The sequence below is a fragment of the Camelus dromedarius genome, chromosome 7 (genome assembly GCF_036321535.1).
Source record: "Camelus dromedarius isolate mCamDro1 chromosome 7, mCamDro1.pat, whole genome shotgun sequence".
In the NCBI taxonomy this organism is placed as follows: Eukaryota; Metazoa; Chordata; class Mammalia; order Artiodactyla; family Camelidae; genus Camelus; species Camelus dromedarius.
This window is the reverse complement of record NC_087442.1, coordinates 60,960,296-61,180,795: the sequence shown is the minus strand read 5'-3', so window position 1 is coordinate 61,180,795 and position 220,500 is coordinate 60,960,296. Positions and strand designations below refer to the sequence as shown.

The window sequence follows — 220,500 nt, the reverse complement described above, 5'->3', positions numbered from 1 at the left end:
ATAGTAGAGTTAAGAAATAGGTACATTGATTGTCTCCAACTGCCAGCCTAGCAGGACCCAGAAAATGGCTGCGCTAAAATTGCGTTATGCCACCACCCCTTCCAAATACTCTGTGCCGCCAAGGCTTTCTTACCTTAGTTATAACCAGTGCCACTGCTCTCTTCACAGAGGACTAGAAACATTAAAGAATCATCAAGAATTTGCAAACACAGGCTCATGGAAGTGTCTAGCAGCAATATCAAACATTTTCTGGTAGAATGGGAAAGAAGCATATTTTATTGGATTCTAATGACTGCTGAGAGCCTGGCCAGATTGTGACTGGCTGGCTTCCACTCACTGAATTACAAAGTCTCCCAACTGGAGTAGGTATCTTGAGAGCGTCTGGTTCAAATAACTAACATTGCAGGTGAGAAAACGGAGGTTCTGATATGTTTAATTACTTGCCTAGGGTCATACAAGTTTACTGCAGTGTCAGTCCTAGAAGCCCAAATGGACCTCTAACCCAGAGTTAGTACCTCGGAAAAGGGTGGTAAAGATGTCACCCTGAGTCTTAATTGACTGTTAGGGACCCCGACTGACTGGTAGGGAATCCTGGAGTAGCTGTTAAGAAGGATTTTGGAGTCACATTCAGGCTTATAGAAAAGAGCTCCCAAGGTCAAATACAATTTTTGTTATGAGGAGGAAAAAAAAGGAGGAGAGGCCAGATGCCACATGTTTCTGATGTAGGCATGCCCAATTTTCTTCCTAGTCATTATCAAATGTGTTTAAACTATAGATGATGGTTGTAGGAATTGGTTTTATAAGATATGAATGAGAGGGATAGCAGAGATTTTAATGAGAGGGACTGTAATTGTGGACTTACAAATGGTGATAAAATATTCTCAGGTCAGCAAGTGCCTACTCTTTGCCTCAGCCTGTGCCAGGAACCAAGACAGTAGGAGACAAACCCTATTTTTCAGTATCTTGTACTACAGTAGGGAAATCATCTAGCCCTCCTAATGTTATTATGGCAGTTTTATAGGAACATAGTGCTTTATATTTGCAAAGTGCTTTCAGTGAATTTTCTTATTTTATACATACAGGGCAAAGGAATACACAGGCAAGTGCGCAATTTTGTGGCATACATTTATAGATGTTTTGGGGAAAAAACCCTTTGAAGGGGCAAGAAAGAGGAAGGGAAGTTTGTTTAATAATTTCTAAAGGCAATATATATAGTACTTTAAAGGATCTATTAATGAATATTTCATTCTGATATTCAAATGGCAGCTTCTGTCAATAAAAAATGACTAGATGGAATCAGTAGGTTTATTGTTCACATTTCACTTCTTAGAAAACTGCTTTTAAGTTCTCTTCATATTTCATGGTGAGTTGCCTGGCAATCCAAGCTTTGGAGCGGCACAACGCCTTTAGAGTTGTCAGCATGTCTAAATGAGAAGCCAGAGTCCAAATCAAGCCGTCCAAGTATTATTTTAATCATTCCAAACCTCCGCTAGGCCAATTCTCTGTGCTGCTGCTGTCTGCCTTTCACTTAGTGAACAGAGAAAAAGAAAACTCAATCGGATCTACTTTTTATTTATTTTCAGTTGGATGAGAAAATTCCCTACTGCCTGAAAAGCATGCAAATACTAAAATTCAACATGGAATGCATTTCACCAAGAGTTACCACTGTGATCTTGTCCATGGCCAGACTACCACAAGGAATGGATCTGCCATTGGTCAGTACCTCCTCAAGGGGGTCCAGTAGATTCCTGTTTCTCAAAGTGTTGTCCCCAGGCATCTCTAGCAGACACGTGGAGTACTTTTCCTGGGGGTGATGACTAATTGTAAGAAATTGGCTCACACAGTTATGGAAGTGGAGTCAGCAAGTTCAAAATCTTCAGAACCATTGTCCCAAGATGCTATAGAACCAGGAAGAGCTTGATATCCCAGTGTGAACAACTTTAAGCAAGAAGAATCAATATTTTTGTTCCACTATTACCAAGCATTATCTCTTACTCAGGGGAGGGTCATTCAGGCCTTCAATTGATTGGAATAGGCCCACACACATTAGGGAGGGTAATCTGCCTTACTCAGTCTACCAGTTCAAATGTTAACATCATCCCCAACACCCTCCCTATAGAACTGAGAAACACTCGGAACAATGTTTGACCAACTCTGTGGGCGCCCTTTGACCCAGCCAAATTAATCATAAAATTAACCATCACAGAGAGTATAGCAGTGTATATGTGACCATAATATCCACATACACACAGAAGCTGCCAGCTGTCTATAGTAATAGATGATCTTTTGACAGAAAAGATTAGGCACCAGCCTGAAGATGATACTCTGTGAAGACAGAGTGAAGACTTCATGAAGACTTAAATCAATGATCTTTACATGGTGCTGTGTTTCCAACAGGTAGACTATCTGCGTGCAGAGACAGGAGGTGCTTCCAGTGACCTACTTCAAGAATCTGTGCTTTCTCTCTCTGAAACTCTGGACATGCTTTTTGGTTTAGAAGTCCTGCTTTCTGTAGGAGTGATGTGTCCTCCAGGGATAATGAAAGACTCCGATTAAACTTTGTATCATGGCTGCCTTCTAGTCAGACTCCTTGTACCAACAGACCAGCAAGCTAGGAAAGGAACCACCTGGAAGAAGTAATTGACCCTGGTAATCAGGTGTAGATAAGTCTCCTGCTGGGACAAGAAATCCCACATGGAGGCAAGGAAGAATGTATCAACAACCCAGTAATCCACTGGAGCATCTCTTGGTACCACCTGTTCAACTTTTATGGTAAAATGGGTAAGTGCAACAGTCACAATCTGAAAAGGCAAGGTAGTCAAGAGTGGGTTGGTGGAGGAGACAAGTCATGATTATCAGTTGAGTTCTTAGGCTAACTCTAGAAGCAAAAGTAGATTTTATCCCAGTCATCTTTCAGATTTCCCTCGGAAAAGAGACTAACCAGAATCCTGGAGGAGCAGTTCCTTGATAGGGTGAACTTGTTTACAATGATCTGAGCAGCACAAAGGGTGAACTTTGGTAGATGCTGTGGTTTGAAAGCTATATTCTTCCTTCCAGCCTTCCTTCCTTCCAGCTTAATTTCCTCACAGGGCAGGACTATGCCTACTGTCAGCTCACAGCTGAATTCCTTACCAGAAATTCTCCTTGGCCAACAGCTCTCTACCCTCTCTACCCAAGTGCAGTGCTTATCTGATGACTGGTCTGTTTGGGAGAAAGGGAATACAAAGGCCTGGCTCCCTTCCCTCAATTCAGGACAAATCTGAAAGGCCATCTCAACACCAGAGCTGAGGCTTTTGTTATGACTATATCGTAGTTCATTTTCTCCCTCTGCTTAATCTTGCTTCCTTCACCCATCAGAGATACTGCTCCAGACAGTACACCCTACCCCAGTAAACTTCCTGCTCAGAGATTTCTACCCCAGAATCTGTTTCCCAGGAACTTGACCTAAGACAATAGGACAGATCAGCGATCCTTCAAAGTGGCCTTAATTTACTTTCACATAAAGTCATTTAAAAATAGAAAGAAATAGATCAACTTCCACCATGGCACAACTTATTGGGGTAAATCTATCTCAAATACACGTGGGGGCATCAACAACATAAGCTGATGTGATAAATAAAAAAAACTCTGTCCACATCCGTAATCCACAGAGTTCTTGATGCAAATGCCATATATTAAGCAAAATATGTTAATAGTCGTTTTCTAAGTAGATCTCACATAACTCATATAGTACTCAGGGCTTTCCTCTAGGCCGTTCCGAACCCAGAATTCTCTTCGGTTCATTCAAAAGATGGATTTTGGAGCTGTTGCTGGGTTCAATTTATGCATCCAAAATAGAAGAAGCTCTCTTGCCAGAAGCATTTAGAAAAATAGGTATGGTTTGCCTCTTTCCTTGGGGTCAATTTATTGGCTCTTTATCAAAATCTACAGGATTATTTTGCAGTCTCAAAAAGGGAGACGGTTAAGTCTCACTGTGTTCAAAGTTTAACAGATATCTAAAACTATTTTTCAAATTGACTGCAAATGTAAAGTCACAGAGCCTTAAGGCAAGAAATAAGCTGAATCTTGCTGACTCTCTTTAAAATACAATTCATCCAAATACTGCTATTTTTTAAAATGTCTGGGACAGCTGGTGATATTTCAAGAGGAAAATTGGAAAGTTTTTTTTTTTTTATATACCTTTAGGCAAGAGTGAATTATTTCAAACAACAAGTAGTTCAAAATCCCATTGAGCTCAAGAGGTTGGGTTTCCTAGGATTTCTAGTAGGCACTATATTTGGCATAATAAACTTCCTCTCTTGCTTCGTTTCCTCTGCCTCAAATAGCCGCATGCGCTCTAATCAGCCCTTTAGACAGACCCCAGTGTTGAATGATGGATAATCATCATTTTCACCAATTCCCTTTAAGAACTATGTTTAATTTTCAAATATGAAAGCAACGTGAATGGCTCCCTTAGGAAAACAGTAAAAATACAATCAAAACAGTTTAGATTTCAAAGGTCAAATTCATAATTCTGCACTCAGCTGGGTTTTCTCGCCAAAGGCAATGTGGTATTACATCCACCATGAAGCACTGCATTCACACGTAAGGATTAGTCATAGGCTGTCAGAGCCAGCAAGGACCTCCGAGATTATCCATTTCTGTGCCTCCCTTTACAGACGAGACAGAGGGCTCCCGGAAGTGATAGCGGAGTGGAAAGGAAAAGACACAAAGTTAGATACACGAAGTTCTTTAGTTTGTTCAGACAAGTCATGACCGCCTACTTACTGACGGCATTCTCACATGCAGTGACTGCTACCATTTCCTTCACTTGGGCTCCACCTCTCATTCCCACCCCACCCTGCCTGCCCTCCACTTCATCACCCCTCTCAGCAAGCTTACATCTTCGTGAAGGCTTAAGGTGTCAAGTTAGAACACCTCTCAGGGCAGCCACCATGCTTGTTACGGTCTTTTATATAAAATGGATGAGTGCCAGCCCCTGTTGATGCCGATGGGGTCAACAATACAGAATCAGGAAGCTGACTATGTCTGCTCTTTATTAATCACCTTGTGTGCAGATCCCAGTAACCAATGTCCTCCTTCTCTTATGCAGGACCCAAAAGGCCTCAACTTTGTTTTCTTATCTAAATCCAAGTGCCAAGATGCCTTGGTCTACCTACTCTAACCTGTCCTGTAACACCGATTGCTTCTAAGGCTTCCTAAGGTCTCAACCTCTACCTCAGCCCCTCACCACCTTGGTTCCCCTACCCTTTCAATGACACTTTTTTTCTCAGTCACAAAGGTCATGTTTCTTTTCTTAGTGCAGGTATGTTTTAGACAACAGACTCTTGTAATCCTGGACAAAGATTCGAGGCCTGAAAGTGGGAGACTGAGATCTGTTGTAAAATGAAGGGTAGAGGGGTCCCTGGAAGACTGAAAGTTCTGTTAAAATAAGAAAATAAAGAAGATCAAATCACAGATCTTTTATACATGTCTTCCCAGGGCTGAAAATCTTAATTCTTTGAAGCTGTGATTTCACTATAAAAGATAGTTTCCTATCATGCACTTTGTAGGGGGCAAATAGTGAAATGTAGTGAATAATCAAAGAAATAGATTATGTACGTTCTCTTTATAATGTACACTTTGTCATGTGCAAAAGACAGACTATTTGGCATTGATGTTTGCTTAATAAAGGAGCTCCTGTCGGTGACCAGTGCCACAGCAGATCCATTTAGGAGGCGTGGGTGAGACCTGTGCTCTAAAGCCACCACCAACAGGAGGGGATAGTGTGGATGAAAAGCAGGGGCCATGGAAGCAAAAAGTCCCAGGTACCAAAGTCAATTCAGCCACATTTTACATACCTCATGCAAGTCCTGCAACTTCACTAAACCTCAGTTTTCTTATCTGCAAGATGTTTTAACAAAACTTACCTAACAGGTTTGATGTGAGGATTCAGTAAGACGATTATATATGTGTATATACATATGATACACATGTAGGTGTATATACCTATGTTAACATATATATATATATATGTATACATATGTGTATATATATATATATGTATATGTATATATGTATATAATGCCCTTCTTTGATATAAAGTCAATAAATGGTAGCAATTGTTTTTAGTAATCAAAATAAATTTTTAGAGATTCAGGTTAGCATACACGATGACCATACTTTGACAATCTAAAAACTATACTACACAACATAAAAGTTTACACAATGTAAACTTTTAAGGCATAGTCTGTTCTTTTTTTCTATCATTATCTCTGCCAGTTAAAAACAAACAATTAGCTGCTTTCTCTGTTATTTCTGCATTTTCTGCTACGGGTAAACAGTTGAGAAGGGAAGAGCTGAAGTCCAGGAAACTCACAGATTGGATAATTAAGTACTGAATAAATGAATCAATTCAGATGCAAATGAATTTTTTCAATGACACCACAGGTTGATATCACATCTACCAATCAGATCATAATATCATTCATTAAGGCATTTGATTTCTATTAAAAATTGAAGAAAGGCAGATGTTTTTGATCTTACAGATAAGAAATTTGAGACTTGATAGTCTGGTCTGTCCAAAGTAACAGGGCTTGTTAATAACAAGGTAAGATAATAGCACGGCAAGAATTCAGATTTTTTTTTTTTGGTAAACTTTTTTGAGCTAAAACTTATCTATAGAAAAGTATGCAGACCTTAAGTGTACAGTACAATAGATTTTCATAAGCTGAATACATTCACATATTCACTACCCAGATCAAGAAATAGAATATTAGCAGCACCCAGTGCTACTTATGCTACTGCCAGTCACTACACTTCAAGGTAACCAATATCCTCACTTCTATCACCTTTGATTAGTTTTACAGTTTTAACAATTGACATAGGTTGATATAAATGTCCTTTTATGTCTGGTTTCTTTTGCTCATCGTTTTGTTTTTTGAGATTCATCCATCTTTGCATGTACCAATAGTTTCTTTAAATTCACTGCTGTATAAGGCCAGAAGGGAGTGGCACGATATATTTGAAGTGATGAAAGAGAAAAACTTACAACCAAGAATACTCTATCCAGCAAGGCTCTCATTCAGATTTGATGGAGAAATTAAAAGCTTCACAGATAAACAAAAGCTAAAGAATTCAGCACTACCAAGCCAGCTAAACAACAAATGTTAAAGGAACTTTTTCAGTCATCAAACCACAAGAAAAGAGAACAAAAAGAAGAAAGAAAAAAAAAAAAAAAAAGATCTACAAAAACAAACCCCAAACAATGGACAAAATGGCAATAAGAACATGTGTATCGATAATTACCCTAAATGTAAATGGATTAAATGCTCCAACCAAAAGACACAGACTGGCTGAATGCATACAAAATCAAGACCCAAATATATGCTGTCTACAAGAGATCCACTTCAGAGCTAGAGACACATGCATGCTGAAAGTAAGGGAATAGAAAAAGATATTCTATGCAAACAGAAACCGAAAGAAAGCTGGAGTAGCAATATTTATATTGGACAAAATAGATTTAAAATAAAGACTGCTATAAGAGACAAAGGAGGACACTGCAAAATGCTCATGGGATCAATCCAAGGAGAGGATATAACAATTGTAAACACATATACATCCAACATAGGAGCACCTCAATATATAAGGCAATTGTTAACAGACATAAAAGGAGAAATCGACAATAACACAGTAATAGTGGGGCACCTTAACACCCCACTTACATCAATGGACAGATCATCCAGACAGAAAATCAATAAGGAAATACAGGCCCTAAATAACACATTAGACCAGATGGACTTAATTGATAACTATAGAGTGTTCCTCTTGAAAGCAACAGAATACACATTCTTCTCAAGTGCACATGGAACATTCACCAAATCAACTACATGCTGGCCCACAAAGCAAGCCTCAGTAAATTTAAGAAAATTGAAATCATACCAAGTATCTTTTCTGACCACAATGCCATATGGTTAGAAATCAACCACAAGAAAAAACTGCAAAAACTGTAAACACATGGAGGCTAAACAACATGCTACTAAACAACCAATGCATTACTGAGGAAATCAAAGAGGGAATCCAAAAATACTTTGAGACAAGTGAAAATAAAAACACAATGATCCAAAACCTCTGGAATGCAAAAGCAGTTCTCAGAGCGAAGTTTATAGCGATACAAGCCTACCTCAGGAAACAAGAAAAATTTCAAGTAAACAACATAATCTTACACCTAAGGCAGCTAGAGAAAGAAGCATCAACAAAGCCCAAAGTTAGCAGAGGAAAAGAAATCACTAATCTTAGAGCAGAAATAAATGAAATAGAGACTAAAAAAAAAAAAAAAAAAAAAGAAAAGATCAATGAAACTAAAAGCTGTTTTTTGAAAAGATAAAATTGATATGACTTTAGTCAGATTCATCAAGAAAAAAAGGGAGATGGCCCAAATTAGTAAAATCAGAAATGAAAACAGAGAAGTTACAACTGACACCACAGAAATACAAGAGATCATAAGAGGCTATTATGAGCAACTATACACCAACAAAAAGGACAATGTAGAAGAAATGGCCAATTTCTTAGAAAGGTACAATTTGCCAAGACTGAACCAGGAAGAAATAGATAATATGAATAGATCAGTTACCAGTAATGAAATTGAATCAATAATTTAAAAACTCGCAACAAACAGGAAGTCCAAGACCAGATGGCTTCACAGGTGAATTCTACCAAACATTTAGAGAAGAGTTAATACCTATCCTTCTGAAACTATTCCAAAAAATTGCAGAGGAAAGGACACTTCCAAACTCTTTCTATGACGCCATCACTCTGATACCAAAATCAGATGAAGATATCACAAAAAAAGAAAATTATAGGTCAATATCACTTATGAATGTAGATGCAAAAATCCTTAACAAAATATTAGCAAGTTGACTCCAATAATGCATTAAAAGGATCATACAGCATGATCAAGTGTGGTTTATCCCAGGAATGCAAGGATTTTTCAATAGCTGCAAATCAATCAGTGTGATACACCACATTAACAAATTGAAGAATAAAAACTACACAATCATCTCAATCGATGCACAAAAAGCTTTTGATAAAATTCAACATCCATTTATGATAAAAAAACACACCAGAAAGTGGGCATAGATGGAACATATCTCAATACAATAAACGCCATATATGACAAACCCACAGCTAACATTGTACTTTATGGGGAAAGGCTAAAAACATTTCCTCTAATATCAGGAACAAGACAAGGATGCCCACTCTCGCCACTTCTATTCAACATAATTTTGGAAGTTCCAGCCACAGTATTCAGAGAAGAAAGAGAAATAAAAGGAATCCAAATTAGAAACAAAGAGGTAAAACTGTTAGTTTGCAGATGACCTGATACTATACATAGAAAACCCTAGAGAAACAACCAGAAAACCACTAGAACTCATCAATGAATTTGGAAAAGTTGCAGGATACAAAATTAATACAGAAATCAGTTTCATTTCCATACACTAATGACGAGATAGCAAAAAAAAAAAAAAAGAAATTAAGGAAGCAATACCACTTACCATTGCATCAAAAAGGATAAAATACTTAGGAATTAACCTATTCAAGGAGGCAAAAGACCTCTACTCTAAAAACTATAAGACATTGATAAAAAAAAATTGAAGATGACATAAACAAATTGAAAGATATACTATGTACTTGGATTGGAAGAATCAATATTGTTAAAATGGCCATATTGCCCAAGGTAATCTACATATTCATGTAATCCTTTTCAAATTACCAATGACATTTTTCAGAACAAAAAAAAGTTAAAATTTGTATAGAAACACAAAAGACCCTGAATAGCTGAAACAATCTCAAAAAAGAAGAACAGAGCTGGGGGAATCATGCTCCCTGACTTCAGACTATACTACAAACCTACAGTAATCAAAACAGTACAGTACTGGCACAAAAACAGACACATAGATCAGTGGAAAAGGATAGAAAATCCAGAAATAAACCCACACACTCATGGTCAATTAATCTATGACAAAGGAGGCAAGAATATACAATGGAGAAAAGGCAGTCTCCTCAATAAGTGGTGATCGGAAAACTGGACAGCTACATGTCAAAGACTGAAATTAGAATATTCTCTAATACCATATTAAAAAAAACCTCAAAGTGGATTAAAGACTTAAATGTAAGACCAAATACTATAAAGCTCCTAGAGGAAAACATAGGCGGAACACTCTTGGACACAAATCACAGCAAAATATTTTTTGAACCAGCTCATGGAGTAATGGAAATAAAAGCAAAAATAAACAAATGGGATCTGATTAAACTTAAAAGCTTTTGCACAGCTAAGGATACCATCAACAAAACAAAAAGAAAATCTACAGGATGGGAGAAAATACTTGCAAATGTGCAACTGACAGGGGACTAATTTCCAAAATATACAAACAGTTCATACACCTTAATATCAAAAAAAAAACAAGCAACCCAGTCAAAAAATGGGCAGAAGACCTAAATAAACATCTCTCCAGAGAAGACATACAGATTGCCAACAAACACATGAAAAGATGCTCAACATCGCTAGTTGTTAGAGAAACACAAATCAAAACTATAATGAGGTATCACCTCACACCAGTCAGAATGGCCATTATTAAAAAGTCTATAAATGATAAATGCTGGAGAGGGTGTGGAGAAAAAGGAATCTTCCTACACTATTGGTGGGAATGTAAACTGGTGCAGCCACTATGGATGACAGTATGGAGTTTCCTTAAAAAACTAAAAATAGACTTATATGACCCAGCAGTCCCACTCCTGGGCATAAATCCAGAGAAAATATAATTCAAAAAGACACATGTACCCCAGTGTTCACAGCAGCACTATTTACAATAGCCAAGACATGGAAACAACTCAAATGTCCACTGATAGATGACTGGATAAAGAAGGTGTGTGTGTGTGTGTGTGTGTGTGTGTGTGTGTGTGTGTGTGTGTGTGTGTGTGTGTGTGTGTGTGTGTAATGGAATACTACTCAGCCATAAAAAGAATAAAATAATGTCATTTGCAGCAACATGGATGGAACTGGAGATCATCATTGTAAGTGAAGTAGACAAGAAAGAGAAAGAAAAATTGCTTATATATGGAATCTAAAAAAAAAAAGGACACAAATGAACTTATCTACAAAACAGAAACAGACTCACAGACATATAGGGCAAACTTATGGTTACTGGGGGTTAAAGAAGGTGGGGAGGGATAAATTGGGAATTTGAAAATTGCAGCTCTTAGGGAGTGATGGAAATGTTAGCTATCTTGATTGTGGTAGTGGTTTCATTGGTGTATGCATCTATCAAAATTCACCAAATTGTGTATCTAAAATATGTGCAGTTTACTGTACAGGAACCATACTATAATAAAGGTGTTAAAAATTCACTGATATTAATATTCCATTGTGTAAATACACTGTAATTTATTTATCCATACTTCTATGGAAAATATTTGCTTCCTTTACAGTTTTTGTCTGCTATGAAAATCTTTGGACATCTACTTTGGCATATACATGTGCAACACTTTTGTTGAGTATATACCTAGTGGTGCGATCGCTGACTAACAAGGTATGTGTGAAAGAAGCCAGATCTTTGGACTCTGGGATCAATCTCAACCTGTAAGTATCCTCAGCATGACCAGACCTCCTTCTGATATACACAAAATAGAACGGCAAGATCGGGGCAGGGGTGGGGGTGGGGGCTAAGGAGGTTAAGATGGACTGAAAGCCTTTTGGATGTTGTTGGTATTGAGCAGTATTGCACCGTAAGTGTCATAGAAAGAATATTTAACTGAGAACCTGGAAACCAGTATTAAATACTGGTTTGTTACTTATTAGATGTGCCATCTTCAACAGTCTTAGAGTCTTTGCAATCATTGTTGCCTCTGCCCGAATAGTTCATCCTCTTCCTTCCGTCTTCAGTAACTCCCACCCATCCTTCAGGACTCTACGTTCCTCTCACTTCCTCAGCACCACCTTTTCTGATATTTCCACTCTGGATTCTGTTTGCTTGTTATTTGTCTCACAGAAACCTGCACTTTTCCTTTTTTGAAGGAATTATTTATCTTAATCATATATTTATAAATAAAAGGAATTATTTATCTTAATCATAGGTTTATAAGTGATCATTTGTGCAAGTATTGGTTTATCACCTACATCACTAGATGTGAGAGCAGAGATGTGTCTTTCTTGCTCATCATATGTGGGGGGGTGTCCCCAAGATCACCTTCAGGTTCAATAATTTGCCAGGAGGACTCACAGGGCTCAGCAGTGTAAGAGTGAAATGATACTGGTCATGTTCAGCAAAGGGAAAACCAGGCCCAAGCGTCTTCGCCCAGTGAATCCCAGAGACGCACCTAATTTCCCCCAGCAATGCATGGTCACGACACCTTTGAAATATCGTCAACCAGAGAAACTCCTTAGATACTCAATGTCCAAGGTTTTTACTGGGGGCTGGTAACATAGGCACCCTCCACCTAGCACAGACCTGAATCCCAGACTCCTGGAAGGAAAGCAAATCTTCCTCATAAACCACATTGTTTGTATAAATAAAGCAGGCAAGGTGAGCTACTCTTTCTTATCAGTGCTGGAAGTGGAGGGAACCCTCCCAAAATTCATGTTTCTAGATGCCAGGACACCATTTACACAGATGATTCTCAAAATAAGGGTTTAGTTCAGGAAAATATCAGAAAATATTGGTTAATAAATTTAGTGATTTTTGGGGGGGGGGTCTTTAATTGCAGGAATTTCAGTCTTCAGTGTATAAATCTCCCATGTGGTGTGGGAAGACAGAGTATATAATGTTTCTCAGAATCTTTGCCCATGGAAAACTGTTTCCTCTTTTTTCCCCCCAAAGGATTAGTGTTCCATGAAGAACACATTGACAAATGTTCTAATTCCAGCCCCTTCTTTTAGGTCAGTCACCTTCCCACCTCGGCATTCTGCTGACAAGGCTTAGGGTACAACAGTCCACGGAACATCTTTCAGGTTTCCTAGAAAGTTGTTTAGCCTATTAATTCTTTTACTGCCTTCTCAGCCACTTGTAATCATGACCTTAGCCCCATAACCCACATCAGTGATTCTGAATCACAGATAATGGAAAAGTAAATGGGTTAGGCATATATGTTCACTGATAGCAAGACAATATTCATTCAACATCCCGCCTTATATGACACAACTTCTGTTTCCTGGCAGAATTTTGCAAAAGTAACTGAGTTTTGCAGAGGTAACTTAATTGAAACTCATTAGCACGTTACTGACCATACAGCACAAATAGTGTAGAACGGAAGTAATTAACCACCGTTTCAGCTGAAAACCTACATTCAGTTCCTTTTTTATTTTCTTCACAGCTTCTGGGGTTCAGACTACTGAAGTGAAGGCTGTGTCAGAGAGGTCATAAATAAAGCCACTGTTTTGGATAATTAATATGTAGTACTATAATTTTTTTCAGGCTGAGACTATTAATTTTTGATAAAATGCTATGTATATTCATACAGGAACTCATTTAGAAAAATGGCTTTCACATAAACATTAGAGGAACACCTTATTTTTCTTCCCAGGTTTAATTGAACAATTTTAATACAAAGCAAATTAAGTAAAATAGGGTCCAGGCTTCCCTGCAAAGTAATAGTTCACTAAGTTTAGCTAGGTGTATTCTTAATGAAAACCTGTAATTTTTTCCATCGGTGGAGAAACAGAGACAATGGTTGTTTGTCAAACAATTTAGACCATACATTTAGACTCCTCAGCCATTTCTGAAGGTACTGGTATAACAAATAATTAATACTCCTAAAACTGACAAATTTTCATTCCTAAAGACAGATCAAGGCTTTGTATTTTTATAATGAGAATAAAAAAAGAACTGCCTCAAGAATGATATTTGGCTGGAGCCTCTTTTAAGAGGTCACTAATCTCGTTCACGAGGACTCCACTCTCATAGCCGAATCCCAAGGCCTCCTGATACTACCTACCACACTGGAGACCAGGTTTCAACACATGAATTTCGGTGGGGTGGGGATATAAACACTCAGTCTATAGTAGGAGTGGTCCACAAACTTACTGCATCAGGATTAACTGGTGGTATTTTTTTAATAAAGATTCTGAACCCCATCCCAGATCTGCTTCATTAGAATCATCGGGAGCGAGGCCTGGGAATCTACATTTTTAATACGTTCTACACGTGACTCTCATACACACAAAAACTTGAAAGTAACCTTTTCAGGTGACCACAGAGGGACAAGATCATATCTTTTTCTCAGGGCCAGGATAGGTGATTTTTAGCCGGGTTTTGAAGCTGAGTAGAACTTGAGAGTTAAAACTGAAAGGAAGGGCATTCTAGTTGGAAACAATGGCACGGTGGACATACAGAGACAGAAAATTATGTTTATTGAATGGTAAGAGGACCAGTTTCATTGGAGACAAGGTATAATGTAGGAGAGGAGAAGAGAAGTAAGAGAAAGCACACAGGAATTGGACTGGGACTGGCTGTCTCACTGGGACACATTCCCCTTCCCGTAATCAAGAAGATGCAGAAGGTCCCCAGAGTATAGGTCACTTAGGCAAATAGAGCAAACTTTCTAGGTCCAAAGATGAAGAAAAATCCTATCGAGGAAGGGGGAAGGAAGAGAGTTTTCTGTAGAGTATGCAGTGCTTCGTTGTGAATTGTCTATTTACTTATTAACATTCAGCTTTGATCCAAACGTTTAGGAATAAGCTCTGATGATCTAATTTTGTTCACAGCATTAATAAATGAGCTTTGTAGATGTGCCTGTGTTCTGACTTCCTCTGATAAAGCAGTGCTAATGGGCTGCTGTGGTGGATGAAGATAAGCACACACAGACTGCGATGTAGTTGCCCTCCCTTTTTATAATTAACTTTGGAAGCTGTTGTGCCTTTTAGGGTCTGAAATAAAATGGTAGGCATGAGAGTCTCATCATCAATTCATTTACCAGCACCAATGGACAGTCGGCCTTGCTGTTCTATTTAATATTCTATTATTTTTTAAACTTAAACTTCCGATTCTATCAGACTCTAAGCTTTCATGCTTTTTCACTCAAACTGCTTTAGCTCCCAATTCGGGGATGTGTGCAGATGACTGTTATTGAGTGCATGGGCTGAACTTTCCATTGACTCTCCTCCGTGGGAAGCCTCCACGCTGTGTGAACAGTCTAGTGCTAAGCCCCAAGTCCCCTGCAGCTGTCAGGCAGGAAGGACCCTGGAGGCGTGCTCTGAGGGTTTGCCCTTCTTAGCTACTCGGCACATCAAGCTGTGTCCTGCAGCTGCTGCACTCGCCACGCACACACCACACACAGCTCTAAACCCGTCTGACACCGGTTGTTCTTGTTCAAATGCTGGCGTGAGCACAGGCTCTGGGCTGAGGATCGTGTGGTGCAGAATATGGTCACCTATTTTAAGCGACCACCTGAAAGCCCCTCTTGGACCCCCTTAGAAGGGAGCTGTGGTCATGACATGCTCCAATTCTGGTCTTTCCGCCCCAGCTTATTAGACACACGGCACAGGAAATTTTAGAGGCAGGCAACCCAGTGTGTAAAAACAGCATACTTCATGCTCAAAAAGAGAGACCATCCATCCATCCTCAAAGAATGAGGGCTTGACTTGGGAGGCCTGACCACGAGTGACTGGTCTCTAATCCACTGCAGAGAAGCGCCACGTACCTGACGCGAACTGTCAAGTGGTATAGGGAATGATTTCTGGTATCAAATTCAAATTTGTCAACAAAATCCACAAACCTTCGAGGATGATAAACCTGTGTGCAGCTCAGCCAGGAGCCCTCAGAGGGTGAACTGAATATCCGAGCCCGAAAGCCAAAGGGGCTCCAGAGCTGCAGGGCTTCACTGACCAAATCGGAAAGCGGGATTAAGCAAATCACTGCGGAGCTGGAGCAACCAGTCCCTCTTCATCACTTTCAGGGATCCTTAGCTTCTCCTACTGCAATGCTGGGTTCCTGGGACCCGCTGCTGCTAGGGGTGGGGCTGGAGGCACACACAGAGGACAGACTCTCATGCCTTGGCTCTGGGCTCCCGAGGCGTCCGCACACAGCCCAGCCACCCCCCAGCCCGGGCCCACGCGGCTCTGTACTCCACCTCCTTTCAGCTGTGGTCTTCCTCCAAATTTCAGAGCCTCTGCTGATGCTAATGTTGCTGCGCCTAAACAATTGATGAGTGATTTGAAGCCATTTCCCAAAAGCACGAAGCAGCTTGTCATTCTTGAGCCGCTCTTTGTAAAAGCTGTTTTAACTTCCATGTTTTCCCTACTCAGAAGCTGGCAGTTTCTCTCTGTCTCCCACTGTATTTACCTAATATCCCCCCACTGGGCATCCGACAACTCCATTTCCACCCTCCTATCTGAGGAAAATAAAGTTTTCAACAGAGCAGGCAGAGGCTTCTCCCAAAGAGTGGTTTCTTCCTTGGTTCTGGGGTATTTTCTTGTTCAGGAATGCCCCAGCAAGACATGTCATTTCCGCAGCTCGTTTACTACACGTGAGGATGCCTGAAGTGGCTTGAGGGAAAAATTATGCTGTTTAAAATCCAGCATCCTACACTGCTGGTGGGAATGCAGTTTGGTGCAGCCACTGTGGAAAACAGTATGGAGATTCCTCAAAAGACTAAGAATGGACTTACCATATGACCCAGGAATCCCGCTCCTGGGCATATATCCAGAAGGAACCCTACTTCAAAATGACACCTGCACCCCAATGTTCAGAGCAGCACTATTTACAGTAGCCAAGACATGGAAACAGCCTAAATGTCCATCAACGGATGACTGGATAAAGAAGTTGTATATTTATACAATGGAATACTATTCAGCCATAAAAATGACAACATAACGCCATTTGCAGCAACAGGGATGTCCCCGGAGAATGTCATTCTAAGTGAAATAAGCCAGAAAGAGAAAGAAAAATACCATATGAGATCGCTCATATGTGAAAACTAAAAAAAGATAAAAATGAAAAAAATAAATACGAAACAGAAACAGACTCATAGACACAGAATACAAACTTGCAGTTGCCAAGGGGGTGGGGGGTGGGAAGGGACAGACTGGGATTTCAAAATGTAGAACAGATAAACAAGATTATACTGTATAGCACAGGGAAATATATACAAGATCTTGTGGTAGCTCACAGAGAAAAACATGTGACAATGAATATATATATGTTCATGTATAACTGAAAATTTGTGCTCTGCACTGGAATTTGACACAACATTGTAAAATGATTATAACTCAATAAAAAATGTTAAAAAAATAAAATCCAGCAGACAGGTATTCGTTGAGTGACATCACTAAACGTGGTTGCATTTCAGTTTTCTCCTTTGTAAGACTAGGACTGGATATGAGAAGTTTTGAATGCAGTGCGTGGCATGGAAAAAGTGTTCCAAATGGCTGCCAACCTCCTCATTATTATTTATATATTAGTGAGAGAGACTCCTTAGAGGAGCTGGACAGCACCTGGAAGTCACCAAACCCCCATCCCCCGCATCCCATAAATCTATAACATAAGCCATCTTGTGCCCGCAGTGGAGTAGATGGAGGCCCTGAATTTGTTCTGGTTCCTAAAGCTATTCCAAGAATCAGATTTAGGCTAGCAGAGATACTGGCCAGTTAACAATCTTACTGTCTTGAAATGTGATTGCCTGTGGCCTGGCAGGTTAGAACCCAGATGGAAACTGAAATACTTCCTAACTGATGAGGGACATATTCTGCTTCCCCTCAATGACATCACTAATAGGCAGATACATACACACACACACACACATATCTGAATGCACTTTTAATGGCACTAATATTCTGCATTTTTTGTCATTCCTCTGCTAAAATATTGGCTTCTAAGTACCTTAAACACTGAAAGTCATTGAAATGTGGGGCTGGGCGTCTGGACACCCGGGTTCTAACAGTGGTATGCTGGTAAACCTATCCTGTGGGGGGGAAAACAATTTGTGGCGCTTGACCATTTTTGTCACGTAAATATTCCCTGTATTAGAACTCTGTATTAGATGACATTTTTGCAGCTCTAAAAATCAAAAGGAGGGAAGAAAGAAAGGCAGGCAGGAAGGTACAAATATTTACCCCTCTCTCGGCCACTCCCACCTCCCAACCCCATTCCTCACTTTCCAAGTTAAGGGAGCAAGCCTTTGTTGTGAATTTACTCAATGCTGTGTGTGAAACTCAACCATACCGAGGTTTTCTCATTTAAAGCTGACAACTATCCTGACAACTAATCCTGAAAAACAGGAATTGTTTTCTTGTATCCACTTTCCAGATTAGAAATCCGAGCCTCACTTGTGGTCACAGTGTATTTGAAGTGAAGGTGGCAACTAATATTGCCAATCAGAAAGTGCCTATGCCACAAGCCCTAGTTGAAAACAACATGAAAGCTAAGTTACAGATGCATCATCACAGTGGACTCTGTAGGTGGAGGTCTATTTTAGCAATAGTGACACCTTGTGGCTATGTCTGCCTCAGCTGAGTAGCCAGACAGACTAAAAGGGATCCTTTCCTGGGCAAGCCACCCCTGAGAGCTGTGGACTGGTAGCCACAAAAGGAAAGCGCTGAAAATTCTGAAGGATCATCATTTTGCCATTTCAGAAATAACCTGATGAAAAGAGTCAGAGCTGTCTTTTCTCTTCTCTCCAGTTCTTTTCTTTGATCCCTATGATAAACGAAGAAGCAAGTTCATTTGCTTTTTACATCCTATCCCACCCACATCCAAGACAAAATAGTACATTTTTTAAATGCATGGGTAACTTTTTGATGTCACACACACATAACCACCAATGGGCTTTAATTTCAATGGGACTTTCAGATTCTGGGAGGCCCTCCATACATCCCTTTCATGTGTTTTGAGAGAGACTGCAGGTGTTCCTTAATGAGATGGAAAAACAGACATATTTTTCTCAAGCAGCCAAAGTGATGTTAGCTTCTTAGAAGACAGCAGGGCTGTTGTCAAGTCGTTTGAAGACACGACTGGAAGGAAATCTTACTAAGCTACAAGGGAAGATAGGAAAGCCAAAACTGAACAATCCGGAGGAGAAGGTGGAAGTAAAAAGACATTTTACCAGCCCTTTATTATACAAACAAGCCATGCACTGGATCGTCAGACCTCACGCACGAGGAGCCAAGACATTGTGCAAAGTTCCACCTGGGGGAGTTGAAGAGGAGAGAGTGGAAGATGCATATGAACTGGATGCAGCTTTTGAGGGGCAGAGGGGAAGCAATGGGGAGAGGAAAAGTTTCACAGAGGCAAAATAAAAAAGTGGAAAATGGACGATTTTGACTCCCACTCATGTCATGCTGAAGCCACATCAGCTCTCAGAGTTTCTGTAATGCCAGGCACAGAAAAGAGACGAATACTCAGAGTCAGGAGAGCCATACACAAAACTGAGTTTAAAGCACTTAGCTGTGTGGGGAAGCTCAGGTGGGCTTGGCACCTGTGCCTCTCCTCCAGAGTCTGCATGGATAGGGATGGCGTGGAGGGGTCAGGGCAAGGGAAAGGGGACACGGGACACAGAGGGCAGTGGAAAGGTTAGGAATGAGAGAATGGGAATAAGGGAAGGAAGCAAGCAGATGAGGGTTCCTGAGAACCTCAGAGGCAGGAGACTAACTAAGCTCTCTTTACCAGGTCAGTCCTATTTTCACAGACCTGCGTGGAAATCCCTCCTCAAAATCCCTGGTTGGATTTTGGGAGTGAATGAGCACAAGAAATTGGGCAGGGATTCTATGTCTCTGGACTGTGGCACTTTTCTTTCCAACTATAATTTTCTTCCAACCCTCATTGTGACTCTCTGGCAACACCTCATATGACCAGTCAGCGCTTTCAGATTCACACCACTGCACATCTCTTCTCCAAAATCATGGCTGGCAGACAGAGTGTGCCAGGGCGGCAGGAGCCACTGGGGCATGGAGCATGCAGCCCTAACATCTCACCTTGTTAGGCTCTCGTGGGGTGGAGGGAGGGAGGGCGGCAGCGGAAACTCTCTGAATATCCCCCTTTCATAACACAGTGTTGCATCTCTCCTGCTGTGTTTACTATTGTTCTTAAGTACAATTGCTTTGTCCCCAAGACAGATCTCAAACTACCCAAGGGCAGAGACTATATTTTAATCTTTGTACCTCTTTCTGTACTATCCTAGGGCCACTGAAGACAGGAGATGCCTTCTAAATGATTATTTGAGTTGAATTTCCGACTGACTCAGGGTAGGACCTAGAGCTGTTGCTTCCTTCCACTCCCAAAGCACCACACTGCAGCGTACTGAGGTAGAGGTAGTATTTTTCTGGCTGGAGAAGGCCAACACTCAACCAGCAAAGAGATTTGGTAGGAGGTCCAGCTGGAGAGCGTCATGGGGAATCAGGTCAGTGGGTAGATAACAAGTCTGATTTGGAGGCAAACCAGAAAGAGAAGTGGACCCAACCAAGGGCCACTGTAGGAATCCTGCCTACATTTGAGCCCAACCTGATCATTCCTTTACTCTTTCTTTTGCCAAGCCCTCCTGCCCGACCCTTCTGGACTGCTCTCTTGGGCAAATTACTCCAGCCGCTGTTCCAAGTATGGGAAGCTGTCTCCTAAAGAATAATTGGCCTGTATCAAACGTGTAGGACTAGCAACGAGGCAACGCACGATAACTTAATTAACACATTTTCAGGTAAGACAGCCCTATTTTAAAATAACAAAAAGAGAGAGGAAAAAAGTCTTCATAATTTATCCTTGGAAAATGAAACTCCTTATAACAAAACAACCAAGCTGCTTGTCAGAAGCTGCCGCTGCACTGCCCCTCCATCAGCAGAGATGGGTGCGAACGCCCCATGGGGACCCAGAGCACAAGCAGACCAGCTCGTCAGCAGGTCCCCTACACCCCGCAGACAGCGGTGCTTACCCATCAGTGCCTCTCAGGCCTAGGTTCCAAATCTGGTCCCCAAGAGTCTCTTTTCTCTACTCAGGAGAAAAACAAACTAATGATAAAGATATTTCATTATTATTCTGACAATGAAATTTCTGGGCTTAGCAGTGGAGAGGTGGGGAACAGCAGAATCCCTAACCTCCCTCCACACCTTCTGTGCCCGGCAGAGCTACAAGGCCAGCCTCACTGAATTCCTCTCAGGTACCTCCTTCTCCCTACAAGTGTGATCCTAGATAAAGGGGCCCAGTGCTGTGTGTTCAGTTATCTTCAGTTTCTTTTTTAAATTTTTACTTTATTTTTTATTGAAGTACAGTTTCTGTACAGTATGCTCAGCTTCTTGAAGAACTCAGAACCGGCTCTGCCCTGGCACTGACTTGTCCAGGAGTTTCCTCCGTGACAGACTGAGTGCCTGTATAGTGGTTCCCTCCCCAATTCCAAGACTCCCAGAGGCACTGTCTATAGTTAACAAAATGTTTTGTATCATTAAATTGGCCTTTAACATTCAACGATATTGTTCTAGTTTTCTGTGTATTTTCAGATGTCCTATAAGGCTATTTCTCTGCCTCTTTATTTTGTTTATAAATTATTGTTACAAGTCATAACTATCCACTTTAGAAAAATGTGAATCTCGGAGAACATATAGTGGAAAGTAAAACTGGCCCTAAATCTACCTAGAATGGAGAGTTGAAGCTGTCACATGTGCCTGACGCAGAGGCCAAAAAATACCGCACTATTGGAGTTTGGAGCAGAGAAAGGTTTATTGCTGGGCCGAGCAAAGAGAATGGTGGCCCATGCCCCAGAAGCCCCCAGACTCTCCTAAGGGCTTCAGCTGAGCATTTTTAAGGATCAGCCGAGGGCGGGCGTCCCAGGGCACGTGATCAGCTGTGCCCAGCTCTGGCTGGTTGGTGGTGATCGCTCTTCAGGTGCTAGAATGCCTGGGGGCTCCGTGTTCATGATCACCCAGTAGTTGATTTCTTCTGTTTGGTGGTGGTTTTTAGCATCTGAACAACTCAGGAAATATGCATGAGATACTGTTACCTGAGTACTTCAGAGGAGCTACAGCAGAAAATATGGGGGAGGGGTCTGTCCTGGGAAGGCCCCACAGGGTCCTGCTCAGTTACAATTCCCCCCTTTTCTTTGGCACTCCTTCACCTTGAGAACAGAGGCTGGGCAAGAAGGGGAACAGGATTTTGGATGGGGGTTAATCAAACTCGGTAGAGGAACTCGGTTTCAATCTCCAATCCTGTTTCACCCCTCCCCAAATCTTTCAGGGAGTGGGACAATGACCACTCTGGCTAATTCCTGCTGAAACGGGTGTAGCCCTATACTGATTTGGGGAATGGATACCAAATTAGAAATATTCCCTGGAGTTCCAAGTCCTGGATCTGAGTCTTGTATGATTAAGGTTTCATTCCCTGAGGAATTCAGCAGAGTAAGGCTGAAAACCAGTCTAGACCTGGCATTCTGGGGGGAGACTTGCAGCCAGGTAGCCAATTGTCTACTTTTACCCGAGCAGGATTTAACTTTTGATGTGCTATTAACGTATACAACAAGAGCTATTGGCCACTGCACAACTCCTTTTTTTCTGCTAAGATCTGATCTAAAGCAGTTTTATTGTCTAAAAATTTACTATTTACAAGAGAAGATCTTGAGGTCATAAAGTTGCAGCTGCCATCTGCCAGGAGACACTGCTTTGAAAATGGCTGGTTGCATCCTGAATCCGACACAGCTCAGAAAATTAGAGTTCTCAACAGTACAGGAGTATGTCTGAAATCACATCCACAATGGCCACCTAGTTTTACCTTTCACATCTGAACCACAGGTACTCCATTTTGATTTTCAAATGCATTCCCCAACTCAAGGCCAACACAGATGTACAATGGATGTCCAAAAGAACGTAAAACAGGCTGCTTTGGTCAGTAAAGTTTAAGTCAAACCATCCATAAGCCAGAATGACTTTCCCATATTTCAACAGGTGCAGATTTTTCCATAATTTCCCCTTTTGATTACAAATCTTTCAACAGACAGCACTGATTATCAAAGTGTCTGTCCCTTGATGCTACTGATGCTAGAGTGGTAGCTACTGACCCAGGTTTTGATCATGTCCCTCAATGCTAGGCTTCCTTTGTATTTGCCTAGTTATCCACTTGGGTGGGAGTAGGGGGAACTAATCAGATATTGTGAACAGGCTCAGAGGTATGTTAATGAGGAAACACTTTACAGGCTATACATTTGATCACTTATACCCAATTGTTCCACAAGATGCGCTTTTAGCAGTGGACTTAAAGCAAGCATTGTTATGTACCATGAGTAGTCAAACTTTGTGACAAATCCATTAGAGAATTCTCTTTCTATCCTAAACATTGGGGGCAATATTAATAGGGCAACAAACATTTGGTAAACAGTTCATTTAGAAAGCATAGATTAAAAGCCAGTAACATTTCAGACAACCAAAAAATTATAACCATATTCATCAGTTCACTTAATCCTATGCAATCAATCCCTTTTACTAACAACTTTATGCAATCAGTTTTTCATTAGACTTTTTAATATCCTACCCAGCTTAGCAGTATGATCCAAAAGAAACCTGTACTTGTCAAAAAGTCCTTTTTTTTGTTTTTAAACAAATCTTCTTATTGAGGAAGCAGTTTTGCAAAGCAACAGCTTAACTGTCCAAGAATGACAAAAGACCCAAATGGGGAAGGTAAAAGATCCGATTACAATGTTTTTGACAAAGAAGCTTAATCAAGTTGCTGTGACATACAACATTCCAAGATAACAACCAGAACCACGACCGATAGCATTATACCAGGACATATCCAAACCTCAGAAACCCCACACAATTTCTAGAATGTCCCCATCAGCAACATTCATCCATACCATATAATCCAAAGAGGCTTATCACTCATTTGACAGTGCTTCCCATGCAATTAAACATACCAAACAATCCCAGTTAGTGTAGTATTTTTCTGAGATGCCTCAGGCACCCTCTGAAGCATCCCAAAGTCAGATGAGGTCAAAAGAACTTTAGTTAGAATTTGACAGGAAGTTTGTTAAAAATATCAAAAAGTTTCACACAATCTGTTATCAGAAGCATTCTAAGTAAATTTGTTCTCTTAATAGAGGAACGAAATCTAATCCTGCACCAGCCTACTTTTAACAACAAAACCCATTTACCTAATTAAGTCTGATTTAATCTCAGCCCAACCATGCACAGAACTCCTTCAAAGGCTCCATTTTTATAAACTTTCCACATCCATATTAGTTTGTCCCTTATTTTTACCCCCATCTAGAAACAACCAGCCGTAGGACCAAATCACTGTCTGTTCCCTTAACAAAATGCAATTCCATTTCTCATACCTTTTTTGCTCAGAACATATATCCTACTTTCCTACTGTATACTGAAATGTTTCCCCATTTTTAGTAGCTTCAATTACATCTTTAAATTAAAAACCTCAATTCTTAAAAATCTTAATTTCTAGTAAATGTCTCAGTATCTTACTTTGTTTGGGAATAACCTAGATATTCAACTATTCAATAAACTTTCATCATTTAACTTAAATTTAACACAACTCTAAAATTTCAAATACCTGGGGAGACATTTTTTAAATATTCCTAAAACATTTATTTCTAAAAAGAGTTCACCCTAAAGCTCTCATCTCACCCACTTGCATTTAATTCACTTATAAAAATTGCCTCATACCAATTATTTTCTTTCTGTTGATAAACTCTGCATAGAAGCATGAACTTAGTGACCTTCAGTAAATCTAGGTACAAAAAAAGACATGTCTGTATTGATTATACCAGGCTTAAGCTAGCTTTAGTATCAGATTATCAATTCAATATTAAATGTTTCTTAGATCATAGGAATCTAAAGTTTGTTTCATCTCGCTTCTTTTATACTTAGTATTTAATTTGTAAGCACTTACTTTTAATTAAATAGAGCTCATTTCACAAGTCAATTTTTTACATAAAGACAGAACCAGAGATCCCACAGTTTTTCGGTTTGAATTTAAAAAAAATCACTCTTTCCTTGAGAGCCCATGCAGATCATCTACATCTCAAAGGCACAGGAAGATACATGCAGATTCCTCCTCTAACTGCTTTGACAAAACTCAGTCATCTTGGTTATTTTAGGGATTTTTTTTCCCGGTTCCCAAATATCCACTTCAGTTTAAAGAAATAACTGTAATAGGCAACTGATAATTTTATATATATTTTATATATTATATATATAATATATATGTATATTTAAATATATATATATTTAAAATAATAACATTCACTCACATTCTCATACCTCACTTTCAGTAAAACCAGGAAGAGAGAACAGAATTTGGACTCTGGTACTGAGATACACACACACCCATGATAAAAGCCAAAGCAATTGCAAAAGACCCACTTTGATATAATAGAGCCATTAGGGGTCATTGTTCTCAAGATTGCAGGGAGTAATGAGCCTACACAGTGCAACAATAAAAAGTATTTTCTTTCATTTATGGGAGCATAGCTGAAGATCTCCCAGTTTCACCCTAGGGGGACTATAAGATGGAACAGAACTCTGATCATCCATGCTTAATTATTCATGGCTGACGTTATCCAATGTCGAGCAAACAACAAATCAAAAGGGTCTCTCAGATTCATAGTTTCCTAGCTCCCCAAAAAGGGGGATTCCCAACCAGTGCACCATCAGTCCAAAGGGGGAGAACCCCAACCAGTGCCCCATCAGAGATGAAGCTGAAGGAATGAACAAGGCTAGTCCTAAAGGGAAAATCCTAACTAAGCCTCAACACAGGTGAAGCCAATGTAATAGGGAAGGATCCCCCCCGCTGCAGTCACGATGCAGCCCCATTACTCCCAAAGATGTCTCAGCCAGCCAGTGCAAATAATGATACACAAACATATACAAACAACAAACATCTCCCACAAACCAAAACTCAGATGAGGTGTAGCCCCAAAATTCCACTTCTGCTTCCAGATGGAAGCTTCTGAACAGATGGGCCCAGCTCTTGAAAGAGAACAGACCCAGAATGGCTCCCAATGAGCCCAGAGCTGCTTACTTCCAAGGGAATGAGCCCAGATGGAGTGAAGCCAGTTCTCAGCCTGTGCAAGCTGAAGCGACTCACCTCCAGGTGACACTGAATGTGGACTGTAGCTTCGGACATTTCTTGGCTCCAAACAGTCTCAGGCAGTGGGATAGGCGGCTGCTGAAGGGGAGAGTCCCTCCCGGTTCCCTGGAGCAAAGTGAGCTCCAGCAGTTGCTGGGATCCATGGAAGGGGCTGCCTCTGGCCAGATGGCCCTGCCACCAGCACAGACCAAAACTGTTACCCAAGGCAAGTTCGTGTGCCTGAGGCAAGATCAGCCAAAAAATACCTAAACATCTGAGTTTGGAGCAGAGAAAGATTTATTTCTGGGCCGAGGAAGGAGAACAGCGGCTTACACCATGAAAAAGCCAAACTCCTTGAAGAGCTTCAGCTGAGCATTTTTAAAGGCTCGCTAAGGGAGGGGCATCCCAGGGTACGTGATCAGCTGTGCACAATTCTCTGACTGGTTGATGGTGATCAATCCTTAGGCACCATAATGTCTGGAGGCTATGTGCTCGTGATCATCAAGAACTTAATTTCTTCTCTTTGGTGGTGGTTTTTAGCATCTGAAAAACTCAGGAAATATACATGAGATACTATTATCTGGATACTTCAGAAAGGAGCTACAGCAGAGGATATGGGAGAGGGGTCTGAACTAGAAAGGCCTCTGCCAGCAGTCTTAAGTGAGTAGGTCGTGGGACCCAGGTCAAAGTTCACAGTAACTTGCATTTGTATGAGGTAAGAAGTAAATGTACGCATGCGCTAGCAGCATGAGTCCGCATCATGAACAATACGCATGCGCGGGCATAATAAAAGCACAAGTGTGCACACCTGAGTGCACGCGCCAACTGCTCCTACTGCAAAAAAGTGATGTTTTGTTCTATGTCGGCTCCCCGCGCCTTCTCCCAGTTGGGCAGCTCACCTTCTCGGATCCCTCTCCAGCCTCCCGCGGCTGACAGCCCCACAGGGTCCTGCTCAGTTACAAAGCCACTAATGTTTCTATAATTATACAGAATGTATCAGAATGAACATACATATCCAGTCTTTGTCTCTTATAGAGATTTTCTAAAATGCACCTTATCGAGAACACAGTAGTGGGCACCAGCAGAGGTTTAGGGCCTCTTTACTCCTGAAGTCTCTACTATGAAGTGGGTTTATGAAGAAGCCACTTCTCAATACAAGTACCATTGAGGAATTTCTTACCCTATTTAGCTCAACTTCTTACTGGCCTCTTGATACCGCTGAATAAGTTGTCAGGAAACAAATCTACTTTGACTGAACAAAGTGACAGGTGCATAAAGTACCAGACTATCTCCGAGTTCATCAAAAATACTGCCTCGCATATGGAAGATGCAATCCATTTTCCTTCCCAACTAATATGTGGTGAAAGGATTTCCTTCTCAAATATTCATTTTAAGATAAGGAGCAGGGAGACAGAGATCTATAAGCGTTTGATTTTGGACGTTTCTTTGAAGGTTACTTTCAAGCTATGACAGCCCTTTATCAGAGCACAATGAATATAAATGACAAGTAGTCATTTGTAGAGAAAAATGTGCAGTTGTAGGAAGGAAAAGGAATAAATGTGCAGAGATACCCTGGGAGAGCAGACTGGGTCAGAGTGGAGATTCTTCTTACCAGTTATCTCTGGAAATGAGTGCAGTGCACTTGGTGACTGAATTTGCTCAGTCCTTTTTATCAGAGTTTTTCATATTGCCAAGGAAGGAAAAGTAACAGAATCAGTCCTTTGCTGACAGCATTTCTACCTTTTGGTATATTAGCATTTATTTTTTATTAATAGCGGCAGAGAATAAAGACTCTAGGACAGGGATATAGGAATTAAGTTAAGGAAATAGACTTTTGTGATGTCAGCCTAAGGCTGAATCCGGGTTCCCCGTATCCTTGTTGAGTGACCTTACCAAGCTCACTGGTCTGATCTCATCTGTAATAATGGAGATAAAACTAGTTCTTATTGTACAGGATTGCTATGAAGATAAAATGAGATGCTATAGTGAGATAAAAGAATGGGTTGCTGTGAAAGTCTCATAATTTTCTTTAGATTTAAAAGGAGAGAATGCAGGGTGGGGGTGGGGTGCTTGTTTTGGGCATAGGGCAGTGGTTCGTAATTTTGGTTGCATATTAGAATAACCTACATAAATTTCTGAAAATAGCAGTGCCCAGGCCCCACCCTCAAAATTCTTACATAACTGGTCTGAGGTAGGGTGCTGACATTAGTGTTTTTTAAAAGCTTCCCAATTGATCTGAACATACAGACAATGTGGAGAAGCACTGGTCCAGAGATGAACGAGCTAATGGTAGAATCCATGAGTCCTATTTTCCTGACAATTCTTTAGGTTTTGTTTTTTTTTAAATTAATGTCTCTTATTTTTCTATCTCCTTAGTTTACTAACTTATCATCCTTTTGTATTGTATGCATTTTTGTGAGCAAACTCATTCTTTCAGGAATAGGCAGAGTTTAAATAATCAACTCTGAAGTTGAAAGATGAACCAGCAATCACCAATCCAGGCTTCCCAATATATTAAGGTGTTTCCATGGAATCTTAAGGAAAATATTATAAAAGTCTCAAAATAAAACTCATTTTATTCTAAAATTTGTTTTTAAAGAATATTCCTTTGCCCATACTTCAAATGCTTGTTTTAGCCAAAGAAACAGCCAAAGAGACAAATAATAGGCATATATCAAAACGTCAAACAAAAAGTTTGGATATCTTTAAAACTTGCTTAGTTTTCCCAACTCTCCATTAGCCTAAAATTCTGAGTGCAGAGCTTAATTTGCTGACTGAGCTCTCTATGAATAGGGGAAATCAACATCAGGATTGGATTATTGAAATAGCATAGCCACAATTATTTTAGGATCTGAAATTATGAGATTGAACTGAATGAAACTGAATCATATGGTTCAGCCTATATATTTGGTCAGAACTCCGTGTGATGTAGCCAAGTCTCTTGCCCATAATTAAATATTACAATAATCCACTATAATTTTTTCTTAATGAAATCTCAGCAGTCACATTAAGCAATTAGGGCACTAGTAAATCTTTCTAATATAAGTAGAAAAATTACATAAGATCTTCCATAATTGAACAGATTTAATTCCATAGCACCGAAATTGGCTACTACAATGGAAACAGGGCATAGACAGGGTGACTACCTTTTAAGCACTTCAAAACAATGGTAGCTATAAAAGGTCACACTACTCTTGACATAGCAAAAGGAAAAACTATTATAACTGAAACTTTGGAATGAGGAAATACTCCCCTTATTCCAATTTATATATTTAAATTCAATCTCTTTCCTATTTAGAACTTCTAGTCCCTGACGTTTTGGTGTCCTTCCTGGCTGTGCTTAAATATTATTGTAAAAAACTACCAGAAAATAAATCTTTTAAAAACTTAATAAACTATGTATTCCTGAACAAAACAAAATAAAGAGAAAAGAAGGGGGCCATTTTCCTGCGAGACAGCACACAGGGATGTAAGATTATATTTCAGGCATGCTGGCAAATTACAAGGTTGATGGAGATGCCACAATGTCTTTGTGTGACGGTCTTTCCATTTGTAAAAGAGAAATGAGGGCATCTTCTACTTTCCTCCATATGATATGGAAGTTATGTGATAGTGACCTCTATTCTTTCTGGGAAGGAAAGAAGATAAGAAAGTTGCCTGTTGTCATTAATCTATACAGTGGGAACTTCACAAATACATTAATTATATATTAGGAATTAATAGAAGTTTTAAAACCTCATTAGATGCTTCCTGCAGTATGTGCCAATTGATATATATGGGACATTATTTTTTTAATTACAGTAGCAAATTCAAACATGAATTCATTTTCCCTCATGTGCTCCATCTCGTAAGCTCTGGGATACAGCATTTCTACTTCCCTGAATTGCTTTTTTTTTCCTCCCTTAATTGGCCTCTCTGGATAATTCCACAGGATAAAGAGGAAAATAGTCTCTGGGATTAGTAACACTGAACAGGTGCAAAATGTACCACTGAAAAGCTAGTTAAACCTCAAAGGTGGAAGCTCCAACTATAAATTAAATGAGAGACACAGCCTCATCAGTGCCCATATGTTGGCCAACTGGGGCTGCTCTTATCAGAACAATCTTTGTAAATGTAACAAGCCTGTTTCAATGCTACCCACAGCGTGAAGCTGATTTCTATTTTGCATTGCAATAGATTATACAGCTTCAATTTTCAATGGACATGCCCTAACATATTGGGTCTCTCAGGAGACACAGCAGTGGCATTGACAAGGAGGAGCAGAGGGCTAAGCTGTATCATGCGATATTTAAAATGTTTTTTTCATGACACCAGCAAACGGTGATTACCAAATAGAATGATTCACCACTTCCAGCTGTCAAAAATAATAGCACCTCCTATTAGAGGCCTGCTACAGAATGACCGTCTAAACGTCTTGTTTCTGAAAGATATGTGTGTTCACATATTGATTACAAGATCAAATGTTTAACTTGTTATATATGGAAAAGCAATAGTGCTGTATAGCTTTGCTTTTTACAGTGAGAAATAGGCTAAGGAAGAATGTAGCATTCACAAAACAGACTCAGCACTGCTCCACTGGAAACCATGATGATACCTGCTGATGTTAACGTCACCTCTGCTTAAATGGTCTCCAAGTAGTCCCTGAGATACGCTGGAAACTAGTTGGCTTAAGACTGAGTGGTTTCCTGAGGCTCCGGACTTTTGGTGCTAAGATCAAGAAAGTCCCAGGCAAACAGGGATGAGTTGGTTAACCTACTGCAAACTTCTCACCAACAGTACACACTTTGATCTGAAATACTGTAAAACCGTGTATCAGCTACCCAACAACTGACACCTCAGCTGGGTCCCTCTCCTGGTGGAATTTAAAGGAAGACAAAGTAATGGTAGATATTTCAAGATTATCTAACTCCACTTGGCAAAAAAGTTAAAGAATTTCTTCATCTTTTTCTAAATACAGGTACTAGAGTTTGGGCACAATGATCTCAGAGATGACTGGGAAGACTTGGCAGTATGACCTCGTATCACAGAAGGGGCACTGAAAGGCTGTGGGTTGGGTCTCAATGCAGATTAAATTGTTGATGTTACAATTTTAGAGCGATTTGAGGTCAGATATCACAGACTTGAAAACTGTACTTCATCAGACTAGGATATTCCAACAAGATATTCCTCCTGGAGGCCGTGAGGCAAGGTGACCCATTATGGATAGTGAGTACCCTGGAGGGAGTGGAAATTTCCACGGTCAGTATCCCTGGAAACTGGCAGCCCCAGGACAGAGAATTAAACTGGGGAGGGGAAATGTAAAATCCAAATCACAGACGTGTCCTGAACTCTTCTGGAGAGAGGGTTTTAACATCGATGAGAAGAAAGTCAACCAGGAAGTAGGCAGAGCGATGCCTCATGAGGGGCCCTAAGGAAAGATGTGTCCTGAAAGGAACTAGGTTTCCCAGGATGTTCATCTTCTGTAACCTCCACAGTCTTTAGTAAAGTAAATCTGGTCAGCACCTACAGGTTAGTCTCAACTGGGCTATGGAAAGTTAAGAGATTTTTCCCTTTTTTTTCCCCTAATTGCCTCTCTTCTCATGAAATTTTAATACCACAGATAGACTGGATATCTGTTTATGTGCTATATGCATTTCTGTGCTTTATAAGAGTTAAATGAGTAAGTTAAAAGAGTAAGATGAGTAAGATGTTTTTACCTCCTCATGAACCAATTTTCACCCCCGTGGATACAACATCTTCCCCCATTGAGAATGCACCGAGAAGGGATAATAGCTTGAGAGATGTCCATTCTCAGACTATCAAGAGGTGACCTGCAGAGAAGCAAGTAGCGATTCATTGGGCAGAGCAGAGATGAGAGAAGGCTGAGACCTCAGAGACAGCCTGGGTTTGCAAAGTACATAAACCTCCCCAGGTAAGATTCCCTGCAGTTGAATAGAATCCCCATTCTAAGTTATCATAATACGGTTATTTAAGGAAATATAATTTTATTTTTTGTAGTTATAGGCTAGTAAGGCCAAGGAACATTTGGTTTACAAATGTAAGTAAACATATATGGACAAAAATTGATGGAGAAGATGGGGCTTAAAGCTCTCAGTGAAGATGGAACATCATGTACACTCAACAGTACCAACAAAGAGGCATGTGTGATGAACAAAAGAGACAGAATCTACTAATTAGGATAATTAATGTCTCTGAAAACAAAGGTAAAAGTTGAAATTATTAACCAATAGCAGTGCTGTAGAGTGTCTCAACGGCTAAGGCTAGACTGGTGTTCCAGTAAAAGATAACCAGAGACAATTGCATAAGAATCAAAATGCACAGCTAAGATTCATGTATTATAAACTTTACCTTTAGTCCTTTGCGCTGGGGATTGTGTTGCCTGTTGCTTAGTGGGAAATGGATCTTCATTAGGAGATCAGAGCTCTGTTTTCAGCTGAGCTACTCTGCACTCTTGATTCTTCACTTGCTGGCTATCAGTTCTGCAATCTATAAAGTGCAGGAGCTAACCTAGAGGTGTCTAATGTACTCTCCCTCCTCTAACATTATTTGAAGATATAAGATTACATGCTTTGCTTTCCTATGCCCCAAAGCAGCTCATATTTGATGAGTAAGCCAACAGTCAGCCATTAACTACTCACTAAGTATGTCCTATCTTCCATGTGGTACTGAGTATTGAGACGGGGCTGGATTAACATAATTCATTCAATTGGATCTCCTTTTCCTGCTCGTAAATATCTAAAATGTATTGTATGCATAATTAAAGGTAAGATTTTCGAAGCAGGTAACACAGGGAAAGGTAATGCAATGACTTAAATTTATACCAAGATGTAAATGTCAGATCCTTTCCTGAGAGTAGGGTTTGGCAAAGAGAAAGTGGAGGAAGACAAGGAGACTCAGAATGCCTCAACTGAGAGGCAGGACATGTGAGTAAAGGAACAACCAGCAGGAAGCCAAGGCTGTTGCTGCTGCTGCTACCCTGACTTAATGCACTTGGATATATACTGAGCACCCCAATAGGCTAGTGTGGTAATGCTTTCAGCTTGGGTTTTATTATATTTAACAAACTTATCTAAAGATAGAGTGGTGGCTAAGGTTTGAATCTATCATGGGGTTTAAAATGACAAGAGTTGGCTTCAACTGGTTAAAACATGGAGCACCAAGTTTATGACTGACATGACCTTCAATAAAATAGAATATATCCAAATAAATGGAGTTACTGATACAATATTCTTCCACATATTTTATCACTCAAGCTTTTTTGGTTCTTTCATAACATGAGTGAAAATTACATATTTAGACTAAGAGAAAGAAGTTTGCATTTGAAACCAAAATAAATAGAGAAATTATTTTTGACTTGGAGTATTTTTCTTGGTAAATACACCGCTGGCCAGACTTGAGTTTTTGGGTTTTTTTTTAAACTGATTTGATTTGCTATATTAAAAAGTGGCAAAAAAAATGTACTAACCCAGCTTCTGTGTAACTCCAGAATAACTGTGAGGAAAATAGTTTTTCTTCATTTTTTTCCTATGGAATGGAATCTGCAGACCACCATTATAGCCTGTCTTTTATAACATCCTTGCACTGTGCAGTGTGACCTCCAGCCACACACACTCCAGAACTGCTCACCAGCCCCTCAGTCCATGGTCTGTGTTCACAGGCACAGCATGCATCTCTTACCACTTCTTGCTAGCGTTAGTCACAATCTATTTCCCCCATGGACTCTGGGCTCCCCAAAGGACAGTGACCATGATTATTCATCTTTGTCTTCCCTGGCACCTGGCACAACATCTGCATAATATATACGCTCAATTAGTGTTAACTGCATGAAAGTAAACTATTTTTATTTTCAGTGGCCTTCTAATTATGTAAAACAGTATAGCTATAATGAATACCAGAATCCTAAATGTAACCTAACAGTGTATCTCTGTTAGTAATTTAAATCTTTTAGAATTTTTTAAAAAAAGAAATGAACTTTAGTCAAATACATATTTTCTAATTCGCATAAGCACAAGCTATTCTTAAATTACTCTGTATCCATGCCTTCTTTTATGTGAATATGTAGGAAAATGGAGCTTCCCGTTACTTTTTATTTGTCCTGTTTGGTTTTAATTAGCATTGTTAACAGAACAAAACATGCAAACCTAGGAAACAGCTAGCTAATAATATTTTTCATTTTTTATCCCCATATTGGAAGGCCTGCAGATCCAGCCACTTGGTGTCTAAATATTTATTTACAAAATGTCAACAGATAGGAAAAAGTGTAAATAGAAACGTTGGTGATTTTAATGAGAACTAGCTCTGAAATCTAAGATTAACTGTGTCTCAAACATTACAAATAAATACTTATTCTTCTGGACCAATACTTACCTGGATCAACATCAAACACCGAGCCATGACAAACTTTCTTATGACATTTTCCTGAACAATGGATAAAAAGACAAATATGATGAAGGACAAATATTAACTCCATGGTTCCATTTATCTCCCCTTCTATATAATTTGTTATCTGCTGTAACGTGGATAGGTTTCACATGCTATAATGTACTAAAGAACTAGGATATATTTTAGAAGAACTGTTGGTAATGCTAGCTAAATTGTTAGACAAGAAAACAAGCTCTGGATATCAGGTCATTTCACAGATCTCCAAAAGGTCACATGCAAGTGAGGAATCTGTTAAATTATTTTGGAATCTCTTGATAATTACACAGAGACTCAATCAGTTTCTGAATATTAATGTATTAATGGATTTTTAATAATTTTTGCCTTCTTTCAATTGTGTTTATGATTTATAGCTCCTACAAATACTTTTAAGTGGTCATAATTCAAGTACTTAAATGAGACTCTTAACTATAAAGTCAGGGAGTAGAGTTAAGCAATTCTGTAGTGCAGTGGGAAATCTGGGGAGTGATTTTGCCCTCGGGACATTTGGCAATGTCTGAAGACATTTTCGGTTGTCACAGCTGAAGTGCAGGGAGCCGGGCAGGTGCATTGCTATTGCTATGTGGTGGGTGGAGGCCAGGGAGGATGCTAAGTGTCCTCCAGTGCACAGGACAGCTACTCCCTGTCCCCCAGCAAAGCACTATCGGGCCCAAAATGTCTACAGTGCCAAGACTGCGCAACTGTGACATAGAGAAAGGCACAGTAATTTGACCGTAAACCATGTATAATTAATATAACTGAACATTAACGCTAACATCAGCTTTCAGCTTGGCTCTCAAGTCACAATCAACAGAATTGTGCTAATGACAATTTTGCAAAGAATGTTGAAGAGTTCTCCAGATACCTGGTTTCTATTTTATTTGTCATTGCTTTTGGATCCTCCACAAAGTCCCAAATTCAAAATTAGTTTGTCAGTTATGAAAATACTAGGGAACCAAACTAAGATAGGTTAAGGTTAGAACTCAGTAGCCAAATACTGATGGTTCTCATAGTTTAGGATACACAAGACTACCCAGTGTACACAGAAAGCTTGTTTAAGATACAATTCTAGGACTTCTGACTGAGAGAGTATTTAGTGGGCATCAGCTCAAGGGACCATATTTTAAAGAAATATTAATTTAGCGGGACGAATTGTTAGTGTAAACCCTGGACCAGCACTTCCCAAACCTGGAGCATAGGAATTATCTAAGGACTGTTTCAAAATAAAGAATATAAAAGATACATGTATTGATCTTATTCCTAGAAATTATGATTCAACAGATGTTGGAATAGGACTCACATAATTATGTATATTTTAAAGTCTCCAATAGGACTCACATAATTATGTATATTTTAAAGTCTCCAAGTTGATTCCATTGATCAACCAGGGATTAAATTTGCCACCATAGTCTATTATTATATCATTTGGCCTAAATTCATTTTTGATAGAAGCTAGGTGAATGCCTATTCAAAACTGAATCTCCGGACAGTGCTTGGGCTAGGTATAGGTTAGGCTTTGATGTATATTTAAGCCCCAATTGCCCATCTTTCTAGCTATGTGATCCTGAGTACTTCACTTAAGCTCTCTTAGGTTCCTTCTTGGTAAAATGGGAAAAAAGTTGCCTACTTTGCACTGGGATTTTGTAGATTGGTTAATAAAGTGTGTGGCCTGGAGTAGGCACTCAGTTAACAACTGTAAGCTTTAAAGCAAAATAGATATCTAGGCATACAGAGCTATAGGTAATATATAGGTACCTACATCTGCATATTAGATAGAGATGCTGATGAAATGTTGATATCGATTACAAAGCACAAATTAAATTATGTGTTTTTAAAAGTTAGGAATAATTACTAGAAGGACAGTAATATTCTAGGATATAACTACACAAATGAAGAGGTTTGAAAGATAAGTCATATAATGCAATTTTATACCAATAAATTTGAAATGAATGGCACAATTTACTAATAAAATTTTAGTTACTAAAACTGGCACAAATAAGTACAATACCTTAGGAGACCATCATCCACTGAATATATCACAATTAAAATAAAAAATATATGCCCAATTCTACAAAGGTACTCAGTCCTAATTCTTTTACAGCTGTTGTCTACCAAATCCTCAAGAAACATGGAATTTCCAACCTACATAAACTGTTTCAGAGCATAGGAAACTATGAAAAGCCACTAAACTTATTTTATGATTCACATAAAACACTGGAATCAAATATGATACTATGACTAATGACAGCTAATTACAGCAAACGACAGGACACTCTCATTTATGTACAAAAATTGATAGCTAGTCTAGAGACTTGCATAACCCATTTAAAGTATAATGTAAGAAAAAAGATGTCATTTTTTCATAGGCACAAAAACAACAGAATAGCTAGGAATATAACCTGTTAATTTTTTTAAATCCATGGAAAAATATAGAATGTTACTGAAGGACTTAAAAAAATAATTTTGTATATAGAAAAGTATATTTATGGATCCATAAACTCAGTACTTTATGACTATCAATTCTCACCATATTAATTTATCAATTCAATTAATTCCAAATAAAATCCCAATAAAATTTTTCATGGCAGTTGAAAATTTAATTCTAAAATTCATGTACAAGAATAAATGCAAAATGGTAGCCAAGACAATATTTAAAAATAAAATATGGATTTTCCCTGTATGACATTAAAACATATTATAAAGTATAGTAATTAAAACTGTGTGGAATTGGCTAAGGAACAAATACATCAGTGAAATTAAATATATAATGCAGAGAATGGCCCATTTATAGCTGGGAAATTTGGCATGATAGATGGAATGTTTTATATCAATGGAGAAAAGACAGATTATTCAATAAATGCTTCCCAGGAAACTGCCTAATCATTTTGAAAAAAAATTAATTATATTCTTCCTTATGGCAATTATAATATTAAATTCTGTACGGATTAAATACATAAATGTAAAAGATAAGACAATCTAAATAATAGAAAAAAATAAAAATGATTAAATTTATGTCCTTGAAATGGGAAGATCTTGTGACAAGACACCAAAAATTGGTAAGTTTGTATCAAGCACTAGAACCTCTTACTGATGAAATACATCACTAATAGAAAAAATGATGAAGACATTCAAGGAGAAAATATTTGCAATATGAAGGATTTTCATCAAGAATATACAAAGAATTTCTACAAATCAGTAAGAAAAGGACAGTGCAATAAGAATTAGGCAAAAGAAAGGAATAGTCCATTCATAGAAGAGAAACTACAAATGGTCAAAGCAGATATAAAGATTTATTCAACTTCACTAATATTCAGGGAAATAAAAATGGAAACAACATGTTCATCTACCAGACTGTCAAATATTAAAAGGTTTAATGATATAAATGTTTATGAGGGTGTGAGGAATGTGATGGATGCTCTCATACAATTTAAAATTTCAAATGTTTAAAACACATTTCCCAGGAATAATTGGGCATCTACCCTAAAAAGGTACTATGCCTGGGAATAAAGTGGAATGAGTAAAAATGTTGCTTACAAAAAGGTAGAAACTGCCTAAGTATCTCTTAGAATTACCAACATTATATTAGTGTTAGGAAGCAGTTAAAAAGGAGGATTTGGACTAACATGATTGAATTTCTAAAAATCTTTTACTGAGTTATAAAAGTATGTTGTTGAATGGTATATGTAAATCAATATCATTTATAAACTTCAAAAAAAATTATTTTCTATGGCTACATATATGTGTATATTAATATTTTAAACAGTCTGGAGAAAAGCATCACCAAACAATGGATTGCCTGGTTGTGTAAGGTCTGCAGCTAAGAATGGTTTTTAAAATTTTTAATGGTTGAAGAAGAAATTTGAAGAAGAAAAATAATTTGAAACACATGAAAATTATATGAAATTCTAATTTCATTATGCATAAAGTTTTATTAGAATACAGTCACAATGCAGTCTCTTCTGCATACAAACACACACACACACAATGGAATAGTATTCAGCCATTAAAAAAGAATGAAATACTGCCATTTGTAGCAATATGGATGGACCTAGAGATTATCATATTAAGTGAAGTAAGCTGGACAGAGAAAGACAAATTTCTTATGATATCACTTATACGTGGACTCTAAAAAATGACACAAATGAACTTATTTACAACAGACTCACAGATATAGAAAACAAACATGGTTACCAAAGGGGAAAGGTGAGGGGAGGGATAAATTAGGAGTTTGGGATTAGCAGATACAAACTACTATATATAAAATAAACAACAAAGTCCTACTGTATAGCACAGAGAACTATATTCAATATCTTATAATAACCTATAATGAAAAATAATAATAAATATGTAACTGAATCACTATGCTGTACACCAGAAACTCCAGAAACTAACACAACATTGTAAATCAATATATTTCAATATAAAAATACCGTCATGATCATTTGATTAGATCTGTCAATGGAGAAATTTAATGATGCTTTAAATTTAAATGTAGCCAGATGCTTTCACGCTACAATGGCAAAGTTGAGTAGCTAGTATAGAGACAGTAAATACAACCTTAGAAAGTTCCATTAATTAATTTAATTAGTATTTAACTAATAGAAAATATACACCAAAAATATTTACTATCTGGCCCTGTTGCAGAAAAAGTTTGTCAACCCCAAGGAATAAACAGGAGCTAATTACAGCGGTCAAAGAGAGAAACTATTAATTCAAAATACCTAGGTTCAAGGTTGCTTCAGCTGTGACTTGACTCAGTTTACACTGCCATCAGGATCCATCTCTTGGCTCCGCTCCTCCCAGGCTATTTCCACACTCAGACCCACCTAGCTCCACAGATGCCTGAACAATAATAAACAGGTATAACAAACAGTGACAGCAGACCAATTCACCTTGTCTGTAACATGCACTGGACTTTCGCACATTTGCTTTTCCTTGAAATAACGTGTTCAGTTCCCCCATTTCTCTCTTGTCATTCCTTAGCTAAAAAATATTTAAGTGACTGTAGAAAAATTCTAACAAAGCAGGAGTTAATCTTAGAGATTTAATATCTCTAAATTTTGATAAAATTAGGGTCATCATTTTGGACCAACTTTTGGTTGGCCTTTTTGAGTTCATGAGACAAGGTTTCTGCCTTTTTTTTTCTTGTGTTTTTGATGTTACTGTCGTTGCTTACGGAGAGCAGGAATGTACAAATAGCCATGCAAAATATGCATGATCTTTTTAAAAAGTGTTAATCTTTTAAAAGGAAGAAAGAAAGAAAATAAATAATACTTTTACTTCTCTTTCCTTCAGGAATTGTTGTTTTCCACCTGGGATGTTCTCCACAATTTCAGGCGGAATTGGTTTTAGTTCTATTCCCACAACATTTAACTCTTAGACCAGTATGTGACTGAGCAGCTTCCACTTTAATTGATTTAAATTGCACACATAATTCTGATGGAATTATTCATTGTAAAGTGTACCTTTGGGCCTTCCAGAATGCTGCCTTTTTTCTATGAATCCATTGCATTAATTTACCTGCAAATTCTCCCTTTCTCTAGAGGCTTCTCCTGGTTATGTAAATACTTTTGTACAGACTTCTCATAACAAACTGTTCCAAAACACTGTTCTCTCATTTTTTCCCTTGCTTAGCTTGGACATAGACTTTTGGAAGCTTCACAGTTGCAGTTTTTAACGATTTTTTCCTGATAAATCGGAGATATTTGTCATATATCTGATTCATTAATAGACTGTTGTAATAAACACTAAAATGTGGATACAGAATTCTATCCCTAAAAAAAAGATCCAAATTTCACTTCCAACACAGTTTAATCTTAGTTTTGAAGGTGTGTTAGTAATCGATACATGTTTTCCATGATAATTTTACCCTGGTTTATTCTACTATAGACTAGTTAAAATAACAGTGAAATTGGTGAATGTAGAAAGAGTTGTAATGGCAACACAATTTCATTATTTTAATTCTGTGTGTGATAACAGTATCTTGTCACTAGCAAGTGTTTCTAAGATGCTTGAATTGTGACCTTATAGCAGCCTTGTAAATAGGCTAACTATGTGGAGACCAGCAAATACTCCCAACCTATCAGTCCATATAGCTCAATTTACTATTGCAACATCCTCAAATTATTTGTTCCCATGGTTCTGTCCATCGTAGACTGTGTTTGCAAAGGACAGGGATTTGCTTGAAATACAACAGATATTCAATTAATATTTGAGGAGAGAGGGGAGGAATAAAGGAGGGAAGGGAGAGAAGAATCCAGGGCAGGTGCACATATATAACTGTGAATATAAGACTCAGAAAACAATTAAAGAATAATCATTTTGCAGATATTGCAGCTGGCCTGGCTTAAGTTCAAAAGCTTATATACATGTGTAGGGAGGACCAGCTTTTGGTGCCTCACTTCACAGCAGCCACCCTGAGTCTTGTAGGCTGAGGCACTTTCCGGGCAAGCAGGAAGTAGCGGGGGAAGTGGCTTCTTGCTTTTAACTGGTAGCAGCTGTGCAGTAGCAGCCCTGCCCACACCTCCGCTATTTTGTTGACCCTTGATGTTTAGTTTGACTCCACTTCTCCTGGCTGGTGGGGAAGGAAGGGAGAGGACAGCTTGACTCTTTCCCTCCTGCTGCTATTCCAGCCTTCCTCCCTCCTTCTTGTTTTTCCTTCTTTCCTTCCTGCTTTTTTTCATCAAAGATAAAAGTTCTTGAAAAAGGCTCAGGACATAAAGTTCTAACTTATATGTTAAATATATGGACTACATTTTCAAAAACTGTTAATTTGGTTCAGATTACAGAATTACCATGATTTTATACATAGTTAATCAGGCTTGAATACTTACGATCAATTGATTTCAGCAATTTCTGATCCCCAAAGAAAACATCACACGTAATCAGTTATGCTTAGTAGAATGGACCTGGACTAAGTAAAGAGAAAACTGTGTAAAGCAGTGAACTGTCCTCATACTATCTTCTGATCTACATTGGATTATATCTTGAAATATTAATATTCTGGCTAGCAATGTGGTATAACTCATACAGGCTGAATTGAATACGGGTGAGTTTTATTAAGGAGCTGAATGATTTGCAGCAAATAAACAGTGTTATAAATGTTGGTGTTTATTCCTGGGACAGATGTAATCATCAGGAAGAGATAAAGCCAACATGTGTATTAGGAAGGAGGTAGTTTGAGCTATTGCTGCGTAGTGGCTGTATTTAATTTACTTAATATTATGGTATCATATTCTTAAAATATATAAAAGAAAATGCTCATGATCCTAACCTTTACTGGTCTGAACAAAACCTGCATGTTAAATGTGTTACCTTACTGTCTGTCATAAAGAAAACTCAGGATAATTCTCCCCATATGGTGCTGTGCATTTAATTCTCTTTAACAGAGCCACCTGAGTACATGTAAAGTCAGGGATGGAAATGAAAGCTATTGACTTTGATGGCACTATTCCTGAATCATTTATCACTGCCAATACTCCACAGACGACTGGGACCCCAATCCTATTGATTAGTTATTACATTCTGAACCTGCTACCTTATTTCTAGCATGCAATAAAATGAACTCAGTATCTGTAACTTTCATATTAGTTGTCTTCTCGGTTGGTAAATGGTTATAGTTAATGTTTACTATGTACAGTGATGATTGTAATAAGTCAGAGCCACACATCTTTTGCTCCAATTTTCTTACCATCCATAGACCTTTGCTTCTCTACCTGGGGACCTCAAAATGCTGGAAGAGTGCTTTCACTTTCTCAGTTGATAGCTGACTACCAACTTTGCCCTACACCTACACCCACAACCCTCTCCAGAAATCTATTCAGAGCCTAGGTCCACCTTGACCATCTTTATCTATAAGATAACTTCTGTAACATAGAACTGATGGGAATATAAGGGCTAGCAGTCACATTTTAACAGTTTAACATCGGAATGAATGATCTAGAGAGTGTTATCTCAGATAAAAATGCTAATCCTAGCCAAACTTGTCATGAAAAAGATGGTGTTTTGTCAAACTGTTTTCTCTCTGTTATCCTGTCTTCTATTTTTGATCTCAAAAACTTAGAAATTTTCCACAGGAAAAAAAGAGTAATTTTTAAGATCCCCTCTCCGACTAGGAACAAGTTGTTTGCCCAAATTTAACGTTCATAAGTCTTTTAGCTTTAAATCATCCCTGCGATCCTGCCAACAGTCAAAGGACAGATAATTGAGAAGGTTCAAATTTTAAGTTGCTGCAAATACACAAAAGGATTCTATTTCTGATAACCAGAAACTAGTGGGGTTGTTAGTGTCACCCATAATTTGGTAATTTAGATGTCTATCTAAGTCATTAATTCTGACACAATAGCCTCAATCTGAAGGAAAGTTTTCTTTTTGTTGCAAGTTAAAAATGCTACCTAGTGGCATGCCAGGATCTCTGAGCTATATGTTGGATGTAGGCTGTAATTTATTCTTTTAGGGGCTGACAAAAAATTAAATATCATCTTCTTCTGTATCTGTTACACATTTTAAACACATACTAATTGAACTCAGTGGTTACTAAACATCACAGAAATATTTACTGTGTTTAGCCACTTGGGGGATTGCTGGGGGCAGTGAGTTGAGGATAAACCCTTAAGTCTGGGAGTCAGAGAATTAATTACCTGTTTGCCTCAAAAGTATATGGAATAAATAATGGTGGGGTTATTATACTGTCTCTAAGTAATTTTGTTTTCTGATTGACAGGTATATGATAAAGAGGGAATTAAAATCCAAGGAGAAACAGAAGAAAAGTATGTAGAAAACGCTATTTCCCCAGGCTCACTATATTGTCTTGTAAAGAAAGATGGGTCTGACTGCCAGTAACAGTCTTAAACAAAATAATCAAACAAGTGAGACTGAAGAAATAGCCTTCTCACATCAGCGCGAGACTATTAGGTAATACGGGAAAATTTAGCTAATGATAATTATGATGATGCCAGCAGCTACTTATTAAATGCTTATTCCATGCCAGGCACTACTAACTTCTATCATCTGGAAAATAACTTTATTGGTAAATTAGTCTCCACCATTGTTTTCCTTCCTCATCTCTATTTAACCAGTGCAGATATTGAGATATATAGAATTGATCCAGGCCACTCGGAGCTAGTATTTGAAACAGTCATTTTGACTTGTATGTCCATATTCCTCTACTTTGATATACTGTTTCTATAGAAAGACATTGAGTGCAAGTAGCAAGAACAAAAAACTATCAAGCAAAAACCCTTTAACCATACGAGCAAATCAAACTGAAAATGGTATTCTTGAGCCTGATCAATCACTTCATTTCGAATAGTTGTAAGGTGTTTTCAAAATCCAGTTCCAATTTATCACTATTAGGCGTAATCTGACAGAGGTCCTGTAACCAGTGAAGGGAATTCCCAAGGAGCAGCTCCAAAGGTGTTTTAAGCATTTGTAGACATGCACCCCTAAACTGACACTTTTGGGGACAAATGTGCTGGGCTGATTGTTTACACCTAATATATTGGTTTAAAAATCAATCATACTGTCTTATCGATATGACTTTTAGAGAATTTGCATATAAAAACACCAAGGAAAAGCTACACTATACATTTAAAAGTAAACTATAAATGCACTAAAAGTGTAAATATGAAAAGTAAAAGCCAAAAGAAGAAAATATAGGTAAAACCTACTAGAATAAAATCTTTGGGGTAATGGTTTAGAGAATCACTGCTTTAAAAAAGATTAAATTAACCCCCCCCAACAAGCATATGGAGGTTAGGAATTGATAAGTTGGATTACATTAATATAAACTATTTATTTATTCTTTTAATATTTAAAAACCCTCGATAAGGTTACTTGATCTGTCTTTACACTGTCACTTCCGACCACACTCTCGTGGCCAAAGCAAGTCATGTGGCAGGAAGCGCACATCAAGTGGGAGGAGCTGTCAAGTTACAAGCAAAAGGGTGTGGACACAAGGAGGAGCAGAGAACTGGGGTCCATAATTCCATTTACCACAATGCCTTATGCCCTAGCTACCCTGCTTCCTGATACACATCTCAGAGCAACTCCCCCACATGTCTACAAGGAAATGAGTATAAAACTACTAGTTGCAGCATTGTTTATGAGAGTAAAAGTAGGCAGCTTAGGAATCCCATACAAAAGGGATGTGAACAACTAAAATATGGTATATGCCATCAATGGAATACAAGGCAGTAGTCAGCAGTACTTAATTAGATTTAAATATAGCAACATGAGCAGATCCCCGTAACTTAATATTGATTTAAAAAGCAATAAGCAGTATGGAATTTGTTGTACAGCGTCAGTTATTGTAAACTCCATTTACATAATAACACTGTATATTTTTTAAAGGTACACATATATCTGTCAAAGACATTCATTAAAGAAAAAGAGAGAGAAAGTGCCAAAGAGGAAGCAAGGAATAGAAATGAGTATGGGGAATTAAGGGAGAAGAAAAAATAATAATGTAAAACAAAAATGGGGGCTTTACAATAGACTAACAATTTAATCAAATCAATTTGTGCCCCTGTGAATTTTAAACAAACATTTTTATAAAAACACACCCCAAAGAAGGGACTAAAATGAGCACAGTATATTCAGAAGATTTGTAAACCAACCAAGATTTAAGCTGAGTTTTGGATTTACAGAGGCTCTGGTTTGAGAAAGGATGTTCCAGGAGAAGCATGTCATGATCGAGGCAGGGATGGGAGAAGGAAGTGTGAAAACTGTACTGGGCTTCTTCGAGCAGAAATTTAACGAAAGCTTGACAGGGTGTGACAATGGATGAAAGCACAAGGCAGAGTTCCTTGTAATCTGACACTGGGGCTTTTATTTTGATCTTCCCATAGCTTTGGAGGCCTTTGGGAGAACCCGGGGACAGTTAAGCAGAGCCTGATAAAAAACAAGCCCTTTTGGGGAGGAGTTTTTGAACAACCATGTGCCACTTCATTTCCTTCAGAAATCACCGCTATCAGAGGTTCTATGACACTTTATTGGCCTCAGACACTGATATTAAGAGAAGTTTTCCAAGAGTATTGGGAATTATTCTTCCCCTGAAATATTTAAAACAAACAAACAAACAAACAACAACGAAACAAAACAAAGCAAACCCTTTGGTTACTGTGGCAATGACCAATATCAACTATTCAACCCACGCTGAGAGAATTTATTAAGAGGACAGCAGTTAGAGACAGACCTTACAGGGTTCTCTGTTTCATCATCACTTAGAACATCCCCTCAAATTATTAACACCTTTTCTTTAAATTACAACTTTCCTCAACTGGAAAAATATCTTTTTTTTTTTTTTTAAAGTACTTTTAGTCATTTTGAAGAGACTAAACTGGCATGGAAAATGTTGAAGGGTAATTGACAGTACATATTGTTTTCAAATGTCAGTATTTTAAAACTCAAAAATTTCACCCTCAGGAGCTTTTTAATTCTAATTTCTAAAGAAATAATTAAATATACACAAAAACATATTGCATAAAAATGTTCACCATAATGTGATTATAATAGCAAAAAATTTTAAAAAAATAGCTAAATGAGCAAGAACAAAAAATTAGAAGAATTAGGCACTTTTGTTTGATCAAATGCTATTAAGTTATGAAAAAATTAAAGTATTTAATAACATGGGAGAAACACTCCAAATATATTGGTATGTGAAAAAGGTATATATAATAAACTTTTGTATATATACCAAAGTTGAACAGAATACATTTAAATATTAACAATGTTTATCTCTGAATGTGAGACTACATGCAAAATAATTTCTTGTTTCTTTCTTTTCCAAATTCTCTTATGTGACTGCTGCTTTTATAAAACAAAATAAATAACATATAAAACTGTATTGAATAAATAAGTTAAATACTATTGAAACTGGTAACTTAAATAATTCATAGTCATTCTTTTTGTTTGTTAAAATATATGTTTTAATTCCTCCAGGCAATCTTTAAGAATAGAAAATTTAGATATACACTCACCCGTATTTTGGAAATTATCCAGGAATATTCAAGGTACATATGCTATACAGATATGAAGGATTTGATGGAAAGGAAATGGCCAAATTAAAAGTGAATTTTACACCCTCAATGAATTAAAGAAAGTTGAAAAGGCAACAAAAGCTATGTTTTTGCAAAGCATAGCCAAGTACAATTTTCAAAAGATATTTATTGTAGTTCACACATCAAGTCTCAGGATAGACTTACACACCAATTCACTGCTCACGGTAGCCAGGGCACTGCTCAAGCGCCAGGCATGTGTGGTGGTATTTTTAATAATAGGTAACAAAATGAAGAGGCAACTCTCTCCGAAAAGAGCAGAATTTAAAGAAATAAATAAAAGCTATCAAGGTGATGAAAACAACCTATTAAATGCTGGTCACCTTCTATTTTCTCTTCTTATATCTCTCCTGGAGTTTTTTAACAAAGTATCCCCAACAACTGGTAATATTACATTCAGCCATGTCACCACCTACAGGATTTCTGGCGAGTAGGGATTAGAAAGAACATATTTTCATTTACAGGAACCAATCCTTTAATCCTCAAAATAGAAAAATGAGCCACAAAGTATGACAGATCCAAAACACAAACAGAGTGTTGACTTTTCTTGCTTAGATGATAAACAGCAGCGATCATCTAGCTTGATTTCAAGAGATAGTACTGTGAAGCTCAAAACTGCCATTGGATCATGAAGATGCTCACAAAGGAATAAATGCAATCCTGCAGATTCTTTCCCTTGCCTTTAGTGTTCCTGAGGTCAAATGTGTGTGTCCCCGGGTTCCTCAGAGTATATGAAAATGAAAGAGAACTTATTCCCACGGTTTGCTCCATCAACACTATCTGTCTGCTATCTCTGAGACAGAGTGCGCACTGTGTTGCTTCTTTGAAGTTTCAGGAAGTGATCTCACGTCGAGATGCCAACAGATTAGACAAATATTCCCGGTCCCCAAACAAAAGGAATAACGTCTCTCCTCACTTGGAAATTACCAGCCAGGAATCATGTGAAAATGGTTGGATTCCTTCATGATGTCGGAAGACACTAAAAACAAAATCATTACCCATGATGGGAGTATTTGAGTTGTATTTTCACACAGCTTCCCCAAATTGCAAGACTTCTGCTGCCAAAGAAGAAATACCTATGAATTTACCAGGGACTCAGAGTCTGGGAACGCACAAATGATCCCAGCAAACACTTAGGTTGGTGTTTCAAGTAAGTACCAAGTCAGACTATAAGGTGTAAAGAAAATCTTACATCATAGAGGCAATAAAAAAAATCATATGGAAACTTCATAACTATTAGATGGGTCAGGACTGACTCTGAGGTCTAGAAGCCAAATGAGAGTCAGAAAGAAACTGGTTTTTCTTTTCTTGAGGCTGGAATCAAGATACTTGTGTGAGTACAGTACATCTCCTCTGAAATGCCATCCTCATTTTTTTTTTAACATTGCCTTGGCATACTTTCACCTTTTATTTCTATAATTAAGTCTGACTATCATCCAATGTAGAGAAGCTGAAATGGATTAAGTTTTGACAAACAGGCAGCTGGAGGAGGAAGAGAAGACTTGCCCTGAACAAGAAAAATAATCAAAGGCAAAGAGGATGGAACAGAATCTGTTTTCTCTCTCCAGTGGAAACAGATAAAGAGAAGAGAGTTTAACTGGCAAATGGAAGACTGAATTCAGACATTCTGAAGATCTTACAGGTTTGCCAGCTACTAATAAGCACCACCTTTTAGTAAGAGCTAAATGCATCATAGATATGAATCTCAACATCACAAACTTGATTGTGCAGAAAATGTGATTTTCTCTATAGTCGTAATTGTCAGATCTCTGATCTGAGCTCCCAGCCTGCCTCATATAAGCAAGTTAATAGTGTCGTTTTTGATTTTTTTCCCCTTTTCAGCACAGTGATTTTTCTGGGTCCGTTCCTCCCTAGAGGGTCAGAAACTGCACAGTTTAATCTTCCTCTCAGGTTTCTTCTTTTTTCTGTTACCCAAAAGCCTGCGGGGACAAGACCAGTGAAGACTGGCCTGCTCTGCGCCTTTCCATCGGTCCACAGAAGTCCTCCCCACCCTCTCGGGGCTGCCTTGGTCTTCAGCCTCCTAGGAGTTCTCCAATCCTCGACCTGGCTCTCTACCCCACAGTCCATTTACAATGTCCCCGGATTCAAGAAACTGAAGCTGAAACACTTAGCTGGCCCTGGAAAATTTCCTGAACTCCTCTCAATTCATGCCTTTTAAAAGTCCAAGCAGTTACCTGAATCTAATTTGTATTCAAATACCACCCATTCTTCAAAGCCCCAGATATTTCTCCCTGATCCTCTCAATCAGAAGGAAATTTTCTTTTCTGAACTCACGGTCTGCCCCTCTCCTACGGCCTTTCTCACCTTCTGCTGCCACAAACTTTGAGATGGCAGGTACTTCTACAGGTGGAACCCTCGTTGATGGTGGGCATCTGTGTGACTGGGGTCGTGCCTACTGTGACTGACTCTCAGCTAAGTCCTGCTGGGTGTTGGGCATTTTTAATACTGTCCCTGCCTTCTGCCCTAGATTACGATAAATTATATCCAAGCTTTCCTACTGTAAACTCCCCAAGAAAAATGTTTCAATTTGATAGTCCATTCAATGCCTTGCACATAGCAGGCAATCCAAAACATTTATTAAATGAATCCTCAGATAAAACTAGACTAGGCCACAACATTTTCAATGGTATAAGAATGAAAAACGCAAGATGTATCATTCATCATTGGCATATAAATACAATTTACTTGCCAGCATTACTCTCTTCTCTCCACTCCTTAATGCCTACATAAAGTCTCATAATTTTTAATTTGAGAAAAGAATGAGTGGGGTACTTTGGTTTTAATTTGTGGAGATAAAAAGAAAATAAAATTATTCAAACTTTGCTCTTCTACCACCAACACTTAGTAATAACACTGTCATCATATAGAGCATATTTAAAAGGCATTTGAGAAATCCATCTTTTCCCTGATTTAAAATTATGTTTTAATTCTGATTCCTTCTTAGGAGGATTAACACTCAGCAGTCACTTTTGTGCTCCTTGATTACCCTGATATAAAAAGAGAAACAGTAAAGACCATAGAAGAGTATTTACAATGCACAAAGACCAGATCCTTAGACCTTCATAAAATCCTAGATTATTGTACAGCATCATTGCACAAAGAATTGGCTTTTGTTTCTGAACCATTAAGTGAAAACAAAATGAAATAAAAATGAGTCAGATCTGCCCTATTGTAGATACTGAAAAACAATTTTTCTTATCACTTTAGAAGACTTAGTTTGTGAGAACAGAGAACAGTAAAAAGCTCTTGAGATACAGATGATGGTGGAGGGCTTTGCCTACCTCCTAGCTGAAGGACTAGTGTTTACACCAGCTTTCCAGAACACGAATTCAATTTCCTGTCTTCACAAAGTTATAGATGAATATCTGAGGTACCCATGAAATCATCTGCAAACTGTTGAAACTATGAATGTTAAATGCACAAAAACCAGAGACCTGCTGTGCAGGCTGTCACCAGCTCGACACTGACTTTTGGCATTCTTCATGTTTAAGTGGTTATTGCTACTACTACCACTCCTGTCCCTCCACGAACCCAAACTCCTGAAGGAACTGCCACCCCCACTGCCATCCTTAGGCTCCTGGAGTCTTGTGTTCAAAAGAGTTCAGCACTTGGAGTTTAGGATCTGATAAGATTCAGAGAGCTCAGTGTCCAGAAGGGGCTGGGCTCTAGGTTCAAGTTCATAGTCATGATTCTCAGGGCATGAACCACAGTCAACATGCAGATTTCTGTTTCTAATACCCAACCTACTGAACTAGACTCTCTAGTCGGTCAGCCTGGGGATTAGCATTTAACTCACTACTCACGTGAATTTTTTTTTTAATTAAAAAAACATTGCCACGTTAGAGGTACCATGTAAACTTCAGATTGCCTACAGTCCCAGAAAAAATAGCTCCCAACATAAATAGCCTTACTGACAACTGCAGTCAAGAAACCAAGGTTACCTTCCCAGGTAGTGCCTCAACCTGGGTAAAAAAAGTTCATGACATTTTTAAACCTACACATAGGGCAAAATTAACTTTTAACTAATCTCAATACAACAAACCAACTTCTTGAAGGAATATTTAAATGATTCCTTTGTTTCTCAAAAATCCCACACAAAGAAGCCCATCCAGCTATTATTGTTAGATTAGAACTCCCTAAATCAGGATGACCCAAGTGAATATGTAACCATCATGGGGCCTGAGAGGGGGCTGCCTTTGCCCTAGTCTGTCAAACCAAATTTCTTCAGATAACTTCTACACAAGTAGTACCTCTGCAGTGAACATTCCAGCTTTATTCACCGTCAGGACCCTTGAACAATAATTGTACTAAAAACATATACATATACTCTCATCCAAAACGAAATAGAAGAGGCTACTGTTTTTCACTTAGAGCTGAAAGATTCTATTTTAGAGAGGAAACGAAACCTTTTGTTTTTCAAATAGCATATTGTAAACATTACTGAGAGCAGTTCCTTACCCAGTTCTGTGCAACTAACAGTTTCTTCAAGTTGGTTAGGTGATTGCTAGCAATTAGTAAGGTTAACATTGTTTTTATTGATCAGCCTGGCAGCAGCAATTGGCAACATTAATATAATTGCTTTATTTCTCAGAAAACCTTGGCCTAAGAACCCAGCAGTATTGGGAAACAGTTGGGAGATAAAGAAAAAAAGACTATATGCTTTAGATTGGACTTAACATTCTGCCAGGGCTTTGCTAACTGAATTAGGGGCTAAGAATTCCTTCCCTTTGGTGCTAAGAACTTATTTTTCTGTGCGTCCCCTTTCCTCAGCATGACAATGAATTTCCACAGGAGACAGAGAAGAGGTGGGTCTTTGATCTGAGCTAGGACCCTACATTACAATCACCACAAGCTAATAAAGAAAGAGCTCATCACCAGAATTTGAAAATTCAGCTTAGCGCATAGGTTTAACATTGTTTTCTGATGAAATCAGAGGCCTGAAGGGAAGGGAGGACACGTTTGCTCTGCTTTCTATGTCTCTAAGGTTCTGATGAAGTTGCATGTGTCCTCTCCTAGCTGTACTTCAGATATGAAATTAATACTCAGGCCCCAGAATGATTCTGGGTCTGACTACATTGTTATTCCCTTAAGTCATGCTTATTCAAGGGTTGCTAGAAAGAAAAGGCAAAACCTGAAGACCGAGTCCTTCTTGTGACCCAAGTTCTTGTAGTTCTTCACCAGAGTTCCAGTCATTTCTCTGGGAATTCAACAGAAACCTTCAGTCATTTGTTACACTTGACCTGCTCCTGCAAAATAACGAGTTCATTACTGTACCCAACCTGTCCTTCAAAATGACTAAGTTAAAGCCTCATAATTGCCAAAGCTGTTCAAAATTTTAAAAATAATTTTTCTTCTAGTTAAAATGATTGGGAAAATTACAATAGGTTTTGTTTGGATATTTGTTCAGGGAGTTATAACTCTTCTAAAAGAGGTTCAAATAAATGTTTCAAGCTGCTTGCAATACACACAAAATTGTAGATCCTTTTCATGAGAATGACCACTTACTGGGCATTCTTTGTTTCAAATACCTTATCTTCAATTCTTACAACAATCTGGCAAATTAAAGCCCAATTTGATAGATGAGGAAATGAACAGAAGAAATGATTACCACAAGGTCAGGGAGGTAATCAGGGGCAAAATCCAGATTGATCTGGTTCCAAAGCCTATGTCTTTCCTGCTACAGCAGACTTCCTCTTGGTGGAAACCCTTAGGTTTCATTTAACTTTCAAGTGTACAAAGGTGTAACTGTTCCCTTTATTACACTTTCACTGTTGGAGATTTGGGGTCACTGCTGTCGCTGGTAGTATCACAAAGAAAAATAGTATTGTGGTTAATTTTCAGTACCACGCCAGCCTCGCTGAGTCTGAATCTTGGCTCTGACACTTCCTGGCTGTGTGTCCTTAGGTAACTCAACTTCTCAATGCCGCTATTTCCTCCTCTTTAAAATGAAGGTAACACCCTCTCCACCTCACAGAGCTGTTGCAAGAACTAAATGAACAAATTCAGTGTTTCTCAAATGTCAACGTGCAGAAGAGTCACCTGGGAGTCTGGTCAACCTGCAGCTCCTGGTTCCCAGGGTGAGGATGGAGCCTAGATTCTGTGTACAGGATAATGTAGAACAGTAGAACAGTGGCTGACACGGAGTGATTTTTCAATGAAGATCAGCTGTAATCATCTAATGATTAGATAAGGGAAGGTCGCCTGAAGAAAACACTACTTTCAAATGAATTTTTGAGGGAATGATGGCTGAAGAGATCCCACCTTGTACAAGCCAGCCCACCGCACCAGAACTTCTAAAAGGTTTCACTACTGCATGGCTGAAGGGTCAGGGCCAGGCTACCTTCTTACTGGAAATGGCATAAATTTGAAAATGCGGTTAGGACACGGGTGGCAGTGATGTAGTCTCCTAAAGAGCCATTCATTTATTGAGTAAATACTTATTATGCATCTTCTGTTTTAACTGTCAGTGATTTGGAGTCAATTGAGCACCAAGGGTATGTCAGGCATTGAACGAGGCACAGGGAATACGTGGCCATGACATTATTTTAAAAGTTTTCCTCTGTGGAAAGTGTAGTATATACTCCTCAACACCAGTTGCAAGGTGAATGGTTTTGTTTTATAGGGAATGTCTGTCCTTCCTCAGCCACAGTGTTCTTTTCACTGTCACTTCCTACTTATTCCCTTCGGCTCCTCCATCCAATCTGTTCATTGTCACTATATCGCTCTTCTAGACAATTCCTGAGCTTGTTCACTTTCGCATCCACCCTGCACATTTTTATTGAGTGCCCAATTCATAGCTCATGTACAGTCCTTAGCACTGTGTGTGTTGGAAAAAAATAATTAACAGGCAATTAACTGTAATTAACATGATCTGCTGTGTTTTTAAAATTTTCCTATTTGCCTCAAGATAACATCTCTCTTGTTTGTACACCTAGCATATCTGCAAGCAAATAAAAGAAGATTTCTAGTCACAATAACCTAATATCCACCTTAAAATAAACACTAATAACTTTAAATCTGTATTTAAGTCTATAATATAAAGGTATTAGAAACTCATCTGAAAGAAAACTCAGTCCCCATGTCTTGACAGAAGCCTTTTTCATGAAACATACTTACGTAAACATATTTTGCACAATTCTCGCTTGTCTATCTTGTATCAGCTTCATCTTTTTGGACATCATCCCTGTATTATCCTTAGCAGGCAGTAATAATGGTTTCAGGTGTTAGAAATACCAACTTGTTAACATCATCCCTGAGATTTTCTGATTTGCTGTGGAACCTTTGGTGAGTCCAGTAGGTTTTTTGGCACATATTGTGCTAAATGCTCAAAAGAATGAAAAAGAAGGGTCCAGCTTCATTGAAGTATATTTTACAAATAAAAATTGTATGTATTCAAGGTGTACAAAGTGATGCTTCGATGTACGTGTACATTATGAAATGATCACCACAACCAAGCTAATTAACATATCTATCACCTCACAGAGTTACTGTTTTTTTGTTTGTGGTAAAACATTTACAATCAACTCTCTTAGCAGATTTCAAGTGTACAACATAGTATTATTAACTATAGTTACTATGTTGCACATTAGATCTTCAGAACTTATTCATTCTGCATAATAACCTTTGTACCCTTTGACCAATATCTCTTCATTTCCCCTACCTCCAATCCTAGGCAACCACCATTCTGCTCTTTACTTTTATGAGTTTGCTATTTTAGATCCTATGTGTAAGTGAGATCATGGGGTATTTGTCTTGCTTATTATTTATTACTATTATTTATTTCACTTACCATAATGTCCTCAAGATTCATCTATGTTGTTGCATATGGCAGGATTTCCTTCTTTTTCAAGGCTGAATAATTGTCCATTCTATATATATAGAATATTAAAACACTTTTTAAAATCCTTTTATCTGTCAGTGGATAATTAGGATTGTTTCCATATCTTGAATAATGATGAAAGGAACATGGGAGTGCAGATATCTCTTCATGATCCTGATTTCATTTCCTTTGGATATATACCCAGAAGCAGGATTGCTGGATCATAAGGTAGTTCTCTTTAATTTTTTTTGAGGCGCCTCTATACTGTTTCACTAAGGCTGAACTAATTTGCATTTCCACCAACAGCGCACAAAGATTTTCTTTTCTCCACATCCTTACCAACGCTTAGCATCTTTTGCCTTTTTAATAACAGCCGTTCTGACAGATGTGAGGTGATACCTCATTATGGTTTTGTTTTGCAGTTCCTCGATGACTGGTGAGTGAGGTTGGGCACCTTTTCATATACCTATCCATTTGTATGTCTTCCTTTGAGAACTGTCTCTTCAGGTCCTTCACCCATTTTTCAGTGAGGTGGTGGTTGTTGTTTTCTATTGAGATGTTTCAGTGCCTTATGTATTTTAGATTTTAACCCCTTATTGGATATATAGTTTGCCAATATTTTCTCCCATTCCATATGAGAGTGTAGATCTATTAAAGGTGGAACCATGGCACAGTTCTCGGGGGAAAAAAAAACACAAGAGCAAATTGTCAGTGCTTACTGGGCTTCTTCAAAGAAGGGATCTGGGCACACGGGCTTTCATTCACACATGCTTATGGCAGTGCACGCTGCCAGAATGCCGCCAGCAAGTTCCTCTCTGGAGATAAAGATGTGGGTAGAGCTGTGATGGTAGATGACAGACACAACATCTGTCTATTATTATAGAAAGAATTCTGACTCAGAACCAGGAACACCAGGATTCTCATCCTGTTTGCTATTAAATCCATGATCTCAAGAAAGTCAGTTTATTCCCCTTGGTCTAAATTTACTAATCTGTTAAACTCATGCAATGGCATGTGATTTTCATACCTCAAAGAGTGTTCTGAGTGCAAAAACAACTGATACAAAGTAGTTTAGAAAAAGTATAGATTAATTTTCACAGAAGCACCACACATTATGATCATTTTCAAAAATACCATCAAAGTTGTTGGGAGACTTTTTTCAATTTTTATCATTGACTCATTTTGCTGTCACTACTCTTAGAATCACTAACACTCGTAATGTATCAGCAGGCAATTGCTCTACTTGCTTTGATGTTCAAGCTTCTCTTTTGGGAACCAAGGGTACTAGATGGAACTTCTCTAACACATATATGTAGCAGTGAAGTCACTGGAGAAAGATCCTATGTTTTTGGTCTCACGAGTCTGCTTTATCATTGAAGTCCTGAAAGACTCTCTAAGTAGGCTAAACTAATTTAGAAAGTGTCTGGAGATAATGTCGAAGGTATAATTCATTGTGATTAATAAAGAATCTTTAGCCATAGAAAGCTTCCTCTTGATTGCTAAAAGAGTTTCAAGCTTCAAATGCAAGTTTCTTTCTTAGAAAATGAAATAGAGATAGACTTTTTGCTTCAAATTGCTTTTATACTGATGGAAAAATAAGTTTTACATTGTCCTATTTTCGTGGGGTTTTTTTTTTTTTTGGACCTTAGTGCATGTAGAAAACTCTAATTGTGTTACCTTAATCTAATAAGAGACCTTTAAAACGTGATGACTGTCACAGAGCCCGTTTCTCCAGTTCAGAGCCTTCTCTAATAATTCATCTAGTTTGGGTTCTCTGTAATTATATGGCATTTATATTCTCTTCTCAATGTACTCACATTACTTTTATGTCGCTTGCCAGAATTCTTCGGGGAAGAATAGGTTGGGCCTTTATTTCCCTCTGCTGCTTCCCTGGTAATTGTTTGAAGAGTACTGTGAAGACTTCTTTTTAATTCCTCTCACTCTGAGGTAAGCCTTTATAAGGGCGGTCATAATACAGAAAGCAGAGGCTTGTGCCGAGAATGACATTGTTTCATAAAAATGTCAGTGATTATTAATTCACAGAAGATTTGTGAGGCAAGTGGCAAGACTTGATAAGCCTCATTTCCTTGACCATATTCATTTTTTTACCCTGGAATATAAATTTTGCTAATCACTGTTTAAAATTGCATTTGCCTTTTACCCAGACACAACCATGTTCATTTTAATTAGTTCAAGTTTGCAGGACGTAAAAATGTTTTCCTATTCATCAAGATGTTACTAGAATAATAGTGTCCAGAGTCCTAGGTGTTCTAGAGAGAACAGGGTTCCCTGCAACAGGTTAAAGAGGACTTTTAAGGGCACTTTCCCAAATGCACACACCTAAGGAGTCCAAAAATGTGTAATTCCGAGGAAAATAACTTATTTTCAAACTTCTTATCACTGAAAATTCTGTAATTCTAAGAAATAATCACACTAACTTACATTGTGCTCTAAATTTGCTCAATTAAACCTCCAAGAACACAGAGTGCCTTTTAAAACAGTACTGCATCAGCCCCAGAGGCTGTTAGACTGCAAGTCATGTTTCTTCCTGGCACCAAATTCTCACAGCTCAACTTGCTTTCAAAAGCTTGGAATATCCTCTGAGGCTCCTCTGTGTATCCAAAGGTCAAGGAACTGACATTTTAATATCAGCCACATAACTTTGGAAGCAAGCAGAAAGATAAACACAGCGAGTCACTTGTCCAATCTTGACAACTAATACGGCGCGTACAACGCGAGGCCTCCCAAGTGAAAACAACAGATGCTAGTATCTGCTTAGGGTGAGAGATCCTGGCAGGTCAGAGCCAGAATCAGAATGAGCATCTTGAATTCCTTAAAAAAAAAAAAAAAAAAAAAAAAAGAGCTATCAGGCTAAGAGGATCTAAGTCCAGAAATTACATCTACCCTCAGAATTCATATCACGAACTCTGAGAATGGACAGAATTAAATGCCAGTCTTTGGAGACATTTCTCTGAGCCACAGATACTTTTGTGCCAATCAGTGCTGCAGCTGGGTTTTAAGTGGATCTCAATCAAGAGCAGAGAAGAATTTTTAGTGAAAGCTTTAAGAGGTTTACATTTAACTTAATAATAAACTTTCTTTCAAACCTTGCTGAAGTGGACGTTCAAAACATATACAAACATCAAATCCATCTTTCTAAAACAAGACTTCCTCTTCACAATAAAGAGTTTGACGCATTCATCTTTCTCTCTCTTACAGCACCAGGCAAAAACTGCTTGCCCGAAGTGGTGCAATTTGTGAAATAAATCATGCTTTTAACATTCCCTTGCTGGAAAACCCGTAACACACCCCAACCAACCCCGTGCCTATCCCACTCAAGTTGAAAGTCTCCCTCAGTCCTGTGTCCCACCACTCCCCTCCGACTGCTCTGGGACTGATTTCCTTAAAGGCATTCTTGCCACTGAGATTACGCTCCCTCTTTCCCACTATCTTCCCAGTCCTAGCCACCACCATGTACCGATGCAAGTCCCACTCTGCCCATAAACTCCCCTCCTACTGCTTAGCCCCCGAAGCTCTGTGTGTGGCTGCTTCACCCTCAGAGTCTCTCAGATTCTCATGTGGCTCTTCTCTAATTGCCAAAGGTATGTTAGGCTTCGGCACCTTTAGGGTAAGGACCGCATCTGCCCAGCTCTCTTTCCCCTCAGGTCCCAGCCTAGGATGAAGAATGAGTATGAATATCCATTTGAGTGAGTATGAATAAGGGTATGCTGGTGTCCTGAAGCACCGGATTAAGAGATTCTCGGGGAGCAGGGGCAGCCCAGTAAACCTGAAGATTCAGTTCACTTCCATTAGTTAAGAGATCAAGTTCAGATTTAGGCTCAGATCATGAGGGCTACTCCAGACTCTCTCTAAATGGAACAGATGTGTGATTTTTCTTGTAGAATTGTTAATAATTTTCAATAACATATGACCTAAACCCCACAAATTCAGTCTTTTGGGTTTATACACGTTCTGTTGATATCAGTCTCTTTCTATTTTCTTAAAAATCAGATGTGCTGATCTTAAAGAGTTAAGTGTGTTAAGAATGATCTGTACAAACATCTTTTACAATTCCTGGGGAATGTATGCAATTACTTTTGGAGACTAAGTTTGCATTGTCAAGATGGCCACATTCTATTTCAAACTGCCCTCTGGTATACCTATAACTCAAAGATCACAGCCAGAAGAAAGAAGCTTTCTTTTCCCACTGACACACTAAACTAAAATTTCTACATAGTAAGAAAGTGAGCCAGTTTTCCTCAAACCCAGAGGTTTGTGATGCGAACATCTGCTAAAGAGAGTCAACCAGACAAAATGGATCATTGTCCCCATGGATGGATGAGGGCTGATAACCTATACACACGGGGTCAATATGAAATGCAGAAAACCCCCAAAAAACAGAAAGAGTGAGGGAGAAAAGGAAAAAGTGATAAAGGACAAAAAACAACCTGCGATGTGAACTAGAAACTAGCTATAAGTTGGTGCTAATATATAACTCTACACGGGAACTTTGCCTGTCTTCGGCTAATGTAGAATAGGATTCAGTCTTCACTACAAAACTGCCCTAAGTTTTCTCAAATTGTTTCAAACTCTTGATCAGTTTTTAACTACTAATATGTGTCTGACACTATTCTAAATGCTGATATATCAGTGAATGAAAAAAAGTCTCTTTCTTCATGATATTTATATTCTAGTGAATGACCAGAATCTACATAATATGCATTAATTGAGTAACTGCTAAGTGCTAGCTTTGTATGTGTTTTCTGACTTAATCCTCAAAATAATCCTAAGAGGTAGAAATATCACTGTTCCCATTTTGCAGATGAAAAACACTGAGGTTAAGAGAGAGCTAAATCACTCCCACAGCGTCACACATCTAATAAGAGGTAGAGCTCAGATCTGAACGCACATCCTTCTGACAAACGCGCTTTAAATACCAGGGTGCTAACTTAAGTGGGCAAGAATATATTCCATTTCATACATGTTATGTGCTATAGTGAAAAGTCCAAACCAGGAAAGATTTGACTCGGTATATTAAATCACCTTTATATCATGAGTTTTATTTTAGGTAGAACTATTGGGATAGTAAATAGCAGGGTATTTGTTTTCCTGTTAAACCCTTTAAATATTAACCTAGTTTACATTTCACAGCTTCTTGCAGTGTCCCCAGTCTTCTATTAAGGGCAATATTTTGCTTGTCTGCAATTTAAAAACATTTCTAAAAAACTTCAAATGGAAGTATTCTAGTGATCAAAAAGGACTGATCAGTACTTCTCTCTGAGCTCTCTTTGGCTTCCATTGAGTTAGTTTTCACCTGTCAGCTTTCACAGGTGTCTAAGCCTTGGTCCAAGGAACCCATGGGCTGTGGTAAGTGGAGGTCTGGGCAAGGCTGGGGCTCACCACCAAGCAGGAGGCTGGCAGCTGTGGGCAGCATCATTTCAGCAGTTTCCAGAAATGTGTGCTGTTCTGCAGGATGCTGGGATTCCTTTACAGGGACAAGTGGTAGCTGCCTGAGAAGTGTTAATGAGAATTTTGCAAGGGGGTGGGGGAGGCCAAACCTCAGCGCCTTTTTAACTCTCAGCTCCTGGGACCCACTTATAGTTTCTGGAAACCCTCTGGGAAAATGAAAGACAGAGAAAACCAGACGAGAAGACCTGCTGTGGACCTGCAGCTTAGAAAGCCTTGTGCTACAGCACAAGGAAAACAGTATGCATGTCTCTGCCCCTGAGGATTTTATATTCTAAAGGAGGAAGGAAAATATTTTGAAATACCCAACCCAGTCAACAAGCCCTACATCTAATTAGAGCTATGTAACCACTGGAGAACTGTGTAGCTCTAGCATCCTCCTTCCCCAATGACAATTTCTTTTCAGAAGCGATACCGTGTTTGAAAGTGGGCCTCTGAAGCCAGACAGCCTAGGTTAGAATCCTGACCCTGCATCTTTCTAGCCCCGTGACCTCAGCTGAATCATATAAACCCTTGTGAGTTAGTTTCCTTATATGTAACATGGAATAATAGAAGTATTTCACTTGTAGTATTGTTGTGAGTTGTAAGTAAGTTAATATGTAGTACGTATTTGTATTACTTGAGTTAATATACTGAAGGTGCTTGTAACAGTGTTTGACTAATAGTAAGAGCTGTAGTAACTCTAGTTAGTGTCAAGGTTGATTTGTTTCCAAGACAGATCTTAAGATAGAGTGAGTCATTTCTCTACTCCACAGTAATAGCAATAATTCTTCACTTGTACTGAATGCTGAATGTGAAAATAGTACATGCCGTATCTCACTTAATACTCAAAACAATCTTAGGAGGTAGGTACAATTTTAAACTTCATCTGAATATGAAGAAAACAAGGCTTACAGAGGTTTAAATAACTTCTCAAAGACTCAGACCCAGATTTGTTTGACTCTTCTGGAACTCATAGTCTATTAAGACCTCTTGCTTCCTCCCCTCAACCATGAAAGAATGTTAGTGTTTTGGCATTTGGGATGAGACTTGATACTAAAAGAAAACTGGTAAGTGAGTAGAGGAAGGGATTAAACAGCTCTCTAAATCTTATAAGTAAAAGCAATTGTAAATCAAAACTACAATGAGGTATCACCTCACATCTGTCAGAATGGCCATCATTAAGAAGTCTACAAATAATAAATGTTGGAGAGGGTGTGGAAAAAAAGGAACCCTCTTACACTGTTGGTGGGAATGTAAATTGGTGCAGCCATTATGGAAAACAGTATGGAGATTCCTAAAAAAATTAAAAATAAACTCATCATGTGATCCAGTAATTCCACTCCTGGGCATATATCCAGAGAAAAATATAATTTGAAAAGACACATGCACCCCGATGTTCACAGAAGCACTGTTTACAATAGCCAAGACATGGAAACAGCCTAAATGTCTATTGACAGATGACTGGATAAAGATGCTGTGGTAGGTTTATACAGTGGAATATTACTCAGTCATAAAAAAGAATAAAATAATGCCATTTGCAGCAACATGGATAGACTTGGAGATCATCATTCTAAGTGAAGTAAGCCAGGAAGAGAAAGAAAAATGTCATGATATCACTTATATGTGGAATCTGTAAAAAAAAAAAAAAAAAAAAAAAAAGAAGATACAAATGAACTTATTTACAAAGCAGAAACATACTCATAGAGACCAAACTTACGATTACCAGAGTTAAAGGAGGTGGGAAGGGATAAATTGGGAGTTCGAGATTTGCAGATACTAACTACTATATATAAAATAGATAAACAAGTTTCTACTGTATAGCACAGGGAACTATATTCAACATCTTGTGGTAACCTATAATGAAAAAGTATATGAAAATGAATACATGTATGTATGAGTATGACTGAACTATTATGCTGTACACCAGAAACTGACATAACTATACTTCAATAAAAGAAGAATACAAAAAAAAAAAAAAAAAGCAATTGAAATGCAGATACAGCAGCAGGGTTTTGTTGCACCTAAAGCTGATTTAAGAATCTAAATCACACATTGGAAGTCCACTTGGATTATGTTTCCCATTTCTAAATTTTCTTTCACTAATATTTATGATAAGTGAAGGAAAGATGGATTAAAAAGGGAGCATTTCTGAGACCAGGATTACTGGACTTCTACCCGGGTTTGATCAGAAAAATACAAAAGTTGATGGAGCTATGAGAAATCTTGTTGAGGCAGGTAGGAGGGAGAGAAAAGGTCTGTGTCTTGGGGACAGACAGTCTGGGCTGCATTAGAGGAGTAGGTGGCTCTTTACAATTGGCGACTCCTTGCCCATGGTCAGCCCAGTCTGGTTTTTAAAGCTCTAGATTGAGAAAAGAGTTAATGTTGCTCCAGGAGACATCCAGATACTGCTGAAGTTTCAGTCAGTCCTTTGGGGCAGACTGAAAAAAACAATAGGTTTATTAAAATTGCCTGTGTATTATGCTGTGAAAACTTCTACAAGGATGCACAGATGGGCTTCAATTTGGACAACACTGTTGCTGCATATTAAAGGCCTTTGGTTTTAATATCCAGTAATGAATAAAACTACTGGTGGGTGTCCTCTCGAGTCATAATGTAATCAGAGGAGAATGTGTCTGGCTCTCATTTCTTTTCGCTATTGAATATTTGCTCTCAGCCAGATGTACCTATGCTGAAAACACAACAACGAATCATTGTATATGTAGTAGAGGAAACCAGGGGGATTTTGTTAGGAGGGAAACAGGAACTGATTAAAATCAAATAAAAATGTGGCTTTGAAATTACTGGGTTTTCTGGAAGAGATCAACTGTAGTTAACCACAGTCCTCCAAGTAAGCCAAAACTTTTCTGCAATAAAACAGAGTTTATTGAGAACTGCCACCTCCACTCTCTACCAATAGGCTCAGCCTCACGCAGGTCATACAGAACTGTAAAGATAGCGCTTAGCACTAGGATTTAGCACTACCTTCCTTCTCAGGTGCCTCAGTGCTGGCTGCTATCCACCTAGGCTGGTGCTGCCTGAGAGGGCTTCTCTTTATGATCCTGACGGCACCGTTGCCTGAATGGTGGGTAAGATTTCTATATGCTTTTCATCCCATGCCTTTCTCACTTGGCAAACTGCGTTGTCTTAGTTGAGGTGGTCTAAAAACCAAATTGCATTTCTCTTCTGTTCCTTCCTGTCCCCAAGTAAAACCATTGTGTGCTTCCAATTCTTCACCCCTTCTTCTCTACACCTTCTTTTCCATGTGATTTTGCACTCCCTCCTTTCACATAGTGGAGTCTATTTCTCCACCCTCTGACTTGACTTGATTGCGCCTTTGATCTGTTTGTGTCAGTAGAATGTGGAAGAAGAAAATGCATAGTCTCAAGAGGCCACGGACACTTTGGCTTTCTCTGTTGCTTCCCTTCCTTCATCATCTCACAACAATTTCTTGTTATACAAGAACAGGTTAGCCGGCTGGAAGATAGGAGTCCACAAAGAGCAGAGCCAAGTGAGCTCAGTTGTTCCATCCATGGTCCCAGAAAGGGTCTACCCGAAATCAGCAAAGCCACCCTGCTGACATGAAGCTGATATAATGAGTGCCAATGACTGGGAGGACCACCCAGCCATCCCGATGACCCCTGGGGAGAGAGAGAATGATAGCTGTTTCAAGTCACTAAGTTGTGGGGTGGTTTGTTACTTGGCAATATCTACCATACAACCACCATGGCTTACTCCCAGCTCTCAGCTCTGATGTGCACACTGCTATAGCCCCTGTTTGAATGTGAGCTAGTATCTTCAGTCCTTGCCTAGTATCTGACACTCAGTACTTCTCATAACACAATTACTAAATGAATGATACCACTGAACTCACATCAGAGAATGTCTGGATTGCTCTCTAATTTGCAATCAGACCTAAGTTTATTTTTCTTATTCATCAGCATTCTCCTTTTTGGACTGTGTCTCTTTTGTGTCCTTAATTTGATGTCCTCTCTGTTTCTGTCTCCCTTTTACTTAGATAGAAATGAATAATAAATTTGAAAGGTGAATAAACTTTTAAAATCCCTTTGGGTAGAAAAATTTAGAAAGAAGGAACAACATGAAGAGAAGGGCAAACAATCCAAAAGCAAATGAGAATAGAAGGTTTGCCTTGATCTTATGAATTCGATGATGAAATTCTCAGTCACAAAACAATTCTCAGGAATATATTGTGTAATAAAAAAGCCTTATATTTTTATTTATGTGGTTTCAAATATTTGCCAACTGTCCTACATTTTATTCATAATAATGTCTTGATTTTTTTCTTGAAACTTTATTCAGAAGCCGAGTCATTAAGGATATCTGTAAATCTTTTTTTTTTTTTTTTAATTTGGTGACTGGGTTCTTCGTCTTAGTAGAATTCAGGACATAACTATATTTCCTCCCACTTCCTAATACTTTAAAATCTTCAGCCAAAGGGCTACTTTTTTATGACTGTCAACAGTATCCATTCACAGAATGTACATAGACATTGCTTTCTTGGGCATGAAGTTTTCAGAAGAAAATATTCTACAAATGTGAGGAATTTAGGACTGGACATACAATGAAATTTTTTTCCTTTTGCATTATTTCTCCTTTGGGATAAAATCCATCAAATTTCAATATTAGCTTTACATGGCAAAGCAATGAGTGCTTTTAGGCTATTTGCACCTTCTCCGCATCTAAAGCAGTCGTACAATGTGGGCGTTAGGAAGCTATTGCGCTCTACAGAGATATCGAGGATGTTGCCGCCTTGTGGCTGAGGATTGGCTGCATGTTTCCCTTTCCTACAGACACAAGTGAAACTGCAATCAAAATAGGCAATTCGGAAAGGGAAGAATAAAGAGGAAGTAGCCATGTTGTTCTCTTAATTATCACATTAGACTGCAGCCATTTAATAAGGTTTGACGCTTGATTGCGTTCCTTGTCTCCCGAGGTATAGGAGCATTTCCCATCATGGTCTGGCTATTGATGCAAAGATGCTCTGAAAGCCTTGTTCTTGTCTCATTCATTCTCTGCCTCATTTACTTGTTCATTTTAATGATTACATCTTCATAAAGTCTAACATTTCCATATCAAATGTTCCGTTCTCAAATTAAGCATTAAAAAATAAGGAAGGGAGGGTTGATCACCATACAATCTGACCTCATCTATTTCAACAGTTATGATGATTCCACTTCATTATTTGGGGGATGTTCAGGGACTTATGTGTCCCTGTGTCCTTACCATCCATTAACACAACTCCACTTTCATTCATCCCTGTATTCAACACACATTTACTGAGTTCTTTCAATATTCAAGGCCCTGGAGAGAGTCTTTGAGGGTAAGAAAGAGAAGGTTTGAACCCTCTTCAAAAGAGCATGTATCTCCTTCTCTAGAAGGGATCAACTTTGAGAAAATAGTGATGAAGAAAGGTAACACACACAAACATGTAGGCCTGGAAGACTGGGAGTAGACACAGGAAAGAAAAAGTATATTAGGGAGATTAACCTGGGCTTCTCTTCAGTAATTTGTTAAGCTCTGTATTTATATTTATGTACTTTTCTCTAGATTCATTATATTTGCAATTAGAAATATCAATCAAATTAAAGTATACTGATAATGTTTCAAAAGGAGAGACGGGGATAGTTACCAAAAATTGGATGTTGTTTGGAAGCTAAGAACAATTAATTTTCAGGAAGGCAATCAAATTGGTATCTCATTTCAGTATATATTAGACCCATGGTAAGATTAGAAGACATTCAGGTATGATTTTATTATTCTCCCCAAAGAATAGAAATACGGCCTGTGTGTAGGTTTCATTAGTTATCTTTCTCTTATATCCTCCTCTAAATGTAATCTGTCAACTTTAACCTTTTTTTATGTCTTCCAAGTTAACAGATAGAATATTTGACTAATTAAAATAGGCTAATTTTTTTTCCACATAGGGACAAATACCTCCCTATCCTATACAATTGATCTTTTTCATCTAAATCCAGGTCCTTAACAATATCCATGAAAATTTGATCTGCATAATTCCAATTTATCTAGATTATTTTTTAAATTTTGATTCTATGTCAATTACTCACTCTTCCTGTAAGAATTTTTTTATCACTATTTATTAAATTATTCAACAGGTATTTATTGAATGCATACTATGTGCTAGACACTATTTTAGGTACTGAGGATATAGCAATAAACAAGAGACAAAGTTTCCTGCCTTCATGGAACTTAAATTATAGGAGGAGAGACGTACAATCAAAAGAAGACAGAGAAGTAGACAGTACATGGCATGGTGATATGAACTGGGGAGACATAAAGTACAACAAAGGAGGTAGTGAATGGAGAGAACTCTAGGTCCTTGTACCAACCTTGGGTTTGGGGAGGAATGGTACTGAGGTCAGTGGCTATAGCAGAGAGAAAGAAAGAGACAGGAAACAAATACAAAGATATGAAGAGGAGCTGTGCCCGATGAGGCCTTCTGGTCCCTGGATAGGCTCTGGCCTCTATTTTGCATAAGATGACAAGCTATGGGAGAGTTTAGGTCAAGCTGTGACATACCTAACCTACATTTTAATAGATTTTACCTTTTTGAAAAGGTTGTTGTTTTGAGAATAGATTGAAGAGGTGCAAGAGTAGAAATAAGCAGATATGCTGACTATTGCAACAGTCCCGGCAAAAGCTGATACCAGTTCGGACCAGGTGGTGTTAGTGGAAGTGGTGAGAAGTGGTCAGATGCTGAAGATATTTTGAAGATGGAATCTTGTAACTTACTGACTGGACACAAAGAATGAGAGAGAGAGAATTCTAAGTCAACTCCATGGTTTGGGGCCTGAGCCAGCAGAATGATGGAGTTGTTTGTTTACTGAGATGGGGAAGGCTGCAGAGAGCAGGCTTGAGGGTGGGAACTAGAAGCTGGGTAATGGATGTTACATCTGAGATGCTTAACAGACATACAAGTGGAGACGTTAAGTAGACGGTTGAATAATTGAGTCTGGAGTTCAGTGGGAGCAGTTCTGGCTGGAAATATAAATCTGAGAGTCATCAGCATATAGATAGGTTTCAAATCCAAGAGACAGCATTGAAGCACACAGGGAACTCGGGTAAATAGAGGAGAGATGATATCCCAGGTCAAAGCTCTGGAGAGCACAAATGCTGACAGACCCCAGAGTTGAAGACGAATCAGTAGAAGAGACTAAAAATGTGTAGCCAGTGTAGGAGGGGGATTTACAATATGCTCTCCTGTATTTGATCAGGGTGGCTCACTGTAAAAGCATTTTTAATGAAATATTTTATTAGATTTATTTAAAAGATAGAGAATACACAGTGAAAGTTTATATAACCCTTTGTGCTTTATTGAATCTTTCCTTTTTTAACGCACTACCATGTTGCAGCTAGGCAGACACCTCCCTGTGTCCTGCTTCTCCGGTTCTATCCTCTCTCCCTCAGGGGTCACCACACCACTCCTCAGAAGTTGATATTTATTATCCTCATGCATGTTTTTCATATTTAAATGCAAACAAATAATGTTTGTTCTATATACATTTGTACACATATTTTATATTATATATGCACACGTAACATTATTTTCTACGTTTTTAAACTTTTTTGTACAACCTGTACATTGCCTTCCACACCTCTTGGTTTGTGTTTGCTTAGTAGTATATTTTTTAACATATTGTTACATGTAGTTTTGGATAATTCTTTAAAAATGCTGTACCACATTTTAAGAATCTGCTGCAGCATGTTTTCCCAAACAATTTATGCAGAACCTTAAGGCTGTTTCCAATTTCTGCTGATTCCAACAGTGATGCTTCAAACATTCACACACTGTCGTTAATGTACCAATGTGTGGTTTTCTCTAGCATGTAAATTCAGAAGTGGAATTGCTGGTTATAGGGTATGTGCACCTTTCATCTTACTGAAGATCATCAAGCTCTTCAAAGTGTTGTGCCAACGTACACTGCTACAAGCAGCGAATGAGAGTTCCCTGTGCCGGACTCCTCGGCAACCCTTAAACCTGAAGGAACTAAATGACACACCGTTGTTGTTTTTCTGAGTACCCATGAAAATAAGTTCACCTTCTTGAAAGTTTATTGTCCTTCTGGGTTTCCTATTCTGTGAATGGCCTGATCACATCTTTACTCATTTTGTGGTTTTGTTTACAGATAGGAAAATTCACAATAAATTCTGGTTTTTGCTTTTCTTGAAAAACAAGATCTGGCAGTAGTTGCCAACTTTTTTACAAGGCAAGAGTTGACAGGAACTCTTGAGCTAAAGCACACACTTTTCAGTTTGCCACAGTCTGAAATACTACTTATTGCATTACAACTAGCCTGCTTCCCTCATATCTTTTATCTACCTGACCCCAAGGGGCATCTGAATTGGGGATCTTATCTTAGAACCACCTGGACCAGGGTACGAATCCAGGATTCATAGAGTTTCTCTAGAAAATATTGTTTAACAAGGTTAAATGTGTATTTAAATGACACACATCAAAACATCATTCTTAAGAAAACAAACAAGCAAGCTAAAACCCTTAGTTTACCATACAGACACATCCCAACTTTAGGTAATTCCAAAGCAGGAAAATCCAGATTTTTAAAAGCAGAGAATGATTATTCTCCCTCTTCTAAATTCTTCTGTAGACAGATTTTAAAATTTACCAAAACTCACTAAGGGATTTCTTTTAACAAAGCAACCTCCCCTAATGTACTTAAAACATACATTATTATTCAGCCAACATAAACCTAACAACTTACCACTACAGCCCATTTTCTAAAAACATCTACATATAAAGGAAGTTACATGCACACTTAGATTGTGACAACAGTTTCAGCTGTTTAAAAAAAAATAATGCATTCATTAGCACCTGCCTTACTTAAAGGTTAGAGTGAAGGCAACCATCACAAAAAGATAATAGAAAAACTAGAAATGAGAGAAAGAGAAAAAGTGTGAAAGGTTTTGAGTGGCAATCAACAAATGAGATATTCTGGGGCATTTTTTCACTGATGAGGTTCTGGGATGCAAGGCTGATCCGAAGGAAGCGAATTATTTCCCCAGGGCACTATGTCTGCTCTTCTGGTAGCTGCTACCACATAAATATTAATGTCTGTTTCAGGTAGCATAGCCTCAATGACTATGTGCACTTTGGGTAATGCAGAAAAACAAGATATGATACATTATTAACTTCCTGATGTTCTTTGTACAAAATAAACTTTAAAAATGAATCTACCTAAATGATTAATTTCTACTATGATGCTATATTGTTATTTTATTATCTTATTACTTAAGCAAGTATGAAAAAATAATCCAAGTTCAAACTGAATTATCTATCACTTGTTTTCTTTTTTTAATTCCTTCAACATATATTTACTGAGTACCTGCTATGTGCCAGGAACTAGAAATAAAACCATCAAAAATCTCTGCCCTGTAGAGCTTAGACTGTGCCTGTCCAGCCCAGGTTTTACACAGCTCTGCCCAGACATGTGGCTTTGGATACATCCTTGGCTACTGCTTACCTGGCACATCTCTGCTTCTCTTGGAAGCTTAATGTCCTGCCTGTCTTCTGTGCTATTATTTTTAATAGTATAAATATATATATTTTTATTGACTATAGTCAGTTTAAAATGTTGTGTCAGTTTCTGCTATTACTTTTTTATTGTCACTCGGCCAGTCCCAAGAAGTGGCAGAATTAGGGGTCCGAGGGAAAGGTGAAGAGAGTATTCTCTAAAAGTGGTGACATTGCAAGAAGATACAGAGACAAAGGTAAGACAGGTCCACTTCCTATCCGACTCCAAGTGTTTGGACGCTGTCTTCTCCCAGGTAGACTTCAGAAAGGCACACGCCATGTTCACATTGTGGGGATACGTTTCTCCTCTGCTAAGCCACGGCTGTCTTAGGGCAACAGCTTGAACTTCATCAGTGGATGACTCCAAAGTCACCAGAAGACACAGGAAAAGAAAACTCAAGAGAAAGAAAGTAGAAGGATTCAGAGGTAAGTGGAAAAAGAGCAAGCAACATAAATGATAGTAAAGATTAGGAAGACTAACAGTTGGGATACTGAATTGATATTGAATTGAGATAATTGGCAGAAGCAAGATGCCCATGGTCCTGTAACTAATGAGGAAGTTTATTGGGTCCTTAATGGAGAAAAATGTGAAGGATATTAAGAGTTTAAAAGAGTATTTAAGGCTATTAAAGAAGAGTTTGAAAATATCTGACTTTTCTGCTTCCTGTACCACATTTGAATTTGTATCTGGAGAAACATTCTCTGTACGAAGTACCTGAAATGCTTGATAAAATGTAAACATCATCCTTTTTAAAAGCATGGCTGAGCTTTTGGGAAAGTTGGGGAAATCACCAGAGACCAGAGCTGTAAGGAATCATGAATCTGGAAAGATAAATAAGTGCTGGAGCAAGTGTTTATCATGCAAATGTCTGCAAACTTGTGGTTGACAAGGTAGGTTCTGAAGGTCCATGTACGCAGGAGACAGAAGTCAAACCCTGTGGGCTAGACTGGAGGCCAAAAGAAAAAGCGGCACTCCCAGCAGAAATCAGTGAGCAAAAAACTGGTAAAGCAGAGGGGGAAACTAAACACACTTACCTCAGTTTGTGCTCTAAGTGAAGCTGATCAATAGATACTCAGACAGACAGATAGACAGACAGACAGATAAAATCTAATTGTACAATGTAGACATTCTCCATACAGACTTGAAGCTGAAATTCATAGTAATTATGTAACCAAAAAGCTCAAGGTAAATATGAATTTTAAATGGTCCCAAATTACCTACAAGAATGGCAATTAAAAATTGACATTGCATTAAGAACAATAGAAACTGGGAAAAAAAACTTTAATGTCTTGAGAGAAAATAGTTATCATTCTTGAATACCCAGAAAAATTATTGTTTTTATTTGGAATGTGGGCAAAATAAAAGATGCTTTGAAGCATTAATAATGACAGCAAGAACTGAGTTTACTAATAGCAAACCTTCACTAGAAGAACTTCTAAAATTATGCTTCAGGATGAAGGAAAATGATCCTTGAAGGAAAATGATCCTTGAAGCAAAATCTGAAATTCAAGTGATAACAGTGAGAAAAAAAAACTGGTAAAGCTGAGGAAAAACCTAAACAACATTGACTGTTTAAAATAATAATAATGATGATGATGATGATGGTGATGATGATGGTAACTAAATGTGGAGTTAAAAATATGGGGTGGAAACTGCCTCTCAAAAAGGATGGCTTTTGGCTATGAGGCCACAATACTTAAAGACGTCACAATTGAGACTGCCATACTGACACATGAATAGATAAATGAAACAATGAAACAGGAAAGACAGCCCAGAAACAGACCAACATGTATGTACAAACTTGATATTTGCCTTGGCAGATCAATGGGAGAAAGATGGACTGTGGAGTATATTGATTTTACAGAGAGGGAAAAAAAAAACCAAATTAAGACCATCTCATGAATTATGACTCACATCATATGTAAAATTCAGGGCCAGATGGACGTACATGTGGAAAGCAAAACTCCAACATGTTTACAAGACAATATAGGAGAATATCTTTCTGTGCTCAATTCACAAAAGGATTTCATTAAGACCTTTTATAAAAGCACAGAATATAAAGGAAAAGATTGAAAAAGATGTCAACGTTTATCTCTGGAATTAATTATCATCAAAGACATCATAAGGAGAATAAAAACACAAGCCTCCGAGTGGGAGAAGTTATTTGCAAAATGCACAACTGTCAAAGACGAGAAGCTAGAACAGAGCAAAGACTTCTATAAATCAATCATAAAACTCAAACCAAGAGAAAGAACAAAAGGCAGTTCATGGAAGAGGAAACATGAATGGTTCATAAGCAAATTAAAAGATGCTTAATTGTATTAGCAGTCAAGGAAAAGCAAAATAAAATCACAGTAAAATACTGTCTCATCTCCCACAAGTCAGGGAAACAAAAAAATATCTGACAAGAATATACGAGACAACAAGAACACCCTTTAAATCCCAGTGAGAGTGGAGCTCAGCACTTGTTTGGAAAATGATTTTCATTCCTTGGTCATATTAACAACTCTCTGATGTAGCAATAACCCTCTTAGAAGTTGACTCTATGAGTGAGAGAAGAGCATACCCCATTGTATACCATAGCTGTATATAAAATAAGAGGAAAGCAAGAATCACAAATTGGGTATATTCTATTTCTTAAGCCAGGTAGTGGTTACATGGGGTGTTTTATCATTCCTCTGTAAACTGTATCTACACATTACACATTGTCTTTTGGGGAAAATGAGGGAAATATTAGAAACTATGTGTTGTTCTATATTATCATGCATAAGTAAATCAATTGGTAAACTGTAATTCTCATTTCATGGCATCTTCATAGCATAGATATAATAATTCTAAATCCTGTTATCTACATGCCATCCTGTGTCAAAGAGTGCTTCCTCCCCACATGGAGAGAGATCTTGGAACAACACCTCCTCCCCCTCCACTTCTGCCCCGCTTCATTATCTATCTGAGAACTAGATTTGTATCCCCACGCCCAGCAGAAGCAGATGAGGCATGCAGTCTTCCTGGGCTCTAGACTCCACGTAGAGGTGCTGCACTTTGATTTTACACACAATCAGCTTCTCCTCCAGAGCACACCCATGACCCGTGTGCCGAGGTGTGACCTATTCAACTGCCAATGACCTCACAGAACCCGGAACAACACTCACTTGAGAACTTCAGACATGACTTCCGGTTGTGGCTTCTTGTACCAGACTTCTTCTCCTGGGATGGATTCTTCCATAGACGGGCTCTGCCCTCCTCACCACTGTCACTCTTCTCTACTGCCAGACCCTCAGCTTCCAAGCACTTCAGTCCATGTGGCCACTGGAGGGGGAGGGCCACTGGGTTCACACACCCAGTCTTGACACGGGCCCTTCAGGGATACTCCACAACAGGGGTTATCACCTTTCTTGGGATCGTGAAATGAGTGAGGTTCTAGATTTTGATTGTTTGTATCAGGTTAGAAATTTTCCCACATCTTCAGCTGGGTTTCAGTCCTGACCCTGGATTGTTTACTAACTCCTATAATTATTTTATCTTTTTTATTTTGATATGTATCATTGTATGATTCTGCCAGGGGTGTGACAGGTAGGGCAAACAGAGTTGATCATCACTTAATAGCAGATGGTTGCAGAAAACATTGAAAGGGCAGAAGCCACAGAAAAAAAATCCCCAAACCTCATGCCACCCCTTCAAAAATTATTAATTATACACGTTAGAAGCTTTCATTTGAATATGGATGATTCACTCCATCTGCACCTCTATACTCCCCTTTTTCCTTAAGGTTTTGTGTGGTCTGACACCAGCATCACTTTGGCCTGCAACAACGAGTTAGTCTTACTGCTTTTCTAACTTATATAAGACATATTACCTTCAGAATGGATCCCCTGGACAGTGGTTTCCAGACTTTTTAGCTTACAGCTCTGCATTTGGTTTGATGTAGAGACTCACAGCTTTCCAAAAAGTGTTGAATGCCACATAAATATTTAAAGACGATAAAAAGAAGTTTTGAGAATTTGAGGTTGAGCTGTTGTATAGTTAAAAAGCATGGTTGAAAATCACTGACAAAGTGCATTGAAAAGCATAAGAATAGAAGACAGACATGTCCCAATTAGGATGTCACTGTTTTGGTGTAGAATCTTCCAAAATGACTATCACTGTACCCGTCATTCTCTTAGGTTCGGAATAACAAAGCCTGCAGCCCTATGCTGACATCTTTGGTTCCACGTGGGCTAGTCATTCTTTTATTCATTATGTTACTCATCAATATCACGGCCCTGATCTGACTCATATTTCAGTAATGAAAGAAAAGCTTAGCTATGGTTCTCAAAAAAAAAAAAAAAAGCCTCTGCCTTCAGCTATTTTTTTTCTGTGTTCTTCATAAAATTTGGGAGTTTTCACTGTGAAGAGGAAGATCAGTGGTAGCATCCTCATTAGGGAGATGCGTCTGTTTACACTAGCTTTTTTCAGCAAATAGAGGAAGTATATTAAAAATGCAAAATATGATCTCTGTATCTGCCTCTCATAGAAGCTGCTAAGTGTTATCATCCATAATGCACAAGAGCTAGTAACTTTTTGCACATTTCCATTTTCTCATTACTTCCTTTCCCAAACTTAGAAAATTAAGTTGGCAAACAAAAATTTATCCAAAGCTTCAAAGGTGGTTTCTTGGTCTTTGAGCCATTGATTTAATCATCATCAAATAGACTATAGAAGAGGGGAAAGACTTGGTGAACATGATTAATGTAAATAACCATATGTGTAAGTCCAAATCTCCCCTTTTTTCCTCAGATAATCTTTATCAAGCCTCATATAATTAACCATATTTCCCATTCCACTCAGCTTCATGAATTGGCTTCAGTTAATTAGTTTGAATTACTATTGTTTTCTTTTTAATTATAAAAGAATTACTGTTCTTTTTTGAACATTCAAAAAATACAAGAAACTAAAGAAAAATATTAACAACTGCTGAATATGTTAGATGCCCACCTTCTAGAGACAATAAAAAGCTTCTTCACAGCCTAGGGAACAATTAGAATACAAAGACAACCTAATATAAACAACAAGTTCCTACTGTACAACACAGGAAACTATATTCATTATCTTGTAGTAACCTGTAATGAAAAAAAATGCACATGTTCATGTATGACTGAACAATTATGCTGTACACCAGAAATTGACACAACATTGTAAACTGACTATACTTCAATTAAAAAAAAAGAAATGAGGCAAAAAAGAAAGGCAGCCTACAAAACGGGAGAAAATATTCACAAACCATATAGCTGATAAGGGGCTAACATCCAAAACATATAAGAAACTCCTTTAACTCAATAGCAAAAAAAACCTGATTTTAAAATGGGCAAAGTGCTTAAATAGACATTTCTCCAAAGAAGACATACAAATGTCCAACAGGTATTTGAGAACGTGCCCAAAATCACTAGTCACGGGAAAAGGCAAATTAAAACCACAATGAAATAACACCCCATACCTATTACGATGTCTATTATATTAAAAAAGAAAAAGATGACAAGTGTTGGCAAGGATGGGAGAGAAAGTGGACCTGTATTCACTGGCGGTAGCAATGTAAATTGGTGCGGCCTCTATGAAAAACAGCATAAATCCTCAAAAAACTAAAAATAGAAATCCCATATGATCCAGCAACCCCACTTCTGGATATATATCCAGAATCTCAAAGAAATATTGGCACTCCACATTCACTGCAGCAATATTCACAATAGCTAAGATGTAGAAACAAACTGTCCATTGACAGATGAATGGGTAGACAAAACGTGATGCATTACAAAGGAATGTTATTTAGCCTTAAAGAAGGAAATCCTGCCATTTGCAACAACATGGATAAACCTGGAAGACATTATGGCAACTGAAATAACCAGTAACAGGACAAATACTGTATGATTCCACTTACATGAAACATCCTAACTAATCAAACGCACAGAAGCAGAGAGAAGAATGGTGGTTGCAAGGTGGGGGGGTGGATGAAATAGGAGAGTTGCTGTTCAGGCATAAAGTTCCAGCTATGCAAGATAATTGATTAAGTCCTAGAGATCTGCTGTACAACATTGTGCTTATAGTGCATACTAATACCATAAGGTACATGTAAAATTCTGTTGACAGGGTAAAGCTCACGTCAGATGTTCTTAACACAATTTAAAAAAAAAAGAGAGAGACAAGTAGATTTTGTTTTAATGTTCTCTTTCTCTCTCTGTTGAATTTTGTTTTGTTTTCAATACAAAACTTGAGCCCTTTAATACTGCATTACCACTGAATTACCTTGAAATGTAAAGCTGACTTTTTTTGTGAGCTGGCACATTGTTCTTCCTCTTGAATTTTAAAATTTGACTTTGCTGAGGGGAATTTCATTTTCTCTCATCTGAAATTACAAACAGATCTCTTCTGTGCCTGAGTTAAGCATGAAATTGAGGTAATTAAAGATGAGTAAAGTTAAAAGTTCCCTGAGCAAAATCAAAGTTAAAAAAAAACCTAAAGACTGCCATGACTAAGGTAGCATTACTCATAAATCTGTGGGGGATGTACTTTTGTTTTTTAATTTTTTTCCCTGTTTTATTTTCCAGTGTAGAGTTAGGTCAAAATTTGAGACCAAGAGACTGATCAGAAAGGATTGCAAGCAGGTGGATTATTGCAGTGGTCTTTTCCTCATTCCTGTAAATGCTCGCTTGTTTGTCCAGCAAATGTTCACGATGAGCCCCCAGTGTGCTGTTCCACAGTGCAAACACACCAATGCATCACATATAAGTAGGCCCTTGCCAATTTATGAATTTCTAACCCACTGTCAGTGCCCTCAGCCAAAGACCACCCAGAGCCCCCTTAGTTGAACAAGCTGGGTTTATTACCCACTGCAGTGCAGGAGAGCACACAACATGGGGAACCGTGGGGTGTCTCAGTAAGAGGGAGTCAGAAAGCATCTGTTACAAGATTTGGGCTTGGACTGGGTGATTTGGAAGGGGGTCCAAGGAAGCAGAGCTTGCTCGAGATTGGATGTTGTTAGAACAAGAGGGCATTTCTACGCTTGGGTGTTCCGTGGTGGCACAATAACCATGTTTTTTGTCTGTGCTTAGACAGAATTATGAAGTGGCCTTGTTCTGTTTCATTGTATCATTGTCTCAGGGTGACCTCGTCTGGAGTTAGAGATTGTTTATGTCCAAGGGGAGAATAAAGTGACCTGGTTCTGAATGTCAGACCAGCTTTTAATAACATTGAGGTCTACCTGTAAAAATCACTTCCCAATACCAAGGGCTGCTTTCTTTGGCTTCCTTCTGTGTTGGCCTGGCTCTCTTCCCTACTGTGTATAGACTCCCAGAGTCACTCTGTTCCTTTACCTAGCTTTGCTTAAGGCAGCTCCCTTTCCACCCTTGCCTCTGTTGTGGCCACCTGCCCAGGGACTCTCTTCCTGCCTTGTGGTCTGTGCCTGACGAGGACCAGAATCCAGCCCCTCCCACACTGCCCGGATCAGATGAGGAGACAGGTATACAGCAGGCATATCTTACTGGAACTTCGAAGGTCCTGGGCATCCCACTCATCTTTCTCCCTCACTCACCACAGTTCATCAATCTCCATCATCATTCATTCTATGGACTTGCTACCATGCACTTCTACCCATTGCCATTGCCAATGCCTTAGGTGAACTTACTGTGCACTTTCAATAGCAAGGTTAGCCACCTGGTCTCCCTGCTAGGGTCATTCTTGACCCTTTCAATTCCTCCTGTACACTGCTTCTAGAATAATCTTTTACTAATGCAAATCTGAGGGTGTACTGCACATCTTTAACTCTCCATGGCATTTAAGACAAAGACCAATCTCATTACAAAGTTCACCATGATGTGACCTTTACATACCTCCTCAACATGTAGCCTGTCACACTTTATTTTTAGTATTCCAGCCACGAGACAGTTCTTTTTGCTACTTAAATACCCTCTATGCACGTATTTCCTCCCATGTCTTGGAACATGATCTTCCCTCTACTTGGAAGCCATCCTTCCTCCTTTTCTCTCCAACCTCCAGTTTCTATCTAACTCACCCTTAAAACCTCAGCCTAACTCTGCCTTAAATAAGAAGCCCCAGCCCAAGAAGCTCCCTTTATTATGATCACTCAATGTCTGTTTTGCCCAAAAGACTGTGTGTGCCATGAGAAGGAGCTTATCTGAGCTGTTCATAACTATATCCCCGTGCCTGATGATCATCAGCAGTGGATGATCATCAAAATACTGGTTAAATATATGAACATATTAATCCATTAATTAAACTTGGCATACAAACAAAAATGCTACGGTAGTACAACTACACTATACAGCATTGTTAATCCTAAGGCTCATTTGAAATTTAATAAATAGGATTATATAGACTACACAGGGAAATTGATTAGTATGTCAAATATTGTTCTGTGGGAAGATGGGACATGAATTCTGGACCAAAAAAATCATAAATAACTTCCTATAACATATCTCAATTATAGTAGGTGGGCTGTCCATGATTTCTCATGTATTTTTGTACAAAATTTTATTTATGTTGTGTATTTAATTTTTATATTTTTGTCTGCTATCTCTTCAAATAGACCATAGGAACCTTGAAGACAGGGAATATATCTCTTATTTATTTGTATTTTCCACAAATTCAAGCATTCTCAGACATATATCAGGACTGGGGTAAATGTTGATCTTTTAGATTTGATTTCTGCCCTTAATGAACTGGGCTTGTTTGAAAACATACGGGTTTCCATGAAATAAATAAATGACATCTGCTTCCTCTTGGTCTTGTGAATTAGTGTTCATTCATTATTCATCTGGTCACTCAGTGTTTATAGGTCCTCTTCATATTGGCTCTATGTTAAGTATTTGTTGTACAATGTGCAGCTGCCTTCTTTTGAGAAGTTTGTAAGTAAATAGATAATAGTAATACGAGATACATGCTAACGGCATAAACACAGAAGAAGCATTAACTGACTAAGGGAGTGAGTACATGGGGTCTTAACTGGGGGGAAGAGAGTGTGCCTGGGGTTACCATTTTCAACAGCATAGAGGTATACAAGAGTAGGGGATTGGTTGGCATCCAGGATATAGAGAGGCGAATGGTAGAGAATAAATCAGGAAAAGCACGTTGGGTCTGGCCTGGGATTGTGAGCTGTATTAATGTTACGATTTCATCCTGTTGAGTGGTGTTTAGATGCCATAATGGGCAGCCCAGATCCCCCTTCAAAAATAAACGACTTAACTTCCCCAACTGCTAAGCGTGCTGCCAGCCGAAAGCCCTCAGTCCTTCACTGTCCGCCCCCTCTGGGGATTGGCTCGGCTGAAGAAGGCCATCTTGTCCAAGGTCATGCCTCCTACTCACGGTGGCCCATGTTCAATAACTAACTGACATGGGCGATAAGGCCTGGTTCCTTGACCATAATGTAGGACAACTCAGGAGGATTATCCCAACCTCAAAACTCCTCAGATGAGGCCCCACAAACTCTGTTTCACTTCTTCCTCTGCTTAAATTCTGCAATTTTTTTCTTCCTTCCCATCAATGCTGATCTTAAAACCATTCCCTAAAAATATGCCTACACAGTAACGTAGTTTCCAAGTCCACTTAACTGAGGAAATCAACCTGCTCAGGTGGTGGTAGGGAGTCATCAAGGGGTCTTAAGCAAGCAAGTGACACAATCAAATATATACTTCTTCAACATGAGCTTTCCTGCATTTTCGAAAACTAATTAGCTTTTAAACAAAAATGTACATCAATTAATTTATTTCATCAGGGATTATTCCTGTAGGGCTGAAAAAGCTGGTTATGGCAGCTGCAAATTTTTGCAGCATGTAGTGCTGATATCTTTCAGTGATGGATCATTTTTCTTCATTATTGACATATTCATCTTTTTTTTAGGATTTTTAAAAAAATATCAGAATTTATTCAACTTTGTCTCAGAGCAAAGGAACTACAAATCTTAACATCTTTAATATTTAGAATTTGTAACCAGGAAATTATCCTAAGGAGTACAATATATTCCTGATTTTTAAAACATCATCCTAGGTATAAAAAGGGGAAAATAAGAAAATTTTCATAACATTTATATTAGTTTTCAAAATTCTTTTACTTTACTATAACCAAAATTGTTGAAATTCTATAAAATGGGATTGTTTTGTTCCACCATAGATGACTGAAAAATGCTTCCTGTTAAACCTGCCTTTCAAATGTTCAAATCCTAAAGATAGATTAGATAAACCAATGGAGAATCATACTGAAGAAAGGTTGAAGCTGACCTTTTATATTCTCAATTTTTAATTCCACCTCTGTTGAAAATTATCAGATTACCTTAACATTATTCATTCAATCTACAGTTATTGAGAATCTCTTATAAGGAAGGCACAGAGAGTGGTCATAAATAAAAGTCATCCAGACCTACTACTGTCAGACCCAACCCCTGACTTTCCCTTCTCATGTATTACCAGGAGCGTCTCAGGTGAGGTCCCATAAATCCAAACTCCAGGGGGTCAGCGCCATGTTGGGGATCCTTTTCTTTCCCCTTCTCCTTTAGCTCCCTAATGCTGAGAGGTGCCACTTGTACTCCCATGGGACTGTTCCACACCCTGCAGGCACAGCCGTCTCCTGCAGGCACCACTGGGGCTCCCTAAGGGCTCAAAGAGGGAAAATTCTCTCCTGTCAGTCTCTCCAGATTCTCCTCAGCCCCAAGTTGAAGCACTGGAGGCCTGCAGCTGTCAAAACGCTATGTTGAGCTCAAAAAGAGGAGAAACTCTTCCCCTGTTCTGTGTTACACTCTGTCATGGGGGTCCCCATTTTACTTCCTAGGACATTAGTCCTCATATCATTACAGGATATGACCCGGGGCACGGGCACCAGGCTGAACGCAGACTTGCTCTTCCCTTCAATGACTAAAGCTTTGTCAGCCTTTTCATGGCCAACTCTTTCTCTTGGGAGTGATTTTTCTTCCAGGAGTCCTCTTGGTTCCCTATACATGTTGGCTCCTGTGGGTCCATCCCATAGTACACTCAATATTTCTGAACCCTGTAGTGGTCACACTTTAGACCAGGGAATACTACAAACCAATAAATCATAAATTACACAACGTCTGCCTTAAGAGATTCTAGAATTTCTCTAACTGCTAACACACCTCAAGCATCAAATATTTGTAAATGGCAAAGAGAACAGAACAAATTGCTACTATTTCCAAGTAGCCCACCCTTTCCTCTCTCTCGGAGGATCATAAATTCTAGATTTTTATTAATATACTTTTTAAAAGAATAACTGATTCCGTACTGCTCCAAATTTTGAGAATCATATTATCTCACAGGAACAAGATTTAAATATTTGTGTGGATGAGGGAGATTTATTTAAAAGGTTACTAAGAATTTTAATTTAATACTTTAGAGTCTTTCTTGACAAAAGATGATGGTAAGACATTAAAAGAGCTATCATATTAAAAGTGGAAAGAGGATCTGTGACACTTAAAGCCAGGCAAAAAAACCTTTAAAAATTACACTGTAGGAAAAAAAATGTAACTTCTCAACTCCTCAAAAAGAAATTAATCCCTATTCATCATTCAATATATCATCATTTAATAAGAAGGACAGTAGAATGCACTTATAAAATGCTGAATAAATTTGCATTTTAGAGTAATTTAATTTTCACTAACGTAATTTGGATGACTCAAGTGAAACATAAAGGAGTTAACTGAACAGATTATTTCAGGTATAAATTTTACAGGCAAAATATATGTCAGGTACAACTCAGATTTTCATTCCTAAGAGAAATTTTGAGCACTTTGCAATGATAATCATGTTGCAAGAATCCTGAAGTTCCAACATATTTGAATGATTTAATTTCAATAAGACTTTCTTCCCTTCCTTTGTAATCATGAGTTTAACTTCTGCCTCCAGCACTTTCATTATTCATAAAACTATGAATAATGTTCACTCAGAATTGTTTCTTCATACACTGATGGTTTATTGCAGTGAATTATACAAGATATTAGGATTGGTTAAATTAAAAAATATCAAAATTATATTTGAGTAGATGGCAACACCAATATTAGCTATCCAGATTTCCAATTCTAGATAATTAGGACTTCTTGATTTTTAAAGACATATAAGGAAGAAGCCTACAATCCCCCGTTATCACCACTTCCAGCAACGAACAACTCATATTGCAGGAAGTTTGATACAAATGACCTACACCATGTTATTTCTTAAAAAAAAAAAAGTCTAATGTTATCACCTTGTCTTTTCTTGAAGCACTAGGGGTTAAAAGCCTAGGAGGACAGTAGTCAAAAAGATGGTAATGTCTAATAGAAGCAAGATCTTCACAGAAAAGCAGGAGAGCACTAAGACATTTGATTTGATTTGAATTTAGAAGTGGTCTTACAAGAATGTCTAAAGAAGAATAATCCTTTTTTTAAAACTTGGAACTATACAGCCCTATTTGGAGCAACTAGACTAATATTGCTACCAGCCAACTAGTTTCTTGCAAATGAAGTTTACCAAATCTGTGCTGTTCAGATTTCCAGACAAGTCTACCTTACACCCCACCAGTTGAACATATGGTCAGAAGACAGCTCATTTTTATTTTTAGCAGATACAGAAACAGTTACAAATTCTAGACCAAAGTGACAAAATATTTAAATTATACATCCAAGGTATGTATCTTCCAGAGACCACTTAGCTTAAATTGTGTATGACTATTCAGGCATTTATGGGGGGGGTGTATAAAACATACGCATACATTTGCAACATGTATGTCTTTTAACCTCCAGATTTTGACAATACTTTTAGTAATGTGAGCTGTATTTTTTCGCTATTGGTCTACCTGATTTTAAGCCATATGTAAAAATTAAGTGTGATAACATTTATAGGTCTCCACGCTATTTTAATTCAGCAACAATACTTGAACTTATGGATATTTAGAGGCAAACATGGTTCCCTCTTTTCCCTTTAATTGAAATGTCTCAACCGCTCTATTAAAGCCAACGATTTAAAGTTAACTCATTTTATTGCAGTAATAGTCCCAAAGAAAAAAAAAAAATCCACCCCCATGTTTTTCTACCTTATAATGCCCCCTACAAAATAATTAAATTAAATTAAATAATAAAGTCTATTCAACATTTGTTAGCATAATTGAAATATATTACAAAAATTATTTTTTAAATATTTGTATTTCATCAGCTAAATAGTCTATAAAATGATACAAATTTTAAGTTAGCTGAACATTTGCTAACATAGTTGTAAAGTATTATAAGTATTACTTTAAAATACTTCTACTTTATCTGCTCATTTTTAAGTGTTAATGAATCTTTCTATGAACTACCCAAAGTTTTCAGAATGCAATAAAAACTGCTTATAATCAATGTCTTTGACTTACAAAATGTGGAAAATGCAAAAATTGGCTTAATGAGCTGTAACAATGTTTATTATTACAAAATGTTAATCCAGCAATAATATTCCAATGTATTTCTAACTTCTAAAGCTATTTTCTGTATACTGCAATGATACCATTTGATGAAATACCTTTTTCATAACAAGTCTTGGCTATTTTTCAAATATAGGACATATACCATTTCTATCCAGTCATGTTGAACAGGTAGCATTGTAAGAAATTTAGAACAGTTTATATTTTAAAATACAGCATTAGCAACATTTGGTTGACAATAAATGATAAAAAGAAAATCTTTTGAAAATTTGTCCACTTTCCTATCAAGAAATAGCCTTATTCGAGATGCTTGTATTTTTTTCAATTGAAAATACTACCTATGGATCAATGGAACAGAATAGAGAGCCCAGAAATAAACCCACAAACTTTTGGTCAATTACTCTTTGACAAAGGAGGCAAGAATATACAATGGAGTAAAGACAGTCTCTTCAGCAAATGATGCTGGGAAAATTAGAAGTTAGAATACTCCCTCACATTATACACAAAAATAAACTCAAAATGGCTTAAGGACTTAAACATAAGACAAGACACTATAAGCCTCTTCCTTAGAAGGAAACATAGGTAAAACATTATCTGACATAAATCTTAGCAATGTTGTCCTAGGGCAGTGTACTCAGGCAATAGAAATAAAAGCAAAAATAAACAAATGGGACCTAATTAAACTCATAAGCTTTTGCACAGCAAAGGAAACCATATGCAAAACAAAAAGACAACCTACAGAATGGGAGAAAATATTTGCAAAAGATGAGAATAACAAGGGCTTAATTTCCAGAATATATAAACAGCTCATACAACTTAATAAGAAAAAAACAAAACAACCCAATCCAAAAATGGGCAGAAGACCTAAACAAGCAATTCTCTAGTGAAGACATACAAATGGCCAATAGGCACATGAAAAAATGCTCCACATTGCTAACTATCAGAGAAATGCAAATCAAAACTACAATGAGGTGTCACTTCACACCAGTCAGAATGGCCATCATTCAAAAGACCACAAACAATGAATGCTGGAGAGGGTGTGGAGAAAAGGGAACCCTCCTACACTACTGGTGGGAATGTAGTTTGGTGCAGCCATTATGAAAAACAGTATGGAGATTCCTCAAAAGACTAAAAATAGACTTAGACCATATGATCCAGCAATCCCACTCCTGGTCATATATCCAGAGTGAACTCTAATTCAAAAAGATACAAGCACCACCAAGTTCATAGCAGCATTATTTACAACAACCAAGACATGGAAACAACCTAAATGTCCATCAACAGATGACTGGATAAAGAAGTTGTGGTATATTTATTCAATGGAATACTATTCAGCTATAAAAAAGAATAAAATAATGTCATTTGCAGCAACATGGATGGACCTGGAGATTGTCATTCTAAGTGAAGTAAGTCAGAAAGAGAAAGAAAAATACCATGATCACTCATATGTGGAATCTAAAAAAAAAAAGACATATAAACTTATTTACAAAACAGAAACAGATTCACAGACATAGAAAACAAACTTATGGTTACTGGAGGGGAAAGGGGTGGGAAAGGATAAATTGGGAGCTTGAGATTTGCAGATACTAACTAATGTATATAAAATAGATAAACAACAAGCTTCTACTGTATAGCATAGGGAATGATATTCAATATCTTGTAGTACCCTATAATGAAAAAAGAATAGAGAATGAATGTATGTATATGTATGATTGAACTATGATGCTACACACCAGAAGTTGACACAACATTGTAAACTGACTATACTTCAATAAAAAAAGAATAATTCTTCCTTCATATTTCATGCATTTCACTTATTAATTATTTAATAAATAATCTATTAATTTATTAAATACTAATATTTATAACATGTTATAATGTTTAATATTTATTGATGTATTATTATATTCATTTAATTTAGCTCTTTGCAGCATTTTAATGACCATGGGTTTTGTGGTCTCCTCTGTTGATGTATAATTTACATAGTTTTAAATTTTATAAGGATACTCTGTAAGAAGCACATGTTCAGTTTTGTTCATTGTGACCAACTCTTTTTTTGTAGTGCTCACATTTTCACATAATTCTCACAAGTCATTTTTTAAAGTAGAGCAACAATTTTAACATGATTTATGTTGATTTCCAGAAATCCAGGAAGTTTAAGCAGATTTAAATACTCACTTCATGACACTTCACAATGAACCTTATGCTGTGTGGCCCACTGCATTTAAATCTGATGACAATCCTCAAGACAAGAATTTGTTCTGTTGTTTGAATGTTTTATGTTTTGTGTATCAACTTAATTTTTGGTTTTGAAAATAATAAACCATTATTTTAATTACTATCTCTGGTTATTAGCCTTTGATTCAGTAAGGAACTTTCATCCATTAGTCAGTAATTTCTAGTTTGACAGGCCAAGCAATTTAATTGTGCATCTCTAAAAGAACTATTATGAAGTTGAAAATACTGTTTGAGGAAAAATGCACTAATATGTATTAGTAAATTTACTAATAATTACTAGTAGACTATTGTTAATAAACTATTACAGATCTAGTGCGAAAGATACAATTCATACACTACTTCTTCTTTCAACAAAAACGTATCTCTGACCACTGCACAGGATATTCTTCGGGGTATAACAAACCCTTAATACAGTCTCTCAAATGATGACTTATTTGTCCGGTCCACTTTACCACCAGGGGTTTTGGGGTATGTTATTTAACTCCTCTGTGCCTCAGTTTGCTTACCTATAAAGTAGAGATAATAATAGTACCAACTCCTGAGCTATTACAAAAATGTATATATATTTTTTCTATTGCCACTGTAACAAATCATTGCAAATTTAGCTTCTTAAAACAACACCCCCTACTATATCTCTCAGTTCTCTAGGTCAGAATTCCAGGTAGAACATGGCTCAACTGGGTCCCATACTAAAAGCTTCACAGGGCAAAATCAGCAGAACTATGTTCCTTTCTGGGGGTTTTAGGGATGACTTCTGAGCTCACTCAGGTTTTGGCCAAAGTCAGTTCCCTGCAGGTAAAGGACTAAGGTCCTCATTTCCTTGCTGACTGGCAGCCTGGGGTCAGTCTTTGTTTTCACAGGGTGTCACCATTTTCCATGTGACTCTTCTTGAGCAATGGCGAGTCTCTCTCTTAGTTTGAATCTCTTTCACTTCTGCTACATCTCTCTGAACTCATGTGATAAAACTGGGCCCATAAAGATACTCCAAGATAATCTCACTAATTTCAGGTTCATAATCTTATTAACATTTGCAAAATCCCTTTTGCCATATATGTAACATAGTCACATGTTCTGGGAATTAGGATGTGGAAATCTTTGAAGGGGTATTATTCTGCCTATACCACAAGATTAAATAAATTAATTTATGGAAAGAGCTTAAGACAATGTTTAAGGCAAAACTGATCCTTTATTTTAATACTGTAATAATTGTGAAATTTCATATATACAGTGCACCATGATATCATCTGCAGCCTGTACAGATTTTGTACAGATCCATCATTAGTGTTTATTAGTATGAGGGGCTGTGGCTGTATTATTAACCCACAACATTTAAAAAAAAAAATCACTCTGCCACAGTCATTTTTGTGTGGTAAAATTAATGTGATATTTAAAAATATATTTAAAAGGTAAATAAGTTAGAATATATTTTTCAATTGTGAATTATCATTTTAGAAGAGAAATGTAATATCTGTAACAAGAAAAATAATTCAACCTGAGCACTCCACGGACTTTGGGCTATTGCTATCACTTTGATATTAGAAAGTTCACAGCAACCAGGGAAGCTTATCAATGCATTAAAGAAAACTGTTGCTTTAGGGTGCCAGTCTGATCAAACTCTCAAACACAGACATATTTTAAGTCTACAGAAGTTCTTGGTTATAGGAAAGTCATATTTATGTTCTTGAATAGGATTCCATTAATATTTCTAAATGATTTTAAAATTGCAAGAAAAAATTTAAAATATCTCACAGGAACGAGAAGATTCCTTGATAATACATGGAGTCCAGTTGGAAAAAATATTTGGGCCCGAACAAGATTTTTGTAAAAATTATGACATAATTTAAATTTGGTAAAAAAATATTACATTTGTTTACGTGAATCCTTTTCTCTGGCTTAAGCTGTTTGAAGTAAGAAAATGTGCTTCTTTTTACATTTTGGAATCCTTCATTCTACATAGAAACTTGACGTATAGAGCTGGTTAAGTGAAATTTAACATGTTGCTTAATAAACATAGCAAAGTAAAAGGAAAATTAGCTAGGCTGCAATAGCCATAAATATGCTAGGATTTTCATTTTGGCTTTCACATGAGAGAGGATTAGTTCTTCAGTTTCACAGAGTAAAATATAAAAAATGAAATAAACAAGGAAAATTTCTAAGGTTCTATTTCCCTTCCAGTCTCATCAAAAGATTAAAATCTGTATATCTAGAGTGTTATATATTTTCCTGATGCTTTTCAAGCATTTAATTTTCTGTTTATTGCTAAGTCTGTCATTACCTTGATGTGGCAGATGAAGAGACCAGAAAGCTATTAACATGCCAAAAGCTTGTGGCAGAGCAAGTAGACAAAGCAAAACAAAAAATACATATACTCACAAAAAGCCCTCATAATCAATGCGATCCTCACAGACTTTTAGACTGTCATCTCTCAAATCCTTTAAGTAACAGGATGACTGATAAATAAATTCATACCTTGTTAAATACAATGGCAAATTGATTTGTTCTGAGAACAACCTCTAGGGCTGAGAGGAACTAAGACTCCCCTGGTTCTGACTCTGAAATCTATTCTAAATGGAAAAGTTCAGATAGAAAAACAAAACTTCAGTAAAGGGGGTTTGAGGGAGAACTAAAAAGGAAACAAGAGAAACAAACAAGCAAAAAACAAAACTGTTCAGAACATGCTCTGAAGCCATTTATAATTCCTGAGTATAACTCAGTATTTAAATTACTAGTCTCTTAATTATCTGCTCTGCGATTTATCTCCTGGTCACATGTTTTAGGCAGAACACAGGCTAGACCCAAACAAAATAGTGATCAATGGGAATTAGTTCCATGATGTACTGTTGATTGCATATAAGACAAGGAGGATTTAGGGTTTATCACATTGTTGAAAAGAGTTTGTTTCTTCCACAGATGTGGCTGTTAGTTAGGAGCGTAACATATGGCTGGAGGGTAATTAAGGAGCTGGTACCTAACAGAATATGAATAAATAAACTAGAGGATGCAACCCCATTACATCCCTCTGCCCCTAACTGGTTTTTGTAACAGAATTTTGGCCCATGAATATTGGTTCTATTTAATGGTGTGGGGAATTCGGAGGAAAAAGCAAGTTTAGGGGAGAGAGGAGAAGAAACCCAGAGCATGGTTTTCACATACTAAGTTTAAGACGTCTATTAGACTTTCTTGTGTTGGGATCAAACATACAGATAATCAAATGGAACTCAGAAAGAGGTTAGGGCTGGAGACACGAATGTGGGAGTTAAGCATAGAAATGATATTTAAAGGCATTGGAAAAGAATGAGATTAACTTGGGAATAAGTAAGGGAAATATAAGACAGCTGAGGACTGAGACCTGTGGTTCTCTAGCATTAGATGTCAGAAAGAGGAGGGAAAAACAAAAAAGGAGACTGATAAGAAGCAGTAAATAACTAAGAAGGAAAAAGCGATGCCATCCAACGCCAGTACTGAAGTGTTCCAAGAAGAAGGAGGTGATCAATAATGCCATATGACAGTGAGAGGCCAAGTTCAATAAAGACTGAGAATTGACCACAATGTTTGGTAATGTGGAAATCGTTGGTGACTTGAAAAAAGCAGTTTTAGTGGAATGATGGGGACTGGAGTGAGGTAAGAGTGCTAGGTAAGGAAATGGACATCATTGCTCTTTAAAGATGTTTTGCCAGAAAGAGAAAAAGAGAATTGTGGTAGTAGCTGAAGAGGATCTACTCTCAAGGGGCAGAATTGTAACTTTTTTTTTTTCCTGATTGGAGATTTTACAGCATTTGTGCATGCTGCATTGAGAAGGAAATGTTGATAATGCAGCAGAGAGGAATGGTCATTGTAAGATCAGAGCTTAGAGCAGGTAAAAATGGTACTCCCGGAGGGTTATTTACTCCCTAAATAAAGCCAGAGAGTTCATTGTCCATTACAGGAGAGCAGTTTTTGATAATGACCAGGACAAGAAGACATAAAGGTCTTGATCACTGGGGTGAGTGACTAAGGCCAGATGGAGGACAAGATTATCAAGAATACACATCTGAAGGAACTGGGTGGAGGGTAAGCTGATGGATGAATCATCGTGGCACAATCCACTCTCCACAGGCAACAATTATTAGAAGTTCCTAAAGAGTGTCTTATATATATCCATGGATGAAAACAGAGTGCCTTTTGGCTTTGATCATAGCTACTCTGAACTCTTCCCATGCTGGCTACAGACGCTCCCCAAACTTAGAGTGACAGGACAGTTCTGCAGTCTGCTTCAAGGCAAGAAAGGGAAAGACTTACCCTCTGCTGCAATATGCTGTTTAAGTGTTGGGCTGGAAGGCATTGCTCTCGCTTTAAAATCTCAGCACGTTTCTTTGTGTTTTCTTCAATTTCTTTCAACAACCTTACAGTTCTCAGTGTACAGGTCTTTTATCTCCTTAGTTAACTTTATTCCCAGGTATTTTATTCTTTTTGTTGTGATTGTGAATGGGATTGTGGATTCTCTTTATGCTTGTTCCTTGTTAGTGTATAGAAATGCAACAGATTTTCACATATTGATTTTGTACCCTGCAACTTTACTGTATTTGTTTATTATTTCTAATACCTTTTGTGTGTTATCTTCAGGGTTTTCTGTGTATAAAACGTTATTTGCAAATAGTGACAGTTTTATTTTCCTTTCCAATTTGGATGCCTTCAATTTCTGTTTCTTGCCTAATGTCTCTGGTTAAAACCTTTAATTGTATGTTGTATAAAAATGGCAGGTAGGCATCCTTGTCTTGCTTCTGATCTTAGAGGGACAGCTTTCAGTTTTTCACCATTGAGTGTGACGTTAGCTATTGTTTTGTCATTTATGGTCTTAATTATGTTGAGGTACCTTCCATCTATAACTATTTTATCAAGAGTTTTTATCATAAATGGGTGTTGAATATTGTCAAATGCTTTTTTTCTGTATCTATTAAGATGGCTTTTATCTTTTATTTTGTTAATGTGGTATAGTATATGTGGATTATTTAAAAATTTAAAAGTAAATAAATGAACAGACCAAACCAAACAAAAACAAACATATAGATTCAGAAACAGTGATTTCCAGAGGTGAAGGAAAGTGGGGAGAGGTCAAAATAGGTAAGAGGATCAACTGTATGGTGATGGATGGAAATTAAATTTTGGGTGGTGAGCAGGCTATAGTGTGTACTGAAGTTCAAATACAGTGTTGTATACATGAAATGTCTGCAGTGTTATAAACCAATGCTACCTCGATCTAAAAAAAATAGAAGGAAAAATAAAATGAGGAAAAATATCGCAGTACGTTTTCTCCCTGAGAGCTATTACATCCAGGGAGGGGCCTGGCGCAGTTGCTTTGATTATGTTCTCCCTCGAACATTCAGATCTTGTCACAGAATCCTGCTCATTGTGTCAGACTCATTTATATCTTATTTTAAGTTTTCTCTTTGGGTCCCAGTTATTGAAATTATTTATGTTTTTCCTACCAAAATAGTATCCAGCCCTATGTAAACTAGTCATTGCAAATATACAATGGGTGATACCTGCAAGCTATATCTAAGTATCACTTGCAGTCCTGCTTGGAAAACCAAGGTGCCCATCATATGAGATAATACAGATAAGTAGAAAACATGCAGGTCTCAGAGTACAACAGCAGAGCCCAAAGGTCAATAATGGGACACGCTCTCATGCAGTTTCACAGAGCACACTGCCTGGTGTTAAGATTTCTACTTGTATAGCCTTGATTTTAAAAGTATTCTCTTGCAGAAAAAAAAAAATTCTCCTGTTTGACCAAGGGACCAGTTTTGATAAGAAGTACATGGAATGGTGAGAAAAATGGGGACACACCATGGCCAAATAATGTTTTCTTTCAAATAATGAGTGACAGATGCTACAACTCAACCACTTTTCCAAGCAGGAGGCTGAATCCATCCTCCTAAACCCGTGGGGGCAGCCAGTACGGGAAGGAAAGGAGAAGTGGAAGGCAGTTGGTTCAGGTCTCCGACGGATTTCTTGTCTCAGGCAGGATTGGATTACAGGCACAGAGGCTGATAATACATGACCTTGATTCATTGTTAGTATTGCTGATGAATCTCATAAGGCAACTGATCTGAAGCTAGAAACAACACAAGTTATGAATATTGAAATATGCAATGGATATTGGGATGATTTTCAATATAATCCTCCATAATGAAATTAGATATCATTTAAAATTAAAGTCACAGCTAAAAAAAGGTCAGAATTAATCTTTTTCCCCCCTTTTTGAGGCAATAATCTTAAGACTTTATAGCTTATGGAGGTACCAGAATCTAGGTACACATTTCAGTGAATCTCAATTTATGAGACATTTTGCCTAAAGGGAAAAAATGTACCTGTTGGAAGTGTAACTTTTTTCTTTTCCTTTCAACAAGAAAAGTTCAGCTATGGTGAGAAAGAGAAGATTCAGAAGTCTACACTGCTTCTATAATTCACATCATGACATTTCACTGTCAGCTATTATTTCTAAACTATTAACTTTTATGAAAGCTTTCTGGACAATGATGTTGATGGGGATAGTACTGGCTTCAAAAATACCAGTGGATAAAGGACACAATCCTCATGGCAGTACTTAAATTCTAAATTTTCCTCTCTTTCTTACTTTTCTTTTCTTTTTCTTTTTTAGGAAAAAACTGGGGCAATAGTTTGGAATCATCACAAAATCTCTCACTTAGAAACATTATTTTTTCATTATGCTGCCCTGAGAGCACAGTAAAAGGCTTTCAAATTTCAGGTTAAGATGGTCCCTGCAGGTGGCAGAGTGATGTACACTGTGCCTGGCACACAGTAGGTGTTCAAGAACCAGCTGCTGAAAAGATTATAATAGCTGGAGCAGATGCTTGATCCCAATTGAGACTTGATAGGGATGTGAGTATGAGGCAGGAAAAGCCAAAGGCAAAATCAACACAAAATATGCTTCTTATTGCATTAATTTTTTAGCTCCACATTTCCTTTCACAGTTTCTGCTCATAATGTTGTAAACAGTTCCATTCCTAAGCCAAGCCAGTTATTAATTTCTTGAGAAAATTCAATTTCATTTTATAAAAAAAGTAGCAAAAATTTCTCTAAATCTTGTTAGTAGAGTTATTTAAGTTTCACCTAAGTAACAATAAAAACTCACGGATTTTTAAGGGTATTAACTAGGGATACTTTTAAGTATACTTGGGGATTTTAATGATACTTGGGGATTTCATGAACCATAAAAAGGAGTTGTTACACTCGAATATTTTTAATTCATTTTTCAAATATTAGTCCATTAAGATTTCATTTCTCTGATCTGATTTATTTTCCTGAGGCAGAAAAAAGAGATGTATTTGTTTATGTAAAGGATCAATAGAAAAGTGATTCTCAGGAGGAAAATCATTAAATTCTTCTCCCTGGAGGTAGGCAGAGCTTTACTCAATAAGGCATGAAGTAGTTTTACTTTTTATTAATAACTCCAGACAAATTATTCTTATTTTCAAATGTCCCTGTTTCTCCAGGTTGAACTTAAAATGCTCATATTCCTGTTGGCCACTGTCTCTCAAAGCACACAAAAAAAGCCTGAGTCTCTGTGCACAATTCACAGGAAAGCCTTAGGGTATGCACTCAGGAGGGCTAATGGTGAAACACACCCAGATTTCCTGTAGGTCTCAAGTCCAGGTGGCAGAGCAGTGACCAAAAGACCATCCCTAATAGTTTCAGTGCCGCACAGAGGCAATTTCAAGGCATTGCCAAACAGCACTCAGAAAATAGCCAGAAGTAACCAATCCTCCTCGTAAAAATAAGGCCTGCTGGAGGTCGAGTGGTCTCTGTCTAACCAGGGCATCATTTTTGTTCATCAATCATTATGGGTAACTCAAAATTTTGAGGAAGTATCATCTAGAACTCATTTAGCAACTTTAAATTTTCAAAAGTTTTTAAATTGATATCATCCCAATGTGATCCTCAGCATGTATCTATACGAGATGTTTTGTAAATAGTATGCAGAAGAGTAGAGTGGCTGTTCTAAAATCACATGGAAATTGAGTGTCTGGGTGCCGCTCAGATCTCATGACTCTGAACACCAGGCTCTGTGCATAGTTTAGTGCCCTTTTGCAAGGAAAGAATTTAGAATTCTCATCTTGGCCCTCATGACAGAGACATTTGGAAAACACAGACTCACTAATTATCTACATCCTAAAGCAAAATTTGAGTTAATTGTCACCATTTATTTTCATGGAGGAATTTAGTCAAGTAATTATGAAAATTATTTCAAAGAACAAAATCTGTTGGCAATGACGGGCTCTAATGAGCAAATATTAAGCTGCTACATTAGTTCTCCAAAATTAGTGCCCTTTCTCTTTCTCCCTTAAATGTAACAATGTCTGTGAGAAGAATTAGATATTATTAGTCTTTGACATCAAAAGCCATAGGGAACTAATCACATAAAGTTGAATGAATATCTTAAATTTGTTGTGTGGCAAGACTCGGCCAGGCTTGTTCATGAAAAGCTCCTAAGTAGATAAAAGCGGAAAACACCTGGACTCTACAGACACAGAGAAGAAGTGTGTAATTGTGGCTAAAGATGGCCAGCTGTTCACAGAACCCATTTCCTCTTCCTTCTGTGCTATTCACTAGAGCTGTGGGTAGCCACCTGACTTACTTCTAGCCAATAGAATGTAGAAACAGAAGTGCTGGGCATCAATTTCAGGCCTGGCTCATAGAAACTTTTCCAAGCCCTTTCCCCATTTGCCAACTTGATGAAATAAACACAATGGCCTTAGAAGCCATGTGCTGAAGATGACAAAATTGCAAAATGGAACAAGCTCACAGCCTTGAATCACCACACAGACGAGAATCGTCTACCAATCAGGAACATCAATTTTGAAACTTAATGTAAGAATTAAACTTCTATCCTGTTTGAGTTATTACACATATCTAAACCTCAGGAAAATTAAATCAAACACCTTTCTCTGTTAAGAGTTATAATCATATCTTAATTACATACTACTGTTTAGAAACTATTAAACATCAGCCAAATAATTTTAAATTCTAGACCTTAAATCCTAATTCCACCCAGAACACTGGTGTTTGTTTTTAGGAAAAAAATAATATATTTTCTTACTGAATTATAATTCAGTGTGAGAATGTGTCACCTCAGGCAACCATATGAGATACTATTAAAAATGCAATTTATTCTACTACATAAAAAAATAACTAAAAATGCTCCAAATCACAGAAGTGATGAAAGCAATGAACTGAAACATATTTCAAATCCATTAAATTTCAAAGTATGTTCATTCTACTTCTAAACACAAACTAGCACTCAAGAAAGTCAAAGCTGTTTACTGAAATCTAAATTTCATTATAGGAAGAAACGTTTTGAAAACTGTGGATAATTGTTGAAGCTGGGTGAGGAGTGAATGATGATTCATTATATATTCTCTCAATTTTTACTTTTGTTTTAAAATTTACATAATAAAAATGTTTGTTGTGATAATCATGAGAATGCTCTTATTTGAATAAAAAGATATTTATACTTGAACCTGTTTATTCAACTACTGGTAGGAAATCAGAGTGGATCTTTCTCTGGAAGTCAGTTTCCCAAAAGTAATAAGATAAGTAAAGAGGATAAAAAAATGCGGAACAGAAATAGTTGCCAATCAAAGGGGCAGACCATTTCTAGGAAGTGCAGAAGACTGGGTATCACGCCAACACCGGGTTCAGGTGTAGCACAAGAACCTGAAAAATCTGAAGCTAACACAGTAAGTGTGCACTTTCATCAAGGTGAAGTACCCCAAAGGTACAAACTGATCTCCTGTGCCAACCTGAATTTAAATGGCCATTTGTATTTCAACCACCTATACAACCATGTATAACCAGAATCCTAACTTTTGTGATAATCAGTGCCTTTTTTCTTAATAGTGTTACCATATATAGATGTGCCCCTAAATGATATATTGCTTAGTTTTGTCTACTTCTGAACTTTATGTAAATGGCATAATATTATATGTATACTTTGTTGAATTGTTTCTGTCATTTAAAAAGGCATTTGAGCGGTTCATCCATGTTGATGCGTTTAACACGAGGTAGTTGTCCAATTAATCACAAAGCCCGTTTAAAATGAGTAAGCATACAAGCACATACGTCATAAGCATTTCAACTTAAAATATACAAATACAGGCTCATCTGCCAATCTTTTCATGTGGAGTTAAGGCTTTTTCATTAAGCATGGATCAGATGATCAAAGTTCCATATCATCTTTCTTGACCAAACCAGTATTGTATCATCTTCCCGTCTCAGTTTCACTTTCTTTAATGTGAAGCAGAAACCTTAAAGACACTTGTAAAGCCACCTACATGAGAAAACTTCCCCTATACACACCCCATGTTTTACAGTATTTTTATCCACACCTGATATGGCAAGAACTATGTGAACAATTCACTTTATTCAACATTTCCAAAATATGCAACTTAGGTTTCCTAAAAACCAGAAGTCTTCAAATGTATTTCATTGGTTTGTTCATATCTAATTAAATATCACAATTCCAATGTCACACACATTTGGCACTCACAGATTTGGTAAACAATCACAACTTCCATTTAGTAAGTGCACAACTTAGTTGGAAGTAGCGGAAGTATGTGGGGCTAGCCAGAGAATAGTCTTGTACTCACGAGCACCGCATACATAGTGGACATCAACTGGTATGATTTACAGAAGGAATGGAGAGTGGCAATGACGTTGGCCAAGTGGTTAATTCAAAGTTGGTTAAGGAAGCTTCTATTCTATTTCCAAACCCAAAGCATTAACTGAATTATTCTTGGGTTACCTGTATTCTCCAAAAATTAATTCATTCACTTTTCTAAAATGTTATTTAATTTTCATAATGGTAATCCAATGCCCCTTCCCCAACACATCTGCTAGTAATACCTATTGTTACTAAAATATTGTGGAAGACTTCTGTTCTAGGGGGTCATCACATATCATATATTTTTACAGAATGAACATAAACAGCATTAGTCAAAGTATGTGTGTGTGTTCATCTGTGAGTGAGGGAGTATGGTATATTGGTGGGGCCAAATTCAAGAGATACTTCAATCATCGTACATTTTTAAAAAATCTCTGAATTCTTTCAAGTAAAATCAGTGTTTCCTGGTAGCTGATTGGGTTTTCATGTTCCTCTGCTTCTGAGGGATTAGGGATGAACTCACAAACTAATTGTAGCCAGTTTGGGATTATTTTATCACTAACTACAATTTTACATCAAGCACCATCACTTTAGGGAAAGAAACTATATTTTTCTCAAAAAGTCAGGATGGATAACAGCTTAGACAAAGTAAATCCTAGTCAAATTCTTTGACTTGCAATTGAGAGTGAAAAATTTTGATGTAAATTTTTGAGGTATAAATATTAATTTTTCTCTGAAAGTAGAAATAGACAGTAGGAAAAAGGAATGGTAGAGAGAGGTAAGCACTACCTCAATGTTCAGCGCATCTCCCTTTTCTGTTTCCAAGTGTTCCCAAAATATGCATAAAGTTCGGTCAGAGCTTTCTAAGAATTCCAAGAAGAGAGACATGAGTAGCAATCCCTCTAAATGTATTCCTCCCAAACAGGTCAGACTGACAAACTGTGGTAAAAATAACCCCTCTCCCCATAATACAGTCCATACACACACACACAAAAGCTCTACATATCATGCATATATCAACTGAAATCATGCATTTTTAAAAGAGATAACTAAACGTGATGGAAGCTCTGGAGAGTTCCACTGTGTCGGTTGGCTACCTTAGTAATTCCACCTCCGACCCCAGCGGAGAACATTTTAGTGAGCCGACATGGCGGACTGAAAGGCTTCTCTTTGACGGTGGATAGCGCTTCTTCCCCTAAAGACTAAAGAATGACCTGACGTTTGGTAGACGTCCTCACAGTGAGGGGGCGCTCATCTGCCTCTACCGCAGGTGGAAGCAGGAGGTTAATGAGACTGACTGTCAGGTTCTGTCAAAATTGTTACCAGTCTTGAAAAAACACCCACAGGAGACTGAACCAAGTACATTTACTTAATCTCATAAGTCATAATAAATTATACAAGACATTTCTAAAGAAATGATTGATGTTAACCTTTTCTTATTCCCTTAGTATATTTTGAGTATTTTGAAGTTATCTAAAAATTCTAGCAAGGTATTTAAGCTTCTAGCCAGAACTCTGTTTCTCTATTCCATAAAAAGGGACACAGCACTGTGAGAAACAGACATTTCTTCCTTTTAATCTTCATTCAAACTCATTCAAAAAAGAAAAGAAAAAGTACAAAATTGTTTTAAATGCTTAGAAGAGGAAAAGAGATCCATTCACAGGAAATAAGCAGTACAATAGTCTTTCAAGGAGGGAGGGTACAGCTCAGCGGTAGAGCACCTGCCTAGCACGCACGAGGTCCTGGGTTCAATCCCCAGTGCCTCCATCCAAAAGTAAGTAAGTAAGTAAGTAAATAAATAAATAAATACCTAATTCCCCCAACAACAACAAAAAAAGTCTTTCAACACCTGGAGTATTCACATGATAACCAGATTTACCAAATCCCAAATCAAATGATGACCAAATTTACCAAACTCCAAATCAGGAAATGCATTCTGATAGGTATGAGTATATTTATGCTAATATGCCTGAACAAATATTCTCAGAGGACAAAACTATACAAACAAAAATTAGGACAAACAATTTTCGGAAATTTTCCAAAATATGTATTTTAATGTGTTTGCAAATTTCACACTGATTTCCAAAATTTGGGGGGCTCAGCCTTCAATTAACCAACATTTTTGACACATAACTTCAGTTCTCTCCATAATTGCTGAGTCAAGCTCATGTAATAGCAAAATCTCTAGAATAACAGACTTGATTTCAAATCTACTGATTACTAACCAGCTCTTTTCATCTTGAGCAAGCCTCCTAAATAATTTGCTGCAATTCCTTCCATTTGTGAAATGAATGGCTGGAATTCCTATCTATAAAGTTAGAATGAGAATCAAACAAAGCCTAAAAAAATTCCTTGAAAGTGAATTATAGTTACATACATATAAAGCATTACTGCACAGAAACCATTCATTAAAGTAAGGATTAAAAGTCAGTTAAAGCCATTTCCGCTCAGGGTGTGGCACAGCCGGGACCCTGACTACATGAATATATCATCCATCACCATTTCCCTTTCTCTCTGTCTTTCCTGATAAAACAGATCTCACTATTCTGACTTCTTCCACAGTTTCTTAGATAATCGCCATATTCCCAGCCCTTGTACTGACACGTTGACGTATCCTTCTCCTAAAATCCTCATCGATCCCTTTAAGTTTTCTTCCACTTGATAGAATCATATCTGTCAGGTCTCTGACACTGGTCACTCTATATTGATAAGTATGAGAACACAATTAGCTTCCATGAACTTAAAAAAAAATGGTGGAGCTGTCTTTTAGCTGATTTCACATTGACAAAAGTTAGTCTAATGTTTCTAAAACTGCTTAGTTCTATTTCAAAATTCAAAACCAGCACAATTTTCATAAGCATAATAGGACATCTAGATCTGTAAACATATTTATTTTTGAACAAGATAAAGGGCTTGATAACAGTGCAGCAGGCAGAATTCCTTTCTCAAATCTTAAGCAATAAATCATCCACAATGATTTATCAGAACTTGAACTAGGGCAGTGACCACAGGCAAAAAAGGGAGGATATGACAGGATCAAAAGTCCTAAGGAAAATGGAATCAACAACACTGATAGTATTTACTGGGGGAGAGGAGAACCAAATATCTTTCAGGTAAATAATTCAATCAATAGTGGTACTGTCAATCCCACTGCAGATGGCCCCTCTTAAACATCTAAGCTACCAAACCATAGGCTTTCCTGGGTTAACATTCTCTCTCTCTGAAACCTCTGTGCATTTGCACAAACTTTGTACTAAATATCTCTTTCTTTCCTTCAAAGTCACAACAATAATCACCTTCAAAGTCATAACAAAAATTATCTCCTCTGGGAAACTTTTTTCGAGCCATCAGGCAGCTACAGGCTCCCTTCTCTTGCTTCTTGATCTATTTCTCATACTTTATTATAATACTTACATTTTATACTATAATTATTTACAAGTCCATCTCCTGGTCCTCAAGGACATGGCTGTGTTTTACTGTTCTGAAGGTCCCCAGGGCAGCAAACAATACCTGGAATGTGTTATCAATTCTACGGATATTTACTGAAAATGTGAATGAAGTGATAATGAGGTTGGTTTGGTTTCTTGAGTATAAATGTGGAGATATTCATTACACAGGTGAAAATATAGATGAGGAACACAGAGATGACACAGAGATATGGATGCAGGACTAATCTACAGCCCTGAGAAGGCATGTATACCAGAGGCGTGGGAAGAAACACACAAAGGTAAAGAAAGCAAGAAAAGAGAGCAAAAGCAGTCCCCAAACCTGTAGAGAACCCAGAGAGAGGAGTTTTATGGAAACTCAGAGAGGAAGAGAGTCCAGAGGGAGGACACTGTTTTTCAGTGTCAAGCAAAGCTGCTTCCTTCTCTATGAAATGTGGACTACGGCACCTGAAACAGGACTATGTTGAGGACTAAAGGGAATATGACACTTCTTAATGTCAGGGACAAAATGGTGACTGAATAATTATTTCAAAATCAAATACAATGCAAATGGAGTGAGAAAATAGACAGTAAAGATACTTTCCTTTTAAGAACTGTACTGATGAGGGGAGAGAGGTTGATGGCCTCAGGGAAAGGCAGGCTTGAGCGGGAAATGTTTGGTTGTAGGACGTGAGAATTAGGAGCATGGACGCAGCTGAGGCGAAGCAGTCAATAGAGAGGAGGAAATACTAGACCACAGGAGGACAGAAAAGAGCCTGTGAGATAGTTGTACACTCAGTGGAAAATTAAGGGAAGTTACAAGAGTTCTGTCTTTTCCGCAGGATGGGAGATTAGGCTTCCTGATGACAGTGAGGGTGGTTTGGGGTTTAAGAGAAGTCATAAATGTGTGAAGTGGCCATCATGAGACTGAGAAAGGAAGCTGTTTGAGAGGTAAGTACAAATAAACTATTAAACTGTTCAACTTAAATTAAACAACTTAAATTTAAATTAATGTCCATCAGTCCCTGGCTGCTGTTCTGGTCTTGCCCATCTGACCACAAGTCTTGCTTGCCTCCCACAGGGTGAGCCCTCATCAGTGAGAGTACCTTTATCCTGCCTGGGAAGGGGGATGATCCAGGAGATGCTCGCGTATTGACCAAGACCTTTCCCTCTAGGGCCAGAATCACCACGGGGCAGAGCGCCGGGCCCTGAGAGCTGCCCCACACTGCCTGCAGCACCAAACCAAGCAGACACATTCCAGGGGGTCAAGACAAGCTAAGGCTAACAATCCCTGGATTCAACTCATGGGATAATTTTTTAAGAGGCCATTTTCATGTAAATGGTATAATCAAACCCCAGTGTTTTGAACAGGAAGCTCCCGGCCTCCCAAAGACGACACAAAGAATTTGATTCAAGGCTTCACAAAGTCATTTCTAACTTTCATTACAGTAAAGGAATTTTCATGTGTGCTACTGCCTCCAAGTCATTCCAGTTTTCAGCAAAAGCTCTGCCCTGGGAGTCAGCATCCTCAGCAATCCTATCCCTTTCCTACAACAACTTCCTTATGGCCCCACCACCCAGCTCTCCCAGTCAGCTTCAGTCAGTAACCCTTATGGAAGAGACTTTATTGAATCCTTTTACTTTTTTTTTTTTTTTTTTTTTTTTTTACTTGTTTTGGCAGGTTCCCAGTATCAACAGTACCCAACTGATCGGTTGTTCAAGAAATTCCTAAGGATGAATGAAATAAGATAGGTCTATAAGGAGAATATAACCTGCAAGGAGTAACTTCCCATTCAGATAGCCAAAGGGTCCCAGGCTCTTTCTCAGGTGCATGCAGCCTTGGTTCACAAGCCCAGAGACCCAGCTTGCTTCTATCTCCTTTAGCAGAGTCCAGCAACCACTCTGAAATTTTGGTTTCCAGACCGCCCCCCCCCCGGGGAGTGGGGGGCAGGAGGGATATAGAATTGGTACATTCTTCTCAACTCTTTCCACTTCCAACCCTTCTACTCACCCTCTTTATCCTTTCTTTGTCCCCACCACCAACAAGTACCCTGGTGTTCTTATAGTAAAGTGTGGAACTGCTTAACCTTAAGAGAAGAGACAGGAGGTGATCAATACAACAAACAGGTACATGATAAATTTTAAGGTATCTCACAAAGTTTTTACAGTATGATATTCCTGACTCCCTGGGTGAGGTGGTAACTGGAGGCCTTTGGGTGTCAGCTCTCTGCTTTGACTCTTCCAAGGCTACATGGGTACCTAATGCCACCCAGCTAGTGGGCAGAGCAAGGTTTTGACCTCAGGTCTATCAGGCTCCAAAGCCCACATCCACAATAGTTAAGCTCCTTTGGTTAGGGCAGAGTTTGAAAATCTGCCATGCTATCTGACCTGTACTTACGCGACAGGCATTACCTATATTTACTTGACAAGTATTAATCTTGACGATGGAAAAAATGTTATAACTTTCATATCTCTTTCTTCCCCCATAGTACTTGTAAACATGGTTAATAGGAATCCAACTACATGCTGGTGCAGGTCTCCTAAGCACCCTCACATAAAAAGCAAATAGGTATCTCCAGGCTTTGCAAGATGGGTAGAGCTTCCATTGTCAGAGCAGCTAAGGGCTGTGCTAGAAAACCACAGAATTTTCCATGGGCCTTCACTTTCCCTTGGTCCAACCACGTGACCTATCTATGAGAGAGTGGGCAGGGGTGGGGAGAGGCGGACAGATGTGATACCTTCCTCCTGTACCCCGCAAAACACTGGGTTAGCGCTATGTGTTCACTTTCTACTTGCTGCTGTTGTAAACTGCACAAATGTGGTAGCTTAAAACAATCCAAATGTATTCTCTTATAGTTCTTTAGATTAGAAGTTCAACATGTGTCTCACTGGGATACAATTAGGATACTGGGAGAGCAGAGTTTCTTTCTGGTGGCTCTGGGCAAGACTCTGTCTCCTTGCCTTTTCCAGCTTCTGAAGCTGCTCCTAGGCTCATGGCACCTTATTCCAGCTTTGAAGCCAGCAGGGCAGCACCTTTAAATCTCTCTCTGACTCTGACTCTTCTGCCTTCCCCACCCCCCATTTTTAAGAACCGTTGTGATTACAGTGGCCCTACCTGGATAATCTAGGATAATCTCCCTCTCCACCCCCCCCCTTTTTTTTTGTAAAACCAGCTGTTTAGCAACCTTATTCCATCAGCAACCTTAGCTACCCTTTGCCATGTGAGATAAAATACTTACAGCTTCTGAGAATTAAGACAGAAATATCTTTGGAGGTCATTGGTCTGCCTACCACATTTTTTAGGAGTCATACATGAAGAATAAGGTCCACCATTCCAATAAGGTCAAAGACAAAATCAGGTGGTACACAGGAAGCATTCTGGAAGCAGAAGCTTCAAGCCAAACCATCTCTCTTCTATCCTCCTCTTCCCACCTCTCCCCTCCTCTCCCATATATAAGACATTGGCGGCAATATTCCAGCCAAGAGTATTCTTAGGGCAGTCAGAAATCCCATGGAGAAGAAAAGAGGTCATTCAGTTGGAGGCGTGCGGAGTTTCAAATTGCCTACTTGAAACCAGGGTAGCTAATTTGGAGGGTTCTTCTTTCTCATCTGTAAACTGGAGTTGTCTTTTGCCTCTCAAGTTTGTGGGAGGATCCAGGGAGATAACAGATGTGATGCACTCAGCACACAGTCCTATCACATTCTGGACCACCTCATGAGTGCAGGGATGTTACTAGTGTTACTGGTCTCAGATATGCCCAAGGACAAAAAAAAAAAAAAAGGTTCAGTTTCTCTACAGTTTTTTTTTTTTTTAAACTATCACTTAAGAAAACTTCCCTGGCAATGGAAATTTGCATAATCTTTAGGAAAGGCTACATATAGTGAAAATAGGTATTTATCATAATTCTTACTGGCAAGCACCTAAAATTAAATCATGCAGAGTTAGTAATGATGTTAAAACCCATAATATTCCTAAATTATTAGAATAATATTTTATCTTTAGCAAATGTGCTACAAGTTTCTGAACACTTCAATTTACATTAGTTCACTTTTAATGCATGCATCGTTCCTACCCTCATCTCATTTCCAGTTGGCCTATAGATTAATTTATTTATGCTACTTAGCCCTTGGGATTAATCAAATGTTCCAACTGTTTTGAATTTACCTAAATAAATAGGGCTTTCCTGATACAATTAGTCCAGATCTTATGAAGTAATATGGGATTTAACATGAAAAATGTATATCTTCCTAGGAAATGTCAGACTTTTCATAGTACAGTCTAATCAATTTTAGCCTCTTGCCTCAGCCTGTTTAGCATTTACGGTATATGCATAATAACAAATGATGCTACAACCCCTAATCAGATAAAAGTTCTACTTAATATCTGTGCTTACAGATTTAAGATTTTTGAAGGCAGTGTAAGAATACTATCTGCTACTATATTGCTAAATCCACTTGCCAGAATAGAATCCTGTAACAGGGATTTCATACACAGAGAGCCATAAGCAAGTATCGGTTCTGCTGAACCAGCTTATCACTGCCTGTGGCCACCTCTCCCTGTGTGTTGCTGACGGAATGGACTCGTCTCCATAAGTCCTGGATCATCTGAGCTGGACGTGTAACACATGCTCAGCTTTTGTTTCCTAACCCAAGAATGGTCCAGGGTGAAAATGCAAGTCTCTTACTCTCTATTCCCAACATTCTACATGTATCCACAAAAGAGATACATGGAACCTTTGGCACATGCATTGTTCCTGTGGGAGTAGCACCCTAGACTGGACACAAGGAGGGCAGTGGGGCTGGGGACTAGGGACAAGGCTGCCTGCTTCCTATTAGATTGGAATCCTTTGAGCTATATCAGTGAGAGGGTGTTTTAAATCCATTTTGTTAGAAATTACTCACTTTATACTTAGGATCAGAACTAAAAATGAATTCTCTCCACTGCATGGAGAATGGGTGCAAGGCCATTAGACATTTCCGTGGAAGGAGTGCTTCCAAAAGCTTCACACCAAGATTTACAGGATTGAACATCCTCAAGAGTAATACTTGTCAAGTAAATACGGGTAATTCCTGTCACATAAATACAGGTAACATAGCATGGTGTGTATTACAATGTAAAGCATTTAAATAATCATTTAAAATAACTTCTTGCAAAGGATCAACATGAATATTAAGTTTATTAGCAAACTGTACATTTTATTTTTAAAAAAATCTTAATTTTTAAATTTTGGAATAGCCTGATATCCAAAAGACAACTTGATAATGTTGATAATTTTAGCTACTGCCCAGTTGCAGTAACTGAATTCTTACAAACCGTCTGTGTCTATGTTATGAACACATGTACACACATAATGCATGTTCACACACACATATAGTTTCTTGTGATAGCATTTACCTCAGTCGTAAATTTGTCATATGGAGAAAAAATATCAAATTTTATATAAAAGTAGAATGTGTTGGTAATTATTTTGAGATTTTCTTATTAGTCCCAGGCATAATTTTTGTAAACAATCTAAAAGATTGCACCTAAAATACATTCATTTTTAATGTTACTGTTTGCTTCTGGCCAGTTCAGGCCAGGAATTATTAACAATTTCCCCCTATTTACTTCTATTTAAACTTACGTGATAATGAAATGTCATATTGTTGTCTTGTTTTTCAAAAATTTTACTAACAACAGAAGAAGGTGAGAAGCCTTCAGAGAGTTTCAGAGAAACAGCTCAGGTCACTAAGCTGATACATCTTTTCCCAGGACCTGATTTGAAAACTTGTAACAAACAGGGAAAGCAGGCCTAAGAGGCACTAATGAGTCGCCAGCTTCACCCAGAAACCCCACAGCCTGACAGGACCACGAAACCCCTCCAGCCTCTGCTGTCCAGTCCTGCCCCCACTCAACACTGCTGCCCTCTGCCCTTTTGTTGCTGATGAAATAAACGAAGCTTCCTGTCCAGACAACATGTGGTTACAGTTCCCTGATCTCTATAGTAACAGTGAAAAAGATTGGAAAGCAAGATGACTCCCCTACAAGTTACCCAGGACATTAGAAATTCTTTGGAGCTGATTAATCATCATTCTACTATTGAAAACTTCCTGTCTTTAAGTTATGAAATCTTGTTTGCGTCACACTACAAAAGTGAAATCCGAGGCAGCAATGTCTTTTGCAATGAAACAAAAAAATTAGGTGGGACACAAGGCACTCATGTGAGAGTTTACTATGTGTCAGTATAAATTTGGGGTGGTGATATTTGGTCAAATTCCCTACCGTTAAAACGAGTGATTGGGGAAGAGCATTTGCTCTCAACAAAATACTATTACACACAGGATCTGTTGACAAGTTTAAAAACGGTTTAAGTTTGTTGAAAAAAATCTTATTTGAAGTTGATAGAATTTCAACTAGAGACTGATCATCATTTTGTTACATGGAGACTTGATTTGCTAACAGCTTTGCTGAGATATAAGTCACGTACCATACACATCATCCACTTAAAGTGTACAATTCAGTGGTTTTAGAATATTCACAGTTGTGCAACAGTCACTACAATCAGTGTTAGAAAATTTTCATCGCCTAAAAGGAAATTCCTGTACTCTTTATCTCCTACTCCCATAACTGTCTCCCTGCTTCTAACCCCCAGCACTAGCCAACCATTAATCTACTTGCTGTCTCTATAAATTTGCCTATTCTGGACATTCCATGTAAGTCAAGTAATATAATATTTGGTCTTTTGTGACAGTCTTCTTTTATCAGCATAATGTTTTCAAGGTTTATCCATGTTCTAGCATGTATCACTACTTCATTCCTTTTATGAGCAAAAAGTATTTATTTTTATATATATTCCATATTTTATTTGTCCATTCATCAGTTGATGGGTATTTGGATTGTTTCCACCAGTTGACTTTCATGAATAATGACTGCTATGAACATTCTTTTACAAATTTTTGTGTAGACATGTTTTTATTTCTCTTGGTTATAGAAGTAGGAGTGGAATTACTGACTCAAATGGTAACTGTTGTTTAACTTTGTGAGGAATGGCCAGAATATTTTTCAAAGTGGCTGTAGCATTTTACGTTACACAGAGACTGAATTTATCAGAATTTGACCCTGCCATTGGTTGCTGCGTCAGTGTTCTGAATCGGTACTTAGTCTAACATATCTTAAGGCTACTTGTCTGGTCCCCTCAATTATCAAAACTCCAATGGAAATCAGAAGAGAAGTGGAGAAGTGGGGTGGATCCTTGAGGGGCCAAAACCAATACTAAATGGTCTACTCACTTCAATTCGTATCTAACCTTAGAAAAATCCCATAAGTTTTCACTCTTAGTAAATGTACTCTTTGTCTGGGCTAGTTATAAAAGTTTCTTTTCCTGATTTCCTGAACCCTTTAATATTAGAAGAAAATTAGAAAATCGGTGAGCATTTCTAGAGACCAGATTATTGATGGCAGCAAGAAAAGACAGCAAGATGCCTCACAGTGAGAAAAGGAACTGAACACAAAACCATAAAAGACCTAAGGCCTCTAAACACTGGGAACTGTTTAGTGCCTGCAGACTTGTAATTACTCTAAGATGTCACTGTATCGCGCCATAGTGCAATTACTGATACTTAGATTTAGAGTCTTCAGTAAGCAAAAAAGGATACAATCATACCATTAAGAAAAATGTGGACGTTTTCAACAATGGTTTGAAGGGTTACATCCAAAATGATGCAATTTTTCGAAAGTTCACCTATTAAAATCATAGACACTTAGCGCTGGATGAGACTTTAATGATTATCTCCTGCTTAATGTGATGCCATAAAAAAATCTAACAGGAGGATGATAGAGAACTGGTCATAGGTTTGTAGGAACACAGAACAGTAACTGGGTCTTACTTTCATTACACATGAAGTTCTGGATCTGAAATGGGCAATACACAAAACTTCTTTTAGAGTTTTTATTCTCTTGGATCTCATCCTCACAAGGAAAGCTCTATGAAGGATTAGGAATATTCTAATTTTCCAAAAGATAATAAAAGAACAAGACACTTTGAGAATTTTGAGAATGTTTTTGAACTCATAGGCTGTTTAGAAACAGTCATTCAGGAAGCATTAAACATCTACTAAGTGTCAAGCTTTGTGATAGGCTCCTGGGACAGAAAGATAAATGAATGAAGCCTAGTTCTTTCCCCCAAGGGAATGCAAACCATTTATCACGTGCCTTTCATTACGGATGACAGAAGTTATACAGAGGTAATAATGCTGACAATAGATCTCATTTATTAATCATTTACTATGTACCAGGAATTTCACTAAGTGAAATACACTTTCATAATTTAATTCTCATCACTCTATGAGGCAGACACTATTATTATTCTCAGACACAGAGAGGTCAAGTAAGTTGCCAAAGATCAAAGAGGCCAGTGGTCTGGTTCTGATTCTAGAGGGAATGCGATAGGAAGAGAACAATTATTTTGGGGGTTGGGGAGCTTAGACATTCAATACATTTAGTCCTTTCATAAGCCCTTCCAGCAGGACTATATCACATAAGCATATAATAAGGATGTATTCTACTATTGTGTAAAAATTCAGCTGCTGGTAACAGAAAATACATTAGCTGTTTTAAGCAGGAAACAATTTAATACAGGAAATTAGAAAATAATTTAATACAGGAAATTAGGTATTTACAAAACTGTTACAAGAGCTGTAGGATCAGGCTCTGGGCTGGGCCTCCAGGAATGACTCCCAGAACTGCCTAGAAGTGACCTGCCAAGAGAATTATGACTTCTAGGAGAGAATTCAGGAGCCAGCTCCTGACTCCACAATCACACTTTGCTTAGCTGTGATCTGGGACCAAGAGACCAACCATTGCCACTGCTGGCCCCAGAGTTATGCAAGTCCTGCTGAATTTGCACCCACAAAATTAAGTGTCTCACACACTGAGCCTCATTCTTCTGTTCATTCTGAATGCAAGTCACATCTGAGAGCATCTGATCTCAGCAGGACCTAAATCACATCTGGAATCCTCACTTCAAACACATCTGGGATTTTTTAATTTTTATTTTCAGCCTCTGCTTATTAGAAGGAACTTGAAACAGATGTTTAAAAAAGCCAATCCAGCATATCCACCATACCCAAGAAAGAATTCCTGGACAAACTCCACAGCCCTCATCAGTATTTCATTCCAATATTAAAAAAATCCTTATGGTTTCCTCTACCATTTTTTGTGGGTCTTCCCAAATTTCAAAATGAATTTCTTTTTAAACATGTGGTATCATTACAACTTCAATTTTGTTTTGTTTTGTTCTTCTTATGTATAAATGAACAAATAAGAAATATTTAAATAAAAGTGTCTATTTGGTGGTTCACCCTCTAAATTTAACCAGAAAGTTACAGTATTTTTTTAAAGAGTAAGCATTTTCTAACGTTCTTTTCTTTATTCTTAACAAACTGTTATTTTGTCTATAGAGCTGTTATTTGTATTTGAATCTAGCTAGCTGCCTGAATTTTTATGATGTTCATAATGTTTTATGAGTTTGAGGAGAAACAAATGGGAGCAAGTTCCAGATTCCTTAAGCTTCCTTTCTGTGCAGAACGACATTCCCATTGTGCTGGCATTCACTTAATTAATCCATCCTCAAAGGACCCCACTGCAATGTCTCGTGTCGTTGGGGTTACAAACTCTTAACGTCAGTGCCCCCACTGGATATCATTAAGATTTTTCACTATTCAACCAGTATTCCTGTCCTTTTACAATTTCACTTCCTTGACCCACACCACAAACACACATCTATGGTAAGTGGGAAAAGGTGCTAACATACAAAAAGTAGCAGCACCGCCTAGACCAGTCAGCCCATCTTTACGGAGTTACTGAATTAGATCTCAATGGAGCGAATAAAGGAAAGCTTGAGTTCCCCAAATCAAATCTTGATGAACTACTACAATTCATTTCAGACCTCCAAATTTATTATGGAGGATCTTCAAAAACTATACAAAGAAAAATATATTCTGTAGAAAATGTTAATGAAAGAAGGCTTATAAATAGTTTCCAACACTTGGAAAGAACATCAGACCACTAAAAGCAGAAAACCTGAAAATGCTGATAGACGATCCACTTTTCAGCAATGTTCTCTTTACCTGTTAGTTGTTGAAGCTGTTAATTTTTATCCTGATTTTTAAAAACTTGTGTCATTTAAAGACACATTCTGGAGTGCCCCTCACACCTAATCTCTGCTGTTATGTAGGAAGGTAATGAGGCAGCACATACTGTTATTCCATAGCCCATTTCTTGTTTTCTAGTTTTATAGGGCAATTTAAGTACTTATGCTCTCAGCCAGTCACTGTATGCTTCTGATCTTTTCTAAATGTCAACTACCATAAAAGAAAATAAGTAACAGGACTAGTGAGCCATTTTCACCAGCTTTAAAAAACACTTAATCACTATCATAAGTCCCAGGCTCTGGGCACTGCTAAGAAAATTTAATGCCTAAGAAACAGACCATGATCACATGCTAACCAAATGTTCACATGACTGAACATACCATTAGGTGCTTACAAACCTGGTTCTCTCCCCACTGTGAATGGAATTAAGATGCATAAATAAAATTACGTACATCGGTATGTGTGAATCTGTGTATGTGTGTTTGTGTGTGTATGTGTGGTGTATTTTTCACTTGGTCAGTCTCATCCAGTAACAAAAAAGATTTGCAATCCCTTATGACAACAATATGGGAGACATGATGGGTTTCAGTCCTGGTCTCCTATAACCTGACCTATGTAACAGTGGGAAAGCTCCTGATGCCTGCAGGATCCACACTTTTTCATGGGTAAGAGAGGAGTTAAACTAAGCTAAGATTCTATGTGCCTACAACTGAAAATGATAGAACACCCTGAACTCAAAAAAGAGTATTTGAAGATCTCTTACAGGATTCTACCGGAGATGCAGGTTATCTATAATGTGATCCTTAACTGCTTGACTTGATGTTTTATGCTTTCAGTGTTCTATAATGCTCTGTCAATTCAACAGGCTACAAATATTGTAGTTTGATATCTACAAAAGAAAACATAATTTGGGGAATAATGAGAAATGTACAGTTCTTACTAAATTCCACCTTGTGGTTGCCATGAAAAGTCACAAGGGCTCCTCTCCTAATTACACTCATATGAGTTTTTGAGAAACAAAGAAACACACCATACTGCCTCAGTCATAATTTCCCTACATAGGCTTGCAGTTTTCCAATAGCTAGTTTTCAGAGTCTTTCATAAATTGTATCTCTTGAAAAACTTAGAATACATGTTCTATTATTATTCTAAAACTTCTTCCAAGTTATGCCATCTTGATCAATTCAAGTCCTCCTGACATTAGTTTAATTGTATCCACTATTTCCTACTTATAATTCTCCAAGAATTTAATCCTTTTTTTTTTTTTTGGATGATCCAATGACTTTTTTTTCCCATATAATCATGGTTTTAGCAGCAAACAACATACATTGTATACTAAACAGCACCATTTATTTTTAAGGAACATTTACATAATGGTCGCCATATGGATATTGAAAACAAGATGGGTAATGTAAGCCTATTATGTTGCTTAAAATATATTATGAGCATAACTAAAGGAAATATTGAGCCAATTTGTCACAGTTGTTTATTCTAAAGTAAAAGGAAAAAAAGCCTTTGTTTTACAACAAACAGATGTCCATATCAGTGTTGGAATTTAAATTACTTTGGTACTGCTTTTCAAGATAGGCCAGTTTATTTGCTGTAATTTTATCAATTAGATATTTTTCAAAAGAGAAGTTTTAATTGATAAATTCACTCAGTGAATATGAAGATGTTCACAGTTATGGGCGTGAACTTAGTACAATGATTTCCTGTAACACATGGCTTATTCTGGGATTGAGCAGAGTCTTTCTCACAGGGCTACATTCCCCTTTATGTTTAGGGCCCACTGGAACCTCTAAGACATTCTGGACATCTACTTATTCAACATGTATTTGCTGAGCATCTAGTATGTGTCAGACATTTTTGGTGGTGCTAGAGAATCAATAAAAGCAAATTAAAAAGGTTGAAAACTCTGGCTTTTGTGGAGGCATAATTCTATTGGGGAATGCAAATAATCCACAAAATAAATAAGTAAAATATATTGTATTTTATAAAATGACAAGTATCTTAGGAAAAAGTAAAGAGAGGGGAATATGAAATATCAGTGGAGATAGCTATTACAGAATGAATGTGACCCCTCAAATTCATACATTGACATCCTTACCCCCAATGTGATGTTATGTGGAAGCAAGGCTTTTAGGAGGTGATCAAGTTTAGATGAGGTCATGAGGGTGGTGCCTTCATGATGGGGTCAGTGCCGTTATAAGAAGAGGAGAGGCAGGAAAGCTTTCTCTTGCTCCATGCACACACACCAAGGAAAGGCCATGTGAGCCCTCAGCAAAGAGGCAACTTTTCTCCAAGCCAAGAAGAGGTGCCTCACCAGACACAAATGCTGCTGGCACCTTGATCCTGGGCTTCCAGTCTCCAGAACCGTGAGAAATAAATCCCTGTTGTTTAAGCCTCCAAGTCTATGGTAGCCAGAGCCAACTAACAATGGCTGAGTTTTAAAGTTTTATGTAGAGTGGCCAGGGAAGGAACGATGTGAAGGAAGTGAGGGAGGGAGCCATGCAGATACTGGAGGAGGAGCTTTCCAGGCAAAGGGAACAGCAAGTGCAAAGGCTCTGAGGAAAAAGAAGGTGGAATGGAGAAAATAACAGGGAAGGCAGTGGAATATGAAGACAGAAAGATAATCATGAATGGTCTTGTAGCTCACAGTAGCTATTTTGGTTTTTATTTTGGGTGAGCTGGGAAACCATGGGAAGGCACTAATCAGAGAAAGGAGAAATATCATCTGATTTATGCTTAAACTATATACATTTTGCTGCTTTATGAGAACAGACTGCAGTCAAACAAGGTCAGAAGTAGGGAGATCAGTTTGGATTCTATCATCATATAAGTATGAAATGATAGTGGCTGAAGCCAGGCTAATGGCATTTGGGATGGTAAAAAGTATTTTTAGTATGAGTATGTTTTGAAGGTAGAAATGACAGGATTTACTGTCAGACTAGATCTGGTTTATGCAGTAGAGAAATTGAAGATGAGACCAAGATTTTTGGCTTGAGCAACTGAAAGAGTAAAGTTATCACTGAAAAGAGTTGGTTTTGTGGAAAAAAAATAACAGAAACTCATTCTGGGTCATGTGTTTCAAAGAAGAAAGAGTGATCAAATATTTCCGTTTTATCCTTCAAGATGCAAACTTAGAAATGACTTTTGGCCCTAATAACTGTGATAAGAGCAGTTTTAGTGTAGTTGTAGAGCAAAAACTAGATTCAAATGTGTTTGAGAAAGTATGAAAGTAGAGAAATTAGACATAGTGAGCACAGATTCCTCTTTCATGGAGTTCTGCTGTGAAAGAGAGCACAATGTGGGGTATTTAGTGTATGTAGAGGGAAGGTGATTTAAAAGAATTTTTTAGAGGGGAAAAGTAGCAACATATTTTTAAGCTGGTAGGAATAATACAATAGTGAGTGAGAAATTGATGGTGCACCAGGATGGGAATGATGAATGAACAGATGAAAGAGGGTAGAAGCTAATGCACGTATGGAGGGGATGGCTATTTCTAGGATTAGAGACAGTTCCCTCCACAGTACGTGAAGAGAATGGAGTTCATAGACATAGATGCAAATGACTAGGTGGATGTGGTGGTGGTAGCTTTTAGAAATTCTACTCTGGTTACTTCAAATTTTGTGGAAAGCAAGATTATCCACTGATACAAGGATGAGAAAGGAGATATAAATTTAAGGTAAAAGGAAAAAGTATGAAATAGTGGCCAGGAAGAGTGGGAGAATGGGCTAGTTACAAATAACTGAACTCTAAGGTCTACTATTTTTGCATGAGTAAGACTATGTAGTGATAATACAACCATTTTCATAATTTAAAGCTTATTTAAGAAAGCAAATACTTTAAATCAATTTAGGGTTACTGGTTACCCAGATTTTGCCCTCTAGGGCCATATCTTCAGATTAGGATATATATCATTAATCATGCTAAGAGGTGAAGTTCTATTTTTTTGTGTGTAGTCAATTTTACATATCTTTATTTGTATATCCCAAGAAATAGTGTTTAGTATCACAAATTATAGAATGTTAATATTATGAAGTAATCTGGGCCACTCCTCTAATTTTACAGATGAGGAAACTGAACTGCAGAATGGTTAAGTGACTTTTCCAAAACCTTATGTTCAGTTACCACTCCAGGCAAAACCAGGACACAGTCTTTCCAACTCCTAATTCATTGCTCTTCTGCAATAATTTACATAGTTTCTTACGTATAAGAAGTGGGAGGATACACCTACACACATATTGTTTATATCTGCAAAAGAAAGTAATTGAAAGAACAAGCCAAAACCTAACAAAAATGATTACCTATAAGTGTATAGAAGAAACAAGGTATAGAAGACAGAAAGTAAGCTAGACTTTTTAAAATGTACCTGGTGCTACTAGTTTGACTTTCAAACCATATAAATCTTTTATATTAAAAATTAATTTTTTTAAAAGTCAGAAAAATAATCTATTATACTTAGTTGTTTGCATAACCAGAGAATTATTTCAAGTGACCCTAAAACAGTATTTTGATGGTAAAATCTTCATCAGATGTAATCTAAGGACAAAATGAATTGCAAAGTAATCTTAAACTACATTCAGTTAGTTGTAATAATATTTTTGTTTTTTTGGAGCTATTACAGGTATACTATACGACTGAGCAAATAATTTATCATTAGGAACCATGATTTTCAGTTAAAAAAAAAATACAAGTCTAAAATCAAGGAAGTTAAGTAGAGTCCTATAAACTTAACTCGAATTGAAAATACCAGTATTTTCTTTATCCTTCTGAAAATGCCTAGTTCCCAGTTATGTTCACAGAAAAGCCATAGCAACAGAGATAATTAAGGAGAATTGTGCATCCTCAATGGTGAGATTCTGATCTTTACTATTTCCCACCTCTGCCCTCCCCTTGAATATCAATACTCCTTGGGAAATTGGGTGAATCTAGGTCAAAGGTTAGAAATGTGTGAAGTGAGCCTAGAACATTTACATATGCCAAAAGGAAAGAAATTTCTCAAAAAAACCTATTGGGATTATGTCAAAAGGACAGTAGAGTCCATTTGAAGGAGCTTCCACTAGGCCGATATAGATAATTTGTACATCAAAAGAACAATGGTTGCCATAGATTGAAACACATTAAGAATATGATAATACACACATTCATAGTGATGTAAGCACCATACACACACTCAATGGCCACCATTAGACACTTCTTGGAAACTAACTCATTATTCTAAAAAATAACAAATAAAAGAATTAAGCCAGTCTTTGCTGAACAAATCTATTTCAGTATAATCAATTAGTTGATAAGGAAAAATTCATTAAAGAATTTTGGCTAATAAATGCAAAGGAAATGACAGAATTAGAAAGTCACAGTTTTGCAATCCTAAATGAAATAATGGATCTACGCAATTATCAGTTAGTAAGGAGCTGCTGGGGACCTTTATAATGTTTGCATCACACTGACATCATCTTGACCTTAACATCACTTAAACAGAACAATCAGGGTTTTTGCAATAGGAAGTGCATAACATCCCTTGTGCAACATTCTTGTCAAAAACTTTTGATCAAATCTATATATCTACCATGTTACAGTAAATATAGAGAAATGAAAAACAAGTAAAATAGCATATTGGAAAGTAATCAGCTGAATTCAGTTTGTGCTAAATTGCACAGTATAAGTGAGTGGGTTTTTTCAATAACTAAGTGGCATTAAAGAAAGAGGGAGAGGAGGAAATGTTACAGATTGTTGAGAAGAAGAAACTAAAAGGCATAATGAACCAAATGTAACAAATGAAACTTAAAATCTTAATTCAAACAACCAATTATAAATAGCCATTTTTGAGAAAACTGAGGAAATTTAAACATGGGCTGGGTGTTATATAATATTAATGGCTTACTCCAGTTATGTTTTATTACAAAGTCTTCATTTCTTAAGTACACATACTGAAGTGTTTTGTGGAGTGTATGATATTGTTTTGGGCTTAATTTAAGAAACTCGGGCTCCATACCAAAATAAAAGTGCAAGGTCTCCCAATAAAAGTACAGAGGGAAACAAATAAAACAAAATTAGCAAAATGTTGATAATGTTGAAATTGGGTGATTTAGGTTTAGATTCATTGTACCATTCTCTCTCTACTCTTGTATGTTCAAATTTTTTCCATAAAGAAACCTGTATTTTTTTTTACAAAGAAGAAATACAGCAGCAGCGAACATCATTGTTCATAAATTATTGTGCTCCTATTTATTTATCCACTAGGAATAACTACTTAGAAGTGTAATTGCGTTATTTCAAGTTTTGACATTTGTTTCTAATTCATGTTCTGGAAAAAAGTGTCAGTTTATGTACTCCCTTCAATAATACATGAAAAAGTCTATTTCTATTCTCTTGCCAATCTAAGTTTTAAATTTGCTAGTCAGAAAGTTCGCAAGAACTCATTATTGTGTTTGTTTCATTAGATTGCTAATAAGGGTGAAAAAATATATATATATACAAAATTCACTGACCATTTGTATTTCTTCTTTGGTGAATTGCCTTTTTGTATCTTTTTGTCTATATTTCTTTTCAGAAATTACCTATTTTTCAATTTAACGGTGCTTTGTATATTTTAAACACTACCACTTTTTTCCTGTCACATTAATTGCACATATTTCATTTTCATCAGCCTTGCTTATGGCATTTTTTGCAGTGTAAAAGTTTTCAATTTTTATGTATTCAACATTTTAAATCTTTAGTTATATATCTTTCCAGTTTTTATTTCAGGCTAGGAAAGACCATTTCAAGATTACAAAGTATCCCTTTATATGTTTATATCCCTTTATATCTTCTTCTAGTTTTTTAATAATTTTATTTTAACATTTCATCTTTTGTTCAATCTGGAATTTATCTGTAGAAGGACTATAGTAATCTAGCTTTATTTTTCCAAATGGCTGCTTAATTATTCCAAAAACCATTTATTAAAGAATCCATCTTTGTTTTTTTTTACAAATTTTAATGCCACTTTTACCATATGCTTATTTTCCATGTATATCTTGTTTAATTCTTGTCTATATCATTGGTCTATCTATTAATTTATGCATCAAATTGATACTGTTTTAATTACTCCAGCTTTATAAGATATTCTAAAATGTAGGTAAAAGTCACTTCTCAAACTTTTTCTTTAAACTTCTGATTATTATCACATATTTTGTCTGTATGAACATTGGACTAGACTGCTCATGGTTCAAAAACAAAATAAAATTTTCTTGGGATTGGTATTATTATTACTGCATGAAAATCATAAGTTGAGTTACAGAAATTGACAATTTTATAATGTTTTTATCCAGTATTAGTGATGCAAAATGAGTCCATTTTAGCCAACTACTCTTTTTATATCCCAAATAGAGCCTTGAAGTTTCTTCCTAATTGTCCTTGTTATTTCTTGCTAAGGTTATCCTTAGGCAATGTATACTTCATATTGCTATTGTAGATGGCATCTTTTTCTTTTATATTTTACAAACAATAAACTGCATTTAAAATGTGCAATCTCTTAAAGTTTTGACATATGTATACAGTTGTGAATCCAGCACCAGAATCAAGATAGTGAACATATCCATCACCTCAAAAGTTTCCTTATGCCTCTTTATACTGCCACCCTCCTCACCCCACCCTCACATCTTGTCCCCAGGGAACCACTAATCTCAGCTTTCTTTTCTTTCACTATAAATGAGTTTCCATTTCTTCAAACTTTACATATATTATAGAGTATATCCTTTCTTTCCTTAGTTTATTTCACTCAGCATCATTTTGAGATTTATTCCAATATATTGTTGAGGGCATCAACCTTTTTTTTTTTGCTGAGTAGTTTTCTATCATATGGACATACCACAATATGCTTATCCATTCATCTGTTGATGGACATTTGAATTGTTTTCTATTTTGGCTATTACAAATAAAGCTGCTGTAAGCATTCATATATGTCTTTATAGGAGCATGTGCTTTCAATTCTCTTGGATAAACACCAAGGAATGAAATGACTAGATCATATGGTAGGCGTATGTGTAACTTTTTAAGAAACTGTCAAACTTATCCAATGTAGTGTCATTTTACATTCCTACCAGCAGGGTATGAACATTCTGTTTCCTCCATATCCTCACTGATACTTGCTATGATCACTCTTTTTACTTACAGCTATTTTAATAATTACATAATGGTATATTATATCTTACATTGTATTTCCCTGTTGGCTAGTGCTATTCAACATCTTTCCATGTACTTATTTGCCATCTGTATATTTTCTTCAGTGAAGCATTTGTTCAAATGTTTTCCACATTTTTCTTAGGTTATTTGTTTATTATTGGATTCTGAGACTTTTTTATGTACTCTGGATACAAGAATTTTTGTCAGGTATGTGATTGACAAATATTCTCTTCCAGTTTGTGGCTTGTCTTTTCATTCTCTTTACAATGTCTTCAAGGAATAAAGACTTTAAATGTTGTCCATGTATAATTTATCAAATTATTATTTTATAGGTTATGTTTTTGATTATCTTATCTAAGAAATTTTTCCTAACCTAGTGATTTTCAACCAGAGCTATTCTTCTCCCCAGAGGAAGTCTCTCGAGACTTCAGAAAATCTGAAGACATTTTTGGTTTACACAAATGGGAAGGTACTACCAGTTTCAAATGAGGAGAGGCCAGGGATGCTGCTTAACTTCCTACAATGTATAGGACAATCTCTCACAACAAAGAATTATCTGGCCCCAAATGTCAGTAGTGCTGAGGGTTTTTTTTAATGGGTATTATTGTTTTCTTTGTGTTCTTATCTCTTATCAGATAGTTACTGTGCTGTTGTCACTGCTGCTGTTGGCTGTTTTCCATCCCTACCTGAGCAACTTTGGAAGGAATTCAAGCAATTTTCAGCTCCACTTGTATTTACCTGTTCTTGAGCTAAAAACAGTCTCTCAACTTTCTACATTGGAAACATGCCTCTTTATAGAAGTCTTTTTTGTTGTTATTTAACTGCCCCTGTTCTGTCTTGTATTTACCATAATCAAGGTCCTGTAGTATATGCTTATTCTATTATTATCATAGTTTTTGGACCATGCATTGGCACTTTTCTTTCAACATTTGCATATGATGACAAGGCATCATCCAAGGGCATTTTACATACTTTTCATAGTGAGATAACTTTTGTTTTATTTTACTTCCATCTCTTAAAATACAGACAACAGTTTCTTCCTCATGAAAGAATTTCAAGGATCTTATTATTCCAAGATGATTATGACTTGTCCTGAAATGACTAATAACCATCATGGTCTATCTCTAGCCAGATGTAAGGGTTACATTAAAAGGGAATATATTCTATGGGGTTGCTATCCTGACAAATATTTTTATCAAGCATCTGCACTATGATGCAGATGGCTCCTAATATTATTTATCTTCAGAACCTTTATCAGTGGATCGATTTATTGTTTATCTAGTGGACAGAAATCTGAACACTCACATAGATTTTGATTTCCATACAAATGTCTTGCTTTCTAAGAAGACTACTAATTTCCTGGCTTAATTCTCAGTCAAAATCTAACTTTCAGAGAATATGTGCTGCTGGTGGACAGTAGGGCTCTAAGTCCTTTAGACAGCTGCAGCAATTGTCCTCAGAGCCCCTCAAAGGCTGAAGGGGAACAGAATATAGCAGAATATAAGATTTAAAAGTCAGCTCTTCAGTCAAAAGTAAGTTGAATAAATAAGCAAAGAAGTCTTTGAGAAAGCCTTCATTTGACAAAGTAGAAGTATCCATCTTCTCTCTCATTTATACCATGACTTAGAAAATACATTCATATTACAAGTCATTCCTTAGACAGTGTATCCAGATAAATAGATATCAGAAAGGGCACTGAGATAAATAGATATCAGACCCGGCTCTCTTTTTGCTTTACCAAGCTTTATTTCCCAAAGGCACATCAACAATGTGAACTAATGGTATCATTCCACAACTCACTTCTCAGTGCTTAAGTCAGATGGCGACAATCCAAGTTTAGCCACCTTGAATAATAGGTTGGAAAAAATATAAAGAGGAGTTGGGAGCTGATAAATAGGCCCAATTCTTCTATTTCTCAGATGGATGAACTAAAAAACAAATCAGGCTAATCTGAGACTTCACTTGGGAGCTATGTTAGTTCTAAGTTAAAGCTGCCACTGAATAATGTCTTGCCAAAAAAATAAAGTCATGCAGTCAATCCTTTAGCATGTGTCTCATTCCAAGGCACTGCCTCCATGATTTTATGCTAGGTTGTCACTATGATTGAATTGTGAACTTGTTCTCTTTGACCTCCAGAAACTTTGAGAATTGTCTAAAAGATTTTTTAAGGTCAAAATTACACTGAGAGACATTATTCCATGTAGATAAATCCCATGGAAAGAAGGATAAAGTAATGAGTTGTCAAGACATAGAAGAAGAACTAGATTATAGAAAGAAATATTAAAGATAGAAAATGTTTTTTAAAAAAAATATGTGGGTGAATGAGAATCCTCTTCAGAAAGAAAGCTTGCATTCTGAAGGAAGATGAAAGTAAAAGGGCTGGAGAGCTTCCCTAAACAAGGAATTAGTATAAACTCCTTTACATCATAAATGAAGACTTATTTAAATCATTGATTAATATTTTAAAATTCTTAATTTAAGAATGCAAAGTTATTTTTTTGCTTAGAAGCTGCCCCTGGGAATTAAAATTCCTCAGTAAGAACATCTCTACATCTATTCTTAAAGCTTTGCATTCAGAAGTTAATAGCTAGTCAATATATTGTGTAACTTCTAGGCAAGGAATGAATTAGGCTTTTAATAATAATTAATTTTCTCCAGTATTAGTACAACATTAATATGGTGTCTGGAATTTCCTTAAAATGTCATTGGAAATCCCCTGTGTATTTTTTCCCTGTGAAAAAGACAGGAAATTATTGAGGTTATCAAAGTGATACAGCCGCCAATATTGCTCATCCCAAAGCTAAGTTAACAAATCCAAGTTCTTTCCAATTATGTATCTTGGAAATAGGACTTTCAAGAGTGGGATTACACTGAGTAGGACATATATAAATGAAGAGCTATGGTGAGCAGGAAGGGGAAAATACATACTCTAAAATGATCTGATGATGTAAAGGACTTCATGCCAAAGAAGATTTTAATACTAGAAAAGTCCGAAGATTTGGAACTGCATTTAGCTCTGATGTTTCTGGGCAATGGAAACTTGGGAAATTTACTGGATCTCTCCAAACCTCAGTTTCTCCTTCCATAAAAATGGGTTTAATGTTTCTTATCTTGCTGCATTATTATGAAGATTAGGCAAAATAATGTAGTTGAAAATACTTTATAAGCTGTAAAGGAGATGTCGTGGTTATTGTTTCTGTTGTTGCCATTCTGTTATTGTTCTTGTTTGTATGAACTCTATCAATAGTTCTCAAACAAGGCTGTGCATTAATATCCACAGTAGAATATCTTCAAAATGCACATGCCTACACTTCATTTAAGTGTTGAAGGGGGTGCTCAAACATACCTATTCTGAAAAGGCCATCCAGACAGTTCCGGTGTGCAACCCTTCCTAGGAACCATAAGGTTTATACCTTACTCTCAAGCCTCAGACGTCCTGGTCCCTAATGTTTTATTACCACCATGAAGTAGAAGACCACAAGAAGGTTAGTGGTATCCACTGAGGCTTCCAACCCTTTCCAAGGCTTATCTATTATTGAATATATTCAATACTTTAAGAAGAAATAACAATGATATAATACATTGAAATAAGAGAGCATCAAAACTACAGGGTAATCCTAGATCTTTCCAGGGCAGGAAATGAGTGCATTGAGCCATCTGGGAAGACCCAACATCACGAGCCAATATCCTGTCAGCTCATAGTTGTTCATGCCTCAACTGTGTGAGGCCCCCAAAAAGGAAAACGGATACATGATTGCCCTGCCCAACTCTAAACTCCCTTTTATCCATCTGGCTTCTTCATCATTCCTGGTTTGACTTAATCATCCACCCTCAGGCTTTAATTGAAACTTCCATTGATACCACATGGTCTTTAAATTAATTTTAGTTTAGTCTTGGTTTCACACACGCAATATAAATCCAGCTCAAATGAGTGGGTAGCAGACATATTTTGAAGGCTCCACCAGAAGTAGAGCTAATAAAAACCAGACCAATCAACCTAATCACTCAGTAAATACAACAGTGGAGTCAGAAGAGAAACACACATACACACAAACATGAACACACACACACACGCACACACACACACACTCAAACACATGAGAACAAGTCAGAATGAAGATTAGGCCATTGTCAATAAAAATAAAAAGTTTTTGAAGAATGTCACATGTTAAGACTCACCACATTAATAGGAAGTAATTTCTAAAAAGGAATGAAAGAAAAATCTTGGATCCTGTGCTGTGTTTGAAGTCTGACGTTCTGAGTCAGTCATCAGTCCACAAAAGCCTGTTCCCACCATGACCTTTCTAACATGAAAAAAGCAAACCCCATCCTTATCCCTCTGACTCCAGCCACTGGGCTCAGTACTCAGCTTCTTTTCAAGTTTTCTTGAGACTAAACCTTTTAAATTCTCAACATGTAAGAGCTGTACTCTGAATCCTTCATACATCATAATCTTCATGATACTATGTACTTTCTTGCCCTGACCCAGCCTCTCTCTCTTATCCTATCTTTCATTCCCTTCCAGGAGCATACAAAACTATTGCTCCAGAATTCATTTGCTAATTCCTCTATGTCTTTGCCCTCTTCTCTGAATTTTCTATCCACTCTCTTCCATATCTGCAACCCAGTTCTTATCTTAAAAGGCTCTCAAGTTATCTCAGGACTAACATCACATTATTTTCTCACACTTCATATACTGTCAGTCTAGGAAGCAGGATGTTCTCTTGTTCTTTGCTACTCTAATGATTTTAGATCATTATTTACTCATTCTCCTGAAATGGAACAGAAAGGGAAGGGAAGAGAAGGGAAAGAAAGGAAAACAGTCCTTCGAGGCTTATAACATTCAATCACATCAAAGTCTTCACTTCTTAAATGCTATCACCTTCTGAAGTCAGGGTCACTGCCTGTAGATCACCAGAGAACATGATTCCTGGCTTGTAATCATCTCCACCATTCACAAGACACCATCCTTGTGTGTCACCCCAGTCCCCTTGGATCACCTGGCCCAGTGCTTTGGCTGCTTAGTTCTTCAGTCTCTCCACCTCTGATGAGCATGATCTTGCCTTGGACTTCTCTCTCTGTCCAAGGCAATAATTCTAATATATCATATTCTTTGACTGCTTAATTTTTACTCTCTCAGCTTGGTATTTTAAATTACTTTTGTTACAACAATTCATTGACTTTATCATGGTCTCCAGTCTAATGTTCACTCTACTTCCTCCCAATTTTTCTCCCTCTTTCTTCTATATTTCCCTTCTGATATCATTTAGAATACAAGCTTCATGTTTCAATAGTACCCTTGACAATGCTACACATTTCATCACATTTCTGCTTTGCTCATTACTCCCCTCTAAGGAAACCCCAAACTGAATGTGTGTAACTCTCTGCTTTCTTGATTCCTGCCTCTCAGCAGCTGAGTGCAGTCAGAGACAATCACACACTAGGCCAGTTCTACTCCATCGTAAACCTGCAATCACCGGCCTCAAAAAGGACCTTCAGTACCACCTAACAATCTCATCACTTTCCTCTGGTTCAGTTCCTTCACTCTTAAAGTTATCTCAATGATTATGTTGCGAGTTTTCCATTCTCCTCAAACCACTCTTCCCATCTCTCAACCTCAGCAAATCACTTTTTCATAAAGATGTAGGAACTTTGCAAAGAACATAGAAACCATCAAGAAGCATTTACCTTGTTTCCTTGATGTCAGACAGACATCCATCTACATTTCCAATCATCTGGCTTTATTTTTTCTTGGGAAAATAAAAGAGCTGTCTCTTCCTAGCTAAATCGAAATTCTCTACCTGTGCTTTGGACTCGGTGCTTTCCTGAATGATTTAAAAACCTTTTGCTACTGATTCTCTCTTCTCTCCCCTGTATGTTCAACATCTCCCCCATCAATTGAACTTTTCCATTAGTTTTACACAAAGTTTCTTCCATTAAAAATGAAAAATTCTCATTAGTTTTCTGTTCCTCTCCAACTACTATTCCAATGTCTCCCTTTCTTCACAGTCAGACTTTCCAAGTTGTCTGAAGTTTTTGTCTATGTTTCATTCTTTACTCTTTACCCTAATCCAGTCTATCATCACTAGATGACTTTCCTGAAACGGCTCTCAATAAAGTGTCAGATATCCATAATAATGCTTACCCCAGCTAACATTTTCATCTTATTTGATTCTTCAACAAAATATGTCACCATTAAGCTCCATGTCTCCTTCATGAAATACTGTATTCTCTTGATAGATTAGAAGAGAAGAAAGCTTAAGAATTAAAATCATTATTGACCTGGGAGAGAAAGATGACCTGCTGTATATAGGAGATTAGGCCTATGCCTTGTTGCCTTTTTACCCACTTAGACTTCCATCCTGGTAAAGTTATCTGCATCCACAGCATCAACATCCAATACCTACATGACTGGGAAACTTGGGCCTCAAGCCCGTACATTTCCTCTGAGCTCAGACTATGTACCATATTCAACTATCTACACATCTCATTCAGGATATTTCAAAAACATTTCAACAAATATTCAAAACCAAACACAAAATACTCCCCCAAATCTGCCCATTTTTCATTATTTTTAAACTCAGTGCGTGGCGCCACCACCAAAGCAATTGCTCAAATCAGAAACCTACATGTTTGTATTGACACCTCACTTTCCCTCTACCCTACACTCCAAATTCTCATCAATTTCTGTTAGTATTATGTCCTAAGTATCCCTTAAAATGGTCCATTTTCTCCACTGAAATTTTCACTGTAGTCCAAGCTGTCAGGATCTCCCTTCTGAACACACAACTTGTCCGTCTTTAATCTTCATCTGCCCTCTCCTCACCTAGTTACTGCCTATAGAACTCACAGATTTCAGCCCAAGTGTCATTTTCTCAGGGAAGACTTCCCTGACCTTTTCAGCAAAGTTAATCCCCTCTATTGTCTATCTTGGCTCTCTTCACAATTGCATTTATACATTTATTTGGAAAACTATGTGATTAATGTCTCTCTCCCCATGTTCAATGGCAAGTGACATAAGGACAAGGATAAATCTGTTTTCTGTTCATTGTTTTATCCCTAGGTTTAGAACAGTGTTTAAGTACATAGCAAGCAGTTAGTAAATATTGGTTGAATCAGTGAACTGCCTGAAGAGGACTGAAACTCTCCTAACTCAGGTGCAGCATTTATATTAACCCAGAGAGTTATTTTATGAACTAAACAGCTTCCAGAGTTGGTTCTCAGATCTATGATTCTGTGCCCTGTGATTCTATCCTTCCTCTCAGAAGCAAGCACTTCCCTTCTCTTTGCTTGCCCATCTGATAAAGAAACATCATCAGTAAAGAAGATAAGTGAGAAAAGAAAAGAAAAGATCAACAGAAGACATGACCCTTCTTCTTCTATTAAAAATATAAAAGTCAATTTTACTGTGTACCTGATTCAATGGCATCTAGTCAAACTGTACTCAGGTGTCTCCCAAGGGACACTAAAGGTTATGGGCCTATATTAGGCTACAGACCAGTTGTCCCCTCCTTGGGGACAATTTAATGAAAATCTAGCTTCATCTATTATTTTAGGAAACAATAAGCTTGAAACAACTCAGCACTATTTGTCCTTATGATATGGTGTGGAACTCTCAGCTTTAATTGTTTACCTAACATATTTGCAGACTCACATTGCATGAATTTAAACTTTGCCAATCGTCACTCCTACTTCACTCTATTGCTGATGGGTATGGTCTTCTTTAGTCTATTTAGCACATTATATTGGATGACATTCCAAAAGAGCAATGTGCATTTTCCCTAAGCACACACAATAGATTTCAGTCCCAAAAGCTTTTGAGGCACAAATGTTGACTCGGGTAATTTAACCATGACCCTTTCTCTGAATTTGATTATGCAGCCCTTGTACACTTTGGTGAAGCAGTAAGTCTCAAGCAGCCAAAAAGAGGCAAAATGCTAAAACTATAACACTCTAGTCTTAGAACCAGTCATTTCTAGCAGAAATTTCATAGAGAAGATCTTTAATTTCAAAAGAAAACAAGGTAAAGCCTTTGTAACAGTGGGTATACATTGGTGAACTAGCCAGAAAAGCCCAGGCTGCTGCAGTAGTGGTGGCCTGTGAGAAGGATGCATGTAGCAGCCTAACTTCTGGGATGTGGTGAGTCCTTTTTCATTTAAATTTGAGTGACCAGCTAATCTTCATGAAAAAAAGAAAAGCCCCAACCAGTGTGAACAGGTGCAGTCTTTCTGGGAAGAATTTTAGCAACAGGTGTCTAGAGACTCTAAAATATTCCTATGTTTTAACTCAGAATTTCTATTTCTGGAATTTATCCTAAGGAAACACTGTAGGAGGAATGCAGCTGTAAAAGTACAGAGATTCTAGTTAAAGCATTATTTATAACAACAAGGAAGACAATTGGAACAATATAGAATTGTTAAAATAATTATGAAAATGCATATGCTAAAATAAATATAAAATGCCGAAGACAGTTATTTAAAACCAATGATTTGAAAAATACTTAACAACTTAGGAAAATGTCACATAACATTACATTTTAAAATTAAGTGTTACAATTATAATTATGATATTAGCTTAATTAAAGATATTGTATCACATACAAGCACATAAAATAGGGAAGGAAAATCCCCAAACATTAAGTGTTTATTTGTGGGCAGGGGAATCATGGAGGGTTTTTATTTTCTTCAATATCTTTTGGTATATTTTCAAAACTTTCTTCAACAGAAAACAGCATTATTGTCAAATAGTATTCCTTTTTAAATAAGCAGGGAAAATTAACTTTTAAAAATCTTTCCACCACCATAGCCGACCTCAGAATCAGCTAAGAAACATGCAGGGTGGCTAGAGAGGAACCCAGGCTGCAGCAACAGGGATACACCACCAGAGAAACAACAGAGCCCTGACTCAAGGAAGAGATTCTATCTACCTGTTCATTTAGATTCAAAATCCTGTTGAAACTTAACAAGTGCCAGATATTGTGCTAGCTGTTGCAGGTACAACAGCAAACAAAATGGAGAGGTGCATCGTGGAAGCCCAGTTCCGCTGCCTGATACAGGATGGTGAGGCATATGAATGGGGAGAGAAACAGCAGATAAACTAGAAAGAAGGCAAAATGAGGACAGTTTGTCCCCTGGCCTTATCTGGCTATAATTTCATGAATTCTTAGAAATGACTGGAGGTTACTATCACAACACCACTGTTTATTATTTGTCCTTGTGCTGCACATTAAAGGTGTACAAGTTGTATAGAGTTCATTGTTCAGTGTTACTTCAGCCAATCTTGTTTAGCTATCTCGATGAAGTTTATAATAGAAGAATCCTTGGATCTTATTAGAGATGGAATTCAAACAACTGATTTCATCACTGTAGTCATGATTCCAGAGCCTACAATAAGTAAACCAGATAAACTGCCCTTCTTTGTTACTAAATGACAGTTTTCTCTCTGGGTGTGCCAAATATAACAGCAACTTCATGCTGTAACAAAAAGATTTTAAATCTATCTACTGTGGTTTTTTTTAATCTGCTTGCTGTTTAGATACTGGATGAAGTTATGGCAATGTTCCCTAGAGGAAATTGAGTTTGACAACCTTTTGAAAATCCCTAGAATAGACAATTTCTAGCTGAACTTTGAAAACTAAAACTATACTTATCTTTCTAAACATAAGGAATATTAAAGTTAACAACCACATTTGTTTCCTAGAAAAATTAACCATTTCCTAAAGACCATCAAAGGTTAGTATTAAAGAAAATTGCCTGGGGGAGGGTATAGCTCAGTGGTAGAGTGTATGCTTAGCACTTAGAGTGCACTCCTGGGTTCAATCCCCAGTATCTCCATTAAAATACATATGTTTATATAAAATAAATAAATCAAGTTACCTCCCCCCCAAAAAAAATTACCAAAAAAAAAGAAAAAGAAAAAGAAAACTGCTATCACCTTTTATGTCCTCTTTGCTAACACAGCCTAAATACTTATATAACTGGCAGAGTAACTGCTTAATAAACACACCCCATTAATGTTGTCAGCTGTGGAAAAAAGCTTTTTCACCGACTACAGCCTAGTCCTAATAGGAGAGAGGGACTCATGTGTCAAATCAAATGAAATCTGTGCAATAACCATTGTGCAGCCCATGGGCACTAGTATTTTGGACAAACAGGAGACTCAGAAGAGATTTTGGGTGAATGGAGGGAAATTCTGAGACACAATTCAGAAACAGGTATTCTGAGTTCTTTATATTCTGTAGTCCCCTGTCCCACTTCGAGAATTAACTGCACAGGGTTATGAGTCCCTCTTTTAGAAAGTCCAGCACAAAACAGTGTACCTCTGCTCCACACCTTACAGGCCGGATTGTCTCTTAAGTCTGGATGTTGTCTGGGGCTCAGTAAATCATTTAGTCATTACTGTTTGTATAAGGAAAATGTTTTCCTTTTTCTAAATTAAAGTGCTACCAGAATATAACGGATATATTAACTTCGATGCATAGTTAAGCTAACTTTTAAAATTTGAAGAAATATTTGTGCAAAAGAAGGTATATTCTACATGCTAGGGTGCCAGGGGAAGGAGGGTGATTATCATGAAATGATGATGAGGAAAGGAATTAGGGCCTTTCACAATTACCAACTGATAAAAAGCTTGACTAGATCTCAACTCTCTAATAACATTAAACAGCAAGCTGCAACTTGAGAGAGAAACTTCTCAATGGAAAATCTTAAGAATTAAATGGTTCATTTGTTACAAGATGTAAAATACATCTTCCAGGAAATATGCACAATAATCTTAGTGTGACTAATTCTAGAACCACAGATGAAATCACCATTTGTTAATTCCATTCGTTTCCAGAGAAAGAGAGAAAAAAAATCATTAATGGGATGGCAAGTGTTAGAAACTTTAGCCCTTATAAAGTAGCGTTTTACCAAAGCTTTTCTGCAAACATCTGGTTTAGGCAGTCTTTGGCTGGTCATGCACTAGGCTGTGGAGGGAAGTAAAGACTAGTTTATGTGATAGAATGTGAAGACGACTAAAAGAGCTTTTCCCACTAGGACAATATAGCACCTAAAATTCCCATCATTAATCATTCCTATGAGTAAAATGTTTTGTATCTTACATTATATATATATATATTTCAAATACTTGTTTCCTACTGTTCAACTATCAAAAACAGATGTTTATATTCATTACAATCCTAATAAATTTGGATTATAATTAATGGGCCATCAGAAGATTCAAGATATAATTTCATTACCAATGACATAATAGGTGGTAAGACATAGGTGGTCTTTCTCTTAAGACAGGGCTGATAAAAAGCATATATTTTGCAGCCTGTCAGGCTGGGTTTGAATTACAGATTCTACCCTGGCTGGATGATCTTGGACCTCACATTCCTCATCTGTAAACGAGAACTTTAAAACGAAAAATCTGCACAGAAGGCTGTTCAACGATTAAACAAAATAATCCACATAAAGACAACATAATCAAAATAAATACTAAATATAATCATATAGAGAAAGACAATTTCATAAAAAAATATATATTTCTGCTTCTCTAGTGCTTATAGCTTGGAATGTCATACATTTTCAAGATAAAGAACGAAAAACACCTACAAATAATTTTTAGGGTTTTTTGTTGTTGTTCTGTACCTCCTAGGGAGGGCACATCTCTTCCATCTTACCTTTCAACACCTCAGCTTTCTCATTCATCTATTAAATCAGATGTATGGATTAAGTGTGCAGTCTTTTAAATATCTGATCATTTTAGTTGACGAGATACCCTTCATTCAAATGAAAATTTCTCAGAAGCTCAACTATCAAAAATAGAAAAAACTGAAGCCAGGGATGGGTTTTAAACTGTTTAAAGCCAGGGTTGGGTTGGGAACAAAACATACTACCTTACTTTTGTTAACACTGTAATATGATTGTATGACCCTAAATACAAGCTCAATGTTTTTCAAAATCATATAGGCAAAGATCAAAGCCAACTGCTGGTAAATGAAGTGATAAATCAAGAAGAAAATTTTAATAGTATTATTTGCTTACTGGTTTCATTCCACTGGTTATTTTAAAAATAAGTTTTAAAGACACAGGCTTGAATTTCCTATTGCAAAACTCTTTTACAAAGCCATGTTTTATCAGCAAATGAGGAGCGTGGCACTATGGAGTAGGATCTAGCATTTTTAAGTGCTGCAATTATGGAGAAATAATAATAATAGCTAATAAATACTGAGGACCTAGTTAGGTACTAAGCACATAGTTCTAAGCACTTTACATGGATTAGCCCATTTAATTCCCATGACAGTACTAAAGAATCAAATGCCTTTTATAATATCCTATTTTACAAATGAGAAAATCTCGACATTATTAAGTAATCTGATCAAGGTTGTATCATTTGTAGAGCTGCTGGGATTTGAAACTGGGCTGTCTGGAACTCTACTAGTGTGGCCTTAAAAATATTTCAAAGATCTTATTTGATTTTGATGAATAAAAGAAGAACATCTATTGTAGAAATATATATGAAGGAATAATGTAAAGTCCTGTACATATAAATAAAACACTCTAAACTGCATAGAGTCTAGAGAATTTATTACTTGGTATTAAAAACTTTTTAAAAAATTAGTTGTTCCTTCATAATAGCTAGCATTTATTTCTATTTCATTTTCACCAGTTTTTGAACTGTGAATTATTTTACACAGTAATTTTTAAAAACACAAACTAACTGTAAACTTTTTAGCAAAGCAAATTATAACAAATGTTTTGACCACTTCTTAGTAAAACTGGACAAAGTGTTAGGTTTCATATTAATAATGCTTTAGTTCCTAAAATAGGTCTATAAATAAGCTGGAGAGCTTCCCCTGTGTGATCTTCCCCCACCAAGAAGGAAAGGCTACTAGTTACTGTGAGGTTAAGGACTTGTCAGTTTTCCCTGATGAGGGCTACTCTACTTTTCTTTGAGAATATCCCCATCTTGTGGAATCTCCTACACCCTGAGGGCCTGTCATGTGGAAATTCCCGTCTGCTTTTCAGCCAGGAGGTTGGAGATTCCACTGATAAATACAATCTCTGAAGACTTGGGCAATAATCTCAAATTCCAAAGGGATGTCTACCCATTTTGAGTGCATGTGCCCCAAAGCGGCTCAACCAAAGAGACCTAGAGTGGTTCGAATGGCTCCAAATTGTCTTTTGAAGTCTCATCTCCTGCCTGTTCCGATTACTTTGGTTTACCAGCAGGAAGACTGTTTTGCTCAATTGATGCACAAGAGATGCGAAGGTGATGAATGTCCTCCCTATCGAGAGGCGGCAGGAGGGCCGGCTGCTGAGGCAGATGCTGTCTGTTTAAACACCCCTGCTCCCAGCCTAAGTGCCTGAGTAGCTGAGAGTGCCTGACGCCGCCGGTATCAAGGTTGTCAAACCCCAGCACCTCCACCGTCCTGACGGCTTTCCTCCCACTTCGCTGGATGCCGGCGCGTGCTTCCCAGCACCCGGTCTCCACGACGGCATTAAATTCACAGCACGAGAGGCTTAATGGTTAGGCCCCCGCCAGGAAAGAGGTGAGGTTCTTTACAGGATAATTAGTCCATCTCAGAATAAAAGAAGAAATAAATCAAAGCCTTTGGAGCGACAAGGATACGCGAAATTCAAATTGTTTTATAACACGAAGACAACTGATCCATTAAGCATCAGCTACTTTAAAGCTCAGGAATGAGGACAGCCGACAGTCTTGCTCAGGACTCCCAGTGTACGCGGAGAAGGGTTGTTCAAGGGCGGCTTTTTAAAAAGTAGCTTATGAGTTACAAGTGAGCCGTGAAATCAATTTTGTCAGAGGAAATAACCATGTTTTTAAAAATGAAAAAGATGAGAGAAGAATTAAAATAGCCTCAACTCATTTTAAATGTCTTATTTATAGGTAACATACATGTAAGCTATGAAGCAAATAAAATCCCAACCCCCTAACCCTTTTACTTGAATACTAACTATCCCTACAAAGCTTCAAAGAACCTGTGCAGTCCTTTCGGATCCCATCGCTTGACTCTTCATTGCCACCCAGAAGTAACTATGGTTATGAATTATCTTTCTCATTCTCAGTGTTTCTGTTCAGGACCACAATCCCTTATTGAAAACTCTTAGAACCAGATATGTTTTCAGGTTCAGATTTTTTTTCCCAGAAAGTTTTGTTTTGTTTTTTTTTTAAATCAGAAAGATAGGTCCTATCTTCTGTACTATAAACACTCTCAACAGAGCAACAGCCTGGACAGAATTCTGTAGTCAAACTCGTTAATATACCCTCAGCAAAATGAGTGCATATTCACATCTGTTACAGAGAAACACTATTAATAGCCTCAAGTCTATTTTTGCCACCAAATAACGTTGCATATGAAGATAAACTTTCATATTGCATGGACTTGTGGATTTTGCAAATGAGTTAAAGAAGCTTATGTCTGCACTTAAATGTATGAAACTTTTCTCATCTAGTTAATCCTGTTCGTATTTTGCTTACGAAACCTTTTCTACCCTGAAATCATAAAGCTATTCTTTTAAAATGTTTTCCCTTATTTGTAAAGCTTTACTTTTCCTAATATATTTATCTGGAAATAATTTTTGTGTATGTTATGAGAGAGGAGTCTAATTTCTTCTTTTTTTCCCCTTTCTGGATAGTTATCCATATTTAAATGTAAGACACCATCTTGGGCATACATTTTATTTCCATTTCCATATGAGGAGGTCTATTTCTAGGTTTGCTATTCCACTGATCAATTTTTCTCCTTGCACAAATACCACACTCTCTTAATTAGCTTAGCTTAATAGATCTGGTAGCTGGTAGGGCAATTCTCTTAACCTTATTGTTATTCATCAGGAGTATCCCGACTTTTCTTGACCCCTTGATCTTCTATTCAAATATTATCATAAGCTAGTCAGGTTCCTCAAAAGCCCCTTTGTGGCATCTGGTTGGATTTGCCCTGAAAGTCTCATTTAATTTAGAGAAAACTGACATCTTAGTAATATTGATTCTTCCTAACCCTGAATTTGGGGATATCTCTGCATTTATTTATTTTATAATGTTTTCCAATAATGTTTTATAATTTTCTCCATACTGGTATTTCACTTATAGTGTTACATTTATTCCTGGGTACATTATAATTTTTGTTTATATTGAAAATAGTGTCCCTTTTTGAGTTGTTTTCTCTATTTGTTGTTGGTGTTTAGAAATGCAGTTGATTTTTCGTATTTGATCTCATATCCAGTTATGTTCCTAATTTTTCTTATTAATTCTAATAAACTACCTTGATATTTGTTTAGATTTTTCTATATAGTTATGCTATTTGTAGATAACAGTTTTCTTTCTTTCCAAAAGTTATAGTCTTTTCTTTTTCTTATATTTCATTGGTTAGAAACTCTAGTGCAATGTTGAAAAAAAAAAGCAATAATAGGAATTCTTGTCTTGTTCCTAATTTTAAAATTCATCATTAAGAATGTTGTTTATAAAGGTTTGATAAATACTTATATTGCTGCGTTGGAAAGGATGATAATCGTAAATGGATGTTCAATTATCCTGAATGATTTTCTGCTTCAAATGAGATGATCAAATGGATTTTTGCTTTAATCTGCAAATGTGGTGAAACATGTTAATTGGTTTTATAATGTTAAAATACCTTTATGTTCCTGGAATAAGCTCAATTTGATCACGATGTATTATCATTTTTATACACTGCAGGGGTTGTTTTGATAATATTGTTTTCCATTTTGGCATTAACATTCATGTATAAGATTGGTCTGTAATTTTCCTTTCACATACCATCCTTATCTGTGTTTTGGTAGAAACGTTATGCTTGTATTGGAAAATAAGTTGTAAAGAGTTTCCTCTTTGTCTCACCTGGAAGAGTATGTATTAGATTAGAGTTAAATGCTTTCTTTAATATTTTAAAGAATCCATTGATAAATTTGGGCTTCCTACTTTCAATGTTGGGAGATTTTAAACTACGGATCTGGATTTCCATTTCTTATTGAGTCAGTTTCAATAAGTTATAGTTTTCCACAAATCAATCCATTCTATCTATGTTTTCAAATTTTTCATAAAAAAATGTATTACTATTACTTGTGCCTTGTCTCTTTGACTTGATAAATTCTGCCACAGGTTTATCTGTAATACTTGTCTTTTAAAGTGACTCACTTTTTGCTGTTGTTGATCCTCTTCATTACATCTGCTTTCCATCTGAGTAATTTTTCTTATTTGTTATCTATTTTTTTAGTTTCTTTATATTTATTTTATTTTTCTAAAATCTTTTTAATAATCAGCAAATTAATTTTCAGCCTTTCTTCTTTTCTATTATAAGCATCAAAAACCATAAACACACATACATAAACTTCACCTTCAAAATATTTAGTATTCTTTGTTTTATTATAAGGTATTTTATTATTATTCTGCTCTAGGTATTTGTTATTTTACAAATGGATGGTAGTTGTAAACTTTATCCTTCAATGTATGGTATCTATCTTAATAGTAGTAAATCTATACAATACAATTTTTTAAAACACATCAAGGTCTAATATATAAAATGTCATAGGTAATAGAGAAAAATGTGTATTCTCCAATTGTTGGGAATAAGGTTCTATGCATGCCCATTAAATCAAACTTGATAATACAATGTTCAGATCCTTCATAATGGGACTTTGTTTTCTTTTGTTTGTCCTAAATATAAACAAAGATAAGGGATATGATGAATTGATGAATTCCCTTATAGTTCTATAATGCTTGGCTTTATATATTTTAGTGCTATTTACCTAGATTCATACAGGTTTAGAATTGTTATATTTTTCTGGTAAATTAAACTTCTCACTGTTTTATAGAAATTTATCCTTAATAACGCTTTGTGTTTTAAATTTTTTTGTTCCATTTTAACACAGCCACAACTGCTTGCTTGTGAAGTTTTTGCTTTTTTCCTTTCTTCCTTTTTCTATTTACATTCACCAAATTGAGCAATAGAAACATTACCATTTTCTCAGGAGTCCCCTACCAATCACTATTCCCTCTGTGCATCCGAAATTAACCACTCACAACTTCCTTTTTTATTTTGTTTAGTATATTCCTGATTATCTTTTCCCCCATTCTTTTATCATCAGTCTCTCCAGGTTTCCACGGTTCTCTTAAATTCAATTTAATAATCTCTACCTTTTAACTATTAGTAGTTAAATTGCTGTAACTGGGGAAATCATTATATTTTTATTTATTTATAATACAGATAACCTGTGAATTTAATATAATTACGTTCATTGCTGTTTGTATCAGACTGTTGTTTATAAATATTTATGTTTCTCACATCATGGAAGGGGAATATTTGTCCATTCCATCAATCTTGGGATTGGCCATAGGACTTGCTTTGGCAAATAGGATGTTAGCAGACATAATGCAGCTTAGCACTGAGTGATGCTTGTATGTTTCTCTGCTGTAGTCATGAGGAAAACATCCCGAGGTTAGCCAGCTGGCCCTAGGAGGAGGGTGAAAGATATGTGGAGCAAATCCAAACCATTTTTAGCTCAGCCAAGCCTTGATCACCAATCCTCAATCCGTCTAAAGACCCATGAGCATGCATGCTTATGTGTTAATCCACTGAGTTGTAGAATGATTGTTACTAAGCAGTTCTGTGGCAATAGCTCAATGATACATTCTTTTTGATATACTTCATTGTTTCTACTATTTTGACTTTGTGCTTCTTATTTGTCCCACTTTTACCTTCTTGTTTCTTTTTGGAAGGTGACATGATTGAGGTCTCTCTTGGCTTGTTGATTTGCTCTTTCTCATTGTAATTCTTCCCTCTATTTGTTTGTAGGTTGTATGTTCTATTTCTGTTTTTTTAGAAATGCTGTTGAACTTTTATCATGCATGATATACAAAGTCTAAAGTCAGTATCTTATCTTTTCTCCTAAAAAAACCTCACAAGACTTTCAAAATAAATTGATTTCAATCACTCCTTCCCACCATACATGCTATTGTCTTCTAGTAGGTCAGTTATATTCTTTTTTTTAAACTCCCAGATTAGGTGTTATTAAGATTAGTATTTTTTATAGGTTATTTTTGCCTAGATGTTTTTCATTTTCTTGCAACTCAGATATTTCATCTTTTTTCCCCTTAAACACTGCTTTTTAAAGTGAAATTCTTTTAATTGTATACTCTGCCAGTTTTGTTTTTTGTTTTTTTTTGTTTTTTTTTTTTTAATATCTTTATTTTACTGTTGTTTTTAAAGCCTAGTTTTGGTAAGTACATAACTATTTTTCCCCACACACTGAAACTCTCATTCTGTCTTCTGGCACCTATTATTGCTAGCAGAAAGCCCCCTGTGAGTCTGTTACTCCTTTATGCCTGACATGCATTCTCTCTCAGCTATTATCAAGATGTTTCCTTTGTCACTAATATTCTACAAGTTTCCTAAAAATTTACACTATATGGATTTATTCTTATTTTCCTTGTTTGGAATATAATCAGATTCCCAAGTTGATAAATTTCTGTATCTTTTTGTCAAGTCTGAAAAAAAATTTAGCCATTATGTTCTTAAATATTTCCTCAAATTAGATGCATGTTAGTTCTTTTCACTCTAACTTCCATAATAATGGAACTTTCATGTTTTTCAGCTCCTCCTTTGTCTGTGATGCTTCTTGAGGAGTTTATTTAGATTTGTATTTTAGTTCAGTCATTCTCTCCTTAGTGGCATGAACTCTGAGGTTAAAATATCCATTAAGCTTTTGATTTCCACATTTACATTTTTATATGTAAGGTTTTATTTTGATGATTTTCAAATATGCCTGGTTATTTCTATATATTCTTGGTTTTCACTCCATATCCTACATTTAAAATATTTATGTATTCCATATCAGCAAATTCCAGTATTTGAAGTCCTTGGTGGGGCATGTATCTGTTGTTTGCCGTCCTTCCAACTTTCACTCATAGGAGTTTCCTTGGCCATTTTTACTATGAACTTAATTTTGTCAGGCTTATTCTGTGGGAATCCTAAGTTTCTAATATGGGTAAACTTAGATCCAGAGAAGATCTGTATTTGCTTCTGCTGAGAGTCAGGAGTTACTGCTAAGCTAGGACACTGTCTATCCCACCTTGAGGGCTAAATTAATGTGAGAATCTCAGGTTCATCTCTTCTACCTAGCTGCTCACCCAAGACTTTTCTCCACTCAAAAAACTGGTTACAGACTTTTGCTGAGACAACTCTAAATTTCACCTCTGGGATTTGTTCCTTGTTTGTTTATTTAGCTCACTGCTGTTTTTGTTTTATTTTTTAAGTGTTATTTTGTTTTGTTGATTTGCCGTAGAGGTTTCCCTTATTCCCTAGGAAGAGCAATAATCTGTTAAAAATTCTGTTTGTGCAATTATTGCAGGACCTAAATATAGTTTAATGGGTATGACTTCAAATAGCCAATGATCCACATTGTCCCAAAATATTTTCAGTACATAATCTTATTAAGGCTTTAAAACAATTTTGTTGAGGATGCTGCTGCATTATCACCAATACCAGATAAGGAAGTTGAGGTCTCAAGTGAGTTATTACTCTAAGGACACAGAATGCCAAGAGGCATTTGTCAAGGTTGGTACTTTGGAGGTAAAATAGAATTTATGCATTGTAGGTCTCTGACCCAAAGACTCTTTCAGTGAAATGTGATATGCTTATTAAATCAACATTTTGTTCAAATGAGACAAACTTTATTATAATTAATAATTAATAATATCATTTTGATTTTTCATTTTTACACTTGAAAATAGTTTAACAGTTTTCTAACTATTTAAATTCCTCAAATGTTACAAAGTTTGACCAAATGCATCAGCAGGCATTAGGATTTAGTGACGGTTTAACTTTAAAAATTATTCTTAGCTATAACTTCATGGAGACTAGAGATAACAACAAAGCTGAGATTCCACCCCCCCACCCCCTGAATAAGCCAATGCTCCAGAGTAAATGATTTTGAAGCCAAAGAGAGATTTCAATTTCTGTATGGAGCCTTAACCATAACTTCTCTGGGGAATTTTCCAAGACTGCAAAATAATACTTCAAAATAAATACTTGCAAATCCATAGCGCTATTCATGTGAGCCTAAGCATCATTAAGCCTTAGATGACATATTCCATCTCGCAGACAGTGATACAGAAATACAGAAGCATTACGTGACTTTGGCAATGCCATAAAAGTTTAACCAAAGCTAAGTCACTTGCAATACATCTCAGAAATATCTAAAAGGAGAATCAGTTTCAGGGGATCCTCAAGCTCAACAGACTGAAATATCTTAGGATGGTGTTTCACAACATCACCTGGGAACTTTGATAGAAATGCAAATTCTCTGACCCACCTCAGGCCTACTAAATCAGAAACTCAGGCTGGAGCCAAGCACTCTGTGTTTTCATGAGCCCTTCAGGTTATTCTAGTACACTGTAAAGTTTGAGAGCTACTACTATAGACAAAAGTACAGACAAAAGCCATCATCTTCTTCTTCCCATCTCCCTGGGCCCATGGCAAGTTGCAAAATCTGTTAGAAAGGAGATGAGAAGCAGGGATCACAGATTGCAAGATCCTAGGATACCACCTATATTGATTCTCTATAGACATTCTTTGCAGGACTGGTCCCCAACCTTGATATCAGGTTAGACTAGCCTGCCATTATTTGTGAGGTAAGTAATCTGTTACTGCTAATAAAATAATGAATTTTTATAAATTATTGACTTCATATAAATAGAATTGAGTTTAAAGATATCCTTACAATAATGCCCTACTCAACCATGCATATTCTGATATATTTCCCTAAATTCAAGAGAAATGTGTGGAGTTTACAACATCTAGAGTGTTACCCACTTGTCCACATCCTCAGTTTAGTCTTAACTATGCTACAGCAGATAGTGAGAAACTATTAATAAATCATGTGCTATGTATTTTGGAGATTCAAGATTGTTAGAGCACCATTCTTCTCCAAAACTCTGTATGCATTCATAGAATCATTTTATATAAGTACAATTACATATGCTAGGCTAGCCCCACTCCACCCGCAACACACACACACACACACAATTTTCTAACTTAGAGTAATCTGAGTGATCGATACAAAGTCATGATCTGTAAGAAGCCAAGTAACATTCTATTTAGCATGGGGGATAGGGAGCATACACAGAGGAAAGGAAGGCCGTGTCTTGTATCCCTGTGCCTGCGGCAGTAGCTCTCAGACTTTAGGGTGTACCGGGAAAACCCGAAGAGCTTCTTTTCCTTTCTTCTATTCCAGTGACACAGGCTGCCCCAGAACAAGCATGTGACATAACAAGTTTAATTGCATTCAGAAATTGGACAGTATCATGATAGGTGGTCCAACCTTATAGGCAAGTATGGCCAAAGAAGAGAGTTGATGCTGACAAAGACTCTGGGAGAGTAGTAAGCCAGGGACCAGGCATGCAGGAGACCACCTCTAAGCATAGGAGCACCTAGGAGCATCATAAGCTAAGGTCAGGCTCCTGACTCTCAGGTTTGCATGGTAAAGCAATAACATCCAAATATAACACAGGGAGCTCTGCTTTGGGCTATGGCTGAGCAATTGGTTTTGGTTCTTACCCTCCTACCATAAACAACTATAGAACTTGTCACTCTTATCACATATCAGCCAGTGCAATGAGATGAGTCCCATGTTAGCTTGGGCTTTCTGTCTCGGGGCAATTTCCTTGCATCAGCACAGAATACTGAAGCTCAACTGGAGAGCAGTGGTCTTGCTGAGCTGAGGAGATAGAAATAGGAGTTCAGGGCTGCTGAACTGGCTTGAATTTGCAGGACAGGATATCAGAGAAGAGGAAGATACACAGACAGGAAGAACAGCAAAAGTCTGCATAGGGTTTCTGCTTAGGTTGACGGCTAGCAACTGGGATGTTATGCACACTGAGAACTACCAAGAGGCCAACCGGAAAATGGCTGTAAACAGACTGATAGCTGAGCAGAGATTTTGGAGGTCATGAAGTTCTGGGAAATGTTGTTATTCTGGACAGACAAGAGTAAATAAATCTCACTAGACACTTCAGTCTTTTACTTGGGACCTTGGAAAGGCCATGCCTTAAAGAAAGGGTCATAGCCTAGGACACAAAAGACAGAACAGAAATAGATTTACCCTTACAAAGCATTTAAAAAAAAACCAAGCATGAGAGCATGGAGAAGATAAACCAGTGCTTGAACTATCCTCCACAATAAAACTAAACAACCTCTAAAGGGAGACAACATCATATAGATTCCCATAGTGTCCAGCATACACTAAAAATTATTAGATATGTGAAGAAGCAGAAAACCTGGCCCATAATCAGGAGGAAAAGGCAGTCAATAGAAAGAGACCTCAAAATGACCCAGATGTTATAAATAGCAGACAAGGACTTGAAAAAAGCTATTAGAAATATGTTTAAGGACTCAAAGGAGAAATCAATGGAATGAGAACACAGATAGAAAACCTCAGGGGAAAAAATGAAATAGGGGAAATTCTAGAATTGAAATGTACAATAAATGAAATTAAAAAACTTACTGGTTGTGCTCCATAGCAGATGGCACACAGCATTAAAAAAAAGTCAATGATCTTGAAGATAGATCAATAAAAATTATTTGAACTGTAGAACACAGAGGAAAAAGATTGAAAGAATTAACAGATCATCTGTGACCTGTGGAACATATGAAGTATCAAAGTCTTGATATCAGATAGTCTCAGCAGGAAAGTATAGAGTGAATAGCATAGAAATAAAATTTTCCCAAGTTTGGGAAGTATTTCAGCTTTAGGAAGCTCAGCAATCTCTAAACAGTATAAATACAAAGAAAATCATTCCCAAGCATATCATAGTAAAACTACTGAAAAACAAAGACAAAGTGAATTTAAACAGAGAGATAAAGAATGAAAAGGAAGTGTATCTTAGAAAAAAGTAAACGTGAGATTGACCAGTACTGAAATGAAAGGATGTTTACAAGATACAGAGCACGCATCAGAATGCTAGGAACTGTCAGTAGGCTGAATACAGATTTTATATCTTTGGTTAGGGAAAATTTACAAAATTCCCAGTGGTGAACTGGTTTATAGGCTGAGGTCCCCCGTTATTGGTTCTTGTCTTTATGTAATTGGATACCAGTGTGTTACACACTTGAAACTGGTGTCTATACACCCGAGCCTGAAGAGCAAATAGTGCTCTGCAGCAATATTCCCAAATCACATCGCACAAGATTAATAACTCCAATCTCTATCACCGTGACATGACATATCCAGGAACACTCTGAGACAGAAATTCCTTTTTAAATGGTTATTCTTATAGTTTACCTCCTTGCTACTGGAGGTATACATCAGATAAGATCCCTTGAGTTTGAAAGATATCCTCAAACAATATAAAAATAAGAAGCCAAAAATTTAATGTGATGCTAACGGGAAACCCACTATAACTGCTAGTGATGGGACATGTCTTTGCCAGTCTGGTCTTAAAGTGTGGGGTGATCCTCCTACAGTTAATGCTGTTGACACTGATGCAGGTTCTCACCGAGACACAGAAGTTATTCAAGATGTTATTCATTCAACATCTCATTTCACAGAGCTGGGCTCCAATGTTTCTGCTTTGTAATTTGCTTTCACAAATTAAGGCCACCTTAATTTGGCCACCTCTCCACAGCGCCAGGCTGGATGGCAAAGCACAAATACCATACAAAGCCTTACTGTAACCTGAGAAAATGTGCACCCTTATAAACACTTATCAAGATATCTTTCCATATTTTGAACCAAGTGGAAAAAATAAGTAAATAATAAAATTTCTGCAATCAAAACACATGACAACATAAAAACCCCTGCGTGGCCCACTCCCTTCACACACTATTGTAAACCCTCAGCTGCGGGCTATTTGGAAGTGACTATTCTCTTGGCATAATAATACAAGACCATAAAGCAAACAAACAACAGCAGCCTATCCTTAGGTAAAATTTTGATATTTTTGTTCATCATAGATTTTCTGCATTTATTTTTGTCAAGCCAAACACTGAGCACTGAATCAATCTCAAAACTGCAGAAGACAGTGCACTGGTTACCAGTCCCAGAGAGGGACTCCAAACACCAGCCCACTGTATCTTGATACTGGAGTTGCCAAGGAAAACACAGAACAGTCAAGCACCAGATGGAACCATGCTTTACTCACAGAGAGAAGAAACAAAGCAAGATCAGCTCTAGTAGTGGGCATCGGTCCTTCATGGCTAGCAGCCCCTGCAGGGCAATTGGCCTCTCATACCACAGTAGAAGGACCCCAATCCCTCTCCCACGGAGTCTAACATACTGAAAGCTGGGGCATGCCTAAAGGCCACTGACTCACATGCGTAAGCAGAGCAAAGGAGCATACACTTTTCCCTTCTGAAAAAGGGAAAGCTATTCCCACACAAGGCAATAACCCCAGCAAAGGTTGTACGGGCTCTTTATCTTTTGGTGAAAAAGTGTTCAAGGCCCGAGGCTCATTCTTATGCAGCTGGATGAGGGTCAAAAGACTGCACACACAAGACCGCTTTTCTCAACAATTTTGGTTTTTTAAAAATATTGCTTAAACTATTTACAATAGTCAAGACATAGAAGCAACCTAAATGTCCATTGACAGATGACTGAATAAAGAAGTTGTTATATATATATATATATATATTTGCAATATATATATTGCAATAGTATTCAGTCATAAAAAAAGAATAAAATAATGCCATCTGCAGCAACATGGATGGAGCTGGAGATTATCATATTAAGTGAAGTAATAAGCCAGAAAGAAAAATACCATATGATATCACTTACATGTGGAATCTAAAAAAAGGACACAAATTTATTTACAAAACAGAAACAGACTCACACACATAGAAAACAAACCTATGGTTACCAAGGAGGGAAAGGGGGTGGAGAGGGACAAATTTGGAGTTTGGGATTTGCAGATACTACCTACTATTTATAAAATAGATAAATAACAAGATCCTACTGTATAGCACAGGGAACTATATTCAGTACCTTGCAATAGGACCTTGAAAAAAATATGAAAAGGAATATATATATGTATAATTGAATCACTATGCTGTACACGAGACATTAACACAACACTGTAAACTGACTATACTTCAATTAAAAAATATTGCTTAAAATAGTATTTATTTTGATTATTGAGCTTTGGCATCCACTTAGATTTTGCACTTGAAGAGAGCACCGTGCTCACTTTACCCTAATCCCTGGAGATTATTGTTTTAGAGACCAAGAGCCTCCATCCCAGCCCAACAACCCACAGTCCCTGATTCCACTGGGAGCAGAAATAATGGCCCCCTAATGTCTATACCCCAATCCCCAGAACCTGTGAGTATGTTCCCTTATGTGCAAAAAGGATTTTGCTGATTAAAGTCAAAGACGTCAAGATGGGGAGATTATCCTGAATTATCCATGTGGGCCCAATCTAATCACATGAATCCGCTAAAGCAGAGAGTTCTTTCCAGCTGCAGGCCACTACAAGTATTCAATTTGCCACTGCAGGCTTTGAAGACATAGGAAGGGGACCATGCACCAAGGAATGTAGGAGGCCTTAAGAAGCTGCAAAAGGCATATAAGTCTCCACAAAGGAATACAGCCCTACACCTGGATTGTAGCCCAGTAAAACCCATGTGGGACTTCTGACTTCCAAAACTGTAAGATAATGAATTTGTGTTGTTTTTAAACCACTAAGTTTGTGGTAATTTGCTATAGCAACAATAGAAAAGTAATGCAATCCATTCTCTCTCCGCTGATTGCATATCTCCATCTCTGCCACTGGGACGCAGGACTACTGGGCTTCACTGCCTAACAAGTTTTCATAACTCAAAACCCCGAATCTCTGAAAAAAGCAACTGATGTCTTAGTACATTTTAATCCCAGAAATGTTTCTCTTACAAATTTTCCATGCCTCTCCTCCAGAAACTTTCTGAGTTCTCAAATCAAGAGCTTCTCTCCAAGGAAAACAACAGTACAACAATATTCAAGTTCCAGAGATCCTGTCATGTAGTATTTCCTCTGTTTGAGAAATTCTCAAGATTTCCCAAAATGGAATAATTTTCCCCCTCAACTGCATTTCTTTAAACTAATTACCTACATGGTGTTATGAAATATTAAGTGATCCATGGTACTCTAGAAGACTTTCAGCAGTCAAGAAATGAGGGGCAATGGGCCTAGGATTCAGGTGTGGCTCTGCCCAGGTCACATTAATTCCCTGGGATTCAATTTGTTTTTATGATTGAACCCCCATGTTTACATCCTGCTGTTTGGAATTAAAATATAATCTTTCTTACAGACCCAGTTCAAACCCTGATGCTTCATCTCTCAGACAAGATGAATTTAGAGAACGATTTAGAAATAAACCTGAAGGGGTCTGCTTCAGTGGACTGCATATAGAGCAGTTAGAGAAGGGAGGAGACAAAGGAATTAGGAGAGATTGGCTCAGAAGGAGATGGGGTTGGAGGCAGGAGGCAGGTGATAGCATTAACCATTTAGAATTTCACTTGTACAGTTCAGCACGACAGAGGGCCTGAAGTGTCTAGATAAAAAATGGGCTCAATAAAAATCTGGCCACTCATATAAACAGTGTTTTAACTTAAGGAAAAAAGGAACCTTTAAAACTCCAAAAGTGATAAATTTCAATCTCTAATATTAAGCTTATTCATGAATAGTTCAATTCACTCAATTTTTACTAAGCTTTAAAATATGAAATGCATGCACAAAATCAATTTTCCATCTGCATTTCTAGGTAGGAAATGGAAAGAATAGAAATAGCTTTAACTGGAGGTCATTTGTTTTAAAAATGTTTAATAAACTTGGCTATAGAACAGTATCTGCAAATTATAAGGGACTATTTTGCATAACAGAAAGTTGTATAGTCTTGGCCTGATGCAAGAGATTAGCAGATTGGTTCAAATTTGCCATCCACACTTCCTAGTTTTAGAAGTGATCCTCAAACGTATACTTCCACATCCACATGCAAATAAATAAATGTGAAGTGTCATCAACAGCTTTTTTGTAGTCTAAAGTATTCTGTCTTTAGCTTAAGACCAGGGCCTGAAGATCTACCAAAATCCTGAAAATTAAATATCGTATCAATATCCCAGGGTTCTCTTCCACTCAAGCGACAATCGTTTTATTTCAATTCAATACCTAGAAGCCAAAATAGTATTATTATGGAAACCCCAGGAACGTTGGCGTCCAAAAATAAAGAAAGAACAAAGAAAAGAAAAAAGAAGGCTCTCAAATTAAAAAGAAATTAATTGGTTGTGCTTTTTGGGGCATTTGATTGATTCTTCATATTTCTAGGAAAAGGAAGCTAGGAACAGGAATCCCTTTGGAGTTTTTAGAGGACATGGTTTCCTCCCACTGCTGGCTGCACAGAGCACTTGTGATTCCAAGGCAATTAGGCACTGCCAAGAAAAATCTCTGTCCCCATAAGCAAATGGGCCCCCATTCCCAGCTCAACAGCAAGCATGCACCTTTGTACTTCTTGGGCGAAAACAATGGTTTAGAAATTGAATATCATAAAATAAAGGCTGTAAGTCTTCATCGTTCTTTAAATTATCTAATAACTGAGCTTCCTTTCCTACATATTTAACAGAAGAACTATATTAATAAGACATAAGATGAAAAATTTAAAAACTTGACACAATCTTATAAAAGACAGTCTTAGAAAACACACAGTCCTACTAACAGGCATTTTTCACAGTTGATACAATAATATTCCCCCAAGTTTTTCTAAAGAAACTATGGGGCAAAGAAGCATTTGATTTTTTTCTTTTGATGAATTAATAAAATCAATATAACCTGACAGTTATATTTTATGTGCATATGTTGCATATAAAATGTTCATGTATATTTTATTGATTTTTTTTTCTTTAAAAAAATTTTTTTACCTCATTGTTTCTATTTAATACTTTCTACTAACAAGACACCTGGATCTAGGGTTCTATGAATCAGGCAGCAGCTATGCACCAAAATGCATGTGAAGCAAAATTTCCCTATCTTTAAAGTCACAGCTGTGTGCGTTTTCTGCCCTCGGAACACTTTCCTAGAACTTAAAAAAACAGAGTGGCTTTTTTTCTTATATTAGAAAAGTGTTCTAATATGTCCTCAGAATTTTTGGAAACTTACAATTTCCACGTAATGGCAGCCCAACATGTATGGAGACTCCATTAATCCTTTCTTCGGTTTAACAGATATTCCTATTCAGAAGATTTTGGTACCAATAAAGCTGGTCACCAACTTTAAAAGCTTTATATTTTGGAGATACAGATATGAGGAAATATATACATATATATTCATTATTTTTTTCTGAAATGTATGGTTGTATATTTATACAAGCAGCTATATCTCTATGGTGTCATATAACGTCAAGCAAAAACTGCACTGGACAGTTAAACAGGCCAGGAAGACTGTTTTCAAGCTATTGCAATAGCGGAGAGAGACTGAACTCAGTTCTGCAGAAAGAAAAGGTGGGAGGGTTTTTAAAAGCTGGGGTGATCTAGTGGAAAATACGAGAGGACATTAGTGGAAGTCTGATCAGTGTGATGTGTGGGGAACACCGAGTTACTCCTGAGTTTTCCAGTGTATCTCTCTGTGATTAGCCATCTGGGTTTGCTAGTCTGTGCTGTCAAAGTTAGGTTCCTACCCTCCAAAAGAGACTGGGAGACGGGTGCTATCTCCTTTTATGTTCTTTGACATGTGTCCCTGGTCCTTAAGAAAGACATTTCCTGGGCTGTGAAACTGGCAAGAGGCTGGGAGAAGATTTACATCGTTCCAAAGAGGCAGAGAAAGAACTGACAATTACAAGTTTTCTGAAGTAAATGTTTTAAGAAAAAGGAGGTCAGAGGACTAGAGGCAGGAAGCCTCTAAGTCTTAGGCAAGCAGGGGGAAGGTGAGATCATCCTGGTCAGTAACAAGGAAAGGGAGACTCTAACACTGAAAAAGTTACTTTTGAAGAGCATTTTAAAGGAAGAAAGGCCACATCGAAAGGAGGGGGAAATGGTCCATAGCTGAGGTGGGGCTCTGCCAAAAGCAAGATGACAAGTGTCCCTTCGGTACTGGGAAACAGAACCTGGGGGCCAGAGTGGAAAGCCTGAGCCGGGCCAAGGATGCCCATTAGTTACAGGAAGCCAGAGGGTGAAGTGCCTTGACACCTGTGATTAAGAGAGTTAATCTGGCTTGAGAGGTAGTTGGGCACTGGCACCAGGCTCGGAAAGGGAGAGTGATGCAGTCTGAGAGAGGCTGAGCACGCTGCCTGCGACAGCTGTGAGGGATCTGAGGGTGCAGGGGCTGAGGCGCCAAGACCAATAAGGAGTCATTATCTGGCAGACCAGACTGCCAAGTGCTCCATCTCCCCACTCGCTCCCACTCCGGCCCTTCTCCGTCTGTGCAGCACTTTTCCTGTCTCTCTCCTTAATTATCTTGTCACACTCCAGTCCCTATGACCACCTTTTTAAAAATCCAACTGCCCTTCTTGTTCCTTTGAAATCTCTCCACAAGGCACACTTCAGCCCTGAGATTTAAGATGTAATTAAATTACCAGGCCCTTTAGGCAGAAGATGCAAAGCAATAAATAAGATAGTTTCCTAAGTTGGCCTGATCATAAGACCCAACCTGGGGTAGTTTTTTTTTAAATACATATGTTTGGGGTGTTCTTAAAATATAAATTCCTGGGCCCCACTCTAAACCCACTGAAAAGTGTTATCCTTGGAGGGGGAGTATTGCAAAGTATTTTTCAAAGAGAGTGCCCCAAACGACAGTTATGATCTGGCAGCGTGAGAAATGTGTTAAGGAATAGCCTGTAGGTGGTAATCTTAGGAGAGAGGCTTCAAAGAATTGAGTTTTTAATGAGTTATTGTTTAAACTATTTTCCTCTCTGTTTTGGTTCCTGATAGTAACAGTACATGAGGCTAATGGTCGATACCTAATAAATGATGTTCCCTGGAGGACTGGTAAAACCCACTTATAAAACCCACTGGTAAAACTGGTAAAACCCACTTATAAAAAACTTAGAAAGTACGTTTCTGCCAAACACTGGCCTGAAGGAATGAGTGTAATAAGAGGAATTCACAGATGTATGACAAAGACTCTAGAGGCAAAGCCACCCACTGAGGGTGATCCAGAAGCTGAACATGAGAATGAGGCCCTGGACCCCCTGCTACCCAATTTTTAAGCTGAACTTCTGTGTCTCTAGCCCTACCCTAGTGTAGAAAACCTGTAGTGGATAAACATCTGGATGAGGAACGACTATTCCACCATAGTGACGCCGCCAGCCTCATACAGTTGTGCACCAAGTGAGTCAACGCTGAAAATGCCCCTTTAGAACTTTGAACAAATGTGAAACAAAGTGTCTTGAAGGAATAAAATGTAACCAGCAGGATTATTTTAATCAGCCCAGTTTTCCCCATTAGGAAGAGCCGTGAGAATCTCTATCCCAACCAAGCCCTTCGTGAAAACAAGCCAGAGGAATCTGAAGGAAGAGCTGGAAGAAGCACTTGTAGCCACACATCAAACAAGGGGACAGCCTAGTGTCATCTGCACTTTTCCACTAAGCTTCCCACCTGGCTTCCCCCAGTCTACGGGCTACATCTGCCTGGTAGCTAAGCAGAGAGCTGGACAGAAAAGGGCACCCATTTTGATTTGGGATTTGAAGTTTGGACAAGAGCGGAACAAGAGGATAACAACTTTCACCAACATCTATCACTTTCTGGCTAGCCCTGGCGGGACCCAGTGCTCATCTGATTGTTTACTGATCCTTTTTGTCAAGACTACCATTCTGCCTCTCCAGCTGATCCAGATGTTGTCCCACTGAAATTGAGTGATTTTATCTTTTCAAAGTGCTGTCTTCTTTTGGTCAGGACCCTTACCTAATTTTCAAACATGAACTAAATAATGAGCAGTCTCTGCAGAGCTTTCCATGTCAAAAGTTTTTATTTTCCAAGCACGTGGCGGAATTATGTATGTAAGTTTCCGGCACAGAGTGAAATGCACTACGCTGACAACAGCCCCATCCTGTCCCTTATGGAGAGCCCTCGGGATATTTAATTTGCTTTTCAAATGCAATGGGAAAAAGTGAATTTTTTTTTTTTTTTTTTTTTTTTTTGCCCTTGCCTTTTCTTCTTTCAATGAAAGTATTGGTCTGAAAAGAAGAAAAAAGAAAACCAATGGGTAGAAAACACAAACAGTACAGAAGAAATGAAACAAGAGAGAAAGCAGAGCATTGAAGAATCAGTATTGCAGTCTATTATAGGCACACTCTAGGAAAGATTTTTTTCCAGCTATACTGAAATATAATTGGCATACATACAACATTGCGTAAGTTTAAGGTTTATGTGTTGATACATTTAAGATTACCACAGGAGCACCTCCATCACCTCATGTAATTACAACTTCTTTTTTGTGGTGAGAATATCCAGGATTCACTCTCTTAGCAACTATTAAGTATACAACAGAGTACTGTTAACTATAGTCACCATGCTATGGGTTAGATTTCTGGAAGTCATTCATCTTTTTAATTTCAGCTTTATTAAGTAGCAACTGACATACAAAATTGTTAAGATATTTAAAGTGTATGTCATGGCGATTTGATAGACATACACATTTTTTAAAGAATTCCCCTCACTTAGTTGATTAACATACCTATCACCTCATGTTTTTCTTTTTCTTTTTTTAATTTTCTGCGGAGAACATTTAATTTCTATACTTAGCAGATTTCGCTTACATAATACATCATGTTTTACATTAGATCCCCTCAGATCCCATTCATTTAACCTCTGAAAGTGTGTACCCTTTACCTGCCTCTCCCTATTTTCTACACCCACCTCCAGCCCATGGTAATCACCATTCTAGTTCCATTTCTCTGAATTTGCCTTTTTTGTTTGCTTATTTTTTAGAGCCCACAGATTAGAGATACCACATAGTATTTGTCTTTCTCTGTCTGTTTTATTCACTTAGCATAACGCCCTCAGGGTCCATCCATGTTGGCACAAATAGCAAGGAAATTTTTTAAGGAAATAATATGAGTAATATGCCAATGCATATGCAAAATATTTTTAAGGCAGTTTGAACATGGATACAATGGAAAAAGAAGGAAATACTAAGGCATTAGTAAGAATAGTGAAGGGGAGAAAAGTGTGTATGTCCTTTGCCTAATATGCTGATTTATCACAATGATAACCTCTGACCATTTTTAAGCATTCCATGGTTAAAAAGTATAATGATACCACTGCTAATTAGTTATCATTTACTTGTTTTTCACTTTGTGCCGGAGACTAACCTAATCACCTTACATATATTTACTCATTTAATTCTCACAGAAAAAGTTATGAGTTATATTATTATCCCCATTTTAGAGACAAGGAAACTGGAAAAACATAGGTTTAGAAATTTATCTCAGATCATAGAAGAAGGAAGTAAGACACCAGAATTCAAGTCCAGTCTTCCTGACCCCAAGATTAGTGCTCTTTATCATTATGGGCCATTAATTTTTCTTCGTAAGTTACAGCAAATTAGTGCTAGCTAGAACTAAAATCTATAATATTATTTTAAACTTTGCCTAGGAGTAATTACTTGATATTAATGATATTGATATCAATGCTTGTTATTTCAGTAATGAGGTCATTTACTATAAACAATCATTGAATCTTAGCCATGCCTATTAAAAATCTAATTGCTTGGACAATACAGCATAACCCCATCGCCATCATTTCTGTGGTGACTTTTACTACAAGATGTAGGAGAAAATAAACATCACCTGGGGACTTACTCTCACAAGCTCAAACCTATACAATCACAACAAGATATAAAAATTCCAACGATATGGTTAATGGCATGGCTGCACCAGTTCGTTTTGTTACTGCTGTTCCTTAAATACTGATGCACTATTTTTCAAGGATAATAAACCTGTCACAGTACCTGGAATATTCATTCAGGAAGCTGACCCCAGTGCTGTGAATGTTGACTGAGGGACCCACTTAGAAGTGCTATAATAAGGGATAGTTGAGACCCTGCTTCTTATTCTGGGAGCAGGTATCAAGCTCCCCTCCCCATTCCCAAATAGGTGTGGCTGGATGGGGTTGCAAAATGAAGGACTAGAGAAAGAAAAGTCCCACGTACTGCTTTAAACAGTTAATGAGCCATCAGGGCAGAGATGCTCACCTTGGGACATCAGCAGCACCTCGCAAGAATATGCCTTGTATTCTAAAAAAGACAACCTTGGAAAACTCTTCATTATTAACAGAAGAACTAGCAAAGGATTGACAAAGTCTTAAAATTATCTTGTCCCCTATAAATTGTAAGCTCTTCATTAAACACATCAGAATAAGTTCTAAGGAGGATTTTTCAGCTGAGAGTAGGCTATTCTGCCACTCTCCATGTTGAGACTGTTCCAGGGAGAGTAGATTCTATGATGAAGGTGATTAAGGTAATCAGCCAGGCTGAGTCAGACACTGAATCCAGTTGCTGCCAGTGGACCTGCTGGCAATCACCAGAAGAGTGCACTTTGGAGGAGAATTTCTCTCCACAAGTACTCTTATGTTTGTTCAAGTTGAAAGTAAGTTGGAGGAAGAACTATGCTTGAAAGTTTTCTAGTGCACAAACTACAACTTGGGTTACAGTGTGTCTCTGTCTGACCAGTAGGCACTGACCATATACCAAAGGGTATTCTTTTGCCATCTGCGTCCATTTCCAATAAACTACTTTGCACACAATGAGTCCTGGATAAACTGATGTGATAAATCAACTAAGAAAGCTCCAACTTTAATTAATCAAGGTCATTTAAATCTGTATCATTAAGGCCAACATCTTGACGATGTGCTTTGAAGACTGATGACAGCTACCACCCTTGAGAAGTTTTTTTGGTACCAAGTACTATGCTATTTGCTAGCCATATTAACAAAGTCCCTCCTGCCAAAAAGTTTTAGTCCCAATACCTGTCTCTTCTTCTATCTATGCTATCTAGATATTCCTACTTGTGGAGGCCTATTAGCTTTCATTTTTTAATTTTAGAGCTGGGAAAAACTTGAAGGATAATTTAGTCCAACCACCTCACAAAAATTTGACTTTTTCCAGTATGGTAGCCACTAGCCACATGTGGCTATAGAAATTTAAATTGATTAAATTTAAAATTCAGTTCTTTAGTTGCACACATTTCAAGTGTTCAATACCCACAGGCAGCTAATGGCTACCATATTGAACAGTGCAGATATGGAATATTTCCATCATCACAAAATTCCATTGGATGGCACTGACATAGGCAAATGAGGGTACTACTGGTATGATATAAGATGATTACAGGTGGTATACAAAGGATCCCTTTTTAATAGCTATTTATTATTTTAATGTGTATTAGAAATTATATATTTACAGCTCAAAGTCATTGTTCCACAGGTACTATTGCTGAGGATAAAAGCTAAAATATGCGTTTAGGTTTAAAGAGAGAACTGGTTCAAGAACATACACTTCAAGGGTTACTGCGATATGACAAAATTGTGAAGGTGGCAGGTGAATGTGCGAGGCTTGGGAAACTGGGGGTTAGATTTTAAAAATAAAATTTAAAAGAATAGGTAAAGTTTCCAGAAGGCCACAAGTATTATTCTGGAGCATCTTATCTCCTCCTAAACAAAGATTATCAGATCAAATGACTAACAGGTAGAACAAGGAAGGAAGTGGGAGAGGAAGGAAGGGAGGGACGATGGGAGGGAGGGAGTTGCAAAGCATGGAATTCTCAGCAGGGCAGAGGAATGGACACAGGGAGAGTAACCTCAATAAGCTGAGAGGCCATGTGAGGGGAAGGAAAGGCCATGTCGGGGCACCACAGGCGCTTGCTGGGGAAAGCACAGACAAGAAGAGAGCACAACTTTCCAATGTGGGGAAAATCAGTGGCTTCAGGAAATCACCCCTCACCTTTATCTACAAGTTTTGGAGTTTTGATGTGTATAGTACATTTCTGATAGGAACAAACTTCCCAGAGTTTCAAAACTATAATCTTCCTCGCTACTTTCACTGACTACAGTAGAAATTTCATTAGAGAAGACTGGAGTGAAAAGGTAAGAGCAGTCACAATAAAAGATTATTTAATCTCCTAAGTAAATTTTCTAATTTACTGATCCTTGAGCTAATCCGATAATACCTTCCAATCTTGCCAAGTCACATTTTAGGGAGCTACAGGTGCTGATGGCGCTACTCCAGTAACCTATCAAGCAGCCCCAAGTGTTCATTACATGGTCAACAAGGCGATAGGAGAGGCTGTAACTCACACATTTGATTTCACTACCCAAATCTAATGCCCCCTGAGGAGTATTTAATACTTTGAGCCAAACTTAAGAAGTCCAAAACCCTAGGGGCCAGACTGACATTTTATACAAAGAGGGTACAAGCAGCGTCTTCACAGCAAGCATGAGCAAAAGCAGAAGGGAGGTGTCTTCCCTGAGCAGCTGACGGACAAATGCCATTAACAGGACATCACAGAAGAAGCTGGCACAGCTGTTATGAGCATTTGAGAGGTTGCCCTGGGAATTCTAGAAATACCTGGATGGACTTCTGCAGGGCAGAAAGCAAGGTGTGAAGTACAATGGTTTTGAAGACGAAAGTAACTGGCCAGCAAAATCTGGTTATAAACTCTAATGCGACCTGACTTGTCACCACAGAAGTGCACGTTCTCGAGTCGCTTGAATTGCACTTGGCAAACACATCCCACATTAATCTCACACAAACCCTGTATTAGGCTCATCAGCTATCGTTGCCACCTCACACTGGAGGGTCCTGAGGTTCAGAGGAAGTGTGTTTCTCAACTTAGTTCAGCAACCATTTCTCCTCTCTAACATTCCCAGATCTCAGATTTCTTTTGAGGAATCACATTCACCCCTTCTTTGTGGGCAGACTTTGCAGAACAGTAAATCTAAGTGCCTGCCCTCCCAATATGGAAACCAGAGACTCCTCCTGCCAAAATCTCTCATTGCCACACCACCATCCTATGCAGCCAAGGAAGGCGCATGAGGCCCACTCTTGGCCAATGCAATTTTCTCTCCTAAGGTTTTGAATCTTGAATTGAATTGCTCAAGGATGGAAGAAACAGAGTCATCTTCCAGCTGCAGGGCCTGGGATAAACTCTTGAGTAGCACCCCATCACTGAGACCTTTCAAAACTGCCTTACACCTTAGCAATCAATTTTACTTTCCACGTACGTAAAAGTTTCTGCTACTCATAACTGTTATGGGTTGAATTATGTCCCTCCAAAATTCATATGCTGAAATCCTAACCTAACCCCCAAGACCTCAGCATGTGCCCTTATTTGGACATAAGGTCATTGTAGATGTTGTTAGATAAGATGAGGTCAGACTCGGATAGAGTCAGCCTTTAACCCAGTATGACTAAAGGTAACTTTATAAACAGGGAAATTGGGACACAGACATACACAGAGAAAACACCATGTGAAGATGAAGGCAGAGATCCAGCCAAAGAATATCAAAGACTGCCAGCAAAGCACCGGAAGTTAGGCAAGAGGCACGGAACAGAGTCTTCCTCACAGCCCCAGGAGGAACCAAATCTGCTGACACCTTGATCTCAGACTTCAGGCTTCCAGAACTAAGAGATGGTAAATTTCTGTGGCTTAAGCCATTTGGTTTGTGTTACTGTTACAGTAGCTTTGGCAAACTAATGCAGTAGCCAAAACACCCAGCCTGGCTTAAAAAAAAAAAAAAAAAAAAAAAAAGATGAATACTCCTAGGGAGTTTAAGCCATTGGTTAGGAAAGACTTGAGCAGCCTGAGGAGAGGAGTTGCTAACCTGGGAAATCTACATAGAAAGTTAACAGACTAGCCCCTAAACAGAGATATAAATACTTTATAAAATGCCTTAGTTTTCCCTGACTTCACAGGAAAAAAAATTGATGAGACCAAGCAGATTTTTGCAGTTAGGAGATAAAGAAAAGGCTGAGGATGAAAAGTAACACAATTTGAGCAGTTTGAGTCTGAGAAAAGGTGTATGATGCACATTTGTCAGGATAAGTTTCTCTGCTATAAGCATGAAGTTTTTGCTTCTGCTTGGTGTCTAAAAATAATGGATTATATTCACTATTCTCAAGTTGATTCCTTGATATAATGTTAGCAGCTGCTCTGAGTCAGAAGTTAATATGGCGTGGGCAGAAGGCCCAGTTTTGATGTGATTAAGGTAACTAACTTTATCTTTTTAGTGCCCAAGGATTAAATGGTCCCTAATTGGCCCTCATTCTTTAATCAAATAGCTATTGAATATATACTCAGGGACAGGATAGGGTGGGGAATAAGACAGGCAGGTATTCACCCCCAAACTGGAGGGAGCAGCAAATGATACAGGAACTCATGGTTACGTGTATTGTGGGGAAGTCACATTTCACCTGCTAAGTGAAGGTCAAGTGAGAATTAGCAGGTCCAAAGCAAGGTACAACATCTGAGGGAAGATGTTCTTGTCAGAGAAGGTACTATGAAAGCGCAGAAATGAAACAAAGTATTTGGCAAGGCAGAAACCCTGAGAAAAGTTCACCACGGCCCAGAGATGAGGCTGGAGAGACCAGAAAAGCTAAATTAAAGACTGAATTCTCCTAACATCATTCTAGTAACTATCTGGAGTCTAGATACACAGAAAACAATTAGAAATCTGTTGGCATGATGAGATAGATACTGATTGACTGGATATGATAAGGGCCAAGGAAAAGGAGAGAGTACGATGTCTGGGAGAGGAACAATGCCATGTCACCTCATTGGGGAGATCAAATTTCATACCAGTCTGGCTAACACTACCATTTTGGCTTGTTGCCTTGGGTTCCATGAGGACATGACCATTTCCCATGAGATTTAAATCCGAGACTTCTGGCAAATGCTCAACAGATTGTCTATGACTGGTGCCTCTCATCCCTCATGGCACAGCAAGTCTGGCAAGCCTATAGCCCCCATCTCATTAACTTTTTCCACACAACTCTTGGAACCAGGAAATGTTGATTGTGGACAATTAGGATGAGTGTCTAAGCCACAGCCCTCCCTTCACCTGGAAGTTCTGTTACCTCTCTAATGAATTGCTTTCTCCTTCTTTCCAACAGTACAGAGGGTAGTCAGTAAGCTTGCTGGCTAAGCAAATATTCAACTGGGAAACAAAATGTAAGTGGGGTGCAGCCTTCTTCAGGAACGCTGAATTTCCCAAAAGGGAACTCCTTCTCTCTCCCCAGAAGTCCTCTTCTATTGATCGGGGGTAGGGAAATTGTATTTGCAAGACTTATTTTCTGCAGAAAGTTGTTTGATCCCAGAAACTGTTGGTTCCCTGCATTCAGAATTCTAGGTACCCAGTACCTTCTCTACACAGATTGGGGACTTGCTAAAACTTGGAGCACAAGTCAAAATCCTCTTCAACCTCTTGTTATAGTAACTCAAACATTTTATTCTAAAACTCTTTAGGGCACCTGAATATGGGAATATAAAATTTTAGTAGGACATTTTAAAAATAGCACAATGGGTTAGCTGTCTATGTTCTTAAAGCATCTGATTGAACCATGCAGTCTTAAGTATTGAAATGCCTATACTTTCAAGTATACAACCTACTCACTTGGTAGGGAGTGACTATTGTAAGTACTTGATAGCTTGCTAGCTTCCTTGGTGGGACTGACAAAGAAGCAGCATAACTAATTGAAAGCATGGCATGTAGGGTACGATCAGGTAGAAAAAATCGACATGTGGCTTTCTCAGCTCCATATTACCAATCTCAATTTTTTTTTTATTAAGAGTTGATTAATAGACCAGGTCAGCCTGTCAGAAAATAAATTTTAAAATGATTTTTGAATTCACTGAGTTTTAAGTTCCAAAACTTTCCACCAGTCAAAGGTGATACTGCACTCAAGTGGACACTGAGTTCCCAACACAATTAAGGCTGATGCTTCTGGTTGTCTTTCTGAGGCCACCACCCACCCTTACGTGGCTGATTAGATTCCACTCCTGAGAACAGATACTAAACACGTTTCCAGTGACAGCAATTGCTTTAAATTCCTTAAAGCCTTCAAAATAGAGAATGTTTAATTTAGAGCTCTTAGTTAAAATAATTAGCAATTAAGACTCCAGGAAATTACATTTAAATCACTCCTGTAGAAACCTTGAAAAGTTCCCAACCAATTGAAAAGTTCCTATATGATAAAAGACTAGATTGCTCGTTGTTAAAGTTTTTGAACCACCCTTTCCTCTACCTTTTTAATTTAAATCTAATGTAGCCTTAGCCTAATCCTAACAGAGCACTAGGCTCAGTTTCACGGTCGCGGAACTGCTGTAGGGGCACCCTTGCTGGGGTATTTCCTATGGCAGTTTAACCAATGGCTCCTCTTCATCTTCACCCTAAGATAGGAATACCACCCCACCACAGATCCAAAGATTTCAAAACATCCTTCCTGATTTAAAAAAAAAAAGTCTAAACATCTTCTGCCTCCAAGAAGTAGTTCCTTACTAACTGGAATTTAAGTCATGATTCTGGGAGCTGCCCTCATGAACTGTAGCAATGCCTGTCTTCAGTTCTGCCCCATCCTCCCCTTTCTCCCCTCCCCTCGCATTCAGGATCCATTGTGTCCAAGCACACAGTGCCCTCTGCATCCTTCATAACAGCAGCAAGGATCTCCTTTACGGCAGCGCTTACGAGCCCTTTTCTAGCTCACCTTTGATCAAAACTTCTTGCCCTATGTCCCAGAATCTATCAGGGAGCAGGCAATTTGACATGCTTTTCTTAAAAGTCAGTTCTATGAACGCATTAATAAACAACAATGGCATAACTTCCTCAGAAAACATTTGTTTTCAAATTGCAGCCTTCAATACCTTAATCCAAAACAGTGGCACTCTGGCAAAGACAGAGGAAGAGGTACTGCGAGACAAGGGAGCCTTTGGCTTCTCAGTTCACATATTCCAGTCACTACTTAGTTTTATGACTGACTTCACTCACATATTTAATTAAATTACAAAACCAAGAGCTGGAAAGGATTTAGAGATAAGTCCACATTTCCACTTTAAAGATAAAAAAACAAAACAAAAAGCACTGCAGCACAAAAAAGTTAAGAAAACTGTCCTACAGTTACTAAACAGAAAGAGAAGCCAGGACTCCTGGCTCTGGTTCTGACACTTGTTCCCTTATCTCACAGACTTTCTGTTAATGAGCTTTCCAGAAAAATATACGTGCACCACTAATTCTTTTTATCTGTCGTTCACAACTGGGCAAGGTGAGATGGGGCTGGAGAGAGCATATCCACAAGGCATGTTCAGATTAAAAAGTCGTAATTAATATTAGAATATACTTCCAAATTGGGAAAATGAAAATGCTATTGCTTTGATAACAAAAACTATAAGTAGTAAATTGTAACAAAATACTGGCAGGGAACAATTTCATCCCATGTGTATCAATGATTCTCAAAGACTGGTGATGGAACTGGAGGCATATCAAAACCTCCACAGGAAGAGGGAGGGTCTTAGCTTTGTCTGAAACATATAAAGTATTTTGACTATCTTTTTAAACTTTTGGTTCCACTCATAACATATTGCAAGAAATAGAAAAATACAGAAAAAGTAAAACCATCACATATTCAGTCACCGTATTCAAAACATTATTTTACCATATTTGCTTAACATGCCTCTTTGTTATTTAAATTTTTTAAGACATAAAACATACAGGCCCAAAGATCCATCGGGAACATGCCCTCCTGCCTCTCTTCCAGTGACAAGCACCCTAATCAAGTATGTATGTATCTTTGCCTTTTAATTTGTTCTATTTTATCACATATACATATATGCATAGATAATGCATGTTATTGTTTGATTTTTTTAAGTTTACATAAAGGATACTACTATTGCATATATCTTTTTACAGCTTGTTTTTCATTAAACATGCTACTCATGAGAGTTTTTTCATATTTATATATGTGAATAAATGCTGTATAACATTCATTGCATAAATAAGCTCAGCTTCTCTCTCTAGTCTCCTACTGAGGGACAGTTATACTGTTTTCATTTTTTTCACTTTGTAAACAGTGCTGCAATGAAATCTTAGTGGATGACACCTTGTGCGCCTGTATGAAAGTTTTTGTAAGCTGAATACCTAGAATCAGAATTTTAGAATTCTAGAATTTCCATGCATATTAATAATGAAATACTGTTTTCCAAAGTAGTTGTGCCAATTTATCCTCCTGCTAGCATTACCTGAGTCCTGTTTCCCCACATCCACACCAACATGTGGTGATATCAGAAGTCTCTTTCTTACCTCTTGGGGAGGAAAAGATATCTTATATTATTTTAATTTGTATTCCTTATGTATCAATGAGGTTGAGTATATTTTCATTTGGTATGAAATACTCCATTTCCCCATCTGTGAACTGCTTTTTCATACCCTTTCCCCATTTTCTAATGGGTCATTTTTCTTTTTCTTACTGATCTGTGGAAGACTTTACATATTCTGAATACTATTCCTTCGTCACTTACATAGATGGAAAATGTCTTTTTCTCAGTGTGGGTTGCTTTTAGCTCTGTTTATGGTATATTTTATCATGCACAGGTTTTTAATTTAGTTAAGTCAAGTTTGTCACTATTTTATTTTGCTATGTTTATTTGTTGCTTAAGAAATTTCTCTTACCTGACATTGTAAAATATTACTCTATATTATTTTTTGAAAATTTTAAAGGTGTGTATTTCACATTTAGTGTTTAATCAGTCTTGCTGTTTATTTTCATTTATGGCATTAAGTAGGAGTCTAACATCCTTTTCTCCAAGGATAGCCCATTGTCACAGCACTATATCTGACCAGCCCAACTTTCCCCTGTGGGTTTTTAAAGGCCACTCTACTCTGTGCATCTACATAGAGATAGGTCTGTTCCTAGGACTCTGTTCTCTTCCATTGGTCTGTTTGTCTGTCCCCAGTACATAACTGTTTCATTGAATATAATTATATAGTAAATTTTACTCCTGGTAGTGTCTCTTCTTTTTATTCTCCTTCTCTTTCTCATCCTATTCTCCATCTCCTTCTATAAAATTATTTTGGGCCATTCTTGGTTCTTTTTGCATTTATATGATATTTAGGGCCATCTTATAAAGTTCTGTGAAACTAATTTGACAAATCAATTAGAGACCTTTATCATTATTTAGAGAACTACTATCTTTCTAATAGTAAGCCTCCCAGTCCTTTCATAGTCTCTTCTCCATGTATTTAACTCTTTTAGGATTTTCAGTAGAATTTTGTAATTGTCTTCATAAAATCATTGCACTTCTTTTGTTACATTTACCTTCAGGTACATTTACTACATTTTATGGAGGGTATGAAGGGACACTACTGATTTTTTACATTGATCTTGCATCCATGAACCTAGCTGAACTATTACTGGTACCAACAGTTTATAGATTTCCTTATATTTTTCTGTGTAGAAAATCATATCATCAGCAATAATGACTATTTTTATTTTTATTTCTGATTTTTTCACATTAAAATTTTTTAAATTAATTAAATCGTTTTACTACACTAGCTAAAATCTACCGTACAATAATAAAATGAAGTGGTGATAGTAAGCACCATTTACAAGCAGTTTACATGGCATTTTAATGTTTCCCGATTAAGTATGATATTTACTGTAAGTTTTTGGTTGATACTTTATATCAGATTAAGTAAGTTTCCTCCTATTCCAGTTTTAGTATGAATGTATGGATTGCTTTGATTTTTACCCTGAATAGGTACTGAATCTTATCAAATAATTCTTTTGAATCTGTTAGGATAATTGTTTTTCATCTTCAATTTGTTTATACGGTGAATAACGTTACTAGATTTGTTTTGGTATTTTTCACATGAACCCTCCTTGGTCATGCTATATATTTTAGTACATTTTTGGATTTTTAAATTAATATTTATGATTTTGCATAATTTTCATAAATTCAACTAGCCAGTAGTTTTCTTTTGTGCTACTATGGTTCTGACAAGTTTGGGATTCAGATGTTTACTGTCCTTATGGAACAAATGATAAGAGTATTTCCTCTTTTCTACTCTCTGAAAGATTTTGTGTAAAAAGTAATTATATCTTTCTTAAACATGTAGAACTTGTCTGTAAAACCCTCTGGGTCTGATTAACTTTATCTGGATTTTTTTTTTAAAGTGCTGATCCCATTTATTTAACAGTAATAAAAACGTTCATCTTTTGTGTAGTCATTTTGGTAAATTTGGATTTTTTTTTAGAATTTTATTCTTTTGACAAAAGCTTTCAAATTTATGATCATACAGTTTCCAAATACACACACACACACACACACACACACACACACACACACACTCAATCTGTAATTGTCTTTTTTATTCTTGATATAGTTTATCTATGCCTACCCTCTGTTTCTTTATAAGTCTTGCTCAAAATCTTCCCATTTTGTCTTTTCAAAGAACCAATGTTTGGTTTTGTTGACATTCATTATTGTTTCTTCTCTTTTCTGTTTCATTTATTTTATTATTTCACTCATTTTCTTTGGACAGATTACATACAAATGTCTAGGTTTGTGGTTTCCCAAACAAAGTAAGAATTGTTAAATCAAACCCAAACTCCAGTGAGGCAAAGGCAAGGGCTTGTGATTTCCAGGAGAGACATCTTTACTTTTGCTCAGCTTCTAGATTTACACGTTATGTCCCCATGCTGCCTGGGTGGGTTTTTTTAAGGCCACCTTTTCACCTAGACAGAAAACACTCCCAGGGGCTTGACTCTAGGCAGCAGTCCGGTTTTACCTTCCTTTCCTTGCCTGGACCCAAGGGAAGGACCCTCCCCTGACTCCATCCAAGGGTAAACCCCAAGCATCTGGATTCCCAGGGACCCACTGCTCCGCCCCAAGGCAGAGTTAGCCTCCCTCAATCGCCATTCAGGTTTCCAGTCTTTCTTCAGTTATTACACATGGGGAGAGTTCCATTTCTTCCTTGGGGGCTCAGACAGCTAATTATACTTCGTTGTTGTTGTTATTGTTACATAGTTTCCTGTTTTCTAGGTGTTTGTAGCTAGAGGATGTCTGTTATCTTAGTTGACCATCTTGCCAGAATGACAAGTTTTCAATTTAGAGTGTAACACCCATCGATTCAGTATTTTGATACTCATGCTTCTGTTCTCCTATTAATTATATTAATAAATTGCTACCATTTATACAGCATGGAACATAGGTACAAGGTGCCTCATATATAATGTCATATTTAGTTTTTACAACTATTTTACAGATGAAGAAGCTGAGTATTGGGGTTGTTAAATAATTTTGCCCAAGGTGACACAGTTATTCAGCAGCAGAGCCAGGATGCAACTCACATCTATCTGACTCTAAAACAGCTGTGGCTGATTCCCAAGCCCCTGGTCTTTGTTTTTGTTTTGGTGTTTGTGTTTTTTTTTTTTTTGTTTGGTTGGTTGGTTGGTTGGTTGGGGGTTTGGGGGCTCTTCTGTTCAACATCATCCTTTCCTTATACAAACCTACTAGTTCTAGAGATTTCAGTAAAAACCTGAAAGGTAAGAAAACTGTGGACTTTCACCTTAAAGTGCCTCTAGGTGCTCTATTTACTCACTAAAAATTAATAACTATGTTTTGAATAAAGTTTTATAATTATAAATATTATAAGTTAAGGAGAGAATTAAGAAAGGAGAAACATGGATTTCTGCAACACCAGTTGGATCCTTTTTGAAAGTGAATTCCAAGCATGCAAATGTATTGCAAACCTTCCCCGAGGACCAAGTGCAAAGCAGCTGGCTGGTACTTCTAAGCCTCTCACGGTTCGGCACCTAATACTGGCAGAGCCCCTGTGTCACCAGGATCTGCAGAGCGTGGCAAGCCAAATGAAAGAGGAAGTTTGCAATTAATTAAAAATAAATGAAAACAAAAATCTTCCCCCAGTGGCTTGCTTCTCATCTTGGTTGTAATCCACAGTCAACATGTGGAGGCCACGTGGGGCATTTACCAAATGGAAAAGGTATAGGACTGTGTCGAAGAGACCGCAGACTGGGGCTCTGGACCACACTAATAATTCTTTTAAATCCTCTCATTCCACCTCGTCAGGAGACACAGCAGCATTTTAAATCTGACCGACCCATATAAATTACCTTTCTACTCATCCGGCTGTGAAATTAACAGTCGAGGAAGACAGGTCCTGTCAAGCTTGCTGTGCCGGGCTGCTGAAGGGTTCAGAATAGGTGGGGGTGGGGACAGGGGACGCGGCACTGTGAGGAAACAAGGAGCCTGAGCTGTGATGGGCACAGCAGCCTCAGACACAGGCGCCGCTGTTCTGGAGCCCGCCACCAGCACGGGAAGAGGCATCACCAAGAAGGCACAAGTGGCCTGGCATCCCCGGTTGCACTGAAGCCCTCAGGGCAGTGAGACTAGGGGCCCACAGCAAAGGCGGCTGGGACAGACATCACGCCCTCCAACAGGGTAAACCATTGGAATTTGAAAAATGAACTCAGAGGAACTTTCCATTGTTAATGTTACCTAAACTCATCAGTGTTCTGGAATAGGACATGGAAACTTTCTTGATCTTGGTTTCTTAAATTTTTAAGTAATACTTTCACTAGATGTTACTACGAAAAGAAAAAAAAGCTCATTCACAATGAAGTTACGTCAATAAATCACTAAATCATGATATAATGTTGTGTTGTTTGAAGATGTGGTTTAGAGGCAGAACCAGCCTTTTACTCCTAAGCTCCAAGATTTATTCCACAGCCTCACCAGTCTCCATGAGTGTCAATGAGGCAGTGTCTTTCCTCCATCCTCATATTCTATCTGGATACCCAGCCAGACTTTAAGAAGAATTTGGGTTTCTCTTTTGTTCTACAGCAGAAAAAGACTAGTCTTATCACCAAATTCTTACATACTAGGAGATGAAATACAAGAGAGTGGAATCCCCTTACTAGCTCTCCACCACGGGCACCTGCCTGTGCCCACATGTGCACAGGGGAAAACAGAAGTCTAGACTAATTAAATGTAGCAGCACCTATGAGGCTTGGACTGCACTCTGTGATTTGGCCAGATGCCAGCATGGAAGCCAGTGGGCAAGAATGGCTACGGCTGCGTTGCGTGCCAGTAGACCAGAGAAACACAAGCAGGACTATTAGTTAGCAATTGTGATCAACCATTTTATTAATATTATGGGTATCAAGGATTATGCTGATGCCTTACCTTTATTTATTATCCTGTGTTTTCCTCAAAAGATTTGGGACAGGTTTTATTATCCCTCTTTTATAGTCACAACTTATTAGACATAAATTGGAATCTGAACCAAAGTCTGATGCTGAAATGTCACAGAGACTTTCAACTCCATAGTCCACTGAAATTCAGAAAGTGGGGGGAAGACTAACACTGAAATCACAATGATTGAACCTTACATTTCCTCCTCTCTTCTCTTTCTCAAATCCCTTACTTCGAAAAGAGAAAACAAAAGGAAGAGCATTCTAGAACGTCTTGTTCTGCTCAGATTATTAAAACTGAAAAACCTTAGACATCACTGCCCATATTCCTGTCTCACATAGGGGAAACCTGAGGCTCAAAGAGCTATTTGCAAATAGTCTCAGTCTTTAAAGGCAGAGTTAGGACTAGAAATAGGTAATGAAAATTCCCAAACTGGTGCTCTTAATTTTATAGCAAGAAAAAAAGAAAAGCATTTTCAAGATCAGGAAATTGCCTTCCTCATCTTTCACTGGTCTCAACAGTCCTCAATAGGAAAGCCTAGAAAAAGTTGGAGAATGGCAAAGTTCTCTTTCTTTGCATTCCCAAAGCATGAATTTACAGCCTCCCACACGAAGGAGAAAATCAAGGCTGTCACACGGAAAAATGTTCTGTCACTTTGCTTCAAAGAGAGAAGGTTGTATTTCAATACCAATATATGTTTTTTTTTTTCATCCTTAGCACTCAGACAAGAGAGGTTTTGAATGAGGTCAGTGGTGCTAATTTTACTCCAATTTTAACTCCCCAAGCCAGTTAAGTCTATAGTGTTTCTATTTTGGTAATTTGAGTTTTAGTAGTTAAGTTGTACTCTGATAGTCTATATTCCATGAAATTAGACACTGGAGGGAAAACATCTGAGATGTGAAGAAGTCTCCAAAGAAGAAATTCATAATCTTCAAGCTAGAGGAAATTTGATTTACAGGAAAGTTAAACAACAACAAAAAAAACCCCAAGCAAAATAAACAGGATTGACAGGAGCAACGCTTCCTGTGTGGCTGCATATGAATAAATAGGCAAACATTCACATTAGGAATTTAATCCTTCTTTGAAAATATAATTGAAATTGATCCACCTTTATTTGAGTTTCTAACTAAAGTTAAGAAAAATGAGTTTTTAAAAGGAATTTTCTGATCATTTTATCTCAGTTCTAAATCCATCCTTTACTCTGGGGAAACTGGGGCTAGAAGTTTGCAAAATATATTTCTCTTTTGCCAGTTGGCTTCCTGTTAGGTGCTGTAGATAGGAGGTGCTGGAGGAAGGTTGAAACACCAGAAATGGTCCTGTTGGGGCCAGCCTGTGACTTCTCAGAGCCAGGGTCACCATCCTCTCCCCATGGATAAGACCACTTGGCAGGTAGCTCCCCTAATTCAAGCACTGAGACTCCTCCAAGCTGCCAAGGTGCCAGGACCCACGGGCACCATCCTCTTCCCAGCTGTCTGACTGCCACCATCACAGGCTCCCTCCTGAGCTACTAAGGTAGCAGCAGCCTTCAGAACCCTGAAGCTCCTCTTGAGGCTCCCGAGCAACCAGAAGCAGCCCAGACGGCACCCCCTCCTCAATCTCAGTTCTGTAAGACCCCTCCAGTAAACTCTAGGCCTTCACATGCCCCCAGCCCCAGAGGGACAACTGCATCCTGCAGTCGTTACAGCTGGGTATTTGCGTTTTGCTTTTTTCAATCTTCCTGTTTAACCAATCCTCTCTATTCAATTATCTTGTGAAATACCCTAGTGAGTTTTCGGTTTTCTTGACTATACCCTGACATAGAAGTAGCAATGAGAGAATGCATGAAAAAATAGGTGAAATTGGTGGCCCAAAGGAGTTGGAATGAGGAACACTAACACTGAAAGCTCAAGACTATTATTCTGGATCTGATAAGAAAATGAGGAAAGGAATCTATCATTTACTTTAAATGCAACTATCTTTGGTTTTCAAAGGGCTGCCTTGTGGTAGAAAACTTATAATACTACAAGGTACCAAGAGGGTAGAATTAAGCAGCTTCGAACATGGCAGCATGACAAAATAGAACTTCATTCTCCATGAGAAAGAACTTCCTAACAGTCAGCCAAATTCTTGGCTGGGATGGTCAGTGGATAGAGATATTGTAGAGAAGATTCAGTTTAAGATTCTCAAAACCCTAAGATTCAATGCTACTAGCAATGATTGGAAATAAATAGAAATGTAAAGGAGGGCTGTGTATTGCAACATCCTGTAAGCTAGATTTAATCTTACAGTCCAGAAGCAACCAGAGACCAAACTGATTGCCTGTAGGATCATATTGATTACCCAGAAATTGATCTCTAAAGTGCCTGGAAAAAAGATGCAAGGGATAATTGACTAATGTAGTGGCCTCCTGTCAGTTATACCAAAGGCGATGTGAAAAGTGAGGTATTATTTTTAAGAATTAAATAATGCAGGGCAGAGGCATCCATTGTTTTCCTCTCAGTCACTCCATCATAGATGAGTTCCATCGTGGGGTGGTGGGGGATGGGGGGTGGGATGGAGCGGTGAACTACCTAATGTGCAATATAAAAAACTCTGGAAACTGGAAGCACAACTCTTTTTTAAAAAATTCTTCTGATATTCTCATCTAATGCTGCCCTGAGGTCTCCTTGCTCAATATGGCATTTAGGTAAACCTGCAGTTAAAATGTCCAAAGACGGCCAAAGGGGACCTAATCTCCAATCCAAGTTATAATAGAACAGAGAAATGAAAATGAAAACACGGAGCTCTTAGAATCAGCAGGGGTTTCTGTATGCTGCCCCTTTCTTTCTTCTCACTCCACTGTAAGTTTTCCCCCCAAATACATGCATTTATACTCTATTCCAGTGTTCTGAATCTGAATTTTCAAGTGCTATGGTACACGTTTGGCTGGCCTTTTCCTCTTACAAGATTCTCAAGAGTATTCAAGGCATAAGAAATTCCCAAGAAACAATAACCCTCTGCAGCAAAAGTTATTAGTTATAAAAGCCCCATAACATATATGTTTAGTGTTTTGAAGGCTATCTGAATTTCAAATAATTGTCTCTCAGTAAGCTTTCTGAATGTCCATAATCAACATGGATATAAGGGAAAGGAAGAGAATACATCTCACCTTTCCGTTCTGTCTTTCTCTCATCCCCTTAAAGCAATTCCCTAAAAGCAATTCAGAATACATGCCCACGATGGGACTTTTATTTGATTTCAAGAAACGTTTCTGCTTCCTAAAAAAACTCTTGGGAAGTTTCAGTTTCCACATAGTCAGAAACCAATGGAAGAAAAGAAAACCAAATGCCATGCAAAAGAGCTAAAATTTAACTCAAACCCCAGAGCCTAAGGAAAAAGCTCTGTGGTATTTTATCCATATTCTCCATCCAATAAATATTTACAAATGTAAATGTAATAAGACCCATCCCAAGAACCAGCATTATAATGGCATTTCTGAACAGCTGTTTCTTAACATATTATGTGTTACAAAGAGGTCTCACAGCTTGTTTGCATCCTTTAGGAAACAGATTCGTCTACATCTTTGTAATTACAATTACATGTGACAGGCTCTTCACAGTTTAGTTTTGTTTTGTTTTAACATGTATAAACACAATGGGCTTCGGGTTTGGCTTTCTCTTAAGTTTGCTCCGAGAGCACCAAATTCTGCTATTGGAAACCTGCAGTCAAGAAGTCAGGTCTGCACACCTAAACAGGAGCATAACTAAATGCAAAATGAGGGAATTTAATCACCACCTTCACATATTTGTTAAGAAAATTTAAGCCGCTGTTTCTTCACTCTACATCTCTTCATTTAAGCAAAAATGGAATCCTGCGTGATTACCCTGTGAATTCAAAGACAACCTAAAACTGACCATCTGGAAGGCAAGTACTGCTTTCCCTAAAAGTTCTTGCTAACACCTTAGGGCAACGTGGCCACTCCAGAGACACATATGTCCATGCATCTAGAGCTGATAACAGACAGGGATGCAAAAACAATCACTAGGGTTCTTAATTTCACAGAGATGTGGCAAAAAATAATTATGTAGATAAGCTTATTACCACTAATAAGTTGCAAACAACAATACTATTCTATTCTCATAATAATGCTGAATTAAGGTTCAGAAAGATTAAGTGATCTTCCAAACATTACACAACTTGCAAGTGGCAAGGCTGAGATGTGGACTCGAATCTGATTCCCAATGTTAGGTTCTTTCTATGATTCCACTACATATGAAGACAATCCTTGGCTCTGATTCTGCAGAATGGAATTAACTTTATCTTCACCTTTCTCATTCTTTAAGACTCAGTTCAAGTCCTACCTCCCACAATAAATCTTAATTATACTCAATCAGTATTCTTTCCATCCTCTGAAATCTATAACATATATTACTTACCTGAGGATAGTTATCTTGTCAGAGGCATATTGTCACCTCCCCAACCAGGTATTACATTACTTTATAGCTTCTAAAATGCCTAGCTCAGTGATAAAGACAGTAAAAACTCCAAAATGCTTGCTGATTGGATAATTAATTAGTTGAAGGTTTTATCCAAAACCATTTTAAATACTCCCTCTAATCTTCAGTCTTTTTTTTTTTTTTAAGACAGAGGATCTGGACTTTTTTATTTTACCACTTTGGTATTCCAATTTACCAGTCCCTTGCCCAAGATTCTACCTTGGTTTGCACATGTAGACTTAGCCCAGGGATGATATTCAAAATCTTTAAAATCATTATGTTGGGGTATTGACCAACCAGAATGGAGCAGGGTACCAGAGGCTACTTAGTGTGTCAGGCATTAACCCTTTAGTTGATGAGCTGCAGGCAAAGCTCAGGGATGTAAGTGGCCTTGACGACACATAGGTACTAACAGGGTTAAAGGCTCAGGGCAAGGTCTCTCTACCAACAGGAATGGAAGTACTTCAATAGTTTTCAACAGTTTGACAGGTATGAACAGAATGGCACAAACTAATCATTACCAGCCTTGGCCTGGCCCCAAAATCTTCAAAAGTACTAATTGCCAAAAGAGGAAATAAGCAGCAATCAGGCAAGGTCTATAGAGAATTGAGTCCTTGCTCTTCTATGTGGAAGTTTTTTTAAAAAAACAAATAGAAGAATTCACCATCCTTTCTCCAGCCTTTCGTAGCCAGAATTTACATGTACTTCAGAATTAACTGAACAAGAAACTAGCAGGACTTTGTTTCTAAACTGCAGCCTGAAGTAATTTATTTCAGGATTACCCAATGGCACTTAGTTTTTGAATATTAATATTTGTCATCTTGTACGCTTTCACTGACCCTGCTACCGTTATTATGAATAATTATTATTTATACTCCACCTTGTTCCAAGAAAAATACTTAAGAAAATCTTTAAAAAGATACAATGCATCAAGATGAAATATATTTGCTTTAAGTGGGATGAATTGGATAAGTAAAAGTAAAGGAAGAAAATAAAGAATTAGGAGTGCTGTTTATATTCAAACTACTTGCTCTAAAGTCTGATACATTTGCAAAAAGTGAGCTATGAATTTGGGCACTAATCTTTCTGGTATATAAAACGCAGAAGGAAACATCAGTTTTAAAGCACACAGATTCCTTTGAGATAAAAACAAACCAACTGCTCAGAGAAAGGCACTGATTCATTCTCCTGAGACTGCTATCAACAATGAAGGTATCTGCTTAAAATGGAACTCTGTTACACAGCTGTTTTCTTTAATCAAAAACTTCTTGTAAAACTCTAGTAACAAACAAAAAGCTTAACTTTTGCAGGTTTCCTACTAAAACTGAACTTAGTTTCTTCAAGCCTCTCTTTTCCCAATAAAGTTCCAAGAATGATCCAAATTCTTATTGGTAAATAGGCAGTCTGACAATTTTGAGTATCGGGCTAAGTAGTCCTGAGCAAAACAATCATATTAGAAGGGTTTGTTCCCCCTAAGCTGTCAAAACCTGAATGGAGTAGGCATGGATTTATAGAACATGATTTTGGCCCCTGGATCTCCTAAGAGAAAAAAGTAGTCAAAATGTCAAGGACAAGATCAGACTTGGTAAACCTGCCTCAGTATTGCCAACCACAAACCTGGAATCCCATTTTGAGCAATTACTGGTAGTCCTGTTTAATTTGAAATTCAATTTATGTAGCTCTTAATTTCAAGCAACTCCAGTATGAAAGAGAGGCTTTTATAGTATACTTTTGGGATATGTCCCTCTCTGTGTTTCTGGAGAAGAGACATGTTTTAGAACTTTTATGATAGATGGATGTAATTTGCTTTAGTGATTCAGAAGCAGCATTAATTTCTGAGGCATTTAAGGAAAATACATATTAATAAGCAAAGACTCACTCTGTCCCGCTACATCCCAAGGGGCTTCTCAGAGGAAACTGGAAGGTGTGATTTCTTTTCTTGTCCAATATACTGAATCAGGTAACTATAAAGAGCAAGAATGGGGCAGGGTTAGAAAAGACATGGGCTTAGGCATCACCATGATCACAACCTCCCCAAGAACTCAGCGTTCAGGAATCAGAAGTCCAATGACTGGCTTTACAATGCCTGGGAGGCATGCAATTAATATGATGCAATGATGGTCAGAATAACAGTGCAAACACGAGTCATTTTGATGATTCTGCTATTGACCTCTGCGGCTTGGTGGATTTTTACGGTAACTTTCACAACACATGATAAGGCTGAATGAGGTATATTTTCAACTTTTTCTAAAATTCAGAATGCACAATTAGTAATACTTTGCTTATTTTAATTGTTCTGAAACTGTAGAGGACTTGAGGAACTATAAAAAATTATTTGGTTTAATGAACTCAGTTTTCAACTTATCTCAGTCACTGATCTTATTTCCCTTAATAAGGGCATGAACAAAACTCCCCTGGCTCATTAATCCTGAAATCAGAAGTCGACTCCAAAGGGAAAAGTACTTAGCATACTTAAAATGTTGAACACTTTTACAGCTCTTTCTCATACAAAATCTTATTGAAATCTATCTTGTGAAAAAGGTTTTTTTTAGCTTTGAGAGTTTTTTCCCTTAATACAGGTGCCCTCAGTGGGCACATAATAGACTCCTTAATAAATAATGGAAGGAAGGAAGGAAGGAAGGGAGGAAGGAAGGAAGGAAGGAAGGAAGGAAGGAAGGAAGGAAGGAAGGAAGGAAGGAAGAAAAAGGTTCATTTTGTATATGAGAAAATTCAGAGGACTTAGTGATTTGTCCAGATATATTGGGCTGGTGGAATTCAAGCTTTAAACCCCCAATCTTAAAATCCATCATTCTTTATTACTCAATACTGCTTTTGCTCTGCCTAGAAAATCAAATAAGATATTGCAATTTATAGAAAATCACAGTATCATGTTATCTCCAAATAGTTGTTCACTGCTAACATTTGATTTCAAGTCTTCACCAGTCTCTTATTCTGATTATTAATTCTAAATTCAACTCACTGTAATAAAATCTTAACTCTAGCTGCAAACATATTCCCAAATTAGACCTATATAGTCAAATGTCACTAGCAGCTTTAAGGCATGACTTTGGTATTTAACTTTTTATGCTAATTCTTAATTTGGTTCCAAGGCTTTGGGCAGAAGTTTCTCATTTGCAACTCATAGCAGAGGGGCATGCTTCCTTACTTTTTTAGTGTTGCCAATTTCTCCATGTCACTCAATTTAGCTCCTAAACAAATAACTGAATTTTTCATTTAAACCTTTGAGAGACATCACAGTAAAAATAAAAATACATAGAGGTGTAAGACAAACATGGAAGGTAATGTGGTTTCCTCAGGCTTAAACAGAACAATAAATATGTGATCATATTATTTGTTTCATACTGTTGTTGATTGTGCAATTCCACTGCTATGGACTGAATTATATCCCCTCAAAAATTGTATGTTGAAGCCCTAATCCCAAGGTGATGGTATTTGGAGACAGAGCCTCTGGGAGGCAATTAGAGTTAGATGAAGTCATTGGGGTGAGGCCCTCATGGTGGAATTAGTGGCTTTATAAGAAAAAGAAGAGAAAGATTGTTCTCTCTCCATCATATGAGGACATGGCAAGAAGGCTGCCATCAGTAAACCAGGAACAGAGCTTTCACCAGGAACTGAACTGGCCTGGATCTTGATCTTGGACTTTTCAGCGTCCAAAATCATGAGAAAACAGATTTCTCTTGTTTAAGCAACCCCGTCTTTGACATTTTGGTATAGAAGCCCAAGGAGACTAATGCACACAGCAATAATTTTACTTTAAAAAATCTGAGTTATACTCAGTCTATAATTAATGAGATGATTAAGACTGAGTATTAGGGCTTCTAACATTTAGCAAATGTTCCCTGGTCATTTTCATTATTAATCTTTACCAGCATCAAAAGCGACATGTCAATATTCTTACCTCCTTTTTATGAAGAACCTTGATGCAGGCAGGGCTATTAAGTAGCATGACAGTTTGCCAGATCAGCCATTGAACCAACCACAGAGACCAGACTTCAACTTGAGGATCAAAGTTTGTTTCTTTAGGCCTACTCATACTCATCTTTATGAGTCACATGTTTCTGGAAAGGGCATTCAATGCTAAGGAATCAGTGGTATAAATTAAATAGCCCCCCTCTCCCTGACCTTCTTCTATCAAAGTTCTTGTAACAGAGTAATATTTTTACATCTCAAACTCTCTCTCCTGGGCCCAGACCATGTCTTTTTGTCTTTGTTTTTCTTCTTAGCTCCTGGCATGGAGCCTTGCACAAAAGGAACCTTCATAATTGTTTGGTGAATGAAAAAAAAAAAACTTAATAAAAAGGCTGAACTAACATATAAATGTAACAGGATAAAGTGATTAAGAGTGCAGGCTTTGGAGTCAGGCAACATAGATTTAAATCCCAGTTATGTAATGTCCTAGATGGGTGACTGCAACCTGACTAAAATTCAGGTGAGTATTATACAGTATCTCACTCAAGTGAGGATGAAACAAGGTAATGCATATAAAGGACTTATTGTGATATCTGACATAACTTCCATGAGTTCACCCACCTCTGTAACTTTGTAGCCTCACAACATTTTTTTTATCTCTTATCTTTATCTCTCTTAGCCTTAGTTCCCAGTGGGGAAAAAAAGGGAAACATAAGGTATACCTTCGAGAGTTGTTAAGAAAATTCAATCAGAAAATATAGTGAGTTTGAAAGCATAATACAATGATTATTATTATTATTTCACTGTCCAGAAAAGTTATCTCTTTGGAAAGTAGTTATGATAAAGTAGGACCAGCATCAAACTAGGATATGAGAACCAGATTCCAATGTTGGTTCTACCCTCATAAACCTAGGCGAGGCATTAAGTTCCCTGGACCTCGGTTATTCTTTGTATAAAATCAGATGGTAGTCTAGATAATTTCTCAAATCCATTCTACCTCTAAAATTGTATAAACCTAAATCACTGTCACTTATAGGTCTGAGTTTTTATGATTTGCCTCATAATACAGCTATGAAACATCACCATGATGAGTAGTCAACAGATATTCTAGAGATGGACAAGCTGAAATGCTGTGTGACCAGTCCCCAGTCCAGCCAAGGTCAGTGGCAAAGGACACAGATTCAGAAAAAGAGATGCTTATGCCCAGTTCAGGAGAATGATTTTCCCACTGAGTTTCAACTGATTCTATATTTAAAATTCTCTTAGTTAAACAAGTTATGGTACCTGTATAGGAATATATTCATTCAAATGATGTGGTAGAAATTTTAATAAGGTAAAAAGATATTGATGAAAAATTAAGTTACAAAATGAATATATTATATATTCAATATGCACATACATGCGTGCGCGTGCACGCACACACACACACACACACACACACACACAGGAGATTAGGAATACTGACAATCCCTGAGGATGAAAGACATGAAGACTCCTCTGGGTAGGGATATGGTAAGGAGTGGAAAGCACATTAAAAAGCTCTGAGGATCAGGCCAAATGATTAAGTTAAGCATCTCTCTGCTAGTGCACAGTTCCCCAGTACTTCAGCTTTTGTGCCTTGTCTGGAACCTATAAATGTGGATGTTACTGCTTGCTCACCAGTTTTTTTAGAAAATTAAATGAGAAAAAAAAAAAAAGTATATTAAAGCCTCTCGCCTGTCCACACGAGGTGTTGGAGAAGTGTCAGTTCTCTTCCACTCCTGGTGAGAGGCTCTGCTTAGTAAGGGCAAGAAAAATGCAATCCTGTTTTGTTTCTCCATAATTTCATTCCATTTCTCAAAATGGCCTCCTAAAGAAACTTTCCTAAATAAATCCATTCCTTTCTTGATTTTATTGTGAGTGTCCTTCTGCTTTTTTTAAGGTTGAGAAACAACAGTTTATCATTTCATTGCTATATTTCTTCATTTTGGCTTAATTCTTGTCTGGACATACTTGGGTAGAAAGATTGTATGAGGTACAGAAACAAAGCACTATTTTTTTTTTTTTTTTTGCTGTGCCTGCAACAGAGTTACATTATTGATTTTTATAACCTACTCTTTCATCAATATCTCTTTATGTCCTTAAGTATATTTCTGAGTCCACTGATAACCACTCTTTATTGATGAAATTTCTTCATTTCTGACACTTACCCCTGCCCATTCACACACTTATTCCTCAGTCCTTCCATGCTTTTTTTTTTCTTTTTTAACTAATCACTTATTAACAAAAATAAAGGGGATGTTCCAGGAATAGAGTAAATTTTAGAGCTTCACAAATTGAAACTGACTTAATGAGGTACAATAATACTGTTGTACATACAAATATGAGAAGCCTTTTTGTTAATCGCACTGTCTTAATTATTTTACTTAACTAGGGTATTATATTCCTGTTTCATTCCTAGGAAACTACTATTCCTTCTATAAAGGTACAGCCAGTCACTTCTGATGACCTCACTACTACACTCTCCATTTCATTTTCCAACATGAGCTTATGTGGGTATTACAATAATAAAATACCTGAAACAGCTAAATCAGATGCAACTGCAATTTGTGTATTCCCTAAAATATTAAGATTTGGACTTCGCTAACATCTGGCTCTCTTAAATAGTATGTATCAAACCACAGCCAACAAATTAGCTTAAAAGATAATCACTGACACTATCTTAGATGAGGGAAGTACAGAGGAATGTGCAGAGGAGGAGCAAGGATTTGAGAGATCTGTTTACTACTGTAAAATCCTGTCAGTTCCCCACAATACCTACAGGTCTAGCATATTATGCCAAGCCTTATTCTCAGTCAAAGAAATACAAATTAAGATAATTATAAGGAAGTCATTTTGAAGAACTGCCTTCAAAGCTTGTTCAACATGGGGATTTTCAGATCCTGTCTCAAGTGGCACTTTGAGCAGATCTGCAAGAAAGCTAGGTTTCTGAAATTTTTAATAAGCATCCCAAGTGATTCTGATGCAGAAGTTTCAGGCCCCATGTTTTGAGAAAAATTGCTTAGTAGTCCAAAAACATGCCTGACAAGTTAGCAAAATAAGCAAAAATTATAAAATCCAAAGTTGATGGGACTGTGAACAGGGACATTACTAATTGCACTATGGATTTGCTACAGCTCAGAGAATAATGCACAGCAGAAGCTATTAAAGCAACCAGAGCCTCTTTCTTTCCTTTGGGGAAACCATATCCCAAGGAACTATCTTAGAATATTTATTTTAGAGTTAATAGCTAAAGATAGTCAATGAAGTACTATTTATAATAGAAAAATATTAGACAAAAGTTACCAATGATAAAGCAGTTTATCTATTTCATACATGTCTATTCAGCACTTATTATGAAAGATAAAGTACTAAGCCCTCTAGAGATATTAGCATTTATTTAATCCTCTTAAAAACACTTTATGATGGCTAAGCAAATAAGCTTTATTAATTGTTAACATGAACATATATTTTGTGGATTTTTAAATCACACACATGTGGGTCATAATGATTAATGGAGACATGTAAACTAATAGAAGGTGAAAATGGCAGAACACAAAATAGTAACAACCCAATTACAACTTTTTAAAAGAGACATAAAGATTATCAAAGATTATCAAAGGTAAATATAATTAACCCACTGTATGCTATATACAAAAATTAAGAGAGAAAATCCAAGAGTTCTCATCACAAGAAAAAAATTTTTTTCTATTTCTTTAATTTTGTACCTATATGAGATAATGGATGTTCACTAAACTTATTGTGATAATCATTTCATTATGTATGTAAGTCCAATCATTATTTTATACACTAAAGTTAGAGTTCTTTATGTCAATTATATCTCAATTAAAAAAAAGATTACCAAAGGGATTAGTGATATAAGAGAAGGGCAGTTTATGAGTATTAGATATTTTTCTACTAAATTATTTGCTTTATAATTTTTTAAAACACACAATTCTGGATATTCACAAGCTAAGACAAGGAGTGAAAATTTTCCTGTAGGTCAACAATATGAGGATTAGAGAATGGAAATTATAAAAACAACCAAAACCTTCCAATGAATGGTAGTAATACATATAGAGAGAAGAGTGAGTTTTATTTGATCTGATTAAGAGCTGAAGTTCCAAGTTAATTCTCAAAGATTTTTTGAAACTTAGAAATGTTTTTCAAGAAGTCTAAGGTAAATTTTACTCATGTATAACTGAAAAATTGTGCTATACACTGGAATTTGACACAACATTGTGAAATGACTATGACTCAACAAAAATAATGTTAAAAAAAGTCTAAGGTAAATTTTAAAGGTCAAATAAGCACCAGATTTTACCATTTCTCCCTAGTTTCTCTCATCAGGGTTGACTAGCAAATACTAGTCAAATTTCTCTTGCCACCATCAAGACCACCTGGACTCCGTGTCCTAGACACCCTTCTTTCAGCAAGCAATGAGTCATGATTTCAGTTATTCCCATATATACTGTCAAAGAAAAGCTACAAGGGCAGCTGTAAAGATAACCCCTATTATGGCTCAGATCCTAAAAGACATTTTATGGGCAGATCTTTCACTAAAATCTTTTTTAAGTCCCTTTGAATTGGCATATTGCCAGAGAGGGGTTAATATTCCTGATCATTTGTTTTAGCCTAAAACACACAAACACACACACACACACTTGCACTAATATCAAAATCTGTAGGAAGACGAGTTTTTCAAGTTTATTGACATTTAGCCACTTGGAGGAAAACTGGCAGATTCATTCCAAAGTAATTAATTTTTGCTGAAAACACTCAGAGGTCTGTTTTCCCAAAGCAACCCTGAGAGCCATGCACTGCACTGGTAAGGGCATACTTCATTGGATGCCATCATTACTTTCCATCTGGCAACAGGTGGCCATTAATATGAAATGTTAAACTAATACTGAAATGAAATCCTTGCATAATCAGTGATTTTGGAGAGGACATAAGTGTTTGAAAGTCTGAAAACTGCTCATTTCTCTAAACAAGCAAGCCTTCATTTCAAAGTCTTCAAAAAAGAGAAAATGAGCCACTGGTATCAGCTATAAAAAAGTGGTTACTTTTTGCCATTTACAGAAATTAAATCAACTGGAAAAGTGAAATGTAGAATTGAAATCCTTCTGGCTAAATGCAGGGTAAGTGCTGTGATAGCCCACCACAACCACGGGGGTCTGAGGGTCGTGGCGCCCCACGCAATGATGGAGTCCAGTGAAGCGTGCCCTTAAATGTGTATTATTAAGTGAAAAAAGCCAATCTAAAAGTCTCCATACTATACGATCCCAAGTATATGACATTCTGGAAAAGGCAAAAATATGGAGACAACACAAAGATGAGTGGTCGCCAGGGTTTGCAGAGTGGGGAAGGATGAACAGGCTAAGGACAGAGGATCTTTAAGGCAGTAAAAATGCTCTGTATGATACCATAAGGATGGAAACATGACATTATGTATTTATTCAAACCTTTAATGTACAGCTCCAAGTGTGATCCTTAACGTAGACTATGGACTTTGTGTGATGATAATGTGTCAACGTAGGTTCATCAGTTGTAACAAATGTACCACCCGGGTGGGGGATGTTGATAATGGGGGAGGCCACGCATGTCGGGGAGCAAGAGGTAGGTGGGAAATCTCTGAAAATTCCCCTCAATTTTGCTGTGAACCTAAAACTGCTCTAAAAAAATAAAGTCTCAGTAAAAGAAATATTCTAAGCAAAGAAGAACCACTGGATTATGTGTCCATCCTCTATATGTCATGTTTATTTGGATCTCTAATGCAAGTATATCTACTGAAGCAATCTCAATGCTTTAGGGGTACATCCTGTAAACAATAGGAGGTCAGGAACAAAATGCCTAGATTTCTGACATTCCTAAATGGTCAGTCGTGTGCACACGTATGTACGGTTGAGCATGCCTCTGCAGGCCACGCTCACCACTACAGCAGATCACGCAAGTATTTGACTTGTACGTCTGATAAAACACAAACTGAAACTTGAGAGAAACTTGTGAGAAGGCTGCACCACTCTACGCTGGGCTGGAACTATGAAAAACAAACCTGGATGTTGAGTCTACAGAGCAGTAGAGTCAGTGAACCCTAATAAGAAAAATATTCTGCCCTTACCCTTATAGAATGCCTTGTGAAAAGCAAGGTCTGTTAAAATCACGTTCTTCCATTTCAACAAGTCCCTCTGATGCAAAAGAGCCTGACTACCCAGCCTGTTGTCTCTTCTCACCAGGAAGCCTACTGCTTATTTCTGTTATGTTTGTCTCAGGTTTGAAGTTTGCCAAGATCACAAACTGCTAGAACAACCTTTCTCTTTTTAATTTCCTTCTTTCCCAACTAAATCCTTAATTGTCAAAAAATATTAAAATGGAGATAATCTCTCATTGGAGCATTTGTGAAAATTGCAGAGTCCTCAGTGACTTCCGGTGTGACCGGGACCAGCTGCTGATAGCAACTTAGATAACAATGCGTTTCAAACAGCTAATCTAGTGAGGCTTTCTAAAAATATTAGTAATAAAGTCCAAGTGATTTAATTTCTCTAGCTGAGTATAACGCAAGCTCACTGACTCCGTGCGTCATCGGGCTCTGGTTGCTAGGAAATCCGTGAATAGAACTTAATATGCATTCAGCAACACAGCAACAGGCTGCAGACGCAATTTATCTCCATGGATGCTCCCTCAGTTGCCTTTGAAATGACATTAAGATAACTTTGAAGCATTCGAGACAAGTCAGAGTTGGCGAACACAAAGGAAACAAGCCATTTTTGGAGAACCATCTGGACTTCCGGCACAGCTCTGTGAAGGTCACACTCCTCGGGCTGTGCGTATCTAAGTGTACATCCCGTGTAGGTAGGAATTAGGAGGTAGGGAGCCAAGGCCGTATCTTGAGGAGTGAATGAGGGGCCAAGAATGATGCAGCCGTGTGGGGTCTGGGAGGCAGATGCATCTAAAATCAAATTCTAGGTCGGTAATAGACTAGCTTGGGTACAGAAATTTTTCTGAGCTTCAGTTTCCTCTTCTACAAAATGAGAGTAACAGTACTCACCTCACAGAATGATTGGGAGCTATAGATGTGTGTATCTAAAGTCCTTGACATAAACAGCAGTGCAACTATTGACATGACACAAAATATTAACAAAAGTAGGAGAAGTGGAAGTGGAAATAGCAGTGGTAGACTTAGCAGCATCACAGCAGCGGAAACAGTAGTTACTGCTATCAGTCCTATGCCACCTGGATATCCTCCACTGCTGCCACTACTGGAGATAACTGTGTAAGAAGAGAAGAATCCTTTAGCTTCAAAGCTTTGCACTAACATCGTGACCTAAAGACAAACTAAAAGCGATGTACTTCTGGCAACTAGTTTATAAAGAGCCCTAGAGCAATCAGTTTCACCAAATCTCACTGCCTTTCATACTATTATCACTATTGCCTGCAGAACAAAGCATGTGGATGATGGCGCCACTGCCTGGTAGGACAATTTGTTGGTGGCAGAACTTTGACTTATTGTTGCCCAAGTCCCAGAATTCACGCTATGAAGAATTCCTTGTTTTTACATCAGAGATGACAGAGATGAGAAGGACTTCAGAAGTATACACTCCTTCCATAGCTCTCTCTTCCTTCATCAATTGGTCAAGAAAACATTTTAAACAACTTGACTGTTAATCTATTCGAAGGCACTGTGCAAGATCTGATCAGAGCAATCTTCCACGTGATGGGTAACGTTTACCCTAACTGATAGGAAGAGAAGTTAAGCAACCCATGTGATTTAGAAAAGTAAACTCCTCCAATATTTCCCCAGTGTGACTTGAAACTCCATGCATCCACTTCTTTGCTCATTCCTAGGAAAGTTCCAGGTCTGTCCCCTTTCTAGGTTCTGAACCAATGATAAGCTTCCCTGAACCCTAAATGAAGACTCGTTTGATTTTAAATCATGGAAGCAAACACTTCTTTTCTTAAAGGATCCCAGCAGATGACGCTGCATGAAAATTGTCTTACATATGTAACTGGAAGGATTTTTCCCCAATTCTTCCGCCTCTCTGCCTAGAAATGCCCTCTTACAGCTGTACGTGGCAAAGCAACTACATTAAAAATATTTTGGGCATGCAGTGCTCCACATAAGAGAAATACTTCTTAGGGAAAGACAGATTATGAAGTTTACAGATAGGACTCTAGGACAACTTGTGAGGCATTCAAAGCTTGCCTCCTTTCCTTCCATTTTCAGGCCTCCACCAAGAGTTTCTTGACAGCAAGTTGTTCTTTTCTGGGGACAAAGTGTCCAGGGTCACTGGAGGACAGAGATTTCCACCTGAAGATACAAAAAGGAGGAACTGGAGGATATCAAGAGGTAGTCTGTCTGTGTCTCAGGCACTGCGGGGATTGTTCTGATCATCGTGACATTTCTGCAATTCCTGGTTATCCTACACGAAAATCACTGAATAGTCATCTCAATATTGAAAGCACAAAACTTTCTGGCAGCTCTATCAAAACTTTCCCTACGTAGAGATCCATTGTTAGGGGTGACTGAAGTCATGGGTCAGCTGAGTCTGTGCTCTCCGCCACAGAATAGGAGCCTGGTCTCCAAGCCCATGCTGAGGTTGGTTTCTAATTCCACCCCTAGAAAATGAGGATTTTTGAAAAAGATCCCTTCTTTTTTTTCCAGCAAGTGTGAAAAATTAGGGACTTCATTTGCCTGTTGTTTTTATTTTCTACTCTCTGCACAGAGAAGAGCGTGAAACATATCAAAGAAGTAAGAGGGTATCCAAGAAGATTTGACTTACTTAAACAGTGTGTCCTAGTTCAAGGGCGGTGCCCTCTGCTTAAATGCATTTAGAAGTACTCACACGTTACATGGATTCAGGAAATAAAAAGTCATAAGTGACATCTAGACACCTGGTTTTTAAAAAGTAGTTTGGCTTGAAATTTTTCAGTTTGAACAGGAAGTAGTGGAGTGAAAGGGCTGAGAGGGGACTGGGTTTGGTCCCAGGTCTGGCCTCTGCTGGCAGGGCGGCTGTCTGGTGGGCATGGAGCTTTGCCAAGCTTCAATTCTTCATCTGAGAAATGGAAAAATTCAACCTTCTGAGATAGTTGAGTCTGTTACAGACAAGAAAACTCACTCTCAGGAAGTCTCAAGAACTGCCATGTTCACAAAGCTCATCAGAAAGGAGCCAAGATTCAAAACTCAGGTCAGCTTCCTCCAAGAATGACCGCCAACCTGTGCTCTGTGGTCACCTGCCAGGTGTTGGGGTGGGGAGGGATGTAAGTGGCAAATGAGCAGGGATCCAGAATCTTCCACTCCAACCTCAGCAAAAGCAGCTCTACAGAGATCATTTGTATATACTGAGTTTCTGTATACAATTTTGTTCAGGAAATTATTCCCTAGCTAAGGGATACATTGAAAACCTCTCCTGTATTGTGCTGCCTTCCAGCATATGCCTTCAGTTTCTAGAACAGTGCTATTCCAATAGGATTTCCAGCCATGATGGAAACATTCCCTACCTGCCTTGTTCAGTACAGTAGCCAGTAGCCATTTGTGGCTATTGAACACTTACAACGTGGGTAGAGTTATAAGCAAATGAATTTATTATAAAGTAGAACCACCCCCCTTCTCCTGGGCTGTGTCCTTCTCCCACCTCCCCTGGCAGAAGCCCAGGCACCTGGGTTTTAGTCTCTGCTGGTCAACTGACCCCACCCCAAAGGAAGAAGGGCCTGGATCAGGGGGGGAAGGTCAAGGAGAAGCCCCCACTTCAAATCACAGCTCAGAGAAGTGAGAAAGTCTTCAAGTCAAATGTCTGTCTCTAATGTATTATTGTTACAGCTAACTTCTTCCTCAGCGACTGAATAAACACAAAATCAGATTTCTTTTTTTTAAACCTGATTTCCAAAGAAACCAGTGCATTCATAGCTCAATTCTCTTCCCATAGGCGTACCCGCCCCGCCCCCTTCCATATCTCAGTGAATCAAGAATCAGGCCACCTGACAGCAGAGGCTGGAGCAATCATTTCTCATATTGTCACCGGATGAATGCCTGAACAATGCTTCATTTAAACAAAATCTGAGTCCCGCAGCTTCAAAATGCCAGTACCTTTCCCCCAACCAATTCCACAGTGAGTCTGCATTAATTCATTCAGACACACTGGAGTTAGACATTAAAATACAAATAGTCTGAGCTAGATTATTCCTCTCCCTTGGAATAAAAAGGGGTCAATGGATCAAAGCTGGAAGATATAATTCAGCACCCAGACAGAAATAAGACTTGTTAAGATAGAATTCTCTAGGGAGACTGCTTACCCAATTTTGCCCCCCAGAATCTAGACTGCCATCATTGCACAGGGCCCCCCAAATCCTCTATGCCAGGCATCTTCACAGGTCCTTGGGGTACACTAATAACAAATCTCTGCTCTCACAGAGCTGAGATTTAATAAGCAATTAAATAAGCAAGAAAATTTGTAAGTTTGTGACATTAGGAGCTATGAAGGAAACAAACGGGACCATGTTGAGACGGGGTGCAGCTCCTTTTAATTGAGTGGTCCTGTAAGGTATTTCTGAGAAGGTGATGTTGACATTGAGACCTGAGGCAGGAGCAGGAGCAGGAGCAAGTCGTGGAGTTTGCTTGGTGATGAGGACCAAATGGAGCACTGGAAAGCAAAAGGCCGAGTCAGAGAAGAGACTGCCATGATGGAGGAAATGTGCCCAGTGTGGACGAGCTGAGGAGGGAGTGACCAATGGTAGGAGATAAACTTGGGAGGCGGCAGGAACCAGGTTCTCCAAGAAGCTTAGAGAGACGGGGAGGAGGAAGATTCTTTCCCAAGTGCCCTGAAGCAGATGGTGACAGGGTTATAAGCAGGACTTCGTGAAAATGACAACGGGGATTTTTGAGAATGAGAGAGTCAGGAAGTCAGGTCCTCTTGATGAGGTAGGAGGAAACTCTTAGCACGTGCTTAAGGAAAGCATTCTAGGCCCAACTGTCTTTTGCTTCTGAGTCTCACTCCTCAGACTTCCCACACCAGCCACACCAGCCACACCAGCCACACCTGCCCCTGCAGAGCCTCATCCTTTGCCCCCGCTTGCTGTACAGTCCTGATGTTCTAAGCCTCATCAAATCCCTGCTTTTCTTCCACCTAGAATGAGCTTCTCCATATACCCACACGCCGCACACTTCCTTGCTTTTTCCAGGTTTCTGTTCCAATTTCACATTTTCAGTGAGGATTTCTTTGGCCACCCAACCCAAAACAGAACCCTTTCTCCTTCTCTCTTTCTCAATCCCCCTTAGTCTGCTGGATGCATCTTTATTTTTCTTTATAGCAAGAAGCACCACATGTTCTACGTGTGTCTGTTTATTGTCAATCTCCTGTGAATACAATAGAAGCTTCTGGAGGGTATGACCTTTGCTTGTGTCATTCATTCTTTCATCCTCCATGTCTCTATCAGTGTCTGGCACATAGTATGTGACTGATAAGTCTATGCTAAATGAAGTACCGCAGTCACACCTTGTCCTTTTATACCTGAGAGCCCAGAATTTGATGCAGGTAAACCTGGCACCAGTCAGCATCTTCTGCAGTGGGAGGAGGAGAGGAAGCCCATTCCAGAAGGGAAATCACCTCTTGCTCAGACACTAAACTCAAAATAGACGCCGCCGGTGTGCACGTGCCTCATGCAACCCCTCAGCTTTCCCCATGGAGAAGCAGCTCAGGAGCCATACTGGTTCAGTATTTCATGCCAGTATCTTCTACAAGTCTACCTTGAAAGACATTTTTCCTTGAAGAGATTAATATGGATCAGCAAGAAGAAGTGAAAACACTCTATTGTAGTTGTATTAAAAGCCAAAAAGACACCATAAAAACCAACCTCTGTCCATTATATTACAGTTTTCTCCATGGAAGACACCATAATTGTTCAGCAGGGCACCCACAGCACCAAGGAACCTAGCAGGCTCTCACTACATATTTGCTGTGTAACAAGCACTTGAGTTGAGGAGACATGATTTACACACAGAAAATCAACTGGAGAGCAAGCCCAGCACAAAAGGAGTTGAAAGCCAGGATTCCCCACTTTATCTAAGCCCTCCAAGCAGAAGTCACACTCAGAAAAATGAGTTCTCCAATGTACAAGGCTTGCCTCCTCCAGGAAGCCTTCCTGAACTGATCAAGTACAAACTAGATTCCTATTGATTTCATAACTGCTGCCATACCTCACATAAGTTAGCAGTTTTCCAATACTTTAAAACAAGGACTACTTGTCTCCAAGACTAATATCCTTGAAAGTCAAATATCAAATATTTATATCACATATTCTTCTACATGCCAGCCCCGTGCCCAAAACCATGTGGGGAATGTAAGTAGTAGAGACAGTATTTTCTAGGTGTACTGTGGCTAATTAACAAGCAATCTTTTTCCATTTTCATTTCTCTAAACCATAAGCAACTTAACTATGTTTTCCCTCTCTTATTTGCATATCTACTTAACAATGTCATCGTGTTTTACATATATATGTTCATTTTGCTTACACAAAGTGAAGCTATTTTCCTACAATCACCAGAATACTGTTAACATCCAGAGCCTGGAGTTTCCCATCTGGTAGCAAATCCCACAACAAAGAGCCTTTTGGAAGCTTGGTTAATCCTTAAAAGAGATGTATTTCACAACTCAACTTTTATCTGATGTCAACAGAAACATATTTTTACAAAATGTGGCTCGAATGCAAGTATGCTGAATTCCTAGTTTAAAATGCAGAAAGATAGAAGGGGTTGTGGGTAAATTTAAATTTTTAAATTAAAAAAAAAAAATTTGAAGAGTAGTCTCATTAGTCGAAGCCCCTTGGATGGCCCTGAGCCATGACTCCCTGTGGCCCAGGCTATAAACAGAAGAGCTTCCAGTCAATAATGTGGCCAACATTTTTTAAGCCTCTTCTCTGGGTAAGACCCCCTGCTCGAAGTTTGGTGCGGCATACTCTACTGGGAAAGATAGAAAAAAGCCAATAGAAGCATGCAAGCAAGATGAATCCTTTCTTTTTTCCTTAGGTCACTATTTTACTCTTTCTGTTCTCTCCCTAAATCTCTAAGCCTCTTCCCTACCTCTCAGTCTCAACTTAACTGGCTTCTCATTTCACTCAGGGGGAAAAAAAAGGAACAAGAAGTGAATTTGCAAACACACCACCACCACCATCATGACCACCATCTACCAAGATACCAGCATCTGAGCCCATCTACTCTGACTCTGCTCCCATTGCAGTGGTTAAGTGGTCAGTGCTCCTATCTAAGGCCAACCTCTCTTTTGCCTATTAAAGGACATTGCTGCTGCAGTTGTCCTCTCGCATAGGTCATCAACTTTTCTGTCTCTAACAGACTAATCCATCACCACACAAACAAATGCAGGATCTCTCACTCACATGTCCTCTAGCCACTTCCTGAGTTCTCTGTCTCCCTTTACACTGTGACACTAGAAATAATGGTCTATATTTGTTGTCTCCACTCTTCTCTCATTCAACTCCCTTCACGAATAATGAATTCACCAGTCACGGAGTCCCCATTGAGCAGGTCACTGCTGACCCAAAGGCAAATTCTTAGTCAGCAACATTGACACATTTGGGCACTTTCTTCCTGAAATGCCTTCTTCACTTAGCACTGTCTCTTGGGTCTCCTTCCATCTCAATGGCTGCTCACCCCCAGTTTCTTGTGCTAGCTTTTCGTCATCTTTCCAACATACAAGTGTCCCAGGTTTCAGTTCTCAGACCTCTTGGTTTTTCCATTCTCATTCAATCTAAGGACTTTAAAGTCTGTTCCCAAATGAGCAGGGACACTGGCAATTCCAAAAATATACACCCTCCCTGCCCCATATATTAGACTCATAGACACATCTACCTGTATCACATTTCCATGTGTATATCCAATAGCATGTCATGCTCAACAAGTCCAAAGCTGAACTCATGATTTTACCCTCAAACCTGCTCCTCTCCCCGTCTTTGTCAAGTAAATGGCAAATCTATCATTCGAGTTTCTCAGGCCAAAATATAAGAATATAAACTCCTTGGGGACAGGGTCTTTGTGCAGTTTATCTTCTGCATCTATAACAGTGTCTGGCATTGCAGGTAACTGACAAATACAAGCTAAATGAGGAATACTATGGAGGTCTAAGTAAAGTACATAGGAATGGTCACTAATTCTAAATTTAAGGCACGAGGAGGCAGAGAAATTTGGAAATGCTTCATTAAAAAAGAATTTTAATTTGGTCTGGAAGGATTAGCAAGAATTTGACAAGAAAATAAGGGGAAACATTCTTCGGAGAGGGAACAGCATAAGCGAATATAAAAAGATGTGAAAATGTGTGTTATGTTTAGAGAGCCAGAACCATGTCACTGAGGTATAGAGTAAATCACAGAGCCCACTGGGAGGTAATTCTGGCAGAGTACTTTAAGGCTGGATCTTGGAGAGTTTTGTTATGAAATTTGGAATTTATTTTATAGGCAAAATAAAGCTGTGAAGATTTTTAAGCAGAGGAATAATACCTCAGAGCACAGTGTTAGGGATATAGTAGATGATTAATAAATGTGCCCAGGGCAACAAAATCAGGAGCACTTTGTTTGGTTGTTGATGGGTAATAGATTGGGGATGTCAGGGGGAGAGTACGACGAGAGTATGGGAATCTGTGCTGATAGTTACAGCACATGGGAAAGCCTGCACTAAACCGTGATACTAAGAATGGCCAGTAGAGGGCAGCTGTAGAAGAGGCTGTGGAAACAATTGCTGATGGCCCACTAAGGGTGAAGAAGGACAAATGAGAATCACAAAAGGTTACTAACTTCCTGACTTCTTCCCTGACACCCTGAAATCTTTTAGAACAACTGGAGGAAGTGCCTCCCAAATTCCTGGCTCTCTCAGATACTGAGAGCCAGACAAGGAAGAGACCGGCGATAGGCAAGCACTGGCTCCAGACATTGGATCAAAGTCGGTTCCCAGGGCTTACTCTCATTTTCTCTGCTCAGTGATCCCATGTGGAAGTCAAACAGCCGTTTCCCCACTATTCTGGCATTACTTTTAGGTGGGATTCCACCACAGAGGACTTAGCTGAAGGTAGAATAAGTGGTATGCCAAAGATGGGAGGTGAGAGAAAATTTCACTATGACTAAATTTTGCTGATAATCAGCCTGGCTTCCAAGAAAGAAAAGAAAATTCTTTCTCTCTCCCTACTGCATCATATAGCTCGATTCTGCTGAACACCCAATTCTTGCTTGTCCTTTTAGTTTTATATTAAGTTATATTATGGTTTAAAGAGAGTTGGAGGCAGAAGCTAGTTGGAAAACTCAACAGCATTCATAAAACTATTAGTATTGAGAAGAATGTGTTGAGTTTCAAACTATAAATTTATAAGTAAACTTTTGGTACTTAGTCCATTAACACAAGAAATAGGATTTCTTACTCTGTTCTTTGTGTCTTGTATTTCCACTCCTCTATCAGTTATTCATTATTACGCAGCTTCTAAGATGGCACAAAGTTAACAGTAACAATTATACTAATGGTAGAGTGAGCTATTAAAATTTATCTTTATAGTCACTATATTTGTGGTGATAATTATAGTTATGACTAACTGTGATTATAGCAGCCATTGTAATCATAATAACCTCAAGGATGGTTTAATGCTAATAGCTCCATCATAAAGAAATTAGAATATAGAACTGTAACTGGATACACTTATGATTGTAACGCAAAAGAATATATGTGGATATTAGGTTGATAAATGTTAGCTTTCTCTATGAAACTAAAGCAAAGAAAATTTTGCCAAGCTCAAGACTTGATTCAGATCTGCTTTAGGCCTCCTGACAAAAAATGGGTATCATTCTTGAAATTAAATGCCTTACACTGAACCTAATTTGAGATTTAGGGAATGTATTGATAAGAGATTGGGACTGTATTTAATTCCAAGTGGGCCAGAGGAAGGAAGTATCCTCTCTGAACCCCATGGACCACAGTCCTTGAAGCACACTAATGAAAGTAACTGCCCAGCCATCAAGACCTATGAAAATGCCTAGAAATGCATTTCTATTGAAAAGACTCCTCTTTTCGTGTCTCTTCATACAACATACGGCCACTCTGGGAAACTTGTCAGTTTTACGACAACCATGAACTATGTGTGACTGACAATTGTAGGAGTGAATGGATGAGATTTTGCAATTCATAAATCTTATAAAAATTGGTATCATTGCCCACTGATTATTTGTCCTTAACTCTCTCTAACCTTACTTCTTCCTCCGTCCCAGAAAGATGCCACTTTAAAAAAAAATGCCATGAATAACATGAGAAAGCCATTAATTCGGAGTGAGTTAGTTCACCTTTAGGCTGTCACCTTCTACAAAGGTAGAAGAAGACAAACTGAGCCAATACCATCTTTATTAGATAGAAGAAAATGTCAAGCACCATGCTTTTAAAATAAACACAAGATATACTCATTTTCACACATATTTGCTACAGATGGAATTTTCATTTAATGACGGAAATTTCATTTAATTGTGGACCCTGGCCAAGGGCTTTAAATACCAAGAAGACATCATCATATGAGACAGCCTTACTAATAAAGCAGCCACACAGAGACAGCAAGAACCCCATCAAAGCTGGTCTCTGATGAAATATTTGATGATTAGAATGACATCAAGTTGCTCCATTTGAACTAACATACATTGTTATGGAATCATAATAAAAGCATGGCATAATGAGAATTCTCAAGGGAGTTAAGAATAATTCTTAACAATTCAGAAAATTCTGATGGAGAAGGGAAGGAAGGGATGATTTTTTTTCAGTGGTATGAACTTAAATAAGCTTCAGTTATATCATGGGTGATGAGCATAAGAAATCTTGAATGGATTCCCAATCTGCAGTGAATACGCCAGCCAAGAATTTTCCAAAGTTTTGTTGGCTATCCAAACTCAGAAGGATCTCCAGCCTCAGAGGCCCTCTCACCAGTAGAGGATGCTGTTCTTCCATGCATAGCAAGCCCCCCACCAACCCCAACTCCATCCAGAAAGCAGCCCATATGCGAAAGGATTCCTTTTGGGCCATTTTGTGTAAGTGGTGTGGCTCTGCACTTCAGAGAAGGGAATCTTTTATTCGCCTAAAGTTAATTTAGACATGTTCATGGCGATTTCTAAATCTATCAATTTTAAGGAAGTGAAAACACTGGAGTGCAGTGGGAATGAGCTAAATGCTGCCTAAAACACAAACATCAGACACGATTTTCTCTTCTGTGAATTTCTAGCTCCCCATTAGTGAATCTGAAAACAATGCCTTTCAGTGGAGGGAGGATGCTTCTTGAATTGATCAGAATTTCCCTCCTGTGAATGAGGCCAAAGTAAAGGCTGGGGGCTGTAGAACAAATAAAAACAAGACAGTCATTCAAATTAATAATAATATATTTTTTAAAGAGCTGAAGGGGGAAAATTTGTCTCCAAAGGAAAATGAAAAAAAAAAAGAGAGAGAGAGAGAGAAGATGAGATTTGCCAGGAGGGAAGCGAAGATAAAATATAAAAGCCAAGAAAATGAGTATAATATAAAGGAAAATAAGAAAAAGACTCATTCCTCTGAAAAAAAAGAGCTTGTACAAATACAAGCAGGATAAAATTAGACAGGGACCCTTTCTCTCCCAGTAAGTTACCTTTCATTCATCTGACAAGCATTTCTTGAGTGTCTTGCCCCTGCAGAGAACACTAGAAATGCAGGTACAAAGCTGAATGGCACCCAGGTCTTATTTCCGGGGATCTTAGAATCTAAGAGCAGAGATAAACCATATAGAAAGCATAATAGAAAGAAGAAAGTAATAAATGTCATGAGAGAAATAGGCAGGAAGTATTATTATGACAAGAAGAGTAAAGTTGTCCTTGTGTTGATGGACGAGTAGAGGAAGACCTCATAAAAGGAACAGAGTTTCAGTTTGAATAGGATGAATAGAATTCAATAGGATTTGGGCATCCCTTATAGAAAGAAGAAATGAGGTGACTGAAAGTTCAGCAATGGGAAAGTAATTTGTTTTTTAACTGTGAGTATTTGAGGAGAGAAGGAGTAGGATGCAAGACTGGTGAGAGGCTCATAGAAACCAAGCCCTGAAGGCCCTGGGAAGTCAGCCTAAGAGGTGTAGACTTTACTTTTCAGGCAAAAGTTTCTTAATCTGGGTTTGTGCACAATTTTCAAGGGGCCCGTAAAGCTCCTTTTATATTTTTGTGATTGTGGTTTTTTCCCCACTGGGAAGAGAGCCATTAGTCTTCATCAGATTCTCAAGTGAGTTCATAACTCAAAACAATTTAGAACTTGGGGAAGACATCTCTGATAAGGTATCTGTCCAGCTCACAAAAGCGTCTCTCCTTTTTGGATACTGACCTTGACACACAAGGACCGCAGCCTCTAATAGCCAGAGCTGTACTATCTGACCACGTCGCAAAAGTCACAGCTGAATGAAGTTGGGGCAACAACTCACCCAAGTCGGCCCAGTCAGATCCCAACGGTTTGCAGATATGACTTGAGTAACCCTGAGACTGGATGTATGGGAATCAGAACTCTAGATAAAGTATTCATGAGTTCCTTACTTCCCTGTATCTGCCACTACTTTGATTTCTGCCCTTCATAGTGCTAGACTGTTCAAATCTTTCTTGAATTCTGTGAGATACCCAATATCCTTCCAATATATTTGGGGGGGGGTGGGAGGACTGGCTTCCTTCGTTGTAACCAAGAGAACTTTGATTATTATTCAAACACTGCAATCAGGCAGTCAGAAAGGATTGAAATGTTTGCACAGGAGCAGGACATTAGCTAAAAATTATTTCAGTAACGCCAGAGTTATCTTTAAATGTTTTCTCTACCTTCAATCCTCAACATCAAATCAACACTATCTTTTGCCCATTTTGTTTGCACAAGGTGTCCAGTATCCAGTCTCACTGTAGCTATCCTGGGTCAAGTCCTAATTATTTTTCTCCTAGACCATTGAAATGAGCTTCTAAATGGCCCCACTAAGTCCAGGCTTCAGTCCATTCCTCACACTGATGACGTGTCTTTTGCAACTCATATGAGACCACATGCATCAAAATCAGCTCTAACATATTAGCCCTACACATTTCCAGTTAAAAAAAGAAAGTCTAAACTCTTCAGTCCCGCATGCAAAGCTCTTCACAGTCTAGCCACAACCTACATTTTCAACATCATTAACCACAGATGATACTGTCACAGTCACCAGATTTCATCTCAGATCAAATCACAGGCTTTAGGGCTCTACACAAACTGTTCCCTATGTTTGATGTGACATTTCTCTTCTTCCTGCTCTGGTCATTCAACAGAAGTGTCATCTATGTATCTATGTTGTCCTTCCCTGGTCCATCCAGGCAAAATTTTTCTCCTCATCCTCTGCATTCCTGTAGCAGGGGATTTTATTACAGTTCGACTTATCACAGCCATTTGTTCACCTCTGCCTCCCCACTGTCCTGTAAGGTGCTCAAGAACCTTTATATTAAGAATCTAAAGCCATGCTTTCCCAAAGTGGGTACTTGATCGATATTTAAAGGACATGCAGAAGGAATTGGCAGATGTCAGAATGAACAAAAGTAATAAAGACATAATGTGAGAGGGGAGTGGAGAGGACCTGGTATGGAGTGTGGCTAATCTCAAAACACTTCCAGAAGGCAGGATTGGCCAGTGGTGTCCAAGTCTGGAGAGCAGTGGAGGAAAGGTCAAGCGTGGGGAAAAGTCACTGAATTCAATGATGGGAGGCCACTGTTATGATCTATTCATAATGTGGAGGTGAGGGACTGGAGAAGGTACAGTGCTGGTGTGTGAGGAGGGGGAAGACAACACAAGAGAGAGAAACGGTTTACTTCTTTAGGAAGGCGGGAAATAAAATAAGGTTAACCAGAGGGACAAGTCCAGCGAGGCAGAGAGGGAAATGAGAGTTAGCATGGCCAAGAGACAGAAGAGCCTCCTCTTTGAAATAGAAAATAAGTCTGGATACAGCAATTACTTTGGAAGAAAAATGAGATATCTTAAATCTGAGAACGGCGTAAATAGAAAGGACAGCAGTCCCCAGTGTGATCCGTTCACTCAGCAGCACAAAGAGCACTTCGGTTGCCTCTCTCAAGAACTCTCCCCCAAGCAAAGTTCATCCAATAGAGAGTCAAGACAAAGGTAGAATAACTATAATTTTGTAAATGGGAGACGTTAAGGACATAAAGACAGCAGAGATCACTTGAATTGTATCCGTTTCACGTCAAGGGCACCCTTATAATCACATTTAGTTACACATGGATGGGCTGTGGAAACAGCTGGGTGGACCTTAATTTAATTTAACTAATTGATTTATTGGTTTCATTAATTGCTGTCAAAGGATACAAATACTGTCCCCAAGGGCCACAGTTTAGTTGGTCATCACTACAGCTTCTAGAAAAGTAATTGGATTTCTTAGTTTAGCCCTCGAGGTGAGCTATCAGAGAGCTAGCAGAATTTAACAATATAGTGCCATGGAAAATAAAGACAGAGAACAGCCTATTGATGTAAACAGTGCGTCTTTCTTTCTCATTTCCCTCAGTGACAAGGTCTTTTCCCATTAGTCTTATTTAATTCCTTTTTATCAGAGTAAATTACTTTCATTTCTTCCCAAGCACTCTCTCTACTATCCTTTTCTTTGGATTTCAGCTTTCATTTTTAACCTTGGCTCTTCTCTAATTATCTTAGATGCCATCAAATCTTCTTCATACATAAATGGGATATGAATCAATAAATAATTGATAAAATTGTTAACTCCGAATCTTAAACTGACTGGTTTTTCCCTGTTAAATTGCAGTCTCTGCATATAATGCTAAAGCCCAGAACCTTGAATTAAAGATATTTCTCTTTATTTTTTTAAGTAAAATTAAAATGTCTACCCAATTGCTTTTAATGGAAATACAAGTTTTGAGAAGGAAATAACAGTAATTCAGAATCCCAGATTTATTATCTTTTGATCCTTTCCCTATGTATGCCTAAATCTCAAGGAAAAAGAGCTATAAGTAAAACCTTCAAAAGCTGCTTGCTCTGTGACACACCAGGGCAGAAGCAGCACTTTTAACCATGAAAGAAAATCAGGGAGAAAAATGTTCTCTGTCCATCTCCCCTCTCTCTTTTCCTCCCTTCCTCTCTTCCTTCTCCAGACAGACTTGACATCTCTAGGATTCTAAGGAACCTGTGTCTGTGCCCCATAAAAATTAGCAGCACCATAAACACATGGTAGCTAATGTACTGGGGAAAGTGTAATCATCACTAGATAAGGATGCTAAGCAAAGCACAGAGAAGTGATGTGCAAACATATAGCAATAGTTGAGGGAAGTCACTTATTCCTGCACACACAGGAGACATCCCCCGGAAAGACTTCTCAAAGTATCTGGTAGAAAGATGGGGATCGTGAAGCTGCTTGAGTCTGACATCAGTCATGTAAATAGAAGGAACCAATGAAATTTGAGCCATGGCCATTGATATGACCTCATTCATCTGCCGAGGCTGGTAGAGCCCAGGGACAGGTGTTAAGATTTTCTTAGACTTCAAGAAATACGTCTGTGCCCCATTTCACAGGACGTGTTCTCCTTTCTCCATACCCCTTTTATAATTAATGGATATGCCCGTTACAAAATGCAGATTTCCTTTTAAATATTTAAAATTTGATTCCCAAATTAATTTAGGATTCCATTTATTCTGAGAGCATGGATAAAAATTATCTTATGCTGGCAGGATGAATGCAACCATGTGTATTGTGATTAATGCAGGAATAAGAAGACTGAAGCGCAGGGATAATTTCAATATACCAATGTCAACTCACAGTCTAGAGGAAAGGTTTCGCAAGAGAAACTCTCTGATGTCCAAAGCGCTGCTAGAAGTAAGCATGACTAGTTTAAATCTCGAGTTCTCAACTCTCCTATTTAGTTTGTGGTTTAGCACTGCCTCTCATGTCGTTTTATACTTGAGTAATTTTGTTATAGATATAAATTCCGGCACCTTTCCTTTTAAACCATATTTTTGTTATAATATTAGGGAGCTCCTGGAACACTAGAGTTCAGTTTTTACAAAATAATAATAATATTACTTTAACTGTCTGTAAAATATAGTTTGCTTGCTACAATGACATTCACACTGAATTACAACACAATTTTACATTCTACAGTTTAAGACCCTCAACATGCTTTCAGCTTTTATGACTACGATTTGGTTTTAACTGTACATGTAAAATGTAAATATAGTAACATTTGCTATAATGAACCAAATGATCTAAATGTGCTAAAGAGGGTCAGAAACCTTTGAAAACTACCTCGATCTTTTACAGCCAGTGAACTTCCTCATCAACATCACTGCTAACATCATCTTGTCGGTTGGGGGCCTTTTGACAGAAGAACATGTTAGGCAATGTCTGGTGGAAATATCACAGTGGTGGGGGCTGGAGTGGCTGTGCAGTCACCCAGACTCTCTCTGGGCAATCAGCCCTTCTGATAATAATTCTAAAAACTGATTCATGAGCTCTTAAAACTGGAAAGGCTCTTAGAGATCATCTAATAGAACCCGACTCCCTCAATCGGGACCTGCTTCTAGCCACACGAGGGATCTGGTTCTCCTCTCGTTATTTCCCCTAGTTTTGCTTATACGATACCTCTCCCTGCTCCGAAGCCAGAGCTATAGCAGCGGTCCAAATACCTGTCCCTGTGACGCTTCCAAATTCGACTTCACGTCCATTAACTGAAAGCTGGCATCCGTACAGTGTAACTCTTTTTATTTACTGTGAAGAATGGAAGAGAAAGAGAAGAGAAACTGGACTAAGCCAGAAGCACTTTGCACAAGGAACTAAGGCTGCACAGCTCCAAGGACCAGCTGCCCACTATGCTGCAGCCTTCCCCGGAAACTGCTAGTGAGCTGAGGATTAATCAAAGACGACAAACCGCGAATTGTCTCCAATATGAGGACTCTAAATCCTGCTCATTCTTCAAAACCTAGTTTAAATATCTTCTTATGAACCAATATTAATAATTAATATTATTCCCCCTGAGTCCCAAGCACTTTGTATATATCTCCAGGGTAGTTGTTTAAGAGTCTGGCTTCCAGTGAGATAATGCAGTTTGTTGAGAAAAGTGATTCTATCTTACCATTCTTGTATCTTCAGTGCCTGGAATAGAATAGCTGTCTAATAAATGTCTGAATGTAGAAGAAAATGTCAAAGAAAGACATGAAGAAGATAGCATATTCTTTTTACTGAACATTAGGGAGCATCAGAAAAAGAATGTAACAACAGATCAAATCTCTTCTCCTCTTTGTATGACCAGAAAAAGCCTACAAATATAGTCAGACAATCCTAAACAGTGTAGTAAATTCATTTCTGAAAATGAGGCACGTTTACATTGCCTCCGGACCTCTGATCATTGTGGCCAGTGTTATTTAAATTGTTTATTATTTGTTCAGATAATTCTCAATGCCACACAACCTCCAATAATGTTAACCAATTGCATGCTTGAAATACAGAGATGGATTGTAGAAAAGTGCCAACGTCTTCTTTTGTAAGTACCCAGCACACAGCATTGTCATTGTAAGTCATTTTATTAATGTCATTTGAAAAACAGATTGAATTCAGGAGCTACTGTCTGTGGTATTTTGCGGCTGTTTTCCTCCGTTCAGCGCTCTGTACTGTAGTCTTCACAAAAGAACACTAGAGGGATCAGCTTCATATTTTTCAGAGGCCTTTGTGTTAACCAAGCCAAGTACAATTACGGCTCTTCTCAGAAGAAGGAAAGAATAATGTTGGCAATAGGGTGTTACCACCCAGAATCACACAAAAAGCTGCAAATGTAACCAAAATGGCTTTCTCAGCCTTTATAAACCCAGAAACCTACGTGGCATTTTCTTCAGCCAGAGGCAGCACTTTGGGAAATTACCTTCTGAAAACTGGGTATAGGTCTATTGGAGCTATGGAAGGAGCCCACAAACCGGGGAGGAATGAAGGAATAAATAAGCAGACTTGTTGTTTAATAAGGCTGCCAATTTTTTTTTTTTTTTTTTTACTTCCAAGGGACAAAATCAAGTAAATGTCAGATTTTTCCCAGCTGGTAAGCAAGTTCAAATTTCAGAATAAAATCCTCCAAAAGGAATCGGGCTGATAATGAAAAAGCAAGAAAAACATGAATTCTTTCTTTTCAAAATAGGATAGAGAAATAATTCAATCATCCTTAGTCCGGACACTTTTTCTCTTCACTTTGTTTAGACTGTGGCTGAGAATAAAGACACCAATGGATGAAACAGTATAATTTCGGTGTTTATGGACACAAATGGGAGGACTAATCAAGCTGGTGATCCAAGTCTGTCAGATAAAATCTGAGGGAAAAAAACCTCAGCTCCTGTCTTTAGGGTCACACTGTAGCTTTACTGTGTCAGTTTCAGAAAGGCCTTGTCAGCTCCTCAACTGGTTTGGCTAGTGAATTACCTCACTTGCTGATCCTCTTCCCCACTGGTCTCTGCGGTTTGTCCTAATTAAAATAAAAACCATACTGCTCTAATAATTTGATCGCACCATTTCTATTCTCAAAACGTCGCAGTAGCTCTTAATTGCGCTAAAACATGGAATCCAATTTCAAATCGATACTGGGGCTCTAAGTCCACGTCTCAGATGTTCTCATGGCTCTGACCCAACTGCTGGCCTCCCTGCCCCATGCAGCCAGGGATGTCACTCCAGGCAGCCAATCTGCTTGACTCCAATAACATCCTGACATGATTCCCCTTTCTCTTGACTGCATCTTTCTCTCCTCCAATAAATAAATGCTCAGAGTGCAGCTGCAATGGCCTATTTTTGTCGGCCACGCCGAGTTGCTGTTCACAGGATTTGATGAGCTATGTATCTCATCTCGTTTCTTCTGAAATCATAAACTCCATGCTTTCTGAGTCCTCGGTAAGTCCACAGCACTAATACAGCACCAGGGCACCAGAAAAGTGGTCAACTCTTTCACTAGTGGAGCTCTGAAAGGAAGCTCAAATCTTTGTCTTCATAAGCCAAGAATTATAGATTCAAAAATTTCTAGAAAAAGCAATGTGATTGCCTTCAGCCATCTCCCTTCAACCCTTCCTATTGATTTGGTCCCTCCCTGCTCTGTGGAAAAAAAAAAAAGGGAATAGAATCCTGGCTCTCTTATATGGTAGAACTTTCCAACAATGTCCTTCCATAAAAGGGATGGGTCCTGTTTCAGAGCCAAGGGATCTGTCTCCAGCAGTTTGGGCTGGGTGGTGGCAGGGTTTTTTGTTTTTTTTTTTTTTATACTTTTAGACAACGTGGAAGTGTCTGGAATGGTGCCTTCAGTCCCAGCCATCCTAGAAATTACTCAGTGTTTCAGGGCCCTGAGCCAGTAACCACCTCCCAACCACTGCCCAACCACCTCTGCCACGTTAGCTCTGACAGGAGGTGGGTGAGCTCTGGGTTCAGCAAGGCCCAAGAGATGGGTCTCCCATGCTGAGAAACCTTCCACGGGATCTGTATGAATTCTCAGACAAAAAGCCCACCCTCTCGTCCTACCCCACCCCCTACAGAACTGTAGCAAGCCAGTGAGTTGTTCAGACCTCACTCCCATCTGGGATTCTCAAAATTTAAAGCACCAAGACCCATAGAAGCAGGGCGGTGGCCCACGCATCCAAGTACATGGCCCAGGGCTGCACCTATCCAGATGGAGCTCTTTTTTCTAACCTGTCAGCCTAAAGGGGAGACTTTGGGAAGGATGCCTTTCACAAATTTCCTCCATTGGTAGGGACCTTATTTTTAATAACTCCAACTAGAAAAGCCACTTTTTGCTAATTCCTTCCAAGAAGCCACACGAAGTGGCACCGCTGACCTGGTCTTTCAGTGTGAAGTAGATCTTTACACGCTTAAATGATTAACTTTGGCGGCGGAGGGGGCAGGGGTGGCATGCTAGTCCCCAGTTCTTGTGTCTGAGCCTTCTCCTCTGCAGCTATCAGGCTAGTAGACACTCCTTAACATCAGAGGATCCTCAACCTAGAGTTGGAGAACCTGAACCAGGTGCATATCAGTGAGTCTGAAATCTAGTGAAATTAAGCATGAATTAAGGTGAGGCTTGTTGGGCTGTGTGGGTTCTGCCAGAAAAATGGGTCTCTTTGGTTCCAGGCAATCTGACTAGGTATCTTGCTGCAATCAGTTTACTGACCCATATAAAGAGATACTCTCTAGCCAGCAGGTCATAACATGTTCTTAACACTCACGCACTCACTCTCACCCCACCCCCACCCCACCCCCCTCTCTGCTGTGAAGAAGAATCAGGGTGGGTCTGAATCTTGCTTGCCTCTACCATTTATACCCTGGACATGTTACTCTCCATGAGTATCAGTAAGTTCATCTATAAAATATGGTAGAACTGATATCAAACCCACTCCTGCGGCCTCATGGTTATCCCCACTTTCCTGATATTTTAACATGGGGGTCCAACAGTTTTCCTTGGTAATCTAGTCTGATGTCAGATCACTGTTTTGTTCATGATGGAATCTTCCTATGGGAAGGGACTTTATCTGTTGTGTATCTTCAATAGTTAAAAAAGTGCTTGGTACAGCAAACATTAGTCAAATTAATGAAAAGTCAGGAAAACCTACAGCATCTCCAGTTTCACCTCTGCTGCAAACAAGCTCTAAGTAACCTCCAGCAAGTCATCTGAGCTGTCTAGGCTACAGTTTCTTTATCTGTAAAACAAAGTGCTTGCAGTACAAAGATTTTGGTTCTCTAAGACACTTTTTCTCAGTTAGGAAATTATTTTGACTTCCAGTTCCTTTTCTCTACTGAGCTTTTATCATTTCAGGCACATCTCACATCAAAAAGACATTCTGCAGTGTTGTGTTACAGAATTCTAAGCCAGTCTGCTTGGGTTTGTATCCCAGCCTTCCTACTAACTAGCTCTGGGATTTGGGGCAAACTCTTCAACCTCGCTGAGCTGATTTCCTTATTTGTAAAAAAAGGAAATAATAATAAAACTATCTCAAGAAGTTATTAGCATGAGCAAGTGACTGCATTTACGTAAAAAATCAGAAAAGTATATGGTGAACAGTAGTCACTCAATTAAAGCTCACTGTAATGATATGTCTGTCTTTCATTCCCATTTGAATTTTGATAGCAAATAGCGGCTGGCATTTGGGACTTTCAAACAGCATTCCAGTTTTATTTCAAACTTCTCACTTTTTCAAACAATGGTAGTCTAAATTCTAGATACAGCAATATGAGTTTCAAGTATAAGGATAAAAAAAAAAAATCCTGGCTGCAACATCCATCTTATTTATCAGGAATGTGACAGCATCTTCAAAAAATCACAGTATTTGTGTCCTTATGCTAATCCTAAGCCACAAATCAAAGGACTTCAACCGGGGTCAGCCCATCTGGACTTCCATGTCTTTATTCTCATGAGAAAGATCTTTACTTCCCTACATTTAAGATCAGTTTTTTATTTTCTTCATTAAAATATTAGGAGTAAAGAAACATTGACAAAATTACATTGTTTGTTCGTAAAGGTTTTGTTGTTACTATTATTAATCTTGCTCCAGCCATGGAACCAGAAGATCATTTTCCCTTTGGTGGAACTTGGTCATTTTGCCGTTTTGAGCACAGTTTGTGAAGACTGAAGCTGAAAGAACTGTGAACTATGGATAACCCATATGTTCCTTAGTGGTTGTTACATTATTATTTTTCTCACAATTATTAAAAAAAAAAAACCCCACAGATTTATTTGGAAAGACTCAGAACAATGAAATAAATACAGTACTGATTTCAAATGCAAATGTCATGTCATTTCTAAATGAGTCAGCCTTCAGAAGACAATGATAAATCAACCAGATAATTTCTGCGTGTCAAAGAGTTTTAAAGGTGATAGCTAGTAAATTGAAGTACACATCAAAGTTTCTCAAATAAAAATGTTAAATATAAGTTACTTCTTCATACATATCTAAAACCTGTCAAGTTCAGGGGAAAATAATCTGTCGCACCCCCACCCATTAACTGAACAGATCACAGATGTAAGACATCTTTCCACCTCCTAGGAAGTGGTCTCGAGGGAGAGTGGCAGCAGCAGTTCCAGCTGCGTGGGGGTGTCGCTGAGAACTCGCCCTTCCAGCACCAACCACGGCAGGGCTGCTGCGGATCCGAATCCAGGTGGCAATGCCCAGGACACAGTCAGAACGCCAGATCCAAAAGGCATTTCTGGATCTGTCAAGGCTCCAGGCTATTGTGTTGGAGCATACTGGTAACCTCAGCCAGAAAGGACAAGAGGCGACTATGAACATAAGTATACACCCCATGGAAATGCACTTGGAGTTGGATTCTCTAAAATGCTGAACTTCCTGCGCTCAAGCAGACAGGGTCTTGGACTTTAAGGTGTGGGTGTTCAAGTTAATGACAATACCTATTTTCACCAGCTCACGAAGCCTGAGCCCCCAAGTTACGTGTGTCTTACATAGTTTGAAGCGAGATTGATGCTACCTGTTGTTAATTTATGAAGTGAGTAGGCTGAGAATCAAGGAGGCGGAAAAATCGTGTGACGTGCAAATGATTTTTCCTCCCCCTATGGATCAGAACCTTAATCATACAATAAATATTCTTATTCTCCATGTGGATGATGCAGCTGATCTCAATTTCACAAGGGCATGTAAAATCCAATACGCTTTTCTCCATTCCCAAGTGAACAGGATCTTGAGTAAACTACTGCCTTTTCACTGGAATTTATGTTTATCAACAAGGCCACATACACAACACCGCTGGAAATTAGAGAGCAGCAGCTCTGTTACTTGTCGGCATCCATCTCCTCTCTTAAGTCGGAATCTGTGTGCTGTGCCTTTAAGACAGGGGGGCTTGCTGGCAACTCAGGGCTGAACTCTGCCCTCCCCAGGCAGTGAGTCAGACTCTGCAGGCTCAGACAAATGGAATCTCCCCCTGAGAGCCCACAGCCTTCCACAGAGAAAAGACATCAGAATGCCTGAGGGGAGTATCTCCCCCGCCAACTGACCTCCCAGCTCAGAGGCCACAAGGATTCTTCACTGGAAGGGCCAGAATGTCCTAAAAGCCTGTGAACATTTAAAAGTGTAATTCATGATGCAAGCAAAACTTTTCCCTGCTCCCATCAACTAGGACCACCTAGGAAAAAACAGACATGGACTAAAGCCAGGTTTAAGGGAAGGGGGATCACAGCCAACACTCTTTCCAGTCTTTCCACAGTACCTACATGAGACACACACACACACTGACACACACTCACTCACATCCACACTATAAATTATTGTCTCAGGTTTGCTGAAAACAATGTTTCAAGACAAGGATGAGAAGAGAGATTGTAGGAGGGACTACAGCTCTCACCCCAAAACCTGTGTGTGTGAAAAAGAGACAGTTACATCTAAAAGCTGTAACATATAACAACTTCTTAGATTGTTTTTGTAGCAGCATAACTTTCTTTAGTTAATCTTATTAACCTAGCAACAAATTTATCCACTGATCAAAGATATTAGATAATATATGAAGAGAGACAGGGAGAGAAAAGAGGAAAGGGAGGGGAGAGAAAAAGAGGGGAGGAGGAGGAGGAAGAGGTGGAGAAGGAGGAGGATGGAGGAGGGAGGGAGGGAGGAAGGAAGGGGGAAGAGAAACAGGGAGGAGGCAGGGAGAGGGGATGGGGAGAGAGGGCGAGATGATAAACTGAAAGAACAATCAAAACAAAGTTCCTTTTCCCTTCCTCCCACACTTTCAGATTTTTTAGCAACTTCCGATCCTGCTAACATTCCCAAGGGTAAGTTCTAAAGAAATGCCCAAGAGGCCCACAGAACCCAATGCTTAGACACACTGGAAACTTTGCGATAACAGTCTGGAATGGCAGCTCTTAAACTGAGTCTTCTAGGAGGCCTGTGACCCTGACTGCAGCTCTTAAAAAAAAACCTCTGGAGCACCAGGAGCTGTTCTGTCTCCCATCTAAGCATCAGGGAGACACAGTGGGGGTAAGCTGGGCCACTTCCTCAGGCATTTCAGTGGAATCCATCTCCCAGTCCCTGCACTGGCTGGGAAAACATCTCATACCTTTGTTTATAAATGTCTCTGTACTGTTTGTTCAAATGTACATAATAGTATCAGAAAGAAACCAAAAGGAATAGCTCCTTTAAATACAAAGAAACAGTTGATGTCAACACAGATCAAGTGAAATAGGATTTATTTTGCATCTCAGATTGAGGAAATGAGATAGATTTTTTTTTACAAAAGTAAAAAGTCTTCCTAAAAGCAGAAATTAAAGTTTACTTAAGTTAGTTTCTTCACAGTTTAGTGGAGTACTAGCTTATAAACTAGAGTTGATAGGTACTTGGTTCATGTTCTGCAATGTTATTTTGACTTAAGTTTGAAACACTAAGATAGCAATTAAAGATCTACTAATAATTCATTCTTGATTAAAAGATGCAATTCAAGAAGTTGTAACTTTTAACAAATTTTTAGATCATTTTTGTAACAGTGTAACCTTCTTTAGTTAATCTTATTAAGCTAGCAACAAATTTATCCACTGATCAAACATATTAGATAGTAATATGAAAAGATTCAGAAATCATTGCAATGTACTATTGATTTTATTTCTCTCCTGAAGAGATTCTCATGGGTTTCCTTTCTCCAACCAATTCTTTACCCTTGAATTCAAAGCCTGATGATCCAATTAAAATCCTTTTTCTTTATTTTTTTTTTCTCTTTCTTTCTTTTCTCCTCTCTCTCTCTCTCTCTCTTCTCCTACTAGTAATGTCCTTATGAACCTGGAGTCAGCTGAATCCATCTATTGTATCTCCCTCATGCTATTTCCCTTTTCTGGAATGACTCCTCCTACGCTCTGCCCATTTCAATCCTACTCATCATCCAAAGTCTAACAACTACTGCCATCGATTTAAACTCTTCCAACTGGGTTTTCAGACATGGTTGATGAATGCCCTCCTTTGTGGCTGCCTATATTTCCTGTGCCCCTCAGAACGTGACATTTCCTGTGTCCTATTCATCATCACATCCACCCTCCCAATGCCTAGCATAACCCGTGTTGTTTTTTTTTTTTTTAGAAACATAATTCCCTAATCCTCCCTACCAAAGAAGCAAGACAGAAAACATGAGAGCAACAATTAAAAATTTTTTTTTCCAGTTATCTGCTCACATCAGCAGATGAAGTTTTCTTTAGGGTATCCGGTTATCGTTCATATGTAATACAAACAAAGCAAAAGGCTAGGTCTCAACTACACAGAGCTGTCAAGTAAAATGAGCAACTTGAATAATCATGTCAAGCCGGATTCCCAGAAATCCTTCTCACCCTGGGTCTCCAGATCACCACATCGTGCAACTGTGGAGTTGTGCCTCAGAAAACTGAATTGACTAGACATGTCCATTTGTCTGATTTGGTTTGCCTCGTCAATACAAAATAGGTTTACTACAAGGGCCAAAAATGCTCTTGTCTATCCCTCTAAAAATCCTAGATCTTTATCTGGTTTCATAGCATCAGCTACTTCAAGACTTCTTTATTTTCCAGAGTCTTCCATTTAACTTATGAGGCACTTCACCAAGTTGCCTAAAGGTAGATATTCATTTACTCCCAGGAACTGAACTGTTTTTCCCTTAATTAAACACTGCCTTCTCAACCCCATTATATGCTTTTCAAAAGAAGAAGACAAAACAAAACAAAAAAACTGTATTTGCTGAAAGGGTTGAGGACTTTTATGAAGCATTTCAACTGCTCTGTCAGAAAGCAATATGCAGCACAGCTGTTCTCTCCCCTGAAAGCTGGCCTCTCAGATTTCCTCCAGCGCCTTTCTTCCACTTCTCTCCCCGCCTGCCTTCAGGCATACTTTCCGTCTCTGTTATTGCTCTTTCTCGCTCTCTCTCTGCCTGCACCCTTTCTTTCCCGGCCCCTCACCAGTGCGCGCAAAGGGAGGAGGCAGGGCTGTGAGCGGGAGCACAGTCACTGAGGCAGACACCCATACTCTTAAGGAACACGAGAAGAATTCACTAATCACTCAAACACAACCAAAGTAATAAACGCAGAAAAGAGAGAAATACATTCTCCAAAAAACTCCAAACGACACACAGATTATCCTGCCCTTTATGAGGTTAAAAAAAAGTACACTACTTGGGGAAAGTAATAAATACCTCAGAAACACCAGCCAGATATAAATCAATGTGTTTCAGAAGTCTAGATTTCCCTGCATAAATTCAGAACTTGGAGTTCAATTTCCACATTCCTAACCAAACAAACACCAAGTCAAAGATAATTTTACTTAAAATCAGAACATTTCATGGATTAAGATATTCTTCTTCATCAGTATTAACTATTTTATGTTCTTTCTCAGGAGTAAATCAAGGGGAAGAAATCAAACACAATCCTCAGCCTTTCAAAAATGAAAACAAAAATGCTTGATCTAGAAATATAAGTGGCATATTTGGTTCAAGGTAGAAAGGTAGGGGGTCAGAAGGAAGCGACAGTGGCCTCCCCTGAGAGTTTATAGGTTCTACTGGTCCTCACAAGTGTCACAGGGTTGTACCCAAAGCTGGAGAACAGAGCCAGGAGATGAATGTGGTGTCTTCCACATAAAAGCTATTCTATTTATCTATCCATCCTCCATGCTTTCACATATTTATTCAACTCAATAGTTATTCAGTACTTATAACATTCTAGGTACTGTTTGGGTTTTAGAGACATGGCAAGGAACAAAATAAGGTCTCTGCCTTTCTGAACCTTACCTTTCAGTGGGAGAAGACAGACGAGGGAGAAATAAAGAAACAGATAGATGGCATGGCAGATGGCATGGCAGAGAGTGGGAGCAGTTGCTGTTTACACAGGTTAGTTTAAAAATCCCTGACAGAGAAAATGACATCTGAGCAGAGACCTAAAGGGAGAGAATGAGTAAGTCATGTGGATAACCGTGAGAAGGCTATCAGGCAGAAGGAACAGCAAGTGCAAAGGCCCTGAGGTAGAAGCGTGGCTAGTATGTTTCAGGAACAGCAAGAGGACTGGTTAGGCTGGAGTGGAGTGAATGAGAAGAGAAGTATGAAGTAAAAAAGGTGAAAGGGAAGAGAGTACACACCCTGCAGAGGCCTGTCAACCAATAATTGGACTTTGAATTGTACTCTGAATAAGACAGGAAGGTTTTAGGTGGCTTTCAGCAAGGAAGAGACATGACCTCAAGTATTTTAAAAGGAGCATCTGGCTGCTATGTGTAGAATAGACTAACATAGTGACGGTAAAAGCAGTAATAAGTGATGATGTACCTTGAAGACAGAGCTGCCAGGATTCAGTTGGTGCAGTCGATGGAAAGAGGTAGGGGCAGTGAGAGAAAGAAATAAAGAAAAGATAATTGCAAGGTTCTTGGCTTGAGCAACTGGAGAGAATGATTTGCCATTTACTATGATGTAGGATACAATGGAGTCAGGAGAGGGGTCTTTTCCTGCCTTCCTTCCTTCTTTCTTTCCTTCCTTTTCTTATTATTTTAAATGAGAGAAACTGCACCATGATTATATTCTCAGGGGAATGATCCAGCAGGTAAAGAAAGAAATAATGATGCTAGAGACTGAGGAAACAACTGTAGAGTGATGTCCTTGAGGAGGGGAGAAGAGATGGCAGTGACCCCGGTTAAGAAGCATGGCAAGCTCATCCATGTAGTAGGAGTGAAGACGGAGCTGCAGGTGGGTTAGAAGAAGTGTTGGCGGGAAGATACAAACATTTTCTCCCATTTGGTTCTGTTTTCTTGGGTCTTCAATGAAGAGTTAGGGTGGAGGATGTTTCCCATTATCCTTCCCACCTTGCCCCTGACCAAGGTGCCACCTCTACGCTACCATCCACTATGCCCTCTGGAATTGCTTATCCACAACCAGCAAGCCCTACCCCTGCCAGTTATTTAATGTTTTCTCTCAGCCCACACCTCTTCTACACTTGGATCTACATTGCTGGGGCTGGGAGATTGCAAACATATTTTTGCAGGCCCCCTGCCAGCTGGCTTCCTTCTGCCAATAGAAGACAGTGGAGAACAGAAGGTGGAAGCGAGGGAGCAGTTTCTTGCTTCTGCCTCTGATGGTGTGATAGTAGTTGGCAATTGTGTTAGTGGCAGTAGGAATCAGGGAGTGCAGCCCAGTTTCTCCAGCAGGAGAGCAATAAGGGATGGTTTATAGTCATTAGAGGCTTCTGACCTTTGACAATCTGCTTCCCCCTTTACACGCCTATAGTCATCTCACCTCTCTCTTTTTGTTCCTCCAGTCTTTCCAAAAACTTCATAACCAACTCTATGAATTAAATTCCCACAGTATGAAAGACATGGAGTAGTTTCTATTTCCTTGACCACCAGTCCCCGTCTGATACACAATCAATACCCTCAAATATTTTTAAGGGCTTCTTCCATCTTCTTGCTTTAATTAAAATTTATTTCTTCCTCAGTGACACTGTTTCTCTGCAACACACTCATAGGTCACTGTTTATTATCTCATGTCCCAACTATTCTAGGGCTAGGAGGTGGTGGGACCAGTTAGGGAGAGGGCCATGTCTCCCTACTGCTGCATTCAGACCATTATTCTCCTACCGGTCTTCTCAAATCCTGCTCATTTAGACCAATTCCGTTCGACTTTACTAACCTTTAGCCATCCTATCTTTACCCAAGCCACCACCTTGTTACTCCCTTTCTTTAATCAAAGGTTTTGGCATCCAGCCCCACAACTGGTCTTTATCCAAGCCCTGCTGAAAGGCTGAATGATCTCAATGTCTACATAGATGACCAAATGACCCATCCAACGTCTTGAGCTTTCGGCAACTTGGTCTCTTCCAGATTCTTCTCCATTCTATTCAGTCCCTCCTTCATGTTACCACCTCTATAACCACAATCATTAATTCCCATCCCATCCCACCTTCTTAGTCTCAAACTCCTCTGTGTTTGACATACTTGATTGTGTACCCTGTGGCCTTCATTCAACTTCATCAGCACTTGTAGTGTGTCAGTCCCTCTGTTTTCTGCTATTTAATCAACCCTTTCTTTCCTTTCCTCATTTCCCTCCTGAGTTAACCTCATTTCATGACTCATTATTTCAGAAGTACTTTTGTCAATACCTTAACTGTCTTGCTATACTATATTTTCATCACATAAGTCCAGCAAAACCCCAAGATGAATTATCCAGCTCTTTCTCCATGCCTGTACCCAAGCAGCTCAATATAGCTAGGGAAAAAAAATCACAAAACATGGCAGATTGGTTAGTTCCTTTATAATTTCAAAAGCCTGATCTCAAACAGGCTGTGAACCTAACAGCTCTATCTTAATATGTGTCTCTGGTCTATACTCTCTCATTTTCTCTAATGACTTTTTCCAAAATTTTTTTTAATTCTCCTTAAATCTTAAACCAACCTTTAGCCCCCTCACTCTTGCACATGGTGATCTCACATGTTAGTTTATAGAGAAAAGAGATGTCATAATAGGTAGGATCTCTCCTCAACTTCTTGATAAACAAGGCACAAATCCATCTGTACCTGCCCATTATTCTTACTTCCTTCCTGTTACAATATAAAGGAGCCATCCCACAAACTTATTTTAGGCAAATTTTTCCACTTTTGCTTTAATTCTGTCTCTTCAAAAATTCTCAGAAGCCTACCACTCTTTATTAATACTTCACTCCTCTTTTCATCTGGAGTCTTCCCAGTAGCTTCTCTTCCTTTTTTTTTTTTTTAATTTAGCCAAAATTAATGTAACATAAAACTAACTATTTTAAAGTGTACAACTGAGTGACATTTAGTGCATCTACAATGTTGGACAGCCATTATTTCTATTTGGTTCCAAACATTTCATCACCCGAAAGGAAACTCCATATCCATTAAGCAATAATTCCCTACCCCTTCCTCACAGCCCCTGGCAACCACTAATCTGCTTTATGTCTCGTGAATGTGCCTGTTCTGCATGTGTCATATAAATGGAGTTATACAGTATGTGACCCTTTTATGTCTGGCATCTTTCACTTAGCATAACGTTTTCAAAGTCCACTCATACTGCAGTAAATGTCAATACTGCATTCCTTTTTCTGGCTGAATAATATTCTTTGTAGAGATATACCATATTTTATTTATCTTTTCATCAGTTGATGGACATTGGGATTGTTTCCATCTTTTGGTAACTATGAAGGATGCTGCTATGAACATTTGTGTCCAAGTTTTTGTTTAAACACCTTTTTTCTTTCTTGCTTTCTTTTTGGATGTATATATAGAAGTGGAACTACTGGGTCATGTGGTAATTAGATGTTTAACTTTTTGAGCACAGGCAAACGTTTTCCACAGTGGTTTCCCATCAACTTTTTAAAATGCTCATGTCTATCCAATTATTAAAAATCTGAACCTCATGCCCTTCTTCAGCTGCTGATCTTTCTCTCAGCTTCTCTCAGAGCAACTTCTTGGAAAAAGTTGTTTACAGGTTCATCCTTCTTTCCCCAGCCATAAAATGGCTCTATACCCAGTTTTATGCCTTTTTCTTTTCTTTTTTCTCTATTATTTGCCCCGCTGATTCTGATACCCCTCCAATCTGTTCTCCAGACTGCAGCCAGTGTGACCTTTCATGCAAATCTGACTAGCCACCTTTGTTTCAAATAGTCAAAAGATTTCTATTGCTCTTAGGTAAGACAAAAATCCCTAACCTGACACTGCACATCCTCACTTGGCTCCCTCTCTGGCCAGTCCTCTTACCAGGTACTCTGTCACACCAGGAACCCAGCCATAAGCCCTCCTTTCCAACATAGGTCTTCGTTCTCACCATCTTCTCCTCCTGGACTATACTTCCTGTACCCCACAGCTCCACTTGTTAATTTCTATTCTTCAAATCTCTGTTCATTCAACATTTACATGGAGCCACCCTTGACTTCCATGATTTCAAAAACTTCTGTCAGTTCTTATAGCACTGTTGACTTAGTTTAAGCTGCTATAACAAAAAATACTGTAGACTGGTGCCTTAAACAACAAACATTATTTCTCACAGTTCTGGAAGCTGGGGAGTCCAAGACCAAGGCACTGGCAGAGAGCTGAGATCCTGCTTCCTGGCCTGCATACAGTCAGCTTCTCCTATTTTCCTCACATGACTGAGAGCAGAGAGAGGATGCAAGCTTTCTTGTGCCTCTTCTCATAAGGACACCAACCTCATTCATGAGGGCTCCACCCCCTCCCAAGGCCCCACCTCCAAATATTATCACATTGAAGATTAGGCTTCAACGTATCAGTTTTGAGGGGACACAAACATTCACTCCATAGCAACTGTAATAGGCTGAACTGTGACTTTCCAAAATTTATATATAAATTTATATTTATATTCTAGTAACTCGGAATGTGACTGTATTTGGATATAAGACCTTCAAAGAGGAAGTTAAGGTAAAATGAGATCATCTGGGTGGGCCTTAATTCAATATGACTGGTGTCCTTATAAGAGGAAGAAATCAGGATGCAGACAACACATCACTGTGAGTCCCAGGTGAGAGGCCTGCCATCTCCAAGCAAAGGAGAGAGGCCTCAAAAGAAACCAAATCTGCTGGCACATTGACCTGGGACTTCTACCCTCCAGAACTGTGAGGAAGTTCATTTCTGTTCTTAAGCCACCCCACCATGGTGTTTTGTTACGGCAAAACTAGTGAACTAATACAATTGCCCAGTTTCTTTCTATTTTGATCTTCAAAGTCACCTCACTGTCCAAAATGGCAGCTGGAAGAAAGAAGAAAGGCAGAAAGATATTTTTCAAACGATTAGTATACTTGAAGCAGTTCTCCTAGAAGTCACACGTAACACTTCCACTTCACTGGCCAGATGTTGGTCTCATGGCCATCCTTAGATGCACAACAGATTGGGAAGCATAATTTATTTGTTCTATTGGTGCCCTGAATAAAACTAAGATTCCGTTACTAAGCAAGAATGGGAGACTGGAAACTGCAGCTAGCAATCTCTGCTACAATGGGTAAGTGTCATATAACCCTAGGGAATTTAGAAATAAATATACAAATGATGACATAAACTAAATCTATAGTATTAATTTGGGAGATAAACAGACAATCTGTGTATACTTGGTATTTTTATATTTTTGATGCATAAGAGAATTTGGCATATAGGTGTATCCAATGGATTAGTAGTTCTGTGATTCCCACATAAATTGTATAATTAGATAATTTATTAAACTTTTCATTTTAATTTCAAAAACATAAGAGAATTTTACTAAATTCATAAATAGCATCAAGGCATTTAAAAAGAACTTAACCTTCATCATCTTTGAAAGTGTATTAACTGGGTTTCTTAAGGTTTACTTAAGTACTTAGATTTTACTTGTTAATCAGATAGCTTAGGATCTTTTAAAAAATCAAGTATTTTAAATTTATAAATTCAATTTAAAATGTTTAAACAATTTTAATTAAGTGGGTTTAAAGATCCCCTTGAAAGTGGTTGTTGAAATATGCTACATTTTTAATAGAATAATGAGATTTCTAGGCTGAATGTAAAAGACTGAGGAAAAATTATGTTGGATCTTTAATATGTTAAATTTTAATTTGGAAATTCAAAAGAATCACAAGTAGTCCTCTCTGTTCATACAAACTGTCCTCAAGGACATGAGAAAGACTTCATGTTGACAGGCACATACTTATAAAAGATTTAAAACAGTGACTTCCTAGTATTTGGGACTTTTTTCTTTAAATAATATGGGTTTGGGTTCATTGGAATCCTTGGAGCAAAAGAATGTCATGATCACATTTGGGGTTCACAAGGTAATCTGAATGACAGCGAAGTGTCCTTTCCTACTTCTCTGCCATGTGAATTCCAGTCAGTTCTTCAAGCACCCAGCACCTCCTCGTGAGATCCCGATGGAAGCACAACCTCGGTCAGCACCAAGGGTTCCTTCCCTGGGCACTGTTGTACTTCATTCATCCTGTACTGTGACCATTTCATTTTATTGAGGTTATTTGCATCAGTCCCCTCTAGTAAAACCATGAGGCAATACTATCTGATTCATTTTCAGATTCTTTTGTGCCTAACATGGAGGCAGATACATCACAGTCATACAATATGTATTTCAAATGGATAGAATGCAACTGAAATGCAAAGTTTAGGACTTCATTCTGAATTCAGAACAGACGCACCAAACTATAGAGGCAATCTCTCCTTTCTTCCCAAATTTTTATTGCAATTATAATTAAGTAAATAGCAAGTCATAATGATTAATTATTTGTGTCCCAGATATATCTAGCACCACAGAAAAAGAACTGGCTCTTCCAACATTTCCTATCAACAGGTTTTGGGCTGTGTACTCACTTGCAAATGATTACACATTTGCAGGAAAGAAATGTGTTTTGGTTGGGAAAAGTCCCAGCAGGCCCATTGGGTGGGCATTTGATTCCTTGATAAAAAGCCAAGTCCTGCTGTCTGGAAAGGAGGAAATTAGAAAAGGGGCAAAGGACCATTTGCTTCAGGGCCTGAAATAACACCAATTTCAGCAAGAACTATGAGCAGCAAGATAGCTGAATTAAACAGTGGAGAAAAATTGCTGTCTAAGACTTCTTTAGCTATAAAGGAACTTAGAAAATAACTTCAAAATAATTTCCCAGCCCACAACAATAATTTGACCAAGAATATATTGAAAGGCAACTTACGAGATGTTTTAGAGGACTTTAACATAGTAAAAGATACAATCTTTTTAGGTCCAGGAGAGATAAATGAGTATCAACCCAACAACAAAAAACCTTTAAGGTACTTTTTGATCCTAAGATTGTATTTTGTGTGTGTGAGTTATTTCCTTTGTGTATATGTTATGTGTCTCTTCCCACCCCATCTCTCTATCTATGTGTGTGTGTGTGTATACACACACACACACACACACACAATTTTATGTATATAAAATTGTATTGTAAAAATCAAGCCAGCAGGAACTGCTTCTTAACGTTTAATCATCATCCACCCTGGCTGTTATACATTTTTTCTTTTCTTATTAAGGAGAGATTTTTCTTTCTGTTGCCTATATTTCTCTCCAGCACATTAATTATCTTTCCAGTGACAAGCCCCTAATCCATTTTTTTTCCCTGTGAAATCTGTAGCACTTAATGAAGATTATTCTCACTTTGTAAAGGCTTTAGAAGGGACTTTTCAGGTCCTGTCTAAATGAGGGCCTCTTAAGTCATATGATGAGCTGAGATTGGAGCCCTGTTCTCTCAGATTTGATTAGCAGGTCCCGATGGCTTGTTACTACTTTTCTCAGCTCTGTGATTTTAGCAAGAAAAAAAAGCAAAGAGAAAAACAAGAGTAGCTATCTGGATAATAGCAGGAACAAGTCAGAGAGGGGAACATTCACCTGCCATATGCACTATAACTGAATATAGTCATTAGCTACAGATGCCCGGTAATTTGAAATGGGGGCCTTTCTGCTTCTTATCCTAGGTAGTCTCAGGGTTGAGACCAGCATGTATAAATAAGAGCCTATTCATCTTCCACTGGGGCTTAGAATTAGGGAGCCTTGCATGTGGTTTTCCCTTCCTGTATCTCCATGACCTTTCTGCCTTTTAAACAATCAGTACTTCCTGACTATGGTATGCTTAGGTCTGCTTTCACCATTCTCCCTCAAGAAGAAAAAATATATAGTGCATTAAGTCCCAATTCCAAGAAAACAGGGTCCAGGTCTAAAAAGCAGATGTCACTGTGACTGTCACTAAGGAGGTTTGATGACATGCTTTCCATCTTCTCCCATGCTGGTGGGGTGGAGAAGCCATTTTCCAGCCTCATGCTGTCAAAACCATGCACACCTTACCAGATGCTAATTAGATTTGGAGTTTCCAATATTCAAATATTACCCCAAATTAGCGACAAATGCACTCCCAGGGGTTTTAAATCAGGGGAACACATCTGGCAGCTTATGGGCTATCTGTGGCCAGGATGGTAAAATCAAAGTCTAGGAACAAGAGATTATGATTCTGAGATAAATCTAAAGAATAGAGAATAAAAAATGATTAGTTTTTTCAGTAATGATTATTAAACTGGCTTCTTCTACCTCTTGGAATCAGGTAAGACAGGAATAACAACAAAAACTATAATAATTAACATTTACCGAGTGTATTAAGGCCTTCTGTCACTAGTTCTTTGAATCATCATAACAAAACTAGGAGAAATTTTTTTTTTATTATGGTTTCCCTGTTAAAAGTATGTGGGAAATAAGCTGTAAATTGAGGTTAATTGCCCAAAGTCAGAGGTTTTGGAAATACAAAAATTGTGTTTCTAAGCTAAGATTTTGTTGGAGCTTATGCTCCTAATCACTGCCTCCTGTCACCATGGAGCCCTGATTTTACTAGAGCCCCAGGTAGAGCTTTGCCCACACACCTACTTCTAAGTCGTACAGGAGCCTAGGCCCAGACCTCTGCTGGAATCCCACCAGCCAACGAGCGTGAAAAGGAGCATAGTCAGACTTCTACATGACGGCACATAGCAATTTTTGTGATGTGCATGAAGTATGACCCGGAAAACAAACATAGGAATAAATGCCACCCCCCGTGAAAAGTCCATTCTTACCCTGATGCCCTAGATAATTGAAATCCCGAAATGCAGCCTAAAACCTTTTACATCTAGCCTCCACAATACTGTTCCTCTGCCTAGAAAAAAAATTTTTCCCCCACTCCCTGCCCCACCTCAACCTTGACTTCACTTGGAGACTTATTTTTGCTTCAGATTCAGCTTATAATTTACTCCCTCCAACAAGCCTTCCAATCCACTAGTCCAGCTGAGAAACACCCATTATGAGCTTCTGTCATCCCCTCTACTTTGCTTATCATAATATTTATCATCATTTATCATATTTTGTTTTATTCCCCTTCTACCTTATTAGATTATAAATTCCTTGATAGTTGCAGGATGACACTTGCCTTATTGCCTATTACATAGTAGGCCCCACATAATTGTTGAATTAGTAAGTGAATGAATGAAGAAGCAACACATCTCTTGACAATACAGACCATTAAATTCTGAAATACCTTTTATAGATAAGAGACAGAAATGTCCTTTTTCTGAAAACCCTCCAAAGTAGGATCAATGGTTACCTAAGAGCTTACTGTTCTTTCTAGGTCCCTTCTAGTTTCATAATTCTTTTTATTAAAAAAAAAAAAAACAAAACTGCCAACACAATCTTTAGGTTAATAACAACATTGTTGTCATTATTTCACCACTTCAGTAGATGAGCGCCTGCCTGTGATGGAGGTGAATAGTAGGACTGGTGTCCATCTAATCACGTGCTGAACAGCACTTGTCTCGAGGTGTGACGACAACCTTTCCTCTTCTCAGCATTACTGCCATTAGGTAAAAGAGGCCATAAAGAGATTTTTTTTTTAAGTAGAAGTCTTTAGTCTGTGTAATTTTACCCTCATTTAATTTATCTGATTAATTTATCAACCTTACCCCCTTTACCCCAGGGCATACAGATTTGTTTTTTCAACGTTGAAGACCCACGTTAGCTATGTGAATTCCTGCACAAGTACTTGACTATGTTCATTGGACAAAGATAACTAATTCATGACCTGCTATTTTTAACAATTACCTCTGCCAATACAGCTGATGAATCTGCAATCTGTTTCAGAAATTGGACTGACCAATTTAATGGGTACTTTTTAACATAAAATATTCAATATTTCCTGTTTATATTGATTAGGGGCCATTGTGTATGGAAAGTTACAGTATTATTTTCCTCCATGACCCAAATATAAAACTTGACAGTTCAACATTGAGTTTGCAAACTGAAATATTCGACATGAAATCTAAAAGTGAGAGAACAAATGCGCCCACCAGTCATTGACGCAAAGCACTCCTTCTAAATTCCCGCGCTCCACGAAGGAGCTGCCTGAGCCCACGCAACCCACGTTGGCTGAGAAAACTGAGGCGCTGGGAAGTCACAATGTAATTCATTGTTTCTGACAAGAATTTTAATACCTGCTCTCGACTATATTGATAAAGTAATACTAATTTGGAAGAGAAAACATAAAGGACCTAGAAAATGAACTGAATTATGAATTTTTTTTAGATACATGGATCCAAGGAAAGGCTTTGGACCGTGAGATCTTTGTCTTCTGCCCTGTACTTCCAGCCCAAAGGCTGAGGTATAGCTAGTGCTTTACACAGGTCAAATGAGTGAACGAATAAACGCTGGTGATGTGTCCATCTGGACTGATGTTTAAAATTCCTAACAGGGTCTGTGAGGCTCCTCAAGATCTGTCCTTCACATCCCTCCAGAGTCCTCTCTCAGCACCCCTCCCTTGCTGACTACCCTCCAGACAAACAGAACTTCTTCAGACTTGCTGCTCTCTCTTCCTGTAGCAGCTTAAATGACACTTCCTCCAGAAAGTCCTCCTTGGCGGTTTAGCTTCCCTTTCTATACATTCCTAGCACCTGCATTTCCCAGTCACAGCACCTACCCACCCCCTTCCTTGGCATTGCCTACCTAACTGCAGGTCATCCTTAGTAGACTAAGGAATAAATGTGGGAGTTTGAGATTTGTAAATGTTAGCCACTATATATGAAATAGATTAAAAAACAAATTTCTTCTTTATAGCACAGGGAACTATATTCAATATTTTGTAATAACCTTTAATGAAAAAGAATATGAAAATGAATATATGTATGTATATGCATGACTGGGACGTGTTGTACACTAGAAATTTACACATTGTCACTGATTATACTTCAATTCAAACAAACAGATAAAAAGATATATTTAAATGTCTGTCTGGCTTTGTGTGTTTATACCATTAAACATATCCTCCCTAGGGGCTTCTTTCTTAAATCACAAAAACTAAATAGTTCCAAACTTGAATATTGATTGAGTTCTGTATTTCTGTGGATTACACATATGGGACAGAAAAACCAAAAGGTAACCAACCTCTAGCCTAATCAACTGGAGTGGAGAATTGCTTCTCCTTTACGTGTCAAAATAATGATAATTTTGGTCACGTGTCAATTTGAATTTCCAAAAGAAAGAATAAGCCACCTGTTTTTCTTGCTATTTTTCAACATTGACATCTAAGAACTAGCAGGCAAACTATGTCTCATACATTCATTTGATTTTATATTTTCTATTAGGACAATTGGCATTCATCTATTAAATAAACACTATTAAATAAACATATATAATACATTATATGTATTAAATACTATAATACATATCTGCTTATAGTATTTAAATAGTAGATCTTGAACCCTTAAAGTCAATACTCTATCTTACCACTAAAAAAAAAATGCCAAGAGATTTTCTTCTCCCATTGTTTGGTGATAGAGCTATGATTCCTTACCATTCGTTCTAAGAAACTAAATACATGTTATCGTTGTCATGATTCAGATTCATACCATAAGTATCACACATGAAAACTCTGAGGCATACAGATTTTTAAAAATTAATCCATTAAAATTTAGGAGCGAGAGAACCAAAATAAAATTTCAGGTCAATTTGCCAGCATTCTCAACATTTACTACTCCTAACTCCTTAACAGGGCTTTTTTTTTTTCAATGGAAGTACTGGGGATCAAACCCAGGACCATGTGCATGCTAAGCATGTGCTCTGACACCGAGGTATTTATTACCCTCCCCACCAACAAGACATTTTAGATTTGATTAAAGAAACCTCAATTAATTTTATGTAAAATTCTCATGGATTATTAAGGAATATGATAGAGGAATGAACTTCATTTTGACTCCTAGAACTATTGAAATGAAATGCAGTCATTTGGGACATAATCCTCCTCTGATACAGCCAGTAAAAGGTCCCCCATATGAAGGTACACAGCATTTCCAAGAATTTCTCTCTGGATTCACCAGGAGTGGGTATCACACAGGACCTGACTTCTTTTCTTTCTCTCCCTTTGGTCCAGTTGCTGCACATCTGTTAAATCTGGGGTTTGGTTCAGGTAAAAAGGTTTTGCAGAGAGAGGCTAAAATAAGGATTGAGATTATCTACGAATAAAAGTTTTGCTTTTGCCATGACCACAGATAATAAAGAAGACATTTTAAAGGTTAATAATTAAAGGCAACTCCACCTCCTTTCTCTTTGGTAAACAGGGGAAACAGGGAGTGAGATGGTGCAGTCTGCAATACTGTGGTTCTGAGGAATGAGTGTAACGTGGCCTCCTCCCTCTTGGAAGGAAACCTATGTCATTTGGAAAACCTTTTTTCATTATGCAGAAGCTGAGAGACACACAATATCCCAGCTGGTTTCAGAGACTAATGTTACCAACAGCCACATCACCTTCTCTCCCTTCTCTTTCTCTTGTTCCTTCTTGTTTATTTTTCTTTCTTCCTTTGCTTATTTCCTTCCTTCCTTCCCTTTTTGCTTCTTTTATTCATTCCTTTCTTCCTTATAAATGAGTGAGTTTCCAATTTCCCTTGTTATTCTTCATTTCCATAGCTTGTGCTTAGAAAAAAAAATTTTTTTTTAAATTATGGCAACCAAACTTTATTGGAGATCTTCAGTGATTGGGTTTCTTTTTTTTTCTCTCCTCCATAAATTTGCCTTGGTGCAGTTAAAATGGAGGCTACTAAATCCTCTTAGAAGGGCTGTTGCCACTGTTTTAGAGAGTTTGCCCTTTAAGTAAGAACTAATAGGCACAAAGTAGAGAGGAAGCACACAGCCCCTGGGGGAAGTGAACTGACTACCAAGACCAAGGCCAAGATCAAATACCTACAGTGCCTGGGTGAGGCCCCTCCTTGATTGGAGGAGGAGAACGAGAATATGACAAGGAATGACTGATCAGAAATGAGAAGAAATTCCATAATTTCAAGACTATGTGTTTGTGTATATTGAGGGGAAATTACTTTTAAAAGGAGAAAAGAATTTTAAAAGAAATAAGATTAAATTCTGGCTACAAGGGAAAGCTTACAGAATCCCAGGAATTTATAAATAAAAGTGTTTCTCAGATCTTACAGTTACTCATGAGCTTTTAGTCTTCTTAAAGGCCTCCCTAGTCATAAAGAGAAAAACATTATGAGTGTGGAGTTTCTATAGGGCAGCTTATACTGGTCTGGCTGCCTGGAAACACCAAGAGTAGTGACATATGATTTCAATTAGGTTCACAGTTCCACAAAATATCTTCTCTACAAAATGGAAAAAAGAGCTAGAATAGGTACTAATGTTACCAAAGACCCCTTGGCTTATCCTTGGGCATTTTATAGTGCTCTGTTCCTGACAGATTTTCAGTAACGAGACAATGACATTCCAAAGCCTAACTTGGAAGGAAGCAATGACATCAGTCACATAACTCAACAGGAAATCAGGTGTTGAATGGTTGTGTTCTGAAGAATCTCTGCTTCCATTTTCTAGGCTCTACCCTGTGAAGAAATGTCATCTCAATCTTATTTGTTTCTTATTCTCAAAGGAACTTTGTGAAAATTTGTTGCATAACACCTCAAAAACATTCTGAAAACCATACAAATGTAAATTTCAAAACACTATGCCCTCAAGTACCAAAACTGCAGCAGCTGTACGTTTACACCTCTCAGCTACCATTCTTCTCTTCTTTGTCTCTAGTTACATGAAGAAAAAATAAAAGCAGAAAATATCATTTTTGTAGAATCCTTCTGGTTTGTCACACCCCAGGAGCTATAAGTATTCACACACCTAGAAGATACTGCTCACAAAAATGATTTGCCTTAATTCTATACAGGAAGAGTCTTTACTAATTAAGGTTATAGTTTAATGATTATGTTTATGTAGAGTTCACAAAACAAAACGACTCATTAACTTGATAATTTAAACTGGTTACTATTCACTAGTATCCCTTGTAAAGGAAAACATAAAACTGATCTTTCTCAGTTGACAGTACTGAGCACATCAGACTGGCAAAGAAAGTTTCCTCCAAAAACCTTTTGAGTGTTTACGTCAAAATATTCAGATATCTATAATTCTGATCATTATGGTCAAACATAACAAAACTCTCAACTTAACAAGATGTTTTCAGACACTTAGGGACAAAAAAGCTGCTGTGTTTACACGTTCTACTTTGTCTATTTGCACATCTATCTAACACTGAAAATAAACGGAAAGCTATGTGCCCTGGAGTCACACTCACTCTGAGCTCAACTCTGAAGCCTCTGTGGGCTGGTTAGGTACCTGAAGGGGACTATAATAAAAGATTCCTACAATTATACTCAGTGGGAACGGTGCCATGCTACACAAAGCCAAAGGAGTTACAGCTGTAGTCACCAACTTGCATATTAATGTTCTACACAGTAAGAGTCATGACTATGAAGAAAAGTATGTGATTTCCTCTTGTAAAGGGGGAATTCTAAATCTGGAAGAGAACTTGGAGATCATCTAGCACAGCAGCCTCATTTTACGGATGAGAAAACCAAGGCCCAGACAATTCAATTTTCCTTTTTCAAGGCCTCTCAATGATGTAGCGAGCCAAAGCAAATGGGGACCCCCTACCCAAAACAAACAGGCTTTTAAACAAGACTTATTTCAGAAGTGTAACAGTTGCCTTAACAAGCATCCCATGTTATGTTTTATTATTTCCTATAGGAGCTGAGCTGCCAGGAAAATGGGGTCTATCTCCTTTACCGATAACAGACTTTGAAGCCCAAATCTAACTAGCTTATCAGTGTCAAATTTGCCACATATAATTTTTAAGATTTTAAAGCCCTAAGGGCTTTATGGGACATTTTGCCTAAAGCCATAAATTTATAGTGGGAAAGCTGAGACCTAAAGAGAATAAAGACATTGTCCAGAACACAAAGAGAACTCAGGGATGTGAACGCAAGATGTGTTCTTTCCACTCTGGAAGTACAGATGATACTTTTCAAAGGGCATCAAGGAAGACCTCATTAAGAAGATGCCATCTGAGGAAAGACTTGAAGGAGGAGAGGAAGTGAGCCATGTGGGTATCCAAGAAAGAATCTTCCAGGGGCTTTTTCCAGAAACAGCAAAGAGGTCAGCGAGGCTGATGCTGTGTGGATCAGGTAGAGTACTTGGTGGTATGTTCAGGGTTAGTAAGAAGGCAGATCTTGTAGAGCTTTGGCAAATATGTTAAGAATGTTCATATCTACTCTGATTGAAATGGAAGGTTCCTTGAGTTTTTTGAGCAGAGGAGTGGGATATCTTCATCTTTAAAGGATCAGTCTAGCTGTCACATTTAGAACAGACTGCAGAGGGGCAAAGATTAAAGCAGAGAAACCAATCAAATGTTCTTGCAATAAATCCAGGCATGAAATGGTAGAGGCTCCAACCTGAGGTAGAATGAGGTGGCAAGAAATAGTCAGATTCTGCGTGCATTCTGAAACCTGATGGACTGAGTGTGAGGGAAAGGGAAAAATCAAAAGTAACTCGCAAATTTCTGGCCTGAGCAACTGGAAGGATGTCGTTGCAATTAACTGAGATGAAGGGGAAGAGGGGTGGAGGTGGGAAAGATCAGGAGTTCCCTTTGAGATATGGGAGGTTGGAAATGTCCTTTATACATAATGTGGGTATGTCAAGTGCACTGGTGGATACACAAGTCTGGAGAACAGGAGAAAGTCTATGCCAGACATGAAAATTTAGGA

General features: G+C 38.0%; 1 long non-coding RNA gene across 1 annotated transcript; it reads right to left on the bottom strand.

The window, feature by feature from the left end:
- Nucleotides 1-38,972: 38,972 nt before the first annotated feature.
- LOC105088733 (uncharacterized) lies at nt 38,973-194,779 on the bottom strand. The gene is made up of 4 exons (XR_010381694.1): nt 194,642-194,779; nt 169,895-169,979; nt 41,270-41,349; nt 38,973-39,278 (listed from the first exon to the last, which is right to left on the bottom strand). It is a non-coding gene; the product is annotated as an uncharacterized LOC105088733 (long non-coding RNA).
- Nucleotides 194,780-220,500: the final 25,721 nt, after the last annotated feature.